Source organism: Anguilla anguilla, chromosome 2, assembly GCF_013347855.1.
Source record: "Anguilla anguilla isolate fAngAng1 chromosome 2, fAngAng1.pri, whole genome shotgun sequence".
NCBI lineage: Eukaryota > Metazoa > Chordata > Actinopteri > Anguilliformes > Anguillidae > Anguilla > Anguilla anguilla.
The window spans coordinates 69,661,313-69,866,312 of record NC_049202.1 but is presented as its reverse complement, the minus strand read 5'-3'; the positions used below and the strand labels follow the sequence as shown (position 1 = coordinate 69,866,312).

The following is a 205,000-nucleotide window of genomic DNA, read 5'->3' as shown; positions in this document are numbered from 1 at the left end:
AGAAAGCGGTGAGAGAGAGAGAGCGGGTGAGAGAGAGAAAGAGAGAGAGAGAAAGGGGGTGAGAGAGAGCGAAAGTCAGCTTTGTGGATGTGAGAACTGAGATCTCCTGGCAGTGCACTCATGTATGTTAGATTATTATTATCTCAACCCCAACCACCACTGCCCACAACACTCTCTGCCACCCTCCCCCTCCACAGCCACACGCACACACATGCACACACACACGCATACACACGCACACGCACACATACACACACATACACACACATACACACGCACACACACGCACACACATACACACACATGCACATGCACATGCATGCACACATGCACACACACAGACACACACACACACACACAGGCACACACACAGGCACACACACACACACATACACACATACACACACCCCCACGCATACACACGCGCGCACACACACACACACACACACACACACACACACACCCCACCCCCACACATACACACACACACACCCCCACCCCCACACACACACACACACACACACACACACACATACACATCCCCGCCTGGCACATAGAAAGCAGGAAGAAGCACAGGGTATGCTGATCTGAGCACACCCTCAATCTACCCCCCACTGCCGGAGATGCCGCCTGCTCCATTAGAGACAGCGCACAGATATTAGCTACTCCACAGCTGGGACCAAACCCCCTCCCCACCCCCCCCTCTCCCCCTCCCCTACCCCCCCCTCCTTGCCAGAGCCAGGTAGGGCCTGGCCTTAGCCATCTGCAGCGCTGTGCCATTCTGTCCAGGGCCTGCCGCCCACTCGGTGAGTGCACTGGGATCTGTGCAGGAGAACGGAGAAAGCTCCATTTCTCCAGTCATGTGGCCGTTCACTGTCGCACTGAATGGTGGACCAAGCCAGGCTTTGAAACACACAACTTCTCGCACAAGCAGACTCACACACACACACGCGCGCACACACACGCACACATGCACACTCACGAACGCACACACACACGCACACAAGAGCACACATTTGCATGCACACGCGTACGCACACAGACTCAGACACACACACGCACGTACGCACGCACGCATGCACACTCACACACACACACAAACACGTATTTGCATGCACATGTGATCTATCTTATCCCCATCTTTGCTTATTTATGCTGCCAGAGGTCCTGAGTGTCAGCCAAAACAAGAAAGCTGGACCAGTACAAATGCAGACCATCCCTCTCCACTTGAAGACATTGGCTCTGGTTCCCTTTTCTGATCTTTGTGGTTTCTTTATGGATAATTCCTGGTTTTACGAGCCAATAAATCCAACCTCTACTGATAAACTCTCTCGTTAAGTGAGAGTTATAAATGACACACACAAAAACTGAATGCTGTATTTCACAGTAATCATCATGGGGGGGGGCATGGGGTGGTGGGGGGGGGGGGGGGGTTGTACGTTTCACTACTTCAGATCTGGACGTTTTCATCTAAGCCAGAGTACTGGAAAATGTGACTATGCCTCCCTTGCCATGCTCTGACTATGAATGCCCTCCAGCAGCAGAGGTGGGCGGGCAGAGGGGTGGGCGGGCAGGTGTTGTGTCAAGTGGTACCGGAGGTGACAGTGATTCAGAGCTTCCACAGGGCTCTTGTGGAGGAGGGGCGGGGGGGGGGGGGGGAGAGGGGGGGCTGTAGTGGCTTCTGATTTCACCCTGCGTCCATTTCTTTTGTAAACGGCACGCAACTTCCCACGTTCTCAGGCCCTGCATGTTTCGCATACTGCCTGGATGCACGTTCTGACTTTGTGTTCGTTAGCTTTTTATTTTTATTTTTTAATTTTTTAATGCTGCCAGTGGGGGCTACTTACAGACCCCACTCCCCGCTGCATTCACTGGGGGTGGACTTAAAGGACCCCTTATGCGCTCATCATACTTATGGATGTGAGAAGGCCCACTCTGTCGAAGATAGGGGTGGGCCAGTTCCCTCTCAGAGCTTATCCACGGAAAGACACGACCTGAATGTTAAAATGGCTTAATGTCGCTGGATCAGTCTCTGAGCTTCTTCGGCCTCAGAGTTAATTGCCTGGAGTGGCGGCAGGGCTGTTTTCTGCGTGTGTTTGTGTGGGGGTGGGGGTGGGGGTGGGTCGGGCGGGGGGGGGGGGGCGGGGGTGGGTCGGCTTCAGTCCCCGGGGACTGATTAGGAGCGTGGGCAGGTGAGGAAGTGGCATCGGCTCGCGTTGCCACTGCTTGCATCATCACGCCTGCCGTCCGCCCCGATGCGTCTGTTAAAAATAGCGGCGCCAGAGCCCTCCCTCCCGGGGCGGGGTCACCTCCCCAGCACGGGCGGCGAGCACGGAACGTACTGAGCTCCTCTGCGTCGAGCGTCAGCGCTGAGAGCACCCGGGGGGGGGGGGGGGGGGAGCTGCGGCGGCCCGGCCCAGCGCTTACCGCCGTCCCCTAATCCCCACACGAAAGTACCCCGCCCCCCCCACCCCCACACCCCCCCACCCCCCCCGGCCGGCAGTTAAGCGTTTACCGTTCGTTCGCCCGATTGTTGTTTTTTTTTTTTACACACCGCGAACGAGAAAGTGCCGAGCGAACGCCTCCCTTGCAGAGATCCAACCCCCCCCCTCCCCCCCTTTTTTTTTCCCCCCCTCGGTGTCGGTCTTGAGCCTTGTGTAAACTTTCCTTCTCCCCCTCTCTGTACATCTGTACTCCGGGGCAGCAATGGGAAATCCTTCGCTATCCATAATTCACGCTGGAGCGGCGCTCCCCCCCTCCCCCCGCTCCCCCCGTTCCGTCAGGTCGGGGGGGGGGAGATCTGTCTGCTGGAAACCGTAGGTAGCGGAGCTGGACGCAGTCCGCGGCCCTCATGGAAAAAACATTTGTGCGTCCGCGCTTTTTGCACGCACGCCTGATTCACCGTTTAAACACGCGCCACGCGCATGTGATCTCAAACGCCCGCGCACACACACACACACACATACGCACAGAACAGTACAAGCAGTTGCACAACACACACACACACACACACTTGAAAAACAAATGTGTGTGCTTGTGGGTGCACGCATACACACACACATGCGCGCACACACACGTACACACACATACACACACACACACACACACACACTCACACTCACACACACAGACACACACAGATACATACACACACACAGACACAGATACACACACACACACACGCACACAGACACACACACAGACACACAGATACACACACACACACACTCACACTCACACACACACACAGATACATACACACACACAGACACACTCACACTCACACACAGATACATACACACACACAGACACACACACACACACAGATACACACACACACAGACACACTCACACTCACACACAGATACATACACACACACAGACACACTCACACTCACACACAGATACACACACACACACACACAGACACACACACACACACACACACACACACACACACACACACACAGAGCCATGGGAGCCGTGGCCCTGTGCTGAGTCCACGTGTCTGAGCTGTCCTTTAGTTTCCGCTGCCTTTGAAAGGACTCAGATTTATGTGACAGTTCCCAGCGTGCGATGCAAACACACACTGTCTTTCCCATGCCAGACCAGGCTTGGGTTATGGCTTTGGTCCTCGTGGATTTGCACAAGGCCCTAAGTCATGAGTCCACCGACAGCCCCGAACTGGCCCCCGGACTGGTTCCCCTAAGCCCTTTTGTATGCTGACCGTGCTGAAAGTCGTTTGTGCGCTACATGTGCGAGCCTCTTGAGGGACAATTAGTCAACAAGTCAGGCCGCTTAGAAAGCTACCGTATTTTCAGCGGTCTCGACTAATGTATAAGCCGCCTGTCCGTCACGAGTATGCATCTGCAGGGTGCGCGCAAGTTGGTCATAATGGGACCGTGGGCTAATCATGGGGGTGGAGGGGTCAAAAATGGATCAAAGGCATCAATTGGTTTAATGATGCTTTGGGCTTTGGGCTCCTTTCGACCAATAGCAACTGTCTGTTTCTTTGTTTGAAAAGGAGGGTTATTTATAGACTCTTTTACAGACTTAGGGGGGGGGAAGACGTCTGGAGAACAGGACCCACGGAGTGACAGTATGACAGAGCAGGGCCTGTTTGCATTGAGGGCACAGTTTATTCAGCTCTCACTCTCAAAAGTCTTCCTTTCTCTCCGCTGTGTATTCTAGGGTGAGTAATGCGTGTCTGTGAACGTGCCAAAGTGTCAGTAGCCTAGCTGGTCGCTACGCGGGTCAAAGACAACAAAACGCTGAAGATGACAAGCTTTAGCAGCCTGTGAGGGTTCAGTAGAAAATATGTTACACTATCGCTAACATACGCTAGAGTAGAAACGACGAATCAGAAGTAACGCATAGCAACTGTCTTGATTTCTTTTGGAATGTCGCGTAATTACAATCTCCTCTTCTGCCCAAGTTTTTTTTTTTTTTTTTTTTTTTTTTGGAAATGCATGACCTCTGTCTAGATCTAGTTCTTTATAGTTCTTTACTTAAAAATAATCATTCTAGAATTTTTATTTGTTTTATGGTTTGTGCAGAATATCAACAGAATACAAAATTACATACGATAAAAATTAAATTTGTATTAAATCTTAAGGAGCCATGGCAGACAACTTTTGAAAACATAATGGTGCAATTTATTCATTGGACTATACAGATTTTTTTATTGACTCATGTTACATGCATATTTGAAGATTGATATAAAAATTTTAAATAGAATACATAATAATGGGGATGCGCAGGAGAAATGTTTGTAATGTTTGAATTCATGGCTAAAGACTGGTGCTGTCCCAATGAACTCTTTGATGCATGTTTTAATTAGATTTCTGTCATAATAATTGTAATTATTATTATTATTATTGTGTTGTTATTATTGTTATTATTATTATTATGTGATGAAATATGTTTGGTAGATACAAGTAGGCTTGCATATGTAAACCATGGCAACTTGACAGTGAGGACCGAGGGGCCCTAAAATAGCACCGTGCTGTCATTGTTTCCACTAGTCACGCATCCGGCTCGCAGTAGAGCTCGGTTCAAACTGACACACAGACACTACTTACCACAGAACTACATTTAGCATCGGTGAAACCTGAGGGCTAGGGGCTGGTGGCATGTGTGCTTTGTGAGCCATGGACTTCAGTCCCCATAAGCCACTCTGCATGCAGTGAATGCAGGCCGTCCATCTGAATGATGTCTGTCTCAATCCGTGGGTTGAAATGCCTTTAATCGTGTGTGCGTGTGTGTGTGTGCTACAGTGCGTGACTGTGCTAAATAAAGAAAGTAATTTGCACATTAGGCTTGTAATCATGGAAGCCATTGTATCCAGCTTTGCGAGAAGGGAGGAAAAAGACATATTCTTTTGCGATTCCTGTATGTGTGAAAAAGCAAGCTTCTGGAACAGTTTCTTTCTCTGGATTATTTTATAATATATTAACTGCTTTCCATATTTCTCAAAAGATTTTGTAATCTCATCACAACCTCACAGACACCTTCAGGTGAGATATGAAACCAATGCACTTGTTTGTCAGTAATGGTACTGGTAACGGTAGTTTTCACTTTTTCAAAAGTAACAGCGGTATCCTGGACAGATATAGCAAAAGCTGGCTCTCTACCGTGTATTCTGCCAGCTACTGCCCCCACCCCCATCCCCCCGCCCCCCCCACATCTGAAGCACAATCCTTTGCATTCCGTACCCACTTTCATTCCCCAGGTTTTCACTGCAAAGGAGAATCGTGTTCACAGCTGACCTACTTGGTTACTAAGTAAGTAAACATTTATTGGTCGCTAAATAAATAGGTAAATAAACACTAAACGCTTGATGTGAATTGTTAAATGAATGTGAAAGAAAGAGGAAAAAAAAGGTGGAGCCCATGGGAATTTTTTCATTGACCCGTAAATTGAGGGAATATACCAGAGCAGCCCCATTGGCCTGCATTAGCAATGCATCTCGTGTGTGTACTCTAAGCTGCTTTCTTCTCTCCATCAGCAGATTCCTCACTAAGCCCTTCCTGGATCATATGTGCGCTGTAAAAAAAAAAAAAAATTTTAACTGTGGTAAAGTGGTCCAAAACTCAGCCACAATTTGAATTTTTTTTTATTGTAAATAAAGATGTTTTACTTTACTTTACTTTAAAATTGCTAAGAAATTAAATTTTTTTACCACCCGCTGGCAATAATACAAGCACCAAATGAACGATACATCCAATATGATGGCTCTATCTTTGAAGCTCCATTTTAAAAGACAGTGTATGCAGTCATTTCTGTTATTCCAGTGTCTCAGGCTCCCATTGTTCCTTGCAAAATCTTTATCCGTGATATCCAATGAGATGTTGGTAAAACGCTGGATGATGGAAAAAATTTGTATTACAATGCCAAAATGGAAGAGTGGTTTAGCCCAGCAGGACACAATTTTAAACACGTGTTTCCATCTGGTTAGACTGCACCACAACAAACACAAGTAAGTAGAAATTGATGCCCCCCCACACCCCCCCCCCCCCCCCCCCACACCCCCCGTAAATGCTAAAAGTGAAATCATGAAGGTAACAACTTATCCTTGTTTATTCCTCCGATGGAACCATAGAAAAGAAAACATTTCCAGAATGGAAATGGTATGGAACATCTACTTCGGGAAATGGACGGAGATTGCATTCCAGTCTGCTGCACTGGCTGATGAGCATCTGTGCCGTTTCCATGAAGTGATTAGAACAGAGATCCTGGCTGCCCAGTGAGAGCGAATTAAAATTCAGTTAATGCGGGCTAATCAGCCACCAGCCAAAGCGTGCAGCTCAGAGGGAAGGGACAACAGTGCAAGGCACTCCAGTCAAGGACGTAGATGCTTTTTTTAGGCAGGACCACACCCTATTTGCATTACACAGGAGGGGATGGCTTACAGAGGGGGAAAGCAGACTGTAAACTTCCTGGCCCAGAGTTTCCATGGAGCTGAACACAAACTGCTGCGGCATAGCCTTGTTACCAATGAGGTTGATGGATCGGTGTTTCTGGTGCAGAGGGAGGATGATGGCTGTGTCGTCTGTGGCAACCATGCCACATCCCTCCATCTATCACGTATTTGCCGGGTACTCCCAGGAGTAGTGCTAAATCATTGCCTGTTCACACACACTCAGACACGCACGTGCGCACACACACATACACACATACATATACCCACACACACACACACACACATATACTCGCACACGGGACTTTCTCTGGGAGAGCAGTCAGCCTAAAACTTAGAGCGTGATGGAAATGTATTTGTTAACAAAAAGCTCGATACGGTATTGACAGGTTTGCCGTGGCAACCTGCAGAATTCCACTGGCTCCCCCGTGAGCCCGGCAGTCTCTGTATCGACCCCTCCTCTCTCTCCCCATCCCCCCGCTCCAGCTCCTGGAGAGCCGTGACGTGGGCGGAGCCTCACGGACGGCAGGCCACACAGCCGCACGCAGAGAGCTGCACGGCGCAGGCCAGCCACTCTCAACGATGCCAGTGGCTCAGGGAGAGGGATTTCAGAACGGATGCTTCCTAGCCACATCTGATAAGCACAACAGTTTGTCAATCGCAGTAGAGGAGCGGCCAGTTTTATTTACATTAACGTAACCATATTAGCCAGTGTATTACATTATTATTGTTAGTTATATTTTTTTTTGTTAATGGATTTAACATGAGTTTGAATTATGGTGATTGCAGTGGTTTGGCTGCCAATTTTTTTTTTTTGCAAGGAGACATCTGAAATAGACCTGGGGGTTGTGTGTTCCGGGGTAGAAGACTGGATGGCTGAACAAATTTCCTGAAATGAGCATAATTACTGGTTCCCGATCGCCGTGTTGTTGGCTAATCACCCGTGGCCGCTTCTGACTGGCATCACATCGGCCAGGTTAGACGGCATCGCTTAATGACCCCCTGCCGGGTTTGCGTCAGAATGCCTTTGGGCCCTCTTAACATTTCTGCAAGGCCAGGATTCCCCAAGTGCCCAGGTTCCCCTCCCCTAGCCTCTCAGTGCAGCAGACCGTGTCAGACCCTGGCCTGGGAACACGCTTGGGCAGCAGTGCTGACTGAACAGGACTTGTGGTCTGAAAGTCTGCGGGGTAAACTCTCGAGTAGGACATTACTGTTATACCCTTTGAGTATGATGATCTGGTAAATGGTAAATGGACTGCATTTATATAGCGCTTTTATCCAAAGCGCTTTACAATTGATGCCTCTCATTCGCCAGAGCAGTTAGGGGTTAGGTGTCTTGCTCAAGGACACTTCGACATGCCCAGGGTGGGGTTTGTAATCGGTCTTACCTCCTGAGCTATGTCGCCCCACATGTCTACCCTATGTCTGCCTGAATTGCCACAGTGTGTGTGTGTGTGTGTGTGTGCGTGTATAGTATTACATACACGCAAATGTTAAGGTATTGCCTTTCTGTCACCTGTAACTGAAAGGTTTCTCTCTCACTCAGTGCTTTTGTGCTTGGCTACCCAGTGACTCCCTTACAGCCAATTATGAATTGGAAACTGCCTCCATAGTAGGCTTCTGGTGAAGGTTTGGTGTAAGATTTTCTGTACATCTGTCAGGTGTTCTGCACGTAAATGAACTCAATGACCAGGAGTCATTACCTGTTCAACCAGCAAGACTGGCTGTTGTGATGTAGGCCAGTCACTGTACTGTGCTCAAACAAATAAAAAAATAATAAATAATAAATAAATGGGTATTTGGTTCGGTAGTTATTTTTTAAACACTATTTCTAAAAACACACCAGCGAGCTTTAGTTTATTACCATTTGCACATCTGGACACCACAGCCAAAATTCAGCCATAGATAAAACAGCTAGGCCTGTTGAGATGCAACTTTAAGCGAATAAACTTGGCATGTAGCTTCATCAAGATTTGCACTGTTGTTTCTTTGGTGTACAGACTAGTGTGCCTGTACAACAAAGAAACAAAGTGTGACTGTGCGTCCTGGCACATGGGAGAAAAATAAACGGAGATAATTTCCCACTGCATCGTCAAGAACATCATTCGGTCACATCACTAAGAAAAAACATTCCTCCTCCTGGAGTGACTGGTATTCGGCCATTCAGCCAATTAAACTGAGGTACTGTTGAGTGGCTGTTGTGGAGGTTTTGGCATTCTCTTGGTAACGGTTCGCAGCAACATAATGTAGCCTATTCCAGTCGTAACCAATGGACCGGTCTATTCAAGAAATCAAGGTTTAGATGAGTACACTAATTTCGCTGTTTGTGTGCTTTCCGATTTTTCACTCATCCCACATTGCAAAAGACGGAGTCTATACGTCTAGGGGGTGGAAGTCTAGGTTGAGAGACGTTTTGACAGAAACGGACTTGGATAACGGCAATATAGCTCAGGTTTTACCTGGATATAGCCTGGCTACGTCCCAGACAGTAATACAACTTTCACTTTTCAACCAAATCTAGAATTCACAGCGTTTCGCCGACTTTTCATTACAACGATGAACGATCTGGGATCTTCCTCTGAATATTATATTTCCGATTAGATTCCAGTCCTTATGTTCAGACACATGGCACAATGTAACAGGGTTAGGTTATCGTTATGGGGTTTTCTGGGTGCCTTACAAAGAAGCAAATAAATTATTTAATTAATAATGCTGTCAACAATAGCCATTGACAAAGTGTCATTGTGCAGCATAATGCGGAATAAAATTGAAGAATAAGAAATGCGCACAAACTACCTGACGTGCCGACTCGCCTACATACAGCGCCATTGGTTACGTTTCTGGACCACTTTGATGGAATGCCTACGGTTGCTTCGGATGCCGTGTAAGGGGACAATATAATACGCTTTCCATTGATTATTTGACTCAAGCTATTCATTTCCGGTCGATGAAAATTGGCATGAAAGAAACTTCCATTAAGAATATTCAAAACACAAAAATAGAAGACTTCAAAATAGTAGGCTACTTATCTGTTTTGAGGAGGAAGCTGGTTAGAAGTCAATTAATAGCCTGAGTTGGTTTAGATTTTAATGTAAATCCAGTCATGTTCATTGCCTATATATCATTTATGCAGTGTTAGTGGACCTCCACAAATGACCCAATTTGACGTGTGCCAGTGTGTTTGGGGTGTCCATGCCATGAAGGTCAGGCGGAGTAAAGCATTGTACACTGTTTTAATAGCATTCAATTCAGTACAGTTCAACAAGTTTATTTAAATCAACTTACAGTTTTATATGGACATGGAAGAAAGAAGATTCTTCTCGCATGTGGCTACTGTAAGGAAAAGCGGGTAAGAACAGGATAGTTAGAAAACATTGTTTTGGTTGTAACAATTTTTGTGGGATAAACTTTGTGGGAACAACTGCTGTAGTCAGTACATGACCGTTTGACCTTGTGAGGGCGTATCTGTAGTCTAATCCAAAAGTGGGGGCCTATAACCACAGTCTTCTAAATATCACCAACCTTTTAAAAACACACTTTTGTAAATGGTTTCAGAAAATAATCTTACGTAGGCTATATACGGGGACATTGTAACACCTTTTTCATGAATTTTCCCACAAAATGTTGTCTTTGTGAGTTTTCCTTTATTTCCTCGTTTCAGTCATATAGGCTACTACCTCGTGATCGTGTTAAATTCTTTCAACGAAATAAAAAATGACATTTTAATAAATTTTATGCGATGCAGCTCAATATAACCCATATTAGTATTATTGTCCAAGGCAAGGTACATTAATGCAAGTAAAATGTTCACAAATTTTCTTCCTCGATTCTCTAGACGTCAGACAAACATCAGATTCCTGTCAGTTTTCTAAGAAAAAAAAACAATTGTTCAGTAATTTCAGTTATATTCCTGTACGAATCCGTGTAATTGTGGACACGGTTATAGCTACACACTGTCGGTAAGTTTAAAAAAAACACCATCAATGGAACAGGTGGAGTTCACAGCCAGGAAAACCCAAACAGTGCTCTCCGCCAGTCACTTGACGGAATCGTTGGGGTGAGCGGTCCCCACGGCAATCGTATTGTGACAGCAGAGAGCAAAAAGGCTAGCAAAGCAGTCACAGCTAATATAAACAGTGGGCTGTTTGTTCTTGCTACAAATGTGAAAGTAATTCACTTTTTCATGAGATCGAGGCAGTTGGATCCAATTAATTACTTGGACCCAATTGTTCAAAGCTTACTAAGTAGCTAATCGATGGTTTACCGAGATGTAGGAATTGCCTCTTTGACCGACCTCTCTGCTGAAATTTCATACAAATAGGCCTGTCTAGAATGTAAGGGCTTAGCGTACACATGACTGGTCTTTTTGATGTTACTGTACAGAATAAAACATGTTAAATTATTTTATCTGAACCGGAACCTCGTGTTAACTGCATTATAATGTTCAAGCTACAATTTCACATAGACTAGAAAACATATTTTACTGTATTTTAACTTGCATTTTATTGTTATCATGAACGTTGTCGTTACAATCAATATATAGGCTACAAACTGGTGGTGGTAGTAAAACTCCCGCTTAAGATGTAAAATTAATATATATATATACTAGCCTATAGCCTCCTATAGGTGCGGTTGTGAAGAGTCAGGGAAAGCGCAGGGTCTGTCATCCCCTCCCCCACCCCCCAGGGACGCCGTTACGAGGGTGAGCAGAGACAGGTAATTATTTCACGTTCCCCAAAAATAAAACTATTCTCCACAGCCGCAGCGTTATCATGGTGACAATGGCCCCTTCAGCGTGCTTGGCTATTCTTATTTATCTATTGATAGCAGGGGTTTGATGTTTAAGAGGTGCGATATAATAGGCTACTTTAAAACGGCTTAGGTCTGTAGCGGACAATGAAAATGAGCTGGACGATATATAAAAAGTCACAGTGGCAATAGGTTACAACTGCAGTGTAGCCTATACTGCAGTTATCTGTCGTCAAAGTGGTAAACCGGTCTGGGTGTTTTATTACCTTTTCAAGTTCACGGGAGTTTAAGTCACCTACCCAGATAATAAACGCACGTGCAGCGCACTACCTTTTGCACCTGAGCACGTGCACAGTACATATTTGCGCAGTTGTGGAGATTCAAATCTAGTCCAAGGGAAGCATTTTACTCAGTTTGTTAGTTCACATGGTATCGAATAAATCGATTGTAAATTTGCTATTACAAAACAAATGTAAAACAATAGCGTAGCCTATATTTCGTCCGTATTGTGCGCATCCTTGTTTAATAAATGTGCTTCTTAGCTTAGCTCTACTGATTTGGTTAGCTCTTAACTGACCAAAACAACAGCAGGCTATTGCATTTTGTAATACAGCCTGTGTATTCAATGCGATGACGCTTTTGGTGGAGGAAAAAACTTAAAGGTCTATGTTGCACTGCGACAGTTTGACGGATCTCTTCCCGCTATAGCCTGGCTGTTGGCTGTATAATGGAAAACCACAAATACTGCAGCAGTCTTCGTGTCTTAAAGGAACCCAAGTACTAAACCCGATCGTGTTCTTTATAAGCACAAACGGGAATGTGCTAATTAAATATCTTGTTTGATATTTCATTGCTGTTTTGCGTTTATGACCTTATATGGAAAGAGAGTCGTGCCTGCTTGCAATAGGCTGGAGATTGCCGCCTGTATGAACTGTGTTCAAGTTTAACCCTTGCGGTGCTGTATTTTAGTAAAGCACGCCAAGCCATTCGTGTAGCCGACGTAGCTAGGCGAAATTTCGCAGCCAATTCGTGTTTCTGTGTGCGTCGACGTTAAAGAGGGACTAAGCCGATATGAAAACGGGAAGAAGAAAAAAAAACACAATTTAAATGAGAAATGGCGCCTCGTTATCAAAGTAATTACAACACTAATTGAGTGAACCAGCTGCATCTCTCAACAAATTGACATTTCAGCCAGAAGACACTCTTGTGTGTGCGTGTATGTGGGCGTGCATGCGTTCCTGTGTTGCCTACAACGTTTTAAACAGTCTGATTACATCATAAAGGTGACAGTTCATAAAAGTTCTGTAGCTATAGGCTACATGCTCGAATAGCAACGAAACCACCGAATAATGTCTGCGGCTTTCAGCTGCCATCATGCCAAAGTCGTTCGCCAAAAGATTCAGATGATATTTAAAAAATCTGGGTGAAATGCCACCGACCGAAAAGCTTATTGATGTGACCCAAGTAGATAAAAACAGGCAACTGGTTTGCTTTGAAATTTCACAAAATTATCACTCGCCTATGGCAGTTCAAGAACGGCGAAATTGCATGACCATGCCTATTAAAAGTGTAGAAATTGACTGTATTGAAATCCCAAGTTCAGCAGCCACGGTGAAGATATCATTCCTGGTTCTATTTTCATGGGCTATAGCGGCGTTAACCAATCATTTTGCAATAATATAGACTAATCACCCTTCTAAATGCCAGTACCAGAAATCCCTAAATTAATGAGAAGCTAAATTCCGCGGTTATCAGCTCAAAATAATAGGCTAAACGCAAGAACCGGCTACAGCTCGCCTATTGAGAATGAGTATCATATAGGCTACGTAATTGGGCTACTTCCTTTCCATGAATCTCGGACTATATGAAATACGCTGGGGGCCATTAATGCGCTTTGCCATTGGTTCGTCAACCGCTGTCTCATGTGCGCTAATTGTCGGCACTAGTCGTCTGGGTTAGATACGATAGCTTCTAAATATAATCTAAATCCTATGGTGTTAAAATTCTAGTGTGAAACAAAATTAATCTACTTTATGCGGGCTAATCTTTTGAGTAGCCTGTTAAACGTGACCTGTTATTGAATGGGCATGCTACCTGTATATGTTGTGGCAGAAGTTACCTTGTTCTGTGTTTTCTTAATGTTTTTAATTAACAAACGACCCATACGTGACCATGATTTCCAAAAATTCATCGCATCAACTTAAAATATTTCAGAGACATTCAGGTCTGTTGTGTACTAATTTGTGGGCTAATCAACTATATACAAAATTATACATTCAAATTGTGTAGATTGCATTTTTAATGATTATATTTTGTCCTTGTTGCTAAATAATAGCCATTCAAACCTAGAGAGTTCCCTATCTGTCCATTATCTGCCATATTCATTTTTAATGGAATTTAAACAAATAAATATGCAATAAATATGAATAAAAACTATTTGAAATGACATTATTCCCAGCAACACCTAGGCTGTCCAATGCTTCCAATCCAGGCGAAAAAATGTTCATCTTTATTAGCAGCCTATTTTAAACTTCAGTGGGTTAGAAAGTCTGCCTTAAATAATGAATACATGTATCATACAGCGTACTATTTTAAAGGAAAATATTCTGATTTTCAGAGCTCCCTCTTGCAGTTAAATCCAGCGCTGCATCCTAAAGCTGTGGAATAAACCCTGTCCTATCCCCTAACCACCTCCTCTTTCTGACGTCACCGCCATAACTATTTGCATGAACTGTTTTCTGCAAGCCTCTCCTGGAGTGCATAGCTTACCGCTGCCAATGGCCAACGAGTAACCAGTGAGGGCGAGAAAGAGAACAGACTGGAGGGAAACGCAGTTTGCTTCGTACGAAAGGAAAATTACCAGCCGGGCGCACCAAGTGACAACCTCCACAGCCACAGTGTAGTGAATCCCCAACACCGCAGCGAGAATGGAGCTGCCCGCCGCGGGAGAACACGTCTTTGCGGTGGAGAGCATCGAAAAGAAGCGGATCAGAAAGGTAGCTAATGTTAGCGAGGTAGCCTGCTAGAACTCAGCACGGTCAAACCCTTCAAGTCGGTGGCAACGATAGATAAGATTGCTAGCTAGCTGTGTGCACAGTCAAAACCGCGGTTGATGCGGGTGATGTTTTCCTTTAGGTCGCTAACAAGCTAGCCAGCCGTGAGGGTTCTTGCATATTGTCGAGAGTCATGAACACTTGTTTTCACTGTTTTTCTTTCTTTCTGCAGGGTCGAATACAATATCTGGTGAAGTGGAGGGGGTGGTCTCCTAAGTAAGTCGGTATTAGGCCTAAATGTCAAACTTTATGTACAATGTCAAGCATCGGAATTAAGAAACGTTCATGGTTTTCCCGTACAGCTTGTCCAGGCTGACGCTTCTATGAAGATTTTTTATATAGGCTAAATATTAAACGCGTGTGTCTGCGCGCGCGCGCGAGTGTGTGTGTGTGTGTGTGTGTGTGTGTGTGGATCGATGTAGCTACGGATACCGTCACTAATTTATGCGAGGGAAGGGAGAATCCACCTCCTGTCGCTTTTTTCGCTTTTTTGACAGCGTAACTTAGCTGTCGACCCTCATAGTGGCATTCATTGTCAAGCTAAATTTGAGTGGTTTAGATACCTTAGTATATATTTTGTGTTTGTTTTTTGTTTTTTTTAATACCGAGTGTGGAAATCAACCACTGCCATTATATTAGCGTGCGTTTTAATGCATCCCGTTCAAATGCAATATTAAATCTTACTATTGCTCGGTAACATTTCCTACAATGACTATCGATACTTTGCATTGTGTGCCACTAATGTTTCAGAAGTATATTTTAGAATAAGTGTATCAATACGGATCTCCATAGGCCTATATTTGCCCCTACCGTAATAACATTAGAGTATATTCCGCGTATATCAGTAGCCTAATCACATTATTATCAGTCAGTATGAATAGCTGTAACTGTGTTTACGCAACAGCATTTAATGTGAATATTAAATTGGTAAAAATTTAAAAACAAACGAAAGGTGTCCATATCTGCCACCATGTTTTCCAGTTGGCAAACTATATGCCGATAAGACAAAAATCTGGTGTGGTTGAGAGAGAATGGCTTGCTGAGGGTATTTACGTTAGGATCGTTTGCATTGCTATGAAACATGCAGCCTTTTTTGTTTTGCTTTTCCAGTTATTAAAAAATAAATCTGGAGTACACTAAAATGCTAGTTCGACTAGCCTACTGATTTTATCAACCACCCCCCCCCCCCCCCCCCCCATAGATACAACACGTGGGAACCAGAAGAAAACATCCTGGACCCAAGACTTCTTGTGGCTTTCCAAAACAGGTGAGTTAGTCTCGATTTGACGCATTGACCTTATCTGCAGGTTCAAGGCAACACGCAGTAATGTCCATACCACATTTTCTGTGTGTGTGTGAGTGTGTGAGAGTGAACGTGAGAGAGAGTGAGAGACAGATGTGGAGCAAGCGTGCACCGAATAAATAGGCCCTGCTGCTGTTTGTACTTCCAAGGCGTCTTAAGATGAGCTTTAAAAGCACGAAGGCCACTTCAGTGTTTATTAAAGGTTATACTATAGATGGAGTTGGCAATAATATCACATAAAGGTAACATTATGTATTTATGACACATTCAAGCAATCATTTGAATGTTCAGAGAACAACTCTTTTCATGGTTAACATTGCAGAAACATTGACAAAAACGATAGCCTAGTGTAACTTAGTCGGTGATGGATGCTATATGAGACTGCATTACACATGCCATCACGAAAATTATTACGATATAAAGTGTTGTACAGATTTTATATAGTATTATGAATATGGATTTTTAATATAATACAGGCACCACTCTCACAATAGCTAACGGACGATCGGCTAAATGTGCCTACACAACTGGTTTAATTCTCTGAGCCATTTTGGGCTTTATATTTACCTTCCCCCCCGATACAGTGCACTGAATTTGGCGCCAGTTTTATTTTTTCTTTTTCCTTTTTTTTTTTTTTTTTTTAAAGCTGTCAGCCGGCCCTCTTGATGATTTCCTGTTCGTAGCAGCATGCGAAACCGTAGCGACAGAGGTGCAAGGGGGTTGAAAGAAATCTGCTTCGGAATCAATATTCAAATTGACATTAAGTGACTCCCCGGCTGCTCGTAGAAGGGCGTCACGATATTGTAATTTCCGTGGGAGTGTACTAACCGCTGCAGTGAAAGGGTGGGGGGTCTGTGCGTACACGTGCTGCTTCCCTGGTCTTCTGGTCGCGAGGGCTGTGCCTTGTCGGTCTCACGGTGTGGACCAACACGTGGTGTTGCTGGTTCCGTGCGGAGCGGGACGTTTGCTGTGGCTCCCTGTCCCCAAAAGGCTTTCCTCCTCCGTCCCACTGTGCCAAAATAATGCCATTCCGTTCATTAGTGGTGATCGCAGACCGCCCCCCCCCCCCCCCCCCCCCCCCCCCCCCCCCCCTTTATGTGCATTTGCAGTTCCCTCCCTTTACAAAAGGAGACTTTTTTAAAATTTTGGCTAATGGCATGGGTTCTCCGGCGAATCAGATTGGTGTGTTAAGTATGACCCTGGAAATCTCGCTAGCTGTCTCTGGGATTAGGATTGAGCTAAGGCAGAGCGAAAACGTGTCAGGAAGCAGGTTGTAGGATGCCAGGAATGACTGTTTCCCGAGCTATAATTAAATTTGACCCTTGTGATCTGTGTATTGAATTTACTGCATAATGAGTTGTGTGGCTGGTTCTGTGTTGTGGCACATAAATCTTCTTTAATTTTCTGTTGAGATGAAAAGTAGTGTTGATGGAACCTGCTGTAACGTTCATTATGTAATAGTACTTTATGTTGCACAATACAACTATCGTTATGTAAATGTTTCAGCGAATAATCCTGAAACATTTAAATTATGCAAGAAGTTATAGGCTACTTTATGAATTCTTAATCCTTGAGGTTTGTGTGTTCAGAGCATTTTAATTCTTGCTACTTAGTTTCAAGAAAATTAAGAGTAAATTGTAGAATATATTGATTTTATTAGCCACAGACATATGGAGGTTTGCATTTTTTCAACAGTAAATAATTTTTATGTGGTCTTTGGACTGTAGGGTTTATAACAGTGAGATTAATTCATTATTACAGGGCTATTGAACGCTTTAGAAGTAAGACGTAATCAACAATTACTGTGACTGAAACTGATGTTCCTTTGTGCTTAGTGCATCAATGTATATAACTGTGTGTATGAACGATAGCTCAGAACTTTTGTTAAACTGACCAGATCCAAATACATTTTTCTTGAATGAGCCTTGGACTAGGACCACAATTTAATCACGAGACCAGGAGGCAGGAGTCCAGGTCCAAGATACTAACTTTTATCCACAATAGATACGTTACACAATATGAATATTCATGAGAAATCAAATTCTGAACATGTTTTGATCCTGAATGAGTGGTGGTTACAAAGAATTGACTCGATATGAGTGCTGATCATAGTCAGAACCAAGCATACGGTGGTATTGCTGCTGTAAGTGCTTGTCCTCACAAGAACATTTGGCAGAAGCAGAACACTTGATGCAAAGTGCAGATGGTGTAATATATTCTGTGATCCTGAAGGTCTCAGTCGTTGTTATGTTATTGTTGAATATGTTTTTATTTCCTGTTATTTTCAGGGAGAGACAGGAGCAGTTGTTGGGGTATCGCAAACGGGGCCCCAAACCCAAACACCTCTTACTCCAGGTAGGTCATTGCTCTTCCATTATTTTAGTTTGTATTTTATTCAGCAACAACATAATTTACAGTTGTCACATTACCGTGGTAACTGTTTGCCTCAGAATTTACAGGATGTGCTTTCCTGGCCTTTACTGCACTTGGGACATTTTGGTTCTTTGCCCCGATATTTTGTGAAAATTTTAAAGCAACACTTTTCTCTGCAGAAATGGGCTCCTTGCTCTGTATTCACTTGCAGAAGAAGAGAGTTGCATACCATTTTGTGAATTGGCCCAAACAATATTAATCATTTGGTTATTTTTACCTGCTGGCTGGAGTTCATAAATGTGAAATGAGGACCAAAAACCTAACAGGCATTTGTGAGTGTTGCATGAAACAGAAATATCTGGGGCTTTTTTTTAATGTTGAATTTGTTGTCGCAGAAGGGAGACGAGCATCAACCCTGATGTTTTCATTTGGTCTAATGATCCCGCCCGCATCCGATGTGCTCTTCATCGAGTCGAACAGAGCGCCCTTTCCAAGCGGAGTGCAGTGCTCGTTCCTCTCAGGGATACTTGGAGGGTGTGATTAGGTGTCTGTGAGGCGCGCACACGTGGTATAAAATCAATGATGAGGCATGACACGGCCACTCGCATTCCTGTTGGCTAAGGTCATGCGCACAGGAACTCCGGTGCCTCTGTGATGATGGCAGTGTAATGGCCTGGAGGAGGATGGTGGTGGGGTAACAGAAACCGTGGACTGCGATGAGCCTGGGAGTGGTGTATATAACGGAGGCCCTCACTGACAAGCGATAGATTTGTTCGTGTCCCGCTGCCTAGACCAGCCGAGGACTCCCTAGACTCCGGACTCAGCAGAGCCTGATGATGAGAGACAAAGAGGAGGAAAACGTGAAGACACTTAAATAGCATTGTTAAGAGTTCATTTATTTTACAGGTTCATTTTCATATGTTTGCCCATTAAATTTGACACATCTCATTCTTCTCTTGTTTTTTATAACTGTTATGATTTCATCTGTGATTTGTCCTGGAAAATAGCCAATATAAAAATACAAATTGGCTGCGATTACCTTCGAAACGCACATGTTGAAATCATATGACAGCTGTAATGCGCGTATCTTACTGTGTGTTGGGTGTTGAGAAACCGCAATAATTGCTCTTGAGATCACCTACAATTTTCTGTTTGATTTATGGCTAGCTACGACATTTAGCACTCTGGAATTGTGTTTGGAGTCTGGTGTCATGAACTGTGCTTATCATAAGGGCTGCCAACGACCAATGTACAGTAAAACGGACCATTCAGCAAACGAATGTGCTTGCAGCTGTTTCAGGCAATCTGTTTCCTGTAGAGCCATAAGAAGTGGCAGCAGTAGTGAAGTGGAAGAGACAATGGCAACCACACTTTGGCGCCACGGCAACCATATTTAACACGAGAGGAAATGAGGGGCTACTGTGTCGTGGGTGGGAGCACAACTGTTCATCTGATCCATGCGAGGTTACGCTGTGACGAACGGTAGAAACCAGATACCCTACTTCAGGTTTGGCGTCGAGTTCTCAGCCCTTAAACAACTTTAGCCGCGGCGACGTTGTAGCCAAAGTGTGCCAGTTCCGGCATGGTGCTTTAAAGGTGTAACAGTGTATTCCCAGGCTTTAACGGGTGCTTTTCATTCTGGTGATTTCAGGTTCCCTCTTTCGCGCGGAGATCCAGCATCTTTTCCGGGTTTCAGGAGGCGTCGCTGAACGAGGACGGTCAAAATCCGAAGTCCGGTCCGGTCCAGTTGCACCGACCTCAGATGCAGCAGTACCAGCTGAACAGCAAGAAACACCACCAGTATCAGCCTAACTACAAGGAGTGCCAGGCGGAGCAGCAGGCAAACGGGAAGAAAAAATACTACTATCAACTGAACAGCAAAAAGCATCACCACTACCAGCCAGACCCCAAGATGTATGACATACAGTACCAGAGGGCCAAGGGTCTGGAGCCCACCAATCAGGGGTGGAACCTGGCCTCAGCCCTGCAACAGAAGTGGGTCCGTGACAAAGACTCGGGCTGCTTGAGGAAAGTGAAAGATCTCCCGATCGGGTTGAAGAAGCTGCCAACCCACCTCGGTGCCAGCGAGCCAGCCCTCAGCCCAAATGCCAAGGAAGCCGTCCTGCCCAACGGGGTTGGCAGCAAGATGAAAATCGTGAAAAACAAAAACAAAAACGGACGGATTGTGATCGTCATGAGCAAGTACATGGAGAACGGAATGCAGGCCGCAAAGATCAAGGACGGGGACCCCGAGAGGATTGAGAAATCACAGCAGGTGGACCTGTCGGGAGACGGCAGCGCGGAGACACTACTGGACGGAAACAAGTTTGTCAGAAGACAGGCCCTGGAGAGTGAACCTATGGACACTGGTGCGGATGACCTGCACGTTCGCGCCTCAGGACCAAATAACGGTCAGTTGTCTGAGGAGAGGGCGGGAAACTCTCCGGGGGCAAAGAGTGTGGCCGAACAGAGCCAAAGAGAAGAAGCGTGTCTGGAGGAGCTGTCCGACGATCAGCCCCTGCAGCTGACCACCAAACCCAACCTGACCCCTTGGCCCACTGAGACGGGCGTCCTGTCCAGGCTGGACCAGAGGGGGGAGAAGTTGGCCCGGAACGGGGCCCCCGCCCTCAAGCGTCACCTCTCTGCACCCGAGGAGGACCGGAGTGGCTGCAAGAAGTTCCTGAGCTCCAGGAGCATCAGCACCCCCAGCACCGTGCCCTCCACGCCCCAGAGCAACCCCGTAGCCCTCAGTCCAAACGGCCACCTCAGCGACGGGCACCATTACGATTTTCTGGACTCGAATCCAGAAGAGCCCATTGACCTCAGCTGCGTGAAGCCCAGGGATAGGATGAACTCGCAGACGGAGGCCGCAGGTCCGGCGGAACAGGAGAAGGAGCCGCCGGCTACATCTGAACAAACGGAGGAACCCCCTCCTGGTTTTAAGCCTTTTCTGGGGAACATTATCATCACAGACGTTACGGCCAACTGCCTCACTGTGACATTCAAGGAATACGTCACCATTTAAGCTTATTTCAGGGGAACAGAATACTACTGACTTTTGTGAATTTGTACAAAAGAAAAAATCCAGTTCATCGCAAAAGGGTGTGAGGGATGTAGCCTTGGAACAAAAGCTTTACACTTGAGCTCTTTGACTACAAGGTCATAGATTCTAAGGACTGGTCCACGCAGTTTTCGTTTTGCATCCACCAGTGTAAGAAATGAATTCAAATGAAATCCTTACTTCATGCAACACACTGTAATTGTATGAGATTGGGTATTGTTGTGTAGAAGACTATACTGAACTATAATAGGCAACCTGTTAGGCTTACATTTTTCTAATGCTTAATGGTGTCTGTTGTTTCTAATTGGTTGCCATGACGCTTGGAGTGAGGTTTGGTTGTATTATGGCTCAGACTAAACAGCACTTACTGGTGTATATACTTTTTATGTACTTTGGTATTATTGGAATTTTATATGATTTCCATTTGGCTTTAACAATCTTTATTACTTTTAAATTAATGTCAAGAAGTCAGTCAAATCAGATGCAGTGTAGATTATGCATATTGTATTGTATCTTTTGTATCATTTCATATTTAGTGAAGGGGAAGGCAAGATTACAATACATGTATTCTGAGGGTGCCTGTCTGTTTGTGCGACAGACAAAGAAGTACAGCTGCGATGTACAGACGCACCACTGGATGCCATTGTTTTGTTTGGGCAAAGTGTTTTGAAAAAGCCTTTTGGGATTTTTTTTTTCCATTTAGAAAAGATCACAGATATAAATCCGTGAGCTTGGTCAAATGTGTAAACCCCAGAAATGAAGGATCTAGGCGTCAAAGTGTACCTGCACTATTCTGTGGGGAGTGGGAGGGGGGCGGGTCTCTTGGGGTGATAGTTTTTGGTGACAGTCCATCTTTACAACGTAGGATGATTGAGGGACTTGCACTGGTCAGTTCCTGGGTGAGTCTACTAATGTAATTTTACACTTGGGAGAGACAGTTCCTCAGTTTTGCTTTGACAGAAAACTACACATTCTAACTACTATAGGAGTGATGGCAAAGCTATACCTGGTTATTCAGCAGATATTTTTATTTTAGAGGAAAAAATTATATAAAGGGATATGTAGGTTGCTTAATATTTTTAGGGTAATGCAATCTGTGAACTAACCTATTTAATTGAGAACAATAGCTAATTTGAGGTGTCCTGCTGAAGCGGGGGGGGGGGTGACTTTCCTTTAAGCTCTTTATTAAAACTGCTTGAATGTAACACGGGGTGTTCGATCGGAGCTCTGCAGGTTGCCTTTAACTTTCAAATATAAGGCACTTTTAATGTTTAGTCTTTCCACAATATTTGTTTCAGCATTGAAGTTAAACGTTTGAGGCGAGAACTGTCACGTTCAGAAAAGTTAAGACCGAGACGTTTCTGTTTCGGTCCGGTCGCTGGCAGAGCTCAGAGTGTACAGTGTGGTCAGTTGATCGATTTTTCTAAATCCTTGAAAAGTGACACGGCGTTCATGATATAAGAGGACTTCAGTATTTTTTAAAATTCTGTTCACGTTAACATTTTTTAAAGCAACATTTCACGTTGCGAAATTTTCATTAACTTTTTTCAATATACATTTCAGAGTTATAGAACTGTTATATGCCTTTCACGCATCCAGTACACACATGGCAGCACTGTAGAGTCTGTACTCTTCACTCTCAGAAGACAGGGTTCTTTGGCTCGTCTCCATTGTGGAACCCTTTTTACTTCTTTATGGAACCCTCTATGGTGGGGTTTTTTTTTTTTTTTGGCCAACAAAGAACCCTGGAACTAGATATGGTTCCCCTATGGAAATGGGCCTGGAAATGGAACCCGTCTGAGTGTCGTCTGGCTTCGGATCTGCAAAAATCAGAACTTTCCCTGATCCATGTTTGAGCATTGTTTTTTTTTTTTTTGTTTTTTTTTTTTTTGTTGTTTGTTTGTTTTTGTTTATTTCCCCTTTCAGCATTTGGCTGTTCAAAAAAAAAAAAAAAAAAAAGCAATGTAACTCTTTTGAAATGGGAGAAATTAGCACTTTGCTGTTTTGTTAACTGGATGGTTCTTTTTGCAATAATAAAAGATAAGCGACAAAAGCAAATGGGTGTTATGATTTTGTGACCCGTGACGATGAGCACTACAGTACGTGTCACAAAGAAGCAGTCAACATTGCACATTAACTGCCGCCCTTCCCCCTCTCTAGCGCAAGCAGATGATTCGTGTTCCTGCCTCACTCAATCTTGTCGAAACCGCATGACTAACTTTCACATTCAACACGGGCACAAGATTATAAACAGCTGCAGAACTAATTCACTTCCTATTATTTATGGATAGAGTCAGTGGCTTAAAAAGTTCACAGGGAGGGTCACGCAGCCTGCCCACTAATCAACATGTTAACCTAAGGTTTAATACTCCCAAATCCAAATGTTTTTATTTATTTATTTATTTACATTTATATCTGTGTGTATATCTTAAGATCGTGTAATTCAAGTAGGCTATTACATATCTAAAGCCCGCGCGTGATAACGGGGAAATGTTCCTCTTGCATGTGTCCACTTTCCTCCCCATTCAGTTTAAAGTAGCTACAAAGCATTCGCCGATTTTAGAATTAGTCAGCTGTTCGGAAGCATTTCTTAATAAATTACGTTAATATTTAAAATCCTCATCATTCCTGAAGTTAAGGCCTGTTTGTCTACAGGACACTGGGCTGTATGCTGCTTTCAGCTTTAAAAAGCAGGCACACATAGGTATCATAAATTTAGCAACACTGACAAACATTCTTAGTAGTTTCAATAAATTATTTATTGTAATTAGGCTAGATAAATAGGGTGCATCGCTCGTGTGTGAATTAACCTGCTCAGAGCAATGACACTTTGTTTTTCTTGTTCGGATTCAATTATTTTTATTTCTAAATAATACATTTCAGCTTTTAAATAGCGTATTTTGGACTAAAACATCCATGTTTTATTAATGAATCTTATTTAGCTGTGTAGACAGTCTTCTGGGCCTACATACCTGCGGTATAAACTGGGTATTTGTTCGTTTGGAGTCGATATATGCCTATAGATCTGAATCAAACATACAGATCTATGATGCACACAGGATATGTTGACAACTGCACTTGCAAAACAATACTTCCTATTTAGACCACACGAATGAAAGAGACTAAAACGTTATTCCAAATCATGTCATAGCATTTAAATGATTCTTGTAGTGGCTGTGTCAGCACTGCAAATATGGGAACAAAAAAACAAAACAAAAAAACATATCGAATATGGAGAGGGTTAAACAAGGCTATGTTACACTCCTAATCACAAGAATTAGCCGACAGTGGAAAACAGCTCACAGGCAGCGGATCTGAAGGCCTATCGCACTTGGGCTACATCATTACATTACATTACATTACATTACATTACATTACATTACAGGCATTTGGCAGACGCTCTTATCCAGAGCGACGTACAACAAAGTGTATAACCATAACCAGGAACAAGTATGTCGAAAACCCTGGAGAGAAGTACCGTTCCAAGTGCAGAGAACAACCGCATAGTTCAACTTGGACCCTGAAGGTTAAACTGATTAACACTAACACAAACGAGAACAGTAACATCAATCATGTTAGTGTCACTATAGACGAATTTAGGTGCTATCATAGCATATCGGGGTCTGTTTCAGTCCATTCCACAACTGATTTTGCGCCTTAAGTTGTTTAATCATGACAGCGCCTGTGTGATTTAATTGTGTGCTATTAACATTACATTACATTACATTACATTTATTTGGCAGACGCTTTTATCCAAAGCGACGCACAAAAAGTGCATTTCATGGTCATAGACAACTGCTAAACACAGGTTCATTAAGGTACAATACTTATTTCTAGCCAAGAACACAGTTCGCACAGTGAACACTATTCTGACCTAACCTCTATTAACATGTCGTATCATTTGTCTAATCATTAAGATATATTTGACTGAAGTGAAGCTTTGACGCCAGCACAGATTAGCTATCCTTGATTCAAAAGAAGTTCGATAATTTAGAATTCATTATTACTTTAAGTCTTCATCTTAATTTCCATGCCATGAGTTAACTGGATGAGGAATTACTCGTATAAAACAGCTATAAGACGCAACAGAATATTTGACTTCATTTGAAAATATAGCCTATATAGCCTATTTTATACGCATGAAAACATGTCAAAGCGAGGGAAATGGTCATTTCTCATTCTTTTCCAGCAATTGTTTTGCCACGTGTCATGTATTTATTTAGTTATTTGTTGATTATGAGAGACAGCTTTAACAATAATATTGTATACGTTATGAGCCTATTAGATTTGTCCTCAAATTATAGGCTATCGTACAGTTGTAAATGGGAACATCCTTTTAATTAGAGAACAGTTGGCTCGGCAAAAGCAGACATGTCGCACTTTTGATGTATATAATTTTCCACTAACATGGCGGACTTTTAGTAAGAGTAGCCTAAGTAAAGTTGCTATTATATCGGCTCAAACTGCAATGCAGAAACAGGTAGCGAACCCGTTTCATTAGGCTACACCTAACAACCGCAAACCTCTGTCTGCATCGACCATTTCCTATTTCGCTGAGCCTATGAAAAAAAGCTGCTTTCGATATGTTTTCTGCAAGAGGACGAAAGAAAATGGCTGTCTCTTTCAGAGTTCATAGACTGTTGTGCGGCCGTAGTAAAAATACCGTATTGATAACCAGCAACGCACAGCGGACCTAATTTAACACCTGTCCGTGTTAGCCGATGACACCTGGCTAAACGATGCTGAAAGAGCCAATAAACGGGCTGCCTCATCTCTCTTGTAAAGCAGGGGAAGAATAAAGTGAGGCGACTATAAAATTGTCAGTTGCGTATTAATGCAAAACAGTAGGTTACGGTTTAAAATGCCTGTGACACCCATGCATGCTGTAATTCTAATTATAGGCCTGCCTAAGCAACAAACATTACCCGCGTGTTACTGTGTTCTTTTACCTAAAATGTTGGCAAGCCAATGGCTAATTAATAAGAGCTACCCTTTATTTGAATGTGATTGCTGAAAATACCCCCAACACAACCAAACGAAGAGACATCCTGGGATGCGTTGGGTTTTAAAAAATTAGCTTATTATTAGTCTTATTATTAGGCTATTTTTTGCAGGGATTCGACAAAGCTTTGACCTTAACTTCCAATAAGACGTGTTTTATTAAACAGCATATCATATATGCTTCAATTAACCTACACAATGACATTTATTTTAAGTAGCCTACCTTAGCTGTTTTATGGCCACGGATCACATTGCGATTGTACATAGTAAAATGTCCAGTGTTAATTCAACACTAACAGTTTTAATTCAACTCAATGTTGATTGTTAAGAGTTGAATTAACACTGACATTTTACTGTGAAAGACTAGGCCACATTATCACATTAGGGGACTGAAATGCAGCCATTCCGTCAAATTGCATGATTTTTCCCCCACATTTTACAATCGCGTTTCTTCTACTTCGTGCGTAGCCTATGGCCTATTGGTTTGTGAAGACAGACTAAAACTGCAACAAGCAGGCAAAATCATTTATTCAGCTGGCTCTTTTCATTAGACCCTCGTCCAAGCCTACAGGCGGTAGGCTGTATGTGGCTCATTAATGAAAGGAAATCCGACGGGCTTTTAATTGCAGGCGAGGAAGACTGTAATTATTAAAACGACGAGATTATCCATTTCTGTAATGCCTTAAGACCCAAGCGCAGTGCATGTAGCCTAGATAAGTAAGTGTGAAATGCAGCGCAGATGTTATATATATATATATATATATATATATATATATATATATATATATATTCTTTTTATTTTTTTCTGTTTCGTTTTTCAACGGCAATGTGTCGACGTTTTCACGTTCTTGCACAAAGAGCATATCGCCTGATGTTTTTTAAAAATGAAATATCTACAAAAGACAGACTGGTCCCTTCTTTTACGTGTAGTCTATTTCTTAGGCTGCCGATGTTGCCTTGTACTGAATAGGCTATACGACGGCATGCGTTAATAATTTGCTGTTTTATTTTTTAATTCAGCATAAAGACCTAAAAGCATATAGGCTACAGAATATAGTCGCCGTGATTCAAGCACCGTAGGTGACAAGTCTTGACTTTGAGGTTTGAGCTACTTCCTTTGGCGATGCACACTAATACACTCGAAGCCTGCTAAAAGCCTAAATCAGGTTTGCTCAAAATTAAATAAACGCTATACTATGAGTATACTAGCCTATGTTGAATTAGCTGAATACGCCATTTACAAAAGCATACTGGAGGTGTTTTGTTTCGAATGCGTGTGGCTTCCTTCTTTGCAGTGCATATTCTGCTTTGCACATTCTGCAGTTTTTTTACTCGCGAACGCTGGGTAAAGGCGGTTGCCCAGATACGAGCGAACCAATAATCGTTTAACAGGTCGACTGTGCGCCCATATACGGCTGTAACCATTGCTGCACTGCAGACACGCCGAGACCAATCACTCACACCACCATAAATGGAGTCCCGCAGCCTACTTTCCTGCCTGGATCGGATGCACAATGGACTGCTAGTTATGAAGGTTAAAGTCATGCTATGACGTATAAAATCTTCGCATTTCTTACATAAGGATTCATACAGAACGGATTAACCTAAATGCAGCCTACGTGTAGAGTTCTATTGTAAAATGTAGGCTACGTTTATGCAATAAGTGTCTTTCCCTTTGTCTCTGTTTGCTCGTGGGATTTACAGTACACCCCATTGTTTGTCCTGAAAATGTGGGCATGACAACGTGAATGGTCAAAATTCAATTCCGATTAGCATCTTTACTCTAGCACCGACGCACCAGCGTCAAGACAATTCTTTTGTCCCTCTCTCTCTCTCTCTCTCTCTCTCTCTCTCTCTCTCTCTCTCTCTCGCTCTCTCTCTCTCTCTCTCACACACACACACAGATAGACACACACCACCCTTCCTTTGGTTTGATTTGATGTATCATTTTCGGCTCTGCGTCATAATCGCCACCAAAATATTTCGGTATTTCAGTATAGTCTGTGGTAATCACATTGGGAATATGGGCTAAATAAGAAATAAGCTACATTTATATATATATATATATATATATATATATATATATATATATATATAATTGAATTGTAGATGTGATCTTAATGACACCCATTTCATAAGATTCATAAGCCTACTTTTTTCTTAATTTAGGCGAGATTTTGCAGCAGGAGAAGTACCACTTACGAATTCAAGGCATGTCTCAATCAATCGTAACCCCACCCCCACATCACCCGTCTTTGGCTCCTATTCTGTCTCAGAATGTATTTAGCCTACTGTATCAATGCTGAAGGCAATAAACCGCAATGACACCTGAAAATAATGTGCTACGTGTTAGCATGATTGATTCCGAAAGAACAAAACATTAGATTTTACAAAGATATTAACAATGCGAACCACACATTCTATTTTCCGTTTGACACCCTCAAGAAGTCTCACTTGCCTTTATGCAATTTCTTAGGCTTGTTGAACAATACATATCCATAATTCTCTTGATATTTAAAATTCTTTATTTAATCAAGTTGTGCATTGTGGAAAAACAATGTTTTGCATGAATGGCTATTTCCGAACGTCACTATTCTGTACATGAGAATTTGACGCGGCTGTCGGATATGCCACAATTCTGTTTTTTTTACGACGACAATTTCAAGCTAAATAGCCTACGTATGCGCTAGGTTACATGTATTTTCAGTGACCAAAAATCAAAATAGACTACTATACTACTAAATGATATGGGCTGGCCTATTGTGTCTATTATAACAGCCTACCCGTAGCGAAGAAAAGCATCAACGTCGTATCACTAATGAAAATAACTTCTAAGTTACGTTACGTTAATACGTAGCTACTTAAGTTTATTATGCTAAAGGCACTGAGAAGTATGATTTGTCTGCCTTGTTGGAATCTGGTTGATTTTTTCCATGACAACTCAAACAAATATTGTGGCTATTTTGTTCTATTAAAACGTGAACAGGCGGTTTCCCTTGAACGTCGGCTCACAATGAATTATGAAAATCACTATGACTCATCAATCCTGTTGCCAGCAGGTTCAATACCGAAACAGACTTTTTTATTTTGAGGATATAGAATGGGCGGCGGTCGTTGTAAATCTTTTTGTAGTTTCATACAAGTCACTTACAATATATTCATGTCCAAATTATAGCTATTATATGACCCTACACAGCTCAGTCATAAAAAAAATTATATCAATAAAGTGAACTTTGATTTCCATACGCATTGCTAAACCGGTATCGTAAACCCATATCGCAGCCAAATAAATTGTATGTTGTATGCTTTAAAAAATGTTAAAATAGCTAGCCTACATAATGTAAATTTTCTTCATTTTTGCTATCGTGAGGTTACTGATAGTCTACATCTCGCTCTTCTCTCTTTCTTTCATTCTTTCGTTCTTTCTTTTTGGTAAATATAAATCCACAGTGAGCACCATAAAAAAATAAAATCATTTTCAGAATTTATAAAACACGACATCAGAAATGCAGGCGCTAAAGGAGCATTTTTATAATTTTTTTTATTTAAAAAAATTGGCAACGTTCTACAATAATCGTAGGCTACGTGTGGGCTACTTAATTAAGGCACCTCAGTATTTCATGTTTCGTTCGCCTGCACTCTAAACTTCCTGTATATCATGTAGATTTTTAAAGACATAAATAACAGACCATTAAATCAAACTCCCAACGTATACGATCTTGGTTGCATTTTAATAGGTTTTCAACGAAGAACAATGCACACACCGAAAACATCGATCGGAAAATTAATTACGCAAACGGTAACCATAACAAAATCTTTAGTGGTTCCACTCCTGTCCTTTGCGCTGTGAAAGTTAGGCTGTGTATACCTAAAATAATATAAGCTATATAAAGTTTATGTTGAGGAGCGTTTTACTGGCAACGCAATATGGAGTTGGAGGTTATAGGCTAATTCACTGACCAGGAAAATTACATATAGCAATCTTAGTGACTGTTATTATTATTAGTATTAGGCTATTATTATTATTATTATTATTATTATTATTATTATTATTATTATCGATACAACTGTTCTTATTTAATTTTTTAATTTGTTATGATTCTATATTTAAACATAATCTAGAGTTGCTGTGCCTTTCTCTGATTTAATTGGTAATTACAACCTATTTTATATTTTCATGTTACAAGATCATTTCTTTGGCAACCACATTTGAACTTCGTTAATAATACTAATAATGATGATAATAGGCCTCCCACCTATCACTTGAAATTCCATTTGTTTTGTATTTTATAACAATTCGAAAGCCAGTTATCAGAGGATGTTCTGTTGAAACAGTATTTTTAAAATTTGTATTGCGTATATTGTGTTGTTGTTGTGAGTGTGGGGTGTGTGTGTGTAAGCTATATTTAGAAGCATTTTAGCATACGACTAGCGAACCCATGCAAGACAAAACAACATATAGCCTAGAGAAGGGAAGTAATCAAATAAATCAAAGCTAGCCTACTCACTTGAACAGTAGTCTAACTGCCGATTGCCCACAAAACAAGAAGTTTTTTAAATTTATTTGGCTAACAATAAATGGGCCATAGAGAAGTAACATGTTAAGCAACAGTCGATTTAGCAAATAAAGTTAATTTGGGTTATTACACACTTTTAATCGAAGGCGTTCAATTTTCTGAGACTCTCAAAGGGACTTTTTTATCGCCATTTTTTTCGTAATGCCTACATAGACATAATGCGAACATAAAATATTAATGATTGTTACGCAGTTGTTTATTTGAAGAGATTACTTAATTAAGGGGATGCAAGTGTGTATAGTTTCTCATTGGGCGGTTGTAAACTGCAGCAGCTACTTAACAAACATGCCGGAGATGGAGAACTTCATTTTTTTTATCTTCAATTGAGTAGCGCCTCCTTTTCAGTCAACACAGCCTGGCTCTCAGTCTCTTCACAATCATTGCAAAACTGCTGGATTCCAAAATTCCGATTTTATTAGCTAGATTTACATGTGCTTGATTTGTTTGTGTTTAATCTAGGCTAATTCTAAATTCCTGCTATAATTAGTAACTTTTGATGTTGTTCACATTGATATTTTGATTTCAGTGGGAATAGCCGAGCCCAGGGTCATGCTTTATCCCTGTAAGGTGTAAGATCACAAATGTGATAATTGTCTTTAATTGAACGTTCCAATGCTGATGACATAATCACTACTAGTAACGGAACGCAATGGAATTCTATATGACCTTGACTTAGAATTTTGACAAAACATTCCGAGAAACCTACGCTTCAAAGGCTTAAGGTGGAAGATCACAAATACGTACCTAGGATGTTCTTAACTGAACATTCTAATGCTGATGTAACAATGCTGATCATTGAAAGCAATGGGGTTCTAGAACTCGGACTTAAAATTTTGAATAATTAATTAATTAATTTTCAGAAAATCTACTCTTCAAAGAGTTAATGGATCCACTATGGTTTGTTTCCTATCGAACGACCTGGCTACAGTCTAGCTTCACGGGCAAACTGATAGCCTACAGACTAGGCCGAATATGTTTATAACCAGCTGGCCTATAGTTTACTTGATAAGTTAGAAATTAATGTATAATTAACATTAGCCGACACTGATATAGGTACTATATTTTAATGCTTTTCGAAGAATCGATTGTAATTTACAGGATTGTATCCTATTAAAAACTACGTAATTCCAATTTAACCAACTTGGTTATTAGACTAACCTATTAATTTCGACTAACAATGTTAACAAGTCGGTGAACTGATGACTATCATGGCTACACTACTCTGTAATCTACTTTTGGTGGATAGCCAAAAACCACTTCTATTGATAACTAGTAACCATTTAACAAGAAAGGACAGAAGTTACCAAAATGATAAATAATATAGCCTAGTAAATACTGCAATGCCGAGTATCTAACTTTATTTTTAAAAATCTTTGATCAGGACGACTTGTCAGTGAACAAGGTCATGGGACTGTAGATCGCAACTCAGTAAAGTCATAACGTGACAACGTCATTCAGCATTGGTCATGTAGATTATTTCTTTCTGGTCACCGAGTTTCGAAGGAAAACCGTGCGCCTGCACCGAGATCTGATACCCGTGCAGTGGGGTTGCTCCATGAACGAAGTTAGGTTGACAATTGGACGGTCCAAATTAGGGACGGAATTGGAAATACATAGCCCTGGACGCAAAATTATTAAAAATTTCTTTCTGGTCACAACTTCAGCCACTTCAACCACAGACTTTTAGCATAGGCGTAACTTCCTCTCAACAAAAAAGCTCCTCCCCTTAATTTAGAAACCCAGACACGTAGCAACAGTTGAACCAATCGAGTACTTCAAAACTGTTCCACCGACAGCGGTGCCTGGCAACACATTAGAAACGTGATGACGTCTTTGCTGGGTTATGAGTATTATGGGCTGTCTGGAATTCACCAGCTAGCCAGTGGAGAGAAAAATATCTAACGGTAGATAGAAGTAAACATGGAGCTGTCGGCTGTCGGGGAAAGGGTGTTCGCTGCCGAATCCATCATCAAACGGCGAATAAGAAGAGTATGCGAAAATCTCCACGAACTTTATTTGTTCTTGCAAACACATAGCCTATATTTACATATGAACACCAGATCACTGCTGCCTTGCTAACGAAGTGTTTTCTTTCTATTCGTGATTGCTCTCACAGGGTCGATTGGAATACCTTGTGAAATGGAAGGGTTGGTCTCCGAAGTGAGTATGCTTAGATAGCCATTCGAACATCGCTAGCCGAGGGTAGGGTAGTAGGCTACGTTTTGCTAGTTAGCTGGTGTATGCACAGCGAACACGCTTGCTAGCTATATGGTCTGTGATTAGCGAGCTTGATCACGCTTGCTCGCAGTGAATGTTAAACGTTAACAGACTGCGCTGTACGGTGAATGTAGTCTTGGTGTGTGATGCATATAATGTTTGTTAATCGCTAGCTAGCTAGCTTTTTAGTTAGCTAATAATACAGTACTCAGTCCTATGATTCCTTTGATAAGATACAGCACCTGGGAACCGGAGGAAAATATATTGGACTCCCGCCTCTTCGTCGCTTTCGAAGAGAGGTAAGCTGCCAACAGAAGGCCCGTGTAAGCATGCTAGCTACGACTAGCTAGCTGTTTCCCAGTGCAGGCGTGCATTTTACTTCGCCCTGCAGCCTTACATGTGCAAAATGGATATCGTGTGTTATTGCAGAGAACGTGAGAGGGAGCTCTTTGGGCCAAAAAAGAGGGGACCCAAACCGAAGACGTTTCTTCTAAGGGTGGGTATCTAGCTAATAATTGTTGTGTATCAAGCTTACTGAAGAGGGAGTAATCGACGAAATCAGCTTTCTCGTGTTGGTCAACGTGTCAGGCATAAACAAACCTCCGTCTGTCTCCACCCACTTTGACTTATGGGGCTATTCAGTCTATCCGCAGGGGTTTCACTGTCATTAATTACAGTGCTTTTTAAGGCTTATTAGTTTTGGAAAACAGTTGGATTTGATCGCACTTGGATCATATGCAATCACTGCCGTTCTTATTTTGGAATATCTTGTGAAGTGTAACAACAAAATGTATTTTATAACTGTTACGATTGGGTGATATGACTGCTTTTAAAAACCTTGCACACAGTGTGGCATTGTGCTCTTAGCTTGTGTTTTATCATAAGCAATCTACATGCTTTTATAGTGAAGAGCAGTTAAGTAGGTTTAAGTTACATTTTTAATAATTTTTTCATTTTAATTTCAAGTATAGAGACTTGGTGTACTGGGAGTCTTTATTTTGTTGAGATCCAGTTTATTTAAAGAGGTTTCCTTTTAGATGGTACTTTTTAAACTGCAATGTAAGCCCTTGGACAGTTTTGCTCCTCTTGTAAATATTTAACCCTATAAACAAAGATGAAATTTTATGCATTTACTTGGACCCTTTTTGGCCACCTTACCTCAACATTTATGTGGCGGATATATTTCAACTATATGAGTGCACATTATCTATGCCAGATATGCATGTCTAAACTGCAACTTTCTGAAGACTTCACTAAGATGAGAATGTAATGGCAGTGAACCTTTACATTGAAAATTTCTGTGTTCAAAAATAAACATAAATAATAATTCTGTAACTGAACACGGTATCAGTGTGGACACTCAGAATTTGCCAAAGGGTTTGTGATTGACTGTTGTTCAAACCTTTCAGAGACGCAAATGTTGGTGAATATAGTGGCAAATTTTGTCTTGGCAGTATTGCAGATTGTATGCTGTTGTACTTGGATATTTACTCTGCTGATTTTGGCTAAAAATGGTTTGTGGTTTGAATCTGCCCGTGCTGACTTCTTTGGCGTGCCATTTATCGCCAGCTATGTCGTGACACCTTTGCTCCGCCGCTGCTTTCACAGGCTCAAGCTAAAGCCAAGGCCAAGACGTACGAGTTCCGGAGCGAAGCCGCGAGGGGGATTCGGGTTTCGTTCCCCAGCCCGGAGCCGGTCGTTACCCCCAGAGCTCGGGAGGGCCTGCGGGCCGTGGTGCCCACCATTTTCCCTCCCAGCACGGTCAACAGGGGGGAGAGCGTGCGGATTCGGCCCCTGGAGCCCGCGCGGGAGCACCGGCCCGCGGCCGACAGGTTGGCCGCCGCGCCCAAGAAGAGGGGCCCGAAACCCAAGCTGCGCTTCAAAGAGGGCCTGGGCGGCGGCGGCGGCGGCGGTGGCGGGGGCGGGGGCCCGCCCCAGGAACCCGCCAAACGGCGGTCCGAAGAGCAGGCGCACTACGGGCCGGTCAAGCTGGGCAAGCACGGCCCCCCCGAGGCGGAGAAGGCGATTAAGCTGGCGCGGAGGCAGCAGGAGGAGCCCGGCTTCGGCCAGCAGAAGCCGGGGATGAGGGCCGCGCCCGGCGAGACCGTCCGCCACTACGGCCTGGACCGGAGCGTGTACTTGCACAGGGCCGCGCTGGACGCGCAGAACTGCCGGACTAAGGAGTGCCCGGCCGCCGCGTCCCCCCCGCAGCCCCGGCTGAAGCACCTGTCGAAGAACAGCGGCTACCAGCCCGACGGCTCTCCGAGGGACCAGCCCTCCCTCGTTGCCAAAATCCCTGTCTCCAGGATCCTCGGGGAGCCGGATGAGGATTCGTGGAGCCCCTGCCTGAGCAACGTGGAGAAGGTGGTGGTGACAGACGTGACCACAAACTTTTTAACGGTGACCATTAAAGAGAGCAGCACAGATCAAGGCTTCTTCAAAGACAAAAGATGATTCTTTTGATTTTTCTTTTCAGGACTTTGTTTTTTTTTAAGACTTCCTTGTCAAATTTATTTTTGCTGGAGGAGAAAAAAAAAAGAAAAAAAAAACCATTTAACATTTCAAATGTTTCTATGTGTATACCTGTACAGGAAAAAAAAGATTATATATATATATATATTAATTTGTGTGTATGTAAATGTTAGACGTGTATTTAATGTAAAGACCAAATGAAATGAAGTCCTTGGGACTGTGTATATATATATACACATATATACAGGCATATATCTTTTGTGAAGGATTGCATGTCAAACATGTTGGCTTTATGCGAATTTGTATGTGCACACAAATGCAGACATTGTATCATGATTGCCGTTCAGAAGCGGGAGTGTAATTTGTCCAAGCACGCTTTCTGCATAATACAGAAATATCACCAATTGAGGGGGAAGCATTGGGTGAGATATTGCAGATCAAACAAAAACATGCAAGACAGTTAACTTTTGTATTACTCAATGTATTATGTGATTAATTTGTATAATTAGTAAGGAAAACACTGGATTATGGAAAGTATGTTAATTATTTTAAAAAATGGCCCAGTATTCCGGTTTGGATTATATGTGATTAAACATCTATAAGATGTTTCATCATTGATCTGCATATTCATCCGTTCTATGTGATGGCATATTTGAGCTCTTAGTGTTACAGACGAAGTGAACGAGACAAAAAAAAAATGTAAACTTAACTTAAATGTAAACTTTTGCTTATACTCAAAGACGAAGTTTTTACGTTTTAACTGTTAGAAGGTTTTGTCTTTAAATAACAGCTTCCTGAGATATATTTTAAGAAGTCGTATATATCATCAAACACTTGTCTTTAGGAGAAAGATTAGAGGCACTTTTTTTTTTGTTTCTTTTTATCGCTTGATGAAATGTGCTTTGGTGGTTCCGAACCCTTTAAATGCTTACAATGGGCGTCTGTATTTCACACAGCTAGTGCGGTTCTGAAACCGCAACTGACGTAAACGGCTGTAATTTTGCTTATGAGCCACGTTGTAGTAAATATTTCTGCAAATGTACTGTGAATTTAACTGTAGTGTTTTGTTCAACTTACTTTGAAGGTCTAAACAAACCGACGGTTTTCCGAGATCATGCATGGATTTCTACGCACTGCTTTTATATTTTCTAAACTCATATCCTACTGAATGGGGCATTTTGGTTCCTCTATACAGCATCACTTTCTTTGTCAATGCGTTCTATTTTGCTATGGAAAAGTGCGTTGTTGAAGAATTCGTTTAAGGACATTATTAATTTTTTATTACGGCTCCAATGATTCTTCAGGCTTTTAATAAAAAAAAGTGTTATAGAATCAGAAATGTTTGAATATTGCAAATAGCGCAGGATATTTCTGTTCATTTTATTATGTCTATAATTTTTTCCTACATTTTATAACATTCGAGTGATTTCAGCTTTTCTAAAGTTGGTCTTAAAGCTCACCTTGCAATAGCTTATATAAATGTACTTTTTATGTTCTTAACAAGCCCTGTTTCTTTGAACCGTTCTAAGAAAAGGATCTCAGCTGCTGGCGTGTTTTTTATTTTTGTTTTTTATTTAATTTTTTGTTAATGCGCTTGAATAATCCGTTAGTGTGTTGATTATGGTACTAGTCGAAGTGGGTTCAATTTAATCTTCATTTCACTGGTTATATGTATGAAAATTAGCCTGAATTCGTAAATAGGATGTCGGCAACAGATGGTCGTGGCATGCTGTACCTGCGTCTTCCGGCGTACACAAATAGCTTGATTCTGAAAGACAGATTGCAAGGAAATGAAACAAATCGTTGCTAACGAGTAATAAACGCAATTGGCTCCTGCATTATATTATGTAAAGCGGAATTTGGACGGGATCCAATCAACATTAACCTTGGTTCCACGTTTTTTTTTCCTAATTCACAAAACGTAGTTTGGCGAATTAGTGGTAGCTGAACTCACCACACTACGTTTGCGTTGAATGAAAGTAGCGATTACTGTTAATTGAGAGTCAAGGACATATGTTGTGTGGCTTGTACTTAGCCGCGTCCAAAGAAACGCTGTCTTAAGAGCTCAAGACACAATTAAATTCTTGCAACAACTGACGGACGCGGTAAGGCGCCATATATATTCCAATGAGATTTTTCGGTACTCATTTAATGTCGTAATTGTAGACGAAGTCATCACTGCGGTTGCGAATATTTGGTCTCTTGCGTTCTTAATGATTGGAAAGGGTGATTTTTTCTTGTGCGGTTTGATATGACACGCATTTTAGGCCAAGGAGAAAACTAACACGTCGAAAATGCACACAATTGGATTCAAAATAAAAGGGGCAATAAGGGTTCAAATTCAAATAGCATCAACGGGGATAGTTTTATATCTTCAGCTGAGCCCGTGCGTCTTATAACGTGGGGCGAATTTAACCGTCCCATGACGACATTTTATTTGGTTTAAATAAATTAATTGGACAAAATAGTCAAGCTAAAGCACAAAAAATAGAATAATGGTTCCTGGTGTCATGCGCAAGTGGAATTATGTTTTTTATTAGATATATTATTGGATGATTTTTTTCGGGATAGACCGGCTGCCCGATCAGCTAGGTCCATTAGTTGGACCCTTCATACATTTTAAAATACATCTGAGTCTAATTTAAAATCGATCTTATTCTATACTGAATAGGTTAAAGATACCAGATTTATTTTTCAATAAAGCAACCAAACCTGCTGACGTAACGTCGTAACTTTTTTAAAGCTGAAAATATGGGGATATGTGTTGAATGGTTACAGTTCAGGGAAGACCTTTAATGACAACAGCATTCTCGTGCGGGGCCGCGCGCAATACACGCAGCTCTCGGGTTGACTGACTTGACTATGTTTAATTATAACAGCTAAAACATAGCCAAATGTTGCACTGCCAATAAATGAGACAGATTTCTATCTCAACGGGACTGGCCTGCACAAAGAAGGGATGAATAAATAATGGATAGCCTATGCATGATTTTTTTTTTTTTTAAAACAACCATTTGAAACGACTGGAATCGTTTAATGAACTGATTAAATGAGCACGGGCCGCTGTCAAACCTGACGTGCAGCGGTAGGCTTTAGGTGCAGAAAAGCTCCAGTGTTTATTCTCACTTTTTTCAATATTCAACTGTAACACATTTTGCAATCAACAGCCTACCTAGCCTATTGTTTGTGGTTACACAGTGACGGGTATTAGTGGCCCAGTGACAAATAAACAAACAGATTAAATCAACACGACACTGTGTTGCATGAAGAAATGTCAAATCCCCTCGTGAACCTGAACACTAATATGCGGATGAGCTAACAGCGGTTTGTTGTCTATGAAAGTTAACTTCTATGTCACCGCGCGCCATGCTGTGGTATCTTTTTTTATTCTTCTGGGCTATGAATATTTGTTGGGATTTCCATGGTCTCCTCTGGGAAATGGAGAAAATCCTCAGCGGTCTGATTAGTTATTTTCCTCTAGTGGAACGGTGTAATAGAAAATTCACCCCAAAAGGTTCTATATCTCAGCAACTGAGATTGTGTGTGTGCACGCGAGCGTGTGCGTATGTTGTGGAAGAAAGATTTATCATTTTATACTGTAAAATGCCGCTCATATACGCCGTGGTGGATATAATTATTTAACCACCAGGCTGCCTGAAAGAAGCTATACTGCATAAGAAGCATACCACAATATGACGAATTGTTGCTCACTTTTGGCCTTGGGTGTTCGACATTCTCCCTGTGAGGTTATTGTATAAAAACCGAAAATGACCCATATAGTACTGCAGGAATGTCTCTGGCAACATTTTATTTATTTATTTATTTATTTATTTATTTATGCATGCGCGAGTCTTAGTGCCGTGGTTTTACAATGAGACTACTCTTTGGCCTCTTAAAACCATATTACCTTAAAAATGTAATTTGTTCAGAAATCAAATTTCAAACGAATAGACTTTGCCTGCATTAAAGGGCTATCTAATGGTGCATGCTCGCGGCCGGCAGCACGTTTCTCGGAGTGATAATGTCTCGCGTTTTTAGTGTTTAATGTTGATTTTTAGCCATATTTCCTCAGGTACGTTTTCCAGGCCTTTATTCAGTCTCGCACTCACAACAGAGGACGCTGGCAAGACGCAAGGAAAGGGCAAGCGTCATTACGTCAGCAAACGATGCTGCGTCTCTGACTGTAAGAGAACGTTTTTGATTTCCTGACGTGGAGCTATTATCAGTGTCGCTCTTCCCATTCTACTTGCCACGTGAATTCACACAAATATTTATTGCAGTGGAGTACACTCACCCTAAGGCGAATACCAGCAGTGCAGCCAGATGTAGTGCAAAAACTGCAGTCCACCTCACCTGAAGCACCAAAGTCAGAACCTTAAAAAAAAAACTTACAAACTTCAAACAATATGTCACTTGTGTTACCAGGCTGAGCAAGATATTAGATCTTTGTTATGGTTCATTCAAGGACACCTATTACAGTAACTGGTCCCTCTGCCCCTATTGGGCTCAGCGAACCAATGTGTTCCCTTTTTTTTTTTTCGATAGAACTGGCCATAGATGTAAAGATTTGGTCTGAGGAGCCTGTTCTTCATCTCCCGTCTCCAGGGATGCTTTGATTGAACAACTGGGAGATGTTCAAGGACTCCTGTACTGACCCAACTTACTGAAATTGTCAGTACTTATATTACTTTCTGTGCAAACATGATTATTCCCCATAAAATGATAAAGGTCTATCCTAGCAACAAGCCTTTGATGTCAAAGCCATTAAAGTATACCCTGAACAGAAAGGGGGGGGGGGGGGGGGGTGTTTTTGAAGGGGGGTGAGATCTGCGATACATGTATGAGCCAGTGAAGGATATTAAACTTGATATCAGAAGCGCCAAACAAGAGTATATAACCAAGCTAGAAAGTAGACAGGCCACAAAGAACCATGGCTGAGCATATTCTTGTATTAAAATAAAACAGTATTTGCATAGACCAAGGCAGAAACAATAGTATTAACACGGATAGTTTTAGGTCAGACACCAACCTTGCCAATACTCTCAGTCAAATTTTGCCTGAGATTTGGCCAGTATGATTTAGTAGGCACATGGAGATGCTGAGTGGCGAACTCTAAGGATGCTGCACTTTTTCTTTGAATGGAGAGATGTGGGAAAAATCTCTCCTGTAACTCTAAAAGTAAAGAGCCCAGGTCCAGACAATATTGGCCTTTAGGTTACAAAACCAGTTCCTTACCCGTTATACTACAATCAGTGCCTGTGCAAGGCCAGGTCTATTCTTCTAACACTGTTCCCATCCTCCTTACAGTGAATTCCCGCTACTTGCCTACAGCTGCAGCTTTAGGCCTCCAAGATGTGGAGTTGGCAGGTGTAGAAGGGCCTTTGTACCTGCAGCGATGGCATTGTTAGGGGCCATCTTTTCGTCTAGTGCCTTTTATCCTTATGGAAAAGCATTCTTTTTGTGTTGTGTTTTATTTATTATGTGTGCTGAATATGTATTGTCCTGCGTCGTTTATCGTTTTTAACCACTGGTTGTCGGAATTATTTCATGGCAACGTAAATCCCCCTTCGGGTACAATAAAGGTTCACCTTGTACCTTGCTTATGAAAGCAATGCGATTAGATTTCTTCCATTCGGTTGCTGTAAGCTCATAAAAGCGATGATGTCGTTGTACAAATGAGGACTACTAATTTAATATTCATTTGTTTGGCCAGTTTTATCACACGTGCAAGCTTGTTGAATGCAATGGCAAGAATTGCCCTGCTCTGACTTTGACATTTGAATTTTAAGCTGAATAATATTCTACTTGGCTAATTCGATTATGATTTGCTAATTAAAGGTGTGGTTATATGTAGGTTTATTTTTCATATGCACCAGGTTTCAATAGTTATGAACCAGTTTATGTGGGCTACAAATTGTTTCCCATTGTTATTTTAAATTATTTACTAGGTAGATTACCAGGTCCAACACTTACGCCCAGTCAGAATTAAATGCACACAAAAATCGATTTATGTTGGGGTACAGTAATTTAGCTGTCCTGGAGTGTTATTTTTTGTTGAGAACTCACTTTCTTGCCTCTTGGCTCAGGGACACAACTGTGTAGTGCACACTGTTTGGGTGACGTATCTGCAGTTTTTGCCTGTAAGGTCAACGTGTTAAACAAAGTCTCACCAAACTCCACTATTGGCTGTGTATGGTAGCATAGTTTAACTCCCATTCCAGCAATTGATGCAATGATTGTGGTCCATAGATAAGTGGTTATCTTGCTGCTCGGTCGCCTTTGTAGTCTGTCGCATTGTGCAGTTCATAACCACCGAAGCCCCAACAGATGTGCCAGAACTGTCACCTCCCCGTGGAATTACCACTTACGTGAAGAAGGGCATCTGGAGCATCCGGCAGTGTCAGTTCAGTTTAAATATGGTAGCGTACCACCAGATTTCATCACTCACCCTGGGACTGGGTTTGTGTCAATCTTGTTTGTGTCGACTCACAAAATGTGCCAGTCCCTCCCACAAACTAACCGGTATTTTCCGAGGCTAATTATACCACTTCCTTATTCAGATGTTTTCTCTGTTTTTTCACAAATCATGGAATGCGCATTTCAGAATCTCCTTTGAAAGATTTTTTTAAAAAGTGAAAAACAAAGGACTAACTGACTATTAGCACAAGCATTTTATTAGTTCATATTTTTAAAAGCACTTATTGTGGGCTAAACATATTAAACATAATGTCTAGATATCTTGCTCCTCTCTATATTCAGCAGAGTCCCCACTTGCCCTCCTAATGGCAGCACAACAAAGTTCAGATAGGGATCTACTAGTGTCCTAGTGTACTAAAGCATTGCCTTGAATTAATATTAAATATATACTCTATACGTGGCTGGACAGCATCCCTGCTGAGGACACAATGGCCGACACATTTACGAATAAGGACGAAGCAGAGAGCGCCTAGACACGCTTGAATGCTTCTTATTGGCATATCCGAAATGCTTCATCTTCATCTTGTTAGCTTCAGAGTCCCTCTGTGTTGACACTGCAGAGAGGGAGAATCCGTCAATGCCAGAGCTTTCATGAGGTAATTTTGATAGCAATACTAGCAATTTTTGGCAATGTTGTTAACTGAACCAACCTGGCTCAAATACAACGTGTTGCTCATGGAAAACACAATGGGCCTGATTTACTAAGACCTTTCACATGTGCAAAACCTTTCTGCGAATGCAAAATGAACGACACTGCCAATGATTGGTGCAAAACACATACCATAACCAGTCATTGGTCACGTTATTGGTTTTGCTCGAAGTTAAAATGTTTAGGGCATGCTAATGGTCTTGGTAAATCAAGGTTCTGTGTGTTTTGGGCATCGGTTTGACAAGGAGGTATTGATTGAGAGGAAGAGGCATATCATCAGAGGGGTTTAAAAAAGAAGCAGTGGTTGGATCCATGCAGACCTGGGTCAAACACGTATTTGTTTTGGATTCAAATACTTTTCTGTCCTCTATTGATCTTGCCTGGTGTGATTGAGCCTGCCAAAATGGCCAGAAGGCAGGGGGTTGCAATTTTTGACAGTATTTCATTGGCTCCAACACACCAGACAAGAAGTATTCGAAAACCAAAACAAATACGTATTTGACCCAGGTCTGGTTCCGTGCTACTTGTCGTCCAGACAGGCTGAAGGAGACCTTGGTGTAGCGGTCCTTAGGGTCACACGGGGTGGCCATAGTTCCTGTCGCAGTGAGGGTAGCAGTGGGGATTGAGCCAGTGCTCCAGGTTGGTCTCACGAGCCCTCTGCTCCAGCCTCTGCATCTGCAGCATGTGCTCCTGGACGAGGGAGAGGGACAGACCAGAACAGGCGGCGGAACTTATTCAAAAAGGAGCGGGGGTGGGGGGGGGGACCCGAATGACATGAATACGTATGTACACAAAAAGTGTCGTAAGGTGAAGCAGATCAAGCAAGTATTTGTTCAAAATGGAGGAGACAGAGATGAGAAGATGGAGGACAATAAAGAGGAGGCGAGTGTAAGATTCTGGGGGAGTCTGCAGTGTTTCCCCGTGTGGCATAATCGTACTCGTTCCTGGTTTAATGACCGAGTGAACAAACATTCGTTTTCCTGAAGGGGTTTGGCTGAAAGTTTCTGGCCCCCGAAAAACTCATCCTCATTGGCTCGTCGGTGTAATTACAGAGCGAATGAACATTCGTTTTCCTGAAGGGGATTGGCTGAAAGTTTCTGGCCCCCGAAAAACTCACCCTCATTGGCTCGTCGGTGTAGCCCGCCTTTCTGGGCTGCTCCTGTCGCTTGCTTCGGAGAAGCTGCTTGGCTAGATTCTCTTTGATGATGGGAGAGGCATCTGCCAACAGGGGGAGAGTGGTGAGATTCAGCCCACTGATCTCAGACTCAAAACCTGGAGGGTCTGCTTAATTTAAGTCACTGATTTGGTAAAGAGTCTGCATACAGTGCTTCCAAGGCCTAAATTGGCAGCTGATGGTGATGGAATCACAAAAGAACAGCAGTAACTATGACCTTGGAGTTTTATACCCCTGATTTAGCCAGTGTTGTCTTCTTCACAGAGAACTAATTAATTATTATTAAAAAATAAAAATAAATAAATAAATAATAAATACTTCCTAACAAATAGGTTTGTAAACACTGTGGTTGATTCATATACTTCTGGGGAATTTTTCTCTCTTTCTTTATTCTTTTTTTTTTGGTTAAAAACTGTAGATTTACTTATTTAAAATTGTTTTATCTAATCTTTCTTGTATTAATCAAATGTCTGAACCCACGGCTGTTGTTCTTTTTTCTGTAGGTTTACAAACAAATCCCTTTTTTTATTTTTTTTAATGCGAGCGTGAGATGGAGAGATGGAGAGAATCCCCCCCCCCCCCTCCCCCCCAACCCCCTTAGTGGAATTCTCTCCATCTCCGAGCAGAATGCCATTAGGGCCTGTTTTTGGTGGAGCAACAAAGTGCCCATTCATTTTCCCCTCCCTCCAGGGATGGGGGCTCTTGGAGCACGTGACCCAAAGGCCAACCTGTGACGGGGGAATGGAAATGAACCTGGCTTTCCAAACACCGCCAGGCACCCAGCAACGTGGCAAGCAGCGCCGATGGTCCACTTTAAGAAGCGCTGCACACACACACACACACACACACACACACACACACACACACGCACACACGCACACACACACGCACACACGCACACACACGCACACACACACTGGGGCCCTACGCAGATCAACCAGTGTGTATTTACACATGTATGGCAAAGCTTAGAAATACCACTGTGGATTTTAATATTAACTTTGTTCATTGTAGCACAAGAATGAAGAAGGAAGCCAAACAGGTTGCAGTCATACTGAAATTAAAGTGTTTATGTAGTCACTGAGATTTGAAATCTAGACGACAGACATATGACATAGGCTACATTTCCTTGCATACTTTTAAGAAGTGCATACTGTCACTGTTTGAAAAACTGAAATTGCTGGAAATGTTTTTCAATGTAATAAGTATATAATATATATAATATATATAATTATATATAATTATAGTATATAATTCGTACATTTTGATCACAATAGTAAATGTTTGTGTCAAGGTATTTGTTTACATGACCTCTTTTGCAGGTGATTGTCAACTACTCAGTACAAATTGACAGTGCCTTGCACTCTCCTCAACTGCATAAAATCATACCTGACAGATGTGGAAAATTTAAAGACATTGATTATTCTGCAATGTGATTAGTCGTTAGCACAGAGGATTAAGAGTCGGTCAGTGCAGTTAAAAATTGTATTCTCTCAGCCTACCTGTTAGGACGACCAGCAAGGCCAGACACAGAAAAAACGCAGCGAACTTGTTCATTTTCGCCGTTCCTCTTCACTGTCTGCTTCTTTAGCACTGAAAAGTATTTCTGTGAAAGTGAGAAGTAAGATCGGTTCTTACGTCACTCTACATTTCACACGGCTGTGAAAACATGTGGGCAACGTTTGCTCTCCGTTGCACGCTTTACGCTAGCAGGTGTTTTCAATGTAGTCTACAGTCGTGGATTTATTTTTCATAACTGGGTCAGAATGTTTTTTTCTGCCGTTTGCACGAATGACCTCATCAATACGACAGACAGCGTGAACTTTTGTGTCATCTTGCTCGGCATTAATGCCGATTTAGTTATATGGATTGTATAGCAGGATGCAGTGTTTCTCATAACCACTAGATGGTGTGCCAGGCTCAGTTTTCGCAAAACGAGTTTAACGGATCATAGCAATTTAGCCACGTTTCGATCACTTGAATTCAAGAACTAGATTTATATGCGCAGTGAAACATAGTATCAATAAAACTAACTTGATAAAACGAACTCGAAATATTAAATTTAAAAAAGTTTGGTGAATGATGGATTGTGAATGTGAAAACATTTTACAATAATAAGAATGTGTTTGCAACCCAGTGAAATCACAATAACACAACATTTTCACAGTTTTCCACAGCCTGAAAAAGTATGTGCCAACGTGGGTGGAAACACTTGAGTGTAAAAACATGGCCAACACTTTTAAATTGTGACCATACTTGTGAAGGGCAGACTCTTTGGTCTCTTAGAACCTGGACCACTTTACAGATTGTGGTGTTCATCACAATGCACCCTGCAAATCGGCAGCCTGTCTAGGGTGTATTCATGCCTCTTGCCCAATGCATGATGGGATAGGCTCCAGCACCCCTCCGCGAGTCGTGACCATAGATAATGGATGGATGGATAGACATGCCATATGTATGTTCTGGTCGGGGTTTGCCCATTGCACCAAGCCTTTCGATAGGCACACCATACGTACATAGTTCACACTCCCTCTCCCTCTGCCCCAGCTGGTGTATTTAAATGTGTTTTATGGAGGTTAAATAGCTGTCAGTGAAAGGAAACAGGGCTTTGTTGTGATTGGGAGCCACATGCCCCCCCACCCCCCCAAATCCGGAACCATCAGTCTGTGTTATCACCCCCCCCCCCCCCCCCCCCATCGGGGCCACTAGTATGCCTGGGGGGCTCAGGGCCTCATGAATAAATCCACAATAAATTCAGCAGCTGAACACATTCTGCTCTAGTCGCCATTGTTCTCTCTCTTTCGAATGCTCTTTAAGTGCTGTTGGCTTAGGGCAATCGACAAATAATACAGTTAATTTTATCAGCATTTCCTTGTGGATATTAATGCTAAAACTTTACTAAATATTAAACTTCCATACTTTGGGATATACATTAGTTTTCACGGCCAGGTATCAAACAGGCTTTCCTTATATATATATATATATATATATATTAAAAACTATTTTGGTATTTGAAACTACTGTATTTCTCATCCATACTGGTGTTCATGGCTGACAGTTATATTTACAGTAACGTAAAATATATTTACATACTTCATCAAATGTTTTTCTTTTAATGATGACTCTGTATATATGACGAAATTGATTATTCTCCAGTCCTTCCACTAACCCATAGTCACTTTAAAATTATGGCTCAAATTTTTGAGCAAAAAAAGGGAAAGGACATCATAAAGAAACATACCCTTACATATATTTTCAACAAAGAGAATTTTATTTATAATTCAATAATGCATACATAAGAGCTCTGAAATGATACAGATATACAGATTAGATAAAGCACACAGCTGATTGGAAAGCAAAGAGAGGATGGGTCTTATGAAGGACCTCCCTAATGGAATGGATATATGGAACAGCTCTGACCCAAGTCATCACAAGAGTCGCCATTTTCCAAATATCACAAGGTCAAGAGAATAAACAAACAAACATCATCACCTGCAATATTACAAATGACAATGACCCAGTTTCAATACTGGGCTCTCATTTGTTGCACCCTGGTCATCTTTAAAAAGATACTCAAAAGAAAACCAAGATCAGTTTTGATTTTTAATTTGTCACCTGGAGCAAGGGTGATTCAATTCAAGCCCGTCCTGGCAATTGTTCTGTGAATTCCCTGCTTGCAACAGCTTTGAAGACACAATGAACAAACTGCAATGTTAAAGCAACTTCAGAGTTCAGTGGTTTTCCACTGGCGGTAATACACGACCTCAAACCAGCTGATACCGAGGGAAGACTCCAGGTTTCCCATATAACCCAGTCAGAGCTCCACAGAGGGGCGCGGCTCTATATCGCCAGACCCCGTTGCCGTGACAACACGCAACGTGATGAAACCGCGTCCGAAAATTCCGTGAGTAAGTCAGGAGCGGCCCAGAGACACACGAGGCCCAACGCCACGTTATCCCCGCTGTCCCGCCATAGCTTAACTTATGGAGAGGCAGGACCGGTCTGCTCACAGTCTCCAGCTGAAGAGATAGGAGTCCTGCTAGACAACGATCCGCGCACTGATCCGTGCACTTCACCAGCCTGCGAGCATAACCACTGCTTTGACGTCTCTATTACCATTCCGTCGCAAAAGATAGCCTAAAAAAATCAATGCTGAAAAAGCCTTAAGGCTGCAGAGAGAACACGTTGCTTAATATAAACGGCTTGATTTCCACTGAAAGCAGCCGCTACGAAACATCGGCTTCGCCCCGCAGCCGCGGGGCTGTGTAGAGATACCACTTCGGTCAAACCGCTGATTTTTGCAGGTGAGATCATTGTGCAATTAAAGTCCAATGACAAATCATCTGTGCTGACACACGTGTTCACCAAGAAACATACCCCAGAGGAACCCGGAAACTCGACTGTCCACAATGAAACTATCCAAGGTAAGAGGAAACACAAACGAACCGAACCAAAACCTGTCCTTCTTACGTTCTGTCCTTCTTTGAAAAGCGTCAGTGATTCAGCCACAAACATGTGACCTTAAAGGCACTAAAGCGCTTCAGGCAACACTTTTACGATAAGGTCACGTGAATTGCCATTAGCTAAGGTAGTTGTAAACTACTTACGACTGAAAAGTCCATCTGCACAGCTTTGTTACATTGTTAATTCATGTTAACAACTACATTAGTTAATGCCAATTCATGTGACCTTATTGTAAAGAATGATCCAATTTCCTGCTCTTTACAGTTGTTATATTTACTCTCATCCCGGTTTTTTTTTTTTCAGTTAACAACGATCTCTTCACGCATGAAGACAGACTCAACGTCTTTTTATCTCGCTCCTGAACACTCGAGCATTTGCAGATCCAGCGTGGAATATTTCCACAGGATCCCAACAAAGTAATGAAATGCTCTGCTCGCGTCTTGGATATTGGAATGGGCTTGTTCCACTTCACTGTGCCACAGCCTCTCAACAGCAACGTCAAAAACCGGCGCGCGTGAGACAAAATTCCGATTCACTGAGATAAACAAAATGGCCGCGCTGATGATCTACACGACAACACACTGCGCTTACGTAACAGGCCCTGTTTTACAGAGGCGCTAGTATCTTCCAGCAATGGTAAAAAGCTGAAGTTCCCGCTCATTAATAGGCTGTGTATAAATCAACAACAATGTGCAAGCCACTTTAATTTTTCTATGACCACTGTACAGCTGTGCTGTAACTTTTCTCGCTCGTGAGTCTATCGGAAACTCACATACTGAGTTTACCCGAAGGACCCGTGACCAGAGAATCGACCGTTCTGATGAAACAGTAGACTATTTTAGGTCATTTGGAGCTGCGAGCAGATACTATCCGCGACACATCTGCATTTCAGCTATAAATGTACAATGGTCGGATTTGTCAAAGCCACAGACTTCTTTAGCCCATACAGAAAAATCTGCCAGCACATTTAAATGATAAATCTGCATTTTGACTTTTACAATATGATAGATTAAATCAAAACATTGTCCAGTCTATTATCTTCCTAAAGAAACCCGAAAACACAAAATGTCTACATATGCCCAGTGTAAAAGAGTACTTAGTGCTGTTCTCCTTTAAACACTGCCCCCAAATACCTTAACTACAAATAATCATAGCATAGCAAGTGATCAATAAGTGGATCAAAATTTTAACTGATTAAATGTAATGTCTCACCAATAACAATACACCAACATAGTCAACTGGGTAAAAATATTGGAGGGTCCAACATTTTTAATACAAGATTATTGAATGTAACCACAGTGCACGCAGTAGAATTTAGAATTTAGAATTTAGAATTTAGACTTAGAATTTAGAATTTAAAATCAGTACTCAACTCTGATTTTTTAAAAATTCAATTGCACTATGTTCTCATTTTTTATTTTTGATACCCGTACAACACTGTGACTTCACTGGTCAATTAAATGAGCTTTAAAACCAGAAATTCAGAAGCTGAGTACAGGGTGCACTGCAATTAAACTAAAGTGGCTTCCTACATATATACTGTATAACTTATCACAATCACAGTTATCACAATACTTAATTATTACATCTTTAACATTGGTAGCAATCTAGCGATCACTTAAAATTACAGTGACTATTAATATTGATTTAAATGACTATTAATGGCTATTGTTCATTTCAACTGATTAATTCAACTGATAAGCCGTACTACTAGTTGCTATAGTGACAGTGGTTAAAGTCGAATATAAACTGTACTTATTATCTACGTATGCAAAAGAGTTTCACTGATAAACAAACGGTAAGCAGTTAGAGCTGACTTAGAAGCATGCTTCTGGAGCCATGCAAGCTCATTCAATTATCTTTTTTTTTTTTTAAACTACACTGTTCATATGAAAACAGTTTCTACGCATTTAATCATAAGACCGATACAATTGTACATTCAGTGGAATAGAGCAGAAACATGCTATGTGCCAGATACTGCAGGAGGCAGTTCTGGTCTGTATGTCATAAAATCAAATACTTTCAGAGAAGGAAAGTCCAGGGGTGAGAAAGTAAATGTCCTACCATGTGTTTCTTCAACCTATGAAGTCAGCCAGCTGATTTAATTAATTAGTTCTGCCTCCTGGCTGAAGAATTGGGCTAATTGGCAAATCCAGGTGGTTGGAACAAAACACTGGGGAGAACTTTTGCTTTCTGAACATGGATTTTCCACCTATGAATACTTTTAATTACTTCACTGCGGAGGAAGCACTGTAATCACTGTGAGAAGAAGCAGGTGGGCGGGGGGCGAGAGGTGGGGGTAGGGGGCGGGGGGGTAGTGGCGGGATAGGGGGCGGGGGGGTTGCAGGGGGCGGGGGGGTTGCAGGAGGTGGGGGTAGCAGGGGTTAGTGGGAGGTGGCGGTAGCGGGTAGGCGGGAGGTTAGGGTAGCAGGGTGCGGGCAGGAGGTGGGGGGGGGGGAGACAGCTGAGCGCCAGGCACAGGGAGTGTGCTCAGTTGGTCAGCTTGCAGAGCGTGATGGCCGTGCCACTGGAGAAGATCCAGAAGGCTGGGTAGACCGCCTCGCAGAAGGGGTAGACGAAGGTGTGGAAGGGGTAGGCGCGGTCGGCCACGTTGTAGAAGGTGGCGGTGCCCTCGGCGCAGTCGAGCAGCACCCCCACGCGGCTGGGGCTGGGGTTGGCCAGCACGGTCTCGCTGCTGTCGTGCCAGGCGGACAGCTTGACGTTGAACCACTCCACGCACCAGGACTGCGCGTTGCGGCCCAGGCGGCTGGTGGGGCCCTTGCGGTCGATGCTGTTGTAGGCCAGGCCCACGCCGCAGAAGTTGTTGCTGGTCATCTTCACCTCCCAGTAGTGGCGGCCCTGGGAGAAGCCCTTGGTGCACAGCACCTGCGAGCACACGGAGAAGCGGGCGGGGCTGTCGGGGTAGGCGGCCGGCTCGTCAGACACCGAGGCCTTGGTGAAGTTCTCGGACAGCACGATGCGCTTGTGCGCCGTCCTGTGGTCCAGCGTGAGCACGGTTCCATCTGCAACACAGCCACCGCGGGGCAGTCAGAACACACACACACAGCCCGGGGCATCACCATGGCAATCAACACAAAGCGAGAAACCCACTCGGATAAGGTATCAGAAAGCAGCCTCTCTGCAATGAAACACACTCTATCCCCATCTGCTGCCTGTTCCAGTCATCTCTGGCCTTTGTGCATTACCAACCAGTTTTATCTTAATGCAAGTATTGAAATGGGTTTTCCTTACGTAAGAGAAATAAGTGTTAACTCACACTTAAGAAGGTCAGTTCTTTTCGCTGGAGACATGATACTTGGAGGTGTTTCCTGTAGTGACGCTGTAGGAAGAAAGAAGGGAACTTCAGTTTACTTGGAACAATTATAGACTGGAACATAAATTTCAACACTCTCAAAACATTTTAGAGGAAACACCCAGACGTATTAAAGTTCCGTATGGGCGTGCCTGCTGAGAGTATAGCATGCAGGTAAAACCACAGCAAACAGTGACAAGACAAGGTGTGGTGAGGAGACCAGTCATAAAGAATGGGAAAAGACAAGTTCAGTGGGTAGGCAGCATTACACATTGCACAAAAGACACAACATACTTGGCAAGAGGGCCATGAATTGTGGAATCTAGATGCACAAGCTGTAGAGGGAGTCAACATTAATGCTGTTTTGTTTTCTGTTCCAGCAACTGCTCTTACAACAGTACACAGTAAAATGTCCAGTGTTAATTCAACTCTAGCAGTGTTAATTGAACACTTAACAGATAACACTTAACAGGTCCCATATTCCAGAGTGGGACCAAATGTTATCCGTTAAGAGTTGAATTAACACAGGACATTTTACAGTGTAAAATCTTTAACATCTTTAAAATCTTGCAGGTCTGTACTTCACAGTAGAACTTTGAAGATTCCTTCATTGACAGAAGTGGATAAAACTGATATTGAATTATGGATAAACTGGATAAAACTGAACACGAATTATGCCCCCTGCATTACAGAACTAAACTGTAAAAGCTGTTCTTGCTTCCAGCTTCTTGCTTTTGATGTTATAGAAGCACATGATATCTATGATTAATGTCATGCTTCCCCTGTCTGGGCCTTGTATTGCTTGGACACAAGGCCACGTATCTGCAAACAAATTTGCACTGGAAGGCTGTGGGTGTATGTGAAAGGCTTCTAAATGGTGGTATTCTTCAAGACATTTACAAGCCAGTGGATGCATATTTGTAAAAAATGAAATCAAAATTATTCACTTCATGATCACCAAATTAAGTAATTACTACTGAAACATAAGAACTGAAAGTGAATCTTATTAATCAGGAAAGACTGGTGGAAATGTTTACACTCCAGTACCATGTGTGTTCCAAATGAGTATGGCTCATTCAAGGAATTATCAAATCTATTTAAGAAGCAATTCCAGCAAAAAAAAAAAAAAAAACTTCTACTGTTACAGACAAAAAGTTAGGTTCCCACTGACAGAGTTTTAAATAAAGATGAGTGACTTTAAGCCAGCACACCTGGTTGGGTGCCGAGTTGTGCTCCAGCCATATGAAATAGTTTCATTCGCTCCTTCGCCTCTTTGACAGCTGCCTCTACGGCAGGATTCGGGTGTTTCTTCGAAGTTTCTTGAAGAAAAAAAAAAAGATACAATTAATTAAATTGGACGGAGTGTAGCACAGTGGGTAAGGAACTGGGCTTGTAACCGAAAGGTCGCAGGTTCGATTCCCCGGTAAGGACACTGCCGTTGTACCCTTGAGCAAGGTACTTAACCTGCATTGCTTCAGTATATGTCCAGCTGTATAAATGGATACAATGTAAAAAATGCTGTGTAAAAAAAAGTTGTGTAAGTCGCTCTGGATAAGAGCGTCTGCTAAATGCCTGTAATGTAATGTAATGTAAAAATCTCTGTGTTTCAGCATTCGGCGTATAATTTTATTTAACGCATGATTACACTTTGTTCTGAATGTGGTTATTACAAGCGGACAACGAAAATGGAACCATAGCAGTGTTACAGGCAGAGGTTTTGTGGGTCCTTCACCGTGTGTATTAATGCATATTCCTAAGGCATGACTTAGGTGCAGTCATGACCTTAGAAGACTGGGCTGGTCAATCATTACTTATAGTGGAACTCTGTTATCAGCTTCCTCTCAAGTTAAAAGTATTGCTTTCCTCCAGGGAGGAGTGTGTTTCAAAGTGACAATACTCAAAGTGACAATACCATGGATTGTCTCGCAATCATTTGAAGCACATGACTGACATTTTATCCATCCAAATTTACCTTTTCAGTCACCACACCTACACCCAGTCATTTACAGGATATTCTGGAATGACAGCTGACACATCGTTCTCAGTTCCTTCAACTATGTAAAAAATCCATTGATATTTTTTTTCTTGAACAGTGATGTCATATTATTCTACATGCAGAATTCCATGTGCTGGTAGACCGTACCACCATAAAACATACAGGTCATACTGGCCACAAACAGTTACGCAAATATCTCATCAGCCAATCACGTGGCAGCAACTCAATGCATTTAGGCATGTAGACATGGTCGACGATCTGCTGAAGTTCAAACCAAGCATCAGAATGTGGAAGAAAGGTGATTTAAGTGACTTTGAACGTGGCATGGTTGTTGGTGCCAGACCGGTTGGTTTGAGTATTTCAGCAACTGTTGATCTACTGGGATTTTCATGCACAACCATCTCTAGGGTTTACAGAGAATGGTCCGAAAAAGAGAAAAAAGAGAGGTTTGAGCTGATAGAAAAGCAACAGTAACTCAAATAACCACTCGTTACAACCGAGGTATGCAGAAGAGCATCTCTGAACGCACACCACGTCAAACATTGAAGCAAATGGGCTACAGCAGCAGAAGACCACACCGGGTGCCACTCCTGTCACCTAATGAAGTGGCCGGTGAGTGTATATAAATAAATATATGCATATACATATATCCCTTTTTAGGTATTATTAAATAGCGTTCAAGGTGCTTCAACTGCAAAAGTTCACATATTAATGACAAAGCTGTGTGCATAAATCTCTGCTTCAGTGGTTCAGAGTAGAAATGAAGGTATCTTACTGTCTTCTTTAGATGAGTCCTGGTCAGGTTTCTTGGCTGAAATTGAGACAAAATATGTCACTATCTTCAGGAGTATGCAGACTATGACAATGGATCTGTCTTCCTGAGCAGGTGCCACATGTATACAGAAACACATACTAAAATTTATCCTTGAAATCACATTACACTGACATGCCGTTACACATTCATAAATGTATCTGCGGGACTGATCAAAATCTAAAAATGTAATAACCAGTCTAAAGCCACAAACTGGAATTCAGAAACTTAGAAATCAGGGCTTACTTTGCCTCTTCTTCTTTGGTTCCGTCTTTGTTGCAGGAGGGGGTCCAGGATTTACAGGATTAATTAGTCCTTATAAAGGAAATATAAACGATGCCCAGTAACAAATTAATGAATATGACCATGAAAACATAATACTTTCTTATCCACAAAAACCTGGAGTAAGCGAACACGCCTAGCAAAATCTGTAATGCTCAGCTCAAAAATATCTTACAAGAGATATAATAAATTAAATTACATGACATTTATTTGACAGACGCTTTTATCCTAAGCGACGTACAGTAAGTGCGTACCAAAGGTCCTCGGAACAACTACAAAACACAGGTAAGGTACCGACAAGTTACAATACTCATTTTGTAGCAGTTATACTGCTACAAACATCCACATGTGGTATTTTACTTTTGGGGGCTCTTGAAGTTTAAATTTACCAAGAAACCTGTATCAAAGCTTTCTCGACTGGATCAAGTCAATGCACACACATTCATACATGTTCACCTGCGAAAAGTGGATTTGGCAATAGTGGTGGAGTAGGCATGTTGTCAGCTAGGGAAAAAATCAAAATTTATCTGTGAGTGCAATGGCTCTCTACAGTTAGCAGAAGAGGTACTACTCAGAATCACGCAGAATTTCAGTGTAGTCCCCCACACCCAGAATTACATAAGAAGTATTGAAGTTCCATTCGTGACGTAGTGAATCAACTGGTTCTGAAGGATTGCAGTGGTTTAAATACAACTAGGAACTGAACTTTTCAAATCATTTAGCCATTTGTGGTCTTGCTAAACCAATTTGGCAACGCCCTCCAATTGTGAGACACTGTCTTTTAGAAAGCCATAAAACATGCCTGAGTGCAATCCTCAAAGACCCAACCCCAGCACAAGTCATCCCGATTGAACATTGATTCAGTCCCATTTGATTTTCATTTCTCTCAATACTAAAACTCACCATTGACAGGTATGCTCCTCCAAATCTCTGCAGGAAGTTAAAACATTGTAATGGATGGTAAAATGGACTGCATTCATATAGCGCTTTACAACTGATGCCTCTCATTCACCAGAGCAGTTAGGGGTTAGGTGTCCTGCTCAGGGACACTTCAACACGCCCGGGGGGGGGGGGGGGGCCGAACCGGCAACCCTCCGACTGCCAGACAACCGCTCTCACCTCCTGAGCTATGTCGCCCCGTCATTGTGAGTAGCCACGGGGGGCTAAATCCCAATACTCTTCCAAAACAAGCAAAGAAGCCTAGCAGTGTAAACGATGCTCTATACATGTCCTCACACATTATTTCACAAGGCAAATAAACCAACCGACAACCCGCAAACGTGACACAAACACACTAATAGTTGGATAACCGACATACTTTCCCACAAACCAATTAAGTAACCACTACTTTATCCTATTGGTTCTGGCATTGGTGCCCTTGTTGTAATGGCAGTTGGGAGCTTTCAGACCCCTCTCGCAGGAGTTACAAGGTTGTGAAATCAAGAATGTTTGACTGCAAATTGCTTATTTTACCTCCTTGTATCCTTTCCTCGCTTCCTTAGCTCCACCCAACGATGGACGCAAGGAAAAGACTCAAGGAAAGGACGTGACAGAGGCATCAAGACAACATTTATTAGGCAAATGTAATGTCTTTGTTCAGTCAGGCGTCAGTTTGAAAACACGCCAATTACAGATATGGCAGATAAGGAGAGGGGGATCCACAGGTCGATCACCACATCATGCGTTTCAAAAAAAAAGAAGAAACTTCTGCAAAGTATGCACTTGTGTTTCCTTGATCAAGCATCCTTGGGGAACCTGCTAGCTACTTGCTCCTTTCTCCTTCAAGAACCATCTAACGGGTTGGAATGTCCCATGAAGACGGCGAACCTCCATCAATTCACAGGTCAGTCGAGGACCGAGGAGACAAGGACGGATAAACCAAGTGACTGGAAAGAGCCCATGGATCCCTGCCCTGTGAACCCTCTCTACCAATTGGCAATGCTACTACCAAGCAGCCCTGCAGGGCTAACAGCCGCAGCTGGCACAGGCATGGTTGGGACTCGAACCCGGGTCATGGGGCTCCTCCATGCACTGAAATGAAACTGGTACCATAACCTGATGAGCCATCCAGCGAACAGTAAGTGTGGAAATTTACCGGAAATTTTAAACCCTCACTAAGGGAGAGGTATTGTTCGACTACCAAATTATAACTGAACAAAACAAAGGAAAGAACTGACCTTGCCATTTCAAAACTCTAATGCTATGAGTGTCCAGCTGTAATACTGAACACCAGGATGGAATGGAGATATTCTAATGCTCAATCTTTTGTTCGGTAGATCTACTCCTGGATTGCCTTTAGTTACCTGCTGTCCAAAGACATGCCAACATTTCTGTATTTTTCTTCTCAATTCATAAATTTACCAACACACACCAGCAGCTTGCTTGTGATAACCATGGCGATAGGCTGGGCTTGGGATTGGCTTGGGATTGGCTTGGGTCCTAATGACAATATAACATACGCACACACACATGCACGGACTCTCACACATGCGCGCGCACGCACACACACGCTCTCTCACTCTCTCTCTCATAAACAAACACACACACACACGTGTTGTGCGAGCACACACGCGTACATGAACAGACACACACGCGTGCGCTCTCTCACTCTCTCTCATAAACACACACACACACACACACACACACACATACACACACACCTGGTTTGAGCAGTGCGACTCTAGTATCTACAGGCTGCTTCAGTATGTTTCCCAGGTACTCTTTCAGCGCAGCGGCAGACTCAAGGTGGGCACGTTTGGTGTTGATGTTGAGCCGGGGAGCGTACGGCTCAAAGTCCACAGCTGAAGGCAGGTCCACACTGGCCTACAACATAAGACCAGTGCAGAAATGTGTGGTGATTTTATTCTGCTGGTTTAAGCAGTTACACCTCAGTGAAAAAACTGACATACCTTATCAATCTCTCAAATGACTAAGGAATGCTAAAAAAAAATTATTTTAAGCTAAATACATTTTCTATGATTCATGTTTTTGGGGTTCCCAGTGGTCATATGGAAAGAATCCTGAAGTTCACATTTTGAGTTGCTCCGGCAAAGGCACAGAATGCATGCCGCTCTACAAGAGCATCACCTGCAGGAAAGCCAGGGACTGCGTCTGGCCCAAAAGGCGGGTGATGCCGTCTCTTGCTCTGCTCATCTCCTCCACGTTCAGGTCGAACTTTTTCATCATTGAGAAGAGCTTGGACTGGGCACCCTCCTCCTCCTTGTCCACACTCTTCACGGCCTGCTGCTCGTCTCTGTCGATCATCTCCCTGATCTGCCTGTACACCATTTCCAGCTCTCGCTTCCGATTGGTCGCCGAGTCCTGAGGTGAACAAACACGTGACTGTCGTATCACTGCACATTGTAAAATACGACGTCGTTTTAGGGTTCCCACTCATTTTAGGAAATCATTTTCCAGCACTTTTCAAGGACAAGATCCATGACTTAGACGTACAGACATGAAACATGAACAATGGTAGCCCAAAGCCGGTGGTGGACCGGGGGGGGTTTGGGAATGTGCAAGTACCATAACCATTCAAAACTTTGTGCTGCCGTGTAATCTCAGCTGCTAATAAAAATGAGTAAGCGGAGAAAAATACAGAAAACTATGCAAGCTCAGCTCTAAATATCCTGTTTAATAGCTTGACTTATAGCCTAACCTACAATTTTCCAGAACCACACAAATATTTCCAGGACATTTTGTAAATGTTCTCATTTTACAGGTGTTTTCCATGACTGGAAAACTAGTCGATAAATTTCCAGGTCTTCAAGGTTTTCCAGGACGAGTGGGAACCCTGGCGTTTATTCCAAAATTAGCCAACAACAGCAGTCTAACTAACCAGCTACTTACGAGAGTAAGAAACACTTCAAAGTGAATGTGGACAGAACGAATGGTGAGTAACAGCATCCTTTTACTGATCTCGGGGTGCCACTTTCAATGTGGTGACGACAGCCATTTGTATGAAACTGATAAGAAACTTATGTGGGCGGGCTACTCCCTTGGACACCAACTTATTTGTTTCCAATTTATTTATGACCTTTCCTCTTGAAACCTTGGCGTCATATATGTTTACTCTGCATATCAGTGAAATTGAGAAAGAAGGACAAAGCACATTTGCAACGTTTCTTGACAAGCATGACATTTTTGGAAAAGTTTTTTCACATAAAAAAAAAAATTCTGCTTTCATAAAATGTCTGCCCTTGATTCATTTGAATCTTTTGAAAACGTCACACAAAACTTAACACAAGCCAATTGTTTCTGATCAAATTTTTCAATCTTTGCCAGTTAGGAAAAAAACAAGACCAGGTCAAAACCTAGTATATGGCTGGACCGAACCGGCTGACCAATGGTGTAACTTCATCACTCAGTCACAGACATGCGCGGTGTAACTTCATCACTCACTCAGTCACACAGTATATAGGGCTGGTCCAGCCAAAAAGTTCTATATTGAGAATAACAGGAACAACAAACAGGGATTTTATATCAAAATATAAAAACATTCTATTCCAATTTCAGTGAGGATTTTAAAGTTTGAGGTTAATTATGATTGTTCTGCACACGTGTGTACCCAAGCGCAGAAGTATTACCATACTGAGCGGATGAAATGGGTTCATCATCAGTGCAAAATGATTATGCACATGCATAATTCAGATAAAAAACTGGTTAATTTGGTCCAGTTGTCAACCATCAGAAAACAGATTCTAGCCCATTTTAAGTATAATCATGATGCCTGCTAATACAATATACATGCACAACATTGTTGAACATGTTTCGTGGTGACTGTGGTGAATAATTGAATGTACATAAGAACACATTGACATGCTTTAAGTGTTTACTAATGCCTAATGCATACTCACTTTCAGCACACTTTGCTGTTCCTTCATCTGGGACAAGACCAATTGGGTCTTCTCAATCTTGCCATACAGCTGAGACAGCTTCTTCTTTAAGTCAGACTAGAAAAGAAACACAGTTATGAGTGTTTGAAACGTTGGAAGATTTCACTGCCAAAAAGTTAAACTGAACTTTGCTCGGAGTTGGGGAAAATTACACACCTCCCGCAGAACCCGTTGTTCGTCTGGCGTACAAAAAGTGCAGCCCTTGTGCTCCTGCTGCAGACAGAAGCTGCAAATACAGCGTCCGTGCTGGACGCAGAAGAATTCCATCATTTTTGAGTGGTCAGGGCAGATGCGCTCCTGCAGGTCTGCCAGCGGCTCGTGGAGCTGGTGCGCGCCAAAAACCGGGTTCTCCAGGTGTGGTCTCACGTGCTCCACACAGTAGGACACCATGCATGTGAGGCAGGTCTTGCATGCCTTTCCCTCCATGCAAACGTCGCATATAATCGGCGCCGCATCTGGCTCCGTCTTCGTCGTCGTCATGACATCGCTGTAGATGTCGGCCCTTGACTTCAATTTGAACTTGTCAACCACTGCGTCAAGAACCGTGTTCTTTCTCAGCTCGGGTTTGGTGACGAAGTGGGACCGGCACTGCGGACAGTTGAAACCGAGTCCCGTCTGTTCGCTGTCCCGCCATGTCAAATCCAGGCAACCTCGACAAAAATTGTGGCCACAAGGAGTGGTCACGGGGCTCTCGAAGGGACTGAGACATATACTGCACGTGAGCTCCTCCTCGAGGCTCAGCAGGGAGGACATGTCGTCAGCCATGGCGAGACAGGTGCTGCACTGAAACCTGCGCGAGGCAGAAACGAAACTTACGGGATAGAACGAAATCGAAACTTAGCTCAAATAACCGTAGCCATGTACGTGGTTTGTAGCTTTCTGCTAACCAGTGAACGTAACAGCGGAGGAATTACCTTATTTCTTGCTGTTTAGATTACTGTACAATTTGAAAATAGAATAACATTTAGATAAAATTAAACTCTACAACTTGAAAACAGAATAACAGTTAGTTAAATTCAATTCCGTTTTATTTGTATAACACTTTTTACAGAGGCACCGTCACAATGTCATAAAGACGCTTTACAGAAAACCAGGAAATAAAATGAAGTCTTCTCTTGTCTGAATTAAGCGAGAACCTTTCTCTCCTGGATTTGATACCATCCCGGATAGGGAAGGTGATCATATATCAGAGGATCCCCCCAAATTCAGAAAATCAATCTAAAAATGTAATTTAAAAATCTAAAATTTACAACAGCGAACAAATGTATTTAGCTGGATTGACAGTTCCGAAGCTCGCAAGACTTTTTGATTTGACTCAAGCAAAAGCAAAACAATATTTATTGATTATTGGTTATTCATATCGCCTACTTACCGATCCTACTTTGGAAAGTCAGGTAGAGCTACACTGATATGTTTGGTTGTTTCTGAATCCTCCTGATATGCGAACTCCTCAGACGTCGCTGAACTGGGTTGTGGTGGAAGCTGTGTACGCTCTTTGGGTGGATGCCGTGTTTGCGCATGACGCGCCCGTTAAAGCCTGACGTGAACGTTAGCTAGCTAGCCCACAACCTTTTTGCTGCACCGCCCTCAATCGGGGACAAGCAGGTCTGTCCCCTGCAGGGCTTGCAGCTCTGCAGTGCTCCAGCTAAGCTCTGCAGCCGCTGTGCCGGAGGACTACCCTGCACGCGCAGCTGGGGCAGGCAGACACCCCGACTGGGAAGGGGGAAGAGGAGTCAGCCTTCAATACCGATGTGGGCCCCGTTGCCACACCGCCACGGTCAGCCTTAGATTACAGACCAGGGGTTTGCTGCTGCGTGGCACAGACACAGACGCGGTGTGTTGGAAAACTGTATTTTACCAAGTCTCCTATTTGACAGTTTGTACACATAAAGTAAGCCTTGACAAGCCTTGTACAGTGCTTAACAAAATTGTCAAAAGTTGCACTCTAGTGTATGTGTAGTGACAGTGCTATATAAATCTGTTTATGCTTTTGCTGGTTCGTTCACATGAACAGTGTATGGGATGGTGATTCAAAAAATGAATTAAGTCTGTCATTCTACCACTTTTAATGCGGTTAAAAAAAACATATATATATATATATATATATATATATAATGTGAAAAAATAATGGAAATACTCTTACCAACTTCTTCAGGCAGCCTTTGCACGCTTGTTATGAACTATAACTGTTATGTCTTGTCTTAAAATGTCATAGTAATTACAATTTTTCGGTTATTTTTCACAACGTATTTCTGTTTATTTATTGCAAATTTTAGCTTTTTATTTAGGTTTTATTGACGTGGCCTATATACAAGTCTTCACAATAAAGATAGGTAAATATAGCTGCAAGCAGCAATGCAGGGCCCTACGAACATGTTCAATCCGGGTAAATACAAGGCAAAGGAGAAAAGAGTCCAAGCGACATAGATTTCAGGATTTTGGACAATCTACATACCCGTGCGTGAGACGATCCGACTTCCGGTTCATGAGAAACATTACTTCGAAATATGAATGTGCATTAGCATAAAGTGCTAACTTTGTCATGCCACAAATCACACAATTTTTAACGAAACGACTTTTTTTAATCACCCTTGATGGAGAGAATACCCAAGAGTACACATGTGCGATGGTGACAGAATCAGGTAAACTGTTCATGGGAAGATGAGTTTTAAAGCATTATATTAGCATTAGCTTCCCACCAAAATTTCAAATACCTGTAATTTCTTTGTTTTTTGAGATATCTGCAACTGCTTCAACATGGTACAACATGGTAACTCCCTCTTCATGCCCAGTCCATTTCAAGTCCCTAGATTATTGTTTTAAAAAGTTATAAGCACTTGAAATTTGCATTATATTAGCATTAGCTTCCCACCAAAATTTCAAATGCCTGTAATTTCCTTGTTTTTTGAGATACCTGCAACTGCTTTGACATGGTACAACATGGTAATGCCCTCTTCATGCCCAGTCCATTTCAAGTCCCTAGATTATTGTTGTAAAAAGTTGAAATCGTTTAAAATTTGTTTTTTGTTTTTAATACCAGTTTCTCCGCCATCTTGGAATGGATCTCTTAGCTGTAAACACCCTATAGGGAGACATGCACCATACACGTACATGGGTAATTGCGGACCAATCGGACTCACGGTTAATTAGAAGAAACTTTTTATAGGTTTTGCCAAATTTTCAATCTGCAGAAAAATCCATCACGGCAGACTTTATGGCTTCTTGAGGCATATTTGTTAGTCATGAGGAATGACACAAGTACACCTGGTTTCAGGAATTTTGTGATAACAGTTCACTCTCGGGTTTGTACCAAGCGGCCAAAACCAGACTTCGTTTTTGAAGCTCATTTCCTGGTCTTGTTGTTCCTGGTTGCTCACTAGCGCCACTACGGTTGGCTCCAGTATAGATGTTTTCATGTCCGGTTTCCATGTAAGTCTACGGTACAAATGCGGTCAAAATACAAAGTCAATAATTCTTTCTCATGAGTACAAATAGTCACAATATGTGTATTTTATTCGTCTTATGACTGTCCATCGGTCGATTTCATGATTTATTGTGTCATTTGAGCACTGTTATAATATTTGTTGTGGACCAATGAGGTACAGTTTGCGTCACTTCCTGATTACTGCAGATGACTAAGCTACAGTAGCGGCTACAGTCTATGGTCACTGGGGTGGGAGGTGGCGCCTCTTGGCCTTGATATTGTGGCTCCGACCATGGTCCACCTGTGCGAAGTCAGAAAATGCAGGCATCCCATTTCGTAGTGATTTCATTATGGCGCGTGCTATTTACAGCTGCTGTAGACGACCATAAAATAATAATTCTCTGAAGTTTTTCGGTAGGCGAGTCATTTTTACTATTTCCTTTAGCCTACTTAACCAAATAATTCGTTGGCAGAAAGCGTAATCAGCTTGCTATATTTGGTAGTCCAGTAGCCTATGCTAAAACTTAGCAACTTCGGCTACCAAGCTATTTGACTAGCTAGCTAACCCTAACCGGAAAATATTCAATCTGTCAAACGTGTTTGACGGCTTGTCAGTCGTGTGCATTCCGTAAATGTCTACCTGGGCCATGCTTCACGCATGTGGCAAAGCTACTATAATCCCGATTTTGGGATAAACATTGCAAAATTTTCAGTTTCACGAAGCGAATAAAGAGTCTTAATGTTTATTTGCTGAATAACATACAACACACGATGAAATCACACACACACAATTTAACGAAATTAACCATCTTTGTAAGACTGGCATTTAGAAAGGAACATGTTTTTTAACATTTAAGAGACCGACAAGAGCATTTAAGACAGTGGTTCTCAGAATCAGTCCTGGGGGCTCCTTGCGTATATTGGCTTTTCTCCATTGGTTTTGATGATTTACAAGAAAAAAAATAGCCTAATAATTAGAAATTCAATGTACATTATTTTTGTCTTCATGCACCAGGTGGAAAACTTGCTGTACAAATTGCGTTGTCATATTTACACCCCTGCAGATCAGTTATTAAAATACTTGGTAGATTTGTTAATCACCGCTGACTGTTAATTTTTATTCGGTAGAAAGTGACTTGCGAACGATCGGTCAGCTAGCGTCACCCAGCAAGTGAACACCACAAACGGCGATGGAGTAGCTAGTAGCAGTTACTGGCTCATTAACTGACTGTGGCGAAAACCTACGACGATAACTTGCTCGGTTAACAGCAGGTCTACCAGACAGTTATATGAAAATTAGCCTAGTCAAATCACCAGTAGCCTACACATCTCTGATTGATTGACCATCAGTGTAGTCGATGTTCTGCTGTGGTTCATATTGCTAATGCGTGAGCTAACCACGGATAGCCTACCTAGCTCACTGGCAAGCTGATATGCTAGCTAAGCATATTCGTTTTTCTGAGAAACATAAATTGAAGATAACTGAACATAATTGTATTATTAATGTCATACATATAACGTGATTACACGACACAGTACAGCCACGGATGGAAATTAAACTCCGCAAACATTTGATAATATATTTTTAAAACATAACGGCAGACAGTCAGCTAGCCTCAAGTTCGTTCTGCAATCGTTCGTTCAGGTTGATGAGCTTTTCCGCACCGGACTGTCAATCACATTGTAAAAATCACAAGACCGCTTAACTCTTAACATTCTTAACACCACTTAACATTTTCTCGATTTGGAGCCAAAACCATAGAGTTAAGCGGTCTTGTGATTTTTACAATTTGATTGACAGTCCGGTGCGGAAAAGCCCCTCAACCTGAACGAGGCTAGCTGACTGTCTGCCGTTATGTTTTAAAATATATTATCAGATGTTTACGGAGTTTAATTTCCATCCGTGACTGTACTGTGTCATGTAATCACGTTATGTATGACATTAAAAATACAATTAGGCTATGTTCAGTTATCTTCAATTTATGTTTCTCAGCAAAACGAATATGCTTAGCTAGCATATCAGCTTGCCAGTGAGCTAGGTAGGCTGTCCGTGGTTAGCTCACGCGTTAGCAATATGAACCACAGGGGAAGAACATTGACTACACTGATGGTCAATCAATCGGAGATGTGTAGGCTACTGGTGATTTGACTAGGCAAATTTTCGTATAATTGTCTGGTAGATCTGTTAACCGAGCAAGTTATCGTCGTAGGTTTTCGCCAGTCAGATAATGAGCCTGCTACTACTAGCTACTCCATCGCCGTTTGTGGTGTTCACTTGCTGGGTGACGCTAGCTGACCGATCGTTCGCAAATCACTTTCTACCGAACAAAAATTAACACTCAGCGGTGATTAACAAATCTACCAAGTATTTTAATAACTGATCTGCAGGCGTGTAAATATGACAACGCACTTTGTACGGCAAGTTTTCCACCTGGTGCATGAAGAAAAATAATGTAGCCTACGTTGAATTTCTAATTATTATTAGGCTATTATTTTTTTCTTGTAAATCATCAAAACCAATGGAGAAAAGCCAATATACGCAAGGAGCCCCCAGAACCGATTCTGAGAACCACTGTCTTAAATGCCTAGCTTGTCGGTCTCTTAAATGCTAAAAACATGTTCCTTTCTAAATGCCAAGATGGTTAATTTCGTTAAATTCTGTGTGTGTGATTTCATCGTGTGTTGTATATTCAGCAAATGAACCTTGAAACTCTTAATTCGCTTCGTGAAACTGAAAAAGTGTTTATCCCAAAATCGGGATTATAGTAGCTTTGTCACATGCGTGAAGCATGGCCCAGGTAGACATTTACGGAATGTACACGACTGACAAGCCGCCAAACACGTTTGACAGATTGAATGTTTGCCGGTTAAGGTTAGCTAGCTAGTCAAATGGCTTGGTAGCCGAAGTTGCGAACTGTTTTAGCACAGGCTACTACTGGACTACCAAATATAGCAAGCTGATTACGCTTTCTGCCAAGTAATTATTTGGTTAAGTAGGCTAAAGGAAATAGTAAAAATGACTCGGATACCGAAAAGCTTAAGAGGAGGATTATTTTATGGTCGTCTAGAGCAGCTGTAAATAGCAAACGCCATAATGAAATCACCACGAAATGGGATGCCTGCATTTTCAGACTTAGCACAGGCGGACCGTAGCCGGAGCCGCAATGGCAAGGCCAAGAAGCGCCACCGCCCACCCCAGTGACCATAGACTGTAGCCCCTACTGTAGCTGAGTCCCCCGCAGTAATCCGGAAGTGACGCAAGCTGTACCTCATTGGTCCAGAACAAATATTGGCACTGTGCCCAAATGACGCAATAAATCATGAAATCGACCCATGGACAGTCATAAGACCAATAAAATACACCTATTATGACTATTTGTTCTTTTGAGAAAAAATTATTGACTTTGTATTTTGATCGCATTTGTACCGTAGACTTACATGGAAACCGGATATGAAAACACCTATACTGGAGCCATCCGTAGTGGCGCTAGTGAGCAACCAGGAACTACAACACCAGGAAATGAGCTTCAAAAACGAAGTCTGGTTTTGGCCGCTTGGTTTGTACACACTCTCCCCACCTCTCCCTTCTCATCCAGTGGTCCTTTCCCGTTCGGCAAGTGATGTGGTTGATGTCTATGGCGTCCATTTAATACCAATAAACACCGCGAGTAAAACAATGCGCCCCGCGCGAGCTGGGTCTACTCGCTCGCAAAATATTTCTCCTCGCTCCCGAAGAGCCACTTTCTCCTCGCGTGGAGTAGAATTGATTTTTGGCAGTGTGGGGAGCGGGGATTGGGTGGAGACTTATGCTAATGTGTTCACTGGTATGATTGGTCACTTTAAATACGAAGCCTATACACTTCCTATGCCTTCTAACGGCAATGTTCTTGTTAGCTAAGGGACGATATGGAGACACAAGTTGTGAGTAGCCTACCGGACACAATGCAGTGTCATTAAATGTTATAATTAATATATGTAATTAAAGCCCCATTCAGATTTAGTGGGTAATACCTGGGTTAATGGAATGCCCATTGTTCTCTTGAAACCCAGCGTTTGGGTGGGTATTTAGTTGGTCGGTACCATTCACACACTTGAGCTGCGTTGTTTACGATTCCATCGTCATTGCTAGGGCAACGGCTGTTACAGACCGCAGATAATTTTTTTTTAACGTTGTTAGACCTGTTTCTAACTAGCTGTAGTGACTGGTTAGCTAGCTAGCTGCAGTAACTGCCTAGCAATCGATAGTTAGCTAGCGTTGTTAGCGACGTTATCTCAGATAAGCTCAAAGAGGTGTTCGATGTTTGTGACGACGATGCGGACGGATGCATTTCGTGGATCTTGGATTGCAGTTCGGGTAAGGAGATGAGGTAACATTACATTACAGGCATTTAGCAGACGCTCTTATCCAGAGCGACTTACACAACTTTTACATTGTATCCATTTATACAGCTGGATATATACTGAAGCAATGCAGGTTAAGTACCTTGCTCAAGGGTACAACGGCAGTGTCCTTACCCGGGAATCGAACCTGCAACCTTTTGGTTACAAGCCCAGTTCCTTACCCACCGTGCTACACTCCCTCCTAATAATTGATAAGTAGTAGACAATTATTAGTGAGGGCCGAAGCAGGTTAAAGAAACATGTTCCTAGCTGGGCTTGAACCTACGACCCTGTGTTCCCAAGACTGGGACCTTGCCCACTAGGCCACAGGCGGACTAGCTGAGTAAGACTGTAAAAGAATCAGTAGGTATTTTCAGCATTTAACGCATCCGAGCTGAAATAAACGTATTCAACGTATGTTTCAAAGGTTGCATGAAACAATATGGAATTGCGGCTTACAATGGGATTAAGTTTTTTCTAAGAGCATTGCTGCAAAAGACGGAAATAGATTAACTGTTACACCTGACAAATAGGTAGCCTATGGACAAGTCAACGTAATGACAAGCTAATGTGTTTAAAGGGGAATTTCACTTTATAATGTCGTGTCTAGGAACCGACAGAATTCAAAGTCCAATCATTAATTTGTATAAAACAACTTCACGAGGGAAAAGATACCACAGCAGCAAGCTCTTCAGAAAAGTTAGACTTTATTTGCACAGGTGCACAAAGCCGGATCAATTCTGCAGAACTGAACCTCGATTGTCAGTTTTATACACAAATGTACCCCACAACTCCTCTTAACACATTTCTAAAAATACCAGCCATCTGTTCTTCTTGGCACCACAATGATTTTGATTTCCTGCTCTTGGGTCTACCTGACCCTCTTGGCACCACAATGATTTTCTGTTCTTAGGTGATAACATCATTGTGGAAAGTTACCCCAACTTTCCCTTAAAAAATATTAGTCTTTATTCTGTAATTTTCCATTATGCATACAAGTCACAGCCTCCTGTAATTTTCCATTGTATTCAGGTTACATAGGGGTCACTGTAAAATATTAGTCTTCTAGCACTTTTATTTGGCAATAGCGTTTTGTTAGTTTTGGATTATTGTTCTCTGCTGTATTTTGGCAGTAGTGTATGATTAGTTTTTGGTTAGTGTTATCTGCTGTAGTTATTGGCAATAGTGTATGATTAGTATTTGATTAGTGTTTTCTGCTGAGTGAGTAAGTGTGATTTTTTAAACCTTCTGCGTTCTCTTGCTTTTTTTCTACACTGGATACTGTGGTTTCTTGCATTTCCATAAGCTTAGCTGCTACAACTGATATATGTTTATTGGATTACATATTGAGTATATGAGTGTATAATTATACATGTGATATATTTTTATCATGAAGCATCGAGAGTTTGGAGGAAACAGTTTGATCAACATTGATGGGAATTCCCTAACCTTAACATGTGACGCCATCACAATCATGGGGAGTCTCAAAATTTTCCTACAATAACACTTCTGGGCTAATTTTCACACCTACCCAGGGTTTTGTTTTTAGGTTGCTTGCTTCAATATTTAGATATTTATAGATTTTTGATTCCCGTGTGAGCAAACCCGCCCCACCCCCCCCCCCAACCCCAACCACATCCAATAGAAGCACATTCAGCATCAAACTCCACGTTAGACTCATTGTAAACACACGTCCCTGCTTCTCATGACTGATATTGTCCTTCTAATGAATTTGTCGCCCTTTTTCACTGAAAGCCGCTGCAAAACACTGCAAACGATGCCAATTCAAAAACACATACGAAAATCCAAAACAAATAAAACAACGGAAACGTGCTGCAAATGAAAAAACCTGCTGCAGAAAGCCAAAACAAATACATTAACAGCAAACACGCTGCAAATACAGAAACTATGCAAAAGGAAAAAAGGTGCTGCAAATGAAAAAACGTGCTGCAGAAAGCCACAACAAATACGTTAACAGCAAACACGCTGCAAATACAGAAACGATGCAAAATTAAAAACACACAAACTCCGAAAACAAATGCAACAGAAAAACGCTGCATATCCAGTCAACACAACGGAAGTGGGAGGAGGGGGTAGCGGAGGGGGTGGGAGGTGGGGGTAGCGGGGGGCGGGAGGTGGTGGTAGCTGGGGGTAGCGGGGGGTAGCAAGAGGTGGGGGTAGCAGGGGGGCGGGAAGTGGGGGTAGCGGGGGGCGGGAGGTGGTGGTAGCTGGGGGTAGCGGGGGGTAGCAAGAGGTGGGGGTAGCAGGGGGCGGGAGGTGGGGGTAGTGGTGGGGGGAGACCGCTGAGCGCCAGGCACAGGGAGCACGCTCAGCTGATCAGCTTGCAGGGAGAGCGTGATGGCCGTGCCGCGGGCGGGGCTATCGGGGTAAGCAGCCGGCTCTTCAGACACCGAGGCCTTGGTGAAGTTCTCGGACAGCACGATGTGCTTGTGTGCCGTCCAGAGTGAGCACGGTTCTATCTGCAACACAGCCACCGCGGGGCAGTAAGAACACACACACACAGAGCCCGGGGCATCACCATGGCAATCAACACAAAGCGAGAAACCCACTCGGATAAGGTATCAGAAAGCAGCCTCTCTGCAATGAAACACACTCTATCCCCATCTGCTGCCTGTTCCAGTCATCTCTGGTCTTTGTGCATTACCAACCAGTTTTATCTTAATGCAAGTATTGTAATGGGTTTTTCTTCCTTAAGGAAATAAGCGTCAACTCACACTTAAGAAGGTCAGATCTTTTAGCTGTGGACATGATACTTGGGGGTGTTTCAAGTGACGCTGTAGGAAAAACTAAGGGAACTTCAGTTTACTTGGAACAATTAGATTAACATACATTTCAACACACTCAAAACATTTTAGAGGAAAAACCCAGACGTATTAAAGTTCCGTATGGGCGTGCCTGCTGAGAGTAAAGCATGCAGGAACACCACAGCAAACAGTGACAAGCAACTATAAAAGTTGTTCTTGCTTCCAGCCTCTTGCATTTGATCTTGTATAGAGGCACGTGATATCTATGATTAATGTCATGCTTCCCCCGTCTGGGCCTTGTATTGCTTGGACACGAGGCCACGTATCTGCAAACAAATTTGCACTGGAAGGCTGTGGGTGTATGTGAAAGGCTTCTAAATGGTGGTATTCTTTAAGACATTTACTTTTTACACATTTACTCTTTAAGACAAGTCTTGCTTGTAGTTCTGCCATGTAAAAAATTACTTTCATTGAAGACAGAATTCATAAAATATTGTTCAGACAGCATTATGTCTCCCAGTGGATGCATATTTGTAAAAAATGAAATCAAAACTATTCGCTTTATGATCACCAAATTAAGTAATTACTACTGAAACATAAGAACTGAAAGTGAATCTTACTCATCAGGAAAGACTGGTGGAAATGTTTACACTCCAGTACAATATATGTTCCAAATGAGTATGGCTCATTCCTGGAATTATCAAATCTATTTAAGAAGCAATTCTAGCAAAAAAAAACTACTGTTACAGACAATTTCAGTTCCCCCTGACACAGTTTTTAAATAAGATGAGTACATTAAAGCAAGCACACCTGGTTGGGGGCTGGGCTGTGCTCCAGCCATTTCAGAATTCAAATTATGATTTTTAAATAGCTCCTTCGCCTCCTTGATAACTGCCTCCATTCCAGGATTTGCGTGTTTCTTCAAAGTTTCTTGAAGGGAAAAAAAAAAGATACAATTCAACATCCCCGCGTTTCAGCATTCGGCGTATAATTTCATTTAACGCATGATTACACTTTGTTCTGAATGTGGTTATTACAAGCGGATAACGAAAATGGAACCATAGCAGTGTTACAGGTCGAGGTTTTGTGGGTCCTTCACCGTGTGTATTAATGCATATTCCTAAGGCATGACTTAGGTGCAGTCATGACCTTAGAAGACTGGGCTGGTCAATCATTACTTATAGTGGAACTCTGTTATCAGCTTCCTCTCAAGTTAAAAGTACTGCTTTCCTCCAGTGACGAGTGTGTTTCAAAGTGACAATACTCCCAAGTCCCAACCATGGATTGTCTCCCAATCATTTGAAGCACATGACTGACATTCTGTCCATCCATATTTGCCTTCTCAGTCACCACATCCGAACCCAGTCGTTTACAGGATATTCTGGAATGACAGCTGACACATCGTTCTCAGTTCCTTCAACTATGTAAAAAATCCATTGACATTTTTTTTTATTGAACAGTGATGTCATATTATTCTACATTCAGGATTCCATGTGCTGGTAGACTGTACCTCCATAAAGCATACAGGTCATACTGGCCACAAACAGTAGCCCATCAGCGTTTGCAGTGACTTTACGGTAGCTGCTTTTCCTTTTTTTTGCCATTTTCTCCCATTTTCTCCCCAATTTAGTCATTATACCAATTCCCCGTGTGTATCACACAATCCTGGTCGATGCGCTATTCTCTGTCGGTCTGGGGAGGGTGTAGACTATCACATGCCTCCTCAAATACATGTGGAATTGCCAGCCGCTTCTTTTCACCTGACAGCGAGGAGTTTCACTGGGAGAGCGTAACGCTGTCACTATCTTCAGGACTATGCAGACTATGACAATGGATCTGTCTTCCTGAACAGCTGCCACATGTATACAGAAGCACATACTAAAATGTATGCTTGAAATCACATTAGCCAGACATGCTGTTACACATTCATAAATGTATCTGCGGGATTGATCAAAATCTAAAAATGTAATAATCAGTCTAAAGCCACAAACTGGAATTCAGAAACTTAGAAATCAGGGCTTACTTGACAGGGTCTCCTTCTTCTTTGGTTCCATCTTTGTTGCAGGAGGGAGTCCAGGATTTACAGGATTAATCCGTCCTTATAAAGGAAATATAAATGATGCCCAATAACAAATTAATGAATATGACCATGAAAACATAATACTTTCTTATCCACAAACACCTGGAGTAAGCGAGCACGGCTAGCAAAATCTGTAATGCTCAGCTCAAAAATATCTTACAAGAGATATAATAAATTAAATTAAATTGCATTACATTTATTTGGCAGACGCTTTTATCCAAAGCGACGTACAATAAGTGCATACCGAAGGTCATCGGAACAACTACAAAACACAGGTCCGATAAGGTACAATACTCATTTTGTAAGTTACACTGCTACAAACATCCACATGTGGTATTTTATTTTTTGGGGCTCCTGAAGTTTAAATTTACCATTTCAAAACACTCATTGGTACAGTACTTATGAAACCCAATGTACAAGAATCCTGTATCAAAGCTTTCTCTACTGGATCAAGTCAATGCACACATTCATACATGTTCACCTGGGAAAAGTGGTTTGGGCAATAGTGGTGGACTGGCCATGTTGTCAGCTAGAAAACAAATCAAAATTTAACTGTGAGTGCAGTGGCTCTCCGAATGCCCCTGCAGTTAGGAGAAAAGGTACAACTCAGAATCACACAGAATTTCAGTGTCGTCCCCCACACCCAGAATTACATACGAATGCATTGAAGTCCCATTAGTGACATAGTGATTCAGTTGGTTCTGAAGGGTCGCAGTAGACTATCACATGCCTCCTCCGATACATGTGGAATTGCCAGGTGCTTCTTTTCACCGGACAGCGAGGAGTTTCACTGGGAGAGCGTAACGCGCGCGGAGTTTCACGCTATCTCCCCCAGATCCCCTTACCGCTTAACAGGCGCCCCAACCAACCAGTAGGAGTCGCTAATGCAACGATCAGGACTCATACCCTCACCAGCTTCCCACCCGCCAACTGTGTTCGTAGGAACGTCTGGCCAAGCCGAAAGTACAGTAGCTGCTTTTTTGCAGCCACCCTAATGCTAGTGCTCGCCACAGCTCCTTGCTTATCGACAGCTGCTTGTAAGCTTCGTTGATTCAGTTACTCCTCATGCTGGATATTTGGGAAGAAAACTCGCTCGAGCGAGTTTGGCTTAACTCAGCTGGCCTGGGGAGTCTGTGTGGTGAAGTGGTTGACGCTTGACCCACGTAACAATTGCCTTGTGGTCTGATTCCCCATCTCGGCACTTTATTTACTATCAAACCCTCTCTGCTTTCCCCACTCAGCATAAAGTGGGGGAAAATACATAAGACTTTTTTCACTTTTTCACTGTAAGGGATGACAACCTACAAGGGTAGTGAATTCCCATTCAGGAAGGGAATAACACAAATCTCAAACACTTATTTCAGAAAAGGGTCCTGTGCTCTACTCCGGGGAGATGTTGGATGAACTTCTGTCAGAAGAAGCTGAATATTTGAATATTACAAAACACTGGAATTGTGGAAGTAATTCAACATATGGTCTAGTGTTTGAACATTCAAATGTTCAGCTTCGCCTGACAACAGTTCATCCAACAACTGCTCATAAGCGGAATGTGACTCATTAAGGAATGGGAGCAGGAGCCCACATTCTGATACAGCCAAAATGAAACAGCAATTACAGGGTTGCATTTCTCTTTACCATATAACAGTTGTGCCTTCTGCAATCACTTGTTCTAAAAACCTTTTGTTGCTAAAAAAACTGACTAGTCAAATTATGCCTTTAGGACATTACCTTCTGCATGTATATGCATATACATATATCCCTTTTTAGGTATTATGAAATAGTGTGCTAGGTGCTTCAACTGCAAACGTTCAACACATTTATGGCAAAGCTGTGTGCGTAAATCTCTGCTTCATTAGTTCAGAGTAGAAATGAAGGTATCTTACTGTCTTCTTTAGATGAGTCCTGGTCAGGTTTCCTGGCTGAAATAAAGACAAAACATGTCACTATCTTCAGGACTATGCAGAATATGACAATGGATCTGTCTTCCTGAACAGCTGCCACATGTATACAGAAGCACATACTAAAATTTATGCTTGAAATAACATTAGCCAGACATGCTGTTACACATTCATAAATGTATCTGCGGGATTGATCAAAATCTAAAAATGTAATAATCAGTCTAAAGCCACAAACTGGAATTCAGAAACTTAGAAATTAGGGCTTACTTGACAGGGTCTCCTTCTTCTTTGGTTCCATCTTTGTTGCAACAGGGGGTCCAGGATTTACAGGATTAATCAGTCCTTATAAAGGAAATATAAATGATGCCCATTAACAAATTAATGAATATGACCATGAAAACATAATACTTTCTTATCCACAAACACCTGGAGTAAGCGAGCACGGCTAGCAAAATCTGTAATGCTCAGCTCAAAAATATCTTACGAGATGTAATGCAATTTAATTGAATGTATTATATTTATTTGGCAGACGCTTTTATCCAAAGCGACGTACTATAAGTGCATACCGAAGGTCATCGGAACAACTACAAAACACAGGTCCGATAAGGTACAATACTCATTTTGTAACAGTTACACTACTACAAACATCCACATGTGGTATTTTATTTTTTGGGGCTCCTGAAGTTTAAATTTACCATTTCAAAACACTCATTGGTACAGTACTTATGAAACCCAATGTACAAGAATCCTGTATCAAAGCTTTCTCTACTGGATCAAGTCAATGCACACACATTCATACATGTTCACCTGGGAAAAGTGGTTTGGGCAATAGTGGTGGTCTGGCCATGTTGTCAGCTGGAAAAAAAAATCAAAATTTAACTGTGAGTGCAGTGGCTCTCCGAATGCCCCTGCAGTTAGGAGAAAAGGTACAACTCAGAATCACACAGAATTTCAGTGTCGTCCCCCACACCCAGAATTACATACGAATGCATTGAAGTCCCATTAGTGACATAGTGATTCAGTTGGTTCTGAAGGGTCGCAGTAGACTATCACATGCCTCCTCCGATACATGTGGAATTGCCAGCCGCTTCTTTTCACCTGACAGTGAGGAGTTTCACTGGGAGAGCGTAACGCGCGCGGAGTTTCACGCTATCTCCCCCAGATCTCCTCCCCGCTTAACAGGTGCACCAACCAACCAGTAGGAGTCGCTAATGCAACGATCAGGACTCATACCCTCACCGGCTTCCCACCCGCGAACACTGCCAACTGTTTTCGTAGGAACGTCTGACCAAGCCGAAAGTACAGTAGCTGCTTTTCTGCAGCCACCCTAATGCTAGTGCTCGCCACGGCTCCTTGCTTATCGACAGCTGCTTGTAAGCTTCGTTGATTCAGTTACTCCTCATGCTGGATATTTGGGAAGAAAACTCGCTCGAGCGAGTTTGGCTTAACTCAGCTGGCCTGGGGAGTCTGTGTGGTGAAGTGGTTGACGCTTGACCCACGTAACAATTGCCTTGTGGTCTGATTCCCCATCCAGGCACTTTCTTTACTATCAAACCCTCTCTGCTTTCCCCTCTCAGCATAAAGTGGGGGAAAATACATAAGACTTTTTCACTGTAAGGGATGACAACCTACAAGGGTAGTGAATTCCCATTCAGGAAGGGAATAACGCAAATCTCAAACACTTATTTCAGAAAAGGGTCTTGTGCTCTACTCCGGGGAGATGTTGGATGAACTTCTGTCAGAAGAAGCTGAATATTTGAATATTCCAAAACACTGGAATTGAGGAAGTAATTCAACATATGGTCTAGTGTTTGAACATTCAAATGTTCAGCTTCGCCTGACAACAGTTCATCCAACAACTGCTCATAAGCGGGATGTGACTCATTAAGGAATAGGAGCAGGAGCCCACATTCTGATACAGCCAAAATGAAACGGCAATTACAGGGTTGCATTTATATTTACCATATAACAGTTGTGCCTTCTGCAATCACTTGTTCTAAAAACCTTTAGTTGCTAAAAAACTGACTAGTCAAAATATGCCTTTAGGACATTACCTTCTGCATGTATATGCATATACATATATATTTTTAGGTATTATTAAATAGTGTGCTAGGTGCTTCAACTGCAAAAGTTCAACACATTTATGGCAAAGCTGTGTGCGTAAATCTCTGCTTCATTAGTTCAGAGTAGAAATGAAGGTATCTTACTGTCTTCTTTAGATGAGTCCTGGTCAGGTTTCCTGGCTGAAATTAAGACAAAACATGTCACTATCTTCAGGACTATGCAGACTATGACAATGGATCTGTCTTCCTGAACAGCTGCCACATGTATACAGAAGCACATACTAAAATGTATGCTTGAAATCACATTAGCCAGACATGCTGTTACACATTCATAAATGTATCTGCGGGATTGATCAAAATCTAAAAATGTAATAATCAGTCTAAAGCCACAAACTGGAATTCAGAAACTTAGAAATCAGGGCTTACTTGACAGGGTCTCCTTCTTCTTTGGTTCCATCTTTGTTGCAGGAGGGAGTCCAGGATTTACAGGATTAATCCGTCCTTATAAAGGAAATATAAATGATGCCCAATAACAAATTAATGAATATGACCATGAAAACATGATACTTTCTTATCCACAAACACCTGGAGAAGCGAGCACGGTTAGCAAAATCTGTAATGCTCAGCTCAAAAATATCTTACAAGAGATATAATACATTCAATTAAATTGCATTACATTTATTTGGCAGATGCTTTTATCCAAAGCGACGTACAATAAGTGCATACCGAAGGTCATCGGAACAACTACAAAACACAGGTCCGATAAGGTACAATACTCATTTTGTAACAGTTACACTGCTACAAACATCCACATGTGGTATTTTATTTTTTGGGGCTCCTGAAGTTTAAATTTACCATTTCAAAACACTCATTGGTACAGTACTTATGAAACCCAATGTTCAAGAATCCTGTATCAAAGCTTTCTCTACTGGATCAAGTCAATGCACACACATTCATACATATTCACCTGGGAATAGTGGTTTGGGCAATAGTGGTGGACTGGCCATGTTGTCAGCTAGAAAAAAAATCAAAATTTAACTGTGAGTGCAGTGGCTCTCCGAATGCCCCTGCAGTTAGGAGAAAAGGTACAACTCAGAATCACACAGAATTTCAGTGTCGTCCCCCACACCCAGAATTACATACGAATGCATTGAAGTCCCATTAGTGACATAGTGATTCAGTTGGTTCTGAAGGGTCGCGGTAGACTATCACATGCCTCCTCCGATACATGTGGAATTGCCAGCTGCTTCTTTTCACCGGACAGCGAGGAGTTTCACTGGGAGAGCGTAACGCGCGCGGAGTTTCACGCCATCTCCCCCAGATCCCCTTACCGCTTAACAGGTGCACCAACCAACCAGTAGGAGTCGCTAATGCAACGATCAGGACTCATACCCTCACCGGCTTCCCACCCGCCAACTGTGTTCGTAGGAACGTCTGGCCAAGCCGAAAGTACAGTAGCTGCTTTTCTGCAGCCACCCTAATGCTAGTGCTCGCCACGGCTCCTTGCTTATCGACAGCTGCTTGTAAGCTTCTTTGTTTCAGTTACTCCTCATGCTGAATATTTGGGAAGAAAACTCGCTCGAGCGAGTTTGGCTTAACTCAGCTGGCCTGGGGAGTTTGTGTGGTGAAGTGGTTGACGCTTGACCCACGTAACAATTGCCTTGTGGTCTGATTCCCCATCCCGGCACTTTCTTTACTACCAGTAACCCTCTCTGCTTTCCCCTCTCAGCATAAAGTGGGGGAAAATACATAAGACTTTTTCACTGTAAGGGGTGACAACCTACAAGGGTAGTGAATTCCCATTCAGGAAGGGAATAACGCAAATCTCAAACACTTATTTCAGAAAAGGGTCTTGTGCTCTACTCCGGGGAGATGTTGGATGAACTTCTGTCAGAAGAAGCTGAATATTTGAATATTCCAAAACACTGGAATTGTGGAAGTAATTCAACATATGGTCTGGTGTTTGAACATTAAAATGTTCAGCTTCGCCTGACAACAGTTCATCCAACAACTGCTCATAAGCGGGATGTGACTCATTAAGGAATAGGAGCAGGAGCCCACATTCTGATACAGCCAAAATGAAACGGCAATTACAGGGTTGCATTTATATTTACCATATAACAGTTGTGCCTTCTGCAATCACTTGTTCTAAAAACCTTTTGTTGCTAAAAAAACTGACCAGTCAAATTATGCCTTTAGGACATTACCTTCTGCATGTTTATGCATATACATATATCCTTTTTAGGTATTATTAAATAGTGTGCTAGGTGCTTCAACTGCAAAAGTTCAACACATTTATGGCAAAGCTGTGTGCGTAAATCTCTGCTTCATTAGTTCAGAGTAGAAATGAAGGTATCTTACTGTCTTCTTTAGATGAGTCCTGGTCAGGTTTCCTGGCTGAAATGAAGACAAAACATGTCACTATCTTCAGGACTATGCAGACTATGACAATGGATCTGTCTTCCTGAACAGCTGCCACATGTATACAGAAGCACATACTAAAATTTATGCTTGAAATCACATTAGCCAGACATGCTGTTACACATTCATAAATGTATCTGCGGGATTGATCAAAATCTAAAAATGTAATAATCACTCTAAAGCCACAAACTGGAATTCAGAAACTTAGAAATCAGGGCTTACTTGACAGGGTCTCCTCCTTCTTTGGTTCCATCTTTGTTGCAGGAGGGGGTCCAGGATTTACAGGATTAATTAGTCCTTATAAAGGAAATATAAATGATGCCCAGTAACAAATTAATGAATATGATCATGAAAACATAATACTTTCTTATCCACAAACACCTGGAGTAAGCGAGCACGGCTAGCAAAATCTGTAATGCTCAGCTCAAAAATATCCTACAAGAGATATAATAAATTAAATTACATGACTGTGGTGTGGGGATGGCGGGTTTAAGCAGCCACACCTGCCCTGGGTCAAGCTAATTAGACCTGGCCAATTGGATAATTGGTTAAGAATTAGATAATTGGCCAGGCTAATTGGACCCAGGATCAGGAGTGGCTGCACCTGTGCATAGTGAGGTTATCACTGCGCACAGGTTAAATCTGCCATCCCCACTCACACGGGGAGCTCTCTGTCATGACAGGGTTTAAGATCTGCTCATTTGGCTGTACCACCTTGCCAAACCCTCGTAAAATAAATCTGGACTGCTTGAACATCATCTCCCTGTGTCTCTGTGCTGGAGGGCCCCAAGGAAAGCCACTTCGGTGGCCTGTGGCAGGCGTGTTTGCCACAGTGGCGCCCAACGTGGGGCTGCTCCGGCACAGGAAAGAGGCACAGGAGGGCCAGCCAGGAAGCACACTGGAGGAGGGGCGGCTGAGGTGTTCCCGACAGGGCTTCGGGCGGATCCTCCAGGCCAAAAACAGGGAGCGGGAAATGACAGCGGAGGGGAAGGAAGCGATCCTCAGCTGGGATGCTGGGGAGCTGGACCTGGCCAGGAAGGCAGGTCAGCTACGGGCGGTGCACAAGAAGTGGTCGCGCCGTGAGCTGGACTTGGCCGGGAAGGCGGGTCAGCTACGGGCGGCGCACGAGCGGTGGCCGCGCCGTTTTGCTTCCTTTTTTGGTCCGTTTGTTGTTTTAGTTTGTTGTTTTGGCCTGGTTGGTTTGCCCGGAGCCCATGAGGGGGTAAGCCTGCAGCCGCCCGCCAGCAGAGCCGACTGGAGGCCACCACAGCCACTCGGGTTCCTGGTCCCCAGCGCCACAAGAAGGCCAGCCCACCAGCCCAGCCACCCCACCACAGCCCCTGGAACAGCCCAAACCGGTGACACCCCACCAGCCAGCCGAGGACTCCCCGCGCTCCGAGAGGGAGGAGGGGGGAGGGCTGCCTCATCGTCCGGGGGAGGGTCACGACTGTACTGGACTGTTCCGGGGCCCTTTAAGTGTTAAGGGCGCTTGGATTTTTTTTTTTTTTTTTTTTGTTTTTTTGTTGCTTGGTTGGAGTGCTGGGGGGGGGAGTAGGCTTCGGCCAGGGATTCTCCCTGGCCTCAGTTTGGCGTTGGGGGTATGTGGTGTGGGGATGGCTGGTTTAAGCAGCCACACCTGCCCTGGGTCAAGCTAATTAGACCTGGCCAATTGGATAATTGGTTAAGAATTAGATAATTGGCCAGGCTAATTGGACCTAGGAACAGGAGTGGCTGCACCTGTGCATAGTGAGGTAATCACTACGCACAGGTTAAATCTGCCATCCCCACCCACACAGGGGAGCTTCTCTGTCATGACAGTGTTTAAGATCTGCTCACTTGGCTGTAACATCTTGCCAAACCCTCGTGAAATAAATCTGGACTGTTGGAACATCATCTCCCTGTGTCTCTGTGCTGGAGGGCCCCAAGGAAAGCCACTTCGGTGGCCTGTGGCAGGCGTGTTTGCCACAATGACATTTATTTGAACAATGCTTTTATCCTAAGCGACGTACAATAAGTGCGTACCAAAGGTCCTCGGAACAACTACAAAACACAGGTCCGACAAGGTACAATACTCATTTTGTAGCAGTTATACTGCTACAAACATCCACATGTGGTATTTTACTTTTGGGGGCTCTTGAAGTTTAAATTTACCAAGAAACCTGTATCAAAGCTTTCTCGACTGGATCAAGTCAATGCACACACATTCATACATGTTCACCTGCGAAAAGTGGATTTGGCTATAGTGCTGGAGTAGGCATGTTGTCAGCTAGGGAAAAAATCAAAATGTTTCTGTGAGTGCAATGGCTTTCTACAGTTAGCAGAAAAGGTACTACTCAGAATCACACAGAATTTCAGTGTGGTCCCCCACACCCAGAATTGCATAAGAAGTATTGAAGTCCAATTAGTGACGTAGTGATTCAGTTGGTTCTGAAGGATTGCAGTGGCTTAAATACAGTTAGGAACTGAACTTAATTTAGCCATTTGTGGTCTTGTTAAACCCATTTGGCAACGCCGTCCAATTGTGAGACACTTTCTTTTAGAAAGCCATAAAACATGCCTGAGTGCAATCCTCAGAGACCCAACCCCAGCACAAGTCATCCCGATTGAACATTGATTCAGTCCCATTTGATTTTCAGTTCTCTCAATACTAAAACTCACCATTGACAAACTCACCATATGCTCCTCCAAATCTCTGCAGGAAGTTGAAAAACTGTGACTAGCCACAAACACATGATGCTCTTTACATATGCTCACACATTATTTCACAAGGCAAATAAACCAATCGACAACCCGCAATAACACAAACACACTAATAGTTGAATATCGGACATACTTCCTCACTAACCAATTAAGTAACCACTACTTTATTCTAATGTTCTGGCATTGGTGCCCTTGTGGTAATGGCAGTTGGGAGCTTTCAGACCCCTCTTGCAGGAGTTACAAGGTTGTGAAATCAAGAATGTTTGATTGCCAATTGCTTATTTTACCTCCTTGTATCCTTTCCTTGCTTCCTTAGCTCCACCCAGTGAAGGACGCAAGAAAAGGACGCGAGGACAGAGACATCAACAAAACATGTATTACCCTACAGTCACACGGAGCGACACAGGAGCGGGACAAACCCTTGTCGCTTGTCGCTTATGGGCGTTCCTGGCTTGTGGTTACCAGGTTACAGAACTAAACAAGTAGGCTAGACATTTGTTTCAGCAATGTGTGTCACACTGCCTTCACTCCCATTGGTAGTCGCCGTGTCGCATCACTCAGTATTTGCATAAAATAGACCTCTAGCCTATTTTCGCCCCTCCTATTTGGCTTTGCAACAGGCGCTTGTCTCTTGTCGCTGTAAATCGCCAACTCTCATTGAAAATGAACGACAGCTGGTCGCTTATCTCTCTCCTGTGCCACCCCATGTGACCGTAGGGTTAGGCAAATGGAATATCTTTGTTCAGTCAAGCGTCAGTTTGAAAACATGCCAATTACAGATGTGGCAGATAAGGAGAGGGGGATCCACAGGGCGATCATTTTATACGTCACGTGTATTTAAAAAAAAAAAAAAAAAGCAAAGGATGCACTTGTGCTTCCTTGATCAAGCATCCTTGGGGAACCTGCTAGCTACTTGCTCCTTGCTCCTTCCAGAAGCATCTAATGGGTTAGAATGTCCGTAAAGACGGCGAATCCTCTGTCCTCGACTGACCTTCAATTCACAGGTCAGTCGAGGACCGAGGAGACAATGACGGATAAACCGAGTGACTGGAAAGAGCCCATGGATCCCTGCCCTGTGAACCCTCTCTACCAATTGGCAACGCTACCACCAAACAGCCCTGCAGGGCTAACAGCCACAGCTGGCACAGGCATGGTTGGGACTCGAACCCGGGTCATGGGGCTCCTCCATGCACTTGAATGAAACTGGTACCATAACCTGATGAGCCATCCAGCAAACTCACTTCTGTATTGTTTACAAATCTTTTTATAAATAAGCAGTGTTTTAATGTTGCTCATACTTTTTAAGACGGTTCCTTTCACCATAAGTGTGGAAATTTAACAGAAATTTTAAACCCTCACTAAGGGAGAGGTATTGTCCGACTACCAAATTATAATTGAACAAAACAAAGGAAAAAACTGACCTTGCCGTTTCAAAACTCTAATGCTATGAGTGTCCAGCTGTAAACTGAACACCAAGACAGGATGGAGATATTCTAATGCTCAATCTTTTGTTCGGTGCATCTACTCCTGGATTGCCTTTGGTTACCTACTGCCCAAAGACATGCCAACATTTCTGTATTTTTCTTCTCAATTCATAAATTTACCACCACACACCAGCAGCTTACTTATGATAACCATGGTGATAGGCTGGGCTTGGGATTGGCTTGGGTCCTAATGACAATATAACACACACACATGCACACACGTGTCGCGTGCACACGCAGGAACACATGCACGGACTCTCACGCACACACGCAATGTCTCCCTCTCTCTCACATAAACACACACACGTGTCGCCCATGCACACACACATGCACGGACTCTCGCACACGCGCACACACACACACACACGCTCTCTCACTCTCTCTCTCTCATAAACACACACACACGTGTTGCCCACGCACATGCACGGACTCTCACACACGTGCACGGAGTCTCACACACGTGCGCGCACTCTCGCTCTCACAAACACACACACGTGTCGCCCATGCACACACACATGCACGGACTCTCGCACACGCGCACACACACACACACACGCTCTCTCACTCTCTCTCTCTCATAAACACACACATACATGTGTCGCCCACGCACATGCACGGACTCTCACACACATGCACGGAGTCTCGCTCTCACAAACACACACACACCTGGTTTGAGCAGTGCGACTCTATTATTTCCAGGCTGCTTTAGTATGTTTTCCAGGTACTCTTTCAGGGCAGTGGCAGACTCAAGGTGGGCACGCTTGGTGTTGATGTTGAGCCGAGGAATGTGCTGCTCAACGTCCACAGCTGAAGGCAGGTCCACACTGGCCTACAACATAAGACCAGTGCAGAAATGTGTGGTGATTTTATTCTGCTGGTTTAAGCAGTTACACCTCAGTGAAACAAATGACATACCTTATCAATCTCTCAAATGACTAAGGAATGCTAAAAAAAAATTTATTTTGAGCTAAATACATTTTCTATGATTCATGTTTTTGGGGTTCCCTGTGGTCACATGGAAGACCTTCACTGAGATACAGCTCGATACGGAACATTAAAGAGGAATCCTGAAGTTCACATTTTGAGTTTCTCCGGCAAAGGCACAGAATGCATGCCGTTCTACAGGAGCATCACCTGCAGGAAAGCCAGGGACTGCGTCTGGGCCAAAAGGCGGGTGATGCGGTCTCTTGCCCCGCTCATCTCCTCCACGTTCTGGTTGAACTTTTTCATCATTGAGAAGAGCCTGGACTGGGGAGCCTCCTCCTCCTTTTCCACGCTGTTCACGGCCTGCTGCTCGTCTCTGTCGAGCATCTCCCTGATCTGCCTGTACACCATTTCTAGCTCTCGCTTCCGATTGGTCGTCGAGGCCTGAGGTGAACAAGCACGTGACTGTCATCACTGCACAGTATAAAATACGACTTGTTTATTCCAAAATTAGCTAACAACTGCAGTCTAACTGACCAGCTACTTATGAGAGTAAGAAGCACTTTCAAAGTGAATGTGGACAGAACGAGTGGTGAGTAACAGCATCCACTTACTGATCTCGGGGTGCCACTGTCAATGTGGTGACAACACCCATTTGTATGAAACTGATAAGAAACTTATGTGGGCTACTCCCTTGGACACCAACTTATTTGTTTCCAATTTTATTTATGATCTTTCCTCTTGAAACCTTGGCGGCACGCACAGACGCAGTGGCTCAGTGCTCCCTACATTATTATTATGTATCTGTTTGGGCGGGTGCGCGTCTGTTTGTGTGGGTGTGTGTGTGCGTGTGTGGATTGTTAGATGAACCGGCTTATGGGCTGCACAGAAAATTTGTTGTATGGAATGTACAATGACAATAAAGGCATTCTATTCTATCTATTCTATTCTAGTCATATATGTTTACCCTGCATGTCAGTGAAATTGAGAAAGGAGGACAAAGTGCATTTTCAACATTTTTGGAAAAGTTTTTTCACATTATTTCAAATTCTGCTTTCATAAAATGTCTGCCCTTGATTCATTTGAATCATTTGAAAACCAAACACAAAACTTCCAGTCTTAACACAAGCCAACTGCTTCAGATCAAATTTGTCAATCTTTTCCTATCAGGAAAAAAAAAAGTTCTAAAAAGAATAACAGGAACAATGAATAGAGATTTTATATCAAAATATAAAAACATTCTATTCCAATTTCAGTGAGGATTTTAAAGTTTGAGGTTAAGTATAATTGTTCTGCACATGTGTGTACCCAAGCCCAGAAGCATTACCATACTGAGCGGATGAAATGGGTTCATCATCAGTGCAAAATGATTACGCACATGCATATTTCGGATAAAAAAAACTGGTTAATTTGGTCCAGTTGTGAACCATCAGAAAACGAATTCTACTACATTTTAAGTATAATCATGACTACTAATACAATATACATGCACAACATTGTTGAACATGTTTTGTGGTGACTGTGGTGAATAATTGAACGTACATAAGAACACATTAACCTGCTTTAAGTGTTTACTAATGCATGCTCACTTTCAGCACAAGTTGTTGTTCCTTCATCTGGGACAAGGCCGATTGTGTCATCTCTGTCATAACATCCAGCTGAGACAGCTTCATCTTTAAGTCAGACTAGAAAAGAAACACAGTTTTTTTTTAGTGTTTGAAACGTTGGAAGATTTCACTGCCGAAAAGTTAAACGGCACTTTTCTTGGAGTTGGGGGAAAATTACACACCTCCTGCAGAATCCGTTGTTTGTCTGGCGTACAGGACATGCAGTCCTTGTGCTCTTGCTGCAGACAGAAGCTGCAAATACAGCGTCTGTGCTGGATGCAGAAGAATTCCATAATTTTAGAGTGGTCAAGGCAGATGCGCTCCTGCAGGTCTGCCAGTGGCTCGCGGAGCTGGTGCGTGGCAAAAACCGGGTTCTCCAGGTGTGGTCTCACGTGCTCCACACAGTAGGACGCCATGCAGGTGAGGCAGGTCTTGCATGCCTTTCCCCCCATGCAAGCGTCGCATTTAATCGGCGCCACCTCTGGCTCCGTCTTCGTCGTCATCATGACATTGCTGAAGATGTCGGCCTTTGATTTCAATTTGAACTTGTCAACTACTGCGTCAAGAACCGTGTTCTTTCTCAGCTCGGGTTTGGTGACGAAGTGGGACCGGCACTGCGGACAGTTGAAACCGAGTCCCGTCTGTTCGCTATCCCGCCATATCAAATCCAGGCAACCTCGACAAAAATTGTGGCCACAAGGAGTGGTCACGGGGCTCTCGAAGGGACTGAGACATATACTGCACGTGAGCTCCTCCTCGAGGCTCAGCAGGGAGGACATGTCGTCAGCCATGGCGAGACAGGTGCTGCACTAAAACCTGCGCGAGGCAGAAACGAAACTTACGGGATAGAACGAAATCGAAACTTACTTGCTCAAATAACCGTAGCCATGGACGTGGTTTGTAGCTTTCTGCTAACCAGTGAACGTAACAGCGGAGGAATTACCTTATTGCTTGCTGCTTAGATTACTGTACAATTTGAAAACAGAATAACATTTAGATAAAATTAAGCTCTACAACTTGAAAACAGAATAACAGTTAATTAAATTCAATTCCGTTTTATTTGTATAACACTTTACAGAGGCACCGTCACAATGTCCGAAATCCAGGAAATAAATGAAGTCTTCTCTTGTCTGAATTAAGCGAGAACCTTTCTCTCCTGGATTTGATACCATCCCGGATGGGGAAGGTGATCATATCTCAGAGGATCCCTCCAAATTCAGAAAATCAGTCTAGAAATGTAATTTAAAAATCTAAAATTTACAACAGCGGACAGATGTATTTAGGTGGATTGACAGTTCCGAAGCTCGCAAGACTTTTTGATTTGACTCAAGAAAAAGCAAAACAATATTTATTGATTATTGGTTATTCATATCGCCTACTTACCGATCCTACTTTAGAAAGTCAGGTAGAGCTACACTGATATGTTTGGTTGTTTCTGAAACCTCCTAATATGCGAACTCCTCAGACGTCACTGAACTGGGTTGTGGTGGAAGCTGTGGTTGCGCATGACGCGCCCGTTACAGCTTGACGTGAACGTTAGCTAGCTAGCAAAAAGTTTTAATTCATAGCGTAGGCTACCGAGCAGGGGATTCTTGACATCACCCTGTCTAGAAGGTCCTGATTGCTATTTATGACGAGTTAAATTATACAAATAATACATTGTTTTTTAATTTATATAGGCTATTAATGATTATTAATTATTGGGACAAAATTAAGTTGGAAGTACTGGACAAAGTGTTCCCAGCTGTGCCTGGTTTATTGCAACTGTATGTATCGTTACAGAATTTTTTTGGGGTGGAGGGGGATTTTACATTTTACTTATGTAAAATGTAAAATCATTTTACATAAGTAAAACAATAAATAATTACATTCAATGTAATATTTATTTCACTGAATAATGTAGGCTGTATTACATATATAATGAATATAACTGAATATAATGGACACTACCCACATTTTTCCCCTTCAATTAATTTTTTTTTTTCCCCCAGGGTGCCAGGCCTTGAACACACACACACACACACACACACATTTGCACAGTGCAGGGAACTGAATGATTTAATCACAGGAACTATATTAAGGTTGGTATAGTGAATCTTCAGATGTGTATTGAACACCGCTGGAGGGTATGAGGTCTTATCACACGTGTAAGTTTCATTTCAACTTTGGGGGAGACACTGCTGGACGACGTAATCTTGCATAGTGAAACGTCAAGTCTCGGTCTGGTTCCTACTGTTGTTTTCCCTCGCTGTTTGTTCCCCGTATTTTCAAGTATTTTGAGTTCCCAGTGTTTCAAGTATTCTCGAGTTCCGTTTTATGTTTTCGTGTTCTGAGCCTTATTTTTATTTTTTTTTTCTTTTGAGTATTTTGCGTTCCGTTGCGTGTTTATCTGTTTGAAGGTTTTTTTTTTTTTTGAGTTTGTGGTTTTGCCCATTGTGGCCTTGTTATTTTGTTCCCTGTTTGTGTTTGCCTGACTTATCTCTTGAGCTTTGTGTGTTTCACTCTGCACCTGGGTCCTAACCCCTCAAACCCTGACAGCTATACATAGCTTTCTGTTTAGTTGTGATCATCATGTGACAATTATTGGTCTGCTTCTGTATTCCACTCCTCTTTGCACATCTCAGTTGACAGCCATATCACCCTGTGGCTTTCCCATATCAAACTGCGGAAGCTAAGCATGGTCAATGGTACATGTGAAGGGGCACGTTCTATGTAAACAGAGTTGCTACTGGAGTTCTGGAGTGTCCCAGCAGGGGGCACTGTTGCCTCTGGTCGAGATGCAATCCCATGCCCCATACAGTGATGAGGATACAGTACAGTACTTTGATATGAAACTTGAGGTCCTGGTTCACTGTGGACATTAAAGATGAAATGACACTTCACAAAAATGAAAGCGTTAACTCCAGCTTTTCCACAAGATTATCACAAAAATGGCTCTATAGATCTGGCCACCTAATCATACACTCGTATGTGACTGGCTGCACAATCCCTTGCACTTTGTTTCTCAAGGTTGTTGCTGCAGATGACACTTGAGGTCTCAGGTGTCCTACCTGGTTAAGTGAGAACAAATAAAAAATAAAGAACGCTAAAAAAACAGGATAAAGTTAAAGCTAGAAGGCCCAGGAGCCAGGTTTATCTACCATTACCAGGTTGAATTTATGAAAATAGACCTTTTAAAAGCAAGTGTCCAGTGAATTTGGAGTCTCCAATTAGCCTAACCTGCATGTCGTTAGACTGGGGGAGACAAAAATCGGAGTACCTGGAGGAGACCCACGCGGACCCCGGGGAGCAAAAACTCCATGCAGAAAAGCCCAGGCTGGGATACGAACCCACAGCCTTCTTGCTGCACCGCCCTCAATCGGGGACAAGCAGGTCTGTTCCCTGCGGGGCTTGCAGCTCTGCAGTGCCCCAGCTAAGCTCTGCAGCCGCTGTGCCGGAGGACTACCCTGCACGCGCAGCTGGGGCAGGCAGACACCCCGACTGGGAAGGGGGAAGAGGAGTCAGCCTTCAATACCAATGTGGGCCCCGTCGCCACACCGCCACGGTCAGCCTTAGATTACAGACCAGGGGTTTGCTGCTGCGTGGGACAGACACAGACGCGGTGTGTTGCCTATACGATGCCACCTGAGAGCGCCTCCTTATGGATGAAAAATGAAACATCGGCGTAAACTCCAAGTAGCCGCCGAGACCAAACCCAAGGCGCATGCCAGGAGAGCTACGCCCCAAATCAGCGTGTTGCCACTTTGCGTTTACACGGCGGCTACTGTTGCATTCGGATAGCGATGGAAAGCTGTTTTTTACCAAGTCTCCTATTTGACAGTTTGTACACATACAGTAAGCCTTGACAAGCATTGTACAGTGCTTAAGAAAAATTGTCAAAAGTTGCACTCTAGTGTATGTGTAGTGACAGTGCTATATAAATCTGTTTATGCTTTTGCTGGTTCGTTCACATGAACAGTGTATGGGATGGTGATTCAAACAATGAATTAAGTCTGTCATTCTACCACTTTTAATGTGGTACAAAATATATATATATATATTATAATGTGACAAAATAATGGCAATACTCTTACCAGTTTCTTCAGGCAGTCTTTGCACGCTTGTTATGAACTATAACTGTTATGTCTTGTCTTGAAATGTCATAGTAATCACAATTTTTCTGTTATTTTTCACAACGTATGTCTGTTTACTTATTGCAAATGTTAGCTTTTTATTTAGGTTTTGTTGACGTGGCCTATATAAAAGTCCTCACAATAAAGATAGGTAAATATAGCTGCAAGCAGCAATGCAGGGCCCTACGAACATGTTCAATCCAAGTAAATACAAGGCAAAGGAGAAAAGAGTCCAAGCGACATAGATTTCAGGATTTTGGACAATCTACATACCTGTGCGTGAGACGATCCAACTTCCGGTTCATGAGAAACATTACTTCGAAATATGAATGTGCATTAGCATAAAGTGCTAACTTTGTCATGCCACAAATCACACAATTTTTAACGAAACGACTTTTTTTAATCACCCTTGATGGAGAGAATACCCAAGAGTACACATGTGCGATGGTGACAGAATCAGGTAAACTGTTCATGGGAAGATGAGTTTTAAAGCATTATATTAGCATTAGCTTCCCACCAAAATTTCAAATACCTGTAATTTCTTTGTTTTTTGAGATATCTGCAACTGCTTCAACATGGTACAACATGGTAACTCCCTCTTCATGCCCAGTCCATTTCAAGTCCCTAGATTATTGTTTTAAAAAGTTATAAGCACTTGAAATTTGCATTATATTAGCATTAGCTTCCCACCAAAATTTCAAATGCCTGTAATTTCCTTGTTTTTTGAGATACCTGCAACTGCTTTGACATGGTACAACATGGTAATGCCCTCTTCATGCCCAGTCCATTTCAAGTCCCTAGATTATTGTTGTAAAAAGTTGAAATCGTTTAAAATTTGTTTTTTGTTTTTAATACCAGTTTCTCCGCCATCTTGGAATGGATCTCTTAGCTGTAAACACCCTATAGGGAGACATGCACCATACACGTACATGGGTAATTGCGGACCAATCGGACTCACGGTTAATTAGAAGAAACTTTTTATAGGTTTTGCCAAATTTTCAATCTGCAGAAAAATCCATCACGGCAGACTTTATGGGTTCTTGAGGCATATTTGTTAGTCATGAGGAATGACACAAGTACACCTGGTTTCAGGAATTTTGTGATAACAGTTCACTCTCGGGTTTGTACCAAGCGGCCAAAACCAGACTTCGTTTTTGAAGCTCTTTTCCTGGTCTTGTTGTTCCTGGTTGCTCACTAGCGCCACTACGGTTGGCTCCAGTATAGATGTTTTCATTTCCGGTTTCCATGTAAGTCTACGGTACAAATGCGGTCAAAATACAAAGTCAATAATTCTTTCTCATGAGTACAAATAGTCACAATATGTGTATTTTATTCGTCTTATGACTGTCCATCGGTCGATTTCATGATTTATTGTGTCATTTGAGCACTGTTATAATATTTGTTGTGGACCAATGAGGTACAGTTTGCGTCACTTCCTGATTACTGCAGATGACTAAGCTACAGTAGCGGCTACGGTCACTGGGGTGGGAGGTGGCGCCTCTTGGCCTTAATATTGTGGCTCCGACCATGGTCCACCTGTGCGAAGTCAGAAAATGCAGGCATCCCATTTCGTAGTGATTTCATTATGGCGCGTGCTATTTACAGCTGCTGTAGACGACCATAAAATAATAATTCTCTGAAGTTTTTCGGTAGGCGAGTCATTTTTACTATTTCCTTTAGCCTACTTAACCAAATAATTCGTTGGCAGAAAGCTTAATCAGCTTGCTATATTTGGTAGTCCAGTAGCCTATGCTAAAACTTAGCAACTTCGGCTACCAAGCTATTTGACTAGCTAGCTAACCCTAACCGGAAAATATTCAATCTGTCAAACGTGTTTGACGGCTTGTCAGTCGTGTGCATTCTGTAAATGTCTACCTGGGCCATGCTTCACACATGTGGCAAAGCTACTATAATCCCGATTTTGGGATAAACATTGCAAAATTTTCAGTTTCACGAAGCGAATAAAGAGTCTTAAGGTTTATTTGCTGAATAACATACAACACACGATGAAATCACACACACACAATTTAACGAAATTAACCATCTTTGTAAGACTGGCATTTAGAAAGGAACATGTTTTTTAACACTTAAGAGACCGACAAGAGCATTTAAGACAGTGGTTCTCAGAATCAGTCCTGGGGGCTCCTTGCGTATATTGGATTTTCTCCATTGGTTTTGATGATTTACAAGAAAAAAAAATAGACTAATAAATAGAAATTCAATGTACATTATTTTTGTCTTCATGCACCAGGTGGAAAACTTGCTGTACAAATTGCGTTGTCATATTTACACCCCTGCAGATCAGTTATTAAAATACTTGGTAGATTTGTTAATCACCGCTGACTGTTAATTTTTATTCGGTAGAAAGTGACTTGCGAACGATCGGTCAGCTAGCGTCACCCAGCAAGTGAACACCACAAACGGCGATGGAGTAGCTAGTAGCAGTTACTGGCTCATTAACTGACTGTGGCGAAAACCTACGACGATAACTTGCTCGGTTAACAGCAGGTCTACCAGACAGTTATATGAAAATTAGCCTAGTCAAATCACCAGTAGCCTACACATCTCTGATTGATTGACCATCAGTGTAGTCGATGTTCTGCTGTGGTTCATATTGCTAATGCGTGAGCTAACCACGGATAGCCTACCTAGCTCACTGGCAAGCTGATATGCTAGCTAAGCGCATATTCGTTTTTCTGAGAAACATAAATTGAAGATAACTGAACATAATTGTATTATTAATGTCATACATATAACGTGATTACACGACACAGTACAGTCACGGATGGAAATTAAACTCCGCAAACATTTGATAATATATTTTTAAAACATAACGGCAGACAGTCAGCTAGCCTCAAGTTCGTTCTGCAATCGTTCGTTCAGGTTGATGAGCTTTTCCGCACCGGACTGTCAATCACATTGTAAACATCACAAGACCGCTTAACTCTATGGTTTTGGCTCCAAATCGAGAAAATGGCCGCGCCCGCCATTGAGCTTCAAAACGTGTTTTAGAGACCCACGGAGAGGCAATGGGTGACGTCACAGTGGCTTTGTCCATATTTTTTACAGTCTCTGGTTTATACACACTCTCCCCACCTCTCCCTTCTCATCCAGTGGTCCTTTCCCGTTCGCCAAGTGATGTGGGTGATGTCTATGGCGTCCATTTAATACCAATAAACACCGCGAATAAAACAGTGAGCCCCGCGCGAGCTGGTTCTACTCGCTCGCAAAATATTTCTCCTCGCTCGCGAAGAGCCACTTTCTCCTCGCGCCGAGTAGAATAGATTTTTGGCAGTGTGGGGAGCGGGGATGGGGTGGAGACTTATGCTAATGTGTTCACTGGTATGATTGGTCACTTTAAATACGAAGCCTATACACTTCCTATGCCTTCTAACGGCAATGTTCTTGTTAGCTAAGGGACGATATGGAGACACAAGTTGTGAGTAGCCTACCGGACACAATGCAGTGTCATTAAATGTTATAATTAATATATGTAATTAAAGCCCCATTCAGATTTAGTGGGTAATACCTGGGTTAATGGAATGCCCATTGTTCTCTTGAAACCCAGCGTTTGGGTGGGTATTTAGTTGGTCGGTACCATTCACACACTTGAGCTGCGTTGTTTACGATTCCATCGTCATTGCTAGGGCAACGGCTGTTACAGACCGCAGATAATTTTTTTTTAACGTTGTTAGACCTGTTTCTAACTAGCTGTAGTGACTGGTTAGCTAGCTAGCTGCAGTAACTGCCTAGCAATCGCTAGTTAGCTAGCTAACGTTGTTAGCGACGTTAACTCAGATAACGTTACTTATAACTACTAGCCAGGTCTATTGCAAACGATTGTAAGCTAGCTAAAACCGTTAGCGGTTGCTAACTTGCTAGCTAGCTAATAACGTTAGCTAACTGTCAAGACGTTACAGCCGACCCACTAAATACCCACCTAAACGCTGGGTTTCAAGAGACACTGCATTGTGTCCGGTAGGCTACTCACAACTTGTGAGTACACTGCCAAAAATCAATTCTACTCCGCGCGAGGAGAAAGTGGCTCTTCACGAGCTCGGAGAAATATTTTGCAAGCGAGTAGAACTAGCTGGCGCGCGGCTCATTGTTTTACTTGCGGTGTTGAAATTTGCGCACGTGAAAGTGGACTTGTGCTCGCGCAGTGAATATCTGCTCGCACTGATTTTTGGCATTAAATTGACGTCATAGATGTCACGGTGTTTTCGAGCTGAGCGGCGGAGAACGGTGATGGCGCCCGCCTGTCATTCCCGACCAAGAGCAGCTCCTGATATTTTTAAAGAAGCTCAAAGACGTGTTCGATGTTTGTGACGACGATGCGGACGGATACATTATTTGAGCATTTCGTGGATCTTGGATTGCAGTTCGGGCAAGGAGATGAGATAAGACTGTAAAAGAATCAGTAGGTATTTTCAGCATTTAACGCATCCGAGCTGAAATAAACGTATTCAACGTATGTTTCAAAGGTTGCATAAAACAATATGGAATTGCGGCTTACAATGGGATTAAGTTTTTTCTAAGAGCATTGCTGCAAAAGACGGAATTATTACATCTGGCAAATAGGTAGCCTATGGACAAATGAACGTAATGACAAGCTAATGTGTTTAAAGGGGAATTTCACTTTATAACACTTCTGGGCTCATTTTTACGCCTACCTGGGGTTTTATGTGCATCCCAGGCGGTTTTTAGGTTGCTTGCTTAAATATTTCGATATTTGTAGATTTTTTATTCCCGTGTGAGCAAACCCGCCCACCCCCACCCCAACCCCAACCCCAACCACATCCATTAGAAGCACATTCAACATCAAACTCCACGTTAGCTTGTAAACACACGTCCCTGCTTCTCATGACTGATATTGTCCTTCTAATGAATTGGTCGCCCTTTTTCACTGAAAGCAGCCGCTACAAAACATCGGTTTCACACTGCAGCCGTTGGGCTGTGTAGAGATGCCACTTTGGTCAAACTGCTGATTTTGCAGCTGAGATCATTATGTACGGTGGCCGACAAGGGCAAACGCGCTGCAGTGGCCCAAAACATTTCCATTAGGAGAAACGTGCTGCCGCTTCAGAAACGATGCCAATTCAAAAACACGTACGAAAATCCAAAACAAATACAACAACGGAAACGTGCTGCAAATGAAAAAACATGCTGCAGAAAGCCAAAACAAATACATTAACAGCAAACACTCTGCAAATACAGAAACTATGCAAAAGCAAAAACATGCTGCAAATGAAAAAACGTGCTGCAGAAAGCCAAAACAGGCCACTGAGCGCCAGGCACAGGGAGCGCGCTCAGTTGATCAGCTTGCAGAGCGTGATGGCCGTGTTGCTGGAGTCGATCCAGAAAGCTGGGTAGACGGTCTCGCAGAAGGGGTAGACGAAGGTGTGGAAGGGGTAGGCGCGGTCGGCCACGTTGTAGAAGGTGGCGGTGCCCTCGGTGCAGTCGAGCAGCACCCCCACGCGGCTGAGGCTGGGGATGGCCAGGATGGTCTCGCTGCTGTTGTGCCAGGCGGACAGCTTGTCGTTGAACCACTCCACGCACCAGGACTGCGCGTTGCGGCCCAGGCGGCTGGCGGGGCCCTTGCGGACGATGCTGTTGTAGGCCAGGCCCACGCTGCAGAAGTTGCTGCTGGTCATCTTCACCTCCCAGTAGTGGCGGCCCTGGGAGAAGCCCTTGGTGCAGAGCACCTGTGAGCACATGGAGAAGCGGGTGGGACTATCGGGGTAAGCGGCCGCCTCTTCAGACACTGAGGCCTTGATGAATTTCTTGGACAGCACGATGCGCTTGTGCGCCGTCCTGTGGTCCAGCGTGAGCACGGTTCCATCTGCAACACAGCCACCACGGGGCAGTCAGAACACACACACAGAGCCCAGGGCATCACCATGGCAATCAACACAAAGTGAGAAACCGACTCGGATAAGGTATCAGAAAGCAGCCTCTCTGCAATGAAACACACTCTATCCCCATCTGCTGCCTGTTCCAGTCATCTCTGGTCTTGTGCATTACCAACCAGTTTTATCTTAATGCAAGTATTGTAATGGGTTTTCCTTCCTTAAGGAAATAAGCGTCAACTCACACTTAAGAAGGTCATATCTTTTAGCTGTGGACATGATACTTGGAGGTGTTTCCTGTAGTGACGCTGTAGGAAAAAATAAGGGAACTTCAGTTTACTTGGAACAATTAGATTAACATAAATTTCAACACATTCAAAACATTTTAGTGGAAACATCCAGACATATTAATGTTCCGCATGGGTGTGCCTGCTGAGAGTAAAGCATGCAGGAACACCACAGCAAACGGTGACCAACAGTGCCCTGTTTGACAAGACAAAGTGTGGTGAGGAGACCAGTCATAAAGAATGGGAAAAGACAAGTTCAGTGGGTAGGCAGCAATACACATTGCACAAAAGACACAACATACTTGACAAGAGGACCATGAATTGTGGAATCTAGATGCACAAGCTGTAGAGGGAGTCAACATTAATGCTTTTGTTTTCTGTTCCAACAACTACAACTTTTACAACGGTACACAGTAAAATGTCCAGTGTTAATTCAACTCTAGCAGTGTTAATTGAACTCTTAACAGATAACACTTAACAGGTCCCATATTCCAGAGTGGGGCCAAATGTTATCTGTTTAGAGTTGAATGAACACTGTTTAGAGTTGAATTAACACCGTTTATGTCCCCTGCATTACAGAACTAAACTGTAAAAGTTGTTCTTGCTTCCAGCCTCTTGCATTTGGTCTTGTATAGAGGCACGTGATATCTATGATTAACATCATACTTCCCCTGTCTGGGCTTTGTATTGCTTGGACACAAGGCCACGTATCTGCAAACAAATTTGCACTGGAAGGCTGTGGGTGTATGTGAAAGGCTTCTAAATGGTGGTATTCTTCAAGACATTTACAAGCCTTGCTTGTAGTTTTGCCATGTAAAAAATTCATTTTCATTGAAGACAGAATTCATAAAATGTTGTTCAGACAGCATTATGTCTCCCAGTGGATGCATATTTGTAAAAAATGAAATCAAAACTATTCGCTTCATGATCACCAAATTAAGTAATTACTACTGAAACATAAGAACTGAAAGTGAATCTTACTCATCAGGAAAGACTGGTGGAAATGTTTACACTCCAGTACAATGTATGTTGCAAATGAGTATGGCTCATTCATGGAATTATCAAATCTATTTAAGAAGCAATTCTAGCAACAAACAAAAAAAGAAAAAAAACTTCTACTGTTACAGACAATTTCAGTTCCCACTGACACAGTTTTTGAATAAGATGTGTGAATTAAAGCAAGCACACCTGGTTGGGTGCTGGGCTGTGCTCCAGCCATTTCCAGCCATGTGCTCCAATTAATTCAACATCTCTTGCACGTTTCAGCATTCGGCGTATAATTTCATTTAACGCATGATTACACTTTGTTCTGAATGTGGTTATTACAAGCGGACAACGAAAATGGAACCATAGCAGTGTTACAGGCCGAGGTTTTGTGGGTCCTTCACCGTGTGTAATAATGCATATTCCTAAGGCATGGCTTAGGTGTAGTCATGACCTTAGAAGACCTGGCTGATCAGTCAATCATTACTTATAGTGGAACTCAGTTATCAGCTTCCTCTCAAGTTAAAAGTACTGCTTTCCTCCAGCGAGGAGTGTGTTTCAAAGTGACAATACTCCTAACCATGGATTGTCCAAGATGTCCCTGGTAGTGCACTTTTTGACGGCGGTCAGTCATAAAGCTGCAGATCCATGGGATCAGGCCCAGTCTCACTCCAAGGTCAAGGAGGCACTGTACTGCCATTGTGTTATCTACAGCATCAAAGGCCTTAGCAAAGTCAGTTGTAATTTGTGTGCACGCTGAGCCCGGAACATCACAGGCCTTGTACGCAGAGTCCATCAAACTGACTAGATAGTGTGTTGTAGAACGATTCTGTCGGCTGCCAAACTGCATGGGATCTAGATTTGGCGTGATGTCATTCAGGATCCAATGCGCAGCAAACTGTTCGCATAGTTTAGAGAGCTGAGCTGTTAATGAGATCGGCCTCAGTTCATCAATGTTTGGTGGGGAAGATTTTGGTTTGGGGACAACAGTAGCCTCTTTCCATTGTCTAGGGACGACCCCGTCATCAAACGAACTGTTAATGATATCACAGATAGGAATGCTGATCTCGCATGCAAACTCCTTCAATATTCTTGGGGGAATCATGTCTGGGCCAGGGGATTTGTGGCAGTTGATGGAGGACAGTCTGCTATACACATCCCACACTGGAATAGTGGGCAATGGGGGGGATGGCAGGAAAGGAGGTAGAGCTGAACGTTGGAAAGGCGGAAGTGACTGGGACACTTTAACAAACTTTGTGTTGATTGCATTAGCAATTGTCACAAAGTCCTGGGGATTGATTCCAGGGACATTGATTCGGTCCACCTTTTTTGCAGTTTTGCACATCGATTTAACTCTATTGTGCCAAGCTCTAGAATTCGCTTTTTCCATGCCTTCCACTTTGGATTTGTAAAATTATTTTCTTTTGGACCTTATTTCTGTAGAACCTTGCCAGGGCACATGATTTTCCAGTCTTGAAAGCTTTTTGTCTCTGGTGGATCAAATGCTTGATCTTGGGGGTGATCCATGGTATGTCCGAAGGATAGATTTTCACTGTCTTCATAGGGAAATGTCTATCAATTTCAGGCAGAATGGTATTGTAGAAGGCGTCGGCTTTTTCATTAGGGCTGGTTGCTTCATTCACCTCTTGCCATAGATGAGTGGTAATCCACCTGCCAGACTCACTCAAGCCAGGCTCCCTTATAGGTCGTACTACTTGTTTAGTGCACTGGAGAGCTCTTGTTCGTGCTTTAGGGCTCCAGAGGACACAATTGTGGTCACTTGAGCTAACAGGAGGGAGAATCTCAGGCTTCAGGTACAATGATTTCATGTTAGTGATAATCATGTCAAGGAAGTCTCCCAAGAATTACAAGTCCAATGTCTGGGTACTTAGTACGAAGCAGGTCAGATGAGGCTATTAGATGTTCAATGAGTTCATCCTGATGTGGTGATTGGGGCGGTGAATACACCACACAAACAGCAATAGCAGATATGTGCCGTGGTAGTCTCAGAGGTCTCACTTTCACCCACAGACATTCTGGATGGTCAGGAACCCTGATACAGGTTAGGGGATGTGATGGAACACAGTCTCTGATGTACAGTGCAACACCTCCACCACGGCGAGTGGTTTGGCATTTGGAAAACAAGGTGTAGCCATCTATACCCAGTAATTCTTCAGGCATGTGGGGAGTAAACCAAGTTTCTGAAATTGCAGCCACATCTACATGGTTTTTTATCAATATAGCCTGGAACTCATCAATCTTGTTTAAAAGAGATCTGGGGTTCGACATAAAGAAAGTTGGTAACATAGCATGGTTGGATGGTCTATTGTTCACTACCTTGACTTTGATTAGGTTTGATGTGATTTGTCCCCAGAATTCCTAGATCAAAAAAGTTGTGGTCTAGTGAGGTCAAATCTTCTGCTGACAACAGTCATAATCTTGCGCAAAATGTTCTTACCCCCTCCGCTTTCCCTGGTTGATATCCGTGCCACCCCTTCTTCGCTTAGGATCTTTCTCAGCTGAGGGCTTATTGGAGGGGCAGATTGTTCGAGCCTCTTGAGGAATTCCATAGAGTACTTTAAGACAGGTGCCGTTTCTGCCATTACTTCACAAAGGATAGGGAACATGTCAACAATTCATTCAAAAAACTGTTCTAAACCAGGTCATTAACACGACACTCCAACGATATCAAGCGGATGGCAACTCCAAAGAGAGATATTTATTGGATTTTAGATCCACTTCTCCATGCAAAAACGCACGAGGCAGCCATCTTGGGCACCATCTTGTTGTTACCTAGCAAGCCACCATTTCGTATTTAGTAGGCTAACTAACCTCGTTACAAACTGCGTTATCACTTCATCTCGTCGGTAAGTACATTCTTTTTATATTAACTTAAGCAGTGTGTAGGTAACGTTAAAATAGTAGCATGAATGTAATGTTCGATATATTGTAACATTACATGACTTATTCATTGCCATCGAAATAACAACTTCACTTGTTTATTAATAACGTTAGCTTGATGACATTGATGTGCACGACAACGTTGTCATAAAGTTTTTCCCGACCGTGAAAAGTGCCTGAATTGTTTACATTTTGGACAGATGTGGCTACATAGTACATCCATCGTTGTTTCCATTGCAGCACTTTCGACATAAGTAATATTGGAAAAATCCTAAAATTTCTTCTTATGGTGAAGAGTGCCTGACCGGCAACCGTAAAAATGTGTTAACACAGAGGCAAAATTAGGCTATATCTAGAAATACCATCTTTGAGGGAAAAACGCTACGGTTAAGGGTCAGGCACTCTTCACGATAAGAAGAAATTTCAGGATTTTTTCAATATTGCTTGTGTCTAAAGTGCTGCGATGGAAACAACGATTGATTTACTGAGGAGCCACATCTGTCCAAAATGTAAACAATCAGCCAGTTTTCACGGTTGGGAAAAATTTTATGACAACGTGGTCATGTAGCTAACTTAGCTAGCTAGCCAAACAGTCAATAACACAGATACTTACTTTGTGCCATTTAGGGATAATGTCAAGGAGGAAAGGTAGCCTACTGTAAAAGCCAAAAAACCGTACAGTTTTTTAAATGTGCTCAGCACATTCCAAGGCTTGTTGTGAGATTCAGTAGCCAATCAGTTGATTCTGTTATCACAGAAACTATGTGGCCCTACCTTAATGCTGCCATCAGTCTGTCGCTGGCCCGCGCCGGGCCTCCATCAAAAAAGACACTTGGCCGCCGGCCCGCGCCGGGCCGCTGGGCCCCGTCAAAAGATACTTGCCACCGGGCCTAACAGCTTTTCTGGGGGAAACCCTGGCGGAGGTTCACGCTATCTCCCCCAGATCCCCTCCCCCCTTTACAGGCGTAGTCAAAATATGCCTTTAGGACATTAATTTCTGCATGTATATGCATATACATATATCCCTTTTTAGGTATTATTAAATAGTGTGCTAGGTGCTTCAACTTCAAAAGTTCAACACATTTATGGCAAAGCTGTGTGCGTAAATATCTGCTTCATTAGTTCAGAGTAGAAATGAAGGTATCTTACTGTCTTCTTTAGATGAGTCCTGGTCAGGTTTCCTGGCTGAAATTAAGACAAAATATGTCACTATCTTCAGGATTATGCAAACTATGACAATGGATCTGTCTTCCTGAACAGCTGCCACATGTATACAGAAGCACATACTAAAATTTATGATTGAAATCACATTAGCCAGACATGCTGTTACACATTCATAAATGTATCTGCGGGATTGATCAAAATCTAAAAATGTAATAATCAGTCTAAAGCCACAAACTGGAATTCAGAAACTTAGAAATCAGGGCTTACTTGACAGGGTCTTCTTCTTCTTTGGTTCCATCTTTGTTGCAGGAGGGGGTCCAGGATTTACAGGATTAATCAGTCCTTATAAAGGAAATATAAATGATGCCCAGTAACAAATTAATGAATATGACCATGAAAACTAATACTTTCTTATCCCCAAACACCTGGAGTAAGCGAGCACGGCTAGCATAATCTGTAATGCTCAGCTCAAAAATATCTTACAAAAGATATAATACATTCAATTAAATTGCATTACATTTATTTGGCAGACGCTTTTATCCAAAGCGACGTACAATAAGTGCATACCGAAGGTCATCGGAACAACTACAAAACACAGGTCCGATAAGGTACAATACTCATTTTGTAACAGTTACACGGCTACAAACATCCACATGTGGTATTTTATTTTTTGGGGCTCCTGAAGTTTAAATTTACCATTTCAAAACACTCATTGGTACAGTACTTATGAAATCCAATGTACAAGAATGCTGTATCAAAGCTTTCTCTACTGGATCAAGTCAATGCACACACATTCATACATGTTCACCTGGGAAAAGTGGATTGGGCAATAGTGGTGGACTGGCCATGTTGTCAGCTAGAAAAAAAAATCCAAATTTAACTGTGAGTGCAGTGGCTCTCCGAATGCCCCTGCAGTTAGGAGAAAAGGTACAACTCAGAATCACACAGAATTTCAGTGTCGTCCCCCACACCCAGAATTTGTCATGGTTCTGTGTTTCCGTCTCTGTCTTTCCTTGTTGGGCCGCCAGATGCTAGCTACTTGCTCCTTGCTCCTTCCAGAAGCATCTAACGGGTTAGAATGTCCGTAAAGACGGCAAACCTCCATCAATTCTCCATCAGTCAGTCGAGGATCAAGGAGACAAGGACGGATAAACCAAGTGACTGGAAAGAGCCCATGGATCCCTGCCCTGTGAACCCTCTCTACCAACTGGCAACCACCAAGCAGCCCTGCAGGGCTAACCGCCACAGCTGGCACAGACATGGTTGGGACTCGAACCCGGGTCATGGGGCTCCTCCATGCACTGAAATGAAACTGGTACCATAACCTGATGAGCCATCCAGCAAACTCACTTCTGTATTGTTTACAAATTTTTTTTATAAATGAGCAAATTGTGTTTTAATGTTGCTCATACTTTTTAAGACGGTTCCTTTCACCGTAAGTGTGGAAATTTAACGGAAATTTTAAACCCTCACTAAGGGAGAGGTATTGTCCGACTACCAAATTATAACTGAACAAAACAAAGGAAAAAACTGACCTTGCCGTTTCAAAACTCTAATGCTATGAGTGTCCAGCTGTAAACTGAACACCAAGACAGGATGGAGATATTCTAATGCTCAATCTTTTGTTCGGTGCATCTACTCCTGGATTGCCTTTGGTTACCTACTGCCCAAAGACATGCCAACATTTCTGTATTTCTTTTCTCAATTCATAAATTTACCACCACACACCAGCAGCTTGCTTATGATAACCATGGTGATAGGCTGGACTTGGGGTTGGCTTGGGTCCTAATGACAATTACATTACATTACATTATAGGCATTTAGCTGACGCTCTTATCCAGAGCGACTTACAACAGTGTAACCAAACTCAGGATCAAGTCCACTTAAGTCCATTGAACAACATGCAGATAAAAAGCCTTTACTATGATGCATACATTAAGGAGAAACAAGATAGTCTGAACCAAAAATTTTTTTTTTTTTTTTTTAATAGTTATGGGAGGGGGTTTAGGGAAGAGGAGAGAGGTACACAGAGAAGAGGTGCGTCTTGAGTTTCCGTTTGAAGGTGCTCAGACACTCTGCTGTTCTGGCCTCCACTGGAAGATCGTTCCACCATCGTGGGGCCAGAACTGCAAAGAGTCGAGACCTTGTTGCTGCTCGTGTTGGGGGAGGAATCAGCCGCCCTGTAGTAGCCGATCGGAGCGATCTGGCCGGCTTGTAGGGTCTGATCATCTTCTGCAGATAACCAGGAGCTGACCCCTTGACTGCTTGGAAAGCAAGCACCAGTGTCTTAAACCGGATGCGAGCTTGCACTGGTAGCCAGTGGAGGGAGATGAGGAGGGGAGTGACGTGGGAGTCACGAGGGAGGTTGTAAACCAGACGTGCTGCTGCATTCTGGATGAGCTGAAGGGGTCTGGTGGCTGATGCTGGGAGGCCAGCCAGGAGGGAGTTGCAGTAGTCCAGACGTGACAGTATCATGGCCTGGACCAGGAGCTGTGTGGAATAATTGGTGAGGAGTGGTCTTATTCTGCGGATATTGTACAGGATGAACCTGCACGACCGGGTGGTTGCCGCGATATTCTCAGAGAGTGACAGCCTGTTGTCCAGCACAACTCCAAGATTTCGGGCACTCTGCGAAGGGTGTAGGGGAGTGTCTCCTAAAGAAATGGGCAGATGAGAAGTGGGAGAGGTAAGAGAAGGAATATGGAGAAGTTCCGTTTTGCTTGTGTTGAGCTTGAGCTGGTGTTTGGTCATCCAGCTCTGGATGTCACTCAGGCAGGCGGATATGCGATCGGAGACCTGAGTGTCTGTGGGAGAGAAAGAGTAGAAAAGTTGAATATCATCTGCATAGAGATGATATGACATGCCATGGGCGGCAATAACAGGGCCAAGGGACCTAGTATACAGAGAAAAGAGGAGGGGACCAAGGACAGAGCCCTGAGGGACCCCAGTTGTGAGGGGACGAGGAGCTGATACTGCACCGGCCCAGGCAACCTGGAAGGAGCGGCCGGAGAGATAGGACGCAATCCAGTTGAGGGCTGGTCCGCAAATTCCCAATTCTGTCAGGGAAGACAGAAGTGTAGGATGGTCAACGGTGTCGAAGGCAGCTGAGAGGTCAAGAAGAATTAGGACAGATGAACGGGATGCTGCGTGGAGAGACTCAGTGACGGAGAGCAGGGCAGTCTCCGTCGAGTGACCGGGTCTGAAACCAGACTGCTGAGGGTCTTGGAGGTTATGCTTAGAAAGAAAAGAGGAAAGTTGGTTAGACGCAGCACGTTCGAGAGTTTTAGATAGGAATGGAAGAAGGGATACCGGTCTGTAGTTCTGGGTGAGGCAGGGGTCCAGTGTTGGTTTCTTCAGAATGGGGGTGATGTGGGCTCTTTTGAAAGAGTATAACAATATAACACACACATACGCACACACATGTCGCGCATGTACACACACATGCATGGACTCCCGCACACGCGCACGCGCACACACACGCTCTCTCACTCTCTCTCTCATAAACACACACATACATGTGTCGCCCACGCACATGCACGGACTCTCACACACGTGCACGTCTCACATGCGCACGCTCTCACTCTCTCTCTCATAAACACACACACACACACACACACCCACCTTGTTTGAGCAGTGCGACTCTATTATCTACAGGCTGCTTTAGTATGTTTTCCAGGTACTCTTTCAGGGCAGTGGCAGACTCAAGGTGGGCACGCTTGGTGTTGATGTTGAGCCGAGGAATGTGCTGCTCAACGTCCACAGCTGAAGGCAGGTCCACACTGGCCTACAACATAAGACCAGTGCAGAAATGTGTGGTGATTTTATTCTGCTGGTTTAAGCAGTTACACCTCAGTGAAACAACTGACATACCTTATCAATCTCTCAAATGACTAAGGAATTCTAAAAAATTTTTTATTTTAAGCTAAATACATTTTCTATGATTCATGTTTTTGGGGTTCCCTGTGGTCACATGGAAGACCTTCACTGAGATACAGCTCGATACGGAACATTAAAGAGGAATTCTGAAGTTCACATTTTGAGTTTCTCCGGCAAAGGCACAGAATGCATGCTGCTTTACAAGAGCATCACCTGCAGGAAAGCCAGGGACTGCGTCTGGGCCAAAAGGCGGGTGATGCGGTCTCTTGCCCCGCTCATCTCCTCCACGTTCTGGTTGAACTTTTTCATCATTGAGAAGAGCCTGGACTGGGGAGCCTCCTCCTCCTTTTCCACGCTCTTCATGGCCTGCTGCTCGTCTCTGTCGAGCATCTCCCTGATCTGCCTGTACACCATTTCTAGCTCTCGCTTCCGATTGGTCGTCGAGGCCTGAGGTGAACAAGCACGTGACTGTCATCACTGCACAGTATAAAATACGACTTGTTTATTCCAAAATTAGCTAACAACTGCAGTCTAACTGACCAGCTACTTATGAGAGTAAGAAGCACTTTCAAAGTGAATGTGGACAGAACGAGTGGTGAGTAACAGCATCCACTTACTGATCTCGGGGTGCCACTGTCAATGTGGTGACAATAGCCATTTGTATGAAACTGATAAGAAACTTATGTGGGCTACTCCCTTGGACACCAACTTATTTGTTTCCAATTTTATTTATGATCTTTCCTCTTGAAACCTTGGCGGCACGCACAGACGCAGTGGCTCAGTGCTCCCTACATTATTATTATGTATCTGTTTGGGCGGGTGCGCGTCTGTTTGTGTGGGTGTGTGTGTGCGTGTGTGGATTGTTAGATGAACCGGTTTATGGGCTGCACAGAAAATTTGTTGTATGGAATGTACAATGACAATAAAGGCATTCTATTCTATCTATTCTATTCTAGTCATATATGTTTACTCTGCATGTCAGTGAAATTGAGAAAGAAGGACAAAGTGCATTTTCAACATTTTTGGAAAAGTTTTTTTCACATTATTTCAAATTCTGCTTTCATAAAATGTCTGCCCTTGATTAATTTGAATCATTTGAAAACCTCACACAACACTTCCAGTCTTAACACAAGCCAACTGCTTCAGGTCAAATTTGTCAATCTTTTCCTATCAGGAAAAAAAAAAGTTCTAAAAAGAATAACAGGAACAACGAATAGAGATTTTATATCAAAATATAAAAACATTCTATTCCAATTTCAGTGAGGATTTTAAAGTTTGAGGTTAAGTATAATTGTTCTGCACATGTGTGTACCCAAGCCCAGAAGCATTACCATACTGAGCGGATGAAATGGGTTCATCATCAGTGCAAAATGATTACGCACATGCATATTTCGGATAAAAAAAACTGGTTAATTTGGTCCAGTTGTGAACCATCAGAAAACAAATTCTACTACATTTTAAGTATAATCATGACTACTAATACAATATACATGCACAACATTGTTGAACATGTTTCGTGGTGACTGTGGTGAATAATTGAACGTACATAAGAACACATTAACATGCTTTAAGTGTTTACTAATGCATGCTCACTTTCAGCACAAGTTGTTGTTCCTTCATCTGGGACAAGGCCGATTGTGTCATCTCTATCATAACATCCAGCTGAGACAGCTTCATCTTTAAGTCAGACTAGAAAAGAAACACAGTTTTTTTTTAGTGTTTGAAACGTTGGAAGGTTTCACTGCCAAAAAGTTAAACGGCACTTTTCTTGGAGTTGGGGGAAAATTACACACCTCCTGCAGAATCCGTTGTTTGTCTGGCGTACAGGACATGCAGTCCTTGTGCTCTTGCTGCAGACAGAAGCTGCAAATACAGCGTCTGTGCTGGATGCAGAAGAATTCCATAATTTTAGAGTGGTCAAGGCAGATGCGCTCCTGCAGGTCTGCCAGTGGCTCGCGGAGCTGGTGCGTGGCAAAAACCGGGTTCTCCAGGTGTGGTCTCACGTGCTCCACACAGTAGGACGCCATGCAGGTGAGGCAGGTCTTGCATGCCTTTCCCCCCATGCAAGCGTCGCATTTAATCGGCGCCACCTCTGGCTCCGTCTTCGTCGTCATCATGACATTGCTGAAGATGTCGGCCTTTGATTTCAATTTGAACTTGTCAACTACTGCGTCAAGAACCGTGTTCTTTCTCAGCTCGGGTTTGGTGACGAAGTGGGACCGGCACTGCGGACAGTTGAAACCGAGTCCCGTCTGTTCGCTATCCCGCCATATCAAATCCAGGCAACCTCGACAAAAATTGTGGCCACAAGGAGTAGTCACGGGGCTCTCGAAGGGACTGAGACATATACTGCACGTGAGCTCCTCCTCGAGGCTCAGCAGGGAGGACATGTCGTCAGCCATGGCGAGACAGGTGCTGCACTAAAACCTGTGCGAGGCAGAAACGAAACTTACGGGATAGAACGAAATCGAAACTTACTTGCTCAAATAACCGTAGCCATGTACGTGGTTTGTAGCTTTCTGCTAACCAGTGAACGTAACAGCGGAGGAATTACCTTATTGCTTGCTGCTTAGATTACTGTACAATTTGAAAACAGAATAACATTTAGATAAAATTAAGCTCTACAACTTGAAAACAGAATAACAGTTAATTAAATTAAATTCCGTTTTATTTGTATAACACTTTACAAATAAGGCACCGTCACAACGTCAGAAAACCAGCAAATAAATGAAGTCTTCTCTTGTCTGAATTAAGCGAGAACCTTTCTCTCCTGGATTTGATACCATCCCGGATGGGGAAGGTGATCATATCTCAGAGGATCCCTCCAAATTCAGAAAATCAGTCTAGAAATGTAATTTAAAAATCTAAAATTTACAACAGCGAACAGATGTATTTAGGTGGATTGACAGTTCCGAAGCTCGCAAGACTTTTTGATTTGACTCAAGAAAAAGCAAAACAATATTTATTGATTATTGGTTATTCATATCGCCTACTTACCGATCCTACTTTAGAAAGTCAGGTAGAGCTACACTGATATGTTTGGTTGTTTCTGAAACCTCCTGATATGCGAACTCCTCAGACGTCACTGAACTGGGTTGTGGTGGAAGCTGTGGTTGCGCATGACGCGCCCGTTACAGCTTGATGTGAACGTTAGCTAGCTAGCAAAAAGTTTTGATTCATAGCGTAGGCTACCGAGCAGGGGATTCTTGACATCACCATGTCTAGAAGGTCTGATTGCTATTTATGACGAGTTAAATTATACCAATAATACATTGTTTTTTAATTTATATAGGCTATTAATGATTATTAATTATTGGGACAAAATTAAGTTGGAAGTACTGGACAAAGTGTTCCCAGCTGTGCCTGGTTTATTGCAACTGTATGTATCGTTACAGAATTTTTTTGGGGTGGAGGGGGATTTTACATTTTACTTATGTAAAATGTAAAATCATTTTACATAAGTAAAACAATAAATAATTACATTCAATGTAATATTTATTTCACTGAATAATGTAGGCTGTATTACATATATAATGAATATAACTGAATATAATGGACACTACCCACATTTTTCCCCTTCAATTAATTTTTTATTTTCCCCCAGGGTGCCAGGCCTTGAACACACACACACACACATACACACACACACATTTGCACAGTGCAGGGAACTGAATGATTTAATCACAGGAACTATATTAAGGTTGGTATAGTGAATCTTCAGATGTGTATTGAACACCGCTGGAGGGTATGAGGTCTTATCACACGTGTAGGTTTCATTTCAACTTTGGGGTAGACACTGCTGGACGACGTAATCTTGCATAGTGAAACGTCAAGTCTCGGTCTGGTTCCTACTGTTGTTTTCCCTCGCTGTTTGTTCCCCGTATTTTCAAGTATTTTGAGTTCCCAGTGTTTCGAGTATTCTCGAGTTCCTTTTTATGTTTTCGTGTTCTGAGCCTTATTTTTATTTTTTTTTCTTTTGAGTATTTTGCGTTCCGTTGCGTGTTTATCTGTTTGAAGGGTTTTTTTTTTTTTTGAGTTTGTGGTTTTGCCCATTGTGGCCTTGTTCTTTTGTTCCCTGTTTGTGTTTGCCTGACTTATCTCTTGAGCTTTGTGTGTTTCACTCTGCACCTGGGTCCTAACCCCTCAAACCCTGACAGCTATACATAGCTTTCTGTTTAGTTGTGATCATCATGTGACAATTATTGGTCTGCTTCTGTATTCCACTCCTCTTTGCACATCTCAGTTGACAGCCATATCACCCTGTGGCTTTCCCATATCAAACTGCGGAAGCTAAGCATGGTCAATGGTACATGTGAAGGGGCACGTTCTATGTAAACGGAGTTGCTACTGGAGTTCTGGAGTGTCCCAGCAGGGGGCACTGTTGCCTCTGGTCGAGATGCAATCCCATGCCCCATACAGTGATGAGGATACAGTACAGTACTTTGATATGAAACTTGACGTCCTGGTTCACTGTGGACATTAAAGATGAAATGACACTTCACAAAAATGAAAGCGTTAACTCCAGCTTTTCCACAAGATTATCACAAAAATGGCTCTATAGATCTGGCCACCTAATCATACACTCGTATGTGACTGGCTGCACAATCCCTTGCACTTTGTTTCTCAAGGTTGTTGCTGCAGATGACACTTGAGGTCTCAGGTGTCCTACCTGGTTAAGTGAGAACAAATAAAAACTAAAGAACGCTAAAAAAACAGGATAAAGTTAACGCTAGAAGGCCCAGGAGCCAGGTTTATCTACCATTACCAGGTTGAATTTATGAAAAGAGACCTTTTAAAAGCAAGTGTCCAGTGAATTTGGAGTCTCCAATTAGCCTAACCTGCATGTCGTTAGACTGGGGGAGACAAAAATCGGAGTACCTGGAGGAGACCCACGCGGACCCAGGGGAGCAAAAACTCCACGCAGAAAAGCCCAGGCTGGGATACGAACCCACAGCCTTCTTGCTGCACCGCCCTCAATCGGGGACAAGCAGGTCTGTCCCCTGCGAGGCTTGCAGCTCTGCAGTGCCCCAGCTAAGCTCTGCAGCCGCTGTGCCGGAGGACTACCCTGCACGCGCAGCTGGGGCAGGCAGACACCCCGACTGGGAAGGGGGAAGAGGAGTCAGCCTTCAATACCGATGTGGGCCCCGTTGCCACACCGCCACGGTCAGCCTTAGATTACAGACCAGGGGTTTGCTGCTGCGTGGCACAGACACAGACGCGGTGTGTTGCCTATACGATGCCACCTGAGAGCGCCTCCTTATGGATGAAAAATGAAACATCGGGGTAAACTCCAAGTAGCCGCCGAGACCAAACCCAAGGCGCATGCCAGGAGAGCTACGCCCCAAATCAGCGTGTTGCCACTTTGCGTTTACACGGCGGCTACTGTTGCATTCGGATAGCGATGGAAAACTGTTTTTTACCAAGTCTCCTATTTGACAGTTTGTACACATACAGTAAGCCTTGACAAGCATTGTACAGTGCTTAAGAAAAATTGTCAAAAGTTGCACTCTAGTGTCTGTGTACTGACAGTGTTCTTCAGTAGTCTTTTGCTGGTTCGTTCAAACAATGAATTAAGTCTGTCATTCTACCACTTTTAATGTGGTAAAAATATATATATATATTATAATGTGACAAAATAATGGTAATACTCGTACCAATTTCTTCAGGCAGCCTTTGCACGCTTGTTATGAACTATAACTGTTATGTCTTGTCTTAAAATGTCGTACTATTTACCATTTTTCTGTTATTTTTCACAACGTATGTCTGTTTACTTATTGCAAATGTTAGCTTTTTATTTAGGTTTTGTTGACGTGGCCTATACACAATAAAGAGTCCTCACAATAAAGATAGGTAAATATAGCTGCAAGCAGCAATGCGGGGCCCTACGAACATGTTCAATCCGGGTAAATACAAGGCGAAGGAGAAAAGAGTCCAAGCGACATAGATTTCAGGATTTTGGACAATCTACATACCCGTGCGTGAGACGATCCAACTTCCGGTTCATGAGAAACATTACTTTGAAATATGAATGTGCATTAGCATAAAGTGCTAACTGTCACGCCACAAATCACGCAATTTTTAACGAAACGACTTTTCTTTATTACCCTTGATGGAGAGAATACAATCATGTGAAGATTAGTTTTAAAGTGTTAGCATTAGCTTCCCGCCAAAATTTCTAATACCTGTAATTTCTTTGTTTTTTGAGATATCTGCAACTGCTTCGACATGGTACAACATGGTAATGCCCTCTTCATGTCCAGTCCATTTCAAGTCCCTAGATTATTGTTGTAAAAAGTTGAAATCATTTAAATTTTGTGGCCAAATTTTATTTTTTTTAATACCAGTTTCTCCGCCATTTTGGAATTACATTACATTACAGGCATTTAGCACACTCTTATCCAGAGCGACTTACACAACTTTTACTTAGCATTTTACACTGTATCCATTTATACAGCTGGATATATACTGAAGCAATTTCAGTTAAGTACCTTGTTCAAGGGGACAACGGCAGTGTCCTACCCGGGAATGGAACCTGCGACCTTTCGGTTACAAGCCCAGTTCCTTACCCACTGTGCTACACTCCGGAATGGGTCGCTTAGCTGTAAACACCCTATAGGGAGACATGCACCATACATGTGCATGGGCAATTTCGGACCAATCGGACTCATGGTTAATTAGAAGAAACTTTTTATAGCTTTTGCCAGATTTTCAATCTGCAGAAAAATCCATCATGGTGGAATTTATGGCTTCTTGAGGCATATTTGTTCCTCATGAGGAATGACACAAGTACACCTGGTTTCAGGAATTTTCATCAAACGGGGTGGAAATGTCAGCATTTTGAAATCTGCTTTTGAATCGGTCACTATAGCGCCAGGAATGTTTCTACGCCTACTTCGTAGGACCCCTAACTAGCCTTAGACCTTGTGTGTGTCTGAGAGAGAGAGAGATCTTCTGTGATCGCAATAACAGTTCACTCTCGGGTTTGTACACTGTCTCCCCACCTCTCCCTTTCCCGTTCGCCAAGTGATGTGGGCGATGTCTATGGCGTCAATTTAATGCCAAAAATCAGCGTGAGCAGATATTCACTGCACGAGTAAAAAAAGCAGCCACGCGGGCAGATATTCACTGCGCGAGCACAAAACCACTTTCACACGCGCAAATTTAAACACCGCGAGTAAAACAATGAGCCCCGCGCGAGCTGGTTCTACTCACTCGCAAAATAGGCCTATTTCACATTTCCGGGTATGTAAACCGGATGTAGGGGTCTCTCATTTCCGGTTATCTTAACAGCCACCAAAACGATGGCAGCGACGAAGAGCTTTTTTGTTTTGTAGCGTTCCCCTGTGTACCAATTCGAAAAATAATTTATTTGCCCTTTCACAGCTTTCCTACAGATGTACTCCAAAATAAGAAAAAAACTTGCTAGGAAGCATGACTGTCGTAATGTTGCAAACTAACATAAACTAGCCCATTACGATAGCTAGCTAGTTAGCTACTGCTTTGTGAATAAGATTACACTCGATATTAAACTTTTCTCCTCACATACATTTGGGTCTAAATGTCCCCTACCAACTCCTTTGATTTTTATTTTATTTTTTTATCATTCATTGACAACTAACACAGTTTCAGTCATGTGGTACTTGTTACTCAAGAATGTCATAAAATCAGTTAGCTAGCCATATTTTATGTTATGATTAGCAAATTACGTTTTAGCCAGCTAGCTTGTTAGCAAGCACATATTTGGATATTCAATGTTGAAACTGCAGATGCACGTTTATTTTAGTTGTTTATTGTAATTACAAAATGTATTTACGGCATCGCGACAAGCCTACTTAAGATATATCAGCTGATTTAAAAATGTGTGGGTAGTTTTTATCAGCGATGAAAACAAACAGCTCGGTAGTGAACTGAACACTGGTATTACACAGGCGATTTGACAAGCAATATACATCTTTATTAGAACAAGAACAGCACAAACAACATGTCACAGAATAGTAACTGTAGTACAAAACTTAGTTCAGAGATATTTCACTTCGGTATAACACAAGTAATTTTGTGGAGCCTGATGCTGAAACCACACTATACGCGGCCCCGCCGCGCGGCGGAGCCGCCTCCATTCATTTTGAATGAGGGGTGGCGGCCAGCCCCCGCAAGGCATTTTGGGATTGCCGGCAGCGCGGCGGGAGCAGAGACTGTAAAAAATATGGACAAAGCTACTGTGACATCACCCATTGCCTCTCCGTGGGTCTGTAAAACACGTTTTGAAGCTCAATGGCGGGCGAATTATTTGGTTAAGTGGGCTAAAGGAAATAGTAAAAATGACTCGGCTACCGCAAAACTTCAGAGGAGGATTATTTTATGGTCGTCTAGTGCAGCTGTAAATAGCACACGCTATAATGAAGCCACTACAAAATGGGATGCCTGCATTTTCTGACTTCGCACAGGTGGACCGACGCCACCTCCCACCCCAGTGACCACAGATTGTAGCCCTTACTGTAGCTCAGTCCTCCGCAGTAATCCGGAAGTGACGCAAGCTGTACCTCATTGGTCCAGAACAAATATTGGCACTGTTCCCAAATGACGCAATAAATCATGAAATCGACCCATGGACAGTCATAAGACGAATAAAATACACCTATTATGACTATTTGTTATTGTGAGAAAAAATTATTGACTTTGTATTTTGATCACATTTGTACCGTAGACTTACATGGAAACCGGATATGAAAACACCTATACTGGAGCCATCCGTAGTGGCGCTAGTGAGCAACCAGGAACTACAACACCAGGAAATGAGCTTCAAAAACGAAGTCTGGTTTTGGCCGCTTGGGCGGGAGCGGCGAGGCCGCAGTGGAGATGGCAAAAATTCAACTTTGACCCCCTCGCCGCGTCGCGGTAACCAATCTGATGTGATATAATGATCCGTCAAGTAAATTGTCCCTATTTATTTCTAATTTTAGTTCCACATTCTATCGTTCCACAATGGAGGACCTAACTCGTAATTTCCACATCGGGTTTCCCGACTTAATAAAATCTCCTACAGAGACACTGATAAGAGGAAATAGCGTGGAGAAAAGTCTCTGAAATTGTCGGTGGCTCTGCAATGTAGGCTAGTTATCGCCGTTAGCTACTATCACTGTCCAGTCTGAATAAAAATCATTTTTGCAGTAATCTAGCTCTGAAAATGTTAATAAGCTGCCTAGCTAGGCTAACTAATGTGTAGCTATAGTGAGTAACAACAAACAATAACAAACAAAAAAAATCTTCCTAATGTATTAGTTGCTAGTTGTTCGTTTCTACCAGCCACCTAGCTAGCTAATCAGATACAACTTTGAAGGAATTATCTGGCTAATTCGTCAGACAATGTTTTTGTTTTTGGTTGTTACTCACTAGCTAGACATTAAACAGCCTATCTAAGCAGCTGACTAACATCTTTCAGATCTAGGTTACTGCAAAATGATTTTTATTCAGACAGGAGAATGAATATGAAACACGATATTAAACCCGGTCAACATTTAACGAACACAACTGTCTGTCAAAAATAGGTGACACGCCCACAAACAGCTGACTGTGGGGACGCGGCGCGGCGACAGGCGGCCGTCGCCGCGTATAGTGTCAAAAAGAGCCACTTTGCTTTCTCCTCGCTCGGAGTAGAATTGATTTTTGGCAGTGTGGGGGCGGGGATGGGGTGGAGAGTTGTGCTAATGTCTTCACTGGTATGATTGGTCACTTTAAATACGAAGCCTATACACTTCCTATGCCTTCTAACGGCAATGTTCTTGTTAGCTAAGGGACGATATGGAGACACAAGTGAGTAGCCTACCGGACACAATGTAGTGTCATTAAATGTTATAATTAATATATGTAATTAAAGCCCCATTCAGATCAGATTTAGAGGGTAATACCTGGGTTAATTGAATGCCCATTGTTCTCTTGAAATCCAGCATTTAGGTGGGTATTTAGTGGGTCGGTACCATTCACACACTGGAGCTGGGTTGTTTACGATTCTATCGTCATTGCTAGGTCAACGGCCGTTACAGACCGCAGATAATTTTTTAACGTTGTTAGACCTGTTTCTAACTAGCCGTAGTGACTGGTTAGCTAGCTAGCTGCATTAACTGCCTAGCAATCGCTAGTTACCTAGCTAACGTTGTTAGCGACGTTAACAACGTTAGCTAGCGTAGCCAGCTCAGATAATGTTACTTATAACTACTAGCCAGGTCTATTGCAAACGATTGTACGCTAGCTAAAAACGTTAGCGGTTGCTAACTTGCTAGCTACCCAATAACGTTAGCTAACTGTATATACGTTACAGCTGACCCACTAAATACCCACCTAAACGCTAGGTTTCAAGAGACACTGCATTGTGTCCGGTAGGCTACTCACTACTTGTGAGTACACTGCCAAAAATCAATTCTACTCCGCGCGAGGAGAAAGTGGCTCTTCGTGAGCGAGGAGAAATATTTTGCGAGCGAGTAGAACTAGCTGGCGCGCGGCTCATTGTTTTACTCGCGGTGTTGAAATTTGCGCACGTGAAAGTGGTTTTGTGCTCGCGCAGTGAATATCAGCGCGCGTGGCTGCTTTTTTTACTCGAGCAGTGAATATCTGCTCGCGCTGATTTGTGGCATTAAATTGACGCCGTAGATGTCACGGTCTGTTTTCGAGCTGAACGGCGGAGAACGGTCATGGCGCCCGCCTGTCATTCCCGACCAAGAGCAGCTCCTGATATTTTTAAAGAAGCTCAAAGAGGTGTTCGATGTTTGTGACGACGATGCGGACGGATACATTATTTGAGCATTTCGTGGATCTTGGATTGCAGTTCGGGCAAGGAGATGAGGTAAGACTGTAAAAGAATCAGGAGGTATTTTCAGCATTTAACGCATCCGAGCTGAAATAAACGTATTCAACGTATGTTTCAAAGGTTGCATAAAACAATATGGAATTGCAGCTTACAATGGGATTAAGTTTTTTCTTTTTTTGCTGCAAAAGACGGAAATAAATTAACTATTACATCTGACAAATAGGTAGCCTATGGACAAGTCAACGTAATGACAAGCTAATGTGTTTAAAGGGGAATTTCACTTTATAACACTTCTGGGCTCATTTTCACACCTATCCGGGGTTTTGTGTGCATCCCAGACGGTTTTTAGGTTGCTTGCTTCAATATTTAGATATTTGTAGATTTTTGATTCCCCTGTGAGCAAAGCCCCCCCCCCCCAAACCCCAACCTCAACCACATCCAATAGAAGCACATTCAACATCAAAGTCCACGTTAGAGTCGTTGTAAACACACGTCCCTGCTTCTCATGACTGATATTGTCCTTCTAATGAATTGGTTGCCCTTTTTCACTGAAAGCAGCCGCTACAAAACATCGGTTTCACACTGCAGCTGTTGGGCTGTGTAGAGATGCCACTTCGGTCAAACTGCTGATTTAGTAGCTGAGATCATTATGTACGGTGGCCAACAAGGGCAAACGCGCTGCAACAGCCCAAAACATTTCGATTAGGAGAAACATGCTGCAGCTTCAGAAAGGATGCCAATTCAAAAACACATACGAAGATCCAATACAAATACAACAAAGGAAATGTGCTGCAAATGAAAAAATGTGCTGCAGAAAGCCAAAACAAATACATTGACAGCAAAGACGCTGCAAATACAGAAACGATGCAAAAGCAAAAACGTGCTGCAAATGAAAAAATGTGCTGCAGAAAGCCACAACAAATACGTTAACAGCAAACACGCTGCAAATACAGAAACGATGCAAAAGCAAAAACGTGCTGCAAATGAAAAAACATGCTGCAGAAAGCCACAACAAATACGTTAACAGCAAACACGCTGCAAATACAGAAACGATGCAAAATTAAAAACACAAACTCCGAAAACAAATGCTAGCGACAACATTGTGTGCCAGATCTTGCATTTAACTCTAGCTAACCTTATCCGGTGGGGGTAGCGGGGGGGGGCGGGAGGTGGGGGTAGTGGGCGGGGGCGGGAGGTGGGGGTAGCGGGGGGGCGGGAGGTGGGGGTAGCGGGGGGGGCGTGGGAGGTGGGGGTAGCGGGGGGGGCGTGGGTGGTGGGGGTAGCGGATGGGGCGGGAGGTGTGGGTAGCAGGGGGTAGTGGGAGGTAGGGGTAGCAGGGGGTAGCAAGGGGTAGCAAGAGGTGGGGGTAGCAGGGGGCGGGAGGTGGGGGTAGCTGGGGGTAGTGGGAGGTGGGGGTAGTGGCGGGGGGAGACTGCTGAGCGCCAGGCACAGGGAGCGCGCTCAGCTGATCAGCTTGCAGAGAGAGCGTGATGACCGTGCCGCTGGAGAAGATCCAGAAGGCTGGGTAGACCGCGTTGCAGAAGGGGTAGACGAAGGTGTGGAAGGGGTAGGCGTGGTCGGCCACGTTGTAGAAGGTGGCGGTGCCCTCGGCGCAGTCGAGCAGGACGCCCACGTGGCTGAGGCTGGGGATGGCCAGCACGGTCTCGCTGCTGTCGTGCCAGGCGGACAGCTTGTCGTTGAACCACTCCACGCACCAGGACTGCGCGTTGCGGCCCAGGCGGCTGGCGGGGCCCTTGCGGTCAATGCTGTTGTAGGCCAGGCCCACGCCGCAGAAGTTGTTGCTGGTCATCTTCACCTCCCAGTAGTGGCGGCCCTGGGAGAAGCCCTTGGTGCAGAGCACCTGCGAGCACACAGAGAAGCGGGCGGGGCTATCGGGGTAATCGGCCGGCTCTTCGGACACTGAGGCCTTGGTGAAGTTCTCGGACAGCACGATGCGCTTGTGCGCCGTCCTGTGGTCCAGCGTGAGCAGGGTTCCATCTGCAGCACAGCCACCACGGGGCAGTCAGAACACACACACAGAGCCCGGGGCATCACCATGGCAATCAACACAAAGCGAGAAACCCACTCGGATAAGGTATCAGAAAGCAGCCTCTCTGCAATGAAACACTCTCTATCCCCATCTGCTGCCTGTTCCAGTCATCTCTGGTCTTTGTGCATTACCAAACAGTTTTGTCTTAATGCAAGTATTGTAATGGGTTTTCCTTCCTTAAGGAAATAAGCATCAACTCACACTTAAGAAGGTCAGATCTTTTAGCTGTGGACATGATACTTGGGGGTGTTTCAAGTGACGCTGTAGGAAAAAATAAGGGAACTTCAGTTTACTTGGAACAATTAGATTAACATAAATACATGAATTTCAACACATTCAAAACATTTTAGTGGAAACATCCAGACATATTAAAGTTCCACATGGGTGTGCCTGCTGAGAGTAAAGCATGCAGGAACACCACTGCAAACAGTGACAGACAGTGCCCCATTTGACAAGGCAAGGTGTGGTGAGGAGACCAGTCATAAAGAATGGGAAAAGACAGGTTCAGTGGGTAGGCAGCAATACACATTGCACAAAAGACACAACATACTTGACAAGAGGACCATGAATTGTGGAATCTAGATGCACAAGCTGTAGAGGGAGTCAACATTAATGCTTTTGTTTTCTGTTCCAACAACTTACAACTTTTACAACGGTACACAGTAAAATGTCCAGTGTTAATTCAACTCTAGCAGTGTTAATTGAACTCTTAACAGATAACACGTAACAGGTCCCATATTCCAGAGTGGGACCAAATGTTATCTGTTTAGAGTTGAATTAACGCTGTTAAGAGTTGAATTAACACAGGACATTTTACAGTGTAAAATCCTTAACATAAATCCTGCAGGTCTGTACTTCACAGTAGAACTTTGAAGATTCCTTCATTGACAGAAGTGGATAAAACTGATATCGAATTATGGATAAACTGGATAAAACTGAATATGAATTATGTCCCCTGCATTACAGAACTAAACTGTAAAAGTTGTTCTTGCTTCCAGCCTCTTGCATTTGGTCTTGTATAGAGGCACGTGATATCTATGATTAACGTCATGCTTCCCCTGTCTGGGCCTTGTATTGCTTGGACACAAGGCCACGTATCTGCAAACAAATTTGCACTGGAAGGCTGTGGGTGTATGTGACAGGCTTCTAAATGGTGATATTCTTCAAGACATTTACAAGCCTTGCTTGTAGTTCTGCCATGTAAAAAATTCATTTTCATTGAAGACAGAATTCATAAAATGTTCAGACAGCATTATGTCTCCCAGTGGATGCATATTTGTAAAAAACTATTCGCTTCATGATCACCAAATTAAGTAATTACTACTGAAACATAAGAACTGAAAGTGAATCTTACTCATCAGGAAAGATTGGTGGAAATGTTGACACTCCAGTACAATGTATGTTCCAAATGAGTATGGCTCATTCATGGAATTATCAAATCTATTTAAGAAGCAATTCTATCAACAACAAAAAACAAAAAACTTCTACTGTTACAGACAATTTCAGTTCTCACTGACACAGTTTTTAAATAAGATGAGTGAATTAAAGCAAGCACACCTGGTTGGGTGCTGGGCTGTGCTCCAGCCATTTCAGAATTCAAATTAAAATTTTTAATTAGCTCCTTCGCCTCCATGTTTAAAAAAAAAAAAAAACTTCCGCAAAGGATGCACTTGTGTTTCCTTGATCAAGCATCCTTGGGGAACCTGCTAGCAACTTGCTCCTTGCTCCTTCCAGAAGCATCTAACGGGTTAGAATGTCCGTAAAGACGGCAAAACTCCATCAATTCACAGGTCAGTCGAGGACCGAGGAGACAAGGACTTCTGTATTGTTTACAAATTTTTTTTATAAATGAGCAAAAAGTGTTTTAATGTTGCTCATACTTTTTAAGACGGTTCCTTTCACCGAAAGTGTGGAAATTTAACGGAAATTTTAAACCCTCACTAAGGGAGAGGTATTGTCCGACTACCAATTTTTTAATTGAACAAAACAAAGGAAAAAACTGACCTTGCCATTTCAAAACTTCTAATGCTATGAGTGTCCAGCTGTAAACTGAACACCAAGACAGGATGGAGATATTCTAATGCTCAATCTTTTGTTCGGTGCATCTACTCTTGGATTGCCTTTGGTTACCTACTGCCCAAAGACATGCCAACATTTCTGTATTTTTCTTCTAAATTCATAAATTTACCACCACACACCAGCAGCTTACTTATGATAACCATGGTGATAGGCTGGACTTGGGGTTGGCTTGGGTCCTAATGACAATATAACACACACATATGCACGCATGTGTCACGCATGTGCATGGACTCTTGCGCACGCACACACACACACTCTCTCACTCTCTCTCTCATAAACACACACATACATGTGTCGCCCACGCACATGCACGGACTCTCACACGCGCACGCTCTCTCACTCTCTCTCTCATAAACACACACACACACACACCTGGTTTGAGCAGTGTGACTCTAGTATCTACAGGCTGCTTCAGTATGTTTTCCAGGTACTCTTTCAGCGCAGCGGCAGACTCAAGGTAGTCCCGTTTGGTGTTGATGTTGAGCTGGGGAGCGTACGGCTCAAAGTCCACAGCTGAAGGCAGGTCCACACTGGCCTACAACATAAGACCAGTGCAGAAATGTGTGGTGATTTTATTCTGCTGGTTTAAGCAGTTACACCTCAGTGAAACAACTGACATACCTTATCAATCTCTCAAATGACTAAGGAATGCTAAAAAAATTTTTATTTTAAGCTAAATACATTTTCTATGAATCATGTTTTTGGGGTTCCCTGTGGTCGCATGGAAGACCTTCACTGAGACACAGCTCGATACGGAACATTAAAGAGGAATCCTGAAGTTCACATTTTGAGTTGCTCCGGCAAAGGCACAGAATGCATGCCGTTCTACAGGAGCATCACCTGCAGGAAAGCCAGGGACTGCGTCTGGGCCAAAAGGCGGGTGATGCGGTCTCTTGCCCCACTCATCTCCTCCATGTTCTGGTTGAACTTTTTCATCATTGAGAGCCTGGACTGGGCACCCTCCTCCTCCTTTTCCATGCTCTTCACAGCCTGCTGCTCGTCTCTGTCGAGCATCTCCCTGATCTGTCTGTACACCATTTCTAGCTGTTGCTTCCGTTTGGTCGCCGAGTCCTGAGGTGAACAAGCACGTGACTGTCATATCACTGCGCATTATAAAATACGACTTGTTTATTCCAAAATTAGCTAACAACTGCAGTCTAACTGACCAGGTACTTATGTGAGTAAGAAGCACTTTCAAAGTGAATGTGGACAGAACGAGTGCTGAGTAACAGCATCCACTTACTGATCTTGGGGTGCCACTTTTAATATGGTGAAAACAGCCATTTGTATGAAACTGATAAGAAACTTATGTGGGCCACTCTCTTGGACACCAACTTATTTGTTTCTAATTTTATTTATGACCTTTCCTCTTGAAACCTTGGCGGCACACAAAGACGCAGTGGCTCAGTGCTCCCTAAATTATTATTATGTATCTGTTTGGGAGGGTGCGCGTGGGTGTGTGTGTGCGTGTGCGTGTGGGTGTGTGTGTGTGTGGATTGTTAGATGAACCGGCTTATGGGCTGCACAGCAAATTTCGTTGTATGGAATGTACAATGACAATAAAGGCGTTCTATACTATCTATTCTATTCTAGTCATATGTTTACTCTCAGTGAAATTGAGAAAGAAGGACAAAGTGCATTTACAACTTTTTTGGAAAAGTTTTTTCACATAAAAAATTCTGCTTTCATAAAATGTCTGCCCTTGATTCATTTGAATCATTTGAAAACCTCACACAAAACTTCCAGTCTTAACACAAGCCAACTGCTTCAGATCAAATTTGTCAATCTATTCCTATCAGGAAAAAAAAAGTTCTATGTTGAGAATAACGGGAACAACGAATAGAGATTTTATATCAAAATATAAAAACATTCTATTCCAATTTCAGTGAGGATTTTAAAGTTCGAGGTTAAGTATGATTGTTCTGCACACGTGTGTACCCAAGCCCAGAAGCATTACCATACTGAGCGGATGAAATGGGTTCATCATCAGTGCAAAATGATTATGCACATGCATATTTCGGATTAAAAAACTGGTTAATTTGGTCCAGTTGTGAACCATCAGAAAACGAATTCTACTACATTTTAAGTATAATCATGACTACCAATACAATATACATGCACAACATTGTTGAACATGTTTCGTGGTGACTGTGGTGAATAATTGAACGTACATAAGAACACATTAACATGCTTTAAGTGTTTACTAATGCCTGATGCATACTCACTTTCACACTTTGCTGTTCCTTCATCTGGGACAAGACCAATTGGGTCTTCTCTATCATACCATCCAGCTGAGACAGCTTCTTCTTTAAGTCAGACTAGAAAATTAACACAGTTTTTTTTTTAGTGTTTGAAACGTTGGAAGATTTCACTGCCAAAAAGTTAAACGGCACTTTTCTCGGAGTTGGGGAAAATTACGCACCTCTCGCAGAACCCGTTGTTCGTCTGGCGTACGGAAGGTGCAGTCCTTGTGCTCTTGCTGCAGACAGAAGCTGCAAATACAGCGTCCGTGCTGGATGCAGAATAACTCCATAATTTTTGAGTGGTCAGGGCAGATGCGCCCCTGCAGGTCTGCCAGTGGCTCGCGGAGCTGGTGTGTGGCAAAAACCGGGTTCTCCTGGTGTGGTCTCATGTGCTCCACACAGTAGGACGCCATGCAGGTGAGGCAGGTCTTGCATGCCTTTCCCCCCATGCAAGCGTCGCATTTAATCGGCGCCGCCTCTGGCTCCGTCTTCGTCGTCGTGGTGACATCGCTGAAGATATTGGCCTTTGACTTCAATTTGAACTTGTCAAGCACTGCGTCAAGAACCGTGTTCTTCCTCAGCTCGGGTTTGGTGACGAAGTGGGACCGGCACTGCGGACAGTTGAAACCGAGTCCCGTCTGTTCGCTGTCCCGCCATGTCCCATCCAGGCAACCTTGACAATAGTTGTGGCCACAAGGCGTGGTCACGGGGCTCTCGAAGAGACTGAGACATATACTGCATGTGAGCTCCCCCTCGAGGCTCAGCAGAGAGGACATGTCGTCAGCCATGGCGAGACAGGTGCTGCACTGAAACCTGCGCGAGGCAGAAACGAAACTTACGGGATAGAACGAAATCGAAACTTACTTGCTCAAATCACCGTAGCCATGTACGTGGCTTGTAGCTTTCTGCTAACCAGTGAACGTAACAGCGGAGGAAATATGACCTTATCGGGTGCTGCCTAGATTACTGTACAACTTGAATACAGAATAACATTTAGATAAAATTCAACTCTACAACTTAAAAACAGAATAACATTTAAAGGCTTTTTTAAACTCATTCCTTCCTCCAACAAGAGTGCCTTGAACTGCATTGAAGTACGCCCAGTTTTATACTTTTTGCACTGCGGCACCCTCCTTTGCTCCCTTCGAAACATTTAAATTCAATTCAGTTTTATTTGTCTAACACTTTTTACAGAGGGACCATCACAGTGTCACAGATAGCCTACACGTTACAGAAACCCAGGAAATAAAGTGAAGTGTCTGTTTTCTTGTCTGAATTAAGCGAGAACCTTTTTCTTCTGGATCTGAGACCATCCCATATCTCAGAGGATCCCCCCAAATTCAGAAAATTAATCTAAAAATGTAATTTAAAAACCTAAAATTTACAACAGCAAACAGATGTATTTAGCTGGATTGACAGTTCCGAAGCTCGCATTACTTTTTGATTTGACTTAAGCAAAAGCAAAAAAACAATATTTATTGATTGTTGGATAATTATATAGCCTACTTACCAATGCTACTTTAGAAAGTCAGGTAGAGCTACACTGATATGTTTGGTTGTTTCTGAACCCTCTTGATATGCCAACTCCGCAGACGTCACTGAACTGGGTTGTGGTGGATGCATGTGTACGCTTTTTGGGTGGATGCTGAGTTTGCGCATGACACGTCTGTTCCAGCTTGACTTGAACATTAACTAGCTAGTGTGATGACCCCTCCCACTCTGCTTGTGGCTCCTTGTGTGTGTTTTGCCTGTTTTTCCTGTCCCTGCGTAGGAGGTGTGTCAGGAGGATGAGCCACACCTGAATCAATTCCTCCTGATTGTAGAGTTTTGTTTGGTGGTGTTTTTTGGTTTACTATTAGTTAAATAAACCTGTTCACTTTAATTCCTGATTTATTGTGTGGTCTCCCTTATTTTGTATGAACTTTGAGCTGGTTCATGACAAAGTGGGGGCTCTTCTTTCTTAAATGGACTAGTTTAAGTGGCTTTGTGACCTAGTAGTGTTGGAAATTGATTTTGGACTTTCCAGGTAAGTAACACTTGGGAAGGTTTATTCTGTGCCATATTTGATTGTGAAATTAGTTACTAGTGTAAACTTTTGTGGGAGATGCACACAAGTAATTGATTTTTGGTCTTGGGGGAGAGAGGGCTTGGTCAGTCCCTAGTCGCTCATTTTTTGGTGCAGTGCTGGTTCTAAATGAATGGCCCTCTTTTTTTGGGTTTTTTTGGAGTTCTATTCCCCTGCTAGGTTTCAGACAGCGGGTTCTGTTTAGGGAATCCGTTGATTTAACTATAGTGTGGTGGTGAACATGGGTGGAGCAGTGGTCTCGGGAACACCTCAGGGGCTTCTGGGGGGGTTGCTGGTTAAACCAGTTGTTTTCCCACCCCACTGATTTAGAGTGTATAAATACCCCCCAGAAGTACCCACTCGAAGACTAGGGTTGAGTTAGGTAGTATTTGGTGAGGTAGGTTGGGGGATTGGACTCCAGTTTTTTTCTTTTTTTTGCCATTCTTGAGTGTGAACCTGTTGCACTGTTGATTGTCCTCTACTTATAGGTAAGTGGCTTTGAATATGAGTTCTATTGTGAAGGATTTTATTCAGACTCCTTCAATGTAGTTATTGGATCAGTGTACGAAGAACCAATTATTAATGATTGCTGAGCACTTTGATATTGAGGTGACTGATAAACGTTTGAAAGAAAATGTGAAAACTTTTTCATAAGTAAACTGGTGGAAATGAGATTTTGTCTGAAGATGTGGGTAAACATGATGTGATTTCACCTGCAGTGACCCCTGAGGCTTTAACGTTTGAAGAGCAAAAGGAGTTGTTATCTCTTAAATTGGAACGTGAAAAAATGATACAACAAGTGGAGTTGGAAGTGATGAAACAAAAAAATGAGTAGACAAAATTGGAACTGGAACACTATAGATTGAACCTGGTAAACGAGGGAAAACTGTATGGAGGGGTTGCTGTTCAGGAAGAAAGTCGATTTAATGTCGGGACTAACCTGACATTGCGTCCCAAGTTCACAGAAAAAAATCCAGACCTGTTTTTCCTCTTTATTCGAGTGGGTGGCAGGGTCCCGGAACTGGTCTGACGAGGAGTGCACATTGTTGTTACAGTGTGTCCTCACAGGTAAGGCACAGGAGGCCTATGCTTCTTTGACTGTAGCAGAGAGTAAGAATTATGATGTTAAGACTACAGTGTTGCGGACGTATGAACTGGTTCCCGAAGCCTATCGGCAACGTTTCAGGAATTGGAGAAAGAAGGAACACCAGACTCATGTTGAATTTGTGCGAGATTTGGTTGTACAGTTTAATCGCTGCTGTTCCACATCAGAAGTTAAAACTTTTCAAGAACTGTGTGATTTAGTAACACTTGAGCAACTAAAAAACTGCGTACCAGATAGCATTCCTACTTACATAAATGAACGAAAAGTTAAAATGCCCCAAGAAGCAGCAGTTTTGGCCGATGAGTATAGTCTGATTCCTAAAAATACATTTGGTGAAGCCGGTTTTAATGTGCAGAACTATGGTTTTTCAGTAGGGATGCACTGAAATGAAAATTCTTGGCTGAAACCGAAAATAAGGAAACACTTGGCCGAAAACCGAGTACCGGTATTTCTTCATTCATTTGCCCATTTGTACCATTGCATAAATTAAATCAATTTTGCTTTTGATTTATGTGTGAGAGAATGTGTAAGGATCTATAGGTGTGGCAGCAATCACTTCAGGGTGTCAGATCAGGACAATATTTGGTGCTCGGGTGAGTGTGGAAAAAAAGAGATGCAGAGTCCAGGTCTAAGGTTTAGGCTGTTTATCTATCCCAAAGGGCTGTACACAAAAAAGGTGTGTGTGTGTGTGGTTGTTTTTATGAATGCACATGCTAAAAGAAATGTTCATCAGATGTCACCCTGATCCGAAATAGGAGAGGAGCTGCCACCGTCCGCATGTCTCGCTCACTGCTGCGTTCGCGAGAGGAAAACACGCACAGAGGGACGGTCTTTTGTACAGCCGCCCCCAAATTTGGTGTGCAAATTTGACATCGGGGAAGCCTCCACTACGTCTCAGTAACATCCCGGGGTAGAGCAGGCAGTCTGATAAGCCGTACCACCGGGCGAGCGTAGGTCCGGTCCTTCACCTGGATGACCGCAGTTCTCACTCGGCCGTCTGCCCCAGGTATGACGGTCTTCACTGTTCCCACTTGCCAAAGAGCCTTTGGAGTCTGCTGATCGACAATGAGGACTACAGTGCCGACGACGATGTTGGTTTTCTCGGTATTCCATTTCTGCCTTGCTTGCAAGGTGGCCAGGAAGTGCCGTATGAAGTGCCTCCAGAAGTGGTCGGCCAGGACTTGAGTATGTCTCCACCTTGCGACTGAGCAGTTCCGATTCTGGGTAGACCACTTGTGGCAGGGAGCAGTCCGGCTGCCCAATCAGCAAGGAGTTGGGTGTGACAGGATCCGGGTCTGCTATGTCCGTGGAAACATAATCCAAAGGCCTGGAGTTGAGGATGCTCTCTATCCCTCGATCAAGACGGTCCTGAACACCTCCGCCGACACGGTCTGACCTCCGAATGTGGTGCGGAGGGCTGTCTTCGCAGATCGCACCTCTCTTTCCCAAGATCCACCGAAGTGAGGAGCATTAGGTGGATTGAAGCGGAACCGGATCTGTTCTGCTGCCAACTGGTCTCGGACGGCAGGCTCCAGGGCCTTGAATGCTTCATGCAGCTCTCTACTTCGTCCTTTGAAGTTGGTGCCTTGATCCGATAAGAGCTCAAAGGGCTTTCCCCTATGAGCGATGAAGCGTCGGAGCGATATCAGAAAGGAATCAGCATCCATATTAGCTAGCAGGTCCAGGTGGACTGCCCAAGTGGTCAGACACTTATACAGGATGCCCCACCTTTTCTCAGTTCGTCGTCCCACTTTGACAAGCATAGGGCCGAAGCAGTCCATCCCAGTAGAATAGAAGGCAGATCGGAAGAGCCTCAAACTTGAGGGGGGCAAATCTGCCGTTCTTGGAACCTCCGGTTGGCCTCTCCACTTCCTGCATTCAGGACAATTATGTTGATGCCTCCTCACTGCTTCTCTACCCCTCAATATCCAGTACTTCCTGCGCAGTCCAGCGAAAACACGTTGTGGTTCCCACAAATACTTTATACCGGCATGAGTCTGACTGGAGCCAGTTAAGTACTGTGGTCGAGTCTGTCCAGTACACCATCTCCTGGGCGTCAAGAGTGAGCTCTCTCTTCAGTTCCGAAGCCAACTGTGCTCCTGTCAGGGCTCTGCACAGTTCCAGCCTGGGGATTGAGAGTTGCTTCTTGGGCGCGACTCTTGATCTTGCGGCCAAGAAGGCCACGTGGAATTGTCATTCACCCTCGTCAGTGCGCAGGTAGGCCACGGACCCATACGCACTCTCAGAGGCATCGCAGAACGCATGAATGCTACGACTGCTGTTGCTGCAGTCCAGACTTTAGCCAGTGTAGCATCTCGGCAGCATTATCTGTGACAGCTGGGGAAGCTCACTTTCTCACACCCGCCAGGCTTGGAGCAGGTCTTCTGGTAGGTCGGCATCACAGAGATGTTGCACAATGACCTTGGCTCTCGTGGTGTATGGGATGATGAACCCGAGAGGGTCGTACTGCTGGGCAAGCAGTCTATAGCTGTTGCGCATGGTTCTTGGCTTCCACTCTGGTGATGCTTGTATCACAGCGTATCAGACTTGCACTGCCATACGAGCCTGAGAGTGCGCTCTTGAGGGTCAGCCGTCTACTGGGTGAACCAGAGTACATTGCTTTCTGACCGGGACTCTCTTGGTAGGTGGCCAATGACTGTGGGAACATTGCTAGCCCATTGCTGCAGTTCAAATCCACCCTCCATGAGGAGGGATTGCAGTCGGACCACCAGCTTCTTAGCTTGCGCTTCGGAGGGGAGGCTCTGCAAACAGTTGTCAACATAGAAACAGCGTTCTATTGACAGACAGGCATCTTCTCCTGGCTCCGTGTGCCTTTGGACATGAGCTTGGAGTGCAAAGGTGGCACAACACATAGCCATAAGCAGGACGATAGCGATCCTCAGGGCGGCTTCTACGAACAGGAGGATGTTGTCTGCCATGTTGCCAATAGTAGCGATCATCATGATGGGCTCTCAGACCAGGCTGTCGATAAGATGCAGCAGGCTGACTGTGGCTGTCGTCATGGTGACGATAGGCATCATCTGGCCGGGAACGATACCTGCCATCAGGTTGACTGAATGTAATATCGTGGTGGGGGCGGTAGCTGTTCACAGGTTGACTAAGCTCAACAGGAAGCTTTAACTTGGCGGTAAATGAACTGAAGGAGAAAGCACACAGGTCATTCTATGCCATAAAGAAAAATACTCAAATTATACTGCCTGTAAAAATTTGTCTTAAAATATTCCAATCAGTGATTCAACCAATTGCATTATATGGCAGTGAAGTGTAGGGTCCGCTCACAGAGCAAGATTTTACAAAATGGGACAAACACCCCATGCACAACTTTGTAAAAACATCCTACATGTCCAGAGGAAAGCACCAAACAACGCATGCAGGGCAGAATTAGGCCAATACCCATTATGAATTAACATCCAAAAAAGGCCAGTCAAATTTTGGATTCACCTCAAAAACAGTGACCCCCACTCTTATCATTACAAGGCCCTGAAATACCAAGAGATGACCCCAAAGAAGAGTCCCCTCAGCCAGCTAGTCTTGAAGCTTAATTCATTAACCCCTACTAACACAAAGCAGCCTCAAAACAGCATCATACAAACAATTAGAGTCAACCAAATTATAGCAAAACATAAAGAAAATTACTTCACCTATTGGGACACACAAACAAAAATACAATGCAAATTAGAATGCTATCGGGCCCTAAAAAGAGAGTACACTGTGGCAGATTACCTGACCACAGTGAAAGATTTAAAAACAAGGAAAATATTGACAAGATTTAGACTCAGTGAACACAACCTGGCTATCGAGAGAGGTAGACACCGGCAGACCTGGCTGCCCAGAGAGGACAGGTTGTGCTCACTTTGTGACATTGAAGAGGTGGAGACAGAGCTTCATTTCCTCACAAAATGTGTGAAATACAGAGAGACAAGGTCACTGTTCTTCCTCAAAATGAAAAAAATCTGCCCACAATTTGAGATGCACTCAGAGACAGAGAAGCTGTCATTCCTTTTGGGAAAAAGAAGGGAATGTGTAGATTTGGCAGCACAATACATTGTCACTTGTCACAAACTGAGGGACAGGGAGTAACATTGACACCAAAAAAAGTAAAATTATTATAGTTCATTGACATTTTGTATGCGTTATGTTCTAGATGTAGAATTTTATGTCTGTGGTCTGGATTTTATATTTTTTCTGTTTATTGTAGTTAAATTGTTATTGCCTGTCTGTTATGTTTGTCACGTGAGTGTATGCTTTGGCAATGTAAGTGTACCCTTACCATGCCAATAAAGCTTATTGAATTGAATTTGAGAGAGAGAGAGAGATAGAGAGAGAGAGAGATCTTCTGTGATCGCGATAACAGTTCACTCTTGGGTTTGTACACTCTCTCCCCACCTCTCCCTTCTCATCCAGTGGTCCTTTCCCGTTCGCCAAGTAATGTCGGTGATGTCTATGGCGTCAATTTAACCCTCCTGTTATGTTACGGGTAAAATTGACCCTTTTTAAAGTTTGAAAATCTAGGAAAAATACTTAAAAGTATTTTTTCAGTATGAAACTTCTTCTACTGGCCTTAATTAGTGTAATCAACATTTGAAATGAAAATGGTTCATTTCATGTATTTGCAAACCCCCCCTGCATGTTTATATCACAGAGATACTGTTCGGGTCCATTTGACCCGACAGTGAAAGTGGAGGCTAAAAGGGGTCAGATATAGACCATTTCTTTCTTTGCAGATGTGAGACATAAGGTATTTCCTACTCCCTCCCACCATATTTCACCCCAATCACACACACACACACCCGCATGCACACACGCACACACAGACACACACATACATGTTTGTATTGCTATACTTGTGAGGACTTCCCATTGACTTACATTCATTCCGTAACCTCTAACCCTAACCCTAACCCCAACCAATACATGCCTAACCCTAAGTCCTAACCCTAAAACAGTCTCTTGAACTTGTGGGGACCAGCAAAAGGTCCCCACCTTGCGTAATTTTCCTCATCCTTCTATCCTTGTGGGGACATTTGGTTCTCACAAAGATAGTAATACATGCTGTGGTGTGGGGGTGGCTGGTTTAAGCAGCCACACCTGCCCTGGGTCAAGCTAATTAGACCTGGCCAATTGGATAATTGGTTAAGAATTAGATAATTGGCCAGGCTAATTGGGCCCAGGAACAGGAGTGGCTGCACCTGTGCGTAGTGAGGTAATCACGGCGCACAGGTTAAATCTGCCATCCCCACTCACACGGGGAGCTTCGGTCATGACTGGGTTACATCTGCTCACTTGGCGTTACCATCTTGCCAAACCCTTGTAAAATAAAATCTGGACTGTTGGAACATCATCTCCCTGTGTCTCTGTGCTGGAGGGCCCCAAGGAAAGCCACTTCGGTGGCCTGTGGCAGGCGTGTTTGCCACACATGCCAATACACACACACACACACATTTCACCCCAATCTAACACACACAAATACACATATACATATAAACACTCTTTCTCCTTATTATCCATTATCCCTACCTCACCTGTAAAGTGCGAGAAAGTGCAGATATGCCAAACTGTTGGTGATCAAGTATAGGGCCCTTCAATTGTCCAAGTTCGTCTTCACAGACACCACAGCCCTAGTGTCTCATGAGCACTCTCCATAAAAATGCCGAAATCAGCACCAGAGAGGACCAGAAACCAAGCATGATCCTAGATTACAATGCCACCGAAGGGGGGGTGGAACAACTTGGACAAAGTAACGGGGTCCTACAGCACCAAGCGAATGACTGTGCGCTGGCCTTTAGGCATTTTTTATAACATAATTGATGTATCGGCCTACAATGCGTTCATCAACTGGACGGAGATTTTTCCTGAGTGGAATGTGTCAAAGCTGTACAAGAGGCGCATCTTCCACGAGAAGCTGGGGAAGGCACTTGTGGTACCGCATATACAACGGAGGCAGCACAAGGACCCCAGCCACTGCAGCCACAGTGAGGGAGATCCAGGAGAGGGCTGCACCTAGTACACCAGTGCCTGAGGTAAGTAAGTGTGTGTGTGTGTGTGTGTGTGTGCGCGCGCGCGCGCACCTCTGCGTGTCAGGGGATCGGGATCAGCAAAAAGACATAGTAATCATCTCCCTCATCTTTCTAGGTTGCTGCTGGGGGAAGAAGGAAGTGGAAAAGGTGCCAGGTCTGCATGACGTCAAGATGAGCACGACATGTGCGACGTGCAAAATTAATTTGCACAAAGCATACCGTGACGACTTGTCCCTCATGTGCTGTGTAGATACACAGATACACACGCACACACACACACACGCCTCGTTCATATTGCTCATCTCTTGTTCATTTTTGTTCATTTCTGGTTCTAAACATTCAAAGTATTGCATAAATAAAGATTACTTTCAATAAAAATCCTTATGACGCATTTGGCTTGATTTTAAGTGAACGGGTCAATTTGACCCTGAACAGAAGAGGTGTCTCATCTCTATTTAACAACACCCCATGAAAAAAAAAATGTTTAAAAATGTAAAACAAATTTAAAATTAAATGTTATATAAAACTAGTGTATTTTATATCTAGGTTTTTCCAATATACAGAAAAAAGAGTTTGAACATGTATTTTTTATTAAAAACGAGTGAATTATCCTAATGAAACCATGATCTGTGAGAGGTAAATAACACCATTGCACTGTTTTCCTTTCATAAAGAGAATTAATGATGAGTAGAACCATGCATTAAGACAACATGGTTCTACTCGTCAAGGTCTAGATTGAAGAGCATGATAAATAAATCAGTTGAATCAAGTGGGCTAAAACAGAAACCTACATCAAGACTGGCACTGTTCTGATAAGATTGGACATCCCTGATGTCCCATATATTCAAAACAGAGATGCCCACATAAGTCCTGAATGATACTGTATCAGCCTGCTGTTGTTTTTCTATTTTGGCAGCAATTTTATATCAGATTAGCTGTGTTTCTTAGTGTGTGTCTTAGCTGTGTGTCTTCATTGGCAGACATGATCTCAGGAACTGGTACCATCCGGTCGCTGACAAACTGGCTTTTAATCTCATCTGAAGATCTGTGTCTGTGTTGTCAATGTTTTTCTGTTTCATTGAGAGTCACTGTCATGCCCACGCCCCAGAAACCACTGTCACATATTTTTATTTACATCTCTAGTAATGTCAAGACATACCACTGTAAACATTAGTTTATTTTAATAGGAGTGCTTTTTAGTTATTTTGTGCCCTGTCTCATGCAAGTTAATTTGCTGACTTCTAAAAAATTATTTTAGCGTTACTTGACTTTGACTTTCCTGTGCAAAATGGCCAAATAGACATAAACCCCAAATCTCAATTCTCTGAAGTACTGCTTTGTACATGAAAGCCATTCTTCCCACCAATGAAAATGAACGTTGATCGAAAATTCGTTGATAATGATATACAGCTCTGGCCAATAGCATAAGGGAGGAGGAAACACTTTTTGGTGAATTCCGGAGGCGTTGGTAAATCTGCAGCCGTTCTTCATATGACCATGTAAATTACAGATAAATCATATTCCCTTTTGTGTTTACAATGGCATGTCATGTACACAAACCGCAGTTGGAGCCGACTGATCCATCACCTGTTCTTTCTTCTCCTTTGCTGTCGCCCTTTCATAAAGTAATGGCCATGTGTTGCAGGTCAATGCAGAGGGTTTTCACACAAATGTTTAACACAAGCGAAAATAAGATTAATGATATGCTTGTAATTTTAGATACGTTTTTTCACATGAGACAAAAACTCTTACTCCAGGAGAAATCAAACAGAAACATGACATGAATTTGTTTTGGCGTTGGTTATTTTGTGATTAATATTGGCAATATTATTGTACTTTGTATTACTAGAGATGTAAATAAAAGATATACCATTACAGTTTTCAGTATTTTAAAAGTAATTTTATACTGTACGATACACAATGTTCCTGTAATCCATTTGTAATTGTACTTGATTTGAATCTTGTTGGGTTCCTAGTATTTTTCTGTTTCAGCTTTGCTTTTATTTGTTGTAACTGTCCAGTCATGCCCAGTTATTTCCCCTAACAAATGTTTTGCCAGATACAATCCCCCCCCCTAGTGTTGCCTGTGCACTAGGAGGATACAGGTGCTAAAAAAATATATTACGGGGGCATGGTGGGGAAAGGGAGAGGGACGGTTGGGGAGGTTAGGGCTCCTTGTCTAACTCTCATCAGTTCACTACGTGCCTCAGTGAAATAATGTGGTTCTTGTCAGAATATTCTAAGTTATCCTTTATGGCAGACCAGGTTTCTGTAAATCATGTGCAATTCTACTTGTGTTGAAACCTGTCATGCAAGTTGGATTCCCAATTCTCTTCTGTTTCACTTTTGCTTTCGCTATTTTTGCCTTTTAATGCCAATAATCAGCGCGAGCAGATATTCACTGCGCGAGTAAAACAAGCAGCCACGCGCGCAGATATTCACTGCGCGAGCACAAAACCACTTTCACGTGCGCAAATTTCAACACCGCCAGTAAAACAGTGAGCCCCGCGCGAGCTGGTTCTCCTCGCTCGCGAAGAGCCACTTCCTCCTCGCGCGGAGTAGAATTGATTTTTGGCGGTGTGGGAGCGGGGATGGGGTGGAGACTTATGCTAATGTGTTCACTGGTATGATTGGTCACAAATACGAAGTCTAACACTTCCTATGCCTTCTAAGGGACGATATGGAGACACAAGTTGTGAGTAGCCTACCGGACATAATGCAGTGTCATTAAATGTTATAATTAATATATGTAATTAAAGCCCCATTCAGATCAGATTTAGTGGGTAATACCTGGGTTAATGGAATGCCCATTGTTCTCTTGAAACCCAGCATTTGGGTGGGTATTTAGTTGGTCGGTACCATTCACACACTTGAGCTGGGTTGTTTACGATTCCATCGTCATTGCTAGGGCAACGGCTGTTACAGACCGCAGATAATTTTTTTTAAACGTTGTTAGACCTGTTTCTAACTAGCTGTAGTGACTGGTTAGCTAGCTAGCTGCAGTAACTGCCTAGCAATCGATAGTTAGCTAGCTAACGTTGTTAGCGACGTTAACTCAGAAAACGTTACTTATAACTACTAGCCAGGTCTATTGGAAACGATTGTAAGCTAGCTAAAAACGTTAGCGGTTACTAACTTGCTAGCTAATAACGTTAGCTAACTGTCAAGACGTTACAGCCGACCCACTAAATACCCACCTAAACGCTGGGTTTCGAGAGACATTGCTTGTGTCCGGTAGGCTACTCACAACTTGTGAGTACACTGCCAAAAATCAATACTACTCCGCGCGAGGAGAAAGTGGCTCTTCCCGAGCTCGGAGAAATATTTTGCGAGCGAGTAGAACTAGCTGGCGCGCGGCTCATTGTTTTACTTGCGGTGTTGAAATTTGCGCACTTGAAAGTGGATTTGTGCTCGCGCAGATGCGCGTGGCTGCTTTTTTACTCGCGCAGTGAATATCTGCTCGCACTGCTTTTTAGCATTAAATTGACGTCATAGATGTCACGGTCTGTTTTCGAGCTGAGCGACGGAGAACGGTGATGGCGCCCGCCTGTCATACCAAGAGCAACTCCTGATATTTTTAAAGAAGCTCAAAGACGTGTTCGATGTTTGTGACGACGATGCGGACGGATAAGTTATTTGAGCATTTCGTGGATCTTGGATTGCAGTTCGGGCAATGAGATGAGGTAAGACTGTAAAAGAATCAGTAGGTATTTTCAGCATTTAACACATCCGAGCTGAAATAAACGTATTCAACGTATGTTTGCATAAAACAATATGGAATTGCGGCTTACAATGGGAGTTAAGTTTTTTCTAAGAGCATTGCTGCAAAAGACGGAACTATTACATCTGGCAAATAGGTAGCCTATGGACAAGTGAACGTAATGACAAGCTAATGTGTTTAAAGGGGAATTTCACTTTATAACACTTCTGGAATCATTTTCACACCTACCCAGAGTTTTGTGTGCATCCCAGACGGGGTTTAGGTTGCTTGCTTCAATATTTGGATATTTGTAGATTTTTGAATCCCGTGTGAGCAAACACCCCCCCCCCCCCAACCCCAACCCCAACCCCAACCCCATCCCCATCCAATAGAAGCCCATTCAACATCAAACTCCACGTTAGACTCATTGTAAACACACGTCCCTGCTTCTCATGACTGATATTGTCCTTCTAATGAATTGGTCGCCCTTTTTCACTAAAAGCAGCCGCTACAAAACATCGGTTTAACACTGCAGCCATTGGGCTGTGTAGAGATGCCACTTTGGTCAAACTGCTGATTTTGCAGGTGAGATCATTATGTACGGTGGCCAACAAGGGCAAACGCGCTGCAATGGCCCAAAACATTTCCATTAGGAGAAACGTGCTGCCGCTTCAGAAACGATGCCAATTCAAAAACACATACGAAAATCCAAAACAAATACAACAACGGAAACGTGCTGCAAATGAAAAAACGTGCTGCAGAAAGCCAAAACAAATACATTAACAGCAAACACGCTGCAAATACAGAAACTATGCAAAAGCAAAAACATGCTGCAAATGAAAAACCATGCTGCAGAAAGCCAAAACAGGCCGCTGAGCGCCAGGCACAGGGAGCGCGCTCAGTTGATCAGCTTGCAGAGCGTGATGGCCGTGCCGCTGGAGAAGATCCAGAAGGCTGGGTAGACGGTCTCGCAGAAGGGGTAGACGAAGGTGTGGAAGGGGTAGGCGCGGTCGGCCACGTTGTAGAAGGTGGCGGTGCCCTCGGTGCAGTCGAGCAGCACCCCCACGCGGCTGAGGCTGGGGGTGGCCAGGATGGTCTCGCTGCTGTTGTGCCAGGCGGACAGCTTGTCGTTGAACCACTCCACGCACCAGGACTGCGCGTTGCGGCCCAGGCGGCTGGCGGGGCCCTTGCGGTCGATGCTGTTGTAGGCCAGGCCCACGCTGCAGAAGTTGCTGCTGGTCATCTTCACCTCCCAGTAGTGGCGGCCCTGGGAGAAACCCTTGGTGCATAGCACCTGTGAGCACATGGAGAAGCGGGTGGGACTATTGGGGTAAGCGGCCGCCTCTTCGGACACTGAGGCCTTGGTGAAGTTCTCGGACAGCATGATGCGCTTGTGCGCCGTCCTGTGGTCCAGCGTGAGCACGGTTCCATCTGCAACACAGCCACCACGGGGCAGTCAGAACACACACACAGAGCCCAGGGCATCACCATGGCAATCAACACAAAGTGAGAAACCGACTCGGATAAGGTATCAGAAAGCAGCCTCTCTGCAATGAAACACACTCTATCCCCATCTGCTGCCTGTTCCAGTCATCTCTGGTCTTGTGCATTACCAACCAGTTTTATCTTAATGCAAGTATTGTAATGGGTTTTCCTTCCTTAAGGAAATAAGCGTCAACTCACACTTAAGAAGGTCATATCTTTTAGCTGTGGACATGATACTTGGAGGTGTTTCCTGTAGTGACGCTGTAGGAAAAAATAAGGGAACTTCAGTTTACTTGGAACAATTAGATTAACATAAATTTCAACACATTCAAAACATTTTAGTGGAAACATCCAGACATATTAATGTTCCGCATGGGTGTGCCTGCTGAGAGTAAAGCATGCAGGAACACCACAGCAAACAGTGACAGACAGTGCCCCATTTGACAAGGCAAGGTGTGGTGAGGAGACCAGTCATAAAGAATGGGAAAAGACAAGTTCAGTGGGTAGGCAGCAATACACATTGCACAAAAGACACAACATACTTGACAAGAGGACCATGAATTGTGGAATCTAGATGCACAAGCTGTAGAGGGAGTCAACATTAATGCTTTTGTTTTCTGTTCCAACAAATACAACTTTAACAACGGTACACAGTAAAATGTCCAGTGTTAATTCAACTCTAGCAGTGTTAATTGAACTCTTAACAGATAACACTTAACAGGTCCCATATTCCAGAGTGGGGCCAAATGTTATCTGTTTAGAGTTGAATTAACACTGTTTAGAGTTGAATTAACACCGTTTATGTCCCCTGCATTACAGAACTAAACTGTAAAAGTTGTTCTTGCTTCCAGCCTCTTGCATTTGGTCTTGTATAGAGGCACGTGATATCTATGATTAACATCATACTTCCCCTGTCTGGGCTTTGTATTGCTTGGACACAAGGACACGTATCTGCAAACAAATTTGCACTGGAAGGCTGTGGGTGTATGTGAAAGGCTTCTAAATGGTGGTATTCTTCAAGACATTTACAAGCCTTGCTTGTAGTTCTGCCATGTAAAAAATTCATTTTCATTGAAGACAGAATTCATAAAATGTTGTTCAGACAGCATTATGTCTCCCAGTGGATGCATATTTGTAAAAAATGAAATCAAAACTATTCGCTTCATGATCACCAAATTAAGTAATTACTACTGAAACATAAGAACTGAAAGTGAATCTTACTCATCAGGAAAGACTGGTGGAAATGTTTACACTCCAGTACAATGTATGTTCCAAATGAGTATGGCTCATTCATGGAATTATCAAATCTATTTAAGAAGCAATTCTAGCAACAAACAAACAAAAAAAAAAACTTCTACTGTTACAGACAATTTCAGTTCCCACTGACACAGTTTTTGAATAAGATGAGTGAATTAAAGCAAGCACACCTGGTTGGGTGCTGGGCTGTGCTCCAGCCATTTCCAGCCATGTGCTCCAATTAATTCAACATCTCCGCGTTTCAGCATTCGGCGTATAATTTCATTTAACGCATGATTACACTTTGTTCTGAATGTGGTTATTACAAGCGGACAACGAAAATGGAACCATAGCAGTGTTACAGGCCGAGGTTTTGTGGGTTCTTCACCGTGTGTAATAATGCATATTCCTAAGGCATGGCTTAGGTGTAGTCATGACCTTAGAAGACCTGGCTGATCAGTCAATCATTACTTATAGTGGAACTCAGTTATCAGCTTCCTCTCAAGTTAAAAGTACTGCTTTCCTCCAGCGAGGAGTGTGTTTCAAAGTGACAATACTCCTAACCATGGATTGTCCAAGATGTCCCTGGTAGTGCACTTTTTGACGGCGGTCAGTCATAAAGCTGCAGATCCATGGGATCAGGCCCAGTCTCACTCCAAGGTCAAGGAGGCACTGTACTGCCATTGTGTTATCTACAGCATCAAAGGCCTTAGCAAAGTCAGTTGTAATTAGTGTGCACGCTGAGCCCGGAACATCACAGGCCTTGTACGCAGAGTCCATCAAACTGACTAGATAGTGTGTTGTAGAACTGCATGGGATCTAGATTTGGCGTGATGTCATTCAGGATCCAATGCGCAGCAAACTGTTCCCATAGTTTAGAGAGCTGAGCTGTTAATGAGATCGGCCTCAGTTCCTCAATGTTTGGTGGGGAAGATTTTGGTATGGGGACAACAGTAGCCTCTTTCCATTGTCTAGGGACGACCCCTTCATCAAACGAACTGTTAATGATATCACAGATAGGAATGCTGATCTCGCATGCAAACTCCTTCAATATTCTTGGGGGAATCATGTCTGGGCCAGGGGATTTGTGGCAGTTGATGGAGGACAGTCTGCTATACACATCCCACACTGGAATAGTGGGCAATGGGGGGGATGGCAGGAAAGGAGGTAGAGCTGAACGTTGGAAAGGCAGAAGTGACTGGGACACTTTAACAAACTTTGTGTTGATTGCATTAGCAATTGTCACAAAGTCCTGGGGATTGATTCCAGGGACATTGATTCGGTCCACCTTTTTTGCAGTTTTGCACATCGATTTAACTCTATTGTGCCAAGCTCTAGAATTAGCTTTTTCCATGCCTTCCACTTTGGATTTGTAAAATTGTTTTTTTGCCGCATATATTTCCTTTTGGACCTTATTTCTGTAGAACCTTGCCAGGGCACATGATTTTCCAGTCTTGAAAGCTTTTTGTCTCTGGTGGATCAAATGCTTGATCTTGGGGGTGATCCATGGTTTGTCCGAAGGATACATTTTCACTGTCTTCATAGGGAAATGTCTATCAATTTCAGGCAGAATGGTATTGTAGAAGGCGTTGGCTTTTTCATTAGTGCTGGTTGCTTCATTCACCTCCTGCCATAGATGAGTGGTAATCCACCTGCCAAACTCACTCAAGCCAGGCTCCCTTATAGGTCGTACTACCCGTTTAGTGCACTGGAGAGCTCTTGTTTGTGCTTTAGGGCTCCAGAGGACACAACTGTGGTCACCTGAGCTAACAGGAGGGAGAATCTCAGGCTTCAGGTACAATGAGTTCATGTTAGTGATAATCATGTCAAGGATGGCTTCACCTCTGGTGTTGTTCTGAACCACCTGGCAGAGTTGGTTATCTAGGCAGATGTCATGTACTTTGAGGTGGTTGAAGTCTCCAAGAATTACAAGTCCAATGTTTGGGTACTTAGTACGAAGCAGGTCAGATGAGGCTATTAGATGTTCAATGAGTTCATCCTGATGTGGCGATTGGGGCGGTAAATACACCAGACACAGCAATAGCAGATATGTGCCGTGGAGGTCTCAGAGGTCTCACTTTCACCCACAGACATTCTAGATGGTCAGGAACCCTGATACAGGTTAGGGGATGTTATGGAACACAGTCTCTGATGTATAGTGCAACACCTCCACCACGGCGAGTGGTTTGGCATTTGGAAAACAAGGTGTAGCCATCTATACCCAGTAATTCTTCAGGCATGTGGGGAGTAAACCAAGTTTCTGAAATTGCAGCCACATCTACATGGTTTTTTATCAATATAGCCTGGAACTCATCAATCTTGTTTAAAAGAGATCTGCGGTTCGACATAAAGAAAGTTGGTAACATAGCATGGTTGGATGGTCTATTGTTCACTGCCTTGACTTTGATTAGGTTTGATTGTGATTTGTCCCCAGAATTCCTAGATCCAAAAAGTTGTGGTCTAGTGAGGTCAAATCTTCTGCTGACAACAGTCATAATCTTGCGCAAAATGTTCTTACCCCCTCCGCTTTCCCTGGTTGATATCCGTGCCACCCCTTCTTCGCTTAGGATCTTTCTCAGCTGAGGGCTTATTGGAGGGGCAGATTGTTTGAGGCTCTTGAGGAATTCCATAGAGTACTTTAAGACAGGTGCCGTTTCTGCCATTACTTCACAAAGGATAGGGAACATGTCAACAATTCATTCAAAAAACAGTTCCAAACCAGGTCATTAACACGGCACTCCAACGATATCAAGCGGATGGCAACTCCAAAGAGAGATATTTATTGGATTTTAGATCCACTTCTCCATGCACAAACGCACGAGGCGGCCATCTTGAGCGCCATCTTGTTGTTACCTAGCAAGCCACCATTTCGTATTTAGTAGGCTAACTAACCTCGTTACAAACTGCGTTATCACTTCATCTCGTCGGTAAGTACATTCTTTTTATATTAACTTAAGCAGTGTGTAGGTAACGTTAAAATAGTAGCATGAATGTAATGTTCGATATATTGTAACATTACATGACTTATTCATTGCCATCAAAATAACAACTTCACTTGTTTATTAATAACGTTAGCTTGATGACATTGATGTGCACGACAACGTTGTCATAAAGTTTTTCCCGACCGTGAAAAGTGCCTGACTTGTTTACATTTTGGACAGATGTGGCTACATAGTACATCCATCGTTGTTTCCATTGCAGCACTTTTGACATAAGTAATATTGGAAAAATTTCTTCTTATGGTGAAGAGTGCCTTCTGCAATCACTTGTTCTAAAAACCTTTCGTTGCTAAAAAACTGACTAGTCAAAATATGCCTTTAGGACATTAATTTCTGCATGTATATGCATATACATATATTTATTTTTAGGTATTATTAAATAGTGTGCTAGGTGCTTCAACTTCAAAAGTTCAACACATTTATGGCAAAGCTGTGTGCGTAAATCTCTGCTTCATTAATTCAGAGTAGAAATGAAGGTATCTTACTGTCTTCTTTAGATGAGTCCTGGTCAGGTTTCCTGGCTGAAATTAAGACAAAATATGTCACTATCTTCAGGATTATGCAAACTATGACAATGGATCTGTCTTCCTGAACAGCTGCCACATGTATACAGAAGCACATACTAAAATTTATGATTGAAATCACACTAGCCAGACATGCTGTTACACATTCATAAATGTATCTGCGGGATTGATCAAAATCTAAAAATGTAATAATCAGTCTAAAGCCACAAACTGGAATTCAGAAACTTAGAAATCAGGGCTTACTTGACAGGGTCTTCTTCTTCTTTGGTTCCATCTTTGTTGCAGGAGGGGGTCCAGGATTTACAGGATTAATTAGTCCTTATAAAGGAAATATAAATGGTGCCCAGTAACAAATTAATGAATATGACCATGAAAACATAATACTTTCTTATCCACAAACACCTGGAGTAAGCGAGCACGGCTAGCAAAATCTGTACACATTCATGCATGTTCACCTGGGAAAAGTGGATTGGGCAATAGTGGTGGACTAGCCATGTTGTCAGCTAGAAAAAAAATCAAAATTTAACTGTGAGTGCAGTGGCTCTCCGAATGCCCCTGCAGTTAGGAGAAAAGGTACAACTCAGAATCACACAGAATTTCAGTGTCATCCCCCACACCCAGAATTTGTCATGGTTCTGTGTTTCCGTCTCTGTCTTTCCTTGTTGGGCCGCCAGATGGCCGTTTTGTGTCCTGCTTGTACCCTGTTTAATTGTATTTCAACTGTTCAATTATTGTTTTTTGGTTGTCTCGTTTTCCCTTCCCTCTCTGTGGCCTGATTGTGCATTGTGCCCTGCTGTGTCTCGTCAGTGTCTTGTCTATTTAAGTTCCCTTCTCCCTGACTCAGGTGCTGAAACCTTGTTTGTGGGTGCCTCTGATTGTGTTCTGCCCCGCGTGTTTCCTCTGAGAGTAGCTTCCTATGTTTTTGCCCACTTTCCGTTTTTACGTGCTTTTGGATTTTTGGATTTACTTTGTCTCCTGTGTTATGAAGTTTTTCTTTGCGTTTTTTTGAGAGTTGCCCCGCGAGGCCTTTTGTTCCCTGCTTTAGTTCCTGTTCTGTTTAGTAAAGTCTTTGTTCACACCATTTTGAGTTTGGAGTTTTTTTTCCCCTCACTCTGCGTTTGGGTCCTAACCCCCCACGCACCCCGACAGAATTACATACGAATGCATTGAAGTCCAATTAGTGACGTAGTGATTCAGTTGGTTCTGAAGGATTGCAGTGGCTTAAATACAGCTAGGAACTGAACTTAATTTAGCCATTTGTGGTCTTGTTAAACCCATTTGGCAACGCCCTCCAATTGTGAGACACTGTCTTTTAGAAAGCCATAAAACATGCCTGAGTGCAATCCTCAAAGACCCAACCCCAGCACAAGTCATCCCGATTGAACATTGATTCAGTCCCATTTGATTTTCATTTCTCTCAATACTAAAACTCACCATTGACAGGTATGCTCCTCCAAATCTCTGCAGGAAGTTGAAAAACTGTGACTAGCCACAAACACATGATGCTCTTTACATATCCTCACACATTATTTCACAAGGCAAATAAACCAATCGACAACCCGGAATGACACAAACACACTAATAGTTGAATATCGGACATACTTCCTCACTAACCAATTAACCATGGATCCCTGCCCTGTGAACCCTCTCTACCAATTGGCAATGCTACCACCAAGCAGCCCTGCAGGGCTAACGACCACAGCTGGCACAGGCATGGTTGGGACTCGAACCCGGGTCATGGGGCTCCTCCATGCACTTGAATGAAACTGGTACCATAACCTGATGAGCCATCCAGCAAACTCACTTCTGTATTGTTTACAAATTTTTTTATAAATGAGCAACAAGTGTTTTAATGTTGCTCATACTTTTTAAGACGGTTCCTTTCACCATAAGTGTGGAAATTTTACGGAAATTTTAAACCCTCACTAAGGGAGAGGTATTGTCCGACTACCAAATTATAATTGAACAAAACAAAGGAAAAAACTGACCTTGCCGTTTCAAAACTCTAATGCTATGAGTGTCCAGCTGTAAACTGAACACCAAGACAGGATAGAGATATTCTAATGCTCAATCTTTTGTTCGGTGCATCTACTCCTGGATTGCCTTTGGTTACCTACTGCCCAAAGACATGCCAACATTTCTGTATTTTTCTTCTCAATTCATAAATTTACCAACACACACCAGCAGCTTACTTGTGATAACCATGGCAATAGGCTGGGCTTGGGTCCTAATGACAATATAACACACACATACGCACACACGTGTCGCGCATGTACACACACATGCATGGACTCTCGCACGCACACACACACACGCTCTCTCACTCTCTCTCTCATAAACACACACATACATGTGTCGCCCACGCACATGCACGGACTCTCACACACGTGCACGGAGTCTCGCTCTCACAAACACACACACACCTGGTTTGAGCAGTGCAACTCTATTATCTACAGGCTGCTTTAGTATGTTTTCCAGGTACTCTTTCAGGGCAGTGGCAGACTCAAGGTGGGCACGCTTGGTGTTGATGTTGAACCGAGGAATGTGCTTCTCAAAGTCCACAGCTGAAGGCAGGTCCACACTGGCCTACAACATAAGACCAGTGCAGAAATGTGTGGTGATTTTATTCTGCTGGTTTAAGCAGTTACACCTCAGTGAAACAACTGACATACCTTATCAATCTCTCAAATGACTAAGGAATTCTAAAAAATTTTTATTTTAAGCTAAATACATTTTCTATGATTCATGTTTTTGGGGTTCCCTGTGGTCACATGGAAGACCTTCACTGAGACACAGCTCGATACGGAACATTAAAGAGGAATCCTGAAGTTCACATTTTGAGTTGCTCCGGCAAAGGCACAGAATGCATGCTGCTCTACAAGAGCATCACCTGCAGGAAAGCCAGGGACTGCGTCTGGGCCAAAAGGCGGGTGATGCCGTCTCTTGCCCCGCTCATCTCCTCCACGTTCTGGTCGAACCTTTTCATCATTGAGAAGAGCCTGGACTGGGCACCCTCCTCCTCCTTTTCCATGCTCTTCACAGCCTGCTGCTCGTCTCTGTCGAGCATCTCCCTGATCTGCCTGTACACCATTTCTAGCTCTCGCTTCCGATTGGTCGCGGAGGCCTGAGGTGAACAAGCATGTGACTGTCATATCACTGCGCAGTATAAAATACGACTTGTTTATTCCAAAATTAGATAACAACTGCAGTCTAACTGACCAGCTACTTATGAGAGTAAGAAGCACTTTCAAAGTGAATGTGGACAGAACCAGTGGTGAGTAACAGCATCCACTTACTGATCTCGGGGTGCCACTTTCAATGTGGTGACAACAGCCATTTGTATGAAACTGATAAGAAACTTATGTGGGCTACTCCCTTGGACACCAACTTATTTGTTTCCAATTTTATTTATGATCTTTCCTCTTGAAACCTTGGCGGCACGCACAGACGCAGCGGCTCAGTGCTCCCTAAATTATTATTATGTATCTGTTTGGGCGGGTGTGCATGTGTGTGCGTGGGTGTGTGTGTGGATTGTTAGATGAACCGGCTTATGGGCTGCACAGCAAATTTCGTTGTATGGAATGTACAATGACAATAAAGGCATTCTATTCTATCTATTCTAATCTAGTCATATATGTTTACTCTGCATGTCAATGAAATTGAGAAAGAAGGACAAAGTGCATTTACAACATTTTTGGAAAAGTTTTTTCACATAAAAAATTCTGCTTTCATAAAACGTCTGCCCTTGATTCATTTGAATCATTTGAAAACCTCACACAACACTTCCAGTCTTAACACAAGCCAACTGCTTCAGGTCAAATTTGTCAATCTTTTCCTATCAGGAAAAAAAAAGGTTCTATGTTGAGAATAACGGGAACAACGAATAGAGATTTTATATCAAAATATAAAAACATTCTATTCCAATTTCAGTGAGGATTTTAAAGTTCGAGGTTAAGTATGATTGTTCTGCACACGTGTGTACCCAAGCCCAGAAGCATTACCATACTGAGCGGATGAAATGGGTTAATCATCAGTGCAAAATGATTACGCACATGCATATTTCGGATAAAAAAACTGGTTAATTTGGTCCAGTTGTGAACCATCAGAAAACAAATTCTACTACATTTTAAGTATAATCATGACTACTAATACAATATACATGCACAACATTGTTGAACATGTTTCGTGGTGACTGTGGTGAATAATTGAACGTACATAAGAACACATTAACATGCTTTAAGTGTTTACTAATGCCTGATGCATACTCACTTTCAGCACACTTTGCTGTTCCTTCATCTGGGACAAGACCAATTGGGTCTTCTCTATCATACCATCCAGCTGAGGCAGCTTCTTCTTTAAGTCAGACTAGAAAAGAAACACAGTTTTTTTTTTAGTGTTTGAAACGTTGAAAGATTTCACTGCCAAAAAGTTAAACGGCACTCGGAGTTGGGGAAAATTACGCACCTCCTGCAGAAGCCGTTGTTCGTCTGGCGTACGGAAGGTGCAGCCCTTGTGCTCTTGCTGCAGACAGAAGCTGCAAATACAGCGTCCATGCTGGATGCAGAAGAATTCCATAATTTTTGAGTGGTCAGGGCAGATGCGCCCCTGCAGGTCTGCCAGCGGCTCGCGGAGCTGGTGCGTGGTAAAAACCGGGTTCTCCTGGTGTGGTCTCACGTGCTCCACACAGTAGGATGCCAAGCAGGTTAGGCAGGTCTTGCATGCCTTGCATGCCTTTTCCTTCATGCAAAAGTCGCATATTATCGGCGCCACATCTGGCTCCAATTTCGTAGTCGTCGTTGTGACATCGCTGAAGATATTGGCCTTTGACTTCAATTTGAACTTGTCAAGCACTGCTTCAAGAACCGTGTTCTTCCTCAGCATGGGTTTGGTGACGAAGTGGGACCGGCACTGCGGACAGTTGAAACCGAGCCCCGTCTGTTCACTATCCCGCCATGCCAAATCCAGGCAATCTTGACAATAATTGTGGCCGCAAGGCGTGGTCACGGGACTCTCAAAGGGACTGAGACATAAACTGCACGTGAGCTCCTCCTCGAGGCTCAGCAGGGAGGACATGTCGTCAGCCATGGCGAGACAGGTGCTGCACTAAAACCTGCGCGAGGCAGAAACGAAACTTACGGAATAGAACGAAATCGAAACTTACTTGCTCAAATAACCGTAGCCATGTACGTGGCTTGTAGCTTTCTGCTAACCAGTGAACGTAACAGCGGAGGAAATATGACCTTATCAGGTGCTGCCTAGATTACTGTACAACTTGAAAACAGAATAACATTTAGATAAAATTCAACTCTACAACTTAAAAACAGAATAACATTTAAAGGCTTTTTAAAACTCATTCCTTCCTCCAACAAGAGTGCCTTGAACTGCATTGAAGTAAGCCCAGTTTTATACTTTTTGCACTGCGGCACCCTCCTTTGCTCCCTTCGAAACATTTAAATTCAATTCAGTTTTATTTGTATAACACTTTTTACAGAGGGACCATCACAGTGTCACAGATAGCCTACACGTTACAGAAACCCAGGAAATAAAGTGAAGTGTCTGTTTTCTTGTCTGAATTAAGCGAGAACCTTTTTCTTCTGGATCTGAGACCATCCCATATCTCAGAGGATCCCCCCAAATTCAGAAAATTAATCTAAAAATGTAATTTAAAAACCTAAAATTTACAACAGCAAAAGATGTATTTAGCTGGATTGACAGTTCCGAAGCTCGCATTACTTTTTGATTTGACTAAAGCAAAAGCAAAAGAAAATATTTATTGATTGTTGGATAATTATATAGCCTACTTACCGATGCTACTTTAGAAAGTCAGGTAGAGCTACACTGATATGTTTGGTTGTTTCTGAACCCTCTTGATATGCCAACTCCGCAGACGTAACTGAACTGGGTTGTGGTGGATGCGTGTGTACGCTTTTTGGGTGGATGCTGAGTTTGCGCATGACATGTCTGTTCCAGCTTGACTTGAACATTAACTAGCTAGTGTGATGACCCCTCCCACTCTGCTTTCGGCTCCTTGTGTGTGTTTTGCCTGTTTTTCCTGTTCCTGTGTAGGAGGTGTGTCAGGAGGATGAGCCACACCTGAATCAATTCCTCATGATTGCAGAGTTTTGTTTGGTGGTGTTTTTGGTTTACTATCAGTTAAATAAACCTGTTCACTTTAATTCCTGATTTTTTGTGTGGTCTCCCTTATTTTGTATGAACTTTGAGCTGGTTCATGACAAAGTGGGGGCTCTTCTTTCTTAAATGGACTAGTTTAAGTGGCTTTTTGACCTAGTAGTGTTGTAAATTGATTTTGGACTTTCCAGGTAAGTAACACTTGGGAAAGTTTATTCTGTGCCACATTTGATTGTGAAATTAGTTACTAGTGTAAACTTTTGTGGGAGATGCACACAAGTAATTGATTTTTGGTCTTGGGGGAGAGAGGGCTTGGTCAGTCCCTAGTCGCTCATTTTTTGGTGCAGTGCTGGTTTTAAATGAATGGCCCTCTTTTTTTGGGTTTTTTTGGAGTTCTATTCCCCTGCTAGGTTTCAGACAGCGGGTTCTGTTTAGGGAATCCGTTGTTTTAACTATAGTGTGGTGGTGAACGTGGGTGGAGCAGTGGTCTCGGGAACACCTCAGGGGCTTCTGGGGGGGTCGCTGGTTAAACCAGTTGTTTTCCCACCCCACTGATTTAGAGTGTATAAATACCCCCCAGAAGTACCCACTCGAAGACTAGGGTTGAGTTAGGTAGTATTTGGTGAGTTAGGTTGGGGGATTGGACTCCAGTATTTTTCTTTTTTTTGCCATTCTTGAGTGTGAACCTGTTGCACTGTTGATTGTCCTCTACTTATAGGTAAGTGGCTTTGAATATGGGTTCTATTGTGAAGGATTTTATTCAGACTCCTTCAATATAATTATTGGATCAGTGTACGAAGGACCAATTATTAATGATTGCTGAGCACTTTGATATTAAGGTGTGATAAACGTTTGAAAGAAAATGTGAAAACTTTTTCATAAGTAAACTGGTGGAAAATTAGATTTTGTCTGAAGATGTAGGTAAACATGATGTGATTTCACCTGCAGCGACCCCTGAGGCTTTAACGTTTGAAGAGCAAAAGGAGTTGTTAACTCTTAAATTGGAACGTGAAAAAATAATACGATATAGACAAGTGGAGTTGGAAGTGATGAAACAAAAAAATGAGTAGACAAAATTGGAACTGGAACACTATAGATTGAACCTGGTAAACGAGGGAAAACTGTATGGAGGGGTTGCTGTTCAGGAAGAAAGTCGATTTAATGTCGGGACTAACCTGACATTGCGTCCCAAGTTCACAGAAAAAGATCCAGACCTGTTTTTCCTCTTTATTCGAGTGGGTGGCAGGTTCCCAGAACTGGTCTGACGAGGAATGCACATTGTTGTTACAGTGTGTCCTCACAGGTAAGGCACAGGAGGCCTATGCGTCTTTGACTTTAGCAGAGAGTAAGAATTATGATGTTAAGACTACAGTGTTGCGGGCGTATGAACTGGTTCCCGAAGCCTATCGGCAACGTTTCAGGAATTGGAGAAAGAAGGAACACCAGACTCATGTTGAATTTGTGCGGGATTTGATCGTACAGTTTAATTGCTGCTGTTCCACATCAGAAGTTAAAACTTTTCAAGAACTGTGTGATTTAGTAACACTTGAGCAACTAAAAAACTGTGTACCAGATAGCATTCCTACTTACATAAACGAACGAAAAGTTAAAATGCCCCAAGAAGCAGCAGTTTTGGCCGATGAGTATAGTCTGATTCATAAAAATACATTTGGTGAAGCCGGTTTTAATGTGCAGCACTATGGTTTTTCAGTAGGGATGCACTGAAATGAAAATTCTTGGCTGAAACCGAAAATAAGGAAACACTTGGCCGAATACCGAGTACCAGTATTTCTTCATTTATTTGCCCATTTGTACCATTGCATAAATTAAATCAATTTTGCTTTTGATTTATGTGTGAGAGAATGTGTAAAGATCTATAGGTGTGGCAGCAATCACTTCAGGGTGTCAGATCAGGACAATATTTTGTGCTCGGGTGAGTGTGGTAAAAAAGAGATGCAGAGTCCAGGTCTAGGGTTTAGGCTGTTTATCTATCCCAAAGGGTTGTACACAAAAAAGGTGTGTGTGTGTGTGGTTGTTTTTATGAATGCACATGCTAAAAGAAATGTTCATCAGATGTCACCGTGATCCGAAATAGGAGAGGAGCTGCCACCGTCCGCATGTCTCGCTCACTGCTGCGTTCGCGAGAAGAAAACACGCACAGAGGGACGGTCTTTTGTACAGCCGCCCCCAAATTTGGTGTGCAAATTTGACATCGGGGAAGCCTCCACTACGTCTCAGTAACATCCCGGGGTAGAGCAGGCAGTCTGATAAGCCGTACCACCGGGCGAGCGTAGGTCCGATCCTTCACCTGGATGACTGCAGTTCTCACTCGGCCGTCTGCCCCAGGTATGACGGTCTTCACTGTTCCCACTTGCCAAAGAGCCTTTGGAGTCTGCTGATCGACAATGAGGACTACAGTGCCGACGACGATGTTGGTTTTCTCGGTATTCCATTTCTGCCTTGCTTGCAAGGTGGCCAGGAAGTGCCGCATGAAGTGCCTCCAGAAGTGGTCGGCCAGGACTTGAGTATGTCTCCACCTCTTGCGACTGAGCAGTTCCGATTCTGGGTAGACCACTTGTGGCAGGGAGCAGTCCGGCTGCCCAATCAGCAAGGAGTTGGGTGTGACAGGATCCGGGTCTGCTATGTCCGTGGAAACATAATCCAAAGGCCTGGAGTTGAGGATGCTCTCTATCCCTCGATCAAGACGGTCCTGAACATCTCCTCCGACACGGTCTGAGCTCCGAATGTGGTGCGGAGGGCTGTCTTTGCAGATCGCACCTCTCCCAAGATCCACCGAAGTGAGGAGCATTAGGTGGATTGAAGCGGAACCGGATCTGTTCTGCTGCCAACTGGTCTCGGACGGCAGGCTCCAGGGCCTTGAATGCTTCATGCAGCTCTCTACTTCCTCCTTTGAAGTTGGTGCCTTGATTCGATAAGAGCTCAAAGGGCTTTCCCCTATGAGCGATGAAGCGTCGGAGCGATATCAGAAAGGAATCAGCATCCATATTAGCTAGCAGGTCCAGGTGAACTGCCCAAGTGGTCAGACACTTATACAGGATGCCCCACCTTTTCTCAGTTCGTCGTCCCACTTTGACAAGCATAGGGTCGAAGCAGTCCATCCCAGTAGAATAGAAGGCAGGTCGGAAGAGCCTCAAACTTGAGGGGGGAAAATCTGCCATTCTTGGAACCTCCGGTTAGCCTCTCCACTTCCTGCATTCAGGACAATTATGTTGATGCCTCCTCACTGCTTCTCTACCCCTCAATATCCAGTACTTCCTGCGCAGTCCAGCGAAAACACGTTGTGGTTCCCACAAATACTTTATACCGGCATGAGTCTGACTGGAGCCAGTTAAGTACTGTGGTCGAGTCTGTCCAGTACACCATCTCCTGGGCGTCAAGAGTGAGCTCTCTCTTCAGTTCCGAAGCCAACTGTGCTCCTGTCAGGGCTCTGCACAGTTCCAGCCTGGGGATTGAGAGTTGCTTCTTGGGCGCGACTCTTGATCTTGCGGCCAAGAAGGTCACGTGGAATTGTCGTTCACCCTCGTCAGTGCGCAGGTAGGCCACGGACCCATACGCACTCTCAGAGGCATCGCAGAACGCATGAATGCTACGACTGCTGTTGCTGCAGTCCAGACTTTAGCCAGTGTAGCATCTCGGCAGCATTATCTGTGACAGCTGGGGAAGCTCACTTTCTCACACCCGCCAGGCTTGGAGCAGGTCTTCTGGTAGGTCGGCATCACAGAGATGTTGCACAATGACCTTGGCTCTCGTGGTGTATGGGATGATGAACCCGAGAGGGTCGTACTGCTGGGCAAGCAGTCTATAGCTGTTGCGCATGGTTCTTGGCTTCCACTCTGGTGATGCTTGTATCACAGCGTATCAGACTTGCACTGCCATACGAGCCTGAGAGTGCGCTCTTGAGGGTCAGCCGTCTATTGGGTGAACCAGAGTACATTGCTTTCTGACCGGGACTCTCTTGGTAGGTGGCCAATGACTGTGGGAACATTGCTAGCCCATTGCTGCAGTTCAAATCCACCTTCCATGAGGAGGGATTGCAGTCGGACCACCAACTTCTTAGCTTGCGCTTCGGAGGGGAGGCTCTGCAAACAGTTGTCAACATAGAAACAGCGTTCTATTGACAGACGGGCATCTTCTCCTGGCTCCATGTGCCTTTGGACATGAGCTTGGAGTGCAAAGGTGGCACAACACATAGCCATAAGCAGGACGATAGCGATCCTCAGGGCGGCTTCTACGAACAGGAGGATGTTGTCTGCCATCTTGCCAATAGTAGCGATCATCATGATGGGCTCTCAGACTAGGCTGTCGATAAGATGCAGCAGGCTGACTGTGGCTGTCGTCATGGTGGCGATAGGCATCATCTGGCCGGGAACGATACCTGCCATCAGATTGACTGTATGTCAATGGCGGACGGAGTGTGGCACAGTGGGTAAGGAACTGGGCTTGTAACCGAAAGGTCGCCGGTTCGATTCCCGGGTAAGGACACTGCCGTTGTACCCTTGAGCAAGGTACTTAACCTGCATTGCTTCAGTATATATATCCAGCTGTATAAATGGATACAATGTAAAATGCTATGTAAAAAGTTGTGTAAGTCGCTCTGGATAAGAGCGTCTGCTAAATGCCTGTAATGTAATGTAATGTAATGTAATGTATGTAATATTGTGGTGGGGGCGGTAGCTGTTCACAGGTTGACTGTGAACAGCACCAGGTGGAGGGCTGTCCCTGCCTTCTTGGTGATGCGGTTGCGACTGTTCCACTGCACTTGATCCTTGAGGCGGAGGGGACTCTCTACCCTCTGTTGTTTGTGGAGGGAAGTCTTTGTAGCGAGGGGATGATTCACCTGATGTTGCTGTTGAATGTACTGCATGCTGATTGGGCAACCCTGCTCTGTTTAGACTGTCACTGAGCTCCTCAATCGGGTCTCGTTGGCTGCCTTGCGGGTGTAGAGACTCATCACTAAATGGCACCTGTGGGGCACTTTCACACTGACGTGGGTCCTGATGACCACTAAGTGGCGTCAGCTTACTAGTGGGTGCAGGTGTGGATAACGTCTCCTCCTCATGGCGTCTGGGCCGTGACAATGCATACTGAGAAGCTAGTACAGGAGACCTAGAGATTATGTTTGTAAGGCGTTGCACATCTTGTTGCAGTTGGTCACGTTCCTCTCTCATGCTATGAATACATCTGAGAACATCAGAGGAAGTAGTCTGTCTGACCTGCTCATCAACAGTGCACTGATTTCAGAAAAGTTAACAGTGTCACAAAACCAGATAAAAGGCACTGAAAATGTAATGGCTGACGCCTTTTCTCACGCCTTCTAGTGGCAGCAGCGCATAACGGTTAATGTTGCCTAAATTTGTGCCGCCTTCTGTTTCTCCCTGTTTTGTCCTGCTCTCTCTTAAAATGCTCCTATAGGTACCAAGGTTGCGGAGGGAGTGAGGAAGAGTACTTGTAGGGATGGGTATAAGGTATTTGGAATTATTGAATAGGCCAAATAGTAGAAGGTGATTATGTAGGATTTAAATTTGTAAATTTTTGTAATTTTGTGGAGTACCTGGTTGGTCTCCGCTCTTATGTGGGGAGGGGTGTGACGACCCCTCCCACTCTGCTTGTGGCTCCTTTTGTGTGTTTTGCCTGTTTTTCCTGTTCCTGTGTAGGTGTGTCAGGAGGAGGAGCCACACCTGAATTAACTTCTCCTGATTGCTATATAAGAGGGCTGGATGTCAGTCCTCTCTCTCTCTTCCCTGCTAACACGGTTTTGTTTGGTGTTTTTTGGTTTACTATTAGTTAAATAAACCTGTTTACTTTAATTCCTGATTTCTTGTGTGGTCTCCCTTATTTTGTATGAACTTTGAGCTGGTTCATGACACTAGCAAAAAGTGGTCATTCATAGTGTAGGCTACCGAGCAGGGGATTCTTGACATCACCCTGTCTAGAAGGTCAGATTGCTATTCATGACGAGTTAAATTACTATTTATTATTGTTATAATTTATATAGGCTATTAATGATTATTCATTATTGAGACAAAATTAAGTTGGAAGTCTGAAGAAACAACTGGACAAAGTGTTCCCAGCTGTGCCAGGTGTATTGCAACTGTATGTATCGTTTCAGAATTAGTCCTAAATGTGGAAACGTTTTAGCTTTCCTCATTTCTAACTGAGGCAGGATTTCAGATCGTAAATATATGTTTGTTTGGTTTTTTTGTGGACATTTTCAAGTACGGTTATATAATGAGTATTACAGTATAAAAGTTTCTACCCCATACATTTCGGAATCATTTTACATAGGTAAAACAATAAATAATTACATTCAATTTAATACTTACTGGAGGTGACATGTCTCCCTGTCTTCCCTGAAACCTATGCATAGACGTTTATCGATCTTTCTGATATATGCTATATATAGCTTCCTGTGTAGTTGTGATCATCATATGACAATTTTTGGTATGCCTCTGTATTCCACTCCTCTTTGTATGTCTCATTTGACAGCCATATCACTCTGTGGCTTTCCCATATCAAACTGCGGAAGCTAAGCACGGTCAATGGTACATGTGAAGGGACACGTTCTATGTAAACGGAGTTGCTACTGGAGTTGTGGTGTCCCAGCAGGGGGCACTGTTGCCTCTGGTCGAGATGCAATCCCGTGGGTCCCGTTGCCACACCGCCACGGTCAGCCTTAGATTACAGACCAGGGGTTTGCTGCTGCGTGGCACAGACACAGACGCGGTGTGTTGCCTATACGATGCCACCTGAGAGCACCTCCTTATGGACGAAAAACGAAACATCGGCGTAAACTCAGCCGCCGAGACCAAATCCATGGAAAACTGTATTTTACCAAGTCTCCTATTTGACAGTTTGTACACATACAGTAAGCCTTGACAAGCCTTGTACAGTGCTTAACAAAATTGTCAAAAAGTTGCACTCTAGTGTATGTGTAGTGACAGTGTTATATAAATCTGTTTATGCTTTTGCTGGTTCGTTCACATGAACAGTGTATGGGATGGTGATTCAAAAAATGAATTAAGTCTGTCATTCTACCACTTTTAATGCGGTAAAAAAATATATATATATATATATATATTATAATGTGACAAAATAATGGCAATACTCTTACCAATTGCTTCAGGCAGCCTTTGCACGCTTGTTATGAACTATAACTGTTATGTCTTGTCTTAAAATGTCATAGTAATTACAATTTCTCTGTTATTTTATACAACGTATGTCTGTTTACTTATTGCAAATGTTAGCTTTTTATTTAGGTTTTGTTGATGTGGCCTATATACAAGTCCTCACAATAAAGATAGGTAAATATAGCTGCAAGCAGCAATGCAGGGCCCTACGAACATGTTCAATCCGGGTAAATACAAGGCAAAGGAGAAAAGAGTCCAAGCGACATAGATTTCAGGATTTTGGACAATCTACATACCCGTGTGTGAGACGATCCAACTTCCGGTTCATGAGAAACATTACTTTGAAATATGAATGTGCATTAGCATAAAGTGCTAAATTTGTCACGCCACAAATCACACAATTTTTAACGAAACAACTTTTCTTTATCACCCTTGATGGAGAGAATACCCAAGAGTACACATGTGCGATGGTGACAGAATCAGGTAAACTGTTCATGGGAAGATGAGTTTTAAAGCGTTATATTAGCATTAGCTTCCCGCCAAAATTTCAAATACCTGTAATTTCTTTGTTTTTTGAGATATCTGCAACTGCTTCGACATGGTACAACATGGTAACGCCCTCTTCATGCCCAGTCCATTTCAAGTCCCTAGATTATTGTTGTAAAAAGTTTAAAATTTGTGGCCAAATTTTGTTTTAAAATACCAGTTTCTCCGCCATCTTGGAATGGATCTCTTAGCTGTAAACACCCTATAGGGAGACATGCACCATACACGTACATGGGCAATTTCGGACCAATCACTCACAGTTAATTAGAAGAAACTTTTTATAGGTTTTGCCAAATTTTCAATCTGCAGAAAAATCCATCATGGCGGACTTTATGGCTTCTTGAGGCATATTTGTTCCTCATGAGGAATGACACAAGTACACCTGGTTTCAGAAATTTTCATCAAATGGGGTGGAAATGCCAGCATTTTGAAATTTGCGTTTTGAATCGGTCACTATAGCGCCAGGAATGTTTCTGTTCCTACTTCGTAGGACCCCTAACTAGCTTTAGACCTTTGTGTGTGTCTGAGAGAGAGAGAGATATATAGATTTCAAAAAGGCATTTGATTAAATTTGGCACAGTGGTTTGTTCTACACACTTATCCAAAGTGGTGTAGGGGGTAAAGTATATGATATAATCAAATCAATGTACACCAAAAACAAATGCGGAGTCAAAATTGGAAACAAGAGCAGAATTCTTCTCCCAGAGGTGGGGAGTGAGGCAGGGCTGCAGCTTGAGTCCAACTCTGTTCAACATTTATGTCAATGACCTGGCCAAAGCGTTGGAACAATCTGCAGCACCTGGACTCACCCTCGATGACAAAGAAATAAAATTCCTTCTCTATGCAGATGACTTGGTTCTGCTATCGCCCACAGAACGTGGACTGCAGCAGAGCCTGGCTCTAGTAGAGAAACACTGTCAAGCCTGGGCCCTGACAGTGAATATGACAAAAACAAAAATTATGATTTTTCAAAGAAGATCCAGATTTCAGGGAAACAAATACAGATTCAAATTAGGAAATAAAACAATTGAACACAGTAACAGTCACAGTTATTTAGGTTTAAAAATAAGCTCAACAGGAAGCTTTAACTTGGCGGTAAATGAACTGAAGGAGAAAGCATGCAGGGCATTCTATGCCATAAAGAAAAATACTCAAATTATACTGCCTGTCAAAATTTGTCTTAAAATATTCCAATCAGTGATTCAACCAATTGCATTATATGGCAGCAAAGTGTGGGGTCCGCTCACAGAGCAAGATTTTACAAAATGGGACATACACCCCATGGAAACCCTGCATGCACAACTTTGTAAAAACATCCTCCATGTCCAGAGGAAAGCACCAAACAATGCATGTAGGGCAGAATTAGGCCAATACCCATTATTAATTAACATCCAAAAAAGGGCAGTCAAATTTTGGATTCACCTCAAAAACAGCGACCCCCACTCTTATCATTACAAAGCCCTGAAATACCAAGAGATGAGCCCAAAGAAGAGTCCCCTCAGCCAGCTAGTCTTGAAGCTTAATTCATTAACCCCTACTAACACAAAGCAGCCTCAAAACAGCAACATACAAACAATTAGAGTCAACCAAATTATAGCAAAACATAAAGAAAATAACATCACCTATTGGGACACACAAACAAAAACACAAAGCAAATTAGAATGCTATCGGGCCCTAAAAAGAGAGTACACTGTGGCAGATTGCCTGACCACAGTGAAAGATTTAAAAACAAGGAAAATATTGACAAGATATAGACTCAGTGAACACAACCTGGCTATCGAGAGAGGTAGACACCGGCAGACCTGGCTGCCCAGAGAGGACAGGTTGTGCTCACTTTGTGACATTGAAGAGGTGGAGACAGAGCTTCATTTCCTCACAAAATGTGTGAAATACAGAGAGACAAGGTCTTCCTTAAAATGAAAAAAATCTGCCCACAATTTGAGATGCACTCAGAGACAGAGAAGCTGTCATTCCTTTTGGGAGAAAGAAGGGAATGTGTAGATTTGGCAGCACAATACATTGCCACTTGTCACAAACTGAGGGACAGGGAGTAACATTGACACCAAAAAAAGTAAAATTATTATAGTTCATTGACATTTTGTATGTGTTATGTTCTAGATGTAGAATTTTATATCTGTGGTCTGGATTTTATATTTTTTCTGTTTATTGTAGTTAAATTGTTATTGCCTGTCTGTTATGTTTGTCACGTGAGTGTATGCTTTGGCAATGTAAGTGTACCCTTACCATGTCAATAAAGCTTATTGAATTGAATTTGAGAGAGAGAGAGAGAGATCTTCTGTGATCGCGATAACAGTTCACTCTCGGGTTTGTACACTCTCTCCCCACCTCTCCCTTCTCATCCAGTGGTCCTTTCCCGTTCGCCAAGTGATGTCGGTGATGTCTGTGGCGTCAATTTAATGCCAATAATCAGCGCGAGCAGATATTCACTGCGCGAGTAAAACAAGCAGCCACGCGCGCAGATATTCACTGCGTGAGCACAAAACCACTTTCACGCGCTCAAATTTCAACACCCGAGTAAAACAATGAGCCCCGCGCGAGCTGGTTCTCCTCGCTCGCGAAGAGCCACTTTTTCCTCGCGCGGAGTAGAATTGATTTTTGGCAGCGTGGGAGCGGGGATGGGGTGGAGACTTATGCTAATATATTCACTGGTATGATTGGTCACAAATACGAAGCCTATACACTTCCTATGCCTTCTAACGGCAATGTTCTTGTTAGCTAAGGGACGATATGGAGACACAAGTTGTGAGTAGCCTACCGGACACAATGCAGTGTCATTAAATGTTATAATTAATATATGTAATTAAAGCCCCATTCAGATCAGATTTAGTGGGTAATACCTGGGTTAATGGAATGCCCATTGTTCTCTTGAAACCCAGCATTTAGGTGGGTATTTAGTGGGTCGGTACCATTCACACACTTGAGCTGGGTTGTTTACGATTCTATCGTCATTGCTAGGGCAACGGCTGTTACAGACCGCAGATTATTTTTTTTTTTAACGTTGTTAGACCTGCTTCTAACTAGCTGTCGTGACTGGTTAACTAGCTAGCTGCAGTAACTGCCTAGCAATCGCTAGTTAGCTAGCTAACGTTGTTAGCGACGTTAACTCAGATAACGTTACTTATAACTACTAGCCAGGTCTATTGCAAACGATTGTAAGCTAGCTAAAACCGTTAGCGGTTGCTAACTTGCTAGCTAGCTAATAACGTTAGCTAACTGTCAAGACGTTACAGCCGACCCACTAAATACCCACCTAAACGCTGGGTTTCAAGAGACACTGCATTGTGTCCGGTAGGCTACTCACAACTTGTGAGTACACTCCCAAAAATCAATTCTACTCCGCGCGAGGAGAAAGTGGCTCTTCACGAGCTCGGAGAAATATTTTGCGAGCGAGTAGAACTAGTTTTACTTGCGGTGTTGAAATTTGCGCACGTGAAAGTGGACTTGTGCTCGCGCAGTGAATATCTGCTCGCACTGATTTTTGGCATTAAATTGACGTCATAGATGTCACGGTCTGTTTTCGAGCTGAGCGGCGGAGAACGGTGATGGCGCCCGCCTGTCATTCCCGACCAAGAGCAGCTCCTGATATTTTTAAAGAAGCTCAAAGACGTGTTCGATGTTTGTGACGACGATGCGGACGGATACATTATTTGAGCATTTCGTGGATCTTGGATTGCAGTTCGGGCAAGGAGATGAGGTAAGACTGTAAAATAATCAGTAGGTATTTTCAGCATTTAACGCATCCGAGCTGAAATAAACGTATTCAACGTATGTTTCAAAGGTTGCATAAAACAATATGGAATTGCGGCTTACAATGGGATTAAGTTTTTTCTAAGAGCATTGCTGCAAAAGACGGAACTATTACATCTGGCAAATAGGTAGCCTATGGACAAATGAACGTAATGACAAGCTAATGTGTTTAAAGGGGAATTTCACTTTATAACACTTCTGGGCTCATTTTTACGCCTACCTGGGGTTTTGTGTGCATCCCAGGCGGTTTTTAGGTTGCTTGCTTAAATATTTCGATATTTGTAGATTTTTTATTCCCGTGTGAGCAAACCCGCCCACCCCCACCCCAACCCCAACCCCAACCACATCCAATAGAAGCACATTCAACATCAAACTCCACGTTAGCTTGTAAACACACGTCCCTGCTTCTCATGACTAATATTGTCCTTCTAATGAATTTGTCGCCCTTTTTCTCTGAAAGCAGCCGCTACAAAACATCGGTTTCACACTGCAGCCGTTGGGCTGTGTAGAGATGCCACTTTGGTCAAACTGCTGATTTTGCAGCTGAGATCATTATGTACGGTGGCCGACAAGGGCAAACGCGCTGCAGTGGCCCAAAACATTTCCATTAGGAGAAACGTGCTGCCGCTTCAGAAACGATGCCAATTCAAAAACACATACGAAAATCCAAAACAAATACAACAACGGAAACGTGCTGCAAATGAAAAAACGTGCTGCAGAAAGCCAAAACAAATACATTAACAGCAAACACTCTGCAAATACAGAAACTATGCAAAAGCAAAAACATGCTGCAAATGAAAAAACGTGCTGCAGAAAGCCAAAACAGGCCACTGAGCGCCAGGCACAGGGAGCGCGCTCAGTTGATCAGCTTGCAGAGCGTGATGGCCGTGTTGCTGGAGTCGATCCAGAAAGCTGGGTAGACGGTCTCGCAGAAGGGGTAGACGAAGGTGTGGAAGGGGTAGGCGCGGTCGGCCACGCTGTAGAAGGTGGCGGTGCCCTCGGCGCAGTCGAGCAGCACCCCCACGCGGCTGGAGCTGGGGTTGGCCAGCATGGTCTCGCTGCTGTTGTGCCAGGCGGACAGCTTGTCGTTTAACCACTCCACGCACCAGGACTGCGCGTTGCGGCCCAGGCAGCTGGCGGGGCCCTTGCGGTTGATACTGTTGTAGGCCAGGCCCACGCTGCAGAAGTTGTTGCTGGTCATCTTCACCTCCCAGTAGTGGCGGCCCTGGGAGAAACCCTTGGTGCATAGCACCTGCAAGCACATGGAGAAGCGGGCGGGACTATCGGGGTAAGCGGCCGGCTCTTCGGACACTGAGGCCTTGGTGAAGTTCTCGGACAGCACGATGCGCTTGTGTGCCGTCCTGTGGTCCAGCGTGAGCACGGTTCCATCTGCAACACAGCCACCGCGGGGCAGTCAGAACACACACACACAGAGCCTAGGGCATCGCCATGGCAATCAACACAAAGCGAGAAACCCACTCAGAGAAGATATCAGGAACAGCCTCTGCAATGAAACACACTCTATCCCCATCTGCTGCCTGTTCCAGTCATCTCTGGTCTTTGTGCATTACCAACCAGTTTTATCTTAATGCAAGTATTGTAATGGGTTTTCCTTCCTTAAGGAAATAAGCGTCAACTCACACTTAAGAAGGTCAGATCTTTTAGCTGTGGACATGATACTCGGAGGTGTTTCCTGTGGTGACGCTGTAAGAAAAAATAGGGGAAAAAAAGGGAACTTCAGTTTACTTGGAACAATTAGATTAAGATAAATTTCAACACACTCAAAACATTTTAGAGAAAACACCCAGACGTATTAAAGTTCCGTATGGGCGTGCCTCCTGAGAGTAAAGCATGCAGGAACACCACAGCAAACAGTGACAAACAGTGCCCCGTTTGACAAGACAAGGTGTGGTGAGGAGACCAGTCATAAAGAATGGGAAAAGACAAGTTCAGTGGGTAGGCAGCAATACACATTGCACAAAAGACACAACATACTTGACAAGAGGACCATGAATTGTGGAATCTAGATGCACAAGCTGTAGAGGGAGTCAACATTAATTCTTTTGTTTTCTGTTCCAACAACTTACAACTTTAACAATGGTACACAGTAAAATGTCCAGTGTTAATTCAACTCTTGCAGTGTTAATTGAACTCTTAACAGATAACACTTAACAGGTCCTATATTCCAGAGTGGGACCAAATGTTATCTGTTTAGAGTTGAATTAACACCATTTATGTCCCCTGCATTACAGAACTAAACTGTAAAAGTTGTTCTTGCTTCCAGCCTCTTGCATTTGGTCTTGTATAGAGGCACGTGATATCTATGATTAACATCATGCTTCCCCTGTCTGGGCTTTGTATTGCTTGGACACAAGGCCACGTATCTGCAAACAAATTTGCACTGGAAGGCTGTGGGTGTATGTGAAAGGCTTCTAAATTGTGGTATTCTTCAAGACATTTACAAGCCTTGCTTGTAGTTCTGCCATGTAAAAAATTCATTTTCATTGAAGACAGAATTCATAAAATGTTGTTCAGACAGCATTATGTCTCCCAGTGGATGCATATTTGTAAAAAATGAAATCAAAACTATTCGCTTCATGATCACCAAATTAAGTAATTACTACTGAAACATAAGAACTGAAAGTGAATCTTACTCATCAGGAAAGACTGGTGGAAATGTTTACACTCCAGTACAATGTATGTTCCAAATGAGTATGGCTCATTCATGGAATTATCAAATCTATTTAAGAAGCAATTCTAGCAACAAAAAAAAGACAAAAAACAAAGAAAAAACTTCTACTGTTACAGACAATTTCAGTTCCCACTGACACAGTTTTTGAATAAGATGAGTGAATTAAAGCAAGCACACCTGGTTGGGTGCTGGGCTGTGCTCCAGCCATTTCCAGCCATGTGCTCCAATTAATTCAACATCTCCGTGTTTCAGCATTCGGCGTATAATTTCATTTAACGCATGATTACACTTTGTTCTGAATGTGGTTATTACAAGCGGACAACGAAAACGGAACCATAGCAGTGTTACAGGCCGAGGTTTTGTGGGTCCTTCACCGTGTGTAATAATGCATATTCCTAAGGCATGGCTTAGGTGTAGTCATGACCTTAGAAGACCTGGCTGATCAGTCAATCATTACTTATAGTAGAACTCAGTTATCAGCTTCCTCTCAAGTTAAAAGTACTGCTTTCCTCCAGCGAGGAGTGTGTTTCAAAGTGACAATACTCCTAACCATGGATTGTCCAAGATGTCCCTGGTAGCGCACTTTTTGACGGCGGTCAGTTGTGAAGCTGCAGATCCATGGGATCAGGCCCGGTCTCACTCCAAGGTCAAGGAGGCACTGTACTGCCATTGTGTGATCTACAGCATCAAAGGCCTTAGCAAAGTCAGTTGTAATTAGTGTGCACGCTGAGCCCGGAACATCACAGGCCTTGTACGCAGAGTCCATCAAACTGACTAGATAGTGTGTTGTAGAACAATTCTGTCGGCTGCCAAACTGCATGGGATCTAGATTTGGCGTGATGTCATTCAGGATCCAATGTGCAGCAAACTGTTCGCATAGTTTAGAGAGCTGAGCTGTTAATGAGATCGGCCTCAGTTCATCAATGTTTGGTGGGGAAGATTTTGGTATGGGGACAACAGTAGCCTCTTTCCATTGTCTAGGGACGACCCCGTCATCAAACTAACTGTTAATGATATCACAGATAGGAATGCTGATCTCGCATGCAAACTCCTTCAATATTCTTGGGGGAATCATGTCTGGGCCAGGGGATTTGTGGCAGGAGGACAGTCTGCTTCTCACAGTCTATACACATCCCACACTGGAATAGTGGGCAATGGGGGGGATGGCAGGAAAGGAGGTAGAGCTGAACGTTGGAAAGGCGGAAGTGACTGGGACACTTTAACAAACTTTGTGTTGATTGCATTAGCAATTGTCACAAAGTCCTGGGGATTGATTCCAGGGACATTGATTCGGTCCACCTTTTTTGCAGTTTTGCACATCAATTTAACTCTATTGTGCCAAGCTCTAGAATTAGCTTTTTCCATGCCTTCCACTTTGGATTTGTAAAATTGTTTTTTTGCCGCATATATTTCCTTTTGGACCTTATTTCTGTAGAACCTTGCCAGGGCACATGATTTTCCAGTCTTGAAAGCTTTTTGTCTCTGGTGGATCAAATGCTTGATCTTGGGGGTGATCTATGGTTTGTCCGAAGGATACATTTTCACTGTCTTCATAGGGAAATGTCTATCAATTTCAGGCAGAATGGTATTGTAGAAGGCGTTGGCTTTTTCATTAGTGCTGGTTGCTTCATTCACCTCCTGCCATAGATGAGTGGTAATCCACCTGCCAAACTCACTCAAGCCAGGCTCCCTTATAGGTCGTACTACCCGTTTAGTGCACTGGAGAGCTCTTGTTTGTGCTTTAGGGCTCCAGAGGACACAATTGTGGTCACTTGAGCTAACAGGAGGGAGAATCTCAGGCTTCAGGTACAATGAGTTCATGTTAGTGATAATCATGTCAAGGATGGCTTCACCTCTGGTGTTGTTCTGAACCACCTGGCAGAGTTGGTTATCTAGGCAGATGTCATGGACTTTGAGGTGGTTGAAGTCTCCAAGAATTACAAGTCCAATGTCTGGGTACTTAGTACGAAGCAGGTCAGATGAGGCTATTAGATGTTCAATGAGTTCATCCTGATGTGGCGATTGGGGCGGTAAATACACCAGACACAGCAATAGCAGATATGTGCCGTGGAGGTCTCAGAGGTCTCACTTTCACCCACAGACATTCTAGATGGTCAGGAACCCTGATACAGGTTAGGGGATGTGATGGAACACAGTCTCTGATGTATAGTGCAACACCTCCACCACGGCGAGTGGTTTGGCATTTGGAAAACAAGGTGTAGCCATCTATACCCAGTAATTCTTCAGGCATGTGGGGAGTAAACCAAGTTTCTGAAATTGCAGCCACATCTACATGGTTTTTTATCAATATAGCCTGGAACTCATCAATCTTGTTTAAAAGAGATCTGCGGTTCGACATAAAGAAAGTTGGTAACATAGCATGGTTGGATGGTCTATTGATCACTGCCTTGACTTTGATTAGGTTTGATTGTGATTTGTCCCCAGAATTCCTAGATCCAAAAAGTTGTGGTCTAGTGAGGTCAAATCTTCTGCTGACAACAGTCATAATCTTGCGCAAAATGTTCTTACCCCCTCCGCTTTCCCTGGTTGATATCCGTGCCACCCCTTCTTCGCTTAGGATCTTTCTCAGCTGAGGGCTTATTGGAGGGGCAGATTGTTTGAGGCTCTTGAGGAATTCCATAGAGTACTTTAAGACAGGTGCCGTTTCTGCCATTACTTCACAAAGGATAGGGAACATGTCAACAATTCATTCAAAAAACAGTTCCAAACCAGGTCATTAACACGGCACTCCAACGATATCAAGCGGATGGCAACTCCAAAGAGAGATATTTATTGGATTTTAGATCCACTTCTCCATGCACAAACGCACGAGGCGGCCATCTTGGGCGCCATCTTGTTGTTACCTAGCAAGCCACCATTTCGTATTTAGTAGGCTAACTAAGCTCGTTACAAACTGCGTTATCACTTCATCTCGTCGGTAAGTACATTCTTTTTATATTAACTTAAGCAGTGTGTAGGTAACGTTAAAATAGTAGCATGAATGTAATGTTCGATATATTGTAACATTACATGACTTATTCATTGCCATCAAAATAACAACTTCACTTGTTTATTAATAACGTTAGCTTGATGACATTGATGTGCACGACAACGTTGTCATAAAGTTTTTCCCGACCGTGAAAAGTGCCTGACTTGTTTACATTTTGGACAGATGTGGCTACATAGTACATCCATCGTTGTTTCCATTGCAGCACTTTCGACATAAGTAATATTGGAAAAATCCTAAAATTTCTTCTTATGGTGAAGAGTGCCTGACCGGCAACCATAAAAATGTGTTAACACAGAGGCAAAATTAGGCTATATCTAGAAATACCATCTTTGAGGGAAAAACGCTACGGTTAAGGGTCAGGCACTCTTCACGATAAGAAGAAATTTCAGGATTTTTTCGATATTGCTTGTGTCTAAAGTGCTGCGATGGAAACAACGATTGATTTACTGAGGAGCCACATCTGTCCAAAATGTAAACAATCAGCCAGTTTTCACGGTTGGGAAAACTTTTATGACAACGTGGTCATGTAGCTAACTTAGCTAGCTAGGCAAACAGTCAATAACACAGATACTTACTTTGTGCCATGTAGGGATAATGTCAAGGAGGAAAGGTAGCCTACTGTAAAAGCCAAAAAACCTTACAGTTTTTTAAATGTGATCAGCATTCCAAGGCTTGTTGTGAGATTCAGTAGCCAATCAGTTGTTTCTGTTATCACAGAAACTATGTGGCCCTACCGCGCCGGGCCCCCATTAAAAAAGACACTTGGCCGCCGGCCCGCGCCAGGCCGCTGGGCCTCGTCAAAAGATACTTGCCACCAGGCCTAACAACTTTTCTGGGGGAAACCCTGGCGGAGGTTCACGCCATCTCCCCCGGATCCCCTCCCCGCTTAACAGGCGCCCCAACCAACCAGTAGGAGTCGCTAATGCAACGATCAGGACTCATACCCTCACCAGCTTCCCACCCGCGAACACTGCCAACTGTGTTCGTAGGAACGTCTGACCAAGCTAAAAGTACAGTAGCTGCTTTTCTGCAGCCACCCTAATGCTAGTGCTCGCCACGGCTCCTTGCTTATCAACAGCTGCTTGTAAGCTTCATTGATTCATTGATTCAGTTCCTCCCCAAATTCTCCCACGTCACTCCTCTGCTGCGATCACTTCACTGGCTACCGGTCGCTGCCAGGATCCGATTCAAAGCCCTGACCCTTGCCTACACTGCCGCCAACAGGACAGCCCCCATCTACTTGCAGGACATGACTCAATTCTATGTGCCTGCTCGACCACTCCGCTCTGCGGCAGCAGGGCGTCTTGCAACCCCTCCCACCCGCCCAAAGGGATCACAGAGCTTCTCCACCCTAGCTCCCCAGTGGTGGAACGAACTCCCCGTCTCTCTCCGAACCTCCCCCTCACTATCCATCTTCCGCCGTGGCCTGAAGACTCATCTCTTCAGACTATACCTAGAATAACCACCACCACGCTGTGTATATATATATTTTAAAAAAAAATTTTTTAAAAACCCTTTTTCCTGTCACTTGTTACATGTTGCCCCATCCCTGCACTTCTTGGTAAATTGTATTTGTCCTAATACTCTAGCTTATTCTTCTGCCTAGTTTGGCTTTGCAGATGTTAGACCAGGATAGTGTTCTTTGTTCTCGGCTAGAAATAGCTTTACAAAATAAGTAATTGTACCTTACTGAACCCGTGTTCAGCAGTTGTCTACGATCATGAAAATGCACTTTTTGTACGTCGCTTTGGATAAAAGCGTCTGCTAAATGAATGTAATGTAATGTAATGCTGGATATTTGGGAACAAAACTCGCTCAAGCGAGTTTGGCTTAACTCAGCTGGCCTGGGGAGTCTGTGTGGTGAAGTGGTTGACGCTTGACCCACGTAACAATTGCCTTGTGGTCTGATTCCCCATCCCGGGACTTTATTTACTGTCAAACCCTCTCTGCTTTCCCCTCTCAGCATGAAGTGGGGGAAAATACATAAGACATTTTTCACTTTTTCACTGTAAGGGATGACAACCTACAAGGGTAGTGAATTCCCATTCAGGAAGGAAATAACACAAATCTCAAACACTTATTTCAGAAAAGGGTCCTGTGCTCTACTCCGGGGAGATGTTGGATGAACTTCTGTCAGGAAAAGCTGAATATTTGAATATTCCGAAACACTGGAATTGTGGAAGTAATTTGACATATGGTCTAGTGTTTGAACATTCAAATGTTCAGCTTCGTCTGACAACTTCATCCAACAACTGCTCATAAGCGAAATGTGACTCATTAAGGAATGGGAGCAGGAGCCCACATTCTGATACAGCCAAAATGAAACGGCAATTACAGGGTTGCATTTCTCTTTACCATATAACAGTTATGCCTTCTGCAATCACTTGTTCTAAAAACCTTTCGTTGCTAAAAAACTGACTAGTCAAAATATGCCTTTAGGACATTAATTTCTGCATGTATATGCATATACATATATTTCTTTTTAGGCATTATTAAATAGTGTGCTAGGTGCTTCAACTTCAAAAGTTCAACACATTTATGGCAAAGCTGTGTGCGTAAATCTCTGCTTCATTAGTTCAGAGTAGAAATGAAGGTATCTTACTGTCTTCTTTAGATGAGTCCTGGTCAGGTTTCCTGGCTGAAATTAAGACAAAATATGTCACTATCTTCAGGATTATGCAAACTATGACAATGGATCTGTCTTCCTGAACAGCTGCCACATGTATACAGAAGCACATACTAAAATTTATGATTGAAATCACATTAGCCAGACATGCTGTTACACATTCATAAATGTATCTGCGGGATTGATCAAAATCTAAAAATGTAATAATCAGTCTAAAGCCACAAACTGGAATTCAGAAACTTAGAAATCAGGGCTTACTTGACAGGGTCTTCTTCTTCTTTGGTTCCATCTTTGTTGCAGGAGGGGGTCCAGGATTAATTAGTCCTTATAAAGGAAATATAAATGGTGCCCAATAACAAATTAATGAATATGACCATGAAAACATAATACTTTCTTATCCACAAACACCTGGAGTAAGCGAGCACGGCTAGCAAAATCTGTACACATTCATGCATGTTCACCTGGGAAAAGTGGATTGGGCAATAGTGGTGGACTAGCCATGTTGTCAGCTAGAAAAAAATCAAAATTTAACTGTGAGTGCAGTGGCTCTCCGAATGCCCCTGCAGTTAGGAGAAAAGGTACAACTCAGAATCACACAGAATTTCAGTGTCATCCCCCACACCCAGAATTTGTCATGGTTCTGTGTTTCCGTCTCTGTCTTTCCTTGTTGGGCCGCCAGATGGCTGTTTTGTGTCCTGCTTGTACCCTGTTTAATTGTATTTCAACTGTTCAATTATTGTTTTTTGGTTGTCTCGTTTTCCCTTCCCTCTCTGTGGCCTGATTGTGCATTGTGCCCTGCTGTGTCTCGTCAGTGTCTTGTCTATTTAAGTTCCCTTCTCCCTGACTCAGGTGCTGGAACCTTGTTTGTGGGTGCCTCTGATTGTGTTCTGCCCCGCGTGTTTCCTCTGAGAGTAGCTTCCTGTGTTTTTGCCCACTTTCCGTTTTTACGTGCTTTTGGATTTTTGGATTTACTTTGTCTCCTGTGTTATGAAGTTTTTCTTTGCGTTTTTTTGAGAGTTGCCTCGCGAGGCCTTTTGTTCCCTGCTTTAGTTCCTGTTCTGTTTAGTAAAGTCTTTGTTCACACCATTTTGAGTTTGGAGTTTTTTTCCCCTCACTCTGTGTTTGGGTCCTAACCCCCCACGCACCCCGACAGAATTACATACGAATGCATTGAAGTCCAATTAGTGACGTAGTGATTCAGTTGGTTCTGAAGGGTCGCAGTGGCTTAAATACAGCTAGGAACTGAACTTAATTTAGCCATTTGTGGTCTTGTTAAACCCATTTGGCAACGCCCTCCAATTGTGAGACACTGTCTTTTAGAAAGCCATAAAACATGCCTGAGTGCAATCCTCAAAGACCCAACCCCAGCACAAGTCATCCCGATTGAACATTGATTCAATCCCATTTGATTTTCATTTCTCTCAATACTAAAACTCACCATTGACAGGTATGCTCCTCCAAATCTCTGCAGGAAGTTGAAAAACTGTGACTAGCCACAAACACATGATGCTCTTTACATATCCTCACACATTATTTCACAAGGCAAATAAACCAATCGACAACCCGGAATGACACAAACACACTAATAGTTGAATATCGGACATACTTCCTCACTAACCAATTAAGTAACCACTACTTTATTCTAATGTTCTGGCATTGGTGCCCTTGTTGTAATGGCAGTTGGGAGCTTTCAGACCCCTCTCGCAGGAGTTACGAGGTCGTGAAATCAAGAATGTTTGATTGCCAATTACTTATTTTACCTCCTTGTATCCTTTCCTTGCTTCCTTAGCTCCACCCAGTGAAGGACGCAAGGAAAGGACGCAAGGACAGAGACATCAACAAAACATGTATTACCCTACGGTCACACGGGGCGACACAGGAGCGAGACAAACCCTTGTAGCTTGTCGCTTATGGGCATTCCTGGCTTGTGGTTACCAGGTTACAGAACTAAACAAGTAGGCTAGACATTTGTTTCAGCAACGTGTGTCACACTGCCTTCACTCCCATTGGTAGTCGCCGTGTCGCATCACTCAGTATTTGCATAAAATAGACCTCTAGCCTATTTTCGCCCCGCCTATTTGGCTTTGCAACAGTCGCTTGTCTCTTGTCGCTGTAAATCGCCAACTCTCATTGAAAATGAACGACAGCCGGTCGCTTATCTCTCTCCTGTACCACCCCATGTGACCGTAGGGTTAGGCAAATGGAATATCTTTGTTCAGTCAAGCGTCAGTTTGAAAACATGCCAATTACAGATGTGGCAGATAAGGAGAGGAGGATCCACAGGGCGATCATTTTATTCGTGTATTTAAAATTTTTTTTTTAAAAACCCGCAAAGGATGCACTTGTGTTTCCTTGATCAAGCATCCTTGGGGAACCTGCTAGCTACTTGCTCCTTGCTCCTTCCAGAAGCATCTAATGGGTTAGAATGTCCGTAAAGATGGCGAATCCTCGGTCCTCGACTGACCTTCAATTCACAGGTCAGTCGAGGACCGAGGAGACAAGGACGGATAAACCGAGTGACTGGAAAGAGCCCATGGATCTCTGCCCTGTGAACCCTCTCTACATTACATTACATTACATTACAGGCATTTAGCAGACGCTCTTATCCAGAGCGACTTACACAACTTTTTTTTACATAGCACTTTACATTGTATCCATTTATACAGCTGGATATATACTGAAGCAATGCAGGTTAAGTACCTTGCTCAAGGGTACAACGGCAGTGTCCTTACCCGGGAATCAAACCTGCAACCTTTCGGTTACAAGCGCAGTTCCTTACCCACTGTGCCACACTCCGTCCTACACTCTACCAATTGGCAATGCTACCACCAAGCAGCCCTGCAGGGCTAACAACCACAGCTGGCACAGGCATGGTTGGGACTCGAACCCGGGTCATGGGGCTCCTCCATGCACTTGAATGAAACTGGTACCATAACCTGATGAGCCATCCAGCAAACTCACTTCTGTATTGTTTACAAATTTTTTTATAAATGAGCAACAAGTGTTTTAATGTTGCTCATACTTTTTAAGACGGTTCCTTTCACCATAAGTGTGGAAATTTAACGGAAATTTTAAACCCTCACTAAGGGAGAGGTATTGTCCGACTACCAAATTATAATTGAACAAAACAAAGGAAAAAACTGACCTTGCCGTTTCAAAACTCTAATGCTATGAGTGTCCAGCTGTAAACTGAACACCAAGACAGGATAGAGATATTCTAATGCTCAATCTTTTGTTTGGTGCATCTACTCCTGGATTGCCTTTGGTTACCTACTGCCCAAAGACATGCCAACATTTCTGTATTTTTCTTCTCAATTCATAAATTTACCAACACACACCAGCAGCTTACTTGTGATAACCATGGCAATAGGCTGGGCTTGGGTCCTAATGACAATATAACACACACATATGCACACACGTGTCACGCATGTACACACACATGCATGGACTCTCGCACGCGCACGCACACACACACACGGTCTCTCACTCTCTCTCTCATAAACACACACATACATGTGTCGCCCACGCACATGCACGGACTCTCACACACGTGCACGGAGTCTCGCTTTCACAAACACACACACACACCTGGTTTGAGCAGTGCGACTCTATTATCTACAGGCTGCTTTAGTATGTTTTCCAGGTACTCTTTCAGGGCAGTGGCAGACTCAAGGTGGGCACGCTTGGTGTTGATGTTGAGCCGAGGAATGTGCTGCTCAACGTCCACAGCTGAAGGCAGGTCCACACTGGCCTACAACATAAGACCAGTGCAGAAATGTGTGGTGATTTTATTCTGCTGGTTTAAGCAGTTACACCTCAGTGAAACAAATGACATACCTTATCAATCTCTCAAATGACTAAGGAATGCTAAAAAATGTTTTATTTTGAGCTAAATACATTTTCTATGATTCATGTTTTTGGGGTTCCCTGTGGTCACATGGAAGACCTTCACTGAGATACAGCTTGATACGGAACATTAAAGAGGAATCCTGAAGTTCACATTTTGAGTTTCTCCGGCAAAGGCACAGAATGCATGCTGCTCTACAAGAGCATCACCTGCAGGAAAGCCAGGGACTGCGTCTGGGCCAAAAGGCGGGTGATGCGGTCTCTTGCCCCGCTCATCTCCTCCACGTTCTGGTCGAACCTTTTCATCATTGAGAAGAGCCTGGACTGGGCACCCTCCTCCTCCTTGTCCACACTCTTCACGGCCTGCTGCTCGTCTCTGTCGAGCATCTCCCTGATCTGCCTGTACATCATTTCTAGCTCTCGCTTCCGATTGGTCGCGGAGGCCTGAGGTGAACAAGCATGTGACTGTCATATCACTGCGCAGTATAAAATACGACTTGTTTATTCCAAAATTAGATAACAACTGCAGTCTAACTGACCAGCTACTTATGAGAGTAAGAAGCACTTTCAAAGTGAATGTGGACAGAACGAGTGGTGAGTAACAGCATCCACTTACTGATCTCGGGGTGCCACTTTCAATGTGGTGACAACAGCCATTTGTATGAAACTGATAAGAAACTTATGTGGGCTACTCCCTTGGACACCAACTTATTTGTTTCCAATTTTATTTATGATCTTTCCTCTTGAAACCTTGGCGGCACGCACAGACGCAGCGGCTCAGTGTTCCCTAAATTATTATTATGTATCTGTTTGGGCGGGTGCGCGTGGGTGTGAGTGTGTGTGTGTGTGGATTGTTAGATGAACCGGCTTATGGGCTGCACAGCAAATTTCGTTGTATGGAATGTACAATGACAATAAAGGCATTCTATTCTATCTATTCTATTCTAGTCATATATGTTTACTCTGCATGTCAGTGAAATTGAGAAAGAAGGACAAAGTGCATTTACAACATTTTTGGAAAAGTTTTTTCACATAAAAAATTCTGCTTTCATAAAATGTCTGCCCTTGATTCATTTGAATCATTTGAAAACCTCACACAACACTTCCAGTCTTAACACAAGCCAACTGCTTCAGGTCAAATTTGTCAATCTTTTCCTATCAGGAAAAAAAAAGGTTCTATGTTGAGAATAACAGGAACAACGAATAGAGATTTTATATCAAAATATAAAAACATTCTATTCCAATTTCAGTGAGGATTTTAAAGTTCGAGGTTAAGTATGATTGTTCTGCACACGTGTGTACCCAAGCCCAGAAGCATTACCATACTGAGCGGATGAAATGGGTTCATCATCAGTGCAAAATGATTACGCACATGCATATTTCGGATAAAAAAACTGGTTAATTTGGTCCAGTTGTGAACCATCAGAAAACGAATTCTACTACATTTTAAGTATAATCATGACTACTAATACATTATACATGCACAACATTGTTGAACATGTTTCGTGGTGACTGTGGTGAATAATTGAACGTACATAAGAACACATTAACATGCTTTAAGTGTTTACTAATGCCTGATGCATACTCACTTTCAGCACACTTTGCTGTTCCTTCATCTGGGACAAGACCAATTGGGTCTTCTCTATCATACCATCCAGCTGAGGCAGATTCTTCTTTAAGTCAGACTAGAAAAGAAACACAGTTTTTTTTAGTGTTTGAAACGTTGGAAGATTTCACTGCCAAAAAGTTAAAGTTGGGGAAAATTACGCACCTCCCGCAGAACCCGTTGTTCGTCTGGCGTACGGAAAGTGCAGCCCTTGTGCTCTTGCTGCAGACAGAAGCTGCAAATACAGCGTCCGTGCTGGATGCAGAATAACTCCATAATTTTTGAGTGGTCAGGGCAGATGTGCCCCTGCAGGTCTGCCAGTGGCTCGCGGAGCTGGTGTGTGGCAAAAACCGGGTTCTCCAGGTGTGGTCTCACATGCTCCACACAGTAGGACGCCATACAGGTGAGGCAGGTCTTGCATGCCTTTCCCCCCATGCAAGCGTCGCATTTAATCGGCGCCGCCTCTGGCTCCGTCTTCATCGTCGTGGTGACATCGCTGAAGATATTGGCCTTTGACTTCAATTTGAACTTGTCAAGCACTGCTTCAAGAACCGTGTTCTTCCTCAGCTCGGGTTTGGTGACGAAGTGGGACCGGCACTGCGGACAGTTGAAATCGAATCCCGTCTGTTCGCTGTCCCGCCATGTCCCATCCAGGCAACCTTGACAATAGTTGTGGCCACAAGGAGTGGTCACGGGGCTCTCGAAGAGACTGAGACATATACTGCACGTGAGCTCCCCCTCGAGGCTCAGCAGAGAGGACATGTCGTCAGCCATGGCGAGACAGGTGCTGCACTGATTCCTGCGCGAGGCAGAAACGAAACTTACAAAATAGAACGAAATCGAAACTTACTTGCTCAAATTACCGTAGCCATGTACGTGGCTTGTAGCTTTCTGCTAACCAGTGAATGTAACAGCGGAGGAAATATGACCTTATCAGGTGCTGCCTAGATTACTGTACAACTTGAAAACAGAATAACATTTAGATAAAATTCAACTCTACAACTTAAAAACAGAATAACATTTAAAGGCTTTTTTAAACTCATTCATTCCAATGCCTTGAACTGCATTGAAGTACGCCCAGTTTTGTACTTTTTGCACTGCGGCACCCTCCTTTGCTCCCTTCGAAACATTTAAATTCAATTCAGTTTTATTTGTATAACACTTTTTACAGAGGGACCATCACAGTGTCACAGATAGCCTACACGTTACAGAAACCCAGGAAATAAAGTGAAGTGTCTGTTTTCTTGTCTGAATTAAGCGAGAACCTTTTTCTTCTGGATCTGAGACCATCCCATATCTCAGAGGATCCCCCCACATTCAGAAAATTAATCTAAAAATGTAATTTAAAAACCTAAAATTTACAACAGCAAAAGATGTATTTAGCTGGATTGACAGTTCCGAAGCTCGCATTACTTTTTGATTTGACTTAAGCAAAAGCAAAAAAAAAATATTTATTGATGGTTGGATAATTATATAGCCTACTTACCGATGCTACTTTAGAAAGTCAGGTAGAGCTACACTGATATGTTTGGTTGTTTCTGAACCCTCTTGATATGCCAACTCCGCAGACGTAACTGAACTGGGTTGTGGTGGATGCATGTGTACGCTTTTTGGGTGGATGCTGAATTTGCGCATGACATCTGTCATGTTCCAGCTTGACTTGAACGTTAACTAGCAAGTGTGATGACCCCTCCCACTCTGCTTGTGGCTCCTTGTGTGTGTTTTGCCTGTTTTTCCTGTCCCTGCGTAGGAGGTGTGTCAGGAGGATGAGCCACACCTGAATCAATTCCTCCTGATTGCAGAGTTTTGTTTGGTGGTGTTTTTTGGTTTACTATCAGTTAAATAAACCTGTTCACTTTAATTCCTGATTTATTGTGTGGTCTCCTTTATTTTGTATGAACTTTGAGCTGGTTCATGACAAAGTGGGGGCTTGTCGTTCTTTAATTGACTAGTTTAAGTGGCTTTTTGACCTAGTAGTGTTGGAAATTGATTTTGGACTTTCCAGGTAAGTAACACTTGGGAAGGTTTATTCTGTGCCACATTTGATTGTGAAATTAGTTACTAGTGTAAACTTTTGTGGGAGATGCACACAAGTAATTGATTTTTGGTCTTGGGGGATAGAGGGCTTGGTCAGTCCCTAGTCGCTCATTTTTTGGTGCAGTGCTGGTTCTAAATGAATGGCCCTCTTTTTTTGGGTTTTTTTGGAGTTCTATTCCCCTGCTAGGTTTCAGGCAGTGGGTTCTGTTTAGGGGATCCGTTGTTTTAACTATAGTGTGGTGGTGAACATGGGTAGAGCAGTGGTCTCAGGAACACCTCAGGGGCTTCTGGGGGGGTCGCTGGTTAAACCAGTTGTTTTCCCACCCCACTGATTTAGAGTGTATAAATACCCCCATAAGTACCCACTCAAAGACTAGGGTTGAGTTAAGTAGTATTTGGTGAGGTAGGTTGGGGGATTGGACTCCAGTTTTTTTCTTTTTTTTGCCATTCTTGAGTGTGAACCTGTTGCACTGTTGATTGTCCTCTACTTATAGGTAAGTGGCTTTGAATATGGGTTCTATTGTGAAGGATTTTATTCAGACTCCTTCAATGTAGTTATTGGATCAGTGTACGAAGGACCAATTATTAATGATTGCTGAGCACTTTGATATTAAGGTGACTGATAAACGTTTGAAAGAAAATGTGAAAACTTTTTCATAAGTAAACTGGTGGAAAATGAGATTTTGTGAAGATGTGGGTAAACATGATGTGATTTCACCTGCAGTGACCCCTGAGGCTTTAATGTTTGAAGAGAAAAAGGAGTTGTTAACTCTTAAATTGGAACGTGAAAAAATGATACGATATAGACAAGTGGAGTTGGAAGTGATGAAACAAAAAAATGAGCAGACAAAATTGGAACTGGAACACTATAGATTGAACCTGATAAACGAGGGAAAACTGTATGGAGGGGTTGCTGTTCAGGAAGAAAGTCGATTTAATGTCGGGACTAACCTGACATTGCGTCCCAAGTTCACAGAAAAAGATCCAGACCTGTTTTTCCTCTTTATTCGAGTGGGTGGCAGGGTCCCGGAACTGGTCTGACGAGGAGTGCACATTGTTGTTCCAATGTGTCCTCACAGGTAAGGCACAGGAGGCCTATGCTTCTTTGACTGTAGCAGAGAGTAAGAATTATGATGTTAAGACTACAGTGTTGCGGGCGTATGAGCTGGTTCCCGAAGCCTATCGGCAACGTTTCAGGAATTGGAGAAAGAAGGAACACCAGACTCATGTTGAATTTGTGCGGGATTTGGTTGTACAGTTTAATCGCTGCTGTTCCACATCAGAAGTTAAAACTTTTCAAGAACTGTGTGATTTAGTAACACTTGAGCAACTAGAAAACTGCGTACCAGATAGCATTCCTACTTACATAAACGAACGAAAAGTTAAAATGCCCCAAGAAGCAGCAGTTTTGGCCGATGAGTATAGTCTGATTCATAAAAATACATTTGGTGAAGCCGGTTTTAATGTGCAGCACTATGGTTTTTCAGTAGGGATGCACTGAAATGAAAATTCTTGGCTGAAACCGAAAATAAGGAAACACTTGGCCGAATACCGAGTACCGGTATTTCTTCATTCATTTGCCCATTTGTACCATTGCATAAATTAAATCAATTTGCTTTTGATTCATGTGTGAGAGAATGTGTAAGGATCTATAGGTGTGGCAGCAATCACTTCAGGGTGTCAGATCAGGACAATATTTGGTGCTCGGGTGAGTGTGGGAAAAAAAGAGATGCAGAGTCCAGGTCTAGGGTTTAGGCTGTTTATCTATCCCAAAGGGCTGTACACAAAAAAGGTGTGTGTGTGTGTGGTTTTGTTTTATGAACGCACATGCTAAAAGAAATGTTCATCAGATGTCACCGTGATCCGAAATAGGAGAGGAGCTGCCGCCGTCCGCACGTCTCGCTCACTGCTGCGCTCGCGAGAGGAAAACACGCACAGAGGGACGGTCTTTTGTACAGCCGCCCCCAAATTTGGTGTGCAAATTTGACATCGGGGAAGCCTCCACTACGTCTCAGTAACATCCCGGGGTAGAGCAGGCAGTCTGATAAGCCGTACCACCGAGCGAGCGTAGGTCCAGTCCTTCACCTGGATGACCGCAGTTCTTACTTGGCCATCTGCCCTAGGTATGACGGTCTTCACTGTTCCCACTTGCCAAAGAGCCTTTGGAGTCTGCTGATCGACGATGAGGACTACAGTGCCGACGACGATGTTGGTTTTCTCGGTATTCCATTTCTGCCTGGGCAGGAAGTGCCGTATGAAGTGCCTCCAGAAATGGTCGGCCAGAACTTGAGTATGTCTCCACCTCTTGCGACTGAGCAGTTCCGATTCTGGGTAGACCACTTGTGGCAGGGAGCAGTCCGGCTGCCCAATCAGCAAGGAGTTGGGTGTGACAGGATCCGGGTCTGCTATGTCCGTGGAAACATAACCCAAAGGCCTGGAGTTGAGGATGCTCTCTATCCCTCGATCAAGACGGTCCTGAACACCTCCTCCGACACGGTCTGAGCTCCGAATGTGGTGCGGAGGGCTGGGCAGATCGCACCTCTCTTTCCCTAGATCCACCGAAGTGAGGAGCATTAGTTGGATTGAAGCGGAACCGGATCTGTTCTGCTGCCAACTGGTCTCGGACGGCAGGCTCCAGGGCCTTGAATGCTTCATGCGGCTCTCTACTTCCTCCTTTGAAGTTGGTGCCTTGATCCGATAAGAGCTCAAAGGGCTTTCCCCTATGAGCGATGAAGCGTCGGAGCGGGGGGGGGGGGGGGGGGGGGGGGTGGGGGGGTGACGACCCCTCCCACTCTGCTTGTGGCTCCTTTTGTGTGTTTTGCCTGTTTTTCCTGTTCCTGTGTAGGTGTGTCAGGAGGAGGAGCCACACCTGAATCAATTCCTCCTGATTGCAGCGTGGCAAAGGTGTGTCAGGAGGAGGAGCCACACCTGAATTAACTTCTCCTGATTGCTATAAGAGGGTTGGATGTCAGTCCTATCTCTCTCTTCCCTGCTAACACGGTTTTGTTTGGTGTTTTTTGGTTTGCTATTAGTTAAATAAACCTGTTTACTTTAATTCCTGATTTCTTGTGTGGTCTCCCTTATTTTGTATGAACTTTGAGCTGGTTCATGACACTAGCAAAAAGTGGTAATTCATAGTGTAGGCTACCGAGCAGGGGATTCTTGACATCACCCTGTCTAGAAGGTCAGATTGCTATTTACGAAGAGTTAAATTATAACAATAATAAATAGTTATTTAATTTATATAGGCTATTAATGATTATTCATTATTGGGACAAAATTAAGTTGGAAGCCTGAAGAAACAACTGGACAAAGTGTTCCCAGCTGTGCCAGGTGTATTGCAACTGTATGTATCGTTTCAGAATTAGTCCTAAATGTGGAAACGTTTTAGCTTTCCTCATTTCAAACTGAGGCAGCATTTCAGATCGTAAATATATGTTTGGTTTTTTTGTGGACATTTTCAAGTACGGTTATATAATGAATATTACAGTATAAAAGTTTCTACCCCATACATTTCGGAATCATTTTACATAGGTAAAACAATAAATAATTATATTCAATTTAATACTTACTGGAGGTGACATGTCTCCCTGTCTTCCCTGAAACCTATGCATAGACATTTATTGATCTTTCTGATATATGCTATATATAGCTTTCTGTGTAGTTGTGATCATCATATGACAATTTTTGGTATGCCTCTGTATTCCACTCCTCTGTATTCCACTGTATTCCACAATAAAAATAGTTAATTAATTAGCTTTAAACTGAGCCTTGTGTGTATGTGTGCGTTAGAGAGAGAGAGAGAGAGAGAGAGAGAGAGAGAGAGAGAGAGAGAGAGAGAGAGATCTTCTGTGATCGCGATAACAGTTCGCCCTCGGGTTTGTACACTCTCTCTCCCCACCTCTCCATTCTCATCCAGTGGTCCTTTCCCGTTCGCCAAGTGATGCGGGTGATGTCACGGTCTGTTTTCGAGCTGAGCGGCGGAGGACAGTGATGGCGCTCGCCGCGCGGTTCCTGGTCTCCCTTTAACATCAGTGGCGGGCATCAGAATGGACGGGCATGTCATTCCCGACCAAGAGCAGCTCCTGATATTTTTAAAGAAGCTCAAAGAGGTGTTCGATGTTTGTGACGACGATGCGGACGGATACATTAGTGTTGAGCATTTCGTGGATCTTGGATTGCAGTTCGGGCAAGGAGATGAGGTAAGACTGTAGGCTTTAAGACGAAGTAGGTATTTTCAGCATTTAACGCATCTGAGCTGAAATAAACGTATTCAACGTATGTTTCAAAGGTTGCATAAAACAATATGGAATTGCGGCTTACAGTGGGATTAAGTTATTTCTAAGAGCATTGCTGCAAAAGACGGAAGTAAATTAAGTATTGCATCTGACAAACAGGTAGCCTATGGACAAGTCAACGTAATGACAAGCTAATGTGTTTAAGTTTTCCCCGAAATGCAAGCGTACATCCTTCCTTAAAAAAAATAAATAAAAACAAACTCGTTATTTATAATGCCTTTGGTATTGAGGCGCGTGTCCAAATTCTTAAGGGAAACGCAGTGCCCTTCGTTGGGTCATAATAATGTGCATTCTGTACCTGTTGAAAAAGAATTCCACTTACGCGGTTACATAGTATTCAAAGATTTGTACATATTTGTACCCCCACCCCCCATTAATTATTGTAATAGGTTGTGTGTTATCTTAGTTCTGTTTGGATGTTGACTGTAAACAGCAACCTGCTGCATTTATAATGTGAACAAGAATTTGCAAGAAACAATCGCAGAAATGTCTCCAAAATGGCTTGATGCATAGGTCCTACTGTAGATTCATGTTGCGATATGTCACTGATATTTGTCCCAGTTCACTTTCAGGGTACGCGATTAGTATGTCCTTAAATTCTTATTATTGTCCAGGCAAGTTTGCTTGAAATTAACATAAGTTTAATTTAAATTTTGCACTTTGTTTCCTTTTGTCGTTTAACAAAAATATATCAATTATTCTTAAAGTACAGCTGAAGGGACATTTTAAAGACTTCTTTGATCAGATTAAATAGCTGTAGGTTTGAATGTGTGTTTGCTCATTCAGTCCCAGTGGGGTGCTTTCTTACTTGGTGCGGTAAAGTGAAGGAAAGTGGACGAGTTTTGTCCTGACAGATTGGACTGGCGCTGAGTTCTCTCCATGAATTTGTCAGACGATGCCCGCGTGGCATCCAGCTGTTTTTAAAGCGCGTTGACTCCCAATGTAACGGGCTTTCCCCCCGCTTGGTGCGGTTCTCCCTGGAGGTAACATTTGAACAGGTTCCTTCCAGCTGTGAGAATTTATGAGGTACTGGTCGGTGGGATTCCTTTCATCGGTTCATTAGTAGGTACTAAGGCTTTAAGTTCAATAGCCCCCCCACTTGCTCATTAAAATCTGGAGCCATGTCAAATTCCTATTGTGCCTGGAAAAACAGAGGGCTCGGTCCAGGGCTTTTCATGAACATGAAATGTTAATTGGTTCATGTTTGTATGGATTTATGGGAATTACCTTTCGAATTGTTCCAGGCTGTACTTGCAAGGAGTTCTCTGATCCAGGGATATTGTAGTTTTTTTATTTTTATTTATTGGTATTTTATCTTTTAAGGTGCACAGTAAAATTTCCAGTGTTAATTCAACTCTAACATCATAACATTTGGTGCCCTACTATTGAGTTGAATTAACACTGGACGTTTTACTGTGTTACGCGATTAAAAAAAACATATCCAAGGTAAAATGGATGTCGTTAAGAGGTGTCTGTGTTTCAGGATTGGGGTTTGTCATTAACTTATTACGAAGGGAAGGAGCTACAAACTCTTAGAATGAGGGAATGAAAGGCAGAACTTTGTCTATGTATTTTCACTGGCCCAACACCAGGATTCATGCTGACATTTCTAGTAGTGATCTGTTTTTTTGTTGTTGTCAGTGAGACAGGGACACAACACGTCCGTATTAATCGCACCGTAAGACCGCATGCCTCAAGCACAGTGTCTGCAGCCCTTGAGGTGAGTATGTGTGCGAGATACTTAAGTTAGCCGCGAGCTGTAAGCTCAGCAAAGAATTCCATTTCTTATGCGTCAGACCCAAATGACTTGTTCCGGGCTACATGTTCTGGGATGATCTGTACTTTTATCAGCGGACCTCGAGGGCACAGTTGCATCGGGCTGCCTGTGGATGCCCCGTGTTCTGATTGTTATTAGATGCACAGCACGTTGAGGGCCCTGTGGAGAAGAAACACCTCACGGCTTGTCTGCGAGCGGCTAGTTCAGCTGAACTGCATGTTGATGGTTCCGTGACGTTCCGTGACGTTCCGTGACGTTCCCTGACGTTCCGTGACGTTCCGTGACATTCCCTGACGTTCCGTGACGTTCCGTGACGTTCCGTGACGTTCCGTGTCTCAGGGCCGAATGTGATGAACGGTTTTTTTGACGCCACTCCAGATGCACCAGGGAGGTGCTGGTGTATTGACAGTTTGGTACGTGTCAATTTTAGGAGTAATATGATTCCAGTCTGCCAGAAATTACCATCTGCTGTGCCTCACCTGTTATACCTTGGGCAAAGGTGTTAGTCCTGTGCACCTGATATTATTCAAAACGGTTTTTTTTTTTAATTTAAAATTTTTTAATTAACTGGTCATCATCTCATCTGCTGATATTGAGCAGGCGCTCAATATCAGCAGATGAGATGATGACCAGTTAATTTAGAAATTTTAAATTTTCTTACAGTTTGCGCAAGTGCAAGTTGTTATCACTTTTGAGGAGAGGGTGCATCAGTGCTGAAAGGGCTTTGATGATGCTAGATTGGTTAATGTCCTGTGAGGATCATTAATAGCCCTCATGATTCAGAGCACAGTCAGACCTGGTGGTACAGAGCATTCGGTGCTGACTGGACTGTTGAAACGGATCGTAGTTATTGTACATTCTTGGCGTAACAGCCTTTCCCCTTTCTGTTCCCAAGAGTTTGGAGAGTCTCGGTTTCTTCAGAAGAGCTGTTTATCTCAGTGAATATCTCTTGTGTTTTTTTCTCCATCCCTTGGTGTCTTGCCAAAACTGTGCCTTCAGCAGTCCTTAAGTCTGGATGATGGCACTGCTACAAGTGCAGAGCCCCCCCCATTCCTGCAGCCAGGTTTAAAAATAACTGTCGTGTGGCCTTGTAGCTATGGTGACCACTGCTTAACAAACTTGCAGAGGTAATGACGGGACTGCTGGTTGCTGTCTGCTGCCTCTCTGGTAAACTCAGTAAACAGGGGGGTGTGAAGTTGATGATTGGCCCCCCAATGACATAAATGAAGGGCTGTGTCAACATTTGTTTCCTCTGTTAGTCACAGATGCCTCTGGGATTATAGTGTGTGAGTTATTTCATTTCCCCCCCCCCACTAATCATAAATCATAAATAATGGTATGCTCTGCCTCCCTGGTGAGCTAAAGCCAGTCAGTGCAAAATCCAGTTTTCAAACATGACACAGAAAGTCTACCTGGGACAGTATTTCTGTAAGTATAAGGTCAGAACATTTGTTTTTATTAAGCATCAAATGTCTGAGTAATTACGTTACCTGACGGGTTGTCTTCTTGAATGATGTGTAAAATCCCATCAGGCTTTGGTCAGTGGAGGCGGTCAGTGTAATTGGACTGCCCCCCTGGGGTCCTCCGACTGGGACCTTTGAAAGCTTCCGCCGTTCACTCACAGTGATTTAGGGAAAACTGAGAAAATGGGACTGAGAGAAAACGAGAACTCCCCTCGATGTTCCCCCGTCCATTTGCCCCGTGCATCCTTAATTGGCATTAGCCCCCGCAATTGATTGACACTTGCCTTTCTGTATGCACAATTAAGGCTTTTAACAAGCCCCGAGTACATGTGTAATTTAGTTTCATGATGAATCGCAGGGCCTAAGGGCTCTTCACCGTTGGAAATGAGTCAGGGAGGCACTAATCGAAAATAGCCGTGTTTTCTGGCTCCTTCTGTCACGGCTTTTACCGGAAACAAACATTCTTCACCGAAGGAGGAAAATGTCAGGACAGCTGATTCCTGTTGGATATCCTATAGGTCAAACGCTAATCGTCTTTACTGTCAGTCCTATAATCTGTGATTAGGCGAGTGCGTTCTGACTTTCTAAAGTCACGGGATGGGGGGCTGGTTCAGGAGACACCACTGGCGTAGCTCTCACGGGAGTGATTTATTCCCGTACCAGACCGGTCTCGATCAGTCTCAGTTTCTCCAGTGTGCTTAAATCAGTTTGGCTTCACGTACCCATGTACTGAGCGCCTGAGCTGTCAGCACGCAAGTTCCCGTTTAAAATAAAAATGTTTTTTTTTTTCTTTTTTTTTTTTGCTTTGATTTCCGTTTTAATTACGGGGTTTTTGTGTGCATTTGATAGATAATCCAGATTAGTGTGGTGCCCTGAGGGCTGCTGTGTCCAGCAGAGGCTCTTTGTCTCTTAGTGCAGTGATGTCACGGTCCGCGCTGAATTCTGACTGGACCAGCGGTTGGCTGGGGCCAGTCTGATGCGCCATTGACCGTAGCGTGTCGCACACCACGAAATAGCGGCGATGGATTGGTCACGTAAAAATCTTCCGCCCGCCGGTTGCACAGTCCTTGGGTGAATAAACAGCACAGTAACTGCATGGCTCCGCTGGTGCTATGAGGAGTGAGAACTGGAGAAAGGAGAACGTGCACGCAAGTGTGCGCCCTCCTGTATTGATGTAGCATCAGCGTAAGCATTCGCTACTGTGAATTTCACGCGGGGGGAGACATGAAAAATAGGGGAAAGACGGATAAAATGATTATCAAAACCATAAATTCCACTTATGTGCAGTGTTTTTGCCTGCTGTCATTCAGAAACACCAGTGTTTCCTCTTTGAATGCATTAGGTTGTAGATAATAATAATAATAATAATAATAATAAACTTTATTTATATATATCACATTTTTAAGTATCATTCAATGTGCTTTTTTCCAGAAAAAGTGACAGAAGTAAAAATAGACAAGTAAAAAGAAGACAAAAACAGTAGAATATACAGTATATAACAGTGATTAAGTATTGATAAAGAACAATAAAACGGCAAGAAAAATTAAATACATTTTAATAAATTTTAATTGTAGAACGTCATGAGCCATCCGCACGTGTATGTCTGAGATCCAATTTAGAAGAGTGTCAACCGGACAAAGATCATTAGGCATGACAGATATATTTAATACTGGGTATCATCTGCATAACAGTGGAAATTTGTGCTGTGTTTGTGGATAATAGTCCCTAATGGGACCATGCATAGACTGAACAGGATAGGTCCTTGGATTGAGCCCTGGTGCACACCACGTGTAATACTGACTCTCTTTGAAGAAAAATCATCAAGGGAGACATAATATTCACGACCCAGCAAATAGCTTCTAAACCAAGTTAACTGCCCGAAAGACCACCAACCCATCCAGCCTTGCAGCCTGTTGGACCAGTATAGCATACGTTTCACGCAAGTTAGGATGTAAAGGCAACACAAAATGTTGCATTGTGAGTAGTTTTACACTAAAGCTGTGTCTTTGTTGCAGTTGCACCATGTTATATTACTTTACTTAAATATAATAAGGGCAGTTAATGTTCCCATGGAAAGTGGAAAAAGGATCAACTCGAGAGTGAGAAAGCAAGGGTGATTTCCAGAATATTTTGCGTACTTTTCCCTCCGAACAAGACTCGTGTTTTACTTTATGTAAGCATTTTTAATGTGATCATTGACGTTAAAATATGACGTGTTTAATTATCGCCAGGTTCTGCATTGCAGTCGAAAATATATGAGGTTCAAATGAGGGCCCTGTGTCCTAGTGCTTGTTGCTAATGACTTGTTTACCTTTGGGGTCGGTTTCATGGTGATCTGCTGTTGTGGAACATGAGTTTTGATGGGCCTTTGGGGAAATAGCTGGCAAGGCTGTTGACAATAAAGTGTACCTGTCGTTTGCTTGTATTTCTTTATTAACGACTTCAGTTCCTCGTTTATCTTAAGGCTGTAAAATAGATGCGTGTCTGTGTTAGGTTATTTGTTGTCCGCTACGCTTAGCACACTTTTTTTTTTTGGGACGCTTGAGGGCTCAAGGACCATAAAGCTGAGAGTGGTCAGGGATGATGTTATAAAGTTGCCTGTCTGTAGGGGGACCAGTAGATGTTGGCTTGGGTCTGCTGCCTGGAGAGTTTTCAAGGACAGGCTTGACTCAGCTGGCTGTAACGCTGGCTGGGAGGGGAGAGCCAATGAGGACTACCGCACAGCACGCCTCCCCTTACGCATCACTAGGACCGATCGCCACGCACAACACACTCTCACCTGACCCCAGTGCCCCCTTCCTGTGCAGGTCCGTCGAACCTGTCGTGAGTTGAGTGATTGACAGGCAGGCGGAGACCCCTTCTGATTGGTGTGGATGATAAATATGCTCCCTCCCCACCATCGCTGAGTGTGAACCTTGAACCGTTCCCTTTTGACTTGTCCCCGTGTGTTTCTTTCTCTCTGATTCCTGTCCCTGGGAACCCGTTCAGAGAAGGCAGTATTTCGAATGCTGGCATTTGTAAAAACATTTGTCTGGATCAGACGTACCACAAACACCTTAGCCATATACAAGCTGGTTATTGGGCTAAGCCAGGTGACACAAACTGTGTGCAAAAACATTCTATTAATAGGCATATTGTGTGTATATGCATTTGTGTGTTTGCGCACAGGTTTGTGTGCGTGTGTGTATGTGTGTGTGCGTACGTACGCGTGTGTGCATGTGTGTGCATGTGTGTGTGTGCATTCGTGTGTGTGTGTGCCTGTGTGTATATGTGCGTGTCTGTGTGTGCCTGTGTGTGTATGTGTGTGCGTGCTTGCGTGTGTGCGTGTGTGTGCGTGTGTGTATATGTGCGTGTGTGCGTGTGTGTGTTTGTGTGTGTGCATGTGTGTTTGTGCGTACGTGCATGTGCGCATGTGTGTGCGTGCTTGCGTGTGTGTGTGCGTGTGCGCGCGCGTGTATGTGTGCGTGTGTGTATATGTGCGTTTGTGTGTGTGCTTGTGTGAGTGTGCGCATGTGTGTGCGTGCTTGCGTGTGTGTGCGTGTGTGCGCGCGTGTATGTGTGCGTGTGTGTATATGTGCGTTCGTGTGTGTGCTTGTGTGAGTGTGCGCGTGTGTGTTTGTGTGTGTGTGTGTGTCTGTGTCTGTGTGTGTGTGTGTGTGTGTGTCTGTGAGTGTGCGCGCGTGTGTGTGTGTGTGTGTGCGCGTGTGTATGTGTGCGTGTGTGTATATGTGCGTGTGTGCGTGTGCGCATATGTGTGTGTGTGCATCTGTGCGTTTGTGTGTGTGTGCGTGTGTGTGTTTGTGTGTGTGCTTGTGTGAGTGTGCGCGTGTGTGTTTGTGTGTGTGTGTGTGTGCGTGTGTGTGCGTTTGTGTGTGTGTGCGTGTGTGTGTGTGTGTGTGTGTGTGTGTGTGTGCGTGCGTTTGTGTGTGTGTGCGTGTGTGTGTGTGTGTGTGTGTGTGTGTGTGTGTGTGTGTGTGTGTGTGTGTGTGTGTGTGTGCGTGCGTGCGTGCGTGTGTGTGTGTGTGTGTGTGTGTGTGTGTGTGTGTGTGTGTGTGTGTGTGGGTGTGCGTGCGTGTGTGTGTGTGTGTTTGCAGTGCTGGGTCCAGCGGTCCATATTGCATGACAGTTATATAACTGCAGGAGTGTGGCCTTGATTAATATGGAACGGCAGAGCAAAGTGCAATGCATCGTGGGCCGCTCACCCTGGGCTGTCACTCCCACGGGTACGTGAGTTGAGATTTGAGATTGAAATAGTTTGTTTGGGTTGGACAGCTGTGCCCTACTCCTTCACCAACCCCCCCACCCCCCCCCTTGCCTTTTGGGCAAAGCTGCGTGATTGTAGTTTTGGTAGAGCATCACCGGGTTAATGGTGCCAGCGGTAATGTGTCGCCTCCCTTCTGAGAGCCTAGCCTGCGTGAAATATTCTCCTAAAATGGAGGTGCTTTGATCGCCTCCCACCCATCATCTCTCAGAGGGGTTTGCACTCTTCCTCACACTGACTCTGTTGCCCAGCACAGCTGTAGCGAGTAAAGATAGCTGTTTTTTCACACTGCATTGGGTGAATCGCACCAATTTCTCGAAAGAGAAAAATGAGCAGAGAGATTTTCTGTCCCACTGATGTTACGTTACACGCAGAGAGGCAGATTGCTTTGAATTTGAATGGCTGGCTCGCAGGCGGCTTTGTGCAGCGAGTGAGCTGTACTTCCTGATTTGAATGGGGTGAGGTCACCTCTGCTGAGCTTGATGGACACACTGACACTGTGTGAATCCTTCTGGAGACATTGCACACCACGGGGGTGGGATTTTCAACAATAATTTGCTCTGTGCGTGCAAATGTGAACTTATTTGTGTGTTTGTATGTGTGTATGCCAAAGGAATGCTACGTTTTAAGCTTTATAATTTATCCAGAACTGGGATGAAAGACCTTCTGAATAAAATGGTACACGTTTTTTCTCCTTCCTTTGGTGCATTCACTGCGTGAATCTTTTTTCTTTGCATGGGCTCTATTGTAGTGCCCCCTCCCCCATTCAGATCTCAAATGAATTGTTTACCAGCCTGAATTTAGAATCCTGATACAGCTTGTTAAATCTAGGGTCTCGTTCGTTCCCCACTGCAGTTACTTCCATCTGCTCACCTGCTCGTTAAAAGCGTTCAATGACGAGCAAAATAAGAGGCTTTTGCGTTTCGGTCCGAAGGCCTGCAACTAAGACATCATCAAACAGTCCATTTTGAGAAGCTTTGGCCCAGTTCGGTGTGGACAGAGGGAGGGTCAGGGGCTCCCGGGGGGTGGGGTGGGGTGGGGGGGGGGGAGGGGGGGGTGGCGGGGGAAGGGTAGGCCCAGGAGAGCCATGAGGAGCATGCAGAGCTCTAAAAGGCTGCAACTCCAGCACATGTCACTCACGCTGGTGAGTCTTAAGGCCAGTTAAGATCAGTGATTCGCAACGAGGCTGGATGCAACTTGCAAAATTCCAAGACGTCTGATTGCAAACGTTCTAAAAACTGCACTTGGCGATTTGAACAAGGTGGGTCTTCTGAGACCCCAGGCAACGGCTTCAGACGCTCTGCGACTAACCCGTTCACACCGCTGCAGTTTTCTCTGCAACGTTCTAAAACCGTTTCGTCTCGTCGCGAGTCATCTGAACTGGCCTTTAGAAAATAACTGCCCCCGAGGTTTCTCACTTATTAATGCTTATTAAGTGTCTGGTTGAAGAGTCATTTGAGTGCCGTTCAGAGAGTGCTGATTCATGCCTGACAAAGAGGGATCGCCACTTCAAGTCAGCGTCGCTCAATTACCGACCTCCTTTGTGAGTCTTTACTTGGTGTTCTCATTCAGGTGGACTCAAATCTCCTGTCTCAGTATTAAATAAGATCCTGTCGCTTGCCGCTTGCTCTCGCGGTTGACTGTAAGTGCTGGCAGTGTGCATACGGATGGTACAACATCGTGTGCAGCTTTTCGACTTGATTTGTGGAATCTGAATATTTGAATATGTGCTAACATCAAATAGTTTCCCTTCGAGCTTTGACCCAAACCTCGTCACGTGGGGTTTCTTCTCCTATTCCTGTTAGCTTTCACCTCAGCTGTAACCTGTTCAACCCATTTTATTTGCTGACTACTACTTTACACCAGGCTGGCCAGTGGAGGACGGGCTCCCCCTAGCTGGGTTCCTCGCGAAATTTCTTCCCATTGGGGAGTTTTTTCTGACCACCGTTTGAGGGTTTTCTCCTCACTGGGAGTTTTTTTTTTACCTTACGTACCTGCTATCTGGGGGTTCAGGCCTGGTGTTTGCTCTGCTTGCTCTTTTTGCTCTGTCTTCCTGCCTGGCTACTCTGTAAAGTGTCTTGTGTGACAGTTCTCTGTAAAAAAGCGCTATGCAAATAAAATTGAATTGAATTGAATTTTATTGAATTTTGGGAAAGCAGGCTGGGTCACTGGCTCAGCCCCATTTCTCAGTGCCGTGTCCCCTGTGGGACTGAGCGGCCTCTGTCTGGGACCCCTCCGGACCGCTCACAGCCCAGCGGCCTGCTTTCGTGCCCTCAGGATCAGGCTGATTTCTCTGCATGTGGGGTGAACCAGCGGCAGCTCCAGACACGGACGATCAGAAAAATAATCTTTTCCAGTTGGAAGTAAATAATCTAATCTGGTGTCCTTATTTTTTTTCACTCCTGGGGTTTTTTTTTTTTTTTTTTTTTTTCAGTGTCCCAGACCTGTGACCCTTTTCCACAGAAATCCCGCCGTTTGACCCAGATGTTCTGTAACGGATTGCAGGCTTAGGGACACACATCTGCCAGTCAGCACTCAGACAGCTGGGGCCTCGTACGTAGATATCATACCCAACATGCCGTGTGACCGAAGAGCCAGATGCTAATGTGCTGGATTTCCACAAGCCTGTCTCCCTAGCAACAGCAGTGCATTGCCACTGAAAGTATATTATGTATACCCCCTCCCCAGTAAGATTAAATTTGCCTGTAAATGAATTCTTCCACAAGACAAAGCTCCCAAGCATACCTCAAAATCAATTAGAAAATGGTTAAGTGTACAGAATTACTGTACTGCAGTGGCCATCTGTTACATCCCCCTGCCTCTGCTTGTCTGGGTAGCGCAGCTGAGGCTAATTGCTTGATTGCCTGATTGCCTCCACCTGCCTGTGGCCAACATAAGCCCTGCAGTAAGAGGCTGAAGGGGTCTTCTTTGGGCTTGTCATGTTGGGATTTTGTGTGTGTGGTTTGTGGTTTTGTGGAGATCTTTTCTTGTTTTGTGAACTTTGCGGGTTTTTGTTTGTTTTGGTTTGTGTTTTAGTTTGTAACTTGTATTCCTCCTATAACTCCTGTGCAGGGTGTTCAGCTGCTCTCTGACAGCAGGAGGCCCTTCTCCTGTGCGTCAGGGTGTTCAGCTGCTCTCTGTAGGCAGGAGGCCCTTCTCCTGTGCGTCAGGGTGTTCAGCTGCTCTCTGTAGGCAGGAGGCCCTTCTCCTGTGCGTCAGGGTGTTCAGCTGCTCTCTGAAAGCAGGAGGCCCTTCTCCTGTGCGTCAGGGTGTTCAGCTGCTCTCTGAACGCAGAAGGCCCTTCTCCTGCGCAGAGCTCTCAGTCTGCTCTGGGAGCCCAGGAGCCTCGTGTAAACCTGATTCATTATTCAGAACTGCAGATGAAGTCGCCCTCATTCTGGCGCTTTTACTAGAGGGGCACACTGGAGGGCTGGTGTGTTTTGTTATCCTTAGACCCGCTAGCCTCACGCCACTCTATAGCACCCTGCACCTCTGCTCTTGTCCATGACCCCCCCCCCCCCACTCCAACCTAACATGTCACATCTGGAGAAATGGCTTGCCGATGACATAAAACGCACTGCAGATTGAAAGTGAATTCCTAACAGAAGCAGCAGGAGAGATAAACAGGGGTGACATAGCTCAGGAGGTAAGATCGATTGTCTGGCAGTCGGAGGGTTACCGGTTCAAAACCTCGCCCTGGGCGTGTCGAAGTGTCCTTGAGCAAGACACCTAATCCCTAACTGTCTCTGGCAAATCAGAGGCATCAATTGTAAAGCGCTTTGGATAAAAGCGCTATATAAATGCAGTCCATTTACCATTTACATTTCTGATGTGTTGAGGCAGAGGGAGCCTGTGTTTGAGTGCCTGATCTAGTGCTTGTGCAGGTGATGTCTGTGGTATATCTGATCTAGTGCTTGTACGGGTGATGTCTGTGGTACATCTGATCTAGTGCTTGTACGGGTGATGTCTGTGGTAAATCTGATCGGGTGCTTGTACGGGTGATGTCTGTGGTAAATCTGATCTAGTGCTTGTGTTCGTCTCTCACTCCTTAAATCTGGCCGCATGAGCCAGGAATCGTCGTCACCATGGTGATGTAATTAGAGCAGCATGTGGAGCAGGGTGGGGCTTGTGAACGTGATGCGTTCTCATGCTGGTTCCTGTCCTCCAGGTGAAGAAGCTGTCCAGATACCTGGACCCCAACGCACAGGGGCGCATCAGCTTCAGAGACTTCTGCCACGGAGTGTTCGCCATCAAAGGTAAGAGCGCACGGGGAACAGGGGCGTCTATGACATCATTTCCTTTACTTTTTCACTCTTCCATTGGATTGCGTCTTAGATTTTCAGCTTTAGGTGAGAGTTTGATAAGGGTCATTGTAACAAGTCCCAATGAACCACACATGAGGCACAGAGGTGTATGATGCACACGGTTTATTTCACGCACGGACCACAATACTGCCACTGTCGTCGCTGTCGTTGTTGTCGTCGCTGTCGTTGTCGTCGTCGCTGTCGTTGTCGTTGTAGGCTGGAGCCTATCCCAGCGTGCATTGGGCGAGAGGCAGAAATACACACTGGACAGGCCGCCAATCTGTCGCAGGGCACACACACCGTTCACTCACACACTCACAACTTTGGGCAATTTAGAGTCTCCAATTAGCCTAACCTGCATGTCTCTGGACTGTGGGAGGAAACCGGAGTGCCCGGAGGAAACCCACGCCGACACGGGGAGAACATGCAGACTCCACACAGAAAGGCCCCAACCCGAGATTCAAACCCACGACCTCCTTGCTGTGAGGCGACAGTGCTACCCACTGCACCACCGTGCCGCCAAGTCTCGTAATGTACCTCTAATTAACAGACAGTGGAATCGTCCTTTCCTGTGAGTTAAAGAATTGGGTTTTTCATTGCGTTGCAGTCGTGGTGGCTAGGTGCTTAGAGCTGACATCCAGGTATTTACCTCCTAATATAACCGCAGGTGGTAAGCATTGCAATTTATGTGCATACCTAAGGTTCGTACTTGTATCTGTCTTATTTGGGATATTTTTAGTGCCAGGCTGTGCTTCAGTAATCCCTCGCCAGCCATGAAATCACAACACTTTCGCTTTTCATTTCGAAATCAATATTACAACTGCCCTGATATAACCGCTCATAAATTGGCCTCCTTAAAAAACTGTGTGAGCAAGCAGAACGAGGCAGAATCTTACAGTTTGTGTTTTCAGAAAGCATCCCATCGCTTTGCTCCCTCTCCCGTGAGGGAATTCTTCGCTCATCGATAGGAGCGATCTAGAGAGCACATCTATGGTACAGTAGTGAGATTGATTTGGCTGCTTTGAGAGCCTGAGGTTTTTTGAAAACTAGCAGAATGTGGTCAAAAGTGTCCGGCAGCCAGAGAAATCCGGACTGTTTTTCCATTATTAATGCTGCCTTCTGGAGTACTGAACTGAGCCCGGGGGCGTGCCGCAGAACGCTGTAGAGTAAGCACTCCTCTGTTCCCTGTGAGGAGGTCAGACAGTACTGAGCGTGCTGGACAGGGTCAGGAGGTCAGACAGTACACAGTGTGCTGGACTAACGGACGCTCAGTACCATGCAGGACAGGGTCAGGAGGTCAGAGAGTGCTGAGCGTGCAGGACAGGGTCAGGAGGTCAGAGAGTGCTGTGCGTGCTGGAGTAACAGACGCTCAGTGCCGTGCAGGACAGGGTCAGGAGGTCAGAGAGTGCTGAGCGTGCAGGACAGGGTCAGGAGGTCAGAGAGTGCTGAGCGTGCTGGAGTAACAGACGCTCAGTGCCGTGCAGGACAGGGTCAGGCAAATGGAAGTTGTTTCCAGGCAATTGCCGATAGCTACGGGTGTTGGTGAGAGAGGTGGCAGCCTCTATCCCGGCGCGTACCGACTGTGTGTGTACTGTACTGTGTGTGCCAGGGCACAGCCAGGGGCTAAACAGGACTGGCACAGCCCAGGCGGCGTCGGGCAACATGCCCGGATGCCCATGTGGAGTCCACTGATTAAGAGCCACGTCTAGGCTGATTAAACCACACAGTGCGGACAGAGGGAGGGTTTTTCCGTCATGGACTTTCTCACTCTTCATTGCATTAATGAGCGCTTTGGAGCTTGGAAATATCCAGTGCTTTTGGGCCTGAGTTCATTACCTCCTGCTGCTCACTTGTCCAAAGAGTTTTGTGTCTGTGACTGTGCGACTTTTTTTTTTTTTTTTTGAAGCTGGCATTGCCTGGGCAGGTAACGCAGCTCAAAGACCACCAAAACACAGGCTAAAATGGCGTCTGTCTGTGCACAGAATTGGGGTATGGAATTCCGCTTCCATACCCCACGAGGCAGGGAGTTGCTCCTTTCTCTCAGGCTGTTACTAATTCATGTGTTTTCACTTATTTTTCCCTCCTTGTCACTGCTCCTCCTCTGCGCATGCGTGCGCGGGGTCGTGTGGCTGAGACGTGATAAATAATGAATGCATGGGAACATAAAAGAGAGAAAACTGAGTCCTGTAATTGTTCGATGGACCTTCTGAGCGGTCAAACCATATTACCCCCCCCTCCCCCCCACTCCCCTTGCCACAAAGAAAGTAGTTTTCAGCATTCCGTCATGTGTCCTTGGAAATACCTCTCGCTCTATGAGCTGGAATTTTTATTTTTTTTTCCCCCAAGCAGCTTCAGCCTATACTAGGGATAATGTGGTGATGACTTTCAGAGCAGAAGCTTGTAAATGATTTATGCACAGAGTGGAGGTTGGACAGATGGCTTTGACAGGACAGAATGGAAATGCAGAGAATAGGCGGAAGCCGGTCGTGCTGGGCTGAGTCTGAGCCTTTAGGCCTGTGTGTGTAAACCCTTTGGCAGCTCTGCATGTAGCTCTGTTCCTCACTTTCCGTGGTCAGGCTACGGCTCTGAGAATCCTAGTAGCCATGTTGGTGAACTGGACAATAGCAGTAATGCTTTGCATTTATGTGGCACTTTTCTCACAAACTCAAGGCGCTTCGCATGTGATGAGGGGGAAACTCAACCTCAACCACCGACAATGTGTAGCACCCATCTGGGTGATTCACGGCAGCCATTCATTTTGAACCAGAACGCTCACCACACGTCAGCTGAGGTAGAGAGGGAATGGACAATCTTTAGCCAAATAAACTTGGGGCTGATTAGGTTGGGAGGTTCCAAATTCAGCAAGGACACCGGGAACCCCCCTACTCTTTGTAATAAGTGTCATAGGATTATTTCCCTTGGTTTAACAGTGTCCTCTACAGCATGTCCCCGTCACTGCACTGGGGTATCGGGATTTATTTGACCAGAGGGAAGATCGCTCCCTACTGTCCCACCGACAACACTTCCAGCCGCAACTTAGTCGTCCCAGGACGGCTCGTATCCAAGCAGTAACCAAGCCCATACAAGCTCAGCTTCAGCCATTTGGCTGGAGCTGGGTATGTGAGGTACACGATAGCATGGCAATGCTGACCCACAGCCCGATATCCGTACAGTTTCCAACTCGTTTCTACGCAAGCATAAAGCTCTTTGGAAAAATTCCCCTTACACATCCAATAATCTGCTGCATACATCCTCCTGTTTCTTCAGCTAATAAGTAACCATGGAGATCGTTACTAAGGCTCGCGTGGCTCCGCTTTGGCGGTAATCGCTCCCAATGTATGTATGCTCCATTTTAGCCCACTTATGCAATGTTCTTCTCCTTTTTTACTACCATACTTTTGTTATCTGGCATATTACAAAGCCCACACCTCAATGCACTGCCAGTGCGTCGGAAAGAGCTTCTAATGCAAAAACGGTACAGTTATTTAAGTGTCTCCAGTATTGACTTAACCACCCCGTGTAACTCATAGTCCCTCTGAATACAATGAGTACAGATTTGACAGCGTCGTACTGGAAACAGCAACAGCCGTTGTTCTGTTCTGTGTCGGTACATTCACAGTTGTCTGCGAGTTTGATGTTTTTTTTTTAATAAAAACTTGTTTTGCTGTTAAATGCCGTATTTGGTCCGGATGATGATGTGAGATGGTCCTGATCTTTTCATCCTATCCTGTGTTTCAGGCTGCGAGGAGCTCCTGAAGACCTCGCTGGGGACCCCCAGCATTGGCCGGCGAGCGTACGAAACAGACAATGGATACTACTATCAGGTACTTTGGGTGAGATGGGAGCCCCCCCAACCGCCCCCCCCCCCCCCCCCTTTTTGGATTCAGTTATGTTGCTCTCATGCCACCCTCACCAGTGACTGGTGAGCCCCAAAGTGAGACTCTAGGGCGTACTGTACGTCACCTTCCTGACTGTAGCACGTTAGCGCTTAGCACGTTAGCGCTCTGTGCGTTGACCGTGCCCCTCTGGCTGTAAACAAGGAAAGCGGATGTTTCAATATTTCGGTCCATTTGACTCTTAAATGTCCGTACGTGGACAAGATTTTTAAAGTGGGAATCTGTAATTTTTTCATATTCAATAATGCCATGTGCCTTTTCACACTGGAATATTTGTAGCAATATCATTTCGATAGTGTTTGCATTCTGAAATTTCTCCTCTGTATAAGCTGATTTTCCACTGGGGGTGTTGGGTGTGACAAGCCCGCAAAATATTCAAATATGATGATGCAAGCACAGGAACTTGAATGGCGAATGCGACAGAGCAAGCGTCTAAAATATAAAAAAAAGCTTCTTTACAATTTGGTTTGATATGCTGCTTAATATTTCCGCATCAGACGACATTGTTTGTTGTCTCTAGGAAATCTTATTTCTCAAAAATACGCTATCACTGGATTGTCTTCTAAGAAAAAAAAAAAAAAGCACTCAGTGTGCTCTTAAGAGCTTCGTTTTAAAACGGAGCACGGGTGGCAGGAGTGTGAAACCACCAGTCACCACAGATGGCGCCAAATCCACCAAAATTGAGACATGAAGGATACCCACTTAAACAGTGGGATGGGTGTCAATGGTCTGGGTAAGGGGTCAGACATGGCTCTGTTAGAACAACAGCAGCGCAGAGAGATGGTCAGTGGGGTTGTATGTCCTCAAGATGTGCAGTGCAGTGATGGCTTTAGAGAATGAGTCATGCTCATTAAAGCTCTGCTGTGGCCATGTCCTCCACATCACACACACACACACACACGCACACACACACACACACTCACAGCAGGGGATACATATAGCTATGACCTCCACATCACACACACACACACACACACAGAGCAGGTGATACATATAGCTATGTCCTCCACATCACACACACATACACTCAGACAGCAGGTGATACATATAGCTATGTCCTCCACATCACACACACACACACACACAGAGACAGCAGGTGATACATATAGCTATGTCATCTACATCACACACACTCACAGACAGCAGGTGATACATATAGCTATGTCATCCACATCACACACACTCACAGACACACACACAGACAGCAGGTGATACATATAGCTATGTCATCCACATCACACACACTCACAGACAGCAGATGATACATATAGCTATGTCATCCACAGCAGGTGATACATAACATGCTTGTGATTGTGCAGGTAAATAGAGAGAGTGGCTTATCAATTTGCTGCCCAGAAGTCACACTGGCTGTTTCCAAGTTATTATTTCTCGTTAATGTAATGAATTGTTTCGCATCTGGGCTCTGGAATACAAATAGCAATTTGCCCGTTGGCGTTGTCGTACGTCGTGTGGGTGTGTGATTTAGTGCAGTGTGACAGGCTCATTACCGGTGTGAATGCGTGATGTGCTAATTTCAGTGCTGCTGCGGCACGTGGTGCTCTGCTCTGTGTGCGCGTGCGGTTACCAGTCATGTCAACGTCTCATACCGTTTGACTTTGACTTTAAACTTTTATTTACGTGCCGTGGACGACACCATTGATTCCGTTTCTGGGTCTGTTGATCTCCTCGGTGTAGTGTAATGCCATTATGCCCGTGTAAGCAGGCTTGTTAGTGCGGTTTCATTGATCGCTCCGTTTTAATGATGTGGGAGAATTAGCCGACGCGTTCGCTTCTTTCGTTTCAGTACGTAATCGGTATGCAGGACGTGCTTCGCAGGTTTGCACAGTTTGCACTGCTGTCTTTTTGCTGGAGCGTTTCGCAATGCCAAGCAGCGTCATGCACTAATAACTAGCATTATAATTTAAATAATCAATTATACAAAGTCAGTTTTTACCATGAAAGTATATATATATATATATAATTATTATGTGATTAGATTATTTTATGCTGTGAATACAGTAACTGAAAATAGGTCTGTACAAAGATATCTAAAAAGCTCAGCAATAATAGCATAAAGGCACATTTGAAGATCATTGCCCTGCAGGTTATGCGTTGCATTTAAAATTACCATTCCTTTAATGTAAGTGAACATATTCTAAATTTTAAAAATTAAGGGTTCAGTTTGAATACACATGCTGAAATTCCCAAATATAATTTCTTTGTGAGGTCAGTAGTTATCAGATTTCATCTAAAATGATAAAGTCGTGGTGTATATAAAACCTTATTCTCCATAGTCTTCCTTTTCCTACAGTGCATAAATAAGGATTCAACTCCAAAATGAAAAGCATGAAAAATATGAAAATGTATTTAGTGTAAGCAGAGGTGTTGTATTTTGGGTGGGGGACTTTAGGATGCTTCCTGGGGCCCTGACTGACAGGAGGGTTGGGTGGTGGGGCCCAATATGAGATCTTTTTTTTGGGGCCCAAGACAATACTGACAATAGTTTAGTTTCGTAACAAAAACATACTGACACAAAGTTCCCTTGGGTTTGTGCGTTTTCTGGACTGCAATGTTTTTTCCTTGGCAGTAGAGGGCAGTGTTTAACAACGGACCAACTAGAGCTTATTTGCTGGAGGAAAAGCGATGTGCCAAGTATAATTTTCCATCAAGTTCCTCTTGCATGATTTTGGTTTCAGAGAGGAAACACATCTAATAAAATTTTTTTGTCTATTTTTCAGACTCGGCATGCTGCTTTTCAACCGACTGTTTGATAAATATCATTTGTTGAATAAATAGTCACCGCGTTTCAATGTGAATTTCAATGTTTCTCGTGAATACATTTTAACCCCTTTGCTTTTTTAAAATCTTTTTTTGTTCTGATTTTGAAAAAAATGCAAGTTCAGTATTTTCATCAAAGAGCCCGCTTACACTTCTGACCAGAAGGTGGCGCGTTCCTTCAACGCTAGCCTGTGGAACAGACCAGGCAGGCACGGAGGGCTTGCCTCTGAGCCTGTGCGTGGACCTGTCACCGCAGATACCGTTCTTCATATCTCGTATGTGCTGAGAATCGCACTTCGGATGGAACACTGAGTCAGAGAGGCCTGTTCTCATGCATTATGTCATGAGTGGTATCGTTGCGCCAGTCCAGGCTCGACAGACTTAGGGCACCAGATGAACTCTTGCTCGTGCGTTCGTGTGGTGCTCACCCTGAACGGCTTCTGTTCATGTACACTTGCACTGATGGGAGAAAACTTTCCCTGGGTTTTAAGTAGATGCTTTAATGATGTACACACCGACGGATCATAATTGATGACCTGCCGTGAGAGACACAACAGTAAGACTGCAACTGTGTCTTTGGGAGAGGCAGTGGGGGGGGGGGATGAAAGGTTGTGGCTGTAGCATTTTGTACCCTTTATCTGGCAACCTGGTAAGAAGATGCGGAGAACTGAATGGGGTCTGGTGGCAAGCATGTGATGTGTCATCAGTATGTGAGTGCAAAGCGGCCATCTAGAATAATAATGGGTAAGGAGCTGGTCCTAAATGTCTTTTGTATCCTAAAGGTCGCAATATATAGGCCCACTAGGACACTGCTGTGGTACCCTTGAGCAAGGTGTTGTACCCTGCATTGCTTCAGTATATATCTAGCTGTATAATTGGATACGATGTAAATGCTGTGTAAAAAGGTGTGTAAGTCACAATGCCTTTAATAGTAATGTAAAGGCACTGTGTCGCGGGGGGGGGGGGGGGGGGGTCGCCAGGTCTGCGAGCACATGACACACGCTGCACTGTCTGCCTGTCACTCGAGAGCCCAGATTCCATTCCCTCATTCAGCGGGACACCCGGGACCAAAGGCTCATTGTGCCAACTCGGGAAGGGGGGGGGGATATAAGTGCTCTTGAAATATTTACTAATGTTGGAACTCGACTCTCTAAGCCTTCTTGGGCTCACGGCACTACTTGAAAAAATGGCTGATCGCTCAAAACACACTTGTGTTTCAGCGGCGACGTTCCCTAGCAACCACGCACGGAATGTTCAGGTACGCGGGGCATTTGGCAGGCAGTCCGATTAGATCATATCTTCAGATATATGTGCGCTTGTGCTTTTATGAGCTGACTGTCGTCCCCTTGTCACTCTCATTTGTAGATGCAGAGATAATGTATGGGTGTAGAGACAAATGACAGGAGTGGTGATGTGGTGGAATCTGCAGCTGGGTAGTGCAGCGAAATCGATATTATAAGGAGGTGGAATTGAGCAAGCAAGGAGAGGCCAGCTGCCGTTTCGTAGACGTAGCTTCGGTTTATGGATCGGGATTTAGTCTGGTTTTAGTTCATCGTATTATCCGAACCCAGGTTGTGTTGCCATGGTGAGGCAGAGCTTGCTGTCCTTCCCAGACCAGCGAGCGTTGGTGTCAGGGGCTCTGCAAAGGCCATCATGCCCCTTATTAAGGTGACCCAAGAGCAAAAACCCTCAAAGACAAGGAGGGCTCAGAGTAAAAGGAGCTGGCTCTCGCCCCTCTAAACCGATACGCTGTTTGTGTCAGCGGTTGTCGAAAGGCCAAACTACAGGCTGTAATGCATTATTGATTTGGCAGTGCTACGTTGCTCCTGCCTCTGGTATCAGCCTGCACGGCAACTGCACGGCAACTGCACGGCGACCGTGGAGGTTAGCTCCAGGACACGCTAGCGCGAGCACTCGGGGAGAGAGAGAGCCGCAGTCTCTGCTCTCCAACCCCCGGCGTTTCTTCAGACGAGCGTTTGGAACCCCTTTTTAAGATCTCCTTAAGGGTTTGCTGTTGCGCTCAAGGAGCTGACGGGACCGAAGGAGGCGGTTTTGGGGGTACCGGACGGCCAGATTACTGCTGTGATAGTGAGAAGTGTGGGAAGGCTGTTGGCTGAAGGATCTGTTCCCATAGTGCTTTGCTGCTTTACATTTCTCATCCTGAGCCAGAGAGAGGTGAGCTTAAGCACAGCCGCGTCTGGAAAAAGAGTGGTGTACGCTTTATATATACACACACACACACACACGCACACACATGCACACACGTGCACCTGTTACACACACACACACACACACACACATGCACACATGTGCACCTGTTACACACACAAGAATGCACACACACACACACACACACACACACACACACACAAGCATGCACGCACACACACATGCACACACACACACACACATACGTGGCAGACGGTGATGATCATTCTCTCTCTCTCCCACCCTGCGCTGTTTGCTCTTTGCTCTTTCGGGCTGTTGGAGCGGTCTGGTGTGCCCGTCCCCCCTGCTGTGCTGTGCTGTGCTGTGGGGACGCTGAGCATCAGTCACGGCTCAGAGCGCAGCAGCTCTGCGTGGAGCCTGCGTGCCGTCTGGGAAACACGCGGCTGCGCTCATCCGGCCTGCGCTCATCTGGCCTGTGCTGTTTCTGAGGCCTCGTTATCACGGGTTCCAGCGCGGGTTCGGGGACGGTTCAGTTTGCATTATGAAAAGTCGTGAGAACAGCTGCCGTTTAGCAGTTTGGTAGCACAGTTAGCCGTTTAGCAGTTTGGTAGCACAGTTAGCTGTTTAGCAGTTTGGTAGTACAGTTAGCCGTTTAGCAGTTTGGTAGCACAGTTAGCTGTTTAGTAGTGCAATTAGTCTTGAATTACCCTGTGGTGCTGCGTTTGACTGAACGAACTGGACAGGCCACTGCAGTGAAGGGATGCCACAGTGTTGCATTTACTTCCTGGGTAACCTGGATTTTTTGTTTTTGTTTGTTTTATATCAATTTATATCAATTTTGTTCTCAGCTTTTGAAAAAAAACCTTGATTTAACCCGGAAAAAAACCCGATTGAGATCGAAATCTCTTTTGCAAGGGGAACCTGAAAGGGAGCTTTAGAAAAGCGTCTGGATGTATTGTCATGTATAGAACATTCTAGAGTTTCATTCATCGCTTGAGCTCAACTGGGTCGATGTGTGGAGAAGAAAAACGTGTGGGGAAGGGCCCCTGGCCCCCATCGAGCCGAGCATTGAGAGGGAGAGTGAGAGAGGGGATGGCCGGATTACAAAAATTGACGCGCGCGATTAGTAAAAAGAGGTCGTAACTACGGCAACAAAAATCTGGAAACCACTCACTCAGCTTGACCCTGATTTAGAGAAGCAGTCCAGTCAGGCACACGGGTTTTCAAATATAAATGGGAATTACATTGTCGAGCGGCGGGCGTCTGATCTTGGCTGACACGGGGCAAAAATTAGCCCGTGTGCTACGAGGGCGAGATTGAGCCGGGTCAGTGGTTAACTGGAACAGGCCGAGGGTAACGGGGGCCGGCGGCGGTGGCGACGGGGAGTGAGTGGCGGGGCGCTTTGATGAGGCGTAGCTCTGTGCTGCACCCCCCCCAACCCCCCCCCCCCCTGCTTTTCGCAGAGCGCTGCTGCCCTGTCCCCTTTGCCTGTCAGCGCGCTCCTCTAGCTCAGCTAGCTAAGACACGCTAGCTTTGCTCAGTTAGCTAAGACACGCTAGCTTTGCTCAGCTAGCTAAGACACGCTAGCTTTGCTCAGCTAGCTAAGACACGCTAGCTTTGCTCAGTTAGCTAAGACACGCTAGCTTTGCTCAGCTAGCTAAGACACGCTAGCTTTGCTCAGCTAGCTAAGACACGCTAGCTTTGCTCAGCCGCCGCCGGAGGCTTCTTTTCCTCGGGTCACGTGACTGAAACGTTCCGCTGATGGAGCCCCAGACCGAGGAGCCGCTCCTAAAACTTTTATTTTTTAAATTTACTTTCTGCTGGCAGCGGGAGCGGGCTCATCAAGGAGGGGTCACAGTGCTTATTACTCCTTACTTTCATCATTTCTCCTCGTTTTCCTCTCTTCTTTTCTGCTCTGTAAGCACGGGCCGTTCCTCATCCTCAGAGATGCCTGTGGCTGGAGAAGTGGAAATGAGCTTTAAATTATGCTGTATAATCCCCATTCTCTTCTCTCAGACCGGGAGCTAGCTCTCTCTTTCTCTCTCTCTCTCTCTCTCTCTTTCTCTCGCTCTCTCTCTCTCTTTCTCTCGCTCTCTCTCTCCCTCTCTCTCCACAAATGAGATGAGATGCTGCAGTCCCCACTGCCACCCCGCAGGCATTTAATGCTTTGATTTAGGAAAAGGGGTGAGAGGATATTTATGGTGCGGCCACTGAAGCAGCGCTGTAGTGTCCTCCCTGGAGCAGCGAAGACGCTGCAGGAGTGACTGCGGTGCCACCCTGGGCGCAGCAGGCTGGGCTGGGCCGGGCTGAGCCACAGTGTTCAGTGAGAGCAGGAGGTGCACCGCCCTGGTGTTGGACCAACCTGCCCCTGCCTCTGTCCCTGCCCTGTCCTGCCCCTACCACTGCCCCTGCCCCTGTCCCTGGCCTGTCCTGCCCCTACCACTACCTCTGCCCCTGTCCCTGCCCTGTCCTGCCCCTACCACTGCCCCTGCCCCTGTTCCTGTTCTGTCCTGCCCCTACCACTGCCCCTGCCTCTGTCCCTGCCCTGTCTTGCCCCTACCACTGCCCCTGCCCCTGTCCCTCCTCTGACCTGCCCCTACCACTGCCCCTGCCTCTGTCTCTGCCCTGTCTTGCCCCTACCACTGCCCCTGCCCCTGTCCCTGGCCTGTCCTGCCCCTACCACTACCTCTGCCCCTGTCCCTGCCCTGTCTTGCCCCTACCACTGCCCCTGCCCCTGTCCCTCCTCTGACCTGCCCCTACCACTGCCCCTGCCTCTGTCCCTGCCCTGTCTTGCCCCTACCACTGCCCCTGCCCCTGTCCCTGCTCGGTCCTGTCCCCAAACCACTGCCCCTGCCTCTGTCCCTGCCCTGTCCTGCCCCTACCACTGCTCTTGCCCCTGTCCCTGTCCCTGCTCTGTCCTGGCTCCTGTGTCTGCTCCTGCTCCTACCTCTGCTTCTGACCCTACCACAGCTACTGCCCCTACCATTGCTCCTTCCCCTACCACTGCTTCTGACCATGCTCCTGCCCCTACCTCTGCTCCTGCCCCAGCTCTTGCCCCTACCACTACTCCTGCCCCTACCACTGCTTCTGACCCTGCTTCTGCCCCTACCACTGCTCCTGCCCCTGCTTTTGCCCCTACCTCTGCTTCTGCCCCTGCTCTTGCCCCACCACTGCCCCTGCCCCTGCTCCTGCCCCTTGCTCTGCTTCTCACCCTACCACAGCTACTGCCCCTGTCCCTGCTCTGTCCTGGCTCCTGTCCCTGCTCCTGCCCCTACCTCTGCTCCTGTTCTATACGTTTTGATTAATGACCAGACAGTGATCACAAATTACTACAAATGTTCATTGTCAAGCCTGAATATATAGTGATGTAGTGCCTGTGGAACTGTCAGCTGCTTCTCCCGTCAGTGTTCTCTGAGGGTTTTTGAACAAATGGGCAGTCGATAGTATTGATCGTGCCTGATGAGGAGTGGTGCGTGGAGGTGGCACCTGTCTGTCTGCTGTGCTTTATGAAGATGTTTGTCTCTGCAGGTGGCAGGCTGCTGCTCATCTAGCTCTCCTCCCTTGACTCTTTTTTTCCATCTCTTTCTCACATTATGCATTCTTTCACATTCCTCCAGTAACGAAATCAGCCCAGCGGGATTTATGCACACTGCAGTGGTCTCAGTGAACCGGTGAGCCTGACTCCTTTTTGTGAGTGGGAGGGGTTAATGTGTCCATTATGTTGTACTGCAAGCATCTCTGATTGCCCGTTTTGGAAACAGAAACAGTGTTTGTGTGTCTGGGTGTTTTCCCTCATCATAAAATTCATTATCTTACACAGACACACATTAGTGGCAGAGATAGTTATGCATCTATGCATTTTTGTCCTGTTTTGTCTATCAGTTATAGAGTTTATTGTGTATTGTTAATTATTTTTATGAAGTAACGCAGTTCCTTTTGGTTTCAAAATGAATCATTTGGATACTGTTGGAGTCTGTTTTGGAATGTTGCTCGTATACAATTGGTAGCCGAACACAACGGCCAGATGCTGTTTTTATGCTGTCCAGATGCCCCGTGTGTGGAAGCACTGCTCCTCGCTCTGATGTGGTTGTAAAATCTGCGTTTTACTGGATGGGCATTGCTCCCGAAGTTCCAGTCCGGTCCTGCGGGTGGCGCCAGTGATTCCCCACGCCCCGCCTCTTTCCATGGGGACCAGACCTGGATCAAATACGTATTTGTTTTGGATTTAAATACTTTTCTGCGGTCTGGTTCACCTCCCCATCGCTAAGCTAGTGTTTTTGGCGGCTTCGCCTGAGCAGGCCTCCTGCAGTTCGGGCCGCGTCCCACGACCCCCCAGACTTCGGGCGGTACGGTGAAGCGCGGCCCGTCTCCTAGGAGACAGAGACTTCCTGCCGGCCGGCGCTCAGCTGTCTGACAGCGCTGGGCCTGTGGGCGGGGCCTGTGGGCTGTGACTGGAACGCTTGGGCATCACGCTACATGCGCCATGATTAGCCCTGAAAATCACCCCCCCCCCCACCCCTACCCCCCCACCGCCAATTACCCCGCTGTGCAGACACGCCTCCTTCCTCAATAACACCCCCTGTCTCTGTACTGTGTCTCCTGTGACATTTCCTCAGCCAATCAAACTGCACACAGAAATAAAGAACTTCAGACACATGAATGCATTCAGACAAATGAATGCATTGTCCACCATTTTCCACAACTTCTTCAATCCTTTTTTTTTTAACTTCATATATATTTTGCCATTGATTGCGAATAGAAAATAAATAGAAATTTGGTTTGCGGGTGCTAAAAACAAACTGAACAAATGAGTTTCAACTGTATGAGATCGTTTTGTTTTGTTTCCCCCTCTGACGCATTGTTTACTAATCACTATACGTGTCGGATGGATATAAAAAGCCAAATGGATGCAACTGTAATGAAATTGCAGGGTATTTTTAGGATGTTGAAAATCCCATGATCCTGAAAGCACATGCTGCCCAGAGCAGATACTATAATAATATATCTAGCATGGGTTTCCTTATCGAGCCTGTGTTTTTTTGTAGTTGTTCCAATGACCATGATTTGCACTTTTGTTCGTCGCTTTGGATAAATAAAAATAAATAAAAGTAATGTAACGTAGTGTTTACTTGCAGTCCTCAGACATTGCGTTTGAACGGTTTTTCTCCGCGGGATGTGATGTGGGATGTGATGCAGGATGTGATGCAGGATGTGATGCGGGATGTGATGCAGGATGTGATGCGGGATGTGATGCAGGATGTGATGCGGTCTGTTCGGATGTGATGCGGTCTGTTCGGATGTGATGTGGGATGTGATGCAGGATGTGATGTGGGATGTGATGCGGGATGTGATGTGGTCTGTTCGGATGTGATGTGGGATGTGATGCGGGATGTGATACGGGATGTGATGCGGGATGTGATGCGGGATGTGATGCGGGATGTGATGCGGTCTGTTCGGATGTGATGTGGGATGTGATGCGGGATGTGATACGGGATGTGATGCGGGATGTGATGCGGGATGTGACGCGGGAAGTGATGCGGGATGTGATGCGGGATGTGATGCGGGATGTGATGCGGGATGTGATGCGGGATGTGACGCGGGATGTGATGCGGTCTG

The 205,000-nt window shown here is 43.8% G+C and overlaps 8 protein-coding genes and 1 long non-coding RNA gene across 13 annotated transcripts in view; 4 read left to right on the top strand and 5 right to left on the bottom strand.

Annotated features, from left to right (window-relative positions):
• The first annotated feature begins 14,354 nt into the window (after positions 1 to 14,354).
• On the top strand, positions 14,355 to 23,503 carry LOC118221511 (E3 SUMO-protein ligase CBX4-like). Its single transcript, XM_035406636.1, has 5 exons — positions 14,355 to 14,664; positions 14,894 to 14,937; positions 15,923 to 15,988; positions 18,313 to 18,379; positions 20,049 to 23,503. The coding sequence occupies exons 1-5, from the start codon at positions 14,596 to 14,598 to the stop codon at positions 21,420 to 21,422; spliced, it is 1,620 nt and encodes a 539-aa protein (XP_035262527.1). The 5' UTR covers positions 14,355 to 14,595; the 3' UTR covers positions 21,423 to 23,503.
• Positions 23,504 to 32,870: 9,367 nt separating this feature from the next.
• On the top strand, positions 32,871 to 38,449 carry cbx8b (chromobox homolog 8b). Its single transcript, XM_035397883.1, has 5 exons — positions 32,871 to 33,025; positions 33,153 to 33,196; positions 33,487 to 33,552; positions 33,683 to 33,749; positions 34,862 to 38,449. Exons 1-5 carry the CDS (start codon positions 32,957 to 32,959, stop codon positions 35,705 to 35,707), a joined length of 1,092 nt encoding a protein of 363 aa, XP_035253774.1. The 5' UTR covers positions 32,871 to 32,956; the 3' UTR covers positions 35,708 to 38,449.
• A 3,944-nt stretch (positions 38,450 to 42,393) lies between these two features.
• Positions 42,394 to 45,938, bottom strand: c2h17orf67 (chromosome 2 C17orf67 homolog). The gene is made up of 4 exons (XM_035406653.1): positions 45,528 to 45,938; positions 43,969 to 44,069; positions 43,403 to 43,541; positions 42,394 to 42,756 (listed from the first exon to the last, which is right to left on the bottom strand). Exons 1-3 carry the CDS (start codon positions 45,580 to 45,582, stop codon positions 43,425 to 43,427), a joined length of 273 nt encoding a protein of 90 aa, XP_035262544.1. The 5' UTR covers positions 45,583 to 45,938; the 3' UTR covers positions 42,394 to 42,756; positions 43,403 to 43,424.
• Positions 45,939 to 50,840: 4,902 nt separating this feature from the next.
• Positions 50,841 to 173,953, bottom strand: LOC118220170 (E3 ubiquitin/ISG15 ligase TRIM25-like). 4 transcript variants are annotated; one of them, XM_035403857.1, is made up of 28 exons: positions 173,888 to 173,953; positions 172,567 to 173,200; positions 172,385 to 172,480; positions 171,006 to 171,239; positions 170,538 to 170,700; positions 168,388 to 168,414; positions 167,411 to 167,458; positions 167,208 to 167,273; positions 166,926 to 166,961; positions 141,486 to 141,533; positions 141,274 to 141,348; positions 140,992 to 141,027; positions 101,638 to 101,685; positions 101,097 to 101,171; positions 100,815 to 100,850; positions 79,040 to 79,114; positions 78,758 to 78,793; positions 77,364 to 77,411; positions 76,823 to 76,897; positions 76,541 to 76,576; positions 75,141 to 75,188; positions 74,601 to 74,675; positions 74,319 to 74,354; positions 72,917 to 72,964; positions 54,856 to 54,924; positions 54,574 to 54,609; positions 51,767 to 51,829; positions 50,841 to 51,512 (listed from the first exon to the last, which is right to left on the bottom strand). In XM_035403857.1, exons 2-28 carry the CDS (start codon positions 173,173 to 173,175, stop codon positions 50,980 to 50,982), a joined length of 2,775 nt encoding a protein of 924 aa, XP_035259748.1. In that variant the 5' UTR covers positions 173,176 to 173,200; positions 173,888 to 173,953; the 3' UTR covers positions 50,841 to 50,979. The 4 variants fall into 4 exon arrangements, with proteins under 4 accessions (XP_035259748.1, XP_035259749.1, XP_035259751.1 ...); XM_035403858.1 differs by lacking the exons at positions 100,815 to 100,850; positions 101,097 to 101,171; positions 101,638 to 101,685; ... (10 more) ...; positions 172,567 to 173,200; positions 173,888 to 173,953 and adding exons at positions 53,014 to 53,121; positions 83,668 to 83,830; positions 84,136 to 84,369; ... (1 more) ...; positions 85,715 to 86,348; positions 86,916 to 87,032; XM_035403860.1 differs by lacking the exons at positions 76,541 to 76,576; positions 76,823 to 76,897; positions 77,364 to 77,411; ... (13 more) ...; positions 172,567 to 173,200; positions 173,888 to 173,953 and adding exons at positions 53,014 to 53,121; positions 83,668 to 83,830; positions 84,136 to 84,369; ... (1 more) ...; positions 85,715 to 86,348; positions 86,916 to 87,032.
• On the bottom strand, positions 55,393 to 61,406 carry LOC118220172 (E3 ubiquitin/ISG15 ligase TRIM25-like). Its single transcript, XM_035403863.1, has 6 exons — positions 61,159 to 61,406; positions 59,943 to 60,576; positions 59,748 to 59,843; positions 57,979 to 58,212; positions 57,552 to 57,714; positions 55,393 to 55,821 (listed from the first exon to the last, which is right to left on the bottom strand). The coding sequence occupies exons 2-6, from the start codon at positions 60,549 to 60,551 to the stop codon at positions 55,784 to 55,786; spliced, it is 1,140 nt and encodes a 379-aa protein (XP_035259754.1). The 5' UTR covers positions 60,552 to 60,576; positions 61,159 to 61,406; the 3' UTR covers positions 55,393 to 55,783.
• On the bottom strand, positions 104,024 to 107,824 carry LOC118220173 (E3 ubiquitin/ISG15 ligase TRIM25-like). Of its 2 annotated transcripts, XM_035403865.1 has the most exons (6): positions 107,703 to 107,824; positions 106,499 to 107,132; positions 106,299 to 106,394; positions 104,919 to 105,152; positions 104,451 to 104,613; positions 104,024 to 104,063 (listed from the first exon to the last, which is right to left on the bottom strand). In XM_035403865.1, exons 2-6 carry the CDS (start codon positions 107,105 to 107,107, stop codon positions 104,059 to 104,061), a joined length of 1,107 nt encoding a protein of 368 aa, XP_035259756.1. In that variant the 5' UTR covers positions 107,108 to 107,132; positions 107,703 to 107,824; the 3' UTR covers positions 104,024 to 104,058. The 2 variants fall into 2 exon arrangements, with proteins under 2 accessions (XP_035259756.1, XP_035259755.1); XM_035403864.1 differs by lacking the exon at positions 104,024 to 104,063 and having other exon boundaries at positions 104,354 to 104,613.
• LOC118220175 lies at positions 114,170 to 121,217 on the top strand. Its single transcript, XR_004763925.1, has 2 exons — positions 114,170 to 115,542; positions 120,364 to 121,217. It is a non-coding gene; the product is annotated as an uncharacterized LOC118220175 (long non-coding RNA).
• On the bottom strand, positions 121,981 to 123,458 carry LOC118220174 (E3 ubiquitin/ISG15 ligase TRIM25-like). The gene is made up of 2 exons (XM_035403866.1): positions 123,389 to 123,458; positions 121,981 to 122,691 (listed from the first exon to the last, which is right to left on the bottom strand). The coding sequence occupies exon 2, from the start codon at positions 122,664 to 122,666 to the stop codon at positions 122,004 to 122,006; it is 663 nt and encodes a 220-aa protein (XP_035259757.1). The 5' UTR covers positions 122,667 to 122,691; positions 123,389 to 123,458; the 3' UTR covers positions 121,981 to 122,003.
• A 4,406-nt stretch (positions 173,954 to 178,359) lies between the features above and the next one.
• Positions 178,360 to 205,000, top strand: part of LOC118220171 (rab11 family-interacting protein 4A-like) — a 45,706-nt gene continuing 19,065 nt past the window's right edge. Inside the window, exons 1-3 of the mRNA XM_035403861.1 lie at positions 178,360 to 178,640; positions 190,406 to 190,493; positions 194,280 to 194,365. Of these exons, the coding sequence (XP_035259752.1) occupies positions 178,488 to 178,640; positions 190,406 to 190,493; positions 194,280 to 194,365 (327 nt within the window). The 5' untranslated portion in view covers positions 178,360 to 178,487. The remainder of the gene's footprint in view (positions 178,641 to 190,405; positions 190,494 to 194,279; positions 194,366 to 205,000) is intronic.

What these genes read in the sequence shown, in the direction of transcription:
- LOC118221511 (XM_035406636.1), top strand. Translation starts at nt 14,596, where the DNA reads ATGGAGCTGCCCGCCGCGGGAGAACACGTCTTTGCGGTGGAGAGCATC. An exon ending in AAAAGAAGCGGATCAGAAAG is followed by an intron (nt 14,665 to 14,893) that starts GTAGCTAATGTT and finishes TTCTTTCTGCAG; the next exon opens with GGTCGAATACAATATCTGGT. An exon ending in CTTGTGGCTTTCCAAAACAG is followed by an intron (nt 15,989 to 18,312) that starts GTGAGTTAGTCT and finishes TGTTATTTTCAG; the next exon opens with GGAGAGACAGGAGCAGTTGT.
- cbx8b (XM_035397883.1), top strand. Translation starts at nt 32,957, where the DNA reads ATGGAGCTGTCGGCTGTCGGGGAAAGGGTGTTCGCTGCCGAATCCATC. An exon ending in TCAAACGGCGAATAAGAAGA is followed by an intron (nt 33,026 to 33,152) that starts GTATGCGAAAAT and finishes TTGCTCTCACAG; the next exon opens with GGTCGATTGGAATACCTTGT. An exon ending in TTCGTCGCTTTCGAAGAGAG is followed by an intron (nt 33,553 to 33,682) that starts GTAAGCTGCCAA and finishes GTGTTATTGCAG; the next exon opens with AGAACGTGAGAGGGAGCTCT.
- c2h17orf67 (XM_035406653.1), bottom strand. Translation starts at nt 45,582, where the DNA reads ATGAACAAGTTCGCTGCGTTTTTTCTGTGTCTGGCCTTGCTGGTCGTC. An exon ending in CTTGCTGGTCGTCCTAACAG is followed by an intron (nt 44,070 to 45,527) that starts GTAGGCTGAGAG and finishes CCCTGTTGGCAG; the next exon opens with ATGCCTCTCCCATCATCAAA. An exon ending in ACACCGACGAGCCAATGAGG is followed by an intron (nt 43,542 to 43,968) that starts GTGAGTTTTTCG and finishes TCCCTCGTCCAG; the next exon opens with GAGCACATGCTGCAGATGCA.
- LOC118220172 (XM_035403863.1), bottom strand. Translation starts at nt 60,551, where the DNA reads ATGGCTGACGACATGTCCTCCCTGCTGAGCCTCGAGGAGGAGCTCACG. An exon ending in AGTCCCTGGCTTTCCTGCAG is followed by an intron (nt 57,715 to 57,978) that starts GTGATGCTCTTG and finishes CTTATGTTGTAG; the next exon opens with GCCAGTGTGGACCTGCCTTC. An exon ending in AGTCGCACTGCTCAAACCAG is followed by an intron (nt 55,822 to 57,551) that starts GTGTGTGTGTAT and finishes AACTTCCTGCAG; the next exon opens with AGATTTGGAGGAGCATACCT.
- LOC118220173 (XM_035403864.1), bottom strand. Translation starts at nt 107,107, where the DNA reads ATGGCTGACGACATGTCCTCCCTGCTGAGCCTCGAGGAGGAGCTCACG. An exon ending in AACAACAACTTGTGCTGAAA is followed by an intron (nt 105,153 to 106,298) that starts GTGAGCATGCAT and finishes TGTTCACCTCAG; the next exon opens with GCCTCGACGACCAATCGGAA. An exon ending in AGTCCCTGGCTTTCCTGCAG is followed by an intron (nt 104,614 to 104,918) that starts GTGATGCTCTTG and finishes CTTATGTTGTAG; the next exon opens with GCCAGTGTGGACCTGCCTTC.
- LOC118220174 (XM_035403866.1), bottom strand. Translation starts at nt 122,666, where the DNA reads ATGGCTGACGACATGTCCTCTCTGCTGAGCCTCGAGGGGGAGCTCACA.
- LOC118220170 (XM_035403857.1), bottom strand. Translation starts at nt 173,175, where the DNA reads ATGGCTGACGACATGTCCTCTCTGCTGAGCCTCGAGGGGGAGCTCACG. An exon ending in AGTCGCACTGCTCAAACCAG is followed by an intron (nt 168,415 to 170,537) that starts GTGTGTGTGTGT and finishes AACTTCCTGCAG; the next exon opens with AGATTTGGAGGAGCATACCT. An exon ending in GGACTCATCTAAAGAAGACA is followed by an intron (nt 75,189 to 76,540) that starts GTAAGATACCTT and finishes TTTTTTTTCCAG; the next exon opens with CTGACAACATGGCCAGACCA.